General features: G+C 42.4%; 1 protein-coding gene across 2 annotated transcripts; it reads right to left on the bottom strand.

The window, feature by feature from the left end:
• Positions 1–19,580: 19,580 nt before the first annotated feature.
• On the bottom strand, positions 19,581–238,337 carry SYT9 (synaptotagmin 9). Of its 2 annotated transcripts, XM_027563174.1 has the most exons (7): positions 237,923–238,337; positions 163,894–164,245; positions 153,235–153,781; positions 76,921–77,041; positions 74,698–74,869; positions 72,501–72,630; positions 19,581–21,800 (listed from the first exon to the last, which is right to left on the bottom strand). In XM_027563174.1, the coding sequence occupies exons 1-7, from the start codon at positions 238,065–238,067 to the stop codon at positions 21,792–21,794; spliced, it is 1,476 nt and encodes a 491-aa protein (XP_027418975.1). In that variant the 5' UTR covers positions 238,068–238,337; the 3' UTR covers positions 19,581–21,791. The 2 variants fall into 2 exon arrangements, with proteins under 2 accessions (XP_027418975.1, XP_027418976.1); XM_027563175.1 differs by lacking the exon at positions 19,581–21,800 and having other exon boundaries at positions 72,532–72,625; positions 237,923–238,268.
• Positions 238,338–254,297: the final 15,960 nt, after the last annotated feature.

Below are 254,297 nucleotides of genomic sequence, written 5' to 3'. Positions count from 1 at the left end.
CCTACTCCCTGCACCCTCCACTTTACTGAGAGGTGCTGGCTGGCTCTGGGAAAGTCTGTACGGAGGAGAACGTATATTCTTGGGAAGGCAGAGGCCAACTCAACAGCACCCCATCTGGGATACTAGAATTCATCATTTGGCTCTGAACAGGAAATCTCTCTTCTCTTTTTCCCCCTGGTTTTCCCTTTTATCTTTTATTCACCACTCCTGTTCCCCCACCCCCAATAGCTCATTGCCTTAAAATCATCCTCCAACCTTCCAACCTTTTACAACTAACTGCATTGTTTCCTGCTTGACTGAGTGGAGTGGTCTCTAATTACCTATGTCTCTTCAGATAAAACATTGGCTGCTTTTATGCCAAAAGGAAAGTGCTTGAAAATGTGACCTCAAGCCAACCCCTTGTGGGGAGGAAGAAATTTTTCTCTATCCTTCTAGGTTCTTCTGGCTGGTTCTGAGAATTAAATTGACATGAGACAGATTAATAGGAGAAAATCAAACAAAAAATTTAAAAATATATGTACATATGTGTATATGGGAGAAAACCCCAGGAAAACAGAGTAACTCACCAAAACGACTGAAGCTCTTACCTTAAATACCATCTTCAGCTAAAGACAAAAGTGGTTGTGTAGTGATTTAGGACTTCAAAAGGGAGGAAGGCAATATACATAGAGATGAACAAGCAAGTGTTTGGTAAACAAACGTTTGCTGGGCTTTGTAGAGACACTGGGCCACACAGAGGGATTTTAACAAATTTTCCTAGATTGCTTCCTATTTACACACCTAGTTCATACTTCCTTATCTATGGCCATAGCTCCCTTCCTGGAAGAGGTCCTCTATCTACATGCTTTTAGGCAATTAGGGCAAGTCAAATGATCTTTCAGTATCACAGTAATCCAAGTCTATGTCCCGACCAGTAATGTGAAGAAGCTCAAGTTGAATGGTTCTATTAAGACTACAAGACCTTCTAGAACTAACACCTGAAAAAGACGTCCTTCTCATTATAGGGGACTGGAATGCAAAAGTAGGAAGTCAAGAAACACCTGGAGTAACAGGCAAATTTGGCCTTGGAGTACAGAATGAAGCAGGGCAAAGGCTAATAGTTTTGCCAAGAGAACACACTGGTCATAGCAAACACTCTCTTCCTACAACACAAGAGAAGACTCTACACACGGACATCACCAGATGGTCAATAGAAAAATCAGATTGATTATATTCTTTGCAGCCAAAGATGGAGAAGCTCTATACAGTCAGCAAAAACAAGACCTGGAGCTGACTGGCTCAGATGATGAACTTCTTACTGCAAAATTCAGACTTAAATGGAAGAAAATAGGAAAAACCACTAGAACATTCAGGTATGTGAGTGAGTGAAGTCACTCAGTCATCTTCAACTCTTTGTGACCCCATAGACTGTAGCCCACCAAGCTCCTCCATCCATGGAATTTTCTAGGCAAAAGTACTGGAGTGCATTGCCATTACCTTCTCCAAGGGATCTTCCCGACCAAGGAATCGAAACCTGGGTCTCCTGCATCGTGGGCAGACACTTTACTGTCTGAGCCACCAGGGAATCCCTCAAATCCCTTCTGATTATACAGTGGAAGTGACAAATAGATGCAAGGGATTAGATCTGATAGAGTGCCTGAAGAACTATGGATGGAGGTTCGTGACATGGTACACAAGGCAGGGATCAAGACCATCCCCAAGAAAATGAAATGCAAAAAGGCAAAATGGTTGTCTGAGGAGGCCTTACAAATAGCTGTGAAAAGAAGAGAAGGGAAAGGCAAAGGAGAAAAGGAAAGATATACCCATTTGAAGGCAGAGTTCCAAAGAAAAACAAGCAGAGACAAGAAAGCCTTCCTCAGGGATCAATGCAAAGAAATAGAGGAAAACAATAGAATGGGAAGGACTAGAGATCTCTTCAAGAAAATTAGAGATACCAAGGGAACATTTCATGCAAAGATGGACACAATAAAGGACATAAATGGTATGGACCTAACAGAAGCAGAAGATATTAAGACAAGGTGGCAAGAATACACAGAAGAACTATACAAAAAAGATCTTCAAGACCCAGATAATCACGATGGTGTGATCCCTCACCTAGGGCCAGACATCCTGAAATGTGAAGACAAGTGGGCGTTAGGAAGCATCACTCAAACAAAGCTAGTGGAGGTGATGGAATTCCAATTGAGCTATTTCAAATCCTAAAAGATTATGCTGTGAAAGTGCTGCACTCAATATACCAGCAAATTTGGAAAACTAAGCAGTGGCCACAGGATTGGAAAAGATTAGTTTTCATTCCAATCCCAAAGAAAGGCAATGCCATAGAATGCTCAAACTACCACACAATTGCACTCATCTCACACCCTAGTAAAGTAATGCTCAAAATTCTCTAAGCCAGGCTTCAACAGTACGTGAACTGTGAACTTCGAGATATTCAAGTTGATTTTAGAAAAGGCAGAGGAACCAGAGATCAAATTGCCAACATCCACTGGATCATTGAAAAAGCAAGAGAGTTCCAGAAAAACATCTATTTCTGCTTTATTGACTATGCCAAAGCCTTTGACTGTGTGGACCACAACAAACTGAAAAAGTCTTAAAGAGATGGGAATATCAGACCACCTGACCTGCCTCTTGAGAAGTCTGTTTGCAGGTCAAGAAGCAACAGTTAGAACTGGACATGAAACAACAGAGTGGTTCCAAACAGGAAAAGAAGTTCGTCAAGGCTGTATATTGTCACCCTGCTTATTTAACTTATATGCAGAGTACATCATGAGAAACCCTGGGCTGGATGAAGCACAAGCTGGAATCAAGACTGCTGGAAGAAATATTAATAACCTCAGATATGCAGATGACACCACCCTTCTGGCAGAAAACTGAGAACAACTAAGGAGCCTCTTGATGAAAGTGAAAGGAGCATGAGAAAGTTGTCTTAAAACTCAACATTCAGAAAACGAAGATCATGGCATCTGGTCCCATCACTTCATGGCAAATAGATGGGGAAACTGTGACAGACTTTATTTTTGGGGCTCCAAAGTCACTGTACACGGTGACTGAAGCCATGAAATTTAAAGATGTTTGCTCCTTGGAAGAAAAGTTATGAACAGCCTAGACAGTGTATTAAAAAGCAGAGATATTACTTTTTATTTATTTATTTTTTTTGCTAGTAAACAACTTAGTCTTTTATTTGCCCAAGGGCAGCTGTCGCAGGCACTGAGGCCCTAAGACTTCAGAAGGGATGGGGGTTGGGGGAGCCATCCTGCCTTCCAGGTGCTGCCTGCCCTATCCTGCTTCCTGCAGGAGATGGGAGAGTAGATAAAGTGCACCCTTGTGCTGTCCAGTATTTCCTCAATTTTGTGTGTCAGTCGCTCAGTCATGTCCGACTCTGAGACCCCATGGACTATAGCCCATCAGGCTCCTCTGTCCAAGGGATTCTCCAGGCAAGAGTACTGGAGTGGGTTGCCATTTCCTTCTCCATAAAAAAGCAGAGATATTAATTTACCAGCAAAGGTCCATCTAGTCAAAGCTATGGTTTTTCCAGTAGTCATGTATGGATGTGAGTTGGACTACAAAGAAAGCTGAGTGCTGAAGAATTGATGCTTTTGAACTGTGGTGTTGGAGAAGACTCTTGAGAGTTTCTTGGACTGCAAGGAGATCCAACCCATCCATCCTAAAGGAAATCAGTCCAGAATATTCATTGGAAGGACTGATGCTGAAGCTGAAACTCCAATACTTTGGCCACCTGATGCAAAGAACTGAATCATTGGAAAAGACTCTGATACTGGGAAAGGGTGGGAGGAGAAGGGAATGACAGAGGATGAGATGGTTGGATGGCATCACCGACTCAATGGATGTGAGTTTGAGTAAACTCTAGGAGTTGGTGATGGACAGGGAGTCCTGGCATGCTGCAGTCCATGGGGTCACAAAGAGTCAGACATGACTGAGTGACTGAACTGAGGCTGAAATGGTCTTTCTGAGTCTTTTGGGACCTTAAAAACAATCAGCTTAAGTGGAACTTCAGTGGTGGTCCAGTGGTCAGTACTCCACGCTTCTGCTGCGTGGGTTCCAGCCCTAGTCAAGGAGCTAAGTTTGGGTGGTGCAGCCTGAAAATCAAAACAATCAGCCTAAATTAATCCTCTTGTCAAAGTGACACAATTTGGGGCAGCAAATTCTGCTCCTCTATACCCTCTTACTTTAGCTCTTATCATCCCCCACATTAATCCTCTACAAGAGCCACATCTAATTTCCCCAACATTCTCTATGAAATTTAAGACTTCTAGTTTTCCTACCACCTCCTCACCTCCACCCCAGGCAGAAAAACCTCCTCATTTACCTGTTTCCAGGGGCATGTTGAAGTCTGAATCTCGGCAATTTGAGAGGAAGGTTCATTTGGTCATGGGTTCCCTGATGGGGAGACGTGGGCTGGCTGCCCCTGGGGTGGCAGGGAGGAAGGAGGAGGAAAAGAAACATAGGCGTGTCATGGGCTGAACTGTGTGCCCCTGTGACCTTCAGATGTTAAAGTCCTAGCTGATTAGTGCCTGAGAATATGACTGCACTTGGAGACAGAGCCTCTAAAAGGGTAATGAGGTCACTAGGGTGGACCCTAATCTAATCTCACAGTGTCCTAATAAAAAGAGGAAACTTGAACCTAAAAAGAGACACCAAGTAAGAAGGAGGCCACCTGCAAGCCAAGGAGAGAATCCTCGGAGGAGACCAAACCTCTTGACGCTTTGAACCTGAACTTCTGGTCCCAGAACTGTGAGAAGTAATTTCCTGTTTTTTAAGCTCCCCAGTTTGTGGTACTTTGTTACGGTAGCCCCAGCAAATTAATGAGCATGCACTGAGTTGCTGAGGAAGCAATATGAGGACAGAAATGAGACAAACTGCAGTGGAGGTCTGCAGGATGCTCTCAATAAGTAAATTGATAAGGGAAGCGGTCCTCTATGTTCGTTCTTTGAGGTAATTAGGGGCAAGGTCAAAGGTCCTTCTTGAGTCTTGGGCCTTGATTGCTTTTAACTTGAAATAATCCAAATGCCAAAGAGCTTTTAGGGTGGCAAATTTTGCTCCCCTACGAATGCAAGACATTTCTGGGGCTGTATTCTCCAGAACAATACCTGTGGGAGGATGAATGGAGCATGAGTGGGCAAAGAGAGAAGTTAAACTGCAATGCAGCTGCAACACAGGCCCCAACCGATCCCACAAGGAGTTCTGGCCCTAGACGGGTCCTTCAGATGTGTCCTGCAAAGAGGCCAGGGGCCAATGCCTTCGCAGCCCACACCGAGCACTCAGTGGTGAGGGCTGTTCCTGGGAAGGGAGCGTATACAGCCTCAAGTGCAGCAGCTTCCTCTGGCTGAGGACAAGGCCTGGAGAAGGACTCAGCTGTGAGCCGTCAGTGGCAACACTCACACAACTCAGAGAATGAGTGTCCTTATCCTGAAGGGTAGGTTTGGGCAACATGCCATAGCACCCACTTCAGGAGGATAAGCAGAGGCCAGACTTTGCCACGTTTGTAAGACATACACACCAGATATTTTAATGCTATGGGGAGAAGAATGAGAGAAAATTAGAGCTTCAAGGAAGTGGGTTATACAAATAGATCTGTATTTCAGAGAGACCTCTCTGGAGGCTCAGTTTGGTTCAGTTCAGTTGCTCAGTCGTGTCTGACTCTTTGCGACCCCATGAATCGCAGCACACCAGGCCTCCCTGTCCATCACCAACTCCCGGAGTTCACTCAAACTCACGTCCATCGAGTCAGTGATGCCATCCAGCCATCTCATCCTCTGTCGTCCCCTTCTCCTCCTGCCCCCAATCCCTCCCAGCATCAGAGTCTTTTCCAATGAGTCAACTCTTTGCATGAGGTGGCCAAAGTACTGGAGTTTCAGCTTTAGCATCAGTCCTTCCAAAGAACACCCAGGACCGATCTCCTTTAGAATGGACTGGTTGGATCTCCTTGCAGTCCAAGGGACTCTCAAGAGTCTTCTCCAACACCACAGTTCAAAAGCATCAATTCTTCAGCGCTCAGCTTTCTTCACAGTCCAACTCTCACATCCATACATGACCACAGGAAAATCCATAGCCTTGACCAGACGGACCGTTGTTGGCTAGGTTAAAGCAACAAGACTGAATTCAAGGTGGGAGATGAGGACGCTGTAGTGGCTCATGGAGAGATCATGAGGGCCAGAATCAAAGTAGTGTCATCGGAGTGAGAGACAAATGGATGTTGTGGTATTGTGATTGATGATAAGAAATACATACATTCAGTCTTCCATCACTGTTCCTGGTTCAGAGATCCTAAAATCCTTGGAGGGTTTTTTTTTTTTTTTTTTTTTAATGAGAGCCATGAAAGTGTCTTTTGTTATGTATGAGGTGGCTTTGGAAATCACCTAAGGATGGGGGCTGGTTGTTGGTGGAGCCGATCTTGTGATTAAAGTGTTGAAATTCTCGCTTCTATCCCCTTATCTGGGAGAGGGAAGAGGGGCTGGAAGTTGACGTTAGTCACCGATGGCACCACCAACTCAATGCACATAAGTCTGAGCAAGCTCTGGGAGATGATGAAGGACAGGGAAGCCCGGGGTGCTGCAGTCCATGGGGTCACGAAGAGTCACACACACTGAGCCACTGAAAAACAAAAGCCAATGGCCAATGATTTAATCAACCATGTCTCTGTAATGAGGCCTCTAGGAAATCCTAAAAGGAGAAAGAGTTCAGAGAGCTTCCTGGCTGGTGAACATGTGGAGATTGAGGAGAGGCTGACCCAGAGAGCAGGGAAGGGCCACGTCCTTTCCCCACGCCTTGCACTCTGCACCACTTCCATCTGACTGCTCCTGAGTTACATCCTTTTATAAAACACATGTCATCTAGTAAAATGTTTCTCTGAGTTCTGTGAGCTGCTCCAGAAAATTAAGCAAACTCAAGAAGGTGATTGTGGGAACCACTGATTGATAGCCAGATGGTCAGAAGCACAGGTGACGTGACAACCTGGACTTGTGACTGGCATCTGAAGTGGGACAGTCCTGTGGGACTGAGGCCTGAACCTATGGGACTTGACCCTACTCCCAGGTAGATGGTATCAGAATTGAATTGGAGGATACCTGGCTGATGCTGGAGAATTGGTGGTATGGGGGAGATAACATGCATTGTAAAGAACATCAAAGAACTGCAGAAGTCTTTGAGAAATATTAGAATATAGAATCAACAGAACTTGGTTCCTGACCAAATGAGGGGTAAGGAGAGGGGGGAGTCAGGCTGATGGCCAGATTCTGCATTGTTTCCAACAGCCTCCACGCAGACCCCTCTAGTCTACACTCAGACAGCAGACAGGGTGATGGAGACAGTCTGCAAACCTCATTATGTAATTCTGCTGTTTTGAAGCCCTGGCTGTCTGCCTATTCCTCCCTAATAAATTCCTCAGGCTCAGGGAAGGCTTTGCAAGTAAGTTACCCCTGAACGAAGATCTATAGCTGAAGTAGAAAGTAGGCCAAGGAGTGGGGGTGAGTGAGGTACCCTTCTGGTAGAGGTAGTGCAGATAGCCATTTAAGAATAGCTCTGGCCAGCAAGACACCTCTCAGGCTTGAGCATGCCTCTTTGGGATCTGATTTCTGCTACTCTGCTTGTGTTTGCCATAGGTTTCCCACTCAGGCCTTAGAACCTTGTGCAGACATACAACCCTGCTTAGACTAACTCCTAAAAGAAAGAAAGGCACCTTTCCTCTTGAGCTGGGCTCAGAACTGCCTCCAGAACTGGTCCCTTATCTAAACCATGCTCACTCCCATCTGGCAGCCAGGACATGCCACCTAGCAGGCTCTCTGAAAGACACGTGGAAATTCACACGGATGATGTACAAACATCAGCTCCATTACAGACACACATGCCCACTTCATGGATTTTAGCACTGACTTAAAATCTTATTTTATTTTGAAGGGCTCAGGGCCTTCCACCCCCCAGAAAGCTGGACAGATGTGAGCCCATTTCACTGTGGTTCAACACAGCCCACAAGCCTACAAAGACTGAGCCCTAGTCGTGTCAGTTTTAAAAGCCATGCATTGCTAAGGACACAAAGCTTCATTTCTCTATCCTTGCTGGGGAATGAGATATTCTTCATAAGCCAATTTTCAGAAAGCACAAATTTTTTCTTTCCTTGGAAAATGTAAAAATATTTTGAACCTTAAATATTTTCATGGAAATCTTCCCAACTATCTTTCAAATATTTATAGCCATTCGTTATTTTCTTTAAAAGCCAATTATTATTTTCTTAACAACATAAGATGACATTATGAAGATTAGCTATCATACTGTGTACAGGGGTCTCTCAGAGATTAAGGTATGTTGAGGCATTTGCTTTGGTACTTACTGGATAAGGACAACTGGGATTTTTAGTTCTAGGGTCTGCTTTTTATATTTTATCTTTTTCCCTTTCCTTCTCTGACTCACCCAATCCTTTTAGAAAAAAACTGGCTCATTATCATGCTGGTACCCTCAAATACTTTGACCACCTGATGTAAAGAGCCAATTCATTGGAAAGATTGCTGGGAAAGATTGAAGGCAAAAGGAGAAGAAGATGGGAGAGGATAACATGGTTGGATAGCATCACAAACTCAATGAACATGAATTTGAGCAAACTCCTGGAGATAGTAGAGGACAGAGGAGCCTAGCAGAACATGGGGTCTCAAAGAGTCAGACACAACTTAGCGACTAAACACAACCTTCAAGGCATGTGAAATAGTCTGGGATTATTTAAACTCAGGCTTCACAAAATATTTGAGGCTACTTCCTAATTGTACTACTTAGCTTCTCTGCATCTCCCCGTCTCCTGGGCTCATGATCTGTTTCTGTAACTCCTTCTGGCTCTGCCTTGTAATAGAATCTAGAACTGGATTGGGGCTCATTATTCAGAATCTAGAACTGGATTGGGGCTCATTATTCTGATTTCAGTCTTAGCACCTTTCTAGACTTTGGTGTCTAGTATCTTTACTCCAGGTTCATGCCTTAGTAGTGGGTAAGGGGGACCCAACTGAGTGACCCCAGTAGAGTCCTTTGGGACCTGCTCAGATAGGCTAACTTTGGAATCTCACTCTGTTCTCTCTCACTGTCTTCCAAGTGCTGCCCCAATACCATCTGCACTGCTCACCAATCTTTGCCCCAAGTTGCCCCAAGGAAACTCGGCCAGTTTTGACAGGCAGAGAAGGTCAGGAAGGACTTTTCAGGGTCTGAAGTTTGTTTTGTTTCCTCTTAGGCTAAATGGCAACCCATTCCAGTATTCTAGCCTGGAAAATTCCATGGGCAGAGGAGCCTGGCAGGCTATAGTCCATGGGGTCACAAAGAGTTGGACATGACTGAGTGACTATCACTCACTCACTGGGCTGTAAAGGATTCCCTGAATAGGGAGCATAAAACTCCAGAGGGTCTCCTACATTTCAAGAAGGAAACCATCTTCCTTTCTACCTCTGTTCCACTCTCAGAGAGACAGCAAAAGATAAATCTGAATCCTCGAGCCTCCATGATTGGAGGACGCTGGTCAAACCTTGAAAATGGAGGGGGGTACTGAATGAAGAGGGCAACTGAAATACCATATTGTCAAAAAATATCGGGGTTAGTACCTTTCAGTATACAAGAAAACCAGAGCTAGAATCCTTCAGAGGCTGGTTTTAGTGCCAAAAAAGGACAGTGCATGCGTGTGTGGGCGCTCAGTCGTGTCCTACTCTTTGTGACTCTATGGACTGTAGCCCGCCAGCCTCCTCTGTCCATGGAATTTTCCAAGTATTCCAAGAATACTGGAGTGGGTTGCCACTTCTCCCTCCAGGAAAAAGAATGTTAAGCATAGTTTATAATAAGCATGCTAAGGGATGGCTGCATGAAGCCAATCCCTTTTATTGAAGCCAATGTGCTATGAAAATAAGAGGACATGACCTTGCCCTCAAGGAGCTTATAATTTACTAGCACTCACACATACCCACACTCACTAACCCACCCACCCACTTAGCAATATAAAAGAATCCAGTTGTGAAGATGGGGGTTGGTGGCTCAGTCGCTCAGTTGTGTCTGACTCTTCTTGGCCCCATAGACTGTAGCCTGCCAGGCTCCTCTGCCCATGGAATTTTCCAAGCAAGAATACTGGAGGGGGTTGCCATTTCCTACTCCAGGGGACTTTCCTGACCCAGGGATCGAATCCCCATCTCCTGTGGCTCCTGCATTGCAGGCAGATTCTTTACCGCTGGGCCACCAGGTAAGCCTGATGATGTGGGTTTCAGTTCAGTCACTCAGTCGTGTCTGACTCTTTGCGACCCCATGGACTCTAGCATGCCAGGCTTCCCTGTCCATCACCAACTCCTGGAGTTTATTCAAACTCATCTCCATTGAGTCAGTGATGCCATCCAACCATCTCATGCTCTGTCATCCCCTTCTCTGTCTTCAATCTTTCCCAGCATCAGGGTCTTTTCCAATGAGTCAGTTCTTCGCATCAGATGGTCAAAGTATTGGAGTTTCAGCTTTAGCATCAGTCCTTCCAATGAATATTCAGGACTGATTTCCTTTAGGATGGACTGGTAGGATCTCCTTGCAGTCCAAGGGACTCTTAAGAGTCTTCTCCTTGTATGTAAATATGATGAGCTTGGGTGACTTGAAACAGCCTCCTCCTTTCTTAAGTTCTGTGATTTCCCCTCCACGTATTAATTTTCATGTTAATTTGCTTTTCTCATCTTTTCAAATCTTTGGATTATGTGAAAAGGAAGGAGGTGGAAATGAAGCCATAGGAAGTGGCCACAGAAACTAACTGCCATTTCAGGATGTAATAAAAAGGAACAGACATATTGCAGAAGGGACTTAAATTAGACAGTAAGAAGAGTGTTCTGAGAATTGAGGGGTAAGAGATTATTGAAGCAGGTTGGTATTTTTCTAGTGGATAATGAGATATTTGGGGAATCATTTCAAACTCTTTAGATATTTGTGTGAAGAAATGGGAAGTCCGGAAGAATCCCCAAGAAGGTAACAAACAAGACAGTCATATGTAAATGCTTGTGCTATGTCTAAACACCTATGGTACCCTCTCGCCCACACACACCCTCTCCTGTGCCACCAACCTCTTCATTTATCATTAACTTCAGTCTGACGGGAGTGAGAAATTCTCAAGATGCTCCCTTGATCTCACTCACCTCTTCCTACCCTCTGCCCTCCTCATTCCTGGCCTGAGTCCACTCAGAGCACAGACTTCTCAGTTCTGGGGCCTCTTTCCCTCACTCTGCTCTATGAAATAAATACCACATGCACCAGAGTCCCTGGATAGTGATCACTCTGGTTTGGCTTTGGAAACCCACCTGCCAGTTGCCTATGAACTGAGTCTCCCTGGGGGACAGTGTCCCAACTGGCACCAGTCAAATGCTGTACAAGGCAGCTGTGGCTGGTCAGGCTCAGGTGGCCTATTTGGAGTCTGTTCCTACAGGCCTGGTAACTTCATTTCAGCCAAAAGCCTCTGAAGTCTTGCCGATGTCTGCTTAGCTTGGGGATGTTTGGGAATGGAGGGTGGAGAGCTGGGGGGCGGGAACTAATTAATGGGCTCCAGGATGGAATGAGATGAGTGATTTCAGGTGGTGTGAGAGAAGTGGCTACAGCTGGAGAAGACGTGCTGGCTGGGAGATGACGTCACCAGCTGAGACTCCTTTCCCAGTGGCCCCTGGGGCCGGGTTGTTAGCATACAGGGTTGGGGTGAGGGAAACTGAGTCTCATCCAGGCTCCGGGTCTCCCCCAGAATAGGACCTACTTTTGGTCTCTCCCTCTCTGCTGGGCAGGTTCCAAGTAAGTGAGGCCTCTGGGGCCCTGTGAGCACTTAACCCCCTGGGAACAGAGCCCCAGGAATTAAAGCCAAGGGTTCGCCTGATGTCCCCAGAGAGCACCAGCTTGGGTGGTACCAGTTCAGGGTTCCAAGCCCAAACACTGAATGAAATATCCAACACAAGTATTTGTTTGAGCCTTTCTCCACTAGAGGGCAGAGGCTTTTCTGACTATGGCTAGGGTCCTAGTCCTTTTCCTATTTAGATTTCAATCAGAATTTACCAAAGGGGGAAAAAAAAATTGAATGAGCATCTACAAAAAGTGCCCACAAACCCTCTCACTTTTCTCCCTCCTCCCCTGCAAAATTGATATTCTCAACCAGACTGACTAAACAGATAGAATGGATGGAGTGGTTTTGTTTTCAAAATCGTTCCCACAGTCTGCAGAGCGTTAGACCCTAGAAATCCACACCTTAAGCTATGCTCATGGGGGCCTGGTGGATGGGCAGTGCTGGCTTGTGTGAGCTATGCAGTTTGGAGAAGGTACGTGCCCCAGACAGCTCTGACTTGATGTTATCAGGAGCACAGGGATGAGCTTCCCGGGAGTTATGGACAAATCCACAGAGCTTTCTGGGATCAAGATTTCTATTACAGCCGGAGGCGAGGAATTACAGGCTGTTGCTGAAGACGAAAGTCCAGGAAGGAGCCTCAGCATCTCCCCTCTTTCCTGCCCTGACTCTGAACCAAATGCAGACTGTCTTTCCCCTTTCTTCATCTCACATGGCTACATCTAGAAGTCCTTCTGCAGGGAGCTCTCTTTGCAGCTGCCCTCTTCCCTCCTTCCAGCTAAGAAGCAGAACAAGGATGAACTCTCGCGGGTGGATGGAGAGAATCTGTACTGGTATTTAATTCAGAATGGAATTTCCTCTGCTTTGAGGGTTTCAGTTCTGGTTTTACAATGCACAGGAGACATCAGTGATCATTAAAAGATTCTTCGGGAGATTCTCAAAATCAAATTCCTTTCATTTGTTAAAAATACAAACCCACAGAAAAAGGAGATCAAATAATGAAAGAGGTGGACAGAGAGCTGATGTTCATTGAGAATCAGAAAACCATCCTCCAGAGGGTATGCACTTGGGTGTCTGGGCAATAGGAATCTCAAACTGCTTGGGCTCCACCCTAGCCATACGGCTTTCCCTGTGACAGGCACAGCAGTTCCTCAGACTCAGGGACACACTGACCCAAGAGATGGAAGGAGCACAGAACAAACAGGCCAGCCATCATGTGAGAAGCAGCTGGGAGCAACTGGCGTGGCCCCAGCTTCAGAGACAGGAGCAGAGTCCTAGGGCCCAGCCCAGCCTGCGGCCCTCTCTGCTATGTTCTGCTATACCTTGTCTTTGTTCAGCCTTCCTCAGGCTAGCAATCCAGTTAAAAACCCTGCATGTGAGTGGCAGCCTTTCATCAGAAATGGCAGCCTGACAAACCCTCCACCTGATACTGTAGTTTTCGCTTGATCCTTTCTTGAACCTACATACCATGGCCCTGGAGAGGTAGAGTCAACCGTAGTGACTTCTTTCCTGGTTGCGGCTGTAGAATCTTGCATAAAATGAGGGCAGAGAGTTGCATGACTGAGGGTCATAGGAAGAACCAGAGGGCTCCTTGCTACAAGGAGATGCAGGAGCTTTGTTCTTGGCTCAGCACAGGGACCTGCTCTTCTAAGTCATTCCCCTCTGGCAAGAAGAGACTCGAAGCCCAGCACCAGCCTCTTCTGAGCTGGACCTGTGCAATGACTGCATTTCTGTCTGTGTGTGTCTGTGCACAGTGGCCTGGGGATACCAAGCATCACGAGGTAAAGATGAGTGAGGGGCTGGGGCAGGGGAGGAAGTTCAAGGCAGAGGTTTCCCATGGCCCTGTTTCTGTTGTGAGCTTGAGTCCTTTGGGGACTGCCTCTTCCAGGAAGACCTCTGAAGCCCAGAAGAGTGGGAGCCAAGTACAGCCACAGGCGCACTGCTGTTCTCCTTCGGCTGTGTCTGTGGTCTGCTTGCGCCAGAACCTACAAGGGTCCAGGCAGGGCCCCTTGAAGGCTGGGAGAGCAGCAGGAAGATGAGGGCTGGAGGTTACAGAGCTGGTCAGTGTTAGAGCAGATGCTCAGCTCCACCGTGGGCAGCGCTCTAATCAGCACTCAACTGGTCTGAGTTCCTTCTGCATCTTCTAGGACCAGCTGGTCTCTGCCAGTTTGTCTACCAGAATGAGGCACGTGTTTTATGATTAGGGCCCAAAGCAGTGAGATCATGCACTAGAATAGCTTCAAGTGGTGGGTAAAAGTTTAATCTTCCTTCCCAGTCCTTAACTCCTGCATAATTACAGCTTCAAACCTGAAATCTGCCTTCTCCAAACTAGTGATTTTACTTTGTTCCCTGGAGTCAGAAAAGGTCATAAGTTCTCCCCTCATTTACATAAATGCCTTTCCCCACAAGGACTTGCCCTCTGCACTTGGAAGCATAAGACTTGAAGCCAGCACTGGGGTCTCCTGAGTCTGCTCTCCTCTCCCAAGCCAGAAAGGGCCCCTCTGAAGGACTGTGGGTCCCCCTGAGGCTTCAGGCATAGAAACAGTCCTTTAAGAAGGAGTCTGCCAACAACTTTTAACCTGGACTGGGAACACTGATGTAAGGGAGCCATTCAACCAAATGTCAGTACTTGGTCTGCTGCTGCTGCTGCTGCTGCTAAGTCACTTCAGTCGTGTCCAACTCTGTGCGACCCCATAGACGGCAGCCCATCAAGCTTCCCCGTCCCTGGGATTCTCCAGGCAAAACACTGGAGTGGGTTGCCATTTCCTTCTCCAATGCATGACAGTGAAAAGTGAAAGTGAAGTCACTCAGTCATGTCCGACTCTTTGCGACCCCATGGACTGCAGGCTCTTCCATCCATAGGGTTTTCCAAGCAAGAGTACTAGAGTGCGGTGCCATCACCTTCTCTGAGTAGGTCTACCAGACAGAATAAGTATTTGAATAATCTACCGAACTTTTCTGGTTTTATGACTCTTTCAAGTCACAGATATAGCCCCCTTGGGTTTCCTTTGAGTCCACTGCTTATGTTCTTTGAAATTCCATCTTTATGTCCCCTAAAAATTCAAGATCAATAAACTTAAAACATACAAAAAAATAAAGAATATGGCATTTGGGCTGGCTCTAGAATTCCCCCCAAGCCCCTGCACGCACACTCAGTGGTTGACCTTGTTCTGCTTCTGTTTGGTGACACAGGTTCGTTCTCCTTTGCTTCGAATTGTTGGGGGAAGAAGAAAAGAGAGTCACCTTTCGGAGTGGGGAGACTCAAAACCAAGCGGCAGTTGCCGCTGGAATGGCATTATCTTGACCCGGAAGCCCCTGGGTTTGTGGAAGCTGCTAAGTGACTGCTGGTGGAGTGGAGGGGGGTCATCCGCTGGGGAGTTGTCACCGTGAAAGGGTCAGCAGGTGTTAACAGCACTCGTTAGGGCCAGCATCAAGCAGGCTGCTTCCTGAGGATTTCAAGTGTGGAAAACACCCGGAGGCAAAGTTTAAATGTCCTCTTGTTAATGTGACTCAAACAGATGCAATTACTTCAAAACCTATCAGTGCTGTTCAAGATAGTGTGACACTTCACTTTGCAGAGAACAAAATAAAATCAATACATATTTTTGAAAAATATTTACTTTGGTTGAAACGCTTTCAACCCCAGGAGTTCTAACTTGGAAAATAGCATTTAGTGTTCCTCTTTCATTTTGCACAGTAGCTGAGACACCTTCTTTTTTCCAGAGGGCTTACTTAGCCTAGGACCTCCTGGGTCTTATTCTCAATGAAACATTTCTGTATTCACTCTTTCTAGGCAGAAAACAAAATTTTAAATTACTGACCATAATGTTGGGACATAATGTGGCTTGTCTAAGAAAGTTTATGAGTCTTTTCGGATCCAAGAAGCCGAATGAGCCCTCCGCAGAGTTCCCATCTGAGTTTGCAGACACACAGGCAGGGAGAGCACATTTGTTTGCCTCTAAGAAAGGTATGGTTTATGGCAATGTTTTTCTTTATTTCTGACCTTGCTTGTAGTTACTAGCACACTTTGAAGGTAAAGATCACTTGAAAACTCTATTTTAGACAATATTTAATTAGTTCAGAAATTTCTTGAGGAAAACTTTGTATTTAAAAAATCATTACTTGTTTGAGATGAAGGTAAAACTTGTTTCTGGAAGATTCATTCACCAGTTTATATAGTCCATATGTTCATCTCTGAGGCCCTGAATACAAGTATCTTCAGGTATTTGAAGAAATTAATTTAATATTATCTGAAAGCTTTGAGTTTAGTGAATTAGAAAATTGTCTTTATTTGAAAATTCAAGATACTGTTGACATGCAAAAAGAATTCTATCTAAACTGTGAAAAAGTCAGTGTATTGGAGATGATGTTTCCTTAATAGGAAAACCCATCAATATTACTATGTCAAATGCTGGTTTGGAAATAGCTTTAATGCAATGGATAACTGTTAAAATAACTACAATAACTTTAGTATCGAGCCAAGATGATACTTGTGTGTGTGTGTGTACTACTTTTATCATTTGGAATCAAAATTTGAATTTTCAAAAATATTTTTAAAATGGATAAAAATGATACCATGCATTGTAAACTATAAGATGTGGTATTATCAATAATCTTCATATTGATAAATAGTTTTTAAAAAATTGTCTGGCAATGCTTATCCATTTCACAGAGAAGTCTATCTTATGATGGACTTTGGAGAGGCAGCATCAGTGAGTTAGGGCGACAGCCTCTGTGGCCCAGGTCTCTCTGGCCTCTTATCTACCAGGAGGAGGTACATGAGAATTCATCAGCTGGCCTGTGGATGAGATGGGGGACCCTGATGCCATTGAAACTTAGCCAAAGTATGGGACTTCAGGGCTGGCTCTTGATCCTCTGAGGCATTCTTCAATCTTGATCATTATTCCTTCCCGTGCCCAGAGCTCCTGGACACAGCAAGAAGACATTAGGGAGTGAGGGGAGAGAAGTGATCATACTGCGGGTTTAATTTACAGGCTGTAAGTCCAGGGAACCTAAGCAGCAGGTGACAAGTCAGCCTCTTGAGTGGTAGAAGTGGGCTCTGCCATTGTCCCTGAAGAGCCGTGATCTGTTCACGGGAAACTCTCTACTGACATCATCAACAGTGGAGGCAGGCGCGTGGCACTGACTGAGCTTCCTTCGCCTCACATCTGGGCTTAGCGGAGAGGACCAGGGCTCATCTTCCACAGCTCACAGTGTAACAGCAACCCTCTTTTTTCCCCCTATTTGCCTTGGAGTGCTCTGCAGGTCTCCCCTGGGATATTTCCTCAACTGCAGGGGTGATTTTTCTGATTACTGTCTTTCCTGGGCTTTACTATTTCACTTTCTCCATGCAGGTCAGCCTATTTGATATGCAGTTGAACAGAAGATAGAGTAGCTTGTGCTACAATGGTAGGGCTCCACTCTTCTGTGCCTCTTCTTTGGAAAGGGCATCTCAGAGACACTAGCATTCTCTGAACACTGCCCATGACTATTCTCTGGCTGAGAAGATAAGGTGCCAAGCAGTACCTTTGTGGTGGGCATCACTGGATCTGCAGTTAAGAAAGTGCCTAAGGTGGTTGTTAAAAGACAGTGAGGGGTTTATGGCCTCTCTTGGGCCCTAAGAATTGAAGGGGGAAGAGACTTGGAAGGCCCTGTCAGTGAGAAAACTAGAGACTCAGAGAAGGCTCACTGGCCACTCAGCCTCTCGTTGTGCTCAGGAATCTAGTGTATGAGAGATATTTTTCACAGGGATCTAGAATGGGACAGTAAAGCAAGTGTCCATCCTCTCTGGCTTGAGTGTGGGTGGCATTCTAGGACCCTCCCAGGCTGGACACTCTCATAACCCTCAGTGACCATCAGAGCAATGGTGGCCATGGGCAGCTAAATGGGCTGCAGAATTCTCAGGATCCACATACAAGTCGCAGACATTGTTTTTGGCCATACACGCATCCACAGTAACATCCTTTTCTCAGTTCATTAAGCCGTTTCTATAACTTTGCAAGTTCTGGCAAGGTGGCTGAGTTAGGAGGAGCCCAGGGTGGAGGGAAGAGCAGTGGACTGACTCTGATTACTCCATACAGCAGGACCGCTGCAGGAGAGGGAGGGGCGGAGTGGAGAAGGCACCGCGGCAACAGTAGCCACGTGAGGACCTCGTGCCAGCGGACAACTGGCAGAGGGATGCTTAGACTAGATTTGATAAGTTCCCTCTTTCCAACCTTCAGTGATTCTCTCTGAAGTCTTAAGAAAAGGGGCAAACAACCTCTGCTCATATACTTTGCATTTTCATTTCTAAGTATGTTCCCAAGCATGGGAATGTCTTGTTTGCACTTTTACTTTGGCAGTAAAGATGAGGGGGAAAAAGCATTCCACTCAAGCTCTTGAACAATCACTAGAATTACAATCTTCCTCCAGGCTTTCTTATGACATTATAAACTGTTTCAGTCACAACTATTCACTTTTCTTCGGCTTATGCTTTCTTGAAGTATTCATGGATAGCCCTTCCCCTTCTCCTCTGCCCCTTATTACACCCGCTTCACGCATGTTAACTAATGCATGTGTTTTTAAAGTGACAGCAATCCAGGAATCCCTCCCCCTCCAGTCCTATCCCCACTATCTCCAAAGTGGCACTGATGAGCCACGCTTTCTGGTATTTCCTTCTTTGGTAATTCCTTTCTATTGAATCTAGGCTGGCCCTATGACTTGCTCTTGACCCATAGTCTGTGGTGGGAATGACCCTGTGTTACTTCTGAGGTTATTTAGAAGAGCCTTGCAACATCTCCTGGGACATTGCCACATTGACTCTGGGAGAAGCCAGCCACTCCGTAACAAGTCTGATTGCCTAAAGACCTCCATGTTGTGAGGAAGCACAAGCTAACCACGTGGAGAGACTATGTGCAGAGAGGCGCCCAATCAGCCTTCAGCTGTTCTTGCTGTCCCAATGGAGGAGCCGCACATGGATGCAGAGTCCGCTAAGGATATCCTGCCCAGTCTGGCATTCAGATGATACCAGTCTCAGCTGCCATCTGATAGCAACCCCGAGACTCCAAGAGCGAGCAATCACCTAACCTCTGCTAACCCACAGAATCATGAAAGATAATGACTTGCTATTTAAACCACTAAGCTTTGAAGTGCTTTGCTGTGCAGCAATAGATACTTGGAACACCCACCATTGTAGGACAGGATGGCCATGAAGATAACCAGGCATTTTCCATATCTATCTTTTGTCAGTCTCATTGACGTAAGTATGAGAGTATGCCTTTCTTCTCTTCATATGAAATGTAGTTCCACCAATGGCCATGAGGGCTAAATCATTCCATTTAGAGTCATGACTATTGGGAGCATTTTGAAAATATCCACACTGTAGAAATAGTCCTTTCCCTCCCCTCCATTATTTCTCCCCTCGTCACGCACCAGTATACTTCCTGGATATCACATTGTCTGTGAAATGTGCCCAGTTCACTGGCTGCAACGATGCTTTTGCAGCAACAGGCATCCAAGGCAGGTTTCCTTGAAGACAAAGCCAGTGAGAGGAATGGGCTCAGAATCAGGGCCAGGTGGCAGAGGGAGACACTGGGTTTCTCCTCATATCTTGGAACCAGCTTTTCTGAAGGTCTGTTCCAAAGATCCAACCAGGGTGTATCCCTTTCCACTGACATTACCATATTTTTTTTTTTAAGATGATACTTTAATTTCCTTCTCTATTCTGGAAAAGACAATGGAGACTCCCCTTCCCCCCGAGTTCAATGAAACAAGGTTGGAATTTTTCAAAAGGAACATTTACTAGGAAACTAAAGGGAAACCAAACAGAATACAAGAGAACAGAGGCAGAGTTGCAGATGGGCTCAGGGAGTTCAAATTTATAACCAGCCTCTGGCCACAGCTGGACTGCTAGGCAAAGCTTTCCAGATACAAGCCACTTGCCTGCTGGCCCTTATTAAAGTCACCTTCTATTTCATACCAGCAAGCCAGTGGCATACTCAGCCCTCGAGGCAGGAAGATCTTGAGAGCAGGGGAACAATAGGCTCAGCTACCCCAGGATCTCCTACCAAGGCTCCCCATCCCAAGGACAAGTCAAAGCTTATTGGGATGGCTGCCTGATATCTACTGGGGCCAGTCTGGTTTCTCTGGGACCACCTTTCTGGGCTCATCTGCCAGGATCTAGAGATAATATTTCTGCTGACTATCTTGCTGGCACTAGTCCTTCATGCTTTGGTTCTAAACACTGGTATGATGGAAGATGTCTGAATGTGGAGGAATAGGCAGAGGGGAACCTTGGGCAAAGAAACTGAATTCTTCTCATGTCAGCAGACATAGGCAGAACCCTGGGTTCCCTGTCAATTTTCGAGGCTGAAAGCAAATCAGAGATGGAAATGGAATACACAGGCTGGGGAACATGTGAAGCTGGAACGTAGTAACGCTGCCTCATACAACCAAAGATCTCCATCCTTTTAAGATTTGACATCAAGGTAGTTTCTTGTACCAGGCAGCCTTGGCAACAAGAACTTTCTGAAGACCTGCCTAGTCCGTGCTTCTACCCAGTTAATCCTGTATGGAAGTGTTAATTCAAATGAAGATAACGAGTTTCCCAGGAAGGTAAACTACAGCCCAACTACGGATTCTTTTGCAGAGAGACTGTATGAAAGAGAAATGCTACCTTGGAGAAATGGTGCAAATGTATGGGCGGGATACCTCACACCAATGTTGGGGAAGAGAGGATCACTAGGTAACACCCCCAGCCTCAGGGCATGCTGAGACCTTTGGTTTCATTTGTATAGAAGCAGAAGCAAGGAGGATGTGGAACACAGCTGGCAGTGGGTTGGCTGATGTGGTCACAAAGGATGCTGAGTAATGGATGTGATACCCGGGGAGAGCCCTTGACCTTCACTCTAGTAGGTACTTCCATTCCCCAAGTGCCATGAATGTGATATATGTATCTGGAAAGGAAAGGAAACCTGTCTGTGGTTGCCCAAGGCTATGCCTCTGGGCTGTTGCATATGGAAATACCCAGAAGGCACTCAGGCCAAGAAGGCCCCCAAAGCTGTGCCTTCAATCAGGGACCAGCTGTGTCATTTCTTCACGAACTCAGCTCACTCAATGGTACATCTGTTTCTGAGGTTCTTCCCTTAGAAGACAAATGTACCTGGGAAAGGGTATTTCAGATGCCTATGCCATTGAGATGCATGCCTCTCTAACAGGGAAGACAATGAACTTTCATTCTACTTGCCAATACCAGTTGAAAGGAAGTGGCTGCTGGCTATTCTGAAAACAGTGCTGGGGATTCTGACTCTGGGTTTAGCAGAAGAGAGGGCCACAATTAACTGGTACTCACTGCCACAGACAAGGGAGTAGGCAGTGAATTTGCTGTGAACTAGACCGCTTTGCACTCGATTTTTTCCAGGGTAATGGCCTGCTTATCCTATTACTCTCCTGGGGCTATTCTTTGCAAAGCTGGAGTACTTCTTGGGTGAAATTATTTTCTGGAGATAGTTATTAGCTCAGTAGTAGTCCAGTGTGAATTAGATCTGCTGCCTACTTAGCACCTGGATAGATTTTAAGATACTCTGTCGTTCCAGGGCCTTCAAGCAAAACACCATGTCAGAGTGACACTGCCGGGGCAGCTGCTGTGAACCCCTCACCAAGGGCCCCGTGTTAATCATTGCGAGTCCTGGCACTAGGTGCTTTAGTACTCTCACTGTGTCAGGCGGTTCTTCCACAGTCCAGTCTTGATTCTTGGCCAGAAGAGATGTGCTTCCCCTACAGCACACCACCTTAGGCCACCTGAAGATGGCTGGACCATCCACGTTCAGCAAACCCAACCTGGAAAGAGGGCCAGTTATTGCTGTGTTTACAGCTGAGCATTTGGTCACTAGAGTCATCTGGATGTTGTTGGATGGGAAAAGTTACTGAAGATCTCTGTAAGATGGTGGTCCTATTGGGTTCTTGACATAAGTGGTCCTCTTACCCACAGTCATCGTTTCTGTAGGAAAAAGAAACAAAAAGAATGCTTTGGTTTTCATTCATATAAATATATTTTATTTCAGTTTTCTCTTTTTAATTGAAGTACAGTTGATTTAGAATGTTGTCTTCATTTTTGCTAAACAGCAAAGCTGTTCTGTTACACATTCTTTTTAAAGTGTTCTTTTCCATTATGGTTTATCATAGGACACTGAATATAGTTCTCTGTGCTATACAGTAGGAGTCTGTTGTTTATCCACCCTATATAGAAAAGTTTACATCTGCTAACCTCAACCTCCCACTCCACCCCTCTCCCAACCCCGCCAGCCTGTCCTCCCTGTCTTGGCAACCATCAGTCTGTTCTCTATGTCCATGATTCTATTTCACAGATTGATTCATTTGTGTCATATTTTAGATTCCACATATAAGTGGCATCACATATTTGTCTTTCTGACTTACCTTACTTAATATGATAATATGAGAACATGGAGTCGTTCTCCATGTTGCTGCCAATGGCATTACTGCATTCTTTTTTTAAAGCTGAGTAGTATTCCACTGCATATATGTGCCATGTCTTGTTCTTTTTTTACTTTATTTTTTGTTTAATTCTGTTTTTGGGTATAGCCAGTTAACAATGTTTTAGATTTCAGATGAATAGCAAAGGGACTTATCCATATATATGTATGTATCCAGTGCTTCCCCAAACTTTCCTCCCATCCAGGCTGCCACATAACAAGAGCTCTATGTGCTGTGCAGTAGTTCCTGGTTGGTTATCCATTTTAAATAGTGTGTACCTACCCATCCCCAACCCCCTAACTATCCCTCTTCTGCCCCCCAGCAACCATAAGTTTGTTTTCTAAGTCTGTGAGTCTCTTTATGTTTTGTAACCAAGTTCATTTGTATCAATTTTTTTTTTTTTTACCATACATAAGGGAAGTCATATGATATATGTTCTTCTTTGCCTGACTTACTTCACTCAGTATGACAATCTCTAGGTCCAGCATTATTTTATTCTTTTTTATGGTCAAGTAATATTCCATTGTATATATGTACCACATCTTCTTTACCCATTCATCTGTTGATGGACGTTTAGGCTGCTTCCATGTCTTTGCTATTGTGAATGGTGCTACTATGAACACAGGAGTGCACGTATATATTTGAATTAGAAATCTGTCTGGATAAATGCCCAGAAGTGGGATTGCTGGACCATATGTTAGTTCTTTTTTTAGTTTTCTTGAGGAGACTCCATATGGTTTTTTTACAATGGCTACATCAACTTACACTCCCACCAACAGTGAAAGACGATTACTTTCTCTCCACATCCTCTCCAGCATCTGTTATTTGTAGACTTTTTAATGATGGCCCTTCTGACTGTTAGGAGGTGGTTGCTGCTGCTGCTAAGTCACTTCAGTCATGTCCGACTCTGTGCGACCCCATAGACAGCAGCCCACCAGGTTCTGCCATCCTTGGGATTCTCCAGGCAAGAACACTGGACTGGGTTGCCATTTCCTTCTCCAATGCATGAAAGTGAAAAGTGAAAGTGAAGTCGCTCAGTCGTATCCGACTCTTGGCGACCCCATGGAGTGCAGCCTACCAGGCTCCTCCGTCCATGGGATTTTCCAGGCAACAGTACTGGAGTGGGTTGCCATTGTGCTACCTCATTGTAATTTTGATTTGCATTTTTTAATAATTAACAATGTTAAGCATCTTTTCATGTGCCTATTGGCCTTTGGAGAAATGTCTATTTAGTTCTTCTGTCCACTTTTTGATTGGATTGTTTGGTTTTTTGTTGTTGAGTTACATAAGCTGTATATTTGGAAATTAAGACTTTGTTGGTCACATTGTTTGCAGATATTCTCTCCATTCTATACACTGTCTTTCCTTTTTTTTTTTTTTTTTGTCTGTGGTTTCCTTTGCTGTGCAAAAGCTTATAATTTTGATTAGGTCACATCTGTTTATTTTTGTTTTTATTTCTACTGCCTTGGTTGACTGACCTAAGAAAACTTTTATGATTTTTGTCAGAGAATGTTTTGTGTATGATCTCTTCTAGGTATTTTATGGTGTCAGGTCTTATATTTATGTCTTTAAGCCATTTTGAATCCAGACAATACTGCAAAGCCACAGTAATCAAAACAGCAAGGTATTTACACAAAAACAGACATATGAGTAAATGGAACAGAATAGAGAGCCCAGAAATATTAATAAACCCACACACCTATGCTCAGTTAATCTTTGACAAAGGAAGCAAGAATATACAAGGTGAATATACAACTGTAGCCCACCATGCTCATCTGTCTATGGGATTTTCCAGGCAAGAGTACTGGAGTGGGTTGCCATTTCCTTCTCCAGAGGATCTTCCCGACCCAGGGATTGAACCCAGGTCTCCCGCATTGTAAGCAAGGCGCTTTACCATCTGAGCCACCAGGGCAGTCACACACCTATGCTCAGTTAATCTTTGACAAAGGAGGCAAGAATATACAAAGTGAAAAAAACACTTTTTAGCAAGTGATGTTTGGAAAATTGAAAGCACATAAATCAATGAAGTTAGAATACACCCTCTCACCATACACAAAAATATTTCCTTTGTTTTTTAAATTGAAGTATAGTTTATTTATAATGTTTCAAATATATAGCAAAATGATTCAGTTATGCATATTTATATATGTTCTTTTTCAGATTTTTTTCCATTATAGGTTATTATAATTGAATATAGTTCCCTGTGCTAATAGTAGTTCCTTGTTTATATATGCTAGCGTGTATCTGTTCATTCCAAATTCCCAGTTTATCCCTCTCCCCTTTCCCTTTGGTAACCATGTTTGTCTTCTATGTCTGTCATCCATATGTTTTTAATGTGTATCAGACAAGTGCCAGGCACTGTGACAGATTCTGTTGATAGAGATACCATGAGGAAGACACATATCCTGCTTTCAAAGAGCTCACAGTGGGAGATATTATTACAACATGAGAAGCTGAACAACAGAGATATGTGTAAAATGTGTAGGAGCAAAGAGGAGAGAAGAGCTAACTTTGAGGGGACTGAGGTCTATAGAGAGGACCATAAGGATGTCTTGAGCTGGGCCATTTTGGCTGAAGAGGAGGTCATCAGGAGTGAAAGAGGGAAGGCCACTGTGGGCAGAGGAAAGAGCCTGTGCAGAGGCAGGAAATGGCATTGAAGGAACTATCAGAATGTGGTGTGAGGAGTGGAGTAGGAGAAATTAAGAAGACTGGGGAGCAGAGGGTCTGCGTGGGGTGACATACCTTCCCTGTTCTCAAGCTGTGAGGATGGGCTCTTTGACTGGAGCCCCAGACTTAAGAGTAGGAGGAACTCTTGTGAGTCACACTCAGCCCAGCATTCAACTTAATTTAAACTCAGGGCATCTTCCAATACAGACTAAGAGTATTAATGCTGCAGTTACAGAGAGAAAGAAAACTGCAGTTACTTCCATGGACACAGCAATAACAAAAATCAAACATGTAAACCATAGGAGAGCTGCAAACATTCTCAAACTGGAATGTCTGGAGTGCATTTCAAAGATCAAATGTTCATGTGTGAGGCCATCACAGAAGGTAACACAAGCCAGAGGGTACCCGGAAGAAGGAAAACGAGTCTGTCTCTGGCCTTTGGCTCTGAAGTGTGTGCATGGGTGTGGGCATACCCATACCCCTGGGAAAGGATATTATTCTCTGGATAAGGAGGAAAATGTGAATGGATACTTCCCCTATATTGTGATTCAAATACAACAAAAGTTCCCAGATACTCTGGAGCACCCTCCAATTGGCTCTACTTCCCAACCCACCATCCACATTAGGTGCTGGTTCCCAAAAGCCCTTTTGTCAGCTGTGAGACTCATACCTGCAGGGCAGCTTGCCAGTTCCTGAATCTTTTCTTATCAGGAAGGCAAGCCATCAACAGGCTCAGGCCCACCAATGAATGCCATGTGGTCTGGAATTAGTGTGCTGATATTAGCCAGGGCGGCCACATGCCTTCAGTTTTTGATTAACTATAGTGATATGAACTTTACAAACCCTTAAAAGAACCGTCTGAAGCTCTTTACTGAAGGATACAGGGATGTAGAGAGATTAATTTTCCCAAAGTCATGTTATCGGAGCTGGAATTTGATCCCAAGACTTCTAACTAGTTTAAGCTTCACAGTATTTACAATACCCAAGACATAGAAGGAACATAAATGTCCATCAACAGATGAATGGATAAAGAAGATGTGATACACACACAGGAATACAACTTGACCAAAAAAAAAAGATTGAAATAATGCCATTTTCAGCAACATAGAGGACTCAGAGATTATCATACTAAGTGCATGTTCACAAAGATAAATACAAGATATCACTTATATGTAGAATCTAAAATATGACACAAATGAATTGATCTACAAAACAGAAACAGACTCACAGACATAGAAACAAAGGAAAGGGGGTTAGAGAGGGATAAATTAGGAGTTTGGGATTCGCAGATACAAACTACTGTACATAAAATAGAGAAGAATAAGGTCCTACTATATAGCACAGGGAACTACGTTCAATATCCAACAATAAACCATAAGGGAAAAGAATATGAAGAATATATGTAAACTGAATCACTTTACTATACACCAAAAAAACACAACATTGTAAATCAACTACACAAATTAAAAATCTTTTAAAATGAAATTAAATAAAAAGTGGAAGCTTTAGCAATTGCATAATTTCTAAGTGCACTGTACAAGTTCAGTCTATACATCTGAGCTTCCGTCTTGGTTTTCTAGATACTCTGAACCTAGCCAGATGGGGCAATTTTAAGAAACCCTAGTCCAAGATAGTAGCATGCAGCAGGTGCTGTATTCCACTTACAGCTTCCCACCTTCTTATTCCATTTCTCTGGATTGCCCTGGCCAGTGGCCTGCATATGTATCTCACTTGTCCCTTCAGTTCTCGATCCCATCCTTCCCCATTATGACCTTAGTTTCATTTCTTCATCTGCAGAGTCCCTTCAGACTGCTTTGGGTAGAGCTCTTCCTAAACATTCAGCCTCTTGGACTACTTTTGCATCTGGTTTGTTGCCTAAGGCATGTATAGAGGGCTGGGCTATGACCTCAGCCCATTTTTTTTTTACCAGTCCCCATACCCAGGAATACTACCAGCAGAGGCCATGCTGCCAATGGCCAAATCACAGCACAGCTCCAAGATGACCTCTTTAGCTGGGCTTTGGTCACTTGGTGAATTTTGTTATGTGACTCAAACTCAGCCCCTGGGAATACTGCGGAGGGCCCTACTGGTCTACCCCTTCTTCAGCTGGGTGAATTTTCTGGGTCCTGATCCTGCCTGATCTCAGCATCCTTGTTTCCCTACTCTGAACAGTGCCACTAAGTCCCCAGAGTGCCAGCCCACAAGATGAAGTCTGCCAGCCCACAAGACGAAGGGATAAAGAAGTTTCAACACATTTGGTGGAGGGGTATGGTCACTTCTACCAGGAATCTTAGCATTTTTTCTTCAAAAAGAGAACAAATGAAAAATAGACAAATACATGAAATAATCATTACAGCTGAATATTTTTAACACAATCTGCTCAGAAACTGACTGATTAAATATAAAATTTTGAGTATGCCATGGGTGGATTGTGCTGTGGCTCAGTTCCTTTTGTCTGTGCTGTGGAAGACTTGAAAAACTCAACCAATGTCAAACAAACAAACAAAAAAAACCCAAAAAGCAAATAATACTTTTCTAAACACTTATAACCTAATAAGTGGTTACCTAGCCAAGATTTCTAATAAATGAGGTATGAGGAAAGATTTTTCTACAGTTTAGAAGAGCACTGACCCAGCAGGGGTGGTGGTGGGATGGGGTGGTGGAGACTGTGGCATCCAGACCAGAGACAGCAGTGATGGTTCGAGCTCTGGTGGCCATGAGGCTGTGTGGCTGGTTTCAGTGCCGGTGTCAGGACCAGGGGCAGAAGAAAAGCAGCGTCCTTGTTATCAGGCAGTACCAGGTGTTTAGAAGGTATTAGGAACTTCAGTAGCATCAACAGGAAGTGGTGGTTACAGTCTTATCTGAACAGAGGGGATTTTAAGCAAATTCAATTGTCCTGAGACATATGGATTTGATTTGAATGAAATTGAATTGAAACCAAAGATGAGAACTGTCCCGATGAAAACTGTAATGTGAAGTGACATTTCGATCACAAAAATGACAGCTGATGTGAGTCAGGCCATTGAGACTGACCCCAAATTAAGAACATGAAAAGATTGAGTGGATCATTAGATAATATCTGCCTGTGAATTGGAAAATGGGTTTTGATTACAGGAAGTATCTAAGGGCTTTGAAATAGGAAGCCTGTTGAAAATTGAAGTGACTCATTACATGATTCAATCTTATTGTACTTAAAACTGTTAAACTTGTACTTTAAAATTTTATTTAAAAAGCATAAAAATCTTGGGATTTTGCTTATTTATTACTTAACACAGATCTGCAAATATATGAAGAAACACCATCCCCTGCCCGCTTAAAATCTGAGTCTTCCCTTTTCAATTTCCCCAAGGAGGGCTGTCTTCACTTTCCTTTGCCTCTTGAAGAATCAGCATGTTAAAGAAAGTGTGAAGGTAACTGCATTTCCAGCCAGGTGTGTGTGTATGCGTGTTAGTTGCTCAGTCGTGTCCAACACTTTGCAACTGGAGCCTGCCAGGCTCCTCTGTCCATGGAATCTCCAGGCAAGAATATTGGAGTGGGTTGCTATTTCCTTCTTCAGGGGATCTTCCCAACCCAGGGATCAAACCCAGCCAGGTGACTGGGGCCAAAGACAGAAAACGGAAGCATCCATTTGGGTATTAATTACTATTTAGTGAGCACTCAAGCACCCTGCTTTGCCCTAAGAGATTTGCAAACCTTATCTTGTTCAGTCCTTGCCTTGACCCTCTGTGATAGATGTTAAATTGCTTTTTTTTTTTCTTACAAAGGTAACTGAGTCTGAGAAAAGCCAAACAACAACAAAGGTTGTAAATGGCAGAGCCAGGATCTGCCATCATATGTGTATGGATCCAAATGTGTGCTCTTAGGTCCTGTGCCTGGGACAGCAAATTATGACACCTTGAATGCCAACTCCATTATGGTGCCCTTCTAAAAAGGAATCTCTGTTCAGAAAGGAATCCTGAACAGTCCAGAGTTCGTAGGAAAGTGTTAAGATCCACTGTCAAGTCAACCTTGAAGGGAAGGCGGTGAATGGTGACATGTGTGACATACAGGCTGTTACTAAGAGGGATTCATCAGAAAAAAGAAGCAAGGGCTATAAGTGTGGCGTTGTTCAAAAGATAAGAAGACCGTTGTCATGGCTTTTCAGATGAAGGGGCAAGTTAGGGAACTGCTGCAAGGAAAAACTTATTCCAGTTGATGAAGAGGACTTTTGGGGTTGGTTACTCCAAGTTTACATTCAGTACATTTATTCTTAATTTGTCCCACAAGCATTTACTGAGCACCAGGCACTAGAAACACAAAGATGACCAATACACACCCTTCTCTTGAAGAGCTCACAGTTGTCAGTAGATGACTTGAGAACTAAGGCTGATGAGAAAGAAAAGGGAAAGTAAATGAAGTCTCATCAAGAAGCTCATTTGTAACTGCTAAGTGCTACACGCCTGTGTATGTGTGTGTGCATGCGTGTGCAGTGGTAGCTCCATCTACTCAAATCAGAGAAGGAAGAAAAAAGTTATGATAAAAAAATTGGGTGAGGGTTAATGTTGAAAGGGTCTTAGGATATATGTGACACACTAGATTGAGCAATAAAATTCCACTTCAAAAGTCTGAGGATGAGGATTTCCCTGATGGTCCAGTGGTTAAGAATCTACTTTTCAAGGCAGGCTTCCCTGTGGCTCCAACAGTAAAGAGTCTGCCTGCAATGCCAGAGATCCAGGTTCGATTCCTGGGTTGGGAAGATCCCCTGGAGAAGGGACTGGAAACCCATTCTAGTATTGTTGCCTAGAGAATCCCATGCCCATGTGTTGCAACTACTGCTGTAACTACTGAAGCCTGAGAGCCTAGAGCCTGTGCTCTGCAACGAGACGCGACCACAATGAGAAGCCTGTGCACGCTAAGAAAGACCCAGCACAGCAATAAATAAAGAAAGCCTAAGAAGTCTCTTGCTGGCAATGCAGCTAGGAGAAACCAATCAGGAGAACATACTGCCCTTGTTAATGAACAGCTGTGGTGAAACCTCCCTGGGAGGCAACCATGCCCATCCCAGGTCCTGGCACAGGTATCCTGTCTTTGTAATTTGGAACTCAGATCTTGGGTAATCTCAGTCACTGTAGAGGACTTGAAGAGATAATTCTATTCCTGTCATTAGGAATAGTAACTTTGTAATGCCAGAAAGATGTAACAAACAAGAATTACAAATGATGAATTGATGCTTTTGTGTAAGTTATATTTATTTGAGTACAATAGCACAATTTTGCTTTGTTTATGCTTTTAAGGTCAATGGTTAATGAAATGGTATAGTAGAAATTTACCAGATTTATGATTTTAGTGCACATATTTAGGAGAACTTAACTTGCTAAATTTATAGTCAATAATATTCCAATGTTTAGGAAAATCCAATATACTAAATTTATGAATTTGATTTTTCAAAGATTTTATTTATTTAATATTGACTTTGCTGCTTCTCTGTTGCTGCACAGGCTCTTCTCTAGTTGCCCGAGGTGGGAGCTCCTTTCTAGATGGGGTAGACTCAGCAGTTGCAGCTTCCAGGCTCTAGGGCAGTGGCTCAATAGTTGAGGTGCATGGGCTTAGTTGCTAAGTGGCATTTGGGATGTTCCTGGATCACGGACTGAACTCATGTCTCCTGTATTGGCAGGTGGATGTTTTACCACTGAGCTGCCAGGGAAGTCCTGAGTTTGATTTTTAAGATGCTGAAATGCTCAAAGTAATTTAAGCTAAATGTATAAGATTTTATTTATTAACATTATAAGAGTTAATATTCCTTGAGAACAATTTGGTTTAACACCTACTGTGTTAGATATTTGAAATGTTTGACATAACAACTTGTGACCTTAGTTTGAAATGTTTAAGGGAAAATAGTCAATCATTGTTTAAACAGTACTTAAATATTAGAAGAGTAGTTTTTTTTTTTTTTTTGCTAGATTTATAAAGTTTTTTTCCCTTTAATTTGAAATATTTAAGAGAATTTGATTAAGTGTGAAATTGGCTTTAGAACTCTAGGGAAATTTAATCTGTCAAATTAATGAGCTAATTGAGAATTAAGCAAAGAACAAGTAAAACTGAGCATTTTAGTTTCACAACTAAATGATTAGATTTATAACCATTATAATAGTTAACACTATGCAGGATTTAGTATGTACTGTTCTAAGCATATTACATGTATTAATCCATTTATCTCCTCACCAGTTCTCTGAGGTGGGTCCTGTTATTATTCTCATTTTATAGATGAGGAAACTGAGGTACATAGATGTAGAATAAGTGCCTTACCAAGTGCTTCCAACTAAACTGCTTCAGTTCAGTTCAGCTGCTCTGTGTGTCTGACTCTTGTGGCCCCATGGACTGCAGCATGCCAGGCTTCCCTGTCATTCACCAACTCATGGACCTTGCTCAAACTCATGTCTATTGAGCCGCAGATGTAGTCAGAGCAGGTAATCAGGGTCAGATGAGGTCATGAGGGTGGGGCCCTCATGATGGGATTAGTGCCCTTATAAGATGAGTCACCAGAGAGCCTCTCTCCTGCTCTCTCCCTGCTTCTGTCCACCCACCATGTGAGGACACAGTGAGAAGGCTGTCATCTTCTATCTAGAAAAAGAGCTTTCACCAGAATGCAATCATGCTGATCTCTAACTTCTAGCCTCCAGATCCCTGAGAAAATAAGCTTCTGTTGTTTTAGCCTCCCAGTCTGTGGTATTTTGTTATGGCAGTCTGAGTTAAAAAGCCTCTTGATGAAAGTGAAAGAGGAGAGTGAAAAAGTTGGCTTAAAGCTCACCATTCAGAAAACGAAGATCATGGCATCTGGTCCCATCACTTGATGGGAAATAGATAGGGAAACAGTGGAAATGGTGTCAGACTTTATTTTTTTGGGCTCCAAAATCACTGCAGATGGTGACTGCAGCCATGAAATTAAAAGACGCTTACTCCTTGGAAGGAAAGTTATGTCCAACCTAGATAGAATATTCAAAAGCAGAGACATTACTTTGCCAACAAAGATCCGGCTAGTCAAGGCTATGGTTTTTCCAGTGGTCATGTATGGATGTGAGAGTTGGACTGTGAAGAAGGCTGAGTGCCAAAGAATTGATGCTTTTGAACTGTGGTGTTGGAGAAGACTCTTGAGAGTCCCTTGGACTGCAAGGAGATGCAACCAGTCCATTCTGAAGGAGATCAGCCCTGGGATTTCTTTGGAAGGAATGATGCTAATGCTGAAACTCCAGTACTTTGGCCACCTCATGCGAAGAGTTGACTCATTGGAAAAGGCTCTGATGCTGGGAGGGATTGGGGGCAGGAGGAGAAGGCGACGACAGAGGATGAGATGGCTGGATGGCATCACCGACTCGATGGACGTGAGTCTGAGTGAACTCCGGGAGTTGGTGATGGACAGGGAGGCCTGGCGTGCTGCGATTCATGGGGTCGCAAAGAGTCGGACATGACTGAGCGACTGAACTGAACTGAACTGATACTAGTTTCCTTGATTTCTCTTTTTTCCCCTACCTTTAAGTGTTGGAATGTCCCAATTTTTAGTCCTTGGGCTTCTTCTCTTCTCCATTTACATCTGGACCTACTTCTGGAATTCTAGATTTCTGTCTCTGCCACGTGATATCTCCCTGTAGATGCATCCAGTAGATGTAGTTAAGTCAAATGTAGTTAAGTCCAACTCCAGAGTGCCCTACATAGGCACACCCCCTGTGGCCTTCCTCAGCTCACTTGTGGGAACTCTACCCCTTCACTTCTGTTACCTCCATCCCTTCACTTCTGTCACACCCTACATCAGCAAGTCCTGTTAGGTCTCCTTCCAAAATCTATCCAGAATGTAACCACTTCTCAACTCTACCCTTGCTTCTACACCGGCCCAAGCCTCTACTGCTTCCATCTGGATCGTAGTGGCAGACTCCTAAAGGTTCTCCCCACTTTCACTCTTGCCCTGATATAGTCTATTCCAAACACACAGAACCAGAGGGAATGGTTGTAAGCCATCACGTCACATCTCTCTTCAAAATGCTGCAATGGCTTTTCTGTTCACCTCAGAGTGGGAATCAAAGTTCTTATGAAGATCACTAGGTTCTGTGCAACTGGGCCCCACCCACCCCGTGTACCTTTCTGATCTCATTTCTATTACGCTCCCTCTCAGCCCTATTACTCTCCCACACTGCTTACCTCACTCCTTGTACAGGCTTCCTACAGGCCTCAGTGTTGGCTGTTACTCAGCCTGTATTTCTACATGGCTTGCTCCCTAATCTCTTTCAAGTGTTTGCTCAAATGTTTCAATGCTCCTCAAGGCCTACCATTACCTATATTAAAATAAACCTTCTTTTAAAACACACAACCAACTAACCAACCAACAACAACTGGGACTTCTCTGGTGATCCGGTGGTTAAGACTCTGAGCTCTCAATGTAGGGGGCTCAGGTTCAATTCCTGGTCGGGGAACTAGATACTGTGTGCAGCAATTAAGACCCAGTGCAGCCAAATTAAAAAAAAAAAAATTTTTTTTTAACTTTTTAAAAATTAAAAAAAATTTTAATTAAAAAAAAAACTAAAAGAAAAATCACTACCACGTTTCTGATTCTCCTCGTTTTCTTATATTTTTCACAGTACTTATTACCTCCAACACAATGTTCACTTACAATGTTTCTTTTTTGTTCCTCTTACTAAAATATAAGCTTTCAGTTCAGTTCAGTTCAGTTGCTCAGTTGTGTTCGACTCTTTGTGATCCCATGAATTGCAGCATGCCAGGCCTCCCTGTCCATCACCAGCTCCGGGAGTTCACTCAGACTCACGTCCATCGGGTCAGTAATGCCATCTAGCCATCTCATCCTCTGTCGTCCCCTTCTCCTCCTGCCCCCGATCCCTCCCAGCATCATAAATATAAGCTTTATGAGGACAAAAGTTTTTGTCTATTTCTTTCTTGCAGATGGATACTCAGAGTAGTATGGCACTCAATTAATATTCACTGATGAATAAGTAAATGACTGAGTCCCCCACTTCCCTCTCAAAGTGATTGTTTTAAAGGCAGCTGGACTGATCATTACTTGGACAGAATGCCACAATGTAACAAATGATGCAGGAATGCAAGGAGAATCTTGAAAGGTTGTTGAGACAAGCAGCCAGTATGGTGAGCACAAGGGTGAAGGAATTCTGAGCTTCCTGGAGGAAACAGTCACGGATCTTCCATTGTACTTTTAAACTCAGGTGATTCTTTTGCAGAGATCTTTGTGAGAACTGTCCGTTCTTTTGTTTTGCCACAAATATCACCTGAGACGATGACTGAGAACTTGCCTGCACTGAATAGCTCTATGGCTGCCGTCTTTCACTTGGAGAACTGGGTGCTGGAAGGAAGGTAGAGCTCATTTAGTCCTCAAAAAAAGGGAGCTTCTTCAGCTTTCAGAGCTAGCACTGGGTTACTTGTATACATTAATAGAACCATATGCCTGTATGTTTGAAAATATGACATCCAGAGTCTTTCTAACAAATCAGCAATCATTTTCCAAGTTGTAAGACAGAAGAAACCGGAATTCTATCCAACAAGAAATTATTCGACACTGACTTTGTGCCAGGCGTTTTGCCAGGTACTGGTTACATAATGATGAATAACAGTCTCTATCCTCAGGGAGCAACTGGATGTGCTGCAGGTGACTCGTACACAGATAACATCAAGTGTCATCAAATGCTAAGTACGGGGTGAACACAGGGGACCAGGAGAACTCAGACCAGAGACATTTAACTCATAGCGGGCGGATCTTCAGAGTGCTTCCTGAAGAAAATGACAAGTGATAAGATGCTTAAAAGATAAGCTGGATCCAGCCAGGCAAAAAGGGGTGGACAGGACAGCACACACACAAAAAGAAGGGAAAGCAGGAGCAGGGGCCACGGAGTGAATAAAAAAGCATGATGTGGACCACTGATAATTGGGCCCAGCCTCAACATAACAGGAGGAGGTGGGGGAGGAGTCACAGAGGACCTTGAATGTCAAGATAAAGAACTTGATCTTGTTTAGGACAAAGCAGAGTAACTGAAGGATTTTAAGTATGAGAGCAACATGTCAGATTTGTGCTTGAGGCTTTGTGTGAATTAAGACACAGGAATCCCGCCAGGCACACCCACCACTTGTCAGTGGAGAGGAGAGAGGTGACCTTCACCTTCCTAGCTCTCCTCAGCCCCGCTCCCTGGTGAAGGTACTGCCTACAGGGCAGTCTGCACAGCCCTGGGGAAGAAGCTCCTGTGGGGACTTAGTTATTAAAGGTAGAGCCCAGATCCTATGTTGTTAGCCTGAGAAGCTGGGGTCAGGAGAGGCAGGATTATTCTGCACAATGACGTGAAGTGCGCTCCTTCCACGCAGCTTCCTATTGGCAGGGACAGTATTAGGTGGATGCTTCTTTCTCAGGTTATAGAACTTTCAGTTTCCCATGAGCTGTTTTGTCTCTGCAGTCACTCCCCAACCCTTAGGAAAGCTTCATTCAACACAAGAGCCTGGCTCCAGCTGTGTTTTGGGAGAACTGAGGCAGCGCTATGTCCACACTTGGGGAAAGCAGGGCAGAGAGAAGCTGGGGGCTGGAAACAGCATTTCCAAGACCTCCAAAGACGGGCAGCAGAGAAACCCAGGCGCAGCTGGAAGGAGAAAGGGTGAGCACAGTGAGACGCATGAGACACGCAGACAAGCATTGTTTAGGGGTTGGTTGAGCCAAGAGAGGACAGGAAGTCAACTTAGGGCAGCAGAAAGGGCAGAGGCTCAGATCAGACAGGATCTGAGGACCCTGGTCTTTCATCAAGGGGATGGAAATACAGTGATAAGGGAGAAAAGTGACTGAGAGTATAGCAAGGCCAGGGAAACAGTGGCTGGTGCTGCATGAAGTGGGGATTGGTGTTACCTGTGGGGATGCTGCACTCACCTGGCTTTGTTAGGAGCACCTGGCCTGTCAGACGAGGAGCAAGTAGAGGGGACTGGATGAGGAGGCTGAACTCAGCTCCTCTCCCTGGGGCTCCTGACGAGGGTGAGGGTGGGACACGAGACTGCAGGGGCAGCCCCTGACTCCCTAGGACTCTGCATCCCACCCACAGCTCTTCCCAAGTCTTTGCTCTGCTGTCCACTTCTCATTCTGGGTCTCTGTCCAGTGTCATCTCCCCACCTCGCCACATAAAGCCGGCTCCCACCCGCTCCTATCACGTTTGTTGTGTTTCCATCCTCCATCTCATCGAGACTCATTTTCTGTTTATTTTTACGGAATATCTGTCTCCTTCGCCAGAACGAAAGCTCCATGGTGCCAGGCATTTTGCCTGTTGCTTGAACACTGGTTCCCCGAGAGTGGAAGAGCAGGCAGCAGGTGCTCAGTGAACACGGACTGAATAAATGCTGAGAGCAGACATCATCAGCACAGCTGAAGACTACGGTGGGGACTGACGTACACCAAAGGCCAGCCCCCGGCAGTTAGAGGAACATAGCCTGGAGTGTGTTCCCAGCTCACCCGGCCACCACCCCCTCCATCACCTCTCCACCACAGCGCTGAGATGCTGAAAGTAAGACAGCTCTCTCTTCATCCCCTTCCACCCAACCCCACTGTCAGCTATCTGGACCAAGACTGGGCACCCAAGTCAAGATGGGCAATGAGAGAGCCTTCAACGGGAAAATGTAAAAGAGTACGGAAGAGAAAAGACAGAGGGATGTGAATGTGTGGGGCGGGGGTGGGGAGAGACGAATGTAGTAGATGATGAAAGGAGAGAGCGGAGTCAAAGCAAAAAATAAACAAACATCTGGTTTTCCTAAAGTTTCCAGTTTCGGCCCCAGTCCTTCCTGGAACATAGATACCTCCCCACCCTCGAATTCCAAGAAACTTCCCTCAACTCTTACAAAAAGTCCCAAGCTAGTTCCATTTGTTTTCTATTATCTAAACAGAACTTCAACTAGAGGAGGAGGTTCTAGGTATGCATGTCCTGCCATATCCCAACCTGCCCGAAGCCCACGAGGCTCTCCACAGCCTGAGCCAGAAGCTGCCGTGTCAGGGGGTGAAGCCATGCCCTGCACGAGGTGGGGCTGAGAGTTACTCCTGCAGTCTGCAGCTGGGCAGTGCTCGTCACCTGCAGGTCCCAGTGCCCCCTGTCCTAACTGTTCTCACTTCACGGTTCCAGTCCTGTGCTAGGACTTCCGTGTGCCTGACTCTGGAGGTCCCACCACCCTGCCTGCCCCTGCCAGCCTGGCAACCTGTCCCTGGCACAAGTCCCGCACCAGCATCCCGTCAGCTACCCATCGTGCACCGCTCTCTGAGCCTTTCTTCCCTGTTCCCACTCTCACTTCTCTCCTCCCCTCCTCGTGTGGCTTCGGTCCCCTCGACCCCCAACTCCCAAGCTGGGGCGTGCTGGGTGAGGAGATGCGAGGTGACGTGAGCAGTGCCGCTTCCCTGTCCCTCAGTCTGTCTCCCAGCCTCCTCAGGACTCACGAGCACTTTCCCCACCACTCAACTCTGCTTTCCTTTGATTGGTTCCACTCTGGGCTAGGTTCAGCTACTGTGATGGCAAGACTGCCGCCTACTGCTCCACACTGGCAACCTCACAGCTGGGTCCAGTGGAAAGACGTGACTCCTCCTGACAGCTCCAGCCAAACTCCCGGCCCTTAACTGGGTCACGGGGCTGCCCTGAACCAGCTCCTGATTTGTTGGGTGGACACAGACCAGGCACACATGGAGCATGGAGCGGAGGGTGAGGCCAGGTCTACCCAAACCACAAGGACAGAGGGAAGTGGGTAGGTCCTCAAGAAAAACGGGGTTCTGCCAGAAGAGAGAAGAAACACTGTAAGAAAGACCCTAAGTTTTCACTTCAGAGCTCTTCCTACTAACATAAATAGGGAACATCATGTTCCAATCTGAAGGAATCGAATCTTTGTAGCTACAAAGTTTAGCCTTATTAGAATATAACACTGAAAAACACATTTGTGGGAAAACCCCACAGAATATAACATGACTTCTAAAATGAAAAAGAGTATTCTATTAGCTTTTGGGTTTCTTTTAAAGGGGGCTTTCAGTTAATCGGTTTTACTACATACTGTTCACTGCACATGAGACCGGTTTTGAAAATTATGGTAACACTGAAGCAGATGATTTAGGCAGGGGACAGGGGTGTGGATCGGAAGAACCCCTGGAGGAGGACATGGCGACCCACTCCAGTATTTTTATCTGGAGAATCCCATGCACAGAGGAGCCTGGTGGGCTACAGTCCATGGGGTCACAAAGAGTCGGACACGACTGAGTGACTAAGCACAGCACAGCACAGGGGTGGAGACAAACAGCAGAAGCAAAACAACTGAAAGTAAATTAGCAAAGAACCTACATGATAAATCATCTGGGAATGTGAGGTTAAGGAACAGTGAATCAGTGCCAGTGGGATGAAAACAAAAGAAATTTCTGGAGAGTTTTTAGGCGTTGTTTTGTTTTTACCATCTTCATTGAGCTGAATAACAACTGCACAGAAGGGAAAAAATCTTTTAGAACCAGCAGAGCTGACCAAGCATGTGAGAACTTGGCTGTACTGGACTGGTAGAGCTGTATCTTCTTCCAAGCTACAGATCTGCTGGGATATGAAGGTTTGTGCAAAAAAAAGTTTTTATAGGAAGAAGGCAGGAGAATGAAAAGAAGAGAGCAAGTGAAATGGATATAGGTTACCCACTTCAACTTGATGCGAAGCGGTGAAGAGACAGCCTTCCCTAAGGTGTGCAGAGAGGTCCCCCCTCTGGATCCAGTCCAAATTGCCTTGGTTTCTATGCCCAAGAAGCAGTGACATGGATAAATACTCTGGTTTTAAAAGCTCTGTATGGAATCAGAAAGATCTATTTAAATCTGTATGCGTCAAGTTTTGCTGCAATAACAAGCAACCCCCAAATCTTAGCTGCTTTCAACAGTAAGTCTGTGGGTTGGCTACAGCTCTGCTGGGCTCAGCTGGACCTGGCTCCACACAGTTAGAGGTCTGTTTCTGGGTCTTATTGTTCTAGGACCCAGGGAATTCCCATGGCGCAGGCCAAAAGCTCAAGGAGTCAAACACAAATATGTGATACTTCTTAAAGCCCTCACCTGGAACTGTCACCCTGCCCATAGTCTACTGGACAATGAAGTCCCATGGCCAAGTCCAAGGCATTGGATATAAGGCCCTCGGGGAATGTGGAGATGGTGCATTGCCGGGAGCCGGCATATTGCATATTGAGTGCATATTGCATATTGAGTGCAGCACTTTTCAGGATCTGGAATAGCTCAACTGGAATTCTATCACTGCCGGTAGCCAGCGTGAGGAACTCCGCCCATGACAAAGGTCATGAGGAAGGAGGCTCGGCATACGCAAAGGCGGGATCGAGCTTCAGGAGTCCCCCTGGAAATTCTCGAGCATATACCCCCAAAACCAGAGTCTGCCTACTTTCTGCTTTGTGCTTTCACCTACACCTCTGACTTTACGGGGGGCTGTCCCCCACTACCTCTCTGAAAAAAGTTAGCTTACAGCTCCAGTTAATAATTCCTGGGTGTGACAGTGTTTAACCTACAAACTCCTTTGGAAATCCTCTAGCCTGCCTGAATAGGTTTTTCCGGCCTCATGTGATTGTTCAGAGCCTCCCAACTGTGAGAGGCAGGAGATGTTCTAAACTGTCTAAACACAGATTCTTTTGAGTAGTTAAAAGATTGATTAGAAATTGTATTGGTGAAGGGATTTTCACTTGTTGGGCCAATGTTTGCTGCTAAGTCTCCATATCCCTTACCTGCTGTGTCCCTGGCAGTGTATTGATTAATATAATTGGTGTAAGTAGTAGCTTTAATGTTTGTAACCTGGGACCCTTGAGTTAATTCTTTTTCTTGTTGTAGCCCACCACACCTTTGCTCTGTAGGAATGCAACTTTATCTAATGCTTTTGGAGGGTGGCTCCTGACCAATCACCTTTAGAGAAAAATAAGTTTTCTGAAGAAAAGGTCTTAAAATGTTAACAGGCCTCCGGGCCAGAAGATGATGCAAATCACCTAAGCTTTTGCATATGATAAGTTTGCAGGAAGAAAGCCTGGTTTGCTGCAAGACTCTACCCCTTCCCCCATTATCCTCTGTGCATAACTTAAGGTATAAAAACTACTTTGAAAAAGTAAAGTGCGGGCTTTGTTCACCGAAACTTGGTCTCACCATGTCGTTCTTTCTCTTACCTTCTGGCTGAATTATTCAGCCTCTTTTCTCCACTGAATTTCCTCACTGAGCTATCCTTATTTCAGCCTCTTTTCTCCACTAAATTTCCTCACTGAGCTATCCTCATTCTATTACTCTTTATATCCTTAATTAACGTTTAATTAAGCAGTTGTTTCCTGATCTTCGCCTACGCCGTCTCTCCTTCGAATACCCTGGATCAGCTGGGGCTGGTCCCCGGCAGTGCATGGCAACGGATGGATACGCCATCTGTTCCGGTAGGTCTGCTCTACCACTTACTTGCTTCTTGATGCTTGACAAGCTAGTTTGGTCTCAACTTTTTTCATCTGGGGAGACAATACCGTTTGCCTCACAGGGCATGGGTTAAATTAGATGACTTAAGTACAGCACTTAACACAGAGCCCTGATGGAGCAGATGTTCCATGTGGGACAGCTAACGTCATCTTATTATTATTACTTTTTATATTTATTTATTTATTTGACTGCACCAGGTCTTAGTTGTGGCATGTGGGATCTAGTTCCCCGACCAGGGATCAAATCTGGGCCCCCTGCATTAGGAGCACAGAGTCTTAGCCACCGGACCCCCAGGGAAGTCCCTCGTCTTATTATTAATCCACGGTATCGGATTATAAGCAAGGCATGCCCGCTTGTCAGGAGCCCAGTGATCAGCACTGGAGAGAAGGTAGGACACAGGACTGGCAGGTTACGTGGGCACAGACCAGGGCAGCAGAAGAGGAGGTGGTGGGCAGGCAGGTGCCTAAGAGTTGAAGGTGGTGGTGGGGAGGCCAAGGGCACAGGAGACCAAAGCGTGTGAACACAGGGTGATGAACACATGGACGTGCGCGTGAGAGGTGGCTCAGACAGCCTCGCAACAACTCTGGGAGAGCAGCTGGGCTGAGGGAGCTTGTGGTTTTATCTTCCCACCCCCAAGGCAGCCTGGTCACCCTAGAGAAGGCAGACTCTGCCCCTCAGACCAAGCCTGCCCGGCCTCACGGCCCCGCCCTCCACCCTCACTACCAGGCCCCGCCCTCCACCCTCACTGTGCAGCAGCCTCTCCTCTCTCTGCTGCCTGCACAGCCTGCCCCAGATGAACCCTACTCCCTTTGAACCATCTCTAACCCTCCTCTGGGGCTCCTAGCTGCTGTCCTTTCCATCCTTGATCTTTATCAAAGCTTCCATCCCGCTCTTCCCCCTAAGTCAGTCCTTGTTTCTCCCGAAGTCTGTGCCCTCTGTTTTGACCCCTCAAACTCCCCTTCATCTCCTTTGCTCCTAACACCTTCTTGTAATACCGCTCATCTACCAGGGGCCTCTTGTGCTCTCACAGGGAACACCCCTAGCCGCCCCCTGCATCTGCTCTGCTCTGGTTTTCCCTTCCACCCCTGTCCCACACTAGGAACCAGGCCAGGGAGCTGTCCCACCTGGGTGCCAACTCGTCCCACTGCGACAACAGAGCCGGGCATATGGCAGCAGTGGGGGTGAGGAGAGTGACTCAGATCTCTGGAAAAGCTGTGGAGATGCAGCCTCTGACTCAGTATGCCCACTGCAGAACTATCTAGGAGGTGAGCTATTTATATGAAAGGTGAGCTATTTGGAGACAGTTCTTTGTGCTCTGCAGCAGAGAGGATTGTGCAACTTTATCAAATGATTTTAGTGAAGTCCAGAAAACAAAATCCATGTGCTGCACATGGTTGGAGACAGTGGGTACAGTTGGTATTTTCAGCATAGATTGAAGTGGGATAATCGCAGCATGAAACTGCAATAAATAAAGCACAGCAGTCTCGAGGGAGCTGGCACAAGCACATGAAGGGGATGTTTTCTCCTATGGAACAGGAAGTGTGTGCTGCTACCCTGGTCTCTGCCATGTGGCCAGTGTGGCCGGGACTAGAGCTCTGAGTGGAGACGATAAGACCCCCCCGGGGCACGCAGTGGTGCACACACCGCTTCTTTCACAAGAAACTTCAAAGGCAGTAATGCTTCCTGCAAGCCTCGGGCTAGGTCCCCGCACCTGAGCACAGCTTCCTTGCATGGCAAAGGCTGTTTGCAGAAGAGGTTTGAGACAGAAGCTGGTGGTTCTGAAGCCCTTCCAGAGGCCACAGCCTCCTCTCCCTCCCATCCTCCCTCCCTGCTGACTCTCCTTCTCGCACTTCCTCAGGTTGACAAGCAAAGTTACAAAATCATCTTGAAATGTGGAATCTCCCAAAATTTACGGGACCCTGAAAACCCAGCTGTTTTTCCTTTTCTGAACTGCCGAGACTTTTCCTAGAAGCCTTTCCAGAGCCGGAGATCCCATGCTGTTGGTCAAAGCATTAGATGTTGTCAGTGCGGTTTTCCATCTACCTTTTCATCCAGTAGAAGTTAAAACATGAAAACTTCCAGAAGCACGCAATGAGTGTCAGTGAAGGACCCCCCACCTGGGAGTCAGGAAAGGGGCACCTGAGGCTGAGCATGTGGGAACCTGGGCCCCATTTCCCTGCCTCCTGTATTCCCTCCATCTCTCTTTCTCTCCTTCAGCCAATACTGAGCACCTCCTCAAGAGCTGGGGATCTACACAAGGCTTGAGGGATTCAGAGACACAGGAGATTCCATCTCTGCTCCCAGGGAACTCAACGTCTAATCAGGGAACTCGCGTCTAATCAGGAAAACAAACACAAAGACAGTGTAGCCTTCGGGAGCGATCATGTGGGTATTCACACAGAGAAGAGGGTGAGGACAATAACACCGCGGTGGTGAGTCACCAAGTCGTGTCTGACTCTTACAAGCCCATGGACTGCAGCCTGCCAGGCTCCTCTGTCTGTGAGATTTCTCAGGCATGAATACTGGAGTGGGTAGCCATTTCCTCCTCCAGGGGATCTTCCTGACCCAGGGATCGAATCCGAGTCTCCTGCATTGCAGGCAGATACTCTGCTGCTGAGCCAACCAGGGAAGCCTGCAATAACCACAGCTATTAGGTTGGTGCAAAAGTAATTTCTGTTTTGCATTGTTGACTTTACTATTTGATACTGAAATACATTTGTAAATAAAATTGGTTATATTATACATCATTTTAATGTCATTTCTTGCTTGTTTGCTAATGAATTATTACTTGCTGTTTATATGTATTTTAGACTATGGAAATGATGTTAGACTGAAAGCAAATTTGAGTGATTTTCTTATTCGAGTTCAAATGGGTCATAACGCAGCACAAACAGCCTGCAACATCAACACGGCATTTGGCCCAGGAACTGCTAGCAGGACATACAGTGCAGCGGTGGTTCAAGAAGTTTCGCAAAGGAGACTAGAGCCTTAATGATGAGGAGTGCAGTGGCTGGTCATCCAAAGCTGACAACCTACTGAGAGGATCATCAAAGCTGATCATCTTACAACTACACAAGAAGTTGCCCAAGAACTCAACGTCCACCATTCTGTCGTTGGTTGGCATTTGACGCAAATTGGAAAGCTGAAAAAGTTCAGCTAAGTGGGTGCCTCGAGACCTGACCAAAAACAAACAGAACCATTGTTCTGAAGTGTCATCCTATCTTATTCTATGCAACAACAACAAAACATTTCTTGATTGGATTGTGATATGCAATGAAAAGTGGATTTTATAAGACAACTGGTGATAACCAGCTCACTGGCTGGACCAAGAAGCAGCTCCAAAGCACTTGCCCAAACCAAACTTGCACCAGAAGAAGGGTCACAGTCACTGTTTGTTGGTCTGCTTCTGCTCTGAAATCCACTAGTTTTCTGAATTCTGGTGAAACCATCACATCTGAGAAGTGTGCTCGGCAAATCGATGAGATGTATGGAGAACTGCAACGCCTGCAGCCAGTGTTGGTCAACAGAAGGGCCCAATTCCTCTCCACGACAACACCCGGCCACATGTCACACAACCAACACTTGAAAAGCTGAACAACCGAGGAACAAAGTTTTGCCTCATCTGCCATGTTCACCTGACCTCTCACCTACTACCACTTCTTCAAGCATCATGACAACTTTCTGTAGGAAAAAATGCTTCCACAACCAGCAGGACACAGAAAATGCTTTCCAAGAATTCATCAAATCCTGAAGCATGGATGCTACAGGAATAAATAAGCATTTCTCATTGGCAAAATGTGTTGATTGTAATGGTTCCTATTTTGGTTAATAAAGACGTGTTTGAGTCTAGCTGTAATAATTTAAAATTCAGGATCTGAAACCATAGTTATTTTTGCACCAATCTAATGATATCTTTTAAGTTTACACTAGTACTACGCTCTCTTGTAAATGCTTTATATTTACTAACTTAATTCTTACAACTTTAGAAAGTAGTTGAAGATAAGCTCTTTACAATTTTTCCAACAATAACAATGAATCTGAAGATGGGATATCTGGCTTTGTCACAGCACTGTTGGGAGCCTTTCATTTCCTCTGCAGCCCTGGCTCGGGGCTGGGCATGGCTGTAAGATGAGATGGATGCCCTCCAGGTCAGTCTGGCACCTGGATGATGCTGTGCTGGGAGCTGGTTCCCAGCTTGGGGCTGCCATACAGTTACTGCTCTTGCTGGGGCAAAAGCCAGCCCTGAGGCCAATTTCATACCAGCCAGAGTGGGGCTTTTTTTAGCACCCTCAGGGGAAAGAGCCCACGGTAGGAGCAGGAGGGCAGGATGGGCGGAGTCTGACACTGGCCAGGGGGCTGCTGCAGCAGTCTGGAAGAGTCGGCACCCAAAGAGGGGACCTGCCCAGTGCCCTAGAGTATAGCCAGTGTCTCTGGGATCCCAGCTTTAGGCACAGGTGTGAAGAGCTGGTATGGCCCAAGAGAAGCTGTCTTTCAGGCATCAAGAGGCAGGGAAGCAATTTCAATCCTGTGGATCTTAGCCCTGCAAAGCTGCTCTGCATGTCAATGAAGAACAGAAAGTAGCTTAAGACAGAAACTTGAGGCATAATTGTGTGCAACTGTGAGCCCACAAAAACATCCGAGAGTGACAGAAAAGGCCGTCAGAGGTTTGGGAGGGATGCAGGCTTGTTCAGGGAATCAGCAGGGCAGTGAGGTCAGATTTCTGGAGAAGCACAGGGGCAGCAGCTGAGGGAGGGCAGGATCAGAAAGGACGGGTTCTGAGAGCAAGGGACTCCGGGGTGGGTCACCATGGAGGTCAGGGTTGGAGAAGCAGCAGCTGTGAAGTCCAAAGCTGGAGCCACACGCTCTCAGAGGCCACTGGACCCCGCGGCAGCACATTTTTGGACATTCTGGTTCTCCCTCTGCTTTTCTCCTTCCCCAGTACCCACTGTATGCTACGGAGCCTAATGATTCCAATTTCCCTAGCACCCATTAAATGTCAGACAATGTGTGTTGAACATGTTACATTATTTTCTCATGCTTAAGTCTCTCAACAGCTCCACTAGGCAGGGCCCATTATTGTATCATCAAAAAGCTGACTACTCTGAGGCATGGAGAGGTTCAAAGACTGGCTTAAAGACACACAGCTGGAAAGTGGGAGAACAGAAACGTGAGCCCAGGGGTCTGACTCCAGAGCCCCCGCTTCTAAATATCACAAGCTTCTGGTTCCCACAGTGAAAAGCCCTCATCCCTGCCACTGAGCTAGGGGGTGGTGGCCCAGGATCCTTGCAAAATCCCAGCAGGGGATGCTCCTGGAAGCCTCTTGGCAAACAAAACACCGAGCCTTCTGCCCCCAGGTTCCTCGAGGTCCCAGTGAAATCCTGCTCTGCACAATCACAGGGAGATGAAAGGCATGGCCCACAGCGCCTCCTGCCCTCCTGCGGCAGGACCGGGGGAGACAGGACAGCCGACATGGAACTTCCCTGGGTTCTGCCTCCATGGGAAAGCACACACGTGGACCTCTGCTGGCTCTGGAAATGGGGCAATTTTTCACTTAAAACCATCTGCAAACAAACTTCAGAGCCTTCAAAATTATACATTCACAGATCATTTCTAGACTCTGGAATAGGATTAGATGGTAATGATTTAATTGATGGTTAAGCGTGTAGATAAAATGAATGTGCTGAATCCTTTCTGTAATTATCTCTCCAAGGAGCCCCAGCAGCTATAATTACTGTCTGAGGCCAAAATTACAAACCAGCTGTTGTTTTAAGCAAAATGTGCTGCAGTCCCTGCTGGATCTTTGAGTAAAAGTTGGTCACTCCCAGCCCAGGGCCCACTAGGCCCACTCACTGAAGTCCAGCCCTGGCAGAGGCTCCTCTTCCAAACCTCAGGAGCATGTCCTCCCGGTGGTTGCTCTGCATCCCGGGCCTCACTGCACGCTGCTCTCTCTTCTTTGCTGCTGGTGATTCTTCCTCCTGCCCCTTCTTTATCAGGAAGATTCCTCAGATCAGCCAGCTCACACTGATGTACTCCTGAAAGCAGGCTGAACAATGGGGAGCCCTTAAATCTCAGCTCAGGGAGGATGGCGGAGCTCTCCTTGTGCTGGAGGTTAACCCATGGGGTCACTACAACTCAGGTCTACACCATGTTGGTGGCCATACACCAACTTAAGTTATAAATCCACTTCTGGCTACAGAGAACCAGGACAGCTGTCTCTATTGATAAAATGAGCCCAATCACGATTAAACTCCTTGCAGAAATTTAAGCTCTTGATGCAGAATTCATGTATTAATTCAACAACCACCACAGAATTACTGAGTACATCCTGTATATGCTAGGTGCTGTGTGGAAGATTGGGATATCCTGGTGAACAGAGCAGACGTAGCCCCCGCAATACTGGACTGTGGCTCTTGAACTGTTCTCGACTCGACGAGGAATCTGGTGAAGGTCCCGGTCTGCAGTTTCATACATGTGGATCTGTATCTGGACAGGAAGTAGGTAGGCAGAAGAGGCTGCGGTGGGTGTGCTGCAGGTGAGGGGTGAACACTGGAGCTGCTGATTTCAGCAGAGATCATGGGAAACAGGGAGAAGGAAATGGCAACCCACTCCAGTATTCTTGCCTGGAGAATCCCAGGGACAGGGGAGCCTGATGGGCTGCCGTCTATGGGGGTCACACAGAGTTGGACACGACTGAAGCGACTTAGCAGCAACAGCAGCATGGGAAACAATGGGCTTGGGTCTCTGCAGCCACTTTCATCATTCAGCACTTCCTGAGATGCCTACTGTGTGCACGGGCAGTGCGCCTCTGCGGTTCATCTCTTCTACTCTATGGACTCCATGCCCTGTTCTTGTAGGGCTCTTATTAGGTGTGAACAAGACAGAATATGGCACCAGGGAACACTGATCCAAAGCTTCTATCAATCTAATGATCTACCTATGTAGACATCCTGAGCTGGACTGCAAATTCCATGGGGGATGGGATCAGCATTTTCCCACTGTATCCTCAGTGCCTGGCAGAATGTTCACCACCTGCTCAGAAATATTTGGTTTATGAATGAAAACAAACCATCAAATGCTAGGGAGAAAGAAGACGGATGTGACCAACACGTTCCACTAGTTGGGGGGATGGTCAAAGGTCCCCAATTCCACTTCAAGGGGAAGGATTTTGTCAGGTGAAAGTGCAAGGCAGAGGAGTCTGTGGAATGATAAGCAAATCCAGGCTTCACAGGGGTACTCCAGAATTCATTCACTCCACTCCCATTCATTTATATTCGTTCATTTCCCCTCTGTCTGTTCACCTTCCCTCAGTAGACCATGTGCTTACGCAAGGCAAGCTTCACCTACTTGTATCACCGAATCCTTTGTCCACACATCACATCTATAGAGGGGCCCTACATAAGTGTTTGTTACTGTTGTTCAGTCACTAAGTTGTGTCTGACTCTTGTGCAACCTCATGGACTACAGCCTGCCAGGCTTCTCTGTCCATGGGATTTCTCAGGCAAGAATACTAGAGTGTATTGCCATTTCCTTCTCCAGGGGACTGTCCTGACCCAGGGATCAAACCCTGTCTCTTGCATTGGCAGGCAGATTCGTTACCACCAAGCCACCTGGGAAGACCAAGTGTTTCAGTTCAGTTCAGTCGCTCAGTTGTGTCCGACTCTTCGCAACCCCATGGACCACAGCACACCAGGCCTCCCTGTCCATCACCAACTCCCAGAGTTTACTCAAACTCATCTCCATTGAGTCGGTGATGCCATCTAACCATCTTATCCTCTGTCGTCTCCTTCTCCTCCTGCCTTCAATCTTTCCCAGTGTCAGGGTCTTTTCAAATGAGTCAGCTCTTCACATCAGGTGGCCAAAGTATTGGAGTTTCAGCTTCAATATTAGTCCTTCCAATGAACTCAGGACTGATCTCCTTTAGGATGGACTGGCTGGATCTCTTTGCAGTCCAAGGGACTCTCAACAGTCTTCTCCAACACTACAGTTCAAAAGCATCAATTCTTTGGCGCTCAGTAAGTGTTTAAAAATCAGCCTATCAATGAAGCTATCAGAGTACTGAAGTCACCTGCAGTGACATTAATGGCCAGGGGAGGGCAGCAGAGGGTAGCAGAGCTGATGGCAGAGGCCCAAGGAAAGGGCTATCTTCTCTTAAATCACTAAGATCCTATTGAGTTCAGTTCAGTTGCTCAGTCGTGTCCAGCTCTTTGCGACCCCATGGTCTGCTGCACACCAGGCTTCCCTGTCCATCACCAACTCCCAGAGTTTGCTCAAACTAATGTCCATCAAGTCAGTAATGCCATCCAACCATCTCATCCTCTGTCGTCCCCTTCTTCTGCCTTCAATCTTTCCCAGCATCAGGGTCTTTTCAAATCAGGTGGCCAAAGTATTGAAGTTTCAGCTTCAGCATCAGTCCTTCCAATGAATATTCAGGACTGATTTCCTTTAGGATTGACTGGTTTGACCTACTTGTAGTCCAAGGAACTCTCAAGAGTCGTCTCTAACACCACAGTTCAAAAGCATCAATTCTTTGGTGCTCAGAGTTCCAACTCTCACATCCATGGGGACTTCCCTGGTGGCTCAGACGGTAAAGCATCTGCCTACAATGCAGGAGACCCAGGTTCGATCCCTGGGTCAGGAAGATGCTCTGGAGAAGGAAATGGCAACCCACTCCAGTACCCTTGCCTAGAAAATTCCATGGACGGAGAAGCCTGGTAGGTTACAGTCCATGGGGTTGTAAAGAGTCACACATGACTGAGCAACTTAACTTCACTCACATTCAAACATGACTACTGGAAAAACCAGAGCTTTGACTAGATAGACCTTTGTCAGCAAAATAATGTCTCTGCTGTTTAATATGCTGTCTAGGTTTGCCATAGCTTTTCTTCCAAGGAGCAAGTGCCTTTTAATTTCATGGCTGTAGTCACCATCTGCAGTGATTTTGGAGCCCAAGAAAATTAAGTCTGTCACTGTTTACATCGTTTCCCCTATTACCCATAAGTCCTATTACTTTATTATTACCCATAGGTTCTATTGCCCATGTGAATATCAGGGGAGAGCATAACGACTGGAGAAAACTTCTGACAGAAGTCCAGTGAATCCCAGGATAGTAAAGAGATGGGTCAGTTTGAGCAGGGAGCTACAGAGGCTGGTGGCCAGTGCTGGGGTTTGTGTGGAGATGTGCTGAGGCCAGCATCACAGGTGAAGTATGTGGTCTAGAGCCGCAGTGCTGGCAGCACAAGCCCTGTGCTGAGCGTCCCTGGGAGCCTCAAACCTACCCCCAGTCTCGTCCTTAAGGTGACAAATGTCCTGAAAGTTGGGTCTGATACCATCTTCTACTCTAGTTTGGGCTCAAGAACAGTGGGAAGGAGGGCTAAGACCAGACCCAGCTCGTTTTGTCAAGGATGCTCTCAAGGCTCATCCCACCCCCAGGTGTGGGCCTTAGAAGACCTGGGGCCTTGGAAGAAGGGCCCTCTCAGTGGATTTCCCCTGGAACACAGATTGCCAGGTCTGCTGGTCTTAGACCAGCAGGTGAGCTTTGGTCCAAACTTGATCTTCTGTCCTGGCTATGTTGGCTTGAGCCTTCTGGAACTGGCTAGAAAATCAGGAGGGCAGATGACAGAGCCCAGATTTGCAGACATGGGGGGAATGGTGGGGGTCACAGCTAGAAGGCTAGATGGACATCGCTGAGGGACAAGAGGACGGTGTTTTTGTCTGTCTGACGACTAGATTCTGACCCGGGTGGAAAACAATGTTCTCGAAACCAGGCGAAGGTCTTTGGGGCTTGGTGGATGTGATGTGGTCAGCTAACCCAGACGGTAGGGCATATGTCCCTGTGGGGTGCTCTGAGTATCAGTGGTCTTGGGAGTCCTTAGCCCAGGAGAATATGAGAAGACACATCCTGTTTGGTATTTAAACCAAAGAAATCTGCTGCATGAAGCTCACAGTGTCCCAGCAATGAAAAACCTGTGGCCTTGTATCAAGTACCTGGTTCTTTGAAGACGCTCAGCTTCCCAGAAGACAGACGAACAGATTTCTAGGTTCAGTGCGTCGCTTAGGGAAGTGGATAAATAGGCAAACTTCATAATTCTAGACAGCAGAAGTGCTGCAGAGAGGCAGAAGCGGTGCTGAGAGGGACCCGGCAGAAAGAAAAAGACAAGAGTGCGTTTTCCTCCCTGTCTCTTTTCATCTTTTGTACATGTCCATGTAAAGTATCAGTAATTGAGTGTTTCTGTGAGTACCTCCCTTACTGGCATTTCTGATTGCACAGTCAGAATAGCATTCTGAAGAGCTTTTCAAATATTTCAAGTCTCTCCATCTAGGTTCCCAACAACAGAAGCCTTTATTTTTTCTTCTGAAGTTTTGAAAATCTTTATTCTAAAGCTGATGGGAGACTCTGACCATATCCAAACACCCCTTCACTGCCTTGGTCTCGTCTCTCTGATGACAGAGCAATTCTCCTAAGGTCTCATTACTTCTACTTTGCCAAACAGTTCTTGTTTTTCTACATATTTTCTTTTTCCTCCTTCATATTTTAATATGTACTTTTTCTTACTGTCTACATTTATCAGAAGATGCCTGGTGAAGTCACTGTTAATGACCCATCCAGCACCCATCCCCCCTATTTCCTTCTTCCTAAGTGAACCCTGAATTTTTCAAGGTTGCTACCTCTCCCCACGAACCAAGGCATATCATGGAAAAGGTATACACTCCAGGGCTGGGCATGCTTTGCCCATGTATTCCCATTCCTTCGGCCAGTGACTGATTCAAAACTTGGCATACTTTTGACCATGACATACAAAAGGAAAGTCTGTTGGGGACTTGAGAATTTATTCCTTGCTCCTTAGTTTCAGAAAGTGCATTTTCACCTGGTTGTTTTCACACCTGGACACAATGCCTGGAAGTGCATCCACCTTTCTGCTAACCTGAAGACAGCAGCCTGGAAAGATCCCATGTTCCTGCCCCATCATTAGCTCCTGAATCTTCCAACCCTGATCCCTACCCACCTCTAACTCCTTAGCCAGGTGATACATTTTCTCATGGTTTAGTCCAGTTTGTGTCAGGATTTCTTTTTTTTTTTTTTAATTGAAGTATAGCTGATTTACAATATGAGTTTCAGGTATACAGCAAATGATTCAGCATTTTTACAGATTATATTCCATTAAAGCTTATTATAAGACAATGGCTCTAATTCCCTGTGCTATACAATATATCCTTGTTGCTTATCTATTTTATACACAGCAGTTCGTATCTCTGAATCCCATATCCTTAATTTGCCCCCACTTTCCTCTGTTTGTTACATCAAAGGTATTCTGATTTATCCTGCCAGAAAAGCAACTCAAGAATGTGTCAGATCTTCCGTTTTCAACCAGTGAAGACTTCCAGGAAGACCTCCTCAGTGGGCTGCTCCTCACAGTAAGATTTTATCTTTGCGCTCATGCTTGGATTTGTTTCAGGAGAGCATCGCCTCCCTCTGTGATACTTCCATAGCGCGGCCATTTCTGCTAAGCCTCACACACTTGCTTTTCAATGAGTCTTCAGCCTTCCATGCACAGCTTTCCAGACAGGCACAGCACATTAGTCTGCCTGTTTCTAAGCGGTCTGTTGACCTCCTCGGGTGTCTGCAGACAATGCTCTGGGTTAGTGTCTGTTTGCTGTGAGCGGTACACTGGGATACCTAAGGCCACTTACAGCTGGGCTTCTGGCCCTCCCTCCGGGGCACTGCCTGTCCTGAAACTCTTTTTTCTACCTTCCACTTATTATCAGTTGTAGCAATTGGTTTCATGGGTTATCTGTTTTGTTCTTTACCTTCTAGTGAAGTGAAGTGAAGTGAAGTCGCTCAGTCATGTCTGACTCTTTGCGACTCCATGGACTGTAGCCTACCAGGCTCCTCTGTCCATTGGATTTTCCAGGCAATAGTAACGGAGTGGATTGCCATTTCCTTCTCCATTCTCCAACCTTCTGATATTCACTGTTAAATTGTCTTGATAAGAATAACTCATGAATCACCAGTCCTCCATGTCTTCGTAAGATTTGCACTCTTGGCTAAGAATGATTTATTCTGGTACATTAAGCCAGGATTCTGAGCCTCAGCTAAACATCACCCTGATCTTTTTGGCAACTGTTGATGACCTTTGAGTTGTTCCTCAGTCTTCCAGAGTTCCTAAGGGCAGGGAGAGAAGTGATGGAGTGCCTGTGCTCTCAAGTCCTTCATCTTCCACCTCGAAATCACTGTGTCTGAAGACACATCTGTGTTTGCTCCTAGTGGGTTGTCTCTAACCAAGAGAAGCAATGAATTTGCCCAGTTTCAGCTGACTCTCTGTTATACCTTAGTTGCATCAGGAAGGCATCTTGCTCTCAGAACTTTGGGTCCCATGCACAGTGACTCTCAATAGAGAGTCACCAACCAGGGTCTTTTTAAGCTTCCCTCTAAGCAGCCTTCTTCACTCCCACGTTCTTAGGGCTTCTTCTTCATCTATGTTTGTCTTCCAGAGATTCTGGACTCCTCTCAATGGGGTAGAACTCATTTCTACTTGTGTTGTTAGGCTCATTCTTTTTTTTTTATTCAGAGACATTCTCACCATTTTAAGGTTTCATCTTAAGCTAAACTGCAGCAAACGTTGTGAAAACAAACAGAGCAGCCCAAACCCACCATCCGTCAAATGCGCTCCTGGGCAGTCCATATGTGTCCTGCTCAGGCTGTGGGCTGCAAGGCAGAGACTCACTCAAGACAGCTCGATAAAAGGTTAGCTGGGTGGTGGTGGTGACTTATTGTAAAAGCACTCACGGGCAACAATGGAAATGGGTTCTCAGAGGTTCCCGAGCAGGAACCATGGTCAGAGGGCCCTGAGAAGAACCAGGCGTGAGGTTTGTTCTGGGCCCAAGGCAACCCCTGGAACATCAGCACCAGGCTTCTGGATCTTGTCTCTGGCCTGCTATTTTTTAAAATTTTATATTGGAGTATAGTTGATTTACAATGTTGCCTTAGTTTCTGCTGTACAGCAAAGTCAATCAGTTATACATACACATGTATACACTCTTTTTGGTTCTTTTAGCACATAGGTTATTACAGAGGATTGACAAGAGTTCTCTGTTTTATACAGTAGGTCCTTTCTGGTCTGCAGTTAATGAGACTTCTCTGTTCTCTCTTCACCACTGGCTTCTTAATCCTCTACTGAGCAAGTATTTCCACTCACTACACTTTCAGTGTACTTATAATGTGATTTTTTTTCATATCCTGTCAAGACCTCTAAAGCCTCCCTTTATTTCATGGTTCTGCTGATGCCTCATTTTCTTGATATCTACCAGGTTCAGAAGTAGTATTTAACTGACTCAGCCAATCTTTGGGGTCTCAGACTGTGTCATTTGTCACTGGGCAGCCCATAGACTGACTGCTGAGAGCATACGCCCCCAGGGATCCCATCACCTGGGGCCAGAGTTACCCTGTACAAACCCCAGTGGTCGGGACCATCTCTTCGACACATTAAGGGAGTGGAGCTGCGTGTGCATGTGAGGGGGCTGAGATGGGGCAGTGCTGTGAGTGGGGTCTAACACGTCCACAGCAGCCTTGGCAGGTAGAACCCAGCACTCCCGAGGCTCTCTTTCTATTAGCCCTCGGCTCCAATACAGACTCCCCTCACTTCCCTTTTCCTAGAACAGAGAGACCTTCTCACGTGGTTTAGATTCAGGTTACAGGTGAAGGTCTCCAGTGCTCATGAAACCACAATCACAGCGTGCCTTCTTCTGTATTGTGTGCATGTGCGGTTTTCCAATGGTCTGTATAATTTCTTCCATTCTCCCCCAGACCTTTGTCCTTTCTATTAAACTGTTTTTCAGCAGCTTCATCCTTCTGAACGTCTTGGGGTTTGTTTGATGGAAGCCACAAGGGCATAGCGAGTGTTTGCATTCTGAGTGGTGAGGGCTTGCCTTTCACATCAATGCTGGACCCTTTAGGATTTTAGGATAAATGCTCAAAGACTGCCCACAGCTGGACTGGCTGGAGGTGAATGGAGGTGGGGACTGTGAATTAGAGAGGGGAGGAGAGCACTTAACAGGAAGAAGCCATCACATCAAGAGCTGACGCTGAAATCAGCGGTGAGGTGGAAGCAGAGGTGTGGCACGCCCATTCAGGTGTCAGAGCTGAGATAAGGGAGGCGTGCCAGATGACAGGGAGTGGGTCTCTGATCTGAGGGGTGTGCTGGCAAACTGCAGAGCAGTGGGAAGAGGTGGGCTTGTTCCAGACAACCTGATCAAAGTTGGTAACAGAATAAGAGCAGCCTCTGCATGCTGCCAAAAGCCCAGCAGGATCCGGGTGGAGAGAGAGGCCCTTTCAAGGTTGAGCTGGGTTGGAAAAGTGCTGAGCTGCTTCCAGGACACCAGAGTGTGTGGTCAGTACATGGAGGAAACCTGGGGACCTGGACACGCAGGAAGAGGAGGCAGGAGGTCATCTGGGCCTCCATCTGGCGGCGGTGGGAAGGAGCACAGCATAGATGCTGGGTCCACACCTCCTATCCAGAGCAGCCCCAGGCTACTCCTAACCCTACCTGCGGAGTCAATCTGCTTCCCTAGACCACAGAGGTGAGACAGAGCCATATTGCGCCCAACACAGGGAAGGAACACCCTGGTGCTCAGTGAGAGGAGCTGGGCAGAGACCAGGGCCACGTGTTCCCCAGGTAAAGCCCACATGTTGGTCATGCCCTCTTTCCTGTCTCTTCCATTTTTCCTTCCCTATTGGCCTCTACCTCAGCTTATAAAAATGCTCACATTTCTTGCTTCTGAGAAACAAAATCCTGCCCTCAAAATTCTTCACCCTTTTCTAGCGACTGGCCTGACTTGCCTTCCCCTTTCAGCCAAGAGCTGTCCGCATTCATTAATTCCTCAGGCTGTGTCTGTCTTCTGCCTGGACGCCCCCAGACACCATGGCTCTGCTGATGCTGCCCTGCTCTGGGGATGGGAGACTGCGGACACATACCCTTGGGGGAGCCTGCCCAGCCCTCCTGGGCACAGTGGACCACCGGAATGTGCTCTCTTCCTCTAAACAATTAAGGAATCTGAAGGGGAACAGAGGAATGGGGCACAGTGTTGAGGAATGGTTTCAAAGTATCGCAGAATTTAATCTGTAGTTGGTATGAACAGATTTTGTCCTGGCCGCCTTGTGACCTCTCTTAGTGGGACCCTGTCTCCTGTGCCTCTCTTCAGTCCTTGCTCCCCGACTCCTCATTCATAGGACATCCATCTGTGTGAGTGCCCTTCATGACTGCTGTTCCAGAATTTTCTTTTTTCAATTCTCACTCTTGGCCTCAGCAGGGAGAGGGCTGTTAATAGGAAGTGCCTGCTTGTCAGAATCCGGGTCCCCTCTCCTCACAGTGGGGTCACAGCAGAGTCAGAGACAAGAGCCACGTGACAAAATCTGCACCCTCCCTTAATTGAGGGAAAGCTTTGTTCTGAAAGCTCGGTGCTTTCTGACATGCTCTTCCCTGAGGGATGTGGGGCTTAAAATTCAGGCTAATTAACCTTTTGTCAGCGGATTATAGGCACTGGTGTTTTCATTTAAAGACTAGGTGAACCAATCTGCCTACTTTGTGTAGCTGTGGCCCAGAACAGAATTGGACTGGCTGTCTGTCAGCTCAGAGAAGGGTAGGAGGCAGGTGCACACACACACGTGTGTATGCGTGTATGCACGGACGTGTGAGAGAGGTGGGTGGTTAGAATTGCAATATATCTTTCGGAAGAACATCTTGGGAGGTAATAATTTGTCAAATTCTATTGCTCTTAACACATACTGAACCTCTTTAATCTCCCCTCTTTCCTGTCAGCTCCCGCTTCCCTGACCCTTGCCCCAAACTTACCCTGTCCTTTCTCTGCAGTTCTGCAGATCAGTGGATGCTAGGACCATCCATCTGGCCAACTGAGAGGTCTGGTCATTGTCCTGAGCTCCTGCCTCTCCTGACCTCTCATAACCCTTTGCAAAGGCTTCCATTCCCACCCATCCCCTCTGGTTGTGCCCTCTCCAGGCCCGACACAACTCTTCTTAACCATTCCTGATCGTGCTTTTCCAGATAGGCGGTGTGATCCTTTTAAAACACACATTTGAGCATGCTCAGCTCTTCTTAAAATCACCCCAAAGCTCCTTTACTGCCTCAGTAGAAAGTTCAAATTCCTTATCACATCCTTCCCTTTCTGGCCTCATTTCTGTTCCCTGGGTGTCAGTCATCCTGAACTCCGTGGTGTCCCAGGCACCAGCCCTTCTCTTTCATATCTTCAGGCCTTTGAATGTGCCTCCTACCTTCCTCCTTGAGATTCCTTTTCTTTTCCTCTTTGCTCAAAGGGAAGATTCCTATATATCTTCTAGACCCTGCCCTAGTGGGTCACCATGTCTCTCTGGTCATGACCCTTCTCCAACAGGTGGCTGGGAACTCTCTTATCTGTGCTCCCATAAAAATTTGAGAACACTGATTACACAACTTGCTGTCAGACTCCATCAACTCCATGGAGGTGGGCCCTGCATTCTCAGACTTCTGACAGCAGCTGGCACCCGGGAGGAGTCAGGGAGTCAACTTGGAGCTAGCTACCTCAGGGAACTCTCTCATAGCAAGGAACACACATGTCGAATAAGAGTCGCCATTCCTTCCTTCTGTGGCTTTACTCAACCTTCTTCTTCAATTATAAACACACAGTTGGATGTCTCTGTGCTGTTTAATCATTGTAGGGGAAGCACAGCTCCAAACCAGAAGGTTATATTTGTGATAAAAATAATCTATTTGTGCACTTATGCAACTGTGGCAACACAAACTCAGGCATGCAGCAACTGATACAGAAAAGCTCAAACCAAGGGACAGTGTTGTTTCCTGACAAACAGATGTGATGAAAAGTCTACAATTCCAGTTGTTTGGAGAAAATGCATTCTGGATGGCCCTAAACATGCATGCAGCTGGGGTTATGATTCCACACTTCCCTCTTAATACTCCCACACGGCATCAAAGTTCCACTGGCCTCTCTAAAAGTATATATCCTTTATTTCAGTTTTCCAGAGTGTAGATCATGACCCATCATTGGGTTTGTGAAATCAATTTAATGGTTGTGACCAGTATTCTTTTATCTTAATGGAATAATTTTTTCCCTAAATGCATCACATGCATATATACTATTTCACGAAACTTTTTTTTTTTTAATCTGTGTGTTGTGATGCAAAATTTCCTTCTTACTGTAAATCATATCCAAAAGCACTAGGGGGCACACCGCTCTATTCCAAGGGAATCCTGGAGAATCAAGGAAGGAGATCAAACCAGTCAATCCTGAAGGAAATCAACCCTGAAAATTCATTGGAAGGACTAATGCTGAAGCTGAAGCTCCAAAATCTTGGCCACCTGATGCAAAGAGCCAACTCACTGGAAAAGACCCTGATGCTGGGAAGGATTGAAGGCAGGAGGAGAAGGGGATGACAGAGGATGAGATGGTTGGATGGCATCACTGACTCCATGGACATGAGTTTGAGCAAGCTCTGGGAGACGGTGAAGGACAGGGAAGTCTGGCATGCTTGCCGTTCATGGGGTCTCAGACTCAGACACAACTAAGGCACTGACCACCACCACCAACAGCAGCTCTAAGAGTCAGCTGTTGGCCCAGGGTCAGCTGTCAGCCCCCTCCCTTTAGACACTAATGCAGCCAACTGGACTGGTCCGCTAGGCCATTTAACTGGGTCACACCTCCCTCTTTGATTAAATGAATTTGTGCTCCTCAATTTCTGTCTGCTTTGAACATAGTAGCTCTTGCATTTATCTGTTTTATATATTCAATTTCCAAATTAGATTTGACTTCAGCAAAGAATTCAGGGGAAAAAGTGCCAAACTCCCAAAACTGCACAGCACTGTGGCGAGCTAGTAATTGAAACCTTTAGGCATATGCTTCAATTTGCTAAGAACTACCTTAAATTTATGTATCTATAGATGCATGTGAACAGCAGATTACAAATAATCTTGAACCCTCCTATGGACCCTCCAGTCTTAGAGTCAGATTCAGCAAGTTCTCGTATTACAATCCAAATGCAAATCCATGTCAATCCTACTGAAGATTCCCTGGAGCTGTGAAGGTGAACTTGTTTCCTGCCAGCAAAGCAGTCTAAATCTTATTTAAATGTCTTCTGTTTCCCTGCTGCCCTCCCTCCTCTTCTCCCCCAACATCCAACTCCTTCCCCTGTGCTTGGCTGCCCTCCACTACCTCTCCTCGCCCCAAACCTACTTTTCTCCAGCTTCTCCAACCACACGGAGGACCCCTTATAAAACCTCCCAACTCCACCCCACTCAGCAAGCACATCTCATTCAGCAAAACAGCCTTTCAGAAACACAGGCCACCTGATGGTCTCTGAACACGGAGGAGTGGTGATGGTGGGAGGGCCCATGCTTAAATTTAAAGCTCTTCTCTGGATGTGAATGGGCGAAGCTCTGAGTCTGGTCCAGATCTGTTTTCCTTCTCTTATAGCCCTGGTTCCCCATCATTTCCTGACTCATGGAGTCCCCTTCTAGACTCAACATCTGATCCACTAATCAAAGAGCTGCAGGTGTCCCTGTGTGCAATTGCTCAAGGACCCTCCTAAAGTTCAGAGCCACCCACCTCAATGACAATGCAGAGTTCAGTGACACTGCTATTATTAATTCTGTCCCTAGTTCCTGCTAAGGAGGAAGTCTAAACCCAGCAGAGGGGTCCTCTGGGCTCCAATGAACTCAAACACAACCTATAAAGACAGTGAAGGAAGCTACATCAGGGCTGGGGGGCTTCAGAAAATTTTTGTCTTGAAATGATAAGAGATACATCTTCTGGGCTGAGTAGTCCTTGAGGACTCCCATGTGATTCAAAAGTCTTTTTCTTTCCTATTATTCCCTTTCTTGCTTTCAAGCATCTCCTCTGGCAGCGGCAGCAGCTGGAGCTAAGAGCTATTCCTTCTAACAAAGTGCAGATTTCTCAAGGCCTCTCTGTTATTAACTCTTTGGTGCCTGCTGATGTGCGAGAGAAGCAGGACAAGAGGTAGAGAGGACGGGTGCGTGGTATGAGGACCAGACACATCAGTGTGGCTGAGGTGGTATCCCTGACTTCCTCTTACTATCCTGAGAGTGTAGAGTTCCCCTCTGAGTTACTAGTCCTTTTTCATCAAGGACCGCTGCATCCTCACTTCTGATATAGGACTTAATTCTAGGTGAGCCCACGCTTACTTGGTACTCTGGTTCCATATTTGAAGAGCAATGGAAGGGTCAGATTATTTTTAAGCAGTAGGATAAAAGCCATTAGTGCTCATAGTGAGAATGGACATTTCGCATCTTTAAGGAACATACACTTTTTAATGCAAGTGAGAGATCAGACTGTTTCACCCCAGCTACTCATCTATGAAGACAATGTTGACTTGACCCTGCAGGCTAGAGAGGCAGAACTGTTGCTCCCCTGCCAGGCTTCAGGTCCTGTGATTATAATCTTCTCCTGCCAAGGGACCTGGGTTGTCAACTCATTCCTGGACTTTCTGTGCTGAATTGAGGGCAACTCCCACACCCTCACTTTTACCACTAGACTGAACTCCTGTTTAGATCTTACCCCAGTCCTGAAAGCTTGCCAGGAAGAGCCCTGCCATCATGCTCTATAACTCAGAAGCCCACTCTGATCTCTGCTTGGCTCTTGGTTTTTTAGTTAGAGGCTGGATCTATGGCCATAGTCATTGCCACTGGGGGGGCCTCATTCATTATCCTTGGATGGAAGCTTCCAGAAATAGGATGGGCGCACCAGACGCTCAGCCTCATATCTTGATGATGAACGCTGTAGACCCCTCTGCAGTCAGGCCAACCCCTCCCTGCCCATGCCCCTTGCACGAGGAGGTGCCGCCTGTTCCAGTTCAGTGCTGCTCCCCAGACGCCCGACTCAGTCAGCAAGGAGGGAGACGCAGAGGAGCCCAGCAAAGAGCATTCTGTTTAGATCCGCACCTCCCGTCCCCTTCGAGACTTCATTAAGCACTCTGCACAGGAAGGAAGACCTGGGATGTTTACATTGTTTAATTTTCATCAATCTTAATCCCTTCGGATGGCATTTGCTGTCTTGATTGATTTTATGACCTTTCTCTAGGAAACTTTTTCAACCTGGACACTTACTGTCAGTATGCACACTATTTAAGTAGCTCCACTCAGATCCTCAGCTACAGAGGGGGAAAAAACACACCTATGTTTTCCTGCTCCTCATTCACGACTGCTTCTCTTTTTGACAATATGAGCACAACTCATGACAGTCAGTGGATTGTTCAATGATTTGCAAAGTTCCCTTGCTTTTTAAAAGAAAATCCCCTTCCCTTATTTTTCAGCATTTCAATGATCAATGGCATCACATTTCATTCTGATCTTTATTTAAAATGGGCGTAGGGGAAGATGTGAAGGAAATGGCAACCCACTCCAGTAATCTTGCCTGGGAAATCCCATGGACAGAGGAGCCTAGTGGGCTACAGTCAATAGGGCTGCAAAGGGCTGGACAGGATTCAGTGACAAAACTACCATGGATTACGAACTTTTATGCTTTAACTTGTAAATAAAAATAAAATAAATAGGCATAGAATTAAAGATAATGATAGAGCTGCTAGAATATTATCATTAAAAGACTATAGATTTTCATTTTCATTCTAAACAAATGAACTGCAGTACATGGTAGTGAGGCAGGAGATCTATGGGTCCCAGGTTGAGCGCCTGGAGATATTCCAAGATAAAGAGGAGGAGGAGCTGAGCCCTGCCTAGATAAGAGATCACATATTTCTCACTCTTGAGGTCAAGGAGATCTTGCCGACTATACTTGAGCAGAAAGGCTCTTTGCAGGCAAAAAAGGGAGTGATGTCAGCCTACCCACAGGCCTCTTCACTAGATTCCATCTTGGCTAAGAAATGTACACGCACACTTGGGAGGACCCTGTGACAAACCAAACACAGACTCAGAACCAGGCAAAGCAAAATGATTGGCCGAAGGAAACCCAGAAAAAAATGCCCCATATTAGTCATCTGAACCTCCATGAGGGCACGACTCCCTCTCTGAGCCTGCCTTTATGTCTATCCATACGTACTCTTTTTCCTCCTAAGAAAGACTTTACTTGTTCCACTACTTTCAGTTTCTTTGTGGAAGTTAATTTTCTGCAAAGTTGTGTGGGCCAGGGCCTTGTTGCCGACCACTGGTGAAGTGGCTAGGATTAGGTACTCTCACTGACATGGCCTAACTTCAACCTCTGACCAAGTAACCAAAATCCTGCTTCAAGTCACTGCAGGTCGAGGCCACCTGAAATCAGTAGGAGACAGTCGTGTGACTGATCTTCAGTCCTGAGGAACTGGGCCTTCTTCAACCCAAGGGAGACATCATGAGACAGAGAGCTGCCCACAGGTACTTCAAATCCACCCACGATTTGATTTTCCCTTTGGAAAAATAAGACCTAAGTACAACAGGAAAGCAGCTTTCCCCCTCACCTCATACAGCATTTGTATGTCACTAAGAGCAGAGAGTCTTTCTTTTGGCCACAACTGTTCCAACACACAACATCAATCAAACACTGACAATCTGTTTCATTAGGAAAACTCTGTTGAATGAGTCATCACGTGCCACTTATTCTGGTAGGCACTGGACATTTCACAGTGAGCAAGACGGATGAGCTGATACCATGACAGCTTTGGGAATAGTGCTCTTCACTGCAAGGGAACACCAGCCGGGTGGGTGTTCACTTGTATCTCAGATATTTTCCATCTCAAGTAACAGAAATCCTATCTTGCAGTGCTTACAAAACAAAGGAAACTTACATGCTTATATATTCAGAAAGGCCAGAGGTAGCATCATGTTCAGAGGAAACTTGATTCAGCAACTCAACCATATGGGGTCTGGGTTTTTTTCTCTCTCTAGTCTGCCACACATGGGCTGGCCTCACTCGAACCCTGGCTCCTCCAAAGGTCCAAAAGGGCTACAGCTGCTCCTAAGTTTGCCTAGGAATTTTGCTCCAAAGTTTGCTTCTTTGTGTACATCCAACAAGAAAGACAGCGTATCTTTGTTCAAGCGTTCACAACAAATGCTGTGTAATACTCACTGACTGAATAAGCTTCAGTTCAGTTGCTCAGTCGTGTCCAACTCTTTGCGACCCCATGAATCGCAGCACGCCAGGCCTCCCTGTCCATCACTAACTCCCGGAGTTCACCCAGACTCACATCCATCGAGTCAGTGATGCCATCCAGCCATCTCATCCTCTGTCGTCCCCTTCTCCTCCTGCCCTCAATCCCTCCCAGCATCAGAGTCTTTTCCAATTAGTCAACTCTTTGCATGAAGTGGCCAAAGTACTGGACTGTCAACTTTAGCATCATTCCTTCCAAAGAAATCCTAGGGCTGATCTCCTTCAGAATGGACTGGTTGCATCTCCTTGCAGTCCAAGGGACCCTCAAGAGTCTTCTCCAACACCACAGTTCAAAAGCATCAATTCTTTGGTGCTCAGCTTTCTTCACAGTCCAACTCTCACATCCATACATGACCACAGGAAAAACCATAGCCTTGACTAGACGGACCTTTGTTGGCAAAGTAATGTCTCTGCTTTTGAATATGCTGTCTAGGTTGGTCATAACTTTCCTTCACAGGAGTAAGCGTCTTTTAATTTCATGGCTGCAGTCACCATCTGCAGTGATTTTGGAGCCCAGAAAAGTAAAGTCTGACACTGTTTCCACTATTTCCCCATCTATTTCCCATGAAGTGGTGGGACCGGATGCCATGATCTTCATTTTCTGAATGTTGAGCTTTAAGCCAACTTTTTCACTCTCCTCTTTCACTTTCATCAAGAGGCTTTTTAGTTCCTCTTCACTTTCTGCCATAAGGGTGGTGTCATCTGCATATCTGAGGTTACTGATATTTCTCCTGGCAATCTTAATTCCAGCTTGTGCTTCTTCCAGTCTAGCGTTTCTCATGATGTACTCTGCATATAAGTTAAGCCTATACCCATGGTTGGTTTGGCTGGTTTAGCCTGGGACTAGGTCTTAGTTCCATTAATGGAGCCAAGGATGGAGTCAGGCTCCCTAGAATCCCCAAGCAGAAATCAAGGCCATCAGAAAGACATCCTGCTGTCTATGTGGGTACCTGCAGAACTAGGGAGGCCCCTCGTCATCTCTTCTTCAGCTTTTTGTTCTTGGGATATGAGAACTAAAGCCATCTAGCCAACATAGCTAGCTGTCTATAGAATGCACTCCACATTAGCTTGACTTTACTCTTTTACTGGCTTCATTAACACAATTTTACTATTCCAAGAGACTCTGGCCCAGAGAGATGAAAGTTGCACATAACATCATTGCTCATCAAAGGGACTTTACCCCCAAACCATCAACTCTTCCTTAGAAAGCATCAACAGACAGTTTATATCCCCAAGCTCTTTGAATCCTGGCCTCAAAATCTTCACCTTGCTGTATTCACTATTATATCACAATCTTGACCCAACTCTAACCAACCTTCTTCATCCCTTCAATTCCCTCCCCACTTGCCGCACTGAAAGACCCACCTTAAACTAAACTTCAAAATATCAATCAACTGGTCCCTGCCCTTCCCCTTCCATTACCAGGTAAGCTATAAACTCAGCTCTGCCTTTCAAAAGTTTGTTCTGCTGATATTTGGAACACAGCATTCAATTGGCGCATCTCCTGAAAGGCTCATTTCCAGGAGCACTGGAATTCCAGATATTCTGGCCTTTGCAGTTATCAATGAAAAAAATGTTGTCTGCCTTAAAAATAAACAAATAATGTTGTAGCCATCAAGCCATCATAGGACTTCGAATCACAAGCCATCATAGCCTCCCAAATAGAGGATGTCCACCATCAAATGATCAGACACTGCAGCCACCCCAACGATGCACCCAGAGGAGACTCAGGATGAGAAAGCAGAGGACACTGGCCCTAGATAGCTGAGGTACATACCAAAGGAATGATTTCAGTGAGCTCAGATGCTTGAACCTTCCAATATACAGAAAAGAGCTAAATTCCTTAACTTGAAATGTCTGGTTTTCTTTGATTCATAGTAATCTTTTGATGTTCTGACTTTGCTTATCCTTGTATATCTTGGATCCTCCCTTGACTCTTTAGAGCTGTTCCTTACAGCTATCAGAGAGGCTACATCCTGGGCTTAAGTCCTCAGTTTTGTCTGCGGGGTAAAACATAACTCTCAACTTTTAAGTTGTGTTTTTGTTTTTTTTTTTTCACTCAACACAGGATGCCCCACCTTTGCCTTGGACCCAACCGAGGAAGTACTCTTCTCTCCACAGATAATCAATCATGAGGGAGTGTGGTTCTTTCAGAGGCTGGCATAAATCATGCTAGTTCATTTCAACTGTGGGGGAAGAACTGGCTATCAGCCCACAGTATTAGCAGTCACCTCTAACGTCATTCCTGGAGCTGAGACTGCTGCAGGCCCAACCCCATTGTTAACCACTCACTTATTTAATTACTATTCACGTGTGCTTCAGGAACACTCCAGGGCAGTGACTGCTGAGGCAAGGTCATTTCTAAGAGAGCAGAGTCAAGATGCAGTTGACTGTCTACTTGGGCAGCAGTGGTATTTTCCAATGCAGTGTTAATATCTTTCATACCTCTGTTGCTGTTCAGTCACTCAGTCATGTCCAACTCTCTGCAACCCCATGGACTGCAGCATGCCAGGCATCCCTGTCCTTCACCATCTCCTGGAGCTTACTCAAACTCATGTCCATCAAGTTGGTGATGTGATCCAACCATCTCATCATCTTCTCCTCCTGCCTTCAATCTTTCCCAGCATCAGGGTCTTTTCTAATGAGTTGGCTCTTTGTGTCAGGTGGCCAAAGTACTGAAGCTTCAGATTCAGCATCAGTCCTTCCAATGAATATTCAGGGTTGATTTCCTTTAGGATTGACTGGTTTGATCTCCTTGCAGTCCAAGGGACTCTCAAGACTCTTCTCCAGCACCACAATTCAAAAGCATCAGTTGTTCACCACTCAATCTTCCTTATGGTTCAACTCTCACATCCACACATGACTACTGGAAAAACCATAGCTTTGACTAGACGGACCCTTCATTATGTCTCATTCATTCATTTTTTCATTCATTCCTCAGATACTAATTCAATGCCTATATAACAGGGGCAGTATTTCCACCTGGTGATGTCCATGTGTAGTTGTCTCTTATGTTGTTAGAAGAGGGTGTTTGCTATGACCGTGCGTTCTCATGGCAAAACTCTGTTAGCCTTTGCCCTGCTTCATTTTGTACTCCAAGGCCAAACTTGCCTGTTACTCTAGGTATCTCCTGACTTCTACTTTTGCATTTGGTATTTCCCAAGGTATTCATACCTCTAGTTCTTACCTTAATGCTTCCATGGTTTATATGATTCCTATCTCTACAGACCACTGGAAGAGTCATAGATTTTGTATACTAGTTAAAGATGAGAAAATGCTTAGCATCCATTTCCCCCCCCCTAAATCAGATAATTCTACATAGGAAAGAGGACTTGCTTGGAAACACTGAATGCTCTTTGCTTTGTTTGTTGACCATTCCCTCCACAGCTGGAAACACAAGGCCCCATTAACACTAACCATGCCTCCTGGTCCAAACTGCATTCTGGCCACTTACATCAACTGGCACAGATTCTAACAAGTTTGTTACATGTTTTTCAGATCCCAATATGAAGTACATTTCTATGTTCTTTGCAATCAGTGTTGCTTCAGGGGCTTTGCAGGTGTTTATGGATATTGGCATATTAAATCCCCCAATAAAAAATTTAGTTTTTGAAAAAAAAAAAAAAATCTCAATCATAAGGCCTTTATTTTGTCCAAAAAGTACCTTCCCACTACTTTCCTCTTTTTTTAAAATTTTCACAGGTAGGCCGAGCTAATCATTGCCTGATGTAAAATTGCTGCTAAAATGGTTCCCTGGTGAGAAAAGTCAACTTGCAGACTGATGTCCTTGTCACCCTTCCTGATCAATTCTTATGTGGGGTGCAGCACTCTGCCATTTGCCACAGGGACATCTGTGGTCTCTGCTCCTCTGTCTCTTATGAAAGAAGATACAAAGTTCTTCAGAACCTGACCACCCATATCAGCATGAGGGGGGACCTTCATAATTTACTAAGGTGCCTAAATTATTGTTATGAACATTTCCCAAGTGCACTCGAAATACAGTCACTACCATCAGAGGGCAGTTCATGGGAACCAAGTGACAGGGTTGGGGGTGCAGAAACGAGCTCTTCTCACATTCTTCTCCTAAATAAAGAAAAGGTAATCAGAGCTTGGAGCTTAATAAGGACCATCTCCATTTGAAGAGCTCACTGTAAATTCAGTCTTAATACCTTTTATATTTTACTCTGAACTGACTTCTACTTTGGACTGAGAAACTGTTGAACTTTAGAACTAAAGGAACACAACTGCTTTCATTATGTCTCATTCATTCATTCATTCCACAGATACTAATTCAATGCCTGTGTAACAGGGACAGTATTTCGGTTCTCTGTAAACTATGTTGTTACATTCAAAGGCATCAATGCTACATGTCCTGCAAACTGAGGACAAACAGCATGAGGTCAATGATCAGACAACCCCTCCAAAATGGAGTCTCTAAAGCTAGGCCTTGTCAAGAGAAAAGAGACACATTGGAATCCCAATGTTGAGAGGAAACCTTGGAGATCTGAACATGTTATAGGTTAAAGGAAACAACGCTCTGATATAAAGGAAGTTTCTACTAGTCAGAAAGAGGAAGCAGAGAGCCTTTGTTAGGAGAGATGGAGGGTACTTGATGTGAGGTACAGATTCACCCCTCAAGCTTGAAGCCTCAAGTTTCAGGTGGGTTGAGGGAGCTGAAGGCACCTATGGCCCCTGAGCCAACATGAAGCTAGAGGAAGAAGGTAGAAATGGCCACGTAACTCCTGAGTCTCCTGCAGTTCCTGCACGTCCCTGAATGCTCCCAGGATGTGAAAAGGAGATGACAAATTGGCCAACAAGATTTCTGTTGGGGGGCGGGCATCCAGCAAGTGCGGAAAGCGACCCTGTACCACCAGGGCTGCACGGAAGACCTCTTGAGCCTGGCATCAAATGAGGTGCTGACAGGCCTCAGAGACCTCAGGGCAGTCGGGAGGTGCAGTGGGGCCTCATCAGCTTTGAGGGGGTTCCATCAGCACAGGCAGTGACAACAGCATCTGCTGGCCAAAGACAAGCAGGACAACAAGCCCAGTCAGATGCAAGCACACTGCTCTCCCCCATCACCAGGGCCTTTATGCTTTCCTCACCAGGCGCCAGCTTGGGAGGAGGAAGGAGAGAGAGCGGCAACTTTCCCTGGGCCTTCCCATTCTGTGCCTAGCATTGTGGGTTTTTTTTGTTTTTTTGTTTTCCTGGTCTCTGTTTCCTTCTCTGCGGGTCTAATCCTTACCGGGACCCAAGCCCTATACACGCTCAGACTCCATGATGGAAACTTGATCTCCTGCTTGGTTTCTTCCACTCAACCCCTCCTCTTTCTGGGGAATCTCTCCTCTTTCCTAAATCTACTATGAGCAACAGCTGGCCCAGAGTGCTAAAGCCTCTGACTTCCTCACTTCAAAATCTTCTGGGAATCAGGTGAGGTCACTTGTGTCCATTTCCCTCAGAAGGGGCGGACCTTTCTCAGGAAGTCTACTTTTCAACACTCCTGCTGGAATGGGACCAGGTTGCATTTCCATGACCTTGACCTCTAGCAAAGTGGACCAAGAGCGGACACTTAATCCAGCTTGGTCAATCTTGGGAATATGTGGCCCTCGAAGACTTTGGGTAGGCCTGCTGGGCACTTTGATGGATAATATCTAGAGTTGATTTAAAGGGCCTGCAATGGTAACTCCCAGCCCAGTCTGGGTGATGACATTTGCTTTAGTCACACAGGTCGAAGTTTACACCCTTAAGGGGGCAGTGGCTGGCAGATGAGGACTCTGCTCACCCCAGGGCGTACGGTGCCACATTCACCACTTATGCTAGGAACTGCCCAACCTAGAGCTGCAGGGGCTTTCAGCTCTCTAGGTGGTCCTGCAGATAGTCAAGTCTAACCAGGTACACAGGGAACAGATTGAGCTTGGAGAGAGGAAGACTTACACTCGAGTACCCCCTGCGCAGGGCTTTGGGATTTAGAATGTTGCGTCTCTGTCAATCAGGGCGAATATTGCTGACCTTCATTGTGCATTCTGATCAGATTCTATCCCTTTGAGAAAAGTAAAAACTGCTTTAACCCAGTGGTGTCTGTGGTCTGGTCTTTCCATCAGTGAAATTCACTACTTTTTAATCCAGAGGTCAAACAACATTTCACAAGGAAGCGACGGAAACCTGGAGCTATTTCTATCACTCTCCCCGGAGCGCATGGTGGGATCAGCTCCACATGTGGGGGTGGGAAAGGTGCTCAGCACCATCTTGTCTTGGCTATACGGAGGAGGGGACTGTGGGGGGAGCCCTGAGAGCTCTGTCATCTCCTGAGGGCCTGTGGAGGGAATGCTCCTGTCCCCAGGGCCCAGGCAGCTGCTCGGAGGGAACTGACACAGCTTTCTGAGCCACTGAGATCGTGGGGAGTTAAGAGAGTGAAGCGGCACTGGCTGACCTTTGAGTGTGCAGTGAAGCCATCCAGAATTCCTGAGAGAGAAACGGATTTTTGAACTCACTGGCTTTGAAGACTCCATCTGCCACCTGCTCTGGCAAAGTCAGGGTGTGCCGGATGCAGCCCCAGGCAGGCTGCCAGATCTCTACAGGTCCCAGGGTTCAGTCCTAACCTGGCCCCTCAGCCCCCAGCAGCAAAGAGCTTCTGCCAGGCCAGCCTCCCTTCATACTAAATCCTAACTACCCTGTATCTTCTCTTTTTTCTCTCTCTTTCGTTTTTACACTTATGCTTATGTACACACACAGAGAACAGCAACTTGATTGCTATTTTTGTTTTAAAGTAGAAAATGTAACAGTTCTTAGTATAACAGTAACGTGTCTTTAAGGCCAAGGAAGAAAGGAGAGAGAACAGAACTGAAATAACCTGCACCTACATCCAGCCAAGTCACAGGCGACCCCTCCTCCAGCCTGAGGCGACCGCTCACCAGCATGTGGGGGTGGAGGAGGTCCAAGCTTTTTTCCCTCCGTGACAAACATTACGACATTTCTTTGTGCACCAGTCCCATGAGAACACACAGCAGCACAGGACCTACATACTAACGGTGGTAACTGGGAAGTTTACTGAACATGTACTGGGTGCCAGCCACGGCACTTCACATACGCTACATCATTTAATCCTCACAACCACCCTTGTGGCACAGGCACTATTACAGCCACTGGACAGAGGAGAAAATCGATTCAGAAAGGGACGGACACACGCAACCGAGTGGGAGCACAGGGATTTGAGTCTAGGTCCATCCAAGCCCAAACTGGGCACTTCCCACCACTCTGCCCATAGCCTCCTCCATCCTGACAGCTGTCAGCAAAGCGTGGTCACCCCTCTGACACTGCTTTCACCTCATCCAGTCCCTCTGCCGCACTTCTGCTCATTACACATTTGTTCTAAAAAGAGAAAATACTGCTTCCCTGCTTAGGATGGATTCAAAGTCTCGGGCATGTACTTCAAAGACACAGGAAGCAACAGGGCAGGGAAAGCCTCCCTCCATTTGCCTTTCATATAAGGGACATTTCATTTCCTTGGTTCAGCAATGGTTGAGAAAAGACCACTGTAATCACTGAAGTAGTTTTAGCTGCTGTTAACAAACAACTCCCGAGTTTCAGTGGTTTAACCTTAAAAACACTTATTTCTCATATAACTGTCAAACACAGATTTGCAATAAGCCAAGTGCTCAGGGTTTAAGGCTCGTCTCCTGAGCGGCCAGTCACACAGCACTTTCTCCTGGGCAGCAAGCAGAGCCTCCCAGGCCCGCTTTCTACATGTGCCTTCATGTAAGGTGCACACGCCATGCCTGGGGGCTCGTGTACAGCGTGCCACCCCCAGTCACTCCCTGGCAAGGCCACGGACAGGGGAGTGCTTGTGCACAGAATCAGGTTCCTGTCTCAGCTCCAGGCCACACCCTGATCCTCACTCCTTTCCCATTCCTTGTGTTCAGAAGCTCTGACATTTTTTAACGCTCCAGGTTACAAATAAGAATGAAAGTCGGCAGTGACTCTGTAAGGGTGCAAAAAGTCTATTACAAATGCTGCGCCGCTGCTAGTGACAGGCTCCGGCAACTTTATAAGCCCACAGATGGGACTCCTTTGAGAATTCCACCAGGACCTGAAGAAGTGAGGTGCGTCGTAGTCAGCACCAGTCCCCCAGCTACTTCTCAAGTGGTTCACAGTTTTGATGGTCTCCCGCAGGGATTAATTTTGAATCCAAGAAAGAGTCTTCACTTCTGTGGCCCAAGGACAGAAGTGTCCTCAGGGACCTGAAAACTAGGGGGCCCCAGGCCCTCCTGGACTATACCACCTGGAGGCCCTGAAGCTTAGAATCAGCCCTCCGACCATGTCCTGCTCTTCCCCTCTGGTACCATCTCCAACAAAGACTGTCCCTTCATCCCCTGGGGCCTTCCTGCCTCTCCCCAGCAGCCCTGCATGTTTACTGAGGCTCTCCTGACTGTCCAGGGCAGTGAAACCCACACTGAGGGAGCAAGGCTCTCATCTCGGCCTCTCAAGATGTTTTGCAGGGAACAGAGCTGCCTGCCCTGGGAGAATAAGAGGGAGTTCTCTGCCTGGAACCCACACTCCCTCATATTCTTGTTCCCAGGGGCTCAGTTCACTTCCCAAGAGCAGGAGGGACTAAGACTTCGCAGACAAGCTCACCCAAGCATGACAAACACCTCCTTCCTTTGTGCCTCTTAGTACCTGATGGGGACAATAATGTTTACAGTCGTGCACTTCAGCGGTTAGTTTACACGCCATCCTCTCTCTTAGAGTATACAAGCTCTTCGAGGAAAGGAAAGGTTTCTTACATCTATAAGGTTTCTTATATCTATATATTTTTTCTATCTAATATGGCATTTGACCCACAGAAATGTCACTCAGTGAATGCAAATTATTTCTGAGAGAACGAGTTAGTAAATAAAAAAAGAGTGTGTCACTGAGTTAAGGATGAATGGGGGAGAATGAGAAGGAAAGGACAGGGGCGTGAGTGAACGAAGGAGTGTCGGAGGCAGAACCACGGTCCACTGTCTCCAAGTACCCACTCTTCTTCTACCTTGCAACCGAATCAGAACCCTGCTTTTTCAGTTGTACACACTGCCACCAACAAAAATAATACACTTCCTACCCTCCACTGAAACCAGACATAACCTTATGACTAAGTTCTGTGACTAAATTAAATAGAAGTAGCAGTGTTGCATAAGACATCAAGGAAAATCCTTTAAAAAGGAATGTATGTGCTTTTGGCTTGTGTCTTCATCTTTCTATGACCAGAAGATATGTGATGGCTGGAGCTTAGCTGCCATGTTCAATGAGGTAACCTCAAACAAAATAAAAAATAACAACAAAAAAACCCCCAAAAAACCCCACATTGGGACCGGGAGGCAGAAAGATAGAAGTCTTGATTTCTGTTAATCACAGAGCCACTATAACAGCCTAGATAGCCTTCCTCTGAACCTTTTCTATGTCAGAGAGAAATAAATTTCCATTTCACTTGTTATTTTGGCTTTTTTTTTTCATCATATACAATTGATACTAATCCAGACTCACAGGTTTATGGTGGAGTTGGTCCTAAACCCACGCTTCATCTCTCCCAGTCTCCAGTTCTTTCTGACGCCAGCTGTAAGTCACTCTATGATGGCCTGACATGCCACACTCACCCAGATCTTGCAGATGCCCTCCAAATGTCAATCCAAAGCCATGACATAAAATAAGAGAATCTAGATCTTTTTTTGAAAGCATTCAAAGTGAAGGATGATCCCTGGTCAACGTTCAAAACCTAGCAGACTGGCAGGGAGCAGACTGAATGCAATTCCCAAGGAGCAGTCCCAGGAAGTACAACCAGGGAAACCCATCGAAGACCACAGACCTGGTACACTCACATTTCTGGTGGCTCCTGCATTTCAACTGTAAAGCATTTGTCCTTCTGCAAGGGGGTGCACATGGGAGGGGTCTTACCTCCGCCAGGGAATGCCAGTGTGCAATGGGCTTGCGTGGATATGACAACATTTCACTCCAGTGGTCTCTGCCCAGCCGCTCAGCTTCGTTGCCTACTTGACACACGCCGATGATCTCATTGTGACCTACACTGTGAAACGGTCCACAATAGTTATTTTTTCCCTAAAATTTTGGTATGTAAGAACAGCAACTACTCAATTCAACATATAGGAATTAGGAAAGGGTTGGTTTTTTCACTCTTGAATGTAAAAGCACAGGTTAACCTGAACAGCCACTACAACCTGGGGACCGATATGGCACTTGTGGGCACAGAGAGGAAGCCCAGAGTCTGGCCCTCACACACCTGGGCTGTCTTAACACTGGCAGAACTCAGCTTGTTCCCAAGAACCCTGAGTTGGAAAAACTCTGATGCAGACAAAGGATGCCACCTCTGGTTCTGGAACAAGGCTGACTTCAGGCCTTCAGATCTATGTAATGAAAATGGGGGCACTGAAAGGAGTTTCTTGCACTGATAGCTGTTTCACTTCAACAGGTGGGAATCAAGAATGGGTCATGGAAGAGCTCTGAGTCTGTCAGCTGTAGCCTTGAGCTGACAAGGGCAGAATGGAGGTGGCTCCTGCCTCTTGCAAGACCTCTCTTTAGAAAACATGTTTTCATGCTCTTCCCTCCTTCCTTCCAAGCCCAGCTTTGCTTCTCTGACCCAACTTCAGTTTCCTACTGTAGAAAAACACTGAGATCCTTTAATACCTAGCTAGTATTTCTGAAACATCCTTGGATAGGTCTCTGCCTTGGCTCTTTTTTTTTTTTTTCCTTCCTTCCAGTTTTTGATTATAAGTCCTTTGCACGCATCCAGAATTACATGGCTCATCCTTTAATTCTCTGGGATCCAAATTCACAGGCTCTTTCTTTTTCCTTCCTGCAAAGATGAGGGATTTTTCTCCTATGGACAGTGCAAGGGGGAGGCAAGGGTGGAGAAGTAGTGTGAAGGATATTGGATTCTATGCTCATTAAAATCAGTTGCATGCAGAAGCCCCATGAATTCTGCCATGGATTTTTCCAGACCAGATTCATGAGTTTATTGAGAATTAAATTGAAGCAGAGCTCACATAATCAGATTTGTCGATGTGGGAAACTTGGCAATAGCTTGAAAAATACTGGCCCAGCCTTCCACGGCTGGTGGGCCATGTTCCCTCCTGTGGCCTGACACTGTTGGTGTTGTGTGTCATCCAGAGGGACAGGATGAGGTCTACAGCCCAGCATGTGCTGTCACACCCATGTGCAGCCAAGCCAACGGACGTGCTCCCTAGGTTGCAAGACGATTATGTTTCACCCAGAAATCTGCTGGAAAGAGTGTTCAGGGCACTGAGGCTGCTGGGCTGACATTTCGGGGTCTGTGGGAAAATTTTTAGCTGCAAATGATACTGTAAGACATTAGAAGTCAGAATACTGTTTTTTTTATATAATTGTGCCCAGACCACGTGGGAGGTTTCCAATTAAAAAAAGACTTTGCATTTTTGTCTAATGACTGGTTTAACATGTATAATTCCCTGTTGGTACTTCCTTTGCATATTAAAATGACTGTTTTTCAAATCAGTCCTTTAAATACACAATTGGCTACAATGCAGGCTATAAATATCTCTTCTGTGCGGTATTAATTAGAAAGTCGAGCATCTTATACATTTTAATGTACCCCGTCATCCATACTGATTCTAGCAATTTCAAGAGAACATTTCTGTTTGCTTTCAGACTTAAGTGGATAGAAATGATCTTTATTAAACATATTGGGAGAAGAGAAAGAAAAAAAAAAAGAATGAAGCTGTGTATTTAGAAATGTTGATGGTCTGGCTCAAGTAATCATTTTGCTGTTTTGAGTGGAATTTTTCTGATAAAGGCCAGGTAGGACTGCCTGAGGGAAGATTAAGATCTGTGGGGCCCACAGTTCTCCAAGCTAAGATTCTAGGGCGTGTACAGGGATGGAGAGGGGAAGCGAGGAGCAGACAGAAGGACGGAGAAGGGGAGAGAAATGAGAAATAGGAGAGCTCAGAGGCTTGCAAAATGGTGATTCCTTGTCAATCAGCTCTCAGGGTGCTGCTTAGTGGCTGCACTGGGACAGCAGCTAAGAACCCGCGGCTGCCACCCCTTCCCCCAGACCTGGGCACAGTGGGTTTGCAGTGAGAAACAGCTCCAGGCATCTCACCGGTCGTAGTCCATGACTGCTATGGACAGGTGGATTTGGTCAATGTTCTCGGGAGGGACGTCAAAGACTATGGCTTCATTGTAAACAGGATTCAGAGTGTTCCTCTTGGTGGATGTTTTCCTCTTTTTTAGTCGTCTGCCATCACACATCAGTGAGACTTTCACGTAGGGATCTGCACAGACCATGAGAAGCAGAAGTACTGTGAGGAGACATGCAGATTTAGGCCGGCAGTTTCGTCATGGTGGGGTTTCAAGGACCACAGGGTGCAGAAGCCCTTTACCTGCCTGTGGATGGAGTCTGAAGATTTTTTTTTTTTTTTATTGAAGCAGGGAAAACCATTAGGCCATTCAGGTATAACCTAAATCAAATCACTTATGATTATACAGTGGCGGTGACAAATAGATTCAAGGGATCAGACAGGGTTCCTGAAGAAATATGAATGGAGATTTGTAACATTATACAGTGTAAAACATACCCAATATTTTTATAGATCATACCACATTTAAAGTTATTACAAAATAATAGCTATGTTTCCCAAAGTTGTGCAATATATCCTTGTAGCTTATTTTATACATAGTAATTCATACCTATTAAATCCTCTACCGCCTTGCCCCCTTCCCTCTCCCCATTGGTAACCACAGGTTTGTTCTCTGTTTTCTGTGAGTCTGTTTCTGTGCTGTTATATTCATTTGTTTGTTTTATTTTTAGATTCCACACATAAGCTATTACAGAATATTTGTCTTTCTCTCTGATTTGCTTCACTATTTATACAATGTCTGGGCAACGACTGGAGTTGGGGTAAGTAAGTCATTCATTCAGGAAAAAGCACAGGACACACTCGTCTCAAAATGTGTGGAATTTAAAAATAGTGTGAAAATATCTGCCATCAAATTAGAAATGTTCCAGCTAGGATCACAGACTTGCCAGGCTGCCACAGGAAGGGAAACGCAAGCCATTTTCAAGGCACGGGGGAAGAGGTGGCACGCTCTGACTCGGAGCCACCCCACGGAGTCTTTTCCTAAAACCCAGGCCTTTAGGAAAGGGAGAAGCTAAACACGTGGACATAGCAAGAAGCTATGTTGCGGGTGGACGTCCTTCAGTGCAGGGGCTTCAAGCTCTTGAGCTGCCTGCGGTCGAGCTGTGAAGGGGGAAGCAGTTCAGCAGGTCAGGGAGAGAAAGGACGCAGGCTTGCTTGTGGGGCCATGCTGCGACTGGGTGACAGGCGACAAGGCTGGTCTCTGCGCCTGCTGGGACATCCCTGGTTTCACCTCACTATTTTCCCGCTCAGTGGGGAGTTCTTGCTTCACCTGCATAACCATGGGTGGCCCTGACACTCATACACTGTCCAGGAGGACTTAGAGGGCCAGAAGGGGTCACATCTTTTTTTTTTTTTTTTCCGGTTGAATAAAACACTGGTATCCAGGAGGCAATATATTGCATCTTTTGATCTCAGTGACCAAAAGCCAATAGACTGGGCATTTTGTGACCACATTTTGGGAACCCCTGCGAGGTGGCTTGTGAACTTATACAAAGGAATTCCATTTCAGGATACTTTCTGTTAGGATTTCATTTTTTTTTTTTTTTTTGGCCATGCCAAGCAGTATGGGATCTTAGTTCCTCCACCAGGAATCTAACTAATGTCCCCTGCATTGGAAGTGTGGAATCTTAACCACTGGACTGCCAGGGAAGTCCCCCTGTGAGGGTTCAAAATTTAAAGGTGCATGCTTGATTCATTGGAAAAACCAAACTGCATAGTTCACTGATGGACCTTTGATAGAAGGATATAGGATATTAATTTTCTAAAAGCCTGAGGTGACAATTGCTTGTATCTGAGGAAAGACCCAATTAGATATATCAGCATGTGCAAACTGTGGGTCCAGTCCACAGTCACGTGCAGGAGAAGACCTAAGAGGGAATACTGGTAGTAATAATGAGAGCTAACACCGAGGAGCATTCAGTGTGCGCCAGGCACCATTCTTAGGCATCATAATCCTGTAACAACACAAACAGCCAGACACTACTATTATCCTCATTTTTACAGATGGGGAATCTGAAACCCAGACAGACTGACTTGCCAGAGTCACACAGCTATTAGGTCTAGGACTAGGTTTTAACCTAGGCAGTTTGGTTCCAAAGTCCATGTACCTTTATTACTCTACTGGAAGCTTCATGAGGTGCTATATAAGAACTGTAGGAGGAAATGTGAATTTGAGATAGTCCCACCTGATGCTCCTGTTATGTCCATTGCCTTTAAATTCCTTGCTTTTATAATGGTAATGGTCAGCCTGCCAGCCGTGGGAAGATAGCAGAGGGAAAACATCAGTTCTCCAAGATCCACGTTGTCCTGTTGAGAAAGCACAAACTGAAGCACTAGAAATATCTTCATTTGGCAGAAACCAACAAAATTCTGTAAAGCAATTATCCTTCAATTAAAAAACAAATCTTAAACATAAAATAATAATCATAATAAAGAAAGTGTCTTTAGCCTGGTGCACACAGAAGCAGGGGCAGGGCAGCATTGCAAGGGGCTGCACTGGTCCTTCTGCTCATCTCCCAAATCCCTCATGTCTTTTCCCTTCACATCGTCAAAGAAGAATAAATGTTCCTACCTCCGGAGCCCCCTCCCTAAGGAAACACACTCATCTTTAGATGGCAGAACTGCAGACCGTCTGGGTTCTGTCCCTTCTGTCTCATTACCTGCAGCCCTGCACAGAGAACAGAAGCCCCCACAGCCTAACTATCCCCATGGAGACCCCCATGAGATTTCACTCATATCCCCACCATAGTCCACACAGCCCCTGGGACAAAGCTACACAGAGTACCCAGCAGTGCTGTCTGCCTCACAGGCATCCCAGACATGCTCTTATATACCCTCCACAGCCTCGTGCATGCTCTCAAATGGGTCTCCATACAGCCCCTTGGAGACTCCTCATCCCTGGTTTCCTACATAGCTTTGCCCGCAGTTTTTCCCGCAAACCTCATACAGGCACACAGATAGTCACCATCCAGATGCATCCCTCCCCGACAATCCCTCACTCTTCCCTACATGGGCCCCACCAAGTTTGCTGCAATACTTCCATACGCTCCTGCTAACACTCTCCATCCCGACACGTGAGTGCATGCACACGTACATGCGAGTGCGTACACACACACACACACACACACCCCTCTACCCACCAGAACCCTGCACATAACCTGGTCACTCACAACCTGTGCAGACCCAGGATGTGACTTCACTGAGGCCTGCAAACACTAGTCCCTACAGTTCTCTAGACACGGACCCTGCAGAGCAGCAGCCCTGAGCCCACACATCCCTAGCCCTGGACACACTTGGACACCTGCCCAGCCCTATGCAATCTCCAGACAGGCAGACATAGGAGGGGATCCAGGTCCCACAGCCCCCAGTTGCTGACTGCTTGGCTCCCACTTTGCTTAAGCTTTTGCTTTCCCTTGGTGTGTCTCTAAGAAGCCCCACTTTCCTCTGCTGGGGAAAACATCTCGGGCAATGTGCAGCCAATCAAATAGGTCAGAAGACACCATTCTCTTTCTCCTTTTTAGCCCAGGGAAAATACAACCAGAAATGGGGGAAAAAGAAAAAAGCCAGTTCGTTTCAACTTTTGCGATACCTGAGGTTATCAAGCTGGGTGTCTGGGTCTAATTAATATAGCTTCATAATGATAATGCTCTGGGGTCTCCGGTTTTTGCCCTCAACATCCATAGCCTCTCCTCCCCTCCTTGATTCTCCAAGGATGCTTCTATTTTTAGAAGCACAGATTCAGCTCTGGAAAGTCACCTCACCCAACCTCCTTCCTTGACTGCTTCTGCAGGAGGATGAGGTGAAGGGAGCCTGTCTGGTCGCTAAGGCAGATGGATTGCTCTGTATCCCTGAGCTCTGCCTGCTTTGTGTAAATAAATGACCTCCCCTCGAAAGCATGCCAGGCTCTTCTGGCTCCTAAAGCCCTGATATCAAGAGACCTAGGTAGTTGGGCCTCACCTCTGGGGTGGAGGTGAGGGAAGAGATGACAGTTCTACAGGAGTGGGGAGTCACATGGGCTGGGGCTAGACAGTTTTGTGTTGCTGGGGTTTCGACTGCAGAAGGAAGGTCTGCTGTCACTGAAGGGTTTGATCCAGTTTCTGGCTAGTAGCAGAGGAAAAAGAGGAGCAACAACTGTCCCCATAAATGACCTTTTTCTCTTTACACTCCCTGGCCTATCCCTTGCCCTTGGACCTCTTCTGTCTGCCTTAAGCAGAAAGGCCCAGACATCTGTTCTTCTCAGAGGACTCTTCTCAGAGGGCTCAAGCCCGCTCTCCTCTCATCCTGCCCTAATAATCTTGGTCTGAACAAAGTAAAACAGGAGCAACCAAAGCCACGTGTATGAAGCTCTAGCATCATTTTTTTCAGCATACGATTTCTGAGGGCCCTCACTGCACAAGCTCTGTAGGGCTGGAGATGTGACGATGTATCTACTCCAGTCCCCACCCTCAAGGCCAAGGCACACAATTGAATGTACTGTGTTGTTACTTTTGTGCTAAGTACATTTTCCTCCAACATAAACCTCTTTCATTCACAAATATTTACATTATATTGCTGTTTGCTCATGAGTTAAAAGAAAAAAAATATGCTTCAGATTTGGTTGTATATTCAGAATGTGAACCAGGGCTAAAGTCCACTTCTGTACTTAAAAGAAAAACCTAGGCAAATTAAAGATTTATTAGGGAGAAAAGGCTTGATTTGACTTCCAAGTGCTTTAAAAATAAATCATTTAAAATTATCAAAACTATGAAAGTAAGAGTGATAAAATTCAAGTACAAATGTTTTTAAGTATAATAGTAAAATATCTCCTTTTCTTACGTACATACCACCTAAGTCACTCCCTTCCCCAGAGCAACACTGAATAATCACGCACATTTTTCTTTTCATCCTTCATCCATTCATCCATCCATCTGCTTACTCTCTTAACATCTGTTGTGGTTGTTGGGCATTGCTCTCTTCCAGGTGCCGGAAGCTGTTTTTGCCATGGTGACAACAGATGTGGTCCCTTGAGAAGTGACCAGTTTGTGGGCTATGGAACCTAATGCTAACTCTGCTTTTTCCCCATCAGCCCATACTAACTTGGGGTTAAGAATCTATGGCTCCTGATGTGTATAAACATTCCCTTTAAATCAGTGGTTCTCAACCAGAAGCAATTTTGCTCCCTCTGGACACATCTGGTGTTATCTGGATAAATTTGTAACTGTTACAACTGGGGAGGCAGGCGTTACTGACATCTAGTAGGTAGAGTCCAGGGATGCTGCTAAACATCCCACAATGCACAGGGGAGCCCCTCACTACAATGAACTCTTTGGTCCAAAACGTCAGTAGTGCCAAGGTTGAGGAACACTGCCTTACACACAAGTACTTATATTGTTAGTAAAAAATTTTCCAGAATGCTGATAAAAGTCAAATACAAAAGAGTATGGAGTGTTTGGCTTCTTTTCCAGCTTGACAGAAATCAGATATGCAGAGGTGTCACTGGTGGCTAAATGCCCTGGAGGGGTACAAGGGGAAGGAAAATGTCATGCAAAGAAATGCTTCATTTGCTTCTGCTTTGTGTGGCCAAGGTCAGTGTTGTTGCAAGATGTATAGGGAACTGATAGCAAATGTGTGTGAATTCTATACCTGCAAAACCTGTAAACTCTTTCTGTGGTGTTTACCTGTAGTGGTCTGTGACAGTTCTAGTTTTTGTCTAGCTAGCGCACTTTTGTATTCCTATCCTTGGGTTCTTCTGTGAAATCCTTCCCAGTTCCATAAAGTTCTACAAGGGCTGCTGCAGGAATTCAGTCCAAAGTATTCATGCCCCTGTCTACTGTCCTCTGTTCAGGGATGAGTATGTACCCACACAGGGAGATTCAGAGTCTTCTCTGGGACTAAAAAAATTAATATTGAGAAAGAGAAATTTTAATTTTCTTGGGGTTATTCACTGGAAAGATATGAAACTAGCATTGCTGTAAGGTTCTTGTACTGAAGATAAGTAGTGTACTATCACTTTAGGTTAGGCGCTGTATATTAAAAACATATACCATAAACCCAAAAGAAATGACTAAAATCACATAATTTATTACCTATAAATTAGTTAATAAGCTGGAGAAGGCAATGGCACTCCACTCTAGTACTCTTGCCTGGAAAATCCCATGATGGAAGAGCCTGGTGGGCTGCAGTCCATGGGGTCGCTAGGAGTTGGACACGACTGAGCGACTTCACTTTCACTTCTCACTTTCATGCATTGGAGAAGGAAATGGCAACCCACTCCACTGTTCTTGCCTGGAGAATCCCAGGGACGGGGGAGCCTGGTGGGCTGCCGTCTATGGGGTCGCACAGAGTTGGACATGACTGAAGCGACTTAGCAGCAGCAGCAGCAGCAGCAGTTAATAAGCCAACAAAAGGGATAAGATACATGCTTTAAAAATATTAAGTTAATCCAAAAGACAGCAGAAAAAAAGGAAAAGGGAATAAGACTGGAAGAGATATAAATGATAGAAATGGAAAACAAATAGTAAGATGGTAAATTTAAACAAAATACTTTCAATAATCACGTAAATGTAAAAGATCTAAGCATCCAAATAAAAGGCAAAGATTATCTAATTTAGTAAACAGCAAGACCCAATATTATGCTCTCTACAAGAAATATAATTTAAATATACCGGTATATGTACATTAAAAGTAAAAGAATAAAAACAATATGCCACACTTAAACTAATAAAAAGAAATCTGGAGTGGTTAAGTTAATATCAGACAAAGTATATGTAAGAGCAATGAATATTATCAGGAAAAAGAGGGTCATTTCATTATCTGAAGCAAAAACTTGTAGAACTGGGAGGATAAACAAATTACAGTCAGAGATTTGAATGCCTGAACAGCACTATCAACCCACTTGGCCTAATGAGTGGCATTAAAGAAACACCAAACAGCAACAGAATACACATCTTTTCAGGTGAACCCAGAACACTGAACAAGAAAGATCATATTATAGCCCATAAAACAAGTCTCAACTAAACTTGAGAAGATTCAAAGTATATTCTCCGGCTGCAATGGAAATGAATTAGAAATCAGTAACAAAAAGATACCTGGGAAATCTCTAAATATTTGGAAACTAAATAACACACTTCTAAATGCTCAATTCAAAAAAAGGCACAGAAAAAAGGAATGAAAGTACAGGTGGAACAAACAGAAAAGACAGACTTAAACACTACCATATTGATAATTACATTAAATGTATATACCTGATAACTTCAATTAAAAAGATATAAATTTTCTGATAGGACAGTAAAGCAAGACCCAGCTATATACACTACACTAAGACCCAACTATATACCCACTAAGTGGGTCTACAGGAAACCCACTTAAAATATCAAGACAAAGACAGGTTTAAAGGATGAAAAAAATTAGGCCATGTAAACAATAATCTAAAGAAAGCTGCTGCTGCTGCTAAGTCGCTTCAGTCGTGTCCGACTCTGTGCGACCCCAGAGACGGCAGCCTGCCAGGCTCCGCCGTCCCTGGGATTCTCCAGGCAAGAACACTGGAGTGGGTTGCCATTTCCTTCTCCAATGCATGAAAGTGAAAGGTGAAAGTGAAGTTGCTCAGTCGTGTCCGACTCTTAGCGACCCCATGGACTGCAGCCTACCAGGCTCCTCCATCCATGGGATTTTCCAAGCAAGAGTACTGGAGTGGGGTGCCATCGCCTTCTCCGAAAGAAAGCTAGAGTGGTTATATTAATATCAAGATTCCAGACCAAGGAATATTACCAGGGAGGAAGGTGATATTTCATTGACAAAGGCTAAAATCATCAAGAAGACGTAATCTTAAAAACATATGCTTCTAATAACAGAACTTCAAAATATATTAAACAAATGAGATAGAATTAAGAGGAGACATAGGCAAACACACAAGTAGAATTAGAGAGTCCAAGACTATTCTATCAGTAATTCATTGAACAAGCAAGCAAAAAAGAAGTTAAGGATATAAAAGACTTGAACAATATTATTGACTAACCTGACGTAATTGATACTTACTTTACCTATTAATACTCCATCAAATGATCAAAATGCCCATTCTTTTCAAATATAAACATTCAGCAAGATGAATCAGATTCTGGGTCATTAAAAAATTCTCATTAAATTCAAAATGAATGAAATCACACAAAGTATGTTCTTTAACAATAATAAAATTAAAGTAGAATTCAACCATAGATATCTAGAAAATCTCTAAATTTTTGAAAATTAAACAATACTTTTCTAAATTATCTACAGGTCAAATAAAAAAGTCATAAGAGATATTAAAAATTATTTTGAACGAATGGTAGTGGTTATGTGACTATATATATGTGACAAACTTGCACACTTTTTAAAAATTGATTAATTTTGCTGTACATAAATTAATGGAAATTTTAAAATTCTGAAAAGACAGATTTTACAGAGGACTATATTTTTGTCTTCTAGTTTTATTGTCTTGAGTTCAGAGAATGCCTTGATGGTTTCAACCACTTAAAAATTATCCTATCCTATCCCATGCATTTGTGCTCAAATGTATCTAGAAATAATGCCTATCCTCTATTCACAAGGGACTTATTTCTATATTTTTATTAAGTCAAGCTTGTTAATTTTGTATCCAAATCTTCTTCCCCTTGGAATTTATTATGACATTGTCTTTCAAAATATGGTTTATTCCCATTCCATTGTTTCACAGTCAGAGTATTAGCAAACATTTAAACTATGGTCAACATATTTCTTTCAATGCTCACTGCAGTTTCATAAAACCCATTATCATCTCCCATTTTAAGGTACATTTTGCTTGTGTGAGTCCTTGAGTACTTTTTTTCCAGTGAGGGTTCACAGGTAGTTAGAGTAATCTTTACTGTGCTCTAATTCTTAAAAGAAAGTTAGTTGGGCACAGAATTTAGGTTAAAATTATTTTATCTTAGAATCTTCCACTTTGTCACAATACCTTCTAGTACTTCATGTTCTAGCTAGGGTGTTTGATGCGATTCTTTTGTAGATTCCCCTGCCCTTCCCCAAGGAGGTTTTAAGATTGTTTCTTTGTACTTTTACTTTGTACTTGTATCTTCTGTAATTTCCCCAAAAGGTATTGAGATATCTTGTTTTCACTGATTTTGCCTGGTCCTCAGTGATTGATGTTAATTGGATTTTTTTTCTCTTGCTTTAATCTCTTTTTCTCCAGTGACCAGTTGATCTGTTTGTTTACCTTGGACCTTCTCTTTCATGATGTTGGTTTTCCTCAGATTCTAGGACATCCTTAATTGTCTGTATTTATAACTGAAGGGTCAAAGCAAAACTCTTTTACTGCTTGTCATTTTGTGAAGATCCTCATGAAGAAGTGGGGGCAACCTCATATTTTCATCTGATATATATATAACTGGATATTTTGAATAATTATTCTTTAATACTACTTGTATGATATTAACATTGCCAAAATTAATGAACTTTGGTTGTATAGTAGGTTATAAAGTTAGGCATGGAATCATTATCAACAGAGTTTTGATATCCCAGTCTCAATCATTTTTAAGCACCACTGTACTGGGTTTCCCAGGTGGCGCCAGTGGTGAAGAACCCACCTCATTCTTGCCTGGAGAACCCCTTGAACAGAGGAGACTGCCAGGCTACAGCTCAAGGGGTCACAAAGAGTCGGACATGACTGGAGTGATTTAGCAAGCAAGCCAGTGCAGAAGACAGTAAAGACACAGGTTTGATCCCTGGGTCAGGAAGTTCCTCTCCGGAGGAGGGCATGGCAACCCATTCCAGTATTCCTGACTGGAGAATCCCACGGACAGAAGACCCTGGTGGGCTACAGTCCATAGGGTCACAAAGAGCTGGACACCATTGTAGTGACTCTGCACACACACACACGTATAGGGGGTCCAAAAGACCACCCTCATGTCTGATGATTCATTAGAAAGACCCAGAAAGGCTATTATACTCATAGTGGTGGTAGTAGTTTAGTTGCTAAGTCATGTTCATATGGTTTCTTACAATAAAAGGACACAGATTTAAATCAGCAAAGAAAAAAAAATATTACATGGGGTGGAGTCCGAGAGAAATCAGGCATTAGTTTCCAGTTGCGCTTTTCCAATGGAGTCACACATACAGCACTTGGTACTCCCCACAGTGATGTGTGACAAAACATACTAAGTATCACCAATGAGGAAAGCTCGCCTAAACCATGATGCCCAATGTTCTTACTGCGGGAGGTAAGCAGTACCCACATGACTAATCTTAGCTGCTCAGTCTTTACTCCCTTCATCAGAGGGGGATCAGTGTAGCCTAGAGCCCTTAAAGGAACAAAAACAAATAACCATCATAAATTATGGGCTTCCCTGGTGGCTCGGATGGTTAAAAAATCTGTCTGCAATGTAGGAGACCTGGGTTCAATCCCTGGGGTGGGAATCCCTGGAAGAGGGCATGACAACCCACTCTTTCAGTCAAGGTCTAGTCCCTTCTGTAGAATGTGCAGGGTTTAGGTACCCCAAGCTTGTTGAGCCAGTCCTTTACTATACATACACAGTACCCTCCTTTCAGCTTGCCTTTTCACACATATCTTTCTGTACTGATAAGGAGAGAAGTGGTTGTGGTCCATCGCTTATGTACCTAACCATTACACATTCTCATCCAGAGATCAACAGTTGATGACACAGAAGACATTCTGGAAGGAAGTTAGGTTAACAGCAGGGACTGGCAGAGATATTAGATAGGATAAGGGCTGATCATAATGGAATTCGGTCCTCATCCCTGCTCGTGACACAGGCTTCCTAAAACCCTTGTAAATCCCCAAGTGATAAGAGCACTAAGAACACTAGGGGCATCTTCTGTTTGAGTGAGGCAACTGTGGGTAGGTTCCCTGATGGCTTCTGGATGGGAACTGGTCACCAAAAAGACTAAGCCATGATTAGAAACTCAAAATTTTCAGTACCACTCCCCACCCATTCTCCAGATACGGGAGAGGGCTGGAAATGAAGCTGATAATTGACCATGCCTACATTAGAAAGCCCCCATAAATTATTTAAAGTATTGGTTTCAAAGATCTTCCAGGTTGGTGAAGACATCCATATATCAGGAAGGTGACACATCCCCCAGATCCATGCAGTCAGAAGCTGCTGTGCTCAGGACCTTCCCAGACCTCACCCAATGTATCTCTCTTCAACTGTATTCTTTATCACATCTTTTAATAGACTAGTAAAGCAAGTAAATGTTTCCCTGAGTTCTGTGAGCTGTTCTAGCAAATAATGGAATCCAAGGAGGAGGTCATGGGACCGTCTGACTGTAGCCAAGTGGGACAGAAGTTGTGGATATTCTGGGCACTTGCTACTTGTGACTGGCATTTGAAGCCAGGTAAGTCTCATGGGACTGAGTCCTTAATCAGGTAGACAGTGTCAAATTGAGTTAGATTGTAAGACACCCAGCTGGTCTCAGAATTGCCTGTGAAATATATAAGAAAAACCCCAACATGTTTGGTGTCAGAGGTGTGAGTGTGGTAGTCGTATGAGAGTAAAAGAAACACACAGGAAGAGAACTGGAGGATTTTCCCCACACAAATGTTTAAGAATCAAATTAATGGAAAATTTTTAGATTTAAAAACTGTAGTATGGAACAAAATAATCAAAGTATCTATATAAAGAACTTGGAAAAAGAACAACAAATTAAACCCAAACTAAGTAGAAGAAAGGAAATAATAAATTTAAAAGCAGAAATTAATGACATAAAAACAGTATATTTAAAGAAAATCAACGAAGCCAAAAGTTAGCTTTGAAAAGGCTAAATAAAAACTGTTAACCTTTGTTAAAATAGGTAAAAAAGGGGGTAGGGGAGAAAGGCAAAAATAATCATGTCATGGCTGAAATGCAACACCACTATGGATCTTTACTAAACACACTAAACAGATAATAAAATTATTTTGTAAACGCCTTTACATCCACCTTTACACTTTTATAAATGATAAAAATTAGACACAATGTACAAATTTTTTGAAGTGAGATTTTTAAAAAATTAAACAAAATACGAGAAAACTGAATGAAGAAAACCATGAAAATGACAGCACTTCACTTCCTTGTGTTTTACCTCGTTTATAAGGTTAATTTACACACGGCGTTTTAAAAATACGATTGTTCATAGTAAAGTAATAAAGAGGAAAATCACATAATTATCTAAGTGAATGTAGAAAAATATGATAAAAGTCAAGCATCTATTATGGTAAAAGTTTTTAACAAACCAGATATAGAAGACGAATGTGTTTGTCTGATGGTGGGCCTCTAAAAGCAAGGCTACAGCACTGATGTACTTACTGGTGAAATGTGAAAGGCTACCCAATTAACATAAGAAATAAGACACTTTACTGCTTATATTCTATACTGTACTTCAGGCCTTAGCTAGGGAAATAAGGTATGGAAAAGAAATAAATGGTATAAAGTTTTGACACGAAGAATTCATTCTGTCATTTATTTCTCCTGTATAAAGAAATAAATCCTGGGGAAATGCCCTGGCGGTCCAGTGTGCTTTTGCTGCCAAGGGCCTGGATTTGATCCCTAGCCAAGGAACTGAGATCCCACAAGCCATGTGGCATGGCAAAAAAAAAAAAAAAAAAAATTTAAAGCTATACATAGATTATTACAATTAATAAGCATGCTTATTGATGACTGGTGGATTGATGGCTATAAGTAAATAAAAATGGATTTAATTTTATGTACCTGAAAAAAAGGTTAAAAAATAGAAGAAAAAAAAAAAACACCTTTACTTAAAACAGCATCAGAAAAATCAAAACCCTGAAATAAATTTACCTAAAACTGTATACTATTTCTTTATAGAAAAAAGGTAAAGCATGATTGAGTAAAGTTAAGGACGGTTTAAATAAATGAAGAGATATACTATGTCCAGAGATTGGAAGAACTCAATATTACATAGATATTCTCCAAACTGATCTACAGGCTAAATGTAATTCCAATCAAATTACAATTTGACAGACTGATTCTAAATTTAACCTGGACAAGCAAAGTGCTAAGCAGTCAAGATTCTCTTGAAGAAGAACAAATTGGGAGATCCTAGTCTACCTGATCGGAGAAGGCAATGGCAACCCACTCCAGTACTCTTGCTTGGAAAATCCCATGGACAGAGGAGCCTGTTAGGCTGCAATCCATGGGGTTGCTAAGAGTTGGACACGACTGAGCGACTTCACTTTCACTTTTCACTTTCACGTATTGGAGAAGGAAATGGCAACCCACTCCAGAGTTCTTGCCTGGAGAATCCCAGGGACGGGGGAGCCTGGTGGGCTGCCGTCTATGGGGTCGCACAGAGTCGGACATGACTGAAGAGACTTAGCAGCAGCAGCAGCAGCAGTCTACCTGATAGGAAAACTTACCTAGAATGCTATTGGGCTAGTGGAGCATTTGTGCGGGGCAAATAAACCCATGGAGCTGTATAGAGAGCTCAGAAACTGACTCATGCCTGTATGGACGTTTGTCTTATGTGCCAGTTCTCTTCATTTGCCTCTCCACTTACTCCTTGCTCTTTGCCCTCAAACGCTGTCCTCCTCAGAAAGAAATAAAACTTAATGTACTTATTAAGAAACTTAAACATCTGACAGAGTTTGGAACGAGTTAGTGACAGGCATGTGAACACACACAACCCACACAGCAAATAAAATCAAGATAATTCATTTGCTTGTTCTTCACTCAAAAAACATTTATGGGATACAATTATTTGTCAGGTACTCTTCAGGGTGGGCTTCTCTGATGGTTCAGGACTTCCCTGGTGGCTCAGGTGGTAAAGTGTCTGTCTACAATGTGGGAGACCCGCATTCGATCCCTGGTTTGGGAAGATCCCCTGGAGAAGGAAATGGCAATCCCAGTACTATTGCCTGGAAAATCCCATGGACAGAAGAGCCTGGTAGGATACAGTCCATGTGGTCGCAAAGAGTCGGACACGACTGAGCAACTTCACTTCTCTGATGGCTCAGTGGTAAAGAATTCACCTGCAATCCAGGAGATGCGGATTCAATTCCTGGGTTGGGAAGATCCCCCGGAGAAGGAAATAGCAACCCATTATAGTATTCTTGCCTGCGAAATCCCATAGACAGAGAAGCCTGGCAGGGCTACAGAGAGTCAGACACGACTTAGTGCCTAAACCACCACCACCACCACCACTCTTCAGGCTACTACGAACCCATCAGGGAACCAAATAGGCAAAAGCCATTTGCCATCATGAGTCTTTATTTCTTATGTGTAAAGCTTGACAATGAGCAAAACCAACTATATACAGACATACATATACATGTATATATACACACACACATATAAATATACATATAATACACACACGTGTAATACAATGCAGAGAAGAAAAAAGTCCAGAAGAGGGATTAAATAGTATTGAAGAGAGTTAAATAAAATGTTAAGTAGGGAAGGCTTCATAATAGAGTTCCTTTTTGAGTGAAAACCTTTAGAAATGAGGTTGGAAAGCTGTCATGCAGCTAACTGGGGGGAACCGCACACGGATCAAGGAGCAAGTACAGATGCTATGAGGTGGGAGTGTACCTGCTGTGTGTGCAGAAGAGAAAGGAGATAGTAAGAAGAGAAGGGAGGAAAAAATGGTGCGGTCACAGAGGTCGTGAGGGACTGAATCATGCAGCTTGTCATAAGAACTTTCCTCCAAGTGGGAATGGAAGTCATTAAGAGATTAAAGCCGAGGAACAGCATAATGTGATTTTATTTTAATGTGATCACTCAGGCTTCCGTGTTGAGATGAGTCTGAGGGGACAAGGGCAGCAGCAGGGCCAGGAGTTAGGAGATGACTGTAACAAACCTGGTGAGAGGTGATGTGCATTGGTCTACAGAAAACAGTGGAGAGAGATCATCAAATTTTGAAGATGAAACAACAGAGTTTTCTAATAGAATAAATGATAGAAAGAGAGTAGTCAAGGATGATTCCAGTACTTTTGATCTGAGTTAATGAGAAGGTGGAATTGATATAACTTGCATTTCTAAATGGAGAGGGAGAAGGCACTGGGCTATGGGAAAGTGAAAGTGTTAGTCACTTAGTTGTGCCTGACTCTTCGTGACCCCATTGATTGTATCCCACCAGGCTCCTCTGTCCATGGAATTCTCCAGGCACGAATACTGGAATGGATGTTCATTCCCTTCTCCAGGGGAACTTCTAAACTCAGGGATGGAACCCGGGTCTCCTGCATTGCAGGAAGATTCTTGACCCTCTGAACCACCAGGGAAGGCTATGGTAAAGACCAAGAACTCAGTTCTGTATACATTAAATGTGCGATCCAAATGGGAAGGTCAGGGAGCCAATTAAATACGAGTATGGAGATCAGGGGTAAGAGCCAGTCTAGAAATACAAATGACCAACTCCTGGGTGGAACAAAGAACATAATCACAGTATATGGTTCAGCTATAAATTAAGTTTACATGATAATGATACAGATAGCAATAACTATCTCAACAAATTTGTAATATTACTATTTTGAGAAGTTGGAGGAGCTGTGTTTGTGTAGTGAACTTATGAGCTAAATCTTCAACTTTCATAACAAAATTTGATAGAAATCTAAAACTAAAAAATAAAATAGAGCATTAAAAAATATGGAGGCATACTTTGAAACAAAACAGTTGAAAGTGTTTGGTTTGAAGACAGAATTGAAACTAGGGGTATAAACATATAGAGGATTTCTTATTTAGAAGTCCTGAAGTCTGGACGTGTGGAACAGCAGGGTGAAGTCTTAGTGATTCTTTATTATGCAACCTTAGATAAACTACATAATTTCTCAGTTTATCAGTTCTCTGCTCTTAGTTTCTTCATTTGGAAACTAGTGCTGTGCTGTGCTTAGTTGCTCAGTCATGTCTGACTTTGTGAGTCCATGGACTGTAGCCGGCCAGGCTTCTCTGTCCATGGGATTCTCCAGGCAAGAATACTGGAGTGGGTTGCCACACCCTTCTCCAGGCAATCTTCCCAACCCAGGGATGGAACCCAGGTCTCCCGCATTGCAGGAAGATTCTTTACCATCTAAGCCCTGTGTATGTGCTTTACCATCTAAGCCCTGTGTATGTGCTACTGACCCAGTAGACTGTAACCTGCCAGGCTCCTCTGTCTAGGGGATTGTCCAGGCAAGAATACTGGAGTTGGTTGCCATTTCCTTCTCCAATCTGAGGTCTAGTGTTTTTTTTTTTTTTTAGTTTTTTTTTACTTTACAATATTGTATTGGTTCTGCCACACATCAACATGAATCCACCACGGGTGTACACGTGTTCCCCATCCTGAACCCCCGTCCCACCTCCCTCCCCATACCATCCCTCCGAGTCATCCCAGTGCACCAGCCCCAGCATCCTGTATTGAACCTGGACTGGCGATTTGTTACCTATATGATATTATACATGTTTCAGTGCCATTCCCCCAAATTGTCCCACCCTATCCCTCTCCCACAGAGTCCAAAAGACTCTTCTATACATGTGTGTCTCTTTTGCTGTCTCGCATACAGGGTTATGGTTACCATCTTTCTAAATTCCATATATATGCGTTAGTATACTGTATTGGTGTTTTTCTTTCTGGCTTACTTCACTCTGTATAATAGGCTCCAGTTTCATCCACCTCATTAGAACTGATTCAAATGTATTCTTTTTAATGGCTGAGTAATACTCCATTGTGTATATGTACCACAGCTTTCTTATCCATTCATCTGTGATGGACATCTAGGTTGCTTCCATGTCCTGGCTATTATAAACAGTGCTGCGATGAACACTGGGGTACACGTGTCTCTTTCCCTTCTGGTTTCCTCAGTGTGTATGCCCAGCAGTGGGATTGCTGGGTCATAAGGCAGTTCTATTTTCAGTTTTTTAAGGAATCTTCACACTGTTCTCCATAGTGGCTGTACTAGTTTGCATTCCCACCAACAGTGTAAGAGGGTTCCCTTTTCTCCACACCCTCTCCAGCATTTACAGTCTGCATCTGCAGTAAATAAGAGATGACTAATATTACTACATTTGATGTATGCTTTTTATTCTCACTGGTCTCTGCACTCTTCTAGAGGGAGTCTGACTTCTCCATCTTTCCTAGTGGCAGACACTTATGAGTAGCTTAGTATTTCTTGAATCAATGCACACATGAAGAGGTGCAAGAGTTCTTGGATATCTGCTGCAGCCCCCGTAGCCTAGCTTCCTCAAGACCTTGGGTCAAATTTCCAGGAAGCCACTAAGCTATGGGACATCTGGTTACCACCCACCCTGTATCCCCCAGCACTACTGACTCACTGAGAAATCCTGTTCTTACAGAGTCTCTCACAAAAACAAAAACCACTTGTGAGATAAAGCAGGGTGAAATAATTATTTATCAGGTAGAGAGGAAATTCCAGTTGCAACATTTCTCTCAAGGGTCGTTAATTTTCACTGTAACAATCACACTGATGGCCCAAACCTGGCCCACCTGTAAATGAAAGCTTGCAATGATTTGGTCATTCAGTTTTCTCAGAAACTCCCTCCGTATTCCTGATACTTGACCCAGACGTGACAAAATTGGCAAAAACATCCTTTTTCAGTGACAGATCCTACCAATAATTAGCATGCACTGTTAAAGTAACTGTTGATTGCACTTTATTTATAGATATTAACATGATTAATTGCACTGGAAGTGTTCCTGGAGGATGACGCTCTCTGAGCTGGTGCTGGGGGACGAGAGAAGCCAGCAGCCCTCACAGGGCCCTGGGAGAGGACTGCCATCAGCCCACTCCTTTTCCTTTGTTGAATCATTCCCTCAAACGATTCTAGATCTAATTCCACAGGATTGGCCCTACATTAAAAAGTATTACTCTGACTAATGATATGCTCAGTTAGGAATACATAGGATAATAACATCACATATACATTAGATCACTTTACAGCTGATCAAAAACATTGAAAGCACTATCTTTTCTGATTTTGTCGGCTTCCCTGGTTTAAAATGCCACATGTGTACATGGATGACTCCAACATTTATGTCTCCATCCCCACCTCTTCCTGCATTATAAATTCATACATCCAAGTGCCTTCTTTAGATGTCTAGTTAATCATCTAATAGGCATCTCAATCTTGATATTTCAAAACTGGAACTGATCTCCCTCTCCTGCTCCCAGCCATCCCACCCATCTTTTCCATTTCAGTTTGGTAAACACATCCTCCAAGCAGCTCACCAAATCTGGTAGTCATTAGATTTTGTATTCCTCCTCTCCTCTCACCCTCCCACATCTGCAAGTCATGTTATTTCTCCCTCCAAAAATATCTAGTCTGTCCAATTTTATCCTTCTCTATGTTGCTATCCTATACCAAAATACCATCACCTTCTCATGTAACTCCCTTTGAATCATGAAGGCAAAAGAAGTTAGTCCTTGAGTCAGGATGGCTGCTATGATATGTTCATATCACATGATGCTATATGGCTCACAGTTGCTCAAGCTGGAAGGAAGCCTCCGTTGCTTGCTTACATATCCTCATGCTTACCCTGCAATGTGACTGAGTCTGGGATTCCCGTCTGGACTGGTGCACTGGTGAGGACTCAGAGGATTGGTTCCACTGGCGAAGGGATGGTGTGGTTCCTGACCACCCCACATGACTGGGGTTTCCCCTTAGAGGCTTCTAAGAGTATAATCTAGGGGCTGGCTGACAAGTTTGCATGTGTACATTCGTGCTGAGTTGCTTCGGTCGTGTCTGACTCTTTATGACCCTCTGGACTGTAACTTGCCAGGCTTTTCTTCCATGGGATTCTCCAGGCAAGAATACTGGAGTGATTGCCATGCCCTCCTCCAGAGGATTTTCCCACCCAGGGATCAAACCCACGTCTGCTGTGTCTCCTGCATTGCCAGTGGATTCTTTACTGCTGAGTCACTAGGGAAGTCCAGCAAATTCCCATCAAGGAGATTTAGTCACTAAGTCACGTCCAACTCTTGCAACCCCAAGGACTGTAGCCTGCCAAGCTTCTCTGTCCATGGGATTTTCCAGAATACTGGAGTGGATTGCCCTACCCTCTTCCAGAGGATCTTCCCAACCCTGGGACTGAACCCACGTCTCTTTAGTCTCCTGCATTGGCAGGTGGGTTCTTTACCACTACCACCACCTGGGAAGCCCAATTTTGCTTTAGGCTACTTCAGTAGAGGTACAGTCTAGGGAGGGAGGTTATACATCAGCCACAACACACCTGAAACCTGAATTCTGTTCTGGACACCTGCAGTTTAGAGATGTATGATCACCTGAAAGATGGTGAGAAGAGCAACTACCATGAGACGGACGGGATCAGTATTACATGAAGAACAATGAGGAGGTATTAAATTTTCAGGAAAAGGGTTGAGAAAGACAAGACTCTTGTCAGCACAGATTTGAAGTGGAGTCATACAAAAGAGCACCCCACTCCAGTACTCTTGCCTGGAAAATCCATTGGATGGAGGAGCCTGGTAGGCTGCAGTCCAATGGGGTCGCGAAGAGTCAGACACGACTGAGAGACTTCACTTTCATTTTTCACTTTCATGCATTGGAGAATGAAATGGCAACCCACTCCAGTGTTCTTGCCTGGAGAATCCCAGAGACGGGGGAGCCTGTTGGGCTGCCGTCTATGGGGTCGAACAGAGTCGGACACGACTGAAGCGACTTAGCAGCAGCAGCAGCAGCATACAAAAGAGGGACTAAACTCACTCTTAACGGTTCCAAGGTTTAGAACCAGAGCCAACAAGGGGAAGACATAGGAAGATTTAGAATATTCTCCTCTATCACAATCCAAAATCATGGTCTGTTTGTCTCTGAAGGGGGATAATTTACTATCTGTTTGGCAGATTTCTCTGCTTTAGAGAGGAATGGAGCGGTTAACAACGTAGTCTTTCCTAGCCCTGATGTCCTGTACCTCCCTGATTTCAGACATCAACTGGTAGGCAAGAGGAGATAATCAAGTTTTGGAGCAAGGCAACCATGTTATCAACATTGTGATTAAGGAGATAGGACTTGGTGGAGTGTGCAACTATCTCTGAGGGGAAGATCTAGAGGGACCTCATGCAAAGAGTTGATTCATTGGAAAAGACTCTGATGCTGGGAGGGATCGGGGGCAGGAGGAGAAGGGGACGACAGAGGATAAGATGGCTGGATGGCATCACTGACTCCATGGACATGAGTTTGAGTGAACTCCGGGAGTTGGTGATGGACAGGGAGGCCTGGCGTGCTGTGATTCACGGGGTTGCAAAGAGTCATATATGACTGAGCTACTGAACTGAACTGAACTGAGGAGGTCAGAAACGGTGAGGGCTCCTGACTAAAGCTGCCTAATTCAGCATCTTAGGAACACGAGAACTTTAAAAGGAGACACAGAAAAGAGGAGGTGAATTCCAGCCTTGGTGCACCAAGCACAAGACTTTCGGGTACTGAAGTCTTGATGAGATTTCTTATTCTTTCTCAGCTTGCTGCCCTAATAAATTCTTTAAGACTTACACATGAGTTTTTTTTAATAAGTCCTATTTTCCCAGGGAGCATGTCTAGTCAAGGACTGTCCTTGGTGAACACAAGGAGAATTTCAAAAGTTAAAGGGCTACAGAAAAGACTTTTGTATTTAAGTTGAAGGTAAAACAATCTATTCTTCTAAGACATTTTAGAGATCCATCAATTCTTAATAGAAAAAAAGGAACAAGATGAAAATTTGTTCTTCTTTAAAGAAAAAGTCTCACTCAGAGTGTCTTTAGAAGCTTGGGCATTGTGTGATGACTCTGACTGTTACAAGGCGTTTCGCTGGCTTTTGAAGGAAAAAAAAAAAACCAAAAAACATTAAGATGCATTGGAAATAATTAAGAATTCACCCAGCATTGTAAGCATCTTTGTCATCCCAAACATTCCATCAAAACTAAGAATTCACACAGTTTAGGGGAGATGGGAGGATGAGATTCTCTAGTAAAGATGCCCTCTAAAGGGAAACATGACCCTTAGTGAATTAAACCAACATGCTCAGTGGAATGAACAATCATAAAGAAAAAAAAACATTATTTTTACTCTACTCTGGATGGAGATCTGCTCCACAGATAATCCCGGGACACTGGGTGCTTTTAACCTTATTTGGAGATAAGCACTACGATCCTCATCTGGCCCCATGAACTTTTGCTCCATCCTTACTGCCACTCTTAGGGCTTAGTACATGGGTCACTAAGCCATTTCATTTGTTCTCCAAAATGTGTCTTGATTACAACTCTTCCTATCTATTCCCTCTGCCTCAGTCTCTGCAAGATTACTTGGGGATAATTCTACCTTTTCCAATCCGTCCTTCACATAAACAGACTTGACCATTTCGCTTGCTTGCTTAAATCCTTTGACAGATCCCAGATGCTCTTAGGTTCAAATGTGAACCTCTTAGCATATCCTTCGAGATGACTCCGAGGATAACTCCTATTATTTCTCCTGCCTAACACGTCCAGTCCTTCAGTCAGTCTGAACTATTCTTATTCCCTACACAAACCTTACCCTTTCATTTCTGAACAACTCTACTCATTTCTCTGCTGGTAAAAAATTTTTTTTTTTTTTTTTTGCGTTGAAGACGTGGCTTACAAGTTTCCCCTTCTGTGCAGGCATCCTGTCTCTCCAACCCTGTGCTCTCTGCTCTGGCAGCCCTCTGTCCACGTTTCTATTACCATGTGCAATTAGAGATACTTGTTTTAGGCTGTGAAAAGCTGAAGGCTGGAGCTATATTTTCTTTGTTTTGGTACTTTTATCTGGGGCTCTGGTTATTTTACGGGAGAGAACCTTGGGTCGGAGAAGTTAAGCAATCTTCCCTAGGTCACACAGCTGGTTAGTGCTAGAGCCACACCCCAAGCAAGCAGCTTGACTGCAGAGCCTATGGCGCTCCTAAGTGGGGGGTTCTTGCAGAGTACAAGAGAACTGGGGACTGGGGGACTGGGGAAGGGGAAGGTGGCTAAATTCTCCTGGAGACTTGAGAAGCTTGGAGGTGCTACAAGCCTCCAGATCCTTCTCTTACCACAGGTTTCCAGCCTCGGGGCTGACCTTCTCATACCTTTCATCAGCAGGAACTTGCTTTTGCCTTTGCAGCTAGAGAAGAAAAAAGAAAAAAAGAGAGAGAAGAAAGCTACCTTGACTGAATTCTATTTAAGAACTAGGGCAAATGGGGCTTTAGCAAAAGAGGATCTGCCTTTCTTTCACACACAAGCATTAGACAGTTTCCCTCCATTTCCACTAACATTTTCTAATACTCCTTAGGGAAATAAGAGATCCTGTTACAATAAAGGGTACTGTAGGTGTAATTAGGGGGCATCTCAGATGTACTTCCAATAAAAACACCAGTAATAGTCTCCTTCTCTAAAAAATAACAAACTAAAAATACATGTAAAGATAAAGAACAAACTTGTGGTTGCCAAGGGGTGGGGAGGGAGAGGGATGAACTAGGAGTCTGGGGTTGGTAGACGCAAACTGTCGCATTCAGAGTGGATCAACAACAAGGTCTTGCTGTACAGCACAGAAAATATATCCCATCTCCTGGTATAAACCATAACGTAAGAGGGTATGAAAAAGAATGTATATGTGTGTATAACTAAGTCACCTTGCTGTACAGCAGAAATTAGTACAACACTATAAATCAACTATTTGATGTTTAGTCGCTAATTCATGTCTGACTCTTTTGTGACCCCATGGACTGTAGCTCTCCAGGCTCCTCTGTCCATGAGATTTCCCAAACAAGAATACTGGAATGTGTTGCCATTTCCATCTCCAAGGAATGTTGGAAAGGAATCTTTCCAACTCAGGGAATGAATCTGCATCTCCTGCATTGGTAGACAGAGTCTTCACCACTGGGCATCCAGGGAAGCCCCAAATCAACTATACTTCAAAGAGCAAAGATAAATAAAATACATGGAAAGCATTTAGCACAGTATCTGAAATACATGTGTGAATTCATTATCTGTGTTGCTCCCATACTTCTTAGAGCAGTGCTTGGTACAGGGTAGGTCCATAAATATTAAATGCAATGCATCAATGAATGAATAAGCAGTAGTCTCTACAGGAAAGGAGAGAGAGACTCATCAGGGAGAACATAGAGCAAAGACTCCTCTCTATCAGGGTGACCTACATTTGAAGACACTCTTACATCCTGATGTACAAACTACATGAATACAGGAGACACATAGATGCTACAAGAATTTCCTACATATATACAATGGAATATTACTCAGCCATAAAAAGAAAGAAATAATGCCATTTGCAGCAACATGGATGGACCTAGAGAGATTATCACACTAAGTGAAGTAAGTCAGAGAGAAAGACAAATATCATACGATATCACTTATATGTGGAATCTAAAATATGAACACAAATTAATATATATACGAAACAGAAATAGACTCACAGACATAGAGAACAGACTTATGGTTTCCAAGGGGGAAGGGGAGTGAGGGAGGGATTAATTAGGAGTTGGGGATTAACAGATACATATTACTATATATAAAATAGATAAACAGCAAGGACCTACTGTACAGCACAGGAAGCTCTACTCAATACACTGTAAGAACCCATATGGGAAAAGAATCTGAAAAAGAATGGATATATGTATAACTGAATCACTTTGCTGTACACCTGAAACTAATACAATATTGTAAATCAACTATGGTCCAAGGTACAAAATTAAATTCAATAAAAAGAATGTCCTAGGCTATGGAAAGAATTACACAGGAAATAAGGCAATAAGATATTCTTTTGAAATGGTATGGCCCTCCTTGCTACAGGAGGTGCTCAGACACCAGCAGAGAGGTTAAACACCTTGTCTGCAGTCACGAAGTTCACCAGTGTCAAGAATGCGTCTTCCCCCTCTGTGCTTTCTCCGGCCCTAAGTCTTCATTCAAAGGTGGTGCATTTTAGAATGTATCAGGAACTCTCTCTTCTCTCAGAAGGCACAGTTCTCACCCACCTAAGATGAGAACAAAGGCAGCTATGTGGGAGGCAGGGGAGAACCTGGGCATGTTTTTAAAAAGTCTCTTTAAATATATTTATTAATCTATTCAATAAGTATCTGTTGAACACATGCCATGTAACAGGCACTATACTAGGTGCTGGGAATATAAAGGAGGAAAAAAGGATATGAATCCTTGCTGTAATGGAGTTGCCATTGTAGGTAACATTCTAGAACTTAGACAATAAACAAATTAAACAAATAAATGATATTGGATATTAAATGGAAAAAAAAAGCTGTCAAAAATTATAGGGAGATAGGAGACTGTGAAAAGAAGTGCATTTTTAAATAGGATGGTCAGGGAAGATCTCAGAGATGAGGAGGGTTAAAAAAAGATCTAAGGGAGACTTCCCCAGGGGTCTGATGGTTAAGTCTCTGCACTTCCACTGCTTGGGGAATGGATTTGATCCCTGGTTGGGGAACTAAGATCTCACATGCTGCATGGTGCAGCCCCCCCATCCCCCCAAAAAGAAGAAGACCTAAAGGAAGTGAGGAAGCAAGGCATACAGACAGCTAGGGGAAGTGATTCCAGCAGAGAAAACGGTGCTGAGGTGGAAATGTGGGTCTGAACATCAGAAAGGAGGCTCCAGTGCAGGTGAGCAGGGAAAATGCTTGCTACAGTAGTGGGAGAGGAGGTCGGAGATAATGGGGGAAGGGGCCCAAATCCTGGAGGACCTTGGCTTCTATTGTGATGAAATGGGGAGTTACTAGAGGACTAGGGGCAAGAATAGTAAGAATCAGTCTAGAAGTCAAAGAGATTAGCCTAGTTTTTGTGTAGAGAACTTAACTGAGGCGGTAGGCAAAGTAGGATCAGGATAACGAAGAAGGAAGCCATTGCAAAAACTTGCAACCTATGCTGTTCAAGGTTCCGTTGTTTTTAGTTAATTTCTTAAGACTGTCTTAGATTTTATAAGGTCTCCTTACTCATTAAGAAGAATTTCAATTGCTTATTGCATTAGCCATTGCTTCTAGTCAGATCCTGTAATGTGGGCGGGATGTTCCTTCTGTTTAGGAAGATTCATGACAGGGGCCTTACTGAATATTCTCCTGAGGAGTTCAGGGGAATCAAACCAAAAGGCTCTAAGACAATCTAGAAAAATCTAAATACAACGTTAAAAATGTTCCTTAGGTAGTTGTTCCCTAAGGCCAAGGGCCCCCATCACAACTGATGTAAGTATCTCCCTCCAGGGACTCCAAAAGACAAAAAGTGAAGGCTTCCCTAGCCTCCAGTTGCTTCCAGACATCTGGGAGAGAGTCCAGGTATATGCTGAACTATGTGAAACTGCCCCGCCTTGGTTAGTCAAAAGAGGACTCCCAGTGATTTCACATACTTCAGTCTATTTTAAGGCCCAGCACGTGGGCCGGGATTGCTGCTTCCCTAGGTGCTATCATTAAATGCCCTCCAATTTAGTACATGAGAACTCATTCCAAAAGAAAATGCAAATCTCAAAACTCAAGGGAGCCAAAGATGCCTTCACCTGCAGCAGTGAGACTGAGTGCAGTTAAGCAGAGGGCTTAGGGTTCTCTGGGGCTCAGCGCTGGCCAGAAACAAGGGGAAGGGAGGAGTGAGATGAAGGAAGTCACTCGAGGATAAAGTGGATAGGTGGATGGGAATGGAAAGGTGTCAAACACAATCGATTTATTTAAAAATATGTTCCAAATATTTAGTTTAGTATAACCCTAAAAACAGTATCTGGCAAAGATGCACAGAAGTAAACACCTCCACCAAAACAACAACAAACAAGCAAAATTACAGGCCAGTTCCTACAAGAGTACAGTTGGAAAATTCCTGTGTATCAACAAATAAAATCTATCAGCATTAATAATACACTTTGGACCAAGATGGGTTTATTCTAAGATGCATGGATGTTTCAAAAGTAATAAATCACATCAGTGGATTAAAGAAGAAAAATCACACCAACATCTCAACAGAAAAGATATTAGATAAAATTAAACATCCATTCCCAATAATAGAATAATATAACACTTTAAACGTTATCATTAAATTCAAGACCAGGACAAAAACTCCTGCTATCATTCCTATTATTCAACAGCTTAGGAAGTTCTAGCCAATGCTATAAAATAAAGAAATATATAAAGGTAAAGTTATTACAAAAAGGGCAAAAATATGATTCTTCACAGAACATATAACTGCTTAATTGGAAATCTAAGATAACCAAGTGAGTAACTATTAAAACTAATGAAACAGGTATCTAATGAGAATTTACAAATAAACTCTTACAAATCACAAAGCAGGAGATAACCCAATAAAAAATGAGCAAAAGGCTAAAACATAAATTTTATAGAAGAAGATAGATGAAAAGCAAGAAAAGGCCCTTGGCATCATGAGTCAAAAAAGGAAAACTATAGTGAAATCCCATCCCTAGAATAGCTAAAATTAAAAGATTACAAGACTAAACACTGGCAGGGATATGAAGCAACTGGAACTCGGAAGTGCTAGTGAGAACGTAAAATAATACAACTGATTTGAAAAATAATTTGCATTTCTCATAAACATATTCCTACCCTATGACCAAGGAATTTTACTCCTAGATATTTACCCAAGAGAAATAAAATCATATATCCACACATAGACTTGAAAAAGAAGGTTCGTCACAGCTGTGTTCATATTTGCCAAAAACCAAAAGCAAACGCAGGACCTCATGCCAAAAAGTATTAGAAACAACCCAAAAGTCCAAAAGCAGAAAAATAAAATCTAGTATACTCATACAGTTTAATAATACTCAGTAAAAAAAAAAAAAAAAAAAAGAACTACTGATACACTCTACAGCATCGTTAAATATTAAAAACATTATGCTGAGCAAAAGAATCTCCCCTCCTCCCAACCCATCACACACAAAAGTATGAAGTAGCCAGCAGGAAACCATGGTGACAGAAGTCAGCAACTGGCTACTGCTAGGAGAGTGGAGGGATTGACTGGAATAGGGCATGAGGAACCTTTCTGGAGTGGTGGAAATGTTCTATACCTTGTTTTGGGTGGTGATTACATGAGTGAACACAAACGTCAAAACTCATCAAAATGGAACACTTAAGATAGATGCTTTTTATCCAATGTAAATTATATCTCAATTTTAAAAGTCTTTTCTATATATACCAGTGAACAAAACAGATTTTAAAAATAAAGTCCCATTCTCAATGGCAGCCAAAATACAAAGCACGGAGGAAAAAAAATCTTAAAAAGAAATACAGTGAATACAGATAAATTTTATAAAATTTTATTAAATCACTCTTTAAAAAAAAACTGGAATAAATGGAGATATTCTGTGTTTCCAGATGGGAATATTTAATATCATAAAGGTGTTCATTCATACCAAAGTTGTATATAAATACGAGTAAATCCTAGACCAATATCACAATTCTTTTTTAAATATTATTCCTAAACGATATTAAGATTTGCTTGCAAGAGTAAATGGATGGGGAACTTCCTTGGTGGTCCAGTGGCAGAGAATTCGCTCCAATACAGAGGATGCAGTCTGACCCCTGGTCTTACCCAGGGCAATTAAGGCCCCAAGCTGCAACTGCTGAGCCCTCACGCCACAACAAAGACCCAGCACAGCCCACGTCCCCCAAAAAACTTTAAAGAAAAGATTAAATGGACAAACCACAAATTTTTTATCACTTGTAAGAATGAGATGGGAGATTTACCTTACTAGGTAGCAAAAACGTATTATTAAGAGGCTGTAATTATAATATCAGAATATTGCTACTAGAAAAGTGAAGAAGATAAATGAATTAAAAAAAGCATAAAAATACACAGCTCCCAACTTTGGTACATAATTATCTCACAGAAATAAATAGAATACAAATGCACAAAACTGAAAAACATACTTAGATATTATACAGGGTTTCTAATTTCAAAGAACTAAAAATTCTATTAAAACTCTAATCACACATTACTTTAGTAGCACAATTTTAAACAATATGTTCCCAACATTTTCTTTCATTCATGGTAGATCCAGTATCAACAGGCTAAGTTTAAGGGAGCATCTGTTTGAGAAAAACAGTTAACTGCTTTCAAGTTCTAATTATTTCCATGTTTATCTCAACTTTATTATATTTTTGAGGTTTATACTTTGATTAATATAAGAACTTTTGGATTTCCCATCATGTGTGTGTATGTGTGTGAGAGAGAGAGTGCAGGGTATAGGTTTTTGCTTTTTTAAAAAATTGTTTAATTGAGATATAATTCACATCCCATAAAATTCACCTATTATAAGTGTAAAATTCAATGGATTTTAATACATTTGTAGGATTTTACAGGAGTCCCTGGTGGTGCTAGTGGTAAAGATCCTGCCTGCCAATGCAGGATACACTAAGAGACACTCCATCCCTGGATTCGGAAAATACCCTGGAGGAAGGAATGGCAACCCACTCCAATATTCCTGCCTGGAGAATCCCACGGACAGAGGAGCCTGACAGGCTACGGTCCATAGGGTTGCAGAGTCAGACACAACAGAAGGGACTTAGCATGCACACAGGATTTTACCACCTTCGGCCACAATTTAATTTAGCACTGCTATCACCCTAAAGAGATACCTCAAGCCTTTTTACAATCACTGGCCACTAACACCTCCAGTCTTAAAGAAGCACTCATCTGCTTTACCTTTTCTGGACATTCTGCATTTATGAAATCATACAATATGTGCTTTATTGTGTCTGGCTTCAAAATAAGGGTGAGATGAAATATGATTTTTGGATTTCCCTGGTGGCTCAGACGGTAAAGCGTCTGCCTATAATGCAGGAGACCCAGGTTCAATCCTTAGGTCAGGAAGATCTCCTGGAGAAGGAAATGGCAACCCACTCCAGTATTCTTGCCTGGAAAATCCCACGGACGGAGGAGCCTGGTAGGTCCATGAGGTCACAAACAGTCAGACATGACTGTGCGACTTCAGGAAAATACTGCTGAAACTGAGTTGTTTCAGCAATGACCATAAAATAGTTTCCAAGGGCTTTATCAACTAATGCATCAATATCAGACTTGGGTTGTAAAAGCTGGTTTAACGATGTCAGTGTATAAGGTTCAAATGTGCAGACTGCACAAAAGTTAAAAATATGAGTATTTATTATATGATAATATTGGTAATTTAGGAAGTACTGGTTTATTCAGATGGGGTTGAGGTAAGTGAGTATTTGGGAAAAATGAGTCAAGATCACTGTCATACATATACATACCAATTCATTCCAAATGGATTCAAGTTTTAAAGTAGAGATTACAGTTTAGACTGTGGCCTCTAGGGTTAGATTATCTAGGTTGGATTCCAGTCTCTGCTACTCACCACGTGACTTTGAGCAAGTCACTTCATTTACTTGAGTCTTAGATTCTTCACTTGTAAATGAATTATAAGATCAAGTGCCTCACAGGGTTTTTGTGATGAATGAAGCCAGAGCATACAAAGTTCTTGGAACAGGGTCTGGCAAATGGTTAAGTACCAGTAAATGTTAGTCCTTGAAGTTGCTATTGTTAATATAGGTGATTTTTGTAATCTCAGGAATGAGGGCAGAGGTGGGAGGGACTTTTCAAGCTAACTCCAAAGGCAGAACTTCTGATGGAAGAATGTTACATATGTGAAGACACAGACATTTAATGAGTCAAAAAGCAAACAAAGGCTGATCTATTTAATCTCAAAGAGATATTAAATATTACTAAGAAAAAACAAAAGTAAACTCCAATATAAAACTCAGTAAAAGAAAGAAACAGACAAATCACAAAAGAAGCAAAACAAATGGTCAATACATGTGCAAAAAGATGTTTATCTTCACTAGTATCATAAGTCCAATCATGCCATACATTGCCTATTAGAGAATGATAAAATCAAAATAACAGAAAACTGTGATATCTACACTTACTAAAACAGTAACTATAATAACTAGAAAAAGCAAAAATTAAAACAGGTAAGAGGTTCCCTGACAATGTCAGTAAAGAGAAAGCAATGAGAATCAGAAGGCAATGAATACTGGTGAGAATATTCTGCAAGGAAAGTTTAATGAGCTCATTCATTCCTTTTTTTAAAAAAGTTGTTACCCACAAGACCGCAGGCATGGCACAACGTGCTAGAATCTGGGGATAAGCAGAGGTGAGTGAGAGCCCCTGACTGTGGAGTTCCAGGCCACAGAAGTGCAAATAAAATACAACCTACAGTTAAACATCATGCAAACATTACCAGAACACAGCATACTAGAAAGTCTTAAACATATTTTTAGGCTTGCAAAGATAGAAAAAGAAATGTAAAAAAAATTTTTTTTCATTCTTGGCTGAGAAAAACATATGAAACGTGATTTTCTGAATAAATTGGGAGGAGAATGAAAGAGGTACTTTTCAGGCTGGAGTGCCTATTTTCCTGATGAGTCGTCTGTTCTCATTCTCCCATCTCATCTTGAGGGTTTCTAATTTCTTTAGGTTTTTTTCCTCTTCACAATTATGAAGACAAAAACACACACCATTTTCACAGCTTTCCATTTCCTTAGAAACTGGCTATTGGAGATAAGGGTGCAAGAGTGCTGGGAGAAGGAACCCTGGAAACCTGAAAAGCATCACTCAGATACCTCAGGACACAAAACAAGAGACCCCAGCAATCTGGAAAACCTGCTCTGGGAGGGAAGTCTTCTCTGCACAGAAGGTTCAGTTTAGGACAGATTCTTTTTTCTTTCCTTTCCCCCTCTAGCACTTGCTCCCTCATCCATCTGTCACAGCGGCAGAGTTCCCCAGCCATGAAGGAATCTGACCCCAAATTCTATTTTCGTCTTACTGATGCCTTATATTTAACATAAATAAATGTAAGCACTGAAGACGACTTACTGCTCGCGCAGGTTAGACTTTTCAAACTGGGTCACAAAGGATCTTAACTATCTGATGAGCTGTAGGCAAGCCAGTGAAAAGTGGGAGGAGATAATTTTTGTCTGTGCCAGACTCGTCTACTGTTTCAAATTAAAGTGTCAGTTTAAACCCAAACACATCTGTTTGGGTTTCGACCTCATTCAATCCCAACTTGGCCATCCATTAGTTGGATAAGTCTGGATAAAATTCTTTAACAGTTGTTTCTACTCTGTAGACTGAGGACAACAGGATTTACTAGGTTTTTGTGATTATTAGAAATAATATATGTCCCTGACACTAGAAAGTCAACAAAACGTAGCTATTATACACCAACCACTCAGGCTTTCTAGGCTTTCCTCAAACCTCTGACCTTCATCTTCATCTTATTGAATATCAGTAAATAACTTTGCTTCATGGAGAAGATAAGAACTCCCACAATGACAGGCTGGTCATCCTTACAAAGACGCCTGTATATCCGTCCTCCTCCCTGCACTGAAAGATGTGCTCCTCATCAGCAAGTGGCATGGATACCCCACCCCGTTAGGGCCTCTCAGAAACTCAGGTTATCCTCTCCAATGGGTCCCACTTATCACTGTTTAAATATTTTCTATTGATTTTTAAATAAATCTCTCTCTTGTAAACATGATCTTCTCCCAGCGATACTTTCTTGTCTGGCCAAACTTCCCTGAAGGGTTGTTTAGGCAACATGGCTCCAATTCCTTATCTCCCACTAACTCTTCAAGCTGCTTCTACCTGGCTTATGCACCAGAGCTCCACCCAAACTGCTCTCAGGAGGTACCCTCCACATAACTGAAGACAGTGGACATTTCTCCATCTTGACCTCTCAGAGGTGTTTGTCATAAACGACCACTCCCTCCCTGTGAAATCACTCACTTCCCCTGGATTCCACAACGTTAGATTCTCTTGCTTTTCTTTTTGATTCAACCTTTTCAGTCTCCTTTCAGCTTCTAGTCCACCGGATCTTTACTAGGCATTGCTTCCTTTTCACTCTAGGTCATCTAAGGTGATCCTTTCCCATGCCTTCAACATGCTCAGGCTAGCCCCGCTGTTAAGTGGTGGTGTTTTTTTTTTAATCTCTAGAATTTCTTTTGGTTCTTTCTTAGGATTTCCATGTTTCTGCTTACACTGCCCATCTGTTGTTGCATACTATTTTATCCATTAGAGGCTTTAGCATATTAATCACAGTTGTTTTAAATTTCTAATCTGATAATTCCAATATCCCTGTCATATCTGGGTCTGATGCTTGCTGTGTCTCCTCAAATTGTGCTTTTTTGCTTTTTGGTGTGCCATTTTTCTTGATAGCTGGACATGAAAGTGAAAGTGTTAGTCGCTCAGTCATGTCTGACTCTTTGTGACGCCATGCTCCTCTGTCCATGGGATTTTCCAGGCAAGGATATGGGAGTAGGTTGCCATTTCCTCCTCCAGGGGATTCTTCAGACCCAAGCATCAAACCCGGGTCTCCCACATTGCGGACAGATTCTTTACTGTCTGAGCCGCCAGAGAAGCTGGACATGATGTACTGGGTAAAAAGAACTGCTGTGAACAGAATCTTTGATAATGTGGTGCTGAGTTGTGGGGGAAGCAGAAGTGTACTAGAGTCCTGTGATTAGGTCTCATAGACTTTTAGGGAGCCTGTGCCTCTGGACTGTGAACTTCACAAGTGTTTAAAGTTTTTTTCCTCCCCTCTTTAGGTGGCAGAAGACAGCTAAAGCTAACTGAAGTTGCTTCAGTTAGGCTCTGATACTGCTCCAGCAGGTTACGCTTTGGTTAAACAGCGAGCAAAGAAGAACTAAAGAGCCTCTTGATGAAAGTGAAAGAGGAGAGTGAAAAAGTTGGCTTAAAACTCAACATTCAGAAAACTAAGATCATGGCATCTGGTCCTATCACTTCATGGCAAATAAATGGGGAAACAATGAACAGTGAGAGACTTTATTTTTTGGGGCTCCAAAATCACTGCAGATGGTGACTGCAGTCATAAAAGACCCTTGCTCCTCAGAAGAAAAGCTATGAGTAACCTAGACAGCATATTAAAAAGCAGAGATGTTACTTTGCCAACAAAGGTCCATCTAGTCAAAGCTATGGCTTTTCTAGGAGTCATGTATGGATGTGAGAGTTGGACCATAAAGAAAGCTGAGAGCCGAAGAACTGATGGTTTTGAACTGTGGTGTTGGAGAAGACTCTTGAGAGTCCCTTGGACTGTAAGGAGATCCAACCAATCCATCCAAAAGGAAATCAATCCTGAATAATCATTGGAACGACTGATGCTGAAGCTGAAACTCCAATACTTTGGCCACCTGCTATCAAGAACTGACTATTGGAAAAGACCCTGACGCTGGGAAAGATCAAAGGTGGGAGAAGGGAATGACAGAGAATGAGATGGTTGGATGGCATCACCAACACAATGGACATGAGTTTGAGCAGGCTCAGGGAGTTGGTGATGGACAGGGAAGCCTGGCATGCTGCAGTCCATGGGGTTGCAAAGAGTCAGACACAACTGAGAGACTGAACTGAACTGAAACAGCTCCTTCCATCGGCAGTCCTTGTTAAGAAGAACAAAGTACTCTGGTGCATTTCAAAATGGATCTTTTTCTTCTCTGCCTGCCAAAAGGAGGAAAGGATTTCTCTCTGACAGCTACTGTGGAAATCTGACTGAGCTCCTGAGGTAAACCTCATAAAATTTTGCGGCTCCACTATGATTGGGTTTCTCTGGAGCTTTTAATTCTCAGAGTTGTCCACACTGAGCCTCCAGCAATTCATCAGGTTTTCCTATCTTGACACTGGTTTTAGGGATGGTTTCAACTTAGAGTCTCTACTCCAGGGAACAGTTACTCTCTGTATTCACCTGTAGGTCTCTCCACTCTTGATGCCCTGTGTCTTTCAGGCTGTCCTCACATGTCTTTCAGATTCTAAAACAATCACTGATTTTTCAGTCTGCTCAGCTTTTTACTTGTTGTTAGGATGGAGTGGCAGGCTCCAAGCTCCTCACATGAAGAACCAGAAACCAGAAGTCGAAAACATATTCTTATTAAAGAACCATGGGGCAGTTATAAAATCTGGTCACATTTAAAGCTGCAAAGGAAGTCTCAGTAAATCCAAAACAATGATATTCTTCAAATCATGTTCTCTGAGCAAAATGCAATAAGATTATAAATCAATGATAAAAAGCCAAACAAGCTCATAAATTTGGAAATTAAAAAGCATACTTCTAAATAATTCACCAGCCAAAACAGGGATTATAATGGGGACTAGAAGCTACTTACAGTTGAATGACTCACAGGATGCAACAAAAAACATCAGAAAGTTAGAAAAAGCATAACAGGCTAATCACACCAAAAACGAACGCAAAACAAAACACAAAAAGAAGAAAATGGAAAGTATCAGCAATAAAGACAAAAGGATTAACAATACAAAAACTGAGTCTTTGACTGATTCTGACAAATTAATTCTTGACAAAGTTGATCAAGAAAAAGGAGGTAAAGAACAATGTCATCAATGACAAAGAAGCCATATAACCACACCTATGTTTAAAACTTTTAGAAATGTTAGAGAATACCAGTTACCAATACCAAGAAATTTAAAAACTTAGTAAAACAGAAAATTATCTAGGATAATAAAATTAAGAATGTTCACATCAAGAATAGATAACCATTAGGTCAATTAAATCAATTACTTAAAATCCACCTTAAAAAGCCCCCTAAAACAGATAATCTGTTGGGTAAATTCTAGCAAATCTTCAAGGAACTAATATTTTCTATTTTATACAAATTTTTTTAGAGAGTAGGTTGGTTTTTAAAAGCAACTTTCTCCAATTTGCTTTATGAAGCTAGTATAACCTTGATATGATAACTAGACATGGAGAGTACAAGTCAGGAAAATTATAAGCCAACTGCTTTAGGAACACAGTTGCAAAAATGCTAAAGAAATTATAAGAAAGCAAAATAAAGCAACATACCATAAAAAATACACTGTAACAAAGTAGGGATGATTATCATCAGCATTTAAGGATAACTTAATTTTCAGTTCAGTTCAGTTGCTCAGTCATGTCCGACTCTTTGTGACCCCAAGAACTGCAGCACGCCAGGCCTCCCTGTTGATCACCAACTCCCGGAGTTCACTCAAACTCATGTCCATTGCGTCAGTGATGCCATCCAGCCATCTCATCCTCTGTCATCCCCTTCTCTTCCTGCCCTCAATCCCACCCAGCATCAGGGTCTTTTCCAATGAGTCAATTCTTCTCATGAGGTGGCCAAAGTATTGGAGTTTCAGCTTCAGCATCAGTCCTTCCAATGAACACCCAGGACTGATCTCCTTTAGGATGGACTGGTTGGATCTCCTTGCAGTCCAAGGGACTCTCAAGAGTCTTCTCCAACACCGCAATTCAAAAGCATCAATCTTTGGCGCCCAGCTGTCTTCACAGTCCAACTCTCACATCCATACATGACCACTGGAAAAACCATAGCCCTGACAAGACAGATCTTTGTTGGCAAAGTAATATCTCGGCTTTTCAATATGCTATCTAGGTTGGTCATAACTTTCCTTCCAAGGAGTAAGTGTCTTTTAATTTCATGGCTGCAATCACCATCTGCAGTGATTTTGGAGCCCAAAAAAATAAAGTCTGACACTGTTTCCCCATCTACTTCCCATGAAGTGATGGGACCAGATGCTATGATCTTAGTTTTCTGAATGTTGAGCTTTAAGCCAACTTTTTCACTCTCCTCTTTCACCTTCATCAAGAGGCTTTTTAGTTCCTCTTCACTTTCTGCCATAAGGGTGGTGTCATCTGCATATCTGAGGTTATTGAGATTTCTCCCAGCAATCTTGATTCCAGCTTGTGCTTCTTCCAGCCCAGCATTTCTCATGATGTACTCTGCATATAAGTTAAATAAGCAGGGTGACAATATACAGCCTTGACGTACTCCTTTTCCTATTTGGAACCAGTCTGTTGTTCCATGTCCAGTTCTAACTATTGCCTCCTGACCTGCATATAGGTTTCTCAAGAGGCAGGTCAGGTGGTCTGGTATTCCCATCTCTTTCAGAATTTTCCACAGTTTATTGTGATCCACACAGTCAAAGGCTTTGGCATAGTCAATAAAGCAGAAATAGATGTTTTTCTGGAACTCTCTTGCTTTTTTGATGATCCAGCAGATGTTGGCAATTGGATCTCTGGTTCCTCTGCCTTTTCTAAAACCAGCTTGAACATCTGGAAGTTCATGGTTCACGTATTGCTAAAGCCTGGCTTGGAGAATTTTGAGCATTACTTTACTAGTGTGTGAGATGAGTGCAATTGTGCGGTAGTTTGAGCATTCTTTGGTATTGCCTTTCTTTGGGATTGGAATGAAAACTGACCTTTTCCTGTCTAGACAATATAAACTGTAATCCACCACAAAGCATGGTGGAAGACTCAGAAAAAAAAAGTTACTAAAATTTAACACTCATTCACGAAAATTCATCTTGCTTAGCAAACTATGAACGTTTAATCTGATAAAAAGGTGTCTCCACTCACTCACTGAGAATGTCACGCTTAATGGTAATATGTTAGAAACCTTCCCTTTAAGAAGACAACCTCTCTGCTCTCATTGTTTCTATACAGTGTTGTACTGGAATGGCCTGACATTGTTCTCATTAAGAAAAACAGCAACAGGTAGGAGAAATAAAGAGAATCGAAATTGTATACTGTTAAAAACAATTATAGAGAGATTTTGCAAACCATTTTAACAATAAGCAAATATAAGTTTGCTGGGTATAAGATCACTATTTAAAAATCAACAGCATTTTTATTCACCAGCCAAAAAGTCTGTAATTTTAAAAGATGGCAACTTTTCAGAATGGCCTCAAAAACTATATTGCATTAACATAAATGTAAAAACATTATAAAAATTTTTAAGGAGAATATTATTATTGAATGACAGAAAACAGAGCATCATTTATAAAACTTTAATGCTAACCTAATTATCATTTTTTAACTCTTTGCACATCATCTTCTTTTACATAGTACTTGATTGATTGATTGCCTTTGCTTAGTCGTCTGACTCTTTGCGACCCCATGGACTGTAGCCTACCAGGCTCCTGTGTCCATGGGATTTTCCAGGCAATAGTACTGGAGTGGATTGCCATTTCCTTCTTCAGTACTTAGCACCTCCTAGTATTTGCATTTTTAGCCCTCAAAGCTGTCACTTTTTCTACTTTTATTCTCTGCTGTATAACAGCTTCTAGAACAGTGCTTAGCACAGAGTATGGCTCAACAAATACTTTTTCAATGAATTAATAAACATCTAAATCAAGAAAGCTGAGCGCCGAAGAATTGATGCTTTTAAAGTGTGGTGTTGGAGAAGACTCTTGAGAGTCCCTTGGACTGCAAGGAGATCCAACCAGTCCATCCTAAAGGAGATCAGTCCTGAATATTCATTGGAAGGAGTGATGTTGAAGCTGAAACTCCAATACTCTGGCCACCTGATGCGAAGAGCTGACTCATTGTAAAAGACCCTGATGCTGGGAAAGATTGAAGGCAGAAGGACAAGGGGATGACAGAGGATGAGATGGTTAGATGGCATCACTGACCAATGGACATGGGTTTGGGTTGACTCTGAGAGTTGGTGATGGACAGGGAGGCCTGGCGTGCTGTGGTTCATGGGGTCACAAAGAGTCGGACACGACTGAACGACTGAACTGCACTGAAAATCAATGGAGAAATAAATGGTCTATAGTTAAAAAGGGATCAATATTATAAGTATGTTAATTTTAGTCAAATTGATATACAAAATCAAGGCAATTTAAATAAAAATGTCTACATTGTTTTTCATGAAACTGGGTAAACTGGCCCTTAAATTCTTAGGGAATAATGAAGGCCTAAAAGTAGCCAATTCATGTAAGAAAGAGGACAGTTGAGAACAGAGTTGAGTGGGAGGAGACTTACACTGCTGGATTCAATAATTACTGAAATAACATAGAAAATAACAAAATATAAATGATGGAACATAAAAGAGTATCAAGAGAAAAATCAAAGTACATATGAGAATTTGTCATGTCAAAGAAAGAACTGATTATTCATAAATGGTGCTGGGACAATTCTGGTAAATTGATTTCAAAAAACAGCTCCAATTCCCTACCCTTCTTCATATATGCCTCGGGCTCCCAGGTGGCTCAGTGGGTAAAGAATCCACCTGCAGTTCAGGAGACTCAGGAGATGCAGGTTCTACCCCTGGGTCAGGAAGATCCCCTAGAGGATGAAATGGCAACCTACTCCAGTATTCTTGCCTGGAGAATCCCAGGGAGAGAGGAGCCTGATGGGCTACAGTCCATAGGGTCGCAGAGTTTGGACACGACTGAATCCACTGAGCACACACGTGAGGTTGTAACACCTCCCATAAAAAAGTGATTTCTTTCCCCATACCTTAAATCTGGGCACCTAGCAAACTGATTTGGCCAACAAAATGATGCCGGAGTGACTGTGTGTCAGTTCCAAATCCAGGCTTCAAAATGTCCCAGGTTTCTGTTTTCTTTCCTACTCCTGAGCCTCTGCCACAAAAACAAGTCTGGAGAAGTGTGTGGAGTATACCTAAGTACAGCTGTCTCAACAGAAGTCTGCTTTTATTCTCCACTATATGTGAAGTGCATAGCCAAGGTCAGCAGACAAGAGACCCATGAGCGAGGCCCATTAAGCCCAACTCAGATCAGCAGAACAGCTAAGCTTGTGTGCAAAATAAATATGACACTGAGGTTTTGTGGTTATGCAACATTACTGTGGCAATAGATAATGGGTATAGACATCCCTATGGAAAAAGGCAGACTTAGGTCTCTAACTCACACACTGCACACATAAAAACAAAATTTAGATAGAACAATTAATTGTAAAATGCAAGAAGTTTTAGAAGATAATTTAGGACGCTCTTTTTACGATGATGGGGTAAGAAAAGACTTCTTAAAGCAGAGCCTAAAACTGCAGACCATAAGGAATGATGAGAAAAATCTGAATGTATTAAAATTAAAAGCTTCTGAATGACAAAAAATATAAGAAAGTTAAAAGTTAAGCTTTGACAGAAGTAACCTGTATAATTGAAAAATGACATAATCAGAAAGTAAAAACATATCAACAATTAATGAAAAAAAAGTTACCCCAAGAGAAAAATGACCAAAGTATATGATCAGGAAAACCATAAGAAGTCCTAATAGTATATATATAAATTAATAAGATACAATTTAGTACCAGTCAGATTGTCAAAATTAACCAATTAAGTTTAGGGAAACAGGTACAGACACTTAGGCCCATATATTTCTGGTGGGAGTATAAACTGGCATAAATATTTGCAATTTAAAAACACCTAATAAAATTGAATTATGTGTATACTCTAAGTCTGGGCAATTTTATTCCCACTAATGCCCTAAAGGGACATGCATATAAGATGCTCATCTCAGATTTTTTTTTGTATTTTTTAGCATAAAGTACAAAACTATACATCAGTCATAAGGAATGGTTAAGCAAGCTAATTTTTTCACAGAATGGAATCTAACTAACAAATAAAGTAAACGATCTATATGTACAAGTATCAGTGTGGATAAACCTTGAGAAAATAATATTAAAAGAAAAAAAAGCAAGTTACAAAAGGACATTAAATTGTGATGCTACTTGTCAAAAATTCCAATACACACCAGAAGCAATATTACATTTTGTTTATGGATACAATCACATGTATGAAAATAAAAATTTTTGTGGAAAGGAGACCAACTTCAGTGGTTATCTCAGGGGACTGGGAGGACTTTGTCTGTACTATTTTATATCTATAAAAACATTTAGTATGAAATACGACAAAATGTTATATGAGCATCTGTTACATTTTCTGCATTTTTCTGTATGTTAAAATGTTGAGAATAAAAGATGGATAAAAAAGAAAGTGGAAGGAATTAATGGTCCTGGTCAACTATCTCTCCTTCCTCTTCTCAATATCCACTTCCAGGGCAGGATAGCTTTAATAAAATTATGCATTTTTTTCTTAGATGGATATGGCTGGTGAGAGATTAAACCATGGCTCCTCCTGGATTATGCCCAACTGGGTGAGGTTCCTACCAAAGTGACTATTAGGAAAAGTAAGAGGAGTAGGTTTGGGGTCTCTGGTTATCCACTTATTTCAAAATTATTATATCAAGGGTTTACTTCTCATTTGCCTTGCTATCTCCAGGAGCCTCTCAGAGAAGCTGGGGTCTAATTATGACTGCTTCACATGCATTACCTTGTTTAGGGAGACAAAGTTTAGTAATGCCAATAATTTTAAACTTTTTAAAAATGTACAGCATTTTTATTATCAAGTCTTGAAGACCAGTGTACACTTAGTGTTATTTTTGTCATATGTTGTATTTGTATCCTGTATTCTGTATTGTATCCTGTGTGCTGTATTTGTCTTCAGTTCAGTTCAGTCGCTCAGTCGTGTCCAACTCTTTGCGACCCTATGAATCGCAGCACACCAGGCCTCCCTGTCCATAACCAACTCCCGGAGTTTACCCAGACTCACGTCCATCCAGTCAGTGATGCCATCCAGCCATCTCATCCTCTGTCGTCCCCTTCTCCTCCTGCCCCCAATTCCTTCCAGCATCAGAGTCTTTTCCAATGAGTCAACTCTTCGCATGAGGTGGCCAAAGTACTGGAGTTTCAGCTTTAGCATCATTCCTTCCAAAGAATTCCCAGGGCTAATCTCCTTCAGAATGGACTGGTTGGATCTCGTTGCAGTTCAAGGGACTCTCAAGAGTCTTCTCCAACACCGCAATTCAAAAGCATCAATTCTTCGGCGCTCAGCTGTCTTCACAGTCCAACTCTCACATCCATACATGACCACTGGAAAAACCATAACCCTGACAAGACGGACCTTTGTTGGCAAAGTAATATCTCGGCTTTTCAATATGCTATCTAGGTTGGTCATAACTTTCCTTCCAAGGAGTAAGCATCTTTTAATTTCATGGCTGCAGTCACCATCTGCAGTGATTCTGGAGCCCCCCAAAAATAAAATCTGACACTGTTTCCCTATCTATTGTCTTATGTATGCTGTATTTCCAAACAACCAGATACTGGCTCCCTTTTCCTAATCTCCAAATCTAAGACAATATCAATATAGTCCTTGACAATTTCCCCTAGACACCATACAATCTCCTCCACATAATAGCCTGAGGATTACTTTTAAAAGAAGATAGATTCAAGTCACTCTCTTCCTAAGATTCCTTCAGTAGGTTGCCACTGTTGTTCAGGGAAGAAAATCCCAAATGCTTCACATGGCTTGTTTTCCCATAGTGAAGTGCTCTTCCAGAACTTCTATGACCTTTTTGCCACATTTCAGCTTCAGCATAAACACTGCTTCTTTGGGGAAACTTTCCCTGACCCCTCAGACCAAGTTCTGCTCCATTGTTACAGGTTATTGGGGTACCTCGTATTTTTTCCTGTGCCAATTCTCACAGTTTTAATTAAATAGTAATTGGTGTAATTATTTGTTGAATATGCACCTCCTCGCCTAGTTGAAACACCACGAAGGCAGAAACCCTAGGACATAGCAGCACAGGACCTGCATGTAGTAATTACTCAACATGGACCAGTAGAACGCACAAATGCGCATGTTTTTAACATTAAAACTAGAGAAAAAGTGAAGTAAAAATAACTGTTCTCAAAGTAACAGAATCTGCATGTGGACCGTCAATTATTAGTGATCACAATTACTGTTTAATTGGATCTGCCGTTAAAGAGGTGACAATTGTCTGTAAAGGACTCATATGATAAGGTTCCATAAGTGGTTTTTCTTGTTATCTCAAAAGCTCTCAAGACAGAGGTTTAAGTGATTGAATCACAGGGGGAAAGGATCATTAGTGGAGTACAGAGGGATAAAGGGCAGCCTCTGCTACTTCTGCCCTCCCTGGGGGCTGCATTACACAGAGTCAAGTCAGGCTGGGACTGAGAGGAAAGAGCAGAGAGGCAAAGCCCCCACACCAGGCTCAGGTGTCCTAGGCACAGCCTGGATGCTAACTGCTCAGATTTACAACACTGAAATACAAAAGGAGCCATTTCTTGCAAGGGAAGATCTGGATACTGAGTGTCAGAATTTCAAAGAAAGCATTAAGATTAAATTTCAAGAACTGGAGAGACGACTCAAGTTTGAAGATGCAGATGGTAGACACATTAAACACTCAGTTTTTCTCTCTGTGCTAAAATTGCAAGTAGCTCCCAGACAATTAGCCTCAGAATTGCTTCTTCCATCCATTGACGGGCTCATTACCATTTGTTGACTTGAAACTCAGTGACAAATCTCAGTTCCTAGACAGGCTCAAGCACATCATCAGTTATCTCAGCCTAGACCTTAGACAGTTAATGAGCTTAAGAGAAACTATCAGCCATTGGAATCATTGAGGTTTGATCCCCAAATGAAATCCAAGGAAGAGGCTTGCTTGTGAGCAAATAAATTCAAATAAGGACTGATTCATGGGCTCCTAATTGTACAGGGCCCTGGGCCAAGCTCACCACGGCAAATACAAGTCAATAAGGAAAGCAATGGCTTCCCAAGGAATCCTGAAATAACTGGTGAGAGAAAACACAGTATGAGAAACACAGCTGTGGACTAGTTATGAGAATCTGGAACTCCAATTCAAGCTCCAAGTGATACTGGAGAAGTTCCACTTAAGCTTGATAGGGCCCCTCTCCTCTATGTATCATTTGACCTAATGATCTCTAAGGTCAATCCCACCAACTGGTTTCTTCCTGTTCTTTAACTCATTAACACCAATATAAGAGGTATCCCAAGCAGTGGCTAAATATCTGGTCAATTGTCTAATAGATGGATCAGAAAAATCTGCACAAGTCTGTGGAAGAAACTGGGGTAATCTTTGTTGACTGGATGTTTCTATTCCTCTGGCTAACGGAAGGCAGGGGAAAATTTCAGGGAAAGGTGGGATCTGAGTTGAGGCCAGAAAGACTGACAGAAGGGATAGGAGAGGAAGCGTAAAAGGCAATGCTAACATAGCGCTTCCCCAACATTTTATATCGTGGCAAATGTACAAAGTCCTATCTGCAGTGCACACTGGGGTGAACCAGTTAGGTGAGGAGGTAAGACTGGAGGCCCTTGAAAGGGGCCCACCTGGCATCCCAGAAAGCTGAGGGAAAAATCAGCACCCCTTAGATCAAGAGTACCTAAAGAGAGCTCCTGTATCCCAGAGATGTGCAATATGGTACCCTATCTTCAAGTAGGGTAAGGAAATAAAACAGCTTCTCTTCATTCATTATTTTAAAAATAAAATCTGTTCATTCTTAATATAAAGATGGACACAGGCCACCTCACTCAGTCTTGATCAAAAACGTATGAAATTTAGATATTTACTATTATTAGTGATTAACCATACTTAGTCAAATATTGTTATTTGAAATATTTGCTAATGCAGTATAATGTCATTATAACAAGACAGTTAAAATATTTCAGGGACTTTCCTAGCAGTCTGTTGGTTAAGACTTCGCCTCCCAATGCAGGGGGTGTGTGGGTTCGATCTCTCATCAGGGAGCTAAGATCCTACATGCCTCATGGTCAAAAGACCAAAACAAAACAGAAGCAATATTGTAAAAAATTCAATAAAGACTTAAAAAATGGTCCACATCATCAAATATATATAATGTTTCATCTTTGTCTAATTAAATTTTTCATGTATGCTTCAATATATTAAAATTAATAAAACAGTACAGAAATATACTTGCAAAATAATAAAATGTAAATATGCTGGAAATGCATACACAATTTTTTTCTTTTTACTAACAGAAGTACATTGTATCTATTTAGGTCCAAACAAAAAATAGAAACCAGTAATTGAGAGTTTAATATGAAGAATCACTAACTGTAACAGAGGCTTGAGTAATGAGGTACTGGCTAGCAAGAAATGACCAGATATCTAAGGAATGGAGGAATAGCAGATACAAAGAGCAACCATTTCCCCTTGGGCTGAGATAGAGCACCCAAGGACAGGATCCTCCCTGCTTCTGAGGCTAGGTCCCAGACCCTGTTGGAGAGGACACAGCTGTCACTCACTGAATGAGAGAAGTCGTCATGGTACTGCACTAGCAGAACTTACTGGAAATCCACCCTCTGGAGCTTGCCAGAAATCTGCCATCTAGATGCCAGAAAGAGCTCTTCAGGGGAACATGTCTCAGCAGAGGCACTCTGCTACGAAACCACCTGAGGGAAGCCGCTAGTGAGGGCTGCAGATTGCTGTGCGCTGCAGAGGCCAGGTCCTGAAGAGGCCACCTGTGGTGTGGAGCAGCTGCCCCCACTGCAAGGGCAGGGCTCGAGGTAAGCTGCAGGTGTTGCAGGAACTGGGTGCTGGAGAAGCTGGTTCTCTGTAGGAGCCTGAGGACAGGATTCCAGATCAAAGAAGAAAAGGCCCTTCTTCCCGCGTTGTCCCTCTAGCGCCCTCTACTGACATCTTAACATGGTGCCGCATGGAAAGGAAACCTGTTTAAGAGGTCCCAATGCTTATTTTCCGAGAAGGCAATGGCAATCCACTCCGGTACTCTTGCCTGGAAAATCCCATGGATGGAGGAGCCTGGTAAGCTGCAGTCTATGGGGTCACAAAGAGTCGGACACGACTGAGCGACTTCACTTTTACTTTTCACTTTCATGCACTGGAGAAGAAAAGGGCAACCCACTCCAGTGTTCTTGCCTGGAAAATCCCAGGGACGGGGGAGCCTGGTGGGCTACCGTCTATGGGGTCGCATAGACGACCCCATAGAGTCGGACATGACTGAAGCGACTTAGCAGCAGCAATGCTTATTTTTCCAGAGCAGGTAATGAATATGACATTTGGACCTCAGATGAAATATAATTGGCACATTTGGTATAAAACAGATTGGGGCATACAGCCCCAACATATATATATTTACTCACTTAAAACTTACATACAACTAGAATATTCTAATTATATACAATAAACATAGGTCAAAGAGAATGACAGAGATGAGATAATATTATCAGAAGTTCTAATGTTTTATTCTTACACCTCAAGGTTTATTTCCTGGACAACACATTCACAAGCGAATCACCACCTGCTCACCCATCAGCAGGCTCTGACATAGAGTGGTTGGTCATTCTTTATTTTTTCATTCTTTTCTCCTCACTCTCAGGCCTGACACTTACATTCTTGGTGATGTCTGTTTCACAGGCAGAATCTTCCCAGCCCCGAGTATTCAAATACCAGCATAGCTTTCAAGTAAGCCCGCTGTTTGTCTGAGGATACTTTGCTTAATAGAGCGGCCAAATGTTGACAAAACATAGCTTAGCCTCATCTCAAGTTTCTACTTCCATCTTTAGAATCGATGAGGATTCTGGAAAGTGCATCATTAATCCCATTACATCATCTTATTGAAGGCACTGGTGTGGTGTTTACAAAAGGAAATGCTTTCTTTCCCCATAAAATCAATGATGACAGGCTAAGACTCCAGGCAGGGAACAAGCAGTCTGGAACTCCAGTCCACACGCAGCTCCCACACGGGGGGCTGATACCGCAGGAGCTGCTCCCAAAACTAGGCCAGCATCACTGCATCGTGCATCTGGGGACTGCCATCACCCAGCCTGCCCAAAGCCTCAGGGCCCTCTTGCAATGACTGCGGGATCTTGACCCGGGCTAGCCACATTGCTGGCCAATTAGCACAGATGGCAGACTTTAGAAAATGTAACCAGTGCCCCAGATGACACATGGTTAACACTTATTGGTACTGAAGATCTTAGGAACTACTGAGCTATTAGTTCCTTTCCCCACCAAAGCTCACCAGCGTCAACTGATAAGAAACAGGCAATATATACCATGGTGTTGCAAGGTGCAAAAAACATAATTCAAAATCATTTTTTAAATTGTAGCTCTATGGAAACAGAACTTCTTTAAGGTGGCCCCTTTGATCTGGGTGTAAGACAGGAGCATATAGCATCATACACATTACTGCTTTCATTACCAAGTTGATGCTTACCCCATCCCTCTGACCCTAACTCGATAGTGACTGCCACTCACAAAGAGGATGAAGGTTAGCAATGGGGTCAGAGTCAGGAATCTGCTAAAACAATGATTTTATACATTGTTTTAAAAAGTCTATTAAAGCTGGAGTTTGTCTGTTTTTGGGTTAGTGTCAAAATGCATGTAGCACTGCTTTTCTCCCTCTTGCCCCACCCTCTTATTTTCTGGAAAAATCATGCTCTTAGGTTGAAAGCTGGTAATGGCAGCAACAGCAGAGCCAGTCATGAAAGGAGTGTTTGGGGAGTGGCCTTGAGAATAAGGAAGATGAAGGGGAGTCAGTTGGACAAGCCATGGAACTGCATCTGGGGGGGTGTGTCTATGAGGGAGACGAGGCCTGCAGGCCAGACCAACGTATGTGGGCAGCTTAGGCAGGAGTCAACGCTGGCTGTCCTTCCAACTGGTATTGCTTAAATACCTGCTCAGTGTTAACTGGAAGAGACACTGACTGTTCTGATGGGGAGAGAAAGAAGGTTGTTGGAGGTAGTGCGGGTCTTCCTCTATCATCTGAACAGTCAAGTCTGAAGTCTGCAGGTAACAGGACCGACATCTTCAGGAGACAGCTTAGGGAGCGTTCCCTGCAACCTGGGTTATTTGGGAATGTCACTGCTCTCCCTCAGAGACTTATTAAAGTATTATTTCCAACTATATGCAATATTCTCTTGGAGAGAAATACTGATTAACAGTTTTCTCCCACCTCAGTGCTTTGGCATCGTTTATTGATTAGTTCTCTGGACAACTGTCTGGCCAGCCTGTCCCTTATGCAGGCTGTGATGTATCAGCTAGTCATTAAAAATTACACTGGAGGGACAGAGCATGGTGGCTGGGTTCCAGAGGCATGAGACTCACGCGGGGGAGGGAGCCTAAGATGAAAACACCAAAAACACTAGCGGCTCTCATTAAGTGTGCTGGACACATATTATGATACAAACAAATTTTTACTCTGGAGTTGATGAAGGCATTGTTCAAAGCATATTTTTATACTAGGACAGATATTCTGAAGTGTGGTAAAATGAAATAATCGTAAGTTTCACAATGCGGGCTCTAAATAGGCTTACATATAAACCTTGTTCCACCTTGTATTACTTGTGTGACCTTAGGCAATTAATGAACCCCTCTATACTTCAGTTTCCTCTTCTGTAAATGAACCCCTCTATACTTCAGTTTCCTCTTCTGTAAAATGGGCATAATACCTACACCACTTTTGCAAAAATTAATTGGGAAACATGTAAAAGCACCGAACCCAGGGTCTGACATCTAGGAGATGTGCATTACTCTTGAGTCCCTTCTTCCTCCTGCGGAAACTTGCTAGGACGCCAGTCCCACGTGGGCACCCAGAGTCTAAAGGGTTCAACCACCTTGCAGCTGTTCCTTGACTTCACTGAGGATTTGCAAAAAGGAAAATTCTTTTTAAATTAAGATTCTTGTCTGGTTTTGCATTTCCAGTGGATGTACTCAGTGTCCAGGAGAGAACCTTGCATAGAGATAGTGACAGAAGTGAGAAATAGGGGAAGAGAGTGAAATAAAAGGGGTGAATTATGTTAGTACAGGTGTTGGTGGGGTCTCCAGACCTCACTGCCTGGGCCTCCTCTGAAACAAAGAGGAGCCATCCTTTGAGATGCTGTTCCTGTGCACAGCAGGAGACAGCTCTCGGTGCTCAGGTCTGGGCTCTCCTCTGCTGCCTCTAAGTCTTTTACATATCCCAGCAGAGAGTTTATTTTTCTGAATATTTTTCAAGCTGTGGTAAAATATGTTACATAAAACTTGCTACTTTACCTATCTGAGTGTACAATTCAGTAGCACTAAGTACATTCATAGTGATGTGTGGCCGTCACCACTATGCATTCCCAGAACTTCTGCATTATCCTAGCCACTATTCATTTACCAATGATCCCCCGTGTCCCCCTTTCCCAGCCCCTAGCAACCCTGAGAAGTTTTTAACCCCATTGTGAAGAGAGTAACGGGTGGTAACAGCAGGCAGGGACCCACTTGAAATATCCTATTCCAAATTCACTTCTGAATTTTGTGACTTGACACTTCAAAGATGTGGGGAGCTCAGACCACGCCAGAGTGTGGTCCCTTTGCCTGGCCATGGCCATGTCGTCATCTCAGCTGGTGGAGTTCCGCTTCTATCTTTTCCTCCAGGACCAGCCGAACTGACCTCTGCTACTTTTCTGTAACTGCTGCCATTGAGAAAAACACAGACTAGGGCCAGGACCAGACCTGGTGCCCACACCTGGGTGTGGAATCTAAGAGACAGCAAGAGAAAAGGCCATTGTTCAAAAAGACCAGCTCAATTCCTAAAAACCACCCATCCACAATCTGAAAATATAGAAGGATACTCTTCTTCACAAAAAAGGGGGAAAAAAAGAAGAGCAGGTTTGATGGTTCTTCTATCTGGAAAGGATTAAATGCTAAAAATAGCTCAAGGTATTGAGGATGCTGAGGGAGTGTGCAGCTCATGAAGCAGAGGGCAGTAAAATCTGGTATTACATGCTAACAAGAGAGGAGTTCTTACAAGAGACTTGGATCTGTGAGTCACTGGACCCTCCCCCACTAAATGTAAAAGCAAGATTCTTTAATAACAGTTGGATTATGGACCTTACTGTCCAGCCCAGTGTGTTAAGAAAGTAATAAATGCCCATAAAGGGTCCAAAACTGACTTGAAATGGAAGAAATGAAGTATGGATTAAATTCTCTAAAGCCTCCCTATTTTGGGTGAAGCCATGCTGACGGCCAGGTAACATTTGCAGGGCCATCTGGTGACATTTCTTTTTGGGAACAGATTAATAGGGACTGGGGAGGGTGATGAGGTTGATGAAGAGGCCAACACAAGACTCTCAGGTGGACTCCTGGAGCCCGTGCCTATCTCTGAAGGGAAAATCGCCTATTTTTTCTGTAAGAGTGTGTTCAAACTATAGTTCTTATGCAGTGCATGACCTGACTGGGGGACTCCTTCTATGCTGAAAGTGTGCCGTTTCATTCTGAAAGAATCTAGAATACGAAACCCAGGTATTAAGGAAAGTCCCTTATCAGTGAATTTTCTCTCTTTCCTCGCACCTCACTCTTCTAGCGTGAGAAGGGAATAAACAGGGCTAGAGATGAGTTGCTTCTTCTTAGAACTGGCTGCCTACTCTGATGCCACAGACACAAGCCTCTGCCAGGGTGTGGTTTCTTCCTTCCATTGCTATGAGCATCCCAGTGCCTAGCATTGAGCCTGACCTGCAATGTCTGCTGAAAGATCAGTGCTCCACTGGGACTTGACCATCCCTGCATGCCCTCTTTCACTGAGCTGCTGATCTCTGTCTCAATATGGCAAAACTCCAACATTTCTTCTGTTCAGCTTCCCATCCCTTCAACAAGCTGCTGTCCATATCCTGTTGTGAATAACTAGTGAGACACTTCCCTCCAGGCTTAAGTGGAAGCATCGCATATCTGCAAATGTCCTTATTCCCCAGGGCAGCAGCAACCTTTGCTGAAGAGACACTGGCCCTAAGATCCCCAAAGCTGCATATGAGACTTGCCCCAGCACTGGTCCTCCAAGTGTTACCCTGCTTTGAGCTGAATGTTTTCATAAGACTATCTGAAAATAGGATTGGCTAACTGATCAGTGCCAGCTTCTCCTTCGGATGCAATGACTGGGACCTCTCGGCTTCCAAAACAGAAGCAGCCAGACAAGCTTCCTCTGGAGGTTGCACGTGGAATGAGTGTTTGCCCAGGGCTGCCTGGCTGCCAGAGAAACCCTGACCAGCTATCGAGGGGCAGGGGCCCCACCACCCGCAGGGAGGGTCCTCTGAGAGACACAGCTGTACATTCTGCTTCTTCTCTTACACAATGAAAAGCAAAGAAGTGGGCCAAATCATGTCAGAAACATATAAAAGTTGCACTGAAGAGCCATGGACCGAGGCAATAACAGAAGAGCCATGTCCAAACATTTACAGTGCCTGTCTATGGGCAGAGGAATCACAAGTGACTTTGTACTCAGGATTATCCAACCTTCTGTTTTTACTCAAGTTTTCTTTATGATAAAGGAAACAGTCAACAAATGATTTCTGAAAAGTAAAATACTTTTTTAAAAAAATATTTTTTATTGATAAAATTATCAATAACCTCAGATATGCAGATGGCACCACCCTTATGGCAGAAAGTGAAGAGGAACTAAAGAGCCTCTTGATGAAAGTGAAAGAGGAGAGTGAAAAAGTTGGCTTAAAACTCAACATTCAGAAAACTAAGATCATGGCATCTGGTCCCATCACTTCATGGCAAATAGACGGGGAAACAATGGAAACAGTGACTGACTATTTTCTTGGGCTCCAAAATCACTGCAGATGGTGACTGCAGCCATGAAATTAAAAGATACTTGCTCCTTGGAAGAAAAGCTATGACCAACTTAGACAGCATATTAAAAAGCAGACATTACTTTACCAACAAAGGTCTGTCTAGTCAAAGCTATAGCTTTTCCAGTAGTCATGTATGGATGTGAGAGTTGTACTATAAACAAAGCTGAGCACTGAAGCATTGATGCTTTTGAACTGTGGTGCTGGAGAAGGCTCTTGAGAGTCCCTTGGACTGCAAGGAGATCCAACCAGTCCATCCTAAAGGAGATCAGTCCTGGATGTTCATTGGAAGGACTGATCCTGAAGCTGAAACTCCAATACTTTGGCCACCTGATGAGAAGAACTGATTCATTTGAAAAGACCCTGACTCTGGGAAAGATTGAAGGCAGGAGAAGGGGATGACAGAGGATGAGATGGTTGGATGGCATCACCAACTCGATGGACATGAGTTTGAGCAAGCTCTGGGAGTTAGTGATAGACAGGGAAGCCTGGTGTGCTGCAGTCCATGGGGTCATAAAGAGTTGAACACAACTGAGCGACTGAACTGAACTAAGGCTGAGTCAACAAGTTTATATTCTGTAGTTGCTGTAAAAGCAATCAGACCAGTACATCCCAAAGGATCACCAGCTTCCTAGAGGAAGGGGCCCTTTCATACTCACAAGATGTGTCAGCAGATGGGGTTACATGACGCTTCCTGCTTGTGTGGGGCCTCTCCTTCCCACTTGTGACGGGGGAGGAAGTGTCCTATTGGAAGCTGACCCACCAATTCTGTTCTGGATCGCTTTCATTCTTACCTTCCCACGGGCTCCTGGGCACAGGGTGCCCTCTACTGCTCATGAGCTTTCTCCTGCATCTTTAAGTTCCCCTACTTGACTAGCTATTCAGTCTACTCCACTCTGGCTTCTGTCCTTGCTGCTGGTTCCAGTAAGTAGAGTCACCAAAGACTTTCATGTTGCACAATCCAATGGATTTGTTCAGGCCTTTGTTAATTGGCATCAGTGCAGCTGCTGACCCACCTGACCACTCACAGCTCCTTGAAACATGCTTCCAGGGGCTCCCACAATACAGTATCAGTTTTCCTTTTACCTCTTTGGCTGTCCCACTTCAAGTTACTTTAAGGTCTCAGGAAATTGTCCCACGTTCTTTGCATTCTTCACTATAGATTCTCTATTAAGTAACTTCATCAACCTCTATGATTCAAATACCATTAACAATATATGTAGACAATTTATAAATTCGTATTTCCAACTCGTCCTCCACTTCTGAGCTCCAGCCTTGTATATCTGTATATACAACTGCTTTTTAAATCTTTTTTCTTGAATATTTCACCAGAAGTGCAAACTCAGTATGTTAAAAATGGTCTTATCAACATAAAAAAAAAAATACCCAATCTATTCTCCATCTATTGCTTCCTATTTCAGTAAATACCTTCCTTGAGGCTGCTCATGCTGGGAACCAAAAAATCATTTTGACTATTTCCATTTTTTAAGTCTATGACAAATTTAGATAGTATGTTAAAAAGCAAAGACATCACTTTGCTGAGAAAGGTCCTTATAGTCAAAGCTATGGTCTTTCCAGCTGTCATGTATGGATGTGAGAGCTAAACAGTAAAAAAAGGCAGAGTGCCAAAGAATTGATGCTTTCAAACTGTGGTGTTGGAGAAGACTCTTGAGGGTCCCTTGGACAGCAAGGAAATCAAATCAGTCAATCCTAAAGGAAATCAACCCTGAATATTCTTTGGAAGGAATGATGCTGAAGCTGAAGCTCCAATACTTTGGCCACCTGATTCGAACAGCTGACTCACTGGAAAAGACCCTCGTGCTGGGAAAGACTGAAGTCAGAAGGAGAAGAGGGCAACAAAGAATGAGATGGTTGGATGGCATCACCGATTCAATCGACACGAACTTGGGCAAACTCCGGGAGATGGTGAGGGACAGGGAAGTCTGGTGTGCTGCAGCCTTCGGGGTCGTGAAGGGTGAGACATGACTTGGTGACTGGACAACAACATAATTTCTTTAAATCTCACAGACAATTAATCGCTTCTGACAATGATGAGAAAACAGTAAATGAATTTACCCTCACATTTTAAACAAGCAAAAATCTGGACAGAGTACATGAAACAATGGGTTAGAAGACACTGGACACCAGACAATGAAGGTAAGTGATACTTAAAAAACAAGAAACAAACAAGGGGTCTTTGATTGCCCCAGCTCACCCCCTGGAAAGATATAACACAGAGGTGGAGACCCAGGAAGAGCCCAGTGGTAGCCTTAGTTGAGAAAATGGACTTGGGGGTCTGGAAAGTCCACTGCAGCTACAGTTTATAGGGCACAGTACCAGGAAGGAGAAAGAGGAACACTGAGAGAGCTGCAGATATCTGTACTACACAGTGTTGCCGAAATAAATTTAAGCAGACATATTAAATGGAGAGATGTATACCGTGACTGGGAAGACTCAAAATATATTTTTAAGATGTGTATTCTTTCCAAATCAATCTTGTGCAACCCTAATCAAGCTTCCAACTGTGTGTTGTGCCTATGTGTGCAAACAGATAAGCTGATCATAAATTCATATGGAAATGTGAAGGACCTAGAAAAACCAAAATTACTTTGAAAAAAGTAGGACAAAGTTGGAACACCCACGTTACCTGATTTTAGGACTTAAAATAAATCTACAATAATCAAGACACTGTGGTATGGGAGTAAAGATAGACAAATAGAGCACTGGAAAAGAAGAGAGTCGAGAAATAGACCTGTATATATGATCAATCGATTTTCTTCAAAAATGCAAAAGACAGTTACACAGAAAAAGTATAATTTTTACAACAGTGGTGCTGGAATAATTGGATATTGTATGCAAAAAAACTAACCCTCCAATCCATATCTCACACTACATATTAAAATAAATAAAAATGGCTCATAGTCTATAAGAGTTAAAAGTATAAAACTTCTAAAAGAAAACCATATAAATCATACAGTATGAATTTGAATGAGATAAAGATTTCTTCGATATGTCACTAAAGGCACACTCTGTAAAAGGTTAAACTGACAAAATGGACTTGAGCAAAATTAAGAAATTCTTCCTTTCAAGAGACAATGTTAAGAGAACAGAAATACAAATCACAGTTTGGGAGAAAATATTTACACATCATGTATTAGGATAAGTAATTGGCATCTGAAATATAGAAAGAACACTTACAACTCAATAAAAAGAAAGCAAACAACCAAGTTTAAAATTTGACAAAAGATCTGAATAGACACTTCAACAAAGAACATAAACAGATGGTAGATAAGCACATGAAAAGATGCTCAGCATCATAAGTCATCAGGGAAATGCAAATTAAACCACAATGAGATTCCATTTTATACTCCTTAGAATGTCTAAAGTTAAAGACTGACCTTGCCAAGTGTTGGTGAGAATGTAGGGCAACAAGAACTTTGATCATCATTGGTGTGGGTGTAAAATGGTACAACCAATTTGGTAAAATAAACAGTTTGGCAGTTTCTTTAAAAGGTAAAGATACACCTACCACAGGGCCTAGCCATTCTACTCCTAGAAAATAATGCAGGAAAAATGAAAGTATATGCCCATACAAAGCGCATAAATGCTGATAGGAGTTTTACCTGTAATAGTCCCAAACTGAAAATAATCCAAATACTTCAATAATAAGAATCCAAATGAGCAATGGATAAACAAGTAGTGGTGTGTGTTATTACACACACACATGCACTGAAGTAGTAATTTGCAACAAAGGACTGAACTATTAATACAACAACATGGATGAATCTCAAAGTAATTATTCTGATTGGAAAAAAAAATCTAAACAAAACAAAGAACACACTGTATGGTTCTTATGTATACAAAATTCTAGAAAAATCCCAACTAATCTATACTGACAGACTCCAGATCAATAGTTCCCTGGAGACTGGAGAATGGCTGGTGGGGAGGGGAGGTAAGGAGGAGACACAAAACGGCCTAAGATGAGTTTTAGGGGTGATAAAAATATTCAATATTTTGATTATGATGATGTTTTCATAAATGTATATGTATGTCAATACATATGTCAAACTGTACAAACTGTGTACCCTAAACATAAAATTTATTGTCTACCAATTATTCAATAAAAAAAAATTTGTAATTTGCTACTTTTCTCCTATTACCACCATCCTGGTGAGAAAAATCCTCTGGCTTTCTACAATAGCCTGACCCTTTCCTCACTGTTCCTTCTTGTCCATTCTCTGCACTGCAGCCTGAGTGATCTTTTAAGATCATAAATCTATATGTCTCACTGCTCAAAATCCTTCAAAAATTACTCAGAAAATCAGGACCCAAAGATTTATTTTGCCATAAGACTCTATTTAATCTTGCTCTTTTCTGAGTTCTGGTCCATTTTCCATCTTGTTTCCTCCTTTTAACCAGTCTGTGCTTTGTGCTCCTGGAACTTCCCAAAACTGTTTCTGTCTCAGGACCTCTACACATGCCAATTCCTTTTTTCTGGAACTCTGCCCTCCTCCCAGGGATGGGGGAGCCTGGTGGACTGCCGTCTATGGGGTCGCACAGAGTCGGACATGACTGAAGTGACTCAGCAGCAGCAGCCCTCCTCCAGGTCAACACCTAACTTTCCTTTGGCCTCAGCTTCAATATTGTCTCCTCCAAGCATCCTTCTTTGATGCACCAGGCTAGGTCAGGTCTTGAAAGTAATACTCACCTATGTCTTCTTCATAGTACCAATCACATATGTAAATAATTATCTGTGAAAATTTTTGTTTCCTATCTGAACCCTATCTCTCAGGACTTTAAGCTCTAAGAGAGCAGGGACCACATGCACTCAATGCCTAGCATGTAACCTGGCACACAATAGGTATCCAAAAACACTTGTTGAATAAATGATAGAGACAGAACTGGAACTCTTCTTAACTGAACCCACTCCATAACTTCCAGATTAGATTTTCCCAAACTCACTCATGCAATATTCATCCTTTTTTATCTGACAGTCAAGTAGCCTTTTCCTACAGCTACTTCAGTATTGAATTGGTAAGGATTAAGAAAGGAAACAGAAAAAAAAGGACAAGAGAAAAAGGACAAGAGAAAAAGAAAGAGAAAGGTAACAGAGTGGAACCTTAAAATCAAAGTATTAGACTTATAAAAGAATGGTTAGCAATGTTTAAGACAACTGACCTGATAGATCAATTGGGGTTTTAAAAAGTCAGTCCTGATCATGTTGATGAAACAATTATCCTGGAAATTACACCTCAAGATAGTTAACATGACTGTTAAAAGCCAAAACCAGATGGAGATGAGGCTAGAGGGGCAGGACCTTGAAGGAAGTGAAGTCAGGGCTCCTTGGTGAAAGCTGACCATTGATCCAGTGCTACCATGCTTTTAGCAGAGCAGTGGCCTAGATTCTCAGTGTAGATGTGCGTGTGGGGCTGGGAGGATAAAGATTGCAAACATGGCCATTTTCCAAAACAGCTTCCTAAGAAACAGCCTACCTTACCCTCTCTTCCCCTCCCCACTATGTTTATAGACTCCCCTTAATTACAGCATTTCAGCATGGAAGCATAATCCAATCTGAAAGAAAATTTCCCTTGAGAGCCATCTGTCAGAATTAGACTACACTTAGCTGCTGGACAGTAAGGCTGTATTGTAAATACCACAGATGACTTCGATTCTCCAAAGGCTCAAAACTCATTTTCCAAGCAAGCAAATGCCAATCCATGGGACAAAGCTTTCTGTCAGGGAACTGGCTTGCTATTTTGGACAATAATGCTTCCATAGGTAGAGTAACAGTGGTCCAGGGACATTCTACCTGACTGGTCTCACCTTTTTTCGAAAATGAAATTGCTGTCCTTGACAACTCTATTAAGTTCTCCTTCAGGTGTGCAGATCTTTTTCATTGAACTGTGTTGTCCTCATGTATTCAGTCAGGGAGATATCTGACTGTGTAAGGGGACCAAGTAGAGCACACTCCAGCTCCCCGCAAAGCCAGCCTCCCTCTCAGGAGCATCCAGTCGGCTACACAGACACCTGCCTTTGGTACCCACACCAAGGCAGCAAGCAGAATCTTGTCTGGGAAAGGAGTACAGAAGGTAGGGGTAGTGAGGGAGGGAGAGCGTCCTTTCTCTCTGTCATCATTTCCCTCCACCTCAGAGGTCACATGAGTCAATGTTTCTCCTGTGTCTCTGTAACCCCTTTTCCTGTTATTCTATCACACTGCAGTAGATGCCACTGAATCTTGCCTAGACCCCCATTACCAGGCCGGTGCACCCAATCCTTAGCTACTGGGAGTATCTGCTGTCCACAGCTCACTGCTGCATCTTTCTTAAAGGAATCCTCCTCAGCTGATGGGAGCCACCTTACAAATGACTGGCAAGTTACTCCCTTGCCCTGCAGCCAATGACAAAGGAGTATAGGGTTAAAACGCAGCTCCCTTGTCTCAGGGTGGGATACCTCTGTGGTGGTGCCTTTCATATTCCATAGCTCCCTGTGGGATCAGGCTCGGGACAGGCTTTAGTGGAACCCCTCTCTTTTCCTATTCTGTTCCCCTTACCTCCTTACAGAATAGCAGTCCCTCAATAAATCACTGAACAAGAATCCTCTCAGCCTCTGTTTCTAGAGAATCACACTAAAGACACACATACTATATTGGATCTATCTTCATTCATTCCCTCAAAATGCATTTAACATCCAACTCTTAGGTTAAGTACTGAGGGTACAGTCACAGCCTGGCCTGAGGAGTATCTTGTTTAGCGGAATGGCCAAGGATAAACAGACACTCAATCAAATGTGATAACTGCTGTGAATAGGAACAAAAAGGAAACTTTAAAAGCACATGAAGGATACCTAATCTGCTCTGGGTAGACCTAAGGAGGGATTTTTTAGTGAGGTGAGTAACTGTAGGAGAACTTCTCAAATGAATAACACCTAGTTGGAAAGGGACACAAGGATTTTTCAATATCCATAAATCAAGCAGTGGTATACACCACACTAACAAACTGAAGGATAAAAACTCTATGACCCATCTCAATAGATGCAGAAAAGCCTTTTGACAAAGTTTCAGTTCAGTTCAGTTGCTCAGTCGTGTCCGACTCCTTGTGACCCCATTTGCAAGGGAGCACACCTTGCAATCGCAGCACGCCAGGCCTCCCTGTCCATCACCAACTCCCGGAGTTCACTCAGACTCACGTCCATCCAGTCAGTGATGCCATCCAACCATCTCATCCTCTGTCGTCCCCTTCTCCTCCTGCCCCCAATCCCTCCCAGCGTCAGAGTCTTTTCCAATGAGTCAACTCCTTGCATGAGGTGGCCAAAGTACTGGAGTTTCAGCATTAGCATCATTCCTTCCAAAGAACACCCAGGGCTGATCACCTTTAGAATGGACTGGTTGGATCTCCTCGCAGTCCAAGGGACTCTCAAGAATCTTCTCCAACACCACAGTTCAAAAGCATCAGTTCTTTGGTGCTCACCTTTCTTTACGGTCCAACTCTCACACCCATACATGGCTACTGGAAAAACCATAGCCTTGACTAGATGGACCTTTGTTGGCAAAGTAATGTCTCTGCTTATCAATATGCTATCTAGGTTGGTCATAATTTTCCTTCCAAGGAGTAAGTGTCTTTTAATTTCATGGCTGCAGTCAAACTTTAACACCTGCTTATTTAACTTCTATGCAGAGTACATCATGAGAAACGCTTGGCTAGAAGCAGCACAAGCTGGAATCAAGATTTCTGGGAGAAATATCAATAATCTCAGATATGCAGATGACACCACTCTTACGGCAGAAAGCAAAGAAGAACTAAAGAGCCTCTTGATGAAAGTGAAAGAGGACAGTGAAAAAGTTGGCTTAAAGCTCAACATTCATAAAACTAAGATCATGGCATCCAGTCCCATCACTTCATGGCAAATAGATGGGGAAACAGTGGAAACAGTGGCTGACTTTATTTTTCTGGGCTCCAAATTCACTGCATATGGTGACTGCAGCCATGAAATTAAAAGATGCTTACTCCTTAGAAGGAAAGTTATGACCAAACTAGACAGCATGTTAAAAACCAGAGACATTACTTTGCCAACAAAGATCCGTCTAGTCAAGGCTATGGTTTTTCCAGTGGTCATGTATGGACATGAGAGTTGGACTATAAAGAAAGCTGAGTGCTGAAGAATTGATGCTTTTGAACCGTGGTGTTGGAGAAGATTCTTGAGAGTCCCTTGGATTGCAAGGAGATCCAACCAGTCCATCCCAAAGGAGATCAGTTCTGGGCGTTCATTGGAAGGACTTATGTTGAAGCTGAAACTCCAACACTTTGGCCACCTGATGCGAAGAGCTGACTCATTGGAAAAGACCCTGATGTTGGGAAAGATTGAGGGCAGGAGGAGAAGGGGACAACAGAGGATGAGATGGTTGGATGGCATCACTGACTCAATGGACATGAGTTTGGGTGGACTCCAAACTCATGGACAGGGAAGCCTGGTGTGCTGCAGTTCATAGGGTCTCAAAGAGTCAAACACGACTGAGCAACTGAACTTAACACCCATTTATGATAAAAACTCTCCAGAAAGTGGGCACAGAGGGAACATACCTCAACATAATAAGGGCCATATATGACAAACTCTCAGCAAACATCATTCTCAACAGTGAAAAACTAAAAGCATTTCCTCTACAATCAGGAACAAGACAAGGATGTCACCTCTCACCACTTTTATTCAACATGATTTTGAATGTCCTAGCCATAGCAATCAAAGAAAAAGAAATGAAAAGACTCCAAATTAGAAAAAAAGAAGTTAAAATGTCAGTTTTTTGAAGAGGACATGATACTATAGACAGAAATCCTAAAGATGCTACCAGAAGACTACTAGAGTTCATTAATGAACTTGGTAAAGTTTCAGGGTATGAAATGAACACACTGAAATTTCTTGCATTCCTATACACTAACAATGAAAGATCAGAAAGAGAAATGGAGAAAACAATCCCATTTACCATCACATCAGAAATAATAAAATACCTAGGTATAACTTTACCTATGGAGGCAAAAGACCTGTTCTCAGAAAACCATAAGATACTGATGAAAGTACTCAAGGATGATATAAACAGCTAGAGAGATATACTATGTCCTTGGATTGGAAGAATCAATATTATACAAATGACTATACTAGCCAAAGCAATCTACAGATACAATGCAATCCCTATCAAATTATCAATGGCATTTTTCACAGAATGAGACCCCAAAATTTTCAGTTTGTATGGAAACACAAAGACCCCTGAGTAGCCAAAGCAATCTTCAGAAAGAAAAATGGAGCTAGAAAAAACAGGCTCCCTGACTTCATACTATACTATTAAGCCAGAGTAATCAAAACAGTATGGCATCAGCACAAAAATAGAAATATAGATCAATGCAACAAGATAGAAAGTCCAGAGAAAAACCCACACACCTGTGGTCAACTAATCTATGACAAAGGAGGCGAGAACATACAATGGAGAAAAAAGCCTCTTCATTAAGTGGTGCTGGGAAAATGGGACAGCTGTGTGTAAAAGAATGAAATCAGAACACTTCCTAAAACTATTCACAAAAATAAACTCAAATTGCATTAAAGACTTAAATGTAAGGCTGGAAACCTAAAGCTGTTAAGAGTAAAACATAGGCAATACACTCTTTGACATAAATTTCAGCAAGATTCTCTCTGACTCACCTCTAAAAGGAAATAAAAACAAAAATAAACAAATGGGACCTAATAAAACTTTAAAGCTTTTGCACAGCAAAGGAAACTGTAAACAAGATGAAAAGACAACCCTCAGGATGGGAGAAAATAATTGCAAATGAAATAACTTACAAAGGGTTAATCTCTAAAACACACAAGCAGCTCATACAGCTCAATATCAGAAAAACAAACAACCCAATTAAAAAATGGGCAGAATACCTAAACAGACATTTCCCCAAAGAAGGCATACAGGTGGTCTAGTGGTTTTCCCTACTTTGTTTTATTTAAGTCTGAATTTGGCAATAAGGAGTTCATGATCTGAGCCACAGTCAGCTCCCAGTTTTGCTTTTGCTGACTGGATAGAGTTTCTCCATCTTTGGCTGCAAAGAATATAATCAATCTGATTTTGGTATTGACCATCTGGTGATGTCCATGTGTAGAGTCGTCTCTTATGTTGTTCGAAGAAGGTGTTTGCTATGACCAGTGCATTCTCTTTGCAAAATTTTTAACTTTTGCCCTGCTTCATTTTGTACTCCAAGGCCAAATTTGCCTGTTACTCAAGGTGTCTCTTGACTTCCTACTTTTGCATCCCAGTCCCCTATGATTAAAAGGACATCTTTTTTGACTGTTAGTTCAACTGCACAATTGCACTCATCTCACAGACTAGCAAAGTAATGCTCAAAATTCTCCAAGCCAGGCTTCAACAGTATGTGAACTGTGAACTTCCAGATGTTCAAGCTGGATTTAGAAAAGGCAGAGGAACCAGAAATCAAATTGCCAACATCCACTGGATCATTGAGAAAGCAAGAAAATTCCAGGAAAACATCTACTTCTGCTTTATTGACTACGCCAAAGCCTTTGACTGTGTGGATCACAACAAACTGTGGGAAATTGTTTGAGACAGGAATACCAGACCACCTGACCTGCCTCCTGAGAAATCTGTATGCAGGTCAAGAAGCCACAGATAGAACTGGACATGGAACAACAGACTGGCTCCAAATTGGGAATGGAGTACGTCAAGGCTGTATATTGTCACCTTGCTTATTTAACTTATATGCAGAGTACATCATGAGAAATGCCAGGCTGGATGAAGCATAAGCTGGAATCAAGATTGATGGGAGAAATATCAATAACTTCAGATAGGCAGATGACACCACCCTTATGGCAGAAAGAGAAGACAAATCAAAGAGCCTCTTGATGAAAGTGAAAGAGGACAGTGAAAAAGTTGGTTTAAAACTCAACATTCAGAAAACTAAGATCATGGCGTCTGGTCCCACCACTACATGGCAAAGAGATGGGGATACAATGGAAACAGTGACAGACTTTATTTTTTTGGGCTCCAAAGTCACTGCAGATGGTGACTGCAGCCATGAAATTAAAAGATGTTTGTCCCTTGGAAGAAAAGTCATCACCAACCTAGACAGCATATTAAAAAGCAGACATTACTTTGCCAACAAAGGTCCATCTAGCCAAGGCTATGATTTTTCCAGTAGCCATGTATAGGTGTGAGAGTTGGACTATAAAGAAAACTGAGTGCTGAAGAATTGATGCTTTTGAACTGGTATTGGAGAAGACTCTTGAGAGTCCCCTGGACTGCAAGGAGAGCTAACCAGTCTATCATAAAGGAAATCAGTTCTGAATATTCATTGGAAGGACTGATGCTGAAGCTGAAACTCCAATCCTTTGGCCACCTGAAGCAAAAAACTGACTAATTTGAAAAGACCCTGATGCTGGGCAAAACTGAAGGCAGGAGGAGAAGGGGACAACAGAGGATGAGACGGGTGGATGGCACTGTCGACTCATTGGACATGAGTTTGAACAGGTTCCGGGAGCTGCTGATAGACAGGGAAGCCTGCTGCTGTCCATAGGGTCACAAAGAGTCAGACACAACTGAGCGACTGAACTGAACTGAACAGATGAGGCAGAAAGTAAAATGATAAGATTATGAAGAATTTCAAGTCAATATATTTAAACCATAAATGAAACAAGCAATCTTCTAAAAATATCTATATCAGCAAAATCATTTCATAAAGAAATAGAAAACTTGTACAGTATACTGCTATATCCAAAGGAATGGAATCATTATACCCCAAAGTAAACACCTGACCCAGAACGTTGTGTGGGTCAGTTCTACTAAACACTGAAGCAAGAGATTATTTCAATTGTACACAAGATCTTTGAAAAACCAAAAAGAGAGAGAATGCTCCATCATTTATTGTGATGATGAAACCAAATAGAGAACAATAAAACAAAATCAGAGGGCTGTCTTACTCATTAATTTAGTTGCAAAAATCTTTAACAAAATATTAATAAACTAAGCAGGTGAACATACACATTCACATATATCCATGTAGATGAAAAAAATACATCATGTACAAGCCCGATTTATCCCAGGAATACAAGTTCTCACCAAAATCAGAAAATAAAGCAATGTAATTCATCACATTAAAAGATAAGAGAAGCAAAACATATGATTACCTCCACAAACTCAGAAAAATCATCTGATAAAATTCAGTATCCATTCAGGTGTTCAAAGTCTATAGCTAATGTCCTACTTAGTGGTGGAAATTCAGAGCATTCCTTTTGAGATTAGGAGCAAGCCAAGGATTATTAGACTGGTCTTTGTATTGGCAGTCCAGATAAATGTAATAAAACAAGTAAAGGGGGAGCTGTAGAGAAAAGTCAAAAGAACCAAAAAGGAAAGTAGCAAAAAGCACCTATTTATTGATGCACGGTATAACTGTCAATGTACAAAACTCAAAAAACTCTGTGGTCACAGTCTTAAAGTGAAAGTCAGTCGGTCATGTCTGACTCTTTGTGACTCCATGGTCTACAGGATCCATGGAATTCTCCAGGCCAGAATACTGGAGTGGGTAGCTGTTCCCTTCTCTAGGGGATCTTCCCAACCCAGGGACTGAACCCAGGTCTGCCACATTGCAGGCAGATTCTTTAAGCCCAGACTTAAAGTATGCAGCAATACCAAGGGGTGGAGAGAACACAGACTAAGATGGGCTTAGGCACTGCTGCTGGGACACACTGCGCAACATGGGGACACGGCCAATGTTTCACAATAACTGTAAATGGAGTGTAATCTTTAAAAATTATATTAACGAAAGAGGTAGTGTTTTAATTTAGCGACACTATTCCTAGGTATACATCTTAGAGAAATTCTTGCATATATTCACCAGGAGACATCTATAAAACATTACACATATAGCAGCATTTTCTAAAACAGAAAAAAAAAATTAATTCAGATAGCCATTGACTAGAGAACAGATAAGTAAAATATGGTACATCACACAATGAAATGCTAAAACACCCTTCGGGGGCGGGCGGAGGGGAAAGAACTGGCAGTCTGGCAGTGCGCAGGTGAATGTAAGAGACTCAATACACATAATGCTGAATGTAACAGTTTGCAGAATAAATAAAATATGATTTTTTCACATAAATTTCAAAAATAGGCAAAACAGAACAACCTATTCTTATGTGGTAAAATGATTTAAAAACAAGGGAATTACAGATAAGAAGTTCAATATGCTGATTACCCGGGAGGCAAAGCTTGGGGACAGAGGAGGAACATATAGGGAGCTTCAGAGAGACTGATAATGTTCTCTTTTGTCAGCTAAACTCTAGACTGACAGATATACATTTTAAAAATTATTTTTAAATCATACATATGAAACCAAGCAGGACCCTGTGGGGTCTCCCCAGGGACAGATCCCTCCCTCTCCCCAATGTCCTCCATTTCTTGTCTGTAGAAAAGCTTAGGCCTCCTGGCCTTTTCCCTGAGTTCCAAAGAGCAAATTTAATCAGAGAAGTGAAAAAGATGCAGGAACAAAGGAAAACAGTCAAGTAAGTGAAAACAGTACTAGTTAAGCCATAAAACAAAGTCAAGGACTTTTTATTTCTTCTTTAAAGGTTTTAATAATATTTTGAGCCATATCCTTGAGTTGTTTTGCAGACACTAAGACCCTCACCAGGAATAAGTTATCTGCATGATGACCACAAGCTCAATGACTCCAGACAGTTTGGAACCAGAAGATTGATGATGCTAACTTTCGAAATACCACCCTGTTACCCCACCACCAAGTGATCAGAAAGATGTCCATGAGCTGATGAGGAGCTCTGCAGGCCCCACCCCAATGTTTCTTTTAAATGCACTTCCCTAAAACCCACTGGGGAGTTCTGGCCTTTTGAGCATGAGCTGCCAGTTATTCTTGCTTGACCTTACACTGGGTGCCTTGTAATAAACGCTGTATTTTCCCTCACCACAAACTGGTGTCAGCAGACTGGCTTTACTGCACACAGGGCAACTGGACCCAATTGGTTCAGTAACACATATACATTATACATACTATTGTATATGTAACGTATTTCATTTAAAAAAGCAAATGCATTGTCCTGGCACTTAAACTATGATAAAAGCTATCAAAGTCAATTTGTCAGAGACCTATAGTTTTATTGATCCCTTCCTTCAGATGTTCTTTTCTGCAGTTCTGCCCCTTTTCACTGTCTCTTAATAATCTAAATATCCAGGGGATAGTATGTGTGAAGGATTATGAATGGGAAAAACGGTAGGGTGGACTTCAGTGGGCTCTTAAGAAGATACAGCTCATTAGACCCTAGTGATGGTTGAAATCCACCCATATTCACATTATAGAAGGAATCTGGCTTCTCTGTTGCCAGCTGGAAACCAGGGTTTTCTGTGGAGCTTTTCACACAGTTGGTTTCTTAGAATCAGTTAGCCTTAGTGTTTTCAGCACTACATGCCATGGTACTGAGCAGGCTTCTATCAGCTGGCACCAGCTTGCCAGAACCAATACGAACATCTTTTGCCAACTCCACCTTCAGTGATGTCACACTGGTAGCTTGAAATCAGCCCTTCTGGGAGAATTTACACCACGGAAATGAGCAAATGCTGCACATCAGGTCCCCTTCTAATTGCCCAACTCCAGCCAGTTGTTAATACATCTACAACACCACTGAATGTGACAAAGTTGTAGAATCATATGATAACAACTTAGGACTCACAGTATAATGGAATGCAACAGAATTAAATTAACAAACTTCTTCAGTCAGGAGATTGCCTGCCCCATATGCATTCAACTGTGAGAAGCAAGCATCCTGGGCTTCCCTGTTTACTTTCATCTTCCCTGAGTGTTTCCAAGTATCCACATTTATCAGGTATAGAAATGGCCCCAGGGCCTTGGCAGATGGAACAGGGAGACTCCTAAATCAACTACTGTAAATATTATACTTTGCAACCACTCACAAAGTCCAATTTTTGTGGAAATGCAAGGTTTTAAAATTTATAACATTAAAAAAGAAGGTCTGTATGCTCAGTCACTCAGTCGTGTCCAACTCTTTGAAACCCCATGGTTTCGAAGCCTGCTTCCTACCAGGCTTCTCTGTCAATGGGACTTTCCAGGCAAGAATACTGGAATGGGTTGCCATTTCCTCCTCCAGGGGATCTTCCTGATCCAGGGGTCAAATCCACTTCTTCTGTGTCACCTGCATTGCAGGCAGATTCTTTACCACTGAGCCACCAGGGGAGCCACCAAAAGAAGGTCTATGCTGCTGTAAAGTGCACCCTATCCTCTTATGAACTGGGATCGATACTGGCAAAGAGGGAATCTTGTGACTTCTACTGGTGCCATGTGAGAGCTCTAGCACCTCCTCCAAATTACAGTCTAGCTGAGATAACCGTAGGTCCTAGAGAAAGTCTCTCAACCAGTTTCTATGTGAGTCACGGAGAGAAGTTCCTAAAGTGCTCACTGCCTATTTCCCAGGGAGCCAGAGATGAGTGGGGTGTACTAAAACTGCAAAGAGCATACAGACACAGCAGTCAACACTCACCAGACCACTGAACTCATGCCCTCATAACTTTGGCTTCCCCAGATACCATATCCTCTCGCTGACTGATACACATGCTACAAAACTGCATTATATACTATTATTGATTGATCTGGTTTCAGCAGTTGAGAGTTTAATTAAACTACCATTTTTACACTAAATAATTGCCTTTTGTTCCTTCACAGGAAGGTGTGAGGATTAATTTTTGACTGCTACCATTTATAAAACTCATAATCTCCTTAGAGAAATAAAGAAAAAAATTTAAAAATTAGTTAATAGATTCAGCTTTGCATAACATTCCCCCAAACTAGTCCCTAGAGCCTCACCAGATTAGCCCCTCATGAGAAACTTCATTTTAGTCAGTTAGTGCTTATTAATTATTATCATTTCCAGATATAATTCCAGAGGCTAAGTACAGAGTAGTGAACAAGTTGGTAAGGTCTTTGCACTTACAGGTGTAACAGGGAAGAAAGAAAATTGAACAAATACATAAAGTATAATGACATAAGAACAAAATCTGTAACTATGTATGGTGACATGTTAACTAGACTTACTATGCTTATCATTTTGCAATATATACGAACACACATGATTATGTTGTACACCTGAAACTAATGTTATTTGTCATTTACACAATTAAATCTTTTAAAAAAACACATACATTACTCATATAACAATAATAATACGAGTAAATAAACATGCATTTTAAAGTCTTTATATATGGACAAAAAAGACATGATGATGTAATAATAAAAATATAGAATATCATGGGGGCATTCACCAAAAAAACCTATCCCAGTCCAGGGCTCATATAAGAGTTGTTCAAGGAAGTGGCATTTAAGTTGGAATCTAAAAGCTTAGTATGAAATTAACCAGGAAAAGAGGGGAAAGAAAAGTAAAACAGCATACATGGCAATTTTGAGACACCTTTTCTTGAACAGACTAAAATGGCTATTGAAAAACAATCTGAAGCCCTATTTGGTCATGACTGAGCTACATGACCCTGGCTGACTCAATGGCCTTCCACTTCAGTTTAATGTGCTAAATGAAGATTTTGGATTATAGGATCTCTTAAGGATCTTTCTGTATTGGACTGTGAGGCACTTAACTGTGAGGCAGTTATGTTAATAAATAATAGATACACATATACACAGATTATTATTTAGTTAGTACAAGTAAAAACTGCTCTTTTGAAGAGGCCTTGAACAACCAATATCAGATTGATTATATTCTTTGCAGCCAAAGATGGAGAAGCTCTATACAGTCAGCAAAAACAAGACCGGGAGCTGACTGTGGCTCAGATCATGAATTTCTTACTGCTAAATTCAGACTTAAATTGAAGAAAGTAGGGTAAACCACTTGACCATTCAGGTATGACTTAAATCAAATTCCTTATGATTACACAGTGGAAGTGAGAAATAGATTTAAGGGACTAGATCTGACAGAGTGCTTGATGAACTATGGACGGAGGTTCATGACACTGTACAGGAGACAGGCATCAAGACCATCCCCATGGAACAGAAATGCAAACAAGCAAAATGGCTGTCTGGGGAGCCCTTACAAATAGCTGTGAAAAGAAGAGAAGTGAAAAGCAAAGAAGAAAAGGAAAGATATAAGCACCTGAATGCAGAGTTCCAAAGAATAGCAAGAAGAGATAAGAAAGCCTTCCTCAGCGATCAATGCAAAGAAACAGAGGAAAACAACAGAATGGGGAAGACTAGAGATCTCTTCAAGAAACTCAGAGATACCAAGGGAACATTTCATGCAAAGATGGGCTCAATAAAGAACAGAATGGTATGGACCTAACAGAAGCAGAAGATATTAAGAAGAGGTGGCAAAGAATACATGGAAGAACTGTACAAAAAAAATCTTCACAACCCAGATAATCACGATGGTGCAATCACTCACCTAGACCCAGACATCCTGGAATGTGAAGTCAAGTGGGCCTTAGAAAACATTACTACCAACAAAGCTAGTGGAGGTGATGGAATTCCAGTTGAGCTATTTCAAACCCTGAAAGATGATGCTGCGAATGTGCTGCAGTCAATATGCCAGCAAAACTGGAAAACTCAGCAGTGGCCACAGGACTGGAAAAGGTCAGTTTTCATTCCAATCTCAAAGAAAGGCAATGGCAAAGAATGCTCAAACTACCGCATGATTGCACTTATCTCACACACTGCTGCTGCTACTGCTAAGTCGCTTCAGTCGTGTCCGACTCTGTGCGACCCCATAGACGGCAGCCCACCAGGCTCCCCTGTCCCTGGGATTCTCCAGGCAAGAACACTGGAGTGGGTTTCCATTTCCTTCTCCAATGCATGAAAGTGAAAAGTTAAAGTGAAGTTGCTCAGTCGTGTCCGACTCTTAGTGACCCCACAGACTGCAGCCTACTAGGGTCCTCTATCCATGGGATTTTCCAGGCAAGAGTACTGGAGTGGGGTACCATTGATCTCACATGCTAGTAATGCTCAAAATTTTCCAAGCCAGGCTTCAACAGTATGTGAACCGTGAACTTACAGATGTTCAAGCTGGTTTTAGAAAAGGCAGAGGAACCAGAGATCAAATTGCCAACATCTGCTGGATCATCGAAAAAGCAAGAGAGTTCCAGAAAAACATCTAATTCTGCTTTATTGACTACGCCAAAGCCTTTGACTGTGTGGATCACAAAAAGCTGTGGAAAATTCTGAAAGAGATGGGAATACCAGACCACCTGACCTGCCTCTTGAGAAACCTATATGCAGGTCAGGAAGGAACAGTTAGAACTAGACGTGGAAAAACAGACTGGTTCCAAATAGGAAAAGGAGTACGTCAAGGCTGTATATTGTCATCCTGCTTATTTAACCTATATGCGGATAAGTTCTCTTATATCATGAATAATGCTGGGCCAGATGAAGCACAGCAGGAATCAAGATTGCCGGGAGAAATATCAATAACCTCAGATATGTACATGACACCACCCTCATGGTAGAAAGCAAAAAACTAAAGAGCCTCTTGATGAAAGTGAAATGAGAGTGAAAACGTTGGCCTAAAGCTCAACATTAAGAAAACTAAGATCATGACATCCGGTCCCATCATTTCATGGCAATAGATGGGGAAACAATGGAAACAGTGACAGACTTTATTTTGGGGGGCTCCAAAATCACTGCTGATAGTGACTGCAGCCATGAAATTAAAAGATGCTTGCTCCTTGGGAGAAAAGTTATGACCAACCTGCTGCTAAGTCGCTTCACTCGTGTCCGACTCTGTGCGACCCCAGAGATGGCAGCCTACCAGGCTCCCCTGTCCCTGGGATTCTCCAGGCAAGAACACTGGAGTGGGTTGCCATTTCCTTCTCCAATGCATGAAAGTGAAAAGTGAAAGTGAAGTTGCTCAGTCGTGTCTGACTCTTAGCGACTCCATGGACTGCAGCCCACTAGGCTCCTCCATCCATGGGATTTTCCAGGGAAGAGTACTGGAGTGGGGTGCCATTTCCTTCTCCAATATGACCAACCTAGGCAGCATATTAAAAAGCAGAGACATTATTTTCCCAACAAAGGTCTGTCTAGTCAAAGCTATGGTTTTTCCAGTAGCCATGTATGGGTGTGAGAGTTGGACCATAAAGAAAGCTGAGCGCCAAAGAATTGATGCTTTTGAACTGTGGTGCTGGAGAAGACTCTTGAAAGTCCCTTGAACTGCAGGGAGATCCAACCAGTCCATCCTAAAGGAAATCAGTCCTGAATACTTACTGGAAGGACTGATGCTGAAGCTGAAAGTCCAATACTTTGGCCACCTGATGAGAAGAAGTGACTCATTTGAAAAGACCTTGATGTTGGGCAAGATTGAAGGCAGGAGGAGAAGGGGACGACAGAGGATGAGATGGTTGGATGGCATCACTGACTCGATGGACATGAGTTTGAGTGAGCTCTGGGAGTGGTAATGGACAAGGAAGCCTGGCATGCTGTAGCCCATGGGGTTGCAAAGAGTCGGACACGACTGAGCGACTGAACTGAACTGAAGCAAAAAAACACACAAAACTTTCAGTTTCTAACTATTAATGCAACCCTGCACTTACACTGTTGGAGTCTATATCCAGCCTACCTTGTTGTAAAAAAAAAAAAAAAAAAAAAAAAAAGGACCCAAGCTCAATAATTTAAAATTATTCCATGTTGGTAGTTCTCCTAGGCACTTGGTAGAAACAATCACAAATAATATCTTAAGGAATGAACTTTATATTAAAAGCTTGCAAGTGTCTACTGATAAAGTTCTAAGCTAGATGAGCTCACAATCACAAATAACTAAATCCAAGAGTCAACAAGGCACGATGGTAAGAGCTGATGGAAATGCCAAACAAAAGCAGAGCTGCAAAGATTACAGCTACTGGAATTATGAGCAGCAGAGTATAAGATACTTATATATCAAATTATAAAAAAAAATTGAAAGCATGGTAAAAAAGAGAGAGGCTCTCAAATGTGTATTAGGCAAATGTGAAAATGCAGCAAATAATACTTCTACAAATGGAAAAAAGTAAATGGCCAAGACTTTTCCAGAACTGGTAATAGGAAACAATCTCAGATTCAGGAAACCCAGCAAATCCCAATCAGGATAAAGAAAATAAAGGTTCACTTAGCAGTGTTACAGTTAAACTACAGAACACTAAACAAGAAAGCAAGATCTTGAAACCAGTAAGAAAGAAAAGAAAAATTACATACGAAGGAATAAATCTTAGACTAAATGTTGACTTCTGAAGGAACTGATGCTTGGAAAACTACGGAATGATAGCTATACAATGCCAAAATCAGAGTAAATTGAGACTTTTATTCCCCAACCCCCAATTTTTACATCCAGAGAAATGATCTAAGAATGACAGCAAAATAAAGATATATTCAGGATATTCGGAATTATGGCTTTCAGTTTAAGGTTACTGCCAGCCTATGGATACTCCAAGGAAGGCATCCAGGGGAGTAAATATCCTGAACTCACTCTCCTCTCTTCCTTATTTTCTGAACTTAATGGGGTCACAAAGAGTTGGACATGACTTAGCGACTGAACAATAACAACAAATCAGAAGCCAGAGACTAAGGCAGCCTTTTCAGTTTGAAGAAAAATAAACAAAAATCCCAAAGTGTCTAGGGGCACTGAATAGGAACAAATGGGAGCATTCAATATCATTCTCTCAAATAGATTAGTTTTTTTTTTTTTTGGCCAAGCTGCACAGCATGTAGGATCTTAGTTCCCCCCACTAAACCCTCGCCCCCTACAGTGAAAGTGCAGAGTAATAATCACTGGACAGCCAGAGAAGTCCCCCAGATAGTTTTATAAATCAAGAATTACTTTGATTTCAGGCTATTCAAGAAAGTAAATTACACATATTGCTCATGAGCACAGATGCAAAAAATGCTAAACAAAATAGCAAACTGAACTCAGCAATGTGTAAAATGCAATATATCAAGGCAAGTCTGGATCATATTAAGAATACAAGATTGACTTAAAATTAGAAACTGATCAATATAACTGACCAAAATAGTAGATCAGAATGAAAAAAAAAAAGAAACCCATAAGATCACAGCATTTGATAAAATGAATGTTTGTGATAAAAAGGCTTGGGCAAAGGGAGGCCTTGCACACTACTGGTGGGAATGTAAACTGGTGCTGCCACCACCGAAAACAGTAGAAGTTTCCTTAAAAACTAAAAATAGAGCTGCTATATGACCCAGCAATGCCACTCCTGGACATACATCCAGAAAAGATGAAAACCTTCAGTAGAAAAGACACGTGTACCATGAGGATTACCGCAGCACTATTTACAACACCCAGGAGACGGAAACAACACAAGCGCTCATCAACAAACAACTGGATGCAGCTGTGGTATATATCCAATGGAACATTACTCAGCCATAAAAATAACAAGATACTGCCATTTGAAGTAACATAGATGAACCTAGGAAAATTATACGTAGTGAAGTCATACAGAGAAAGACAAATAGGATAATGGTATCATTTACATATGGAATCTAAAAAATAATACAGATGAATCTATATACAAAATAGAAACAGACTCACAGGCAAGAGAAAACAAACTTATGGTTACCAAAGGAGGGAGGGAAAATTAGGAATATGGAGCTAACGAACACAAATACTATACATAAAAAAGTAACAAGGATTTACTGAATAAAATAGTATCTTATAATAACCTATAATGGAATATAATCACAAGAATAACTGAATCATTATGCTGTAAACCTGAAACTAACACAATATAATCAACTATACTTCAGTTTAATTAGAGGTTCCGTCAACTAGGAAGAGACGTGTACATTTTTAAAAAACATTTATTTAGCCGTGCCACGTCTTAACTGTGGTACCTGGGATCTTTGACCTTCATTGTGGAACGTGGGTCTTTAGTTGTGGCATGGAAACTCTTAGTTGCAGCACGTGGGTTCTTGTTTGCTGACTAGTGATTGAAACCTGGTCCCCTGCATTGGGAGACCACAGTCTTAGCCACTGGACCACCAGGGAAGTGCTTGAGGAATACATTCTTAACATGACAGACATCCGTGATGTAGATGATACAGATATGATACATCTGTATCAAAACCATACTCAATGGGAATGTTAAAGACATTCCATTTAAAAGAAGGAACAAGTCAAGAATGACTAGTACCACAATTATTATTTAGCATTGTATGGGAAATTCCAGCCTGTGCACTACATTAAAAATAAGTACACAGATTGGAAAAAAAAACTATCATAATCCACATGACTGATTATCTACAAAGAAAATTCAGAAGAGTCTATAAATTATAAGAGTAAGAAGAGCTTTACAAAATGGCTAAATAGAAGATAAACATACAAAATTTAAACTGCATTACTATACAGCAACAAGAGTTAGAAAATGCAATTTTAGAAAAGATACTACTTAAAATAACAAAAGGTAAGATACCTGGTAATCAAACTAACAAAATATTCAATATATGAAAGACATCATCATGTAGAAAAGTATAAGCTTTGAATGAAAGACTTTAAAGGAGAACTAAATAAATGGAGCGGAGAAGGCAATGGCATCCTACTCCAGTACTCTTGCCTGGAAAATCCCATGGACGGAGGAGCCTGACAGGCTGAAGTTCATGGGGTCGCTAAGAGTCAGACACGACTGAACAACTTCACTTTCACTTTTCACTTTCATGTATTGGAGAAGGAAATGGCAATCCACTCCGGCGTTCTTGCCTGGAGAATCCCAGGGACGGGGGAGCCTGGTGGGCTGCCATCTCTGGGGTCGCACAGAGTCGGACACGACTGAAGCGACTTAGCAGCAGCAGCAAATAAATGGAGAGATGTACCATGATCATGAATAGGAAGACTCAGTATCACAAAAGATGTAAATATTCCATGAATTTACCTATAGACGTCGTAAAAAGTTCAAACAAACACCAGAAAGAAATTTTAATTTGACAATATGATTCTAACATTTATGAGAAAAGCCAAGTGTCAGCCAAGATTGAACTGAAGAAAAAGTAGGCTGGATGATTTTCTCTTCTAGACATTAAAGCTTATCATAGAATGGTAGTAATTTACAAACAGCGCTATTGGGAGAGACACTCAAACAGAAATACGGATAAAAGACAGAATTCTGAAACAGACTCTTCATATATAGAGACATAGTGAGGATAGAGCTTATACAGCAGATTATTGGCATATATCGGGAAAATATGCCAGAAAATTGCTTATTCATATAGAAAAAGAAGTATGGATGTCTTATGGACTGAATGTTTGTGTCCCCCAAATTCATATACTGAAGTCCTAACCCCCAGTGACTGCAGCCATGAAATTAAAAGACACTTGCTCCTTGGAAGAAAAGCTATGACCAACCTAGACAGCATATTAAAAAGCAGACATTACTTTGCCAACAAAGGTCAGTCTAGTCAAAGCTATGGCTTTTCCAGTAGTCATGTATGGATGTGAAAGCTGGACCACAAAGAAAGCTGAGTGCCGAAGAATCGATGCTTTTGAACTGTGGTGTTGGAGAAGACTCTTGAGAGTCCCTTGGACTGCAAGGAGATCCAACAAGTCCACCCAAAAGGAAATCAGTATTGAATACTCATTGAAAGGACAGATGCTGAAGCTGAAACTCCAATACTTTGGCCACCTGATGCAAAGAACTGACACATTGGAAAAGACCCTGATGCTGGGCAAGATTGAAGGCAGAAGGGGACGACAGAGGATGAGATGATTGGATGGCATCACTGACTCAATGGAAATGAGATTGAGCAAGCTCTGGGAGTTGGTGATGGATAGGGAAGCCTGGCGTGCTGCAATTCATGGGGTCACAGAGTCAGACACAACTGAGAGACTGAACTGAACTGACTGAACCCCCAATATGGTGGTATTTGGGTTCTCTGGGAGGTTATTATGCTTAAATGACATCAGGAAGGTGAAGCCCTCATGGTGAGATTATTGTCCTTCTAAGAAGAGGCAAGGTGGACTAAAATCATAATTAAGAAAAGTGAAACATTACAATTTCTAATAAAAACATTGGAAAAATATGAATAGGGTAAGAAAGGATTTCTTTAAATAAGACAGAAAAGTGCTAACTTACAATGGAGAATATTGATATATTTTACGGCATTAAATTTAAGAACCTCTATTGATCAAAATACACCATCGAGTGAGTATAAAGGCAGCCATAAATGGAGAGATGATGTTTGTAATACATACAACCAACAAAGGATTACATCTCTCTCTCTATATATATATTAAAAATAAACAATAAAAAGTACTGAACAAACATTTAGCAAGGAAGGAAATGTGAATGACCAATGAACTTATCAAAGGACCATTAACCTTAGCAACCAAGAATATACAAATCATATTTACATGCATGTACACACAAATCATATTTACATGCATGTTTGCATATTAAACAGTGTGACAATTCCAAGAGTCAGTGAGAATGTGGACCATTAGGAACTGTCATACCTCAGAAAATTTAGACCCATGTGTACATTTCCTCTATCAGGGCTACTTCCTAGAGAAATTAATGCATGTGTGAACCAGGAGACGTGCACAAAACATGTTCTCTGTAGGATTATTCAGAATCATAAAAAATCGAATCACAACCTAAATATCATCAATACAAGAGAGCTAATTAATGTATATACCACATTGAAAATTTACACAGTAATGAAAATAAATGAACCACGGCTCCATTCATCTCTGTTGCTAAATGTCACGATCAATGTGGACTGAAGAAAAAGGGCAAAGAAGAGCTATGCAAAGCAGAAACAGACAAAACTGAAGAATATATTATCTTACAAATAAAATTCAGGATAGTGGTTTCCTCTTGGCAGGAATGGGCTAAAAGAATGTGATGGGGGAGCACAGCCCAGGGGTCATCATCAGTACTTGGTGGTGATCAAGTACTACATCCTCAGTACTTCAGCTGAGGGCTGGGTCGTGCCTGTTCTTCTTGTTGTTCCCTCATTACTCTGTACATGTACAGTGTGTGCACTGTGTGGCATACATGTGTATTATAAAAACGAAACCTTGGTAAATCTCAGACTTTCCTCCTCAGTCTTTGTACAAAGTCACATTTAAAACAAGCACAGTTAAAACAGCCCCAAATTGTAATGTTTCAAACAAAAATTTTTTAAATGGTAGATTATGAAGCAACCCGTAATTCCTTTCTTAAGACATCTTCTCTCCTGCTGGCCATCCAAACGCCATCAACGCTCAGAATATTTATTGTTGGCTGAGGAAACAACTCAGAGTTTCAAGGCCTTTAGCCTTAATGGTTTGCCTCCTTGATAAATAATTTCACATTCTCCTCAACTCTGTGGAAGCCCAGGATTCTCCATCAGTGGAGTCTCCCACCACAGTCATGGCAAAGTGTGACAATGGCAGTGATCTCAGGGCCCAAAGGCCTCTGCAGGCCTCCTTCTATATTTTCACCCCATGGGAGACTGCTTGAGGAGTCCTGTCCACCAGGGATCAGTCTATGCAGATTTTCATCAGCCACTGTGCACTCAGTGTTACGCTCCCCACAAAATCTCTAGAAGGCAACTCACAGCAAGACCCCTGATGGGATTTCTAATAACCATTCCAGTTATTTTACGGAATCCTAGAATCCATTAGTCAAAAAATAAAAAAAAGATGTCACACTAGATGACGTGACCGATGTCTCTGTACCAAGGCTCATCATTTTTGGCCAGAAGTCTCTTAGCTTACACACAGATGATTTGATAAGAACTCCAGTGAGACGGTTCATTCTTGAGCCATTCGTTGCTTAATATCAGCAGCCTGCCCCCACTGCCTTCTTTTTTTTTTTTTTTTTAAGTTTCTAGCACTGCCTTCTGATTTTGCCAATTGGGATTTAGGATACAACCCTTGCCACTGACAGCAACCATTTTTGGGTTTACAAATATCACAACCTTTCAAGTTTTAAGAGGTGTGTTCCTTCCCCAATCTCCCTAGTCACCTTAATTTCATCATCTGATGTTCTCTGCTTCTTCTCCAGTTTCTTCTTTTCTTTCCTCATCATTACAATAAGGGCCAGTAAAACTCCATGCTTCACTTTGCTTATCTGAGTAGCAGGACAAAGTTGGCCTGCTATCACACAGCACGTGAAGCGAAGGTGTCCCTTGGAACATGAGTCCCCAGTTGACAACAGTGGCTGAGATAACAGAGTATCAGAGTGGGTATTGGGTCACTAGGCAGAGATTTTGTGTGTTCTCTTCTTGAGTGGAGTGAGAGTTTTTCACTAAATGGGCTCCAAACTCTAGCTAGATCCTTATCCAACAGCATAAGGGCTATGGTGCTTGGTGTCTTGGATGCCAAGGCAGAGAAAGAGAATGATCTTCCCTTCAGAAGATGAGCTAACAAAGTTACCTGAGCGAATATGCATAGGGAAAAGACATGAGTGGTCTTAAAATATCAGAGTCCCCTAAGAAGGCACAATTTTCCTTTCTATTTCAGGAGTGTCAGTCCCCCTCTGCAGGACAGTGAAACAGATACAAACGGAGTGAAAATGCCACCATTGCGATCTCATGTCTAGATGTAAACATGGATATAAGGCAACAATACACAGTACTTCTGCCCTCTCTCCTGGGCTCTAAAAAGGATTTGACCTTGTATAGATTAGTTTTGCCAATATCTGTAGATCTTTTCAGACAGACCTCCTTGCAACTTTGATTTTGTATTTAAAAATGTGGTGCCAACTCTTCTCCATCATTCTCACTTCTGGGATTAAAGCTGAAGATGTGATGATCATGAGAAATGCTCTTGAGCCGACCTGAGACCATGGCAAGGGCTTAATGCTCTCAGAGAGTCAGGCAACGTGCCCTCAACTACAGATAGCAGCTAATAGGATGCCAAGATCCATTTAACACAAACAAACCGAAGAAAGTTCTAAAGAAAATGAGGTAAGGAGGGCAGATACTATCTAATGTCTATTAGGGAATTGCTTAGAACTAGGAAGTAGAAAAGAGAGAATGTTACTTTTCAATATTGCTTTCATGGGTAATTCTTAGAAACCACAAAATGAGTATTGTGAAAGGCTTGTTTCTGGAAAGGTACAAAGAGGTTTCCATAAAAACATCTCCTTCTGCTTCATTGACTAGGCTAAAACCTTGTGTGTGTAGATCACAACAAACTGTGGAAAATTCTTAAAGAGATGGGAATACCACACCACCTTACCTGTCTCCTGAGAAACCTGCATGCAGGTCAGGAAGCAGCAGTTAGAACTGGACATGAACAACAGACTGGTTCAAAATTGGAAAAGGAGTATGTCAAGGCTGTGTATTGTCACCCTGCTTATTTAACTTATATGCAGAGGACATCATGAGAAACGCAGGGCTGGATAAAGCACAAGCTGGAATCAAGATTGCTGGGAGAAATATCAATAACCTCAGATATGCAAATGACACCACCCTTATGGCAGAAAGCAAAGAAGAACTAAAGAGCCTCTTGATGAAAGTGAAAGAGGAGAGTGAAAAAGTTGGCTTAAAGCTCAATATTCAAAAAACTAAGATCATGGCATCTGGTCCCATCCCTTCATGGCAAATAGATGGGGAAACAATGGAAAGAGTGACAGACTTTATTTTCTTGGGCTCCAAAATCACTGCAGATGGTGACTGCAGGTGTGAAATTAAAAGACACTCCTTGGAAGAAAAGTTATGACCAACCTAGACAGCGTATTTATAAAGCAGAGACATTACTTCGTCAACAAAGGTCCATCTAGTCAAAGCTATGGTGTTTCCAGTAGTTGTGTATGGATGTGAGAGTTGGATCATAAAGAAAGCTGAGCACAAAAGAATTGATGCTTTTGAACTGTGGTGTTGGAGAAGACTCCTAAGAGTCCCTTGGACTGCAAGGAGATCAATCCAGTCAATCATAAAGGAAATCAGTCCTGAATACTCATCGGAAGGACTGATGCTGAAGCTGAAACTCCAATACTTTGGCCACCTGATGAGAACTGACTCATTAGAAAAGGCTCTGATGCTGGGAAAGATTGAAGGCAGGAGGAAGAAGGGGACAACAGAGGATGGGATGGTTAGATGGCATCACCGACTCAATGGACATGATTTTGAGCTCCAGGAGCTGGTGAAGGACAGGGAAGTCTGGCACGCTGCAGTCAACGGGGTCGCAAAGAACTGGACACGACTGAGTGACTAAACTTAACTGAAGGAGATTTGAAGCAATAGCTTTAAGTACAGTGAGATAAATTTTGTACTCTACCCTTCAAATAAAATAAGGTATAAGTAATCTGTTTGCATGCTGACCAAGAAGCTCCCCCCTCCCCACCCTCATCCCAAATGAAGAAATGTTAGACTCACGTTGGTGACATATTCGATATCCTTCCACAGGATGCACTCCCTGGGAAAATCAGCCAAGTCTAAGAAGTGATCCACCACCACTTGGCCAATTAAGTCATGGCGAGAGAACCTGTCAAAGTCATAGACAGAGAAGTGAAGCTTCCTGGCTGCAAGGTCATTGTAGGGAACTGGAAATAAAAACACCTCATCAAACACCGGGTTCAGGGTCTTTCTGTGAACTTTAGTCTGGTGTTTTGTCTTCCGATCAGGAAGCAAATAGATCTTGACGTAAGGATCTGAAGTCCCAGAAAAGTCCTTGGCGGGCAAGTTGACAGCTTTGTGGATCTTCACTATGAGCTGCTCTAAGTCACAGTCATATTTTAAAATGAAGTTCAGTTTCCCACAGGATTTACTGTTACTCCTTCTCCCGTCATCGTTATCCAATGACCTCTGCTTATATAACTCTGGTTTAATTCGACCAATGCCAGTCAACTGTTCCTGTTTTTGAAGTTGTTGGATATTGAAGTCTGGGTTTGACAGGTTGAGTTGTCTTCGGATTGAATTGTGCCTTGAATGAAGAGCAAGAGAGAACAAAGTTAAAACCTCATTAGTTCTGGGTCTTTCACAAACCTGTGCCTGGGATGTGGGTAGACTGCTGCTAAGTCACTTCAGTCGTCTCTGACTCTGTGCAACCCCATAGACGGCAGCTGAACAGGTTCCCCCTCCCTGGGATTCTCCAGGCGGGAATATTGGACTGGGTTGCCGTTTCCTTCTCCAATGCATCAAAGTGAAAAGTGAAAGTGAAGTTGCTCAGTCGTGCCCGACTCTTAGCGACCCCATGGACTGCAGCCTACCAGGCTCCTCCATCCATGGGATTTTCCAGGCAAGAGTACTGGAGTGGGGTGCCATTGTAGACTGCTACATACTATTAAAAGTCTAGACTTGTAGGCATTTTTTTAATCTAAATTCAAAATGCCTATCAATGTGAGTTAAGCTGTTCCCCAAGGCTTGAAGCTCAAAACTGAGGCTTGGGCATCTGGAAGTGCTCTTACTAACATGTGACCTTGGAGCTTGGAGGGTTTAATGCACTTTCTAAACTGTCTAATATGACATTAGAGAAGCTTATTCAGCTGGTGGGAGGTAAAGATTTATACAAACTGGTTTAGAAAATAAAATTATTCTCCTTAATATATAGTATGGTCTTGAAACTGAAATAGTTAGCTATGTGGTATCTTAAAAAGAATGGATATTTTTCTAAATTATATAGAATTTCCTGGCACTGGTTTTTAGCCTACTAAGGATTCACATTCTCATGGGATAAATCAGATCATTTCATCACAAGAATATAGTCTTTGCTCTTCTGGAAATGTATGTGACAGGATGCATCTGTTTGTAGGGGATTCTGTTGACTCTGAAAGATACAAGTGCCAGCTCCGTGACTGTGCTTCCACTGTACCACGTGGGCGACAAGGGATAAGGAGGGAGGGTTTTATTTCTATAATAAACACTGAGACATAAAAATTAAAGGTAAGCTATTATAAATCTATATATGGATTCAGTTAGAGAAGGTTGGACACTGGTATTACAAATTAAATATTTGCTATCAGAATCGATATTTCACCCTATAAGCTTGCAGGTTTGGGTTAAACGTTTTCCTGAAAATCTCTGCCATATGTATGGGTCCTCACAAACTGAGAGAAGTAGTCATTACACAGAAAGTTGTCTTTAAGATTATTTTGTTCGTTTTAGTTCATAGCTATTATATTGTATTTTGTCTCTCCATCACCTTAATTAAAATAGCTCCTCTCCACCAGAAGGTAAAAGGGAACAGTCAAACTGTCTCTGAGGCGTTAGTAAATAGTTGAAGAGACACAGTAAACATTGGAGTTTGCCTTCTTTTCCTTTCTTAAGACTACTTTATGAAATGAAGGTGCAAATACGGGATTAATATGCCCTGAAACATATTTGAAATTATTCTCCCTTGTCATACAGATGCTATGATGCTAAACATTTCTCTTCATCCTAAAATACCCTCCTGATTACTAATCACTCACACGGTACAAAAGCACAATCACAGAGCCGTCACTTGCACCTGTCACAGCCAACACATCTACACTAAGCCACACACATCCCCACATGTGCAAAAACTGTGTGGCCTGAACACTTCTCTTGTGGAACTTTAATTTCTTACAAAGAAATCCACTCACCATCTTAAGTTTTCTCTATCTTTTGATTTTTCCAGGAAGGAAGGGAAGAGTCGGGGGGACAATGATAAAGCTCTCTGTGCTAGCACCCAGGTCAGTCCCTGTCTAGATGCTGAACCTTTGCAGTGCTAGACTACAGAGTTTTAATCCTCCTCTACTGGGATTTCTGGGCAGAAAGGCCCCCAGGGGGCAGCAAGCCTCAATCTCCATGCAGGGGTCATAAGTGGCTGGAATCAGCTTTGGTTTCCTCTGCTGGTGATTTCTCTCTCCAAGCTGGGTTCAAACAAGGGCCCTGCTTGAGTCTGGAGTCAGTTCCCACCTATGATGGGCGATTCTGGGCGCCATCCAGTTAGTCAGGGGTGCAGTTTAAACACTAAAAGTGCATCTTCAAGACCTACTAGATGTGCCATCTTGGCACCAACGCCATGATGGACACGGGTCCTGCGTCTCCTCCGGCGCAGCTCCTGCCACTCTGCCGCCACTTTTCTCCTGAGGTGGTTGCCTGAGCAGACTCTCTGTGCCTAACGGCTTAACTGCGAGGTTTTTGAGTCAGGGCTTTGGACTCCTCACAGCAGCATTTTGTCTTATCTCTCATCTGCAAGACTAAATCTGCCATGTACATTTTAATTTAAAATATATGAACTTGGCTGCTTGGCAATGGAACATATTCTGTTTTACTCTCACATTTTCTTAGACATGAAATCTGGAGAGAAATAAATCCTACGTGTTCTGCTCTTCTCACCAGAATGGATTGCCAGGGGGTGGAGGGGATGGGCTAGGGAGGGCATTATGCAGACATTTGTACTTCAAAGACCACAGTAAGAGCCCATTACCTCAGAATCCAACTGCACAGGAGGACTCCATTCCAAATTCCAAGAGAGCTGAAGATTCTTTTTAAAAATCAAGCACAGGTACGAATACTACTGTCTACCCAAATGTTTTACGCAACTAGTTTCAGTTCTCAACCTTTTTCCTCCTATTCAAGATCACACATATTATTGGGAAACCAGTTGAATTCAACTGTAAGGAAGTGGCTTAAAGCAGATGGCAAAGACTGTAACAGGCCATGACAGTGCTCACTCCCTGGGGCTTTCTTTTGGTCGCTTCCAATTTCCCTCAGGAAAGAGTGAGTGGTGACTGGAGTTGGGGGCATGGACCAGCAAAGCTCAGAGCAGCAGAGAACCAGGGTAACCCATCATCCTGCTGCCTAAAGTCAGCCGCTAGAAAGGAGAGCAGGGAGGCTTCCCCCAGGGACACAAAGGAGAAGATGAGGCGGAGGAACTGGAAAATCAATATTCCACAGTTTCCATGAGCTACTTAAAAGGAGGCAGGAGGAAAAAGCAAATCAAAAGCAGAAAAGAGGAAAGATAAAGAGCAGAATGTCATTACCTGAGCTCCCCTCAAGATGAAGGGTCCGAAACAGTCAGTGGAGGTGGGCCTGCAGTGTAAAGTAGAGCCCCCTCCCCAGGGTAAGGATCTGGAATTCCGCCTACGGATGCAGAATGAGTGTAGCAAGGAGGGATGTGTGTCTGAAGCAGACAGTCCTCTAAGTAGGTCTGGGGAGTCCTGTATTTTGATGTTTTCAGCACTTAATATGCACAATGAATGGAAGGAATGATGGGCCCCAATGAAGGTGGCCAAGAAGGAAAGCTGAGAAATGGTGTTCTCAGTAAGGAAGTCACCCTAGTGCTGACTGAGAGGAGCTGGCCCCAGGGCTGGAGCTCTCAGCTTCCTCCACCTCTTGCCCCACTCAGGGTGGGCAGAAGCTATTTTCCTGTTGTGAAACAGGCAAGGTAGAGGACGTCACCATTGGACTTGGCTGTCCCAGACCTGAGCCGGAGGACTCGTGTCTGACCCTGGAGAATGCCCAGTTTCCAAGATGATCAACCAAATCTGCAAAGCTGATTTCCCACAACAAGTTCAAAAACACACTTTCAGGCCTGAAGGAATGTGAGCCCGTGCTGAGTTGAGCCAAGGGTAAGGAGAGGTAGGTAGATGCCTACACACAAAAGGATTCCCCCTCTCCTTCCATCAAATTTGAATTAACCAGTTCCAGCATCCCACTCTGAGTCTCCAGATAAAGTCTCAGTCACCCAAAAAACCAGCCACCTCCACTGGATCTTAAGAAAGAGGACATTACTACAATTCAACAAATTTGAATGTGCGAAGTAAGAGGTCAGGTAGGGAGGAAGGGAGAGAGAGGCAAAGCCTTGTTACTGCCTTTCAGGAAATGCCTGGCCAGGGGCTGGAGAGAGAGTTGTACACTAACATAACAGGGCAGAGGGGATAAGAACTGACTGGATGTTAGGGAGAGGGATAAAGAAAGGCCTCTGACTTGGGAAGCTGTCACGGTACTTGGAGACTGTACTTGAGCTGAGCCTGCCTACTTGACCTGGCCTCCCACTTCTCAGCCTCCCAGCTGATGCTCTAGACCTCAATGGGGAAATTAAGTTTTCCTCTTGGGGCCCAGCTCTTCAGCATGATGGGACCTTCAGCTCTTCTGCCCCAGCAGCTTTCCCCTCACACATGCCCACATCTTCCATTCCAGGTTCTGTGTTAAGAACCAGAGTTCAGAATTTCCCTTCCATCGCTGGGTTTCCCATGCAACCACAGACAAGAGTATACTCTCTCACCCTCCCTTATCTCAGGGACCACATCTCAGAGAGGAAACTTGGCTTATCCCTTCCCTGGTTTGGGACACTAGTGTTTTAAGGCTTTGGGGTCCAAAGACAGGAAAGAAAGAAGCAAATAGTGACTTCAGAACCATCATGGGTTTCTTTACAAAGTTCAAATCAAGATACTTTGGAAACAGGAAACTGGCCTTCCTGGAATCTTCCCTTGTGAAGGCGAGGGCAGGGTTGGGTTGTTCTGAATCACAAATGGACACAGAAGAAGGGGGAGTAGTAGACAGACAGACACAGTTAACTGACTACAAAGGCAGGAGCAAACGGGATTCAGAGGCTTATCGAGTGAGCGCGATGATGGAGATGCAGGTATCGGGCCTCGGTGGCTGGAGGAGTGGGCTCAAATGCTGCTGCAGACATGAAGCCTGTCTTGCTCCCCCCACCCTCAGCCAAGATAAAAAGGCACGAAACCTTGGTGTCACCTTCAAATATTTTATTCTGTTTCTAAAATGAGCCTATGTCCACCAACAGATTCTCTGAAGTGTTCACGTGTCTAAATATATAAATGCCATGGACATAACAGTTCCTGATAATTATTCCAGTAGAGAAAACACACATTTATATCTCGTTTCAGGGTCTCATGGAAGTTGAGAGAGGTCTATGCAACTTTTATTTTTGAAGATGGCAGTTTATTAAAATCTGAAGACATAACTAAAAGACTAATTCAAAACATTACGTTTGAAATGTTTACATCTAATCAATGTTCTCAACATATAAAAAAAAAATATATAGCTTAATAAACCTGTGCTGCTCCTGGAGTAATTAGAACATTTAATCCTAATGTACCGCTTACTGGAGTTGTGGCCAGTAATGACATTTAGAGGACTCAAATTGTCGCCTTCTTTCAATTCTGCCAGAGTATTTCTGTGACTCTACAGATTACTTAGATCAGAGAGGCAAGTTCAAAAGTCTCTGAACTTACTTTTTGAATTTACTTAATTCGAAAGTAAGGCTCTGAATGAACGTGAGACCTGGGACAAGTCACCTTCCATTGGTTTCGTATCATTACAGGCTCCACTCAGTTTATACTTTCAGTGCTTTGTCACTTTTGTCATCAGAACACAAGAAAAATGGCCTGATATTGATGAATGCATTTTGTCAGTCATTCATGAAAAATTCCACTATGTGTGAGAGGCTGCACTAGGTGTTAGATACATCACTTAAGTCGCTCAGTTGTGTCCAACTCTTTGTGACATGGACTGCAGCACGCCAGGCCTCCCTGTCCATCACCAACTCCCCGAGTTTACTCAAACTCATGTCCATTGAGTCGGTGATGCCATCCTACCAACGATCTCATCCTCTGTCATCCCCTTCTCCTCCCGACTTCAGTATTTCCCAGCATCAGGGTCTCTTCAAATGAGTCACTTCTTCGCATCAGGTGGCCAAAGTATTGGAGTTTCAGCTTCAACATCAGTCCTTCCAATGAACACCCAGGACTGATCTCCTTGAGGATGGACTGGTTGGATCTCCCTGCTGTCCAAGGGACTAAGAGTCTTCTCCAACACCACAGTTCAAAAGCATGATTTCTTCAGCGCTCAGCCTTCTTTATAGTCCAACTCACATCCATACGTGACTACTAGAAAAACCACAGCTTTGACTAGACAGACTTTAGTTGATGAAGTAATGTCTGCTTTTTAATATGCTATCTAGGTTGGTCATAACTTTCCTTCCAAGGAGCAAACATCTTTTAATTTCATGGCTGCAATCACCATATGCAGTGATTTTGGAGCCCAGAAAAAAAAAGTCTGTCATTGTTTCCATTGTTTCCCATCTATTTGCCATGAAGTGATGGGACCAGATGCCATGATCTTAGTTTTCTGAATGTTGAGTTTTAAACCAACTTTTTCACTCTCCTCTTTCATCAAGAGGCTCTTTAGTTCTTCTTCATTTTCTGCCATAAGGGTGGTGTCATCTGCATATCCAAGGTTATTGATATTTCTCCTGGCAATCTTGATTCCAGCTTGTGCTTCATCCAGCCCAGCGTTACTCATGATGTACTCTGAATATAAGTTAAATAAGCAGGGTGACAATGTACAGCCTTGATGTACTTCTTTCCTGATTTGGAACCAGTCTGTTGTTCCATGTCCAGTTCTAATTGTTGCTTCCTGACCTACATAAGGAGATGCAAAGCAGATCTGGTCTTTGAACGCACAGAATTCATAGTCTAGAGTGGGATATAGATAATAAACAAACAATTGTATAGTTAGAAATAGATTTTAATCCTGTGAGGAAGTGAAAGTAAGGCAACTTGTAGAAGAATAAAGAGTGGGAAGGAGTGGAGGAAAGACTACATACTTCAGACAGGTGGTCAGGGAACTCCCTGTAGCTCAGATGGTAAAGAATCTGCCTGCAATGCAGATGACTTGGGTTTGATCTCTGGGTCAGGAAGATCCCCTGGAGAAGGGAATGACAACCCACTCCAGTATTCTTGCCTGGCGAATTTCATGGACGGACCATGGAGTTGTAAAGAGTTGGACATAACTGAGCAACTTTCATTCATTCAAGTAAACTTTTCTGAGGAGATGACATCTAAGATGGAACATTAAGGCTGCAAAGGAGCATGACATGGAGAGAAGCACTCCAGGCTGATGGAATAGCATTTATGAAGGTCCCAGGGCAGGAAATGGCAGGTATACTGAAGAAAGCAAGAGCGAAGCTGGTGTAGATGGAGATGGAATGTGATGAGCTTTTTCGGGTAGGGTCTCTGAGTCCAGGCTAGTGGCCTCCTCTGGAGTTGTGCCACATGGTGGCCCTGGCTGGAGGTGAGGCCTATAGCTGGTAGCAAGAGACTATGACAGTATGACACAGGGCCTTAACAGACCTGATAAGAAGTTTGTGGTGTGGAAATTGAAATTTTTATAAAACCAAGTGTTATAAAATAAATTTGAGAAGACTTAAAACAGATTGGCCTTTCATGTTGGGTCATGAATCAGGAAATGGGTTAGATGGTTTTTCAAGGATCCTTCTATTTTGAGGACTCAGGGACTTTCATATATTTGGAGTAGAGATCTTTAAAATGTTCTGGTACTGAAAAGTTCTAAAAAAAAAAAAAAAATCCACATTCCCAGGATATTAGGTCATTATACAAAAGGGATTTCATCTAAATTGAAAGGAATTAGCAGGAGTTTTGGAGGGTCTAACAGTAACTGAGCTAATCAGAAACAGAAGGCAAACATGCCTGATCTTGGAAGAACAAAAGAAAGTCATCCTTACCAGAAATATTCTTAGAAGATGCAGCAAAACTCATTGTTAGGACGTTCCCAAAGGCAGTGGTGGGAGCCATACATATCTAAGCTGAAGGGGCCAGGTGACAGCAGGATTTCCAAAGCAAATGCCATGGCAGAAGCTGTGCCAGTCTCTGTGACAAGTGGGGAGGCCTTAACTGGGAGTCCAGGCTGAGTGTGTGCCCAGGGAACGTTGGGAAAACGGTAACAGCAGCAGGAGGGAAGCAGTAAGAAAGAGACAGCAGTGAGAAAGTAAAGATCATAATGAGAAAGAAGGGAGTAGAAATAATAACTAGCAACGTAGATTGTTTAGAGCCATCTCAGCAATAGTAACTTTCCCACCTGCCGCAAATATGGTATGAAAAATGCTACTTAAAAAAGGATGTTAAAAATGTTCTGGAGTATCAAGGAAATTTCATTCATTTCCCCCACTTTGTCAGTAAAAAGGCTTTGTGTGTGTGTGTGTTTATAGCACAACTCTGAAGAATTATAAGACCATATCCTTCTCATTATGGTAAGACCATGAGTCAAAGATACGTATTTCCAGACATAACCCACAGAATCAGGTCAGCAGTAATTTAGGTAAGAATGTCTGAAATGCGAAATGATGCAAATTATCAGTATTAGGTCAAATACAGCTGGAAAGAGTTTAGTTGTCATATGGGACTCAAATGTTACTAAACAACTTTAGACATCAGAAGACAGAATTAATTGCATGACTTCAAAACTAAAATACATCAAAAGGTAAATGCACGGATAATTCTTTCCCTTTCTCTTTATTTTTGTTTTCCTTCTACCCAGTTTCTATAGGTCAGTGGTAAAGATATCTACAGTTTTTAGTTTTAAATAAAATCTATTTTTTGAGATGCAGGTTACATACATATTTTCTAGAATAAACACTAACAATTATAGTGATATGATTGCTATCAATTCTCTAGAATTATGGCAGAGTCCTTGGACCTTTCATCTAATATAAACACAGTACTGTTACACCATATTGATGGAACCCAGATCAGAAAAATTAACATGCAGAGTAAAACCAAACAGGAGACAATTTCAGTGGAGACTCCATCTGAAGGGCCTACTTACTGAAGCACTGAGAGGATTTTATTATGACTCTGCACCAATGCACAAACTCCACAGCAGCATCAGACAGAGCTCTAGTTATGTTTAAGTCTTAAATCTGAAGAGAAGCCCTAATGATAAAATCTGAAGATTTCTTCTAAACCAAATGGCAAACAACCATCCATTTCCTCACAGAGGAATATTTTAGATAAAGTTCTTTGATTCAGAATTGGAAATGATGCTAAAATAGGTTTTGGAAAAAATTAAATTACAGACTGTCATATTCCATCCCACTTAATGTGAATGAGCAGAGCCTCTAGGATAAACTTGATTAACATAAAAAGGGTAAAATCTTATTTCTGCTTCTAGAGGACAAATAAAAAAGATTAAAAAAAAAATAACTGCAAACTGGGCTTGTACTTTTCAAATAACAGCACATACTATTCCTCCAGCTATCACTCAAGCAAATATTTTCATTTTAAAGAAAGTTGCTTTCTTAGTCTCTTTTCCTGAAGCCTTATTGAGAGTGAATTTTTATATACAGTGATTCAGAATTGGCTGCTTAGCCTCAAAGCTACCTTTATGCATCAGAGTCCTGGTAGAGGCAGGTCTCGGTGATGATGATGATAATGACAGCATCACCAAAAACAAAACCGCAGCTCACGGTGTGGAGCAGCCACTAGGTGCAGGCCTGTGATGCGCACGTCATCGTCTCATTCTCAAAACCACCTATCACCGTTCCTCTCACACAAGAGGAAACAGAAACAGATGAAGGTTAATCTGTCCAATAGCACACGTGCAGGTAAAGCTGGTTCACTGGACCGAAGAGCCCTTGCTTTTTGTCACTGCACTGTATTACTTCTCTACAGTGCAAAAGCACAAAGATTTGGCCCATGGAAAGACAGTGACACTAGGCCTAGGCACTCTGTAGTCCTTGAAAAACCTGGAGATGGGCAAAGATCTCCAGCCACCATGTAGGACTCTATGGAGACCCTATGTGTGACAGCTGGGCTAGGCTAGAGGCACAGGGAATCAATTTCATAGCACCACAAGAGTAGCATGGAAGAGAGGGTAAAAACTTGGGCTCTGGTGGTGTTTGAACAAGGGTTCAAACCCTGACCTGGGTGCTTACCAATTTATGACTTTGTTTCTTAATTTCCTTAAGTTTCTTCTTCTGTGAGATGAAAATGATAATAGGATCTGTTTCACACAAAGTTGTGAGCAATGATAAAATAATACACATAAAGTTCTTGGACAGTCTTTGATATGGAAAGTCTTAGCAATGTTAAATACTGTTATTATGAACTAAGGAGAGATTAAGCAGTGCTCAGGAACCTGACTGGAGTATACGAAGCAACAAGTTTTTCCACATTCGTGTCTCTGATACCAAAGGGACATGTGAAAGGTTACAGGCTCCTTGGCTAAATCAATGCCATTGCTGCCATGAGAAGGAAGCAGGACAGTGCTTGCCTTGCATCCAGAAAGGAAGGGGGCAGTACTGACCGAGCTGATGAGGTTGGCTCTGTGACTTGGCGTTGCACGCGGATGCCATGGGCACAGTTGTCTTGGTCCCCCGTCTGGGTTGAGAGGGGAATGTCTGGGGAGGTGTGACTGATCTTCATGGAGGAGTCTGGACAAGGGGTGGGAGGGTCTAGGAAGCCCTCACTGTTCTCCTGCTCGTTGGTCTCTGTGTCCGTGTAGTTAAGAGGCTCCTGGTTGTTGTCTTTGCTACTAGAGAACAGGCCTCGTTCTCGCCATGGAACCCAGCAGAGTTTCCAAGACACGAAGAGAGACACACCAAAGAGAGCGAGGCCACAGGCAGTGACTACAAGGGTCAGCAGGCTCACTGAGATATCTGCAAAGAAGCAAAGATCAAAGGTCAGTGGGATTGCTCCTCCCGTGCCCACCTACTGCATGGTGTGGGCAGAATGACCCTCTCATTCACGCACCCCTCAGGAGTGACGGCGGAAGGCCAGGCCTGGGATGCTGCTGAATCACCTGGGATGCACGCTGAACGTCCCTGCTGATTCGGAGGCAGGGACAACGAGGACTCAGACACAAGCACAGAGGGTGTAACATGCAGGCATGTTTAGAAACAACAGCCTGAGATAGCAAGAGGCAGGGTGTATTCAGGGGACCAGGAATGCCCCAAGGCAACTGAGACCCTGTCCCCTCAGCAATAAAAATCACTGATATTCTGGGAATAGAGTGGTTTCAACTATCATTAAAAATTCCTCTGTCATCTCAGAGAGCAGTGTAATTTGGGAGTCGTTTAAGTAACATCTTTTTTAAAACAAGAGAAAATTAGAGTGGTTTTCCCTCTTTTTGATATGAGCTTTTAAGGGTCTAAGCATTTTGCAGCTCAAGGCCTCTCGAGCCTCAAGAATACCCACCACCTGGTGGTCAGGTGCCCAGGACCAGTGGGCAACAGTCACAGTTTGGGTTTCCCCAGCAGCAGAGCTGAGACAAGTGGTCAAGGGCAAGAGGTTTATTTAGAAGGTGAAGAAAACATAGGTAGGGGAACAGGGAAGTGACCCAGTTAGAAGAGGGAAGTAATTCAGGGGGGTAAGAAAGCAGCCAGTAGGGGGAGGGGACTTTGTCAAGCCAGCTACCACAGTGGAGGAACAGAGATTAAACTGCTGCAAAGGGTCCACACCCCAGGGCCTGGGTTGCTTATAGCATCAATCCCCTTCAGTAATTGATTTGAGGGCAGCTCTCAAGGGGCATCTGCTATGTGGGTAGGAAAGTAAGTTTCTGTGGCCAGAAAATTTCCACATTTCAAATAATGCAGGGCTGGCCTAGGAGGTCAGTAGGCAGATGCTCAAGTGCCAAGGGAGAGAGGTTGTGTGGGGCAACAACAACATCTGCTGCACGGAGCATGGCCCCACGGCCTCAGCCAGGGTCCGTGGCAGTGCATGTCTAGCGTGTGTGCACCCAACTCTCGGAACAAAGCCCATCCAGGCGTCCACCCCACCCTACAGTGGAGCCAGGGAGAGGCTGAGGCATCAGCCTGAACTCATTCCTGGCACCGTGGTACTATAAACTCCTTCCTTAAAGGACACCCCTACGTGCCCTTACTGGGCTCCATTACAGTCTGAGGCCCCAAGGATTCGTCCCAGGTTCTGCCTTTACTGTCCATCATTAATATTTGCATTGCTTCAGCCAAAGCTTTCTGGATGTCCATTGCATGCCAGGGATTGTGGCAGGCTTTGGAGACACAATGGAGAACATGCCAGACACACTCCAACCTTCACAGACTCCTATTCTAGTGAAGGGGAAAATTGAGAATCAGTTACCTAACAGTCACAATGTCAACGATCCACAGCACGCCAACAATCCATGACATGAGACAGCTGAGGCATGCATGTGAACCCATCCTGCAAGTCACTTCCCTAAGGAATCACGCTGACCACCTGCTGTCTGTGCGCTTTTCAACATGATTCTTAAGGTACTCGATCATTCTTATGAAACGATAAGACAATTTCTTCATGAAAAATTGCCCTTGACAGAAAGCCAGCTGCCAGGGCTAGTGATGGATCTGATGTATCTCCTTTATGCCTCCCAATCAATCTTTGCCCTTGTGGCGAAACAACATCATATCTCTGTTTGGAAACACAGGGGCTCCAGTTTCAACATTGGTAATTGAGCTCAAAATCTTTGCTTATCCCATTTCTCTTCAAATATCACTGAAACAGGATAAGCAAACTATATAACTATGGAAAACAAGGACAGTCTAACACTGAGGCATTTCTGGGGTTGTTTTAAATGAAAAACCAATCAGGGCTGAACATTTAACACAAGCCAGTGAAGGACAGGGAAGCTTGGCATGCTGAAGTCACAGGGTTGCAAAGAGTCAGATACAACTGAGCGACTGAACAACAAAAAAAACAATGAAGAAATGCTGAGGGAAAAATAGAAATTAAAAATCTCAGGTGCAGAGCAAAAAAGGCAGGGATGGGGGACAGGGAAGAGAGTCGAGGGGGGCAAAGTAAAGGGCACTAGAAATCACAAATCATGGCGCCCCGACATGAGGAGGGAGAGAACGTGGTTTGGCTATAAGGTCTACTTGGTTCTAACAGCTCACACAGCAGGATGGAAAATTTGGTGGTGAAAACTTCTATGATAGGTGGTAGTGCTGGGAGTGCCGGGAAGGAGGAAACCCTTCCCAGTGAATCAGGCTGCCACAGCAAAGATCAACCTCTACCCCCTCCAATGAAATTTAAAAATAAAACAATCTGTACAACACAGTGAAACCCCTTAATACATTCTGTAATCCAAACAGAGGCAAAACCCCTTCTCTGCATCATGTTAATCAATTCAGCACCAGCCTGACACATACACCACTAGGAGGACGGCAGAGGCTGGATACACTGGAAGGCAGAAAGGTTACAAGTGTGATATGATGATTATATATTATCATTTACCAAATATCCACCTTTCCACACCACAGTGCCCCCTCCAACGATGGATCATAAATCTCAAACCCTTGACGTTGGTCTTGACCACATGCCTTACTCTGGTCAATAAAGTATGTGTAGATATGGCCCACGCCACCTTGGAGCAGAGGACTATTGGGCTCCCATCTTCTGCCATGAGAAGGCGGCTGCTATTTCAGCCTAGGTGCCACAATGGAAGACTTGTGGTGCAGGCCCAGCGTCCAGAATGAAGAGCAAATTTAAACCTGATGCACAGACTGGGCAGGACAGCAAAACGATCCATAGATCCATGAGCAAAACTTAAACAGTTCATGTTTTATTTAAGTCACCAAGATTTTCAATGTGTCTGTCCCTACAGCAAAAAGTTGACTAATAAATGTGATCATATACTGTCCAAAACTAAGATATTTTTAAGAGGGAAAAGAGGTGAAATCAATAATCACATTGATAAGACACTTTACCCAGGATTGTCTAGGCCTATGGTCACCCTCCACTCAGAATCCTACTTGAGCTCTGAACTCATCCGCTTGGTACAATATGGCCTCTCAGGGTTTACTTGGCATTGACAACATGCTAAATAGAGTAAATCCTAGATCTATTTCTGCTAGTCACCATAGGGCCTGACCCAGCTCAAGAACTGTTTCAACTTGTTAGCTGACTCTCAGCTCATGTACCCCCAAACCACCTTTCTCCCAAGTCCAGTAATGGGAGATCCATGAAAGCAGGGGTTTTGTCTGTCCCTCTTAGGACTGAATCCCAGGCATTTAAAGGGCACACATTCACTGTACATTTGAGGCAGCCCACCAGAGAGCCCTGTGGTCACCTCCAGGTCTCCTGTGAGTTAAGGCTGTGTGGCCCATAAGCTCCAGGAGCCACTAGTCACATTCACAGTTGTTGACAGACGTCTGTGCATCCCAGGTACTACAGAAAATAACTGGCAAACAGCAAGAGGGGCTTTTCCTCACTTGCACAAAGGTGCCCTATAGGTGAGCAAGGGGTCAGAGAGCACCAGGAGAAACCAACAGTGACTTACACAGCCACACCAACCACTAAGTGCAGTCATCAGGACTTCTTGATAGCAAACAGCTCAGGGTACTCTTTACACACTCTACTTGTACTTTTCTCTCTTTTTTCAGAAAGAAGTACTAGAAAGCTGCTTCAGCCTCACTAAGGCCACACATACCATCCACCTCTGAGCCCCAGCCTGAGGAAAGAAAGAGGGAGAATTCATTTAGAACCACAAAATAGCTTTTTCAAAGGAGTTATTGGTTAAGTAAGGTGGTAGGTACATGGCCATTTGTTTTATTATTGATTTTTAAACTACATGTATTATACACACATACACACACACATATATATTCTTTGGCACTGACGTATATTCTATAATAAAAATTGAAAAAAGTAAATAGTACCATCAAAAAGTTATTAAAGATAATTTTTCTGAAAAATAGAAAAGTGTAATTGGCCCTTCTGTCCAAGAGTCAAGAGAATAACCAGCTGGTGATCCAGGATGAAATGAGGCACATGGCAGGTAACGCAGCTGGGATCCAGATCCTCAGAGGTGCTGCTGGCTGGGGTGACTGTGCATCAGTCTGTACCCAGAGCTGCTGAAAAACACCCCTTCAGGGAAGAGGCAGAGCGGGTGTCCTGCCATCAGGCCTGACCATCAGAACCCTCTTCTGCAGGCCACTAGCCCTCGCTATAGGACACAAAGTACTGCAGCAACATCCCTGGACCCTGGACACAAGGAACCAGGACACCCCTAGACCCAGCAGACATCCCAGCTGGACACCTATGATTCAAAGGGATCCCTGCTAGCCTGAAGACTTGTTCTAGAATGACAAATATTATTGCCCAAAGAACACATGGCTTGAGCACCTACACATCATGTGGAAAGGAACAGTAGTTGCCCTGCTGAACTGTGAAAGGATGGGAAGAACATGTAAACTGATGACAGCAACAGAGTCATAGGACAAAATCAGCAACTTGAAAGAGGCTAACCCAGCTGAGCCATCAGAATAAATGACACCTGACATAAAAGAAATCAATGTGAGAGACAAATGAACTCGTATATTCAGTGAGATGTTTAAAACTATGGCCAAGAGAGAGAAGTATGGCTGCAGCAGTAACCAGAATCAGACTCCCCTAAGATCTCACCTGGTCTAACTATGAGATTGTAGCCCTAGAACTCCATAGCCAGCCACATTATCACAAGAGGAAAGGCATTTTCAGCCATGAGTGACTCAGAAAATATGTGATTCATGCATCCCTTCCTGCATAAAATCTATGGAATTCTCCAAACAAACAAAATTTTACGTTAGAATAGATAACCCAAGAAGAGAAGAGCTTTCTAGATAAGACATATACTTAGATACTAGATATCACAAGAATTAGTGATAATCAAAGAAAACAGTAAAAAGTGTATTAAAACTAATTGCTGGTTTTGAGGCAAAAAAAGTTTAACAGAACTGTAAAGGAAAAAAATCCACTTAAAAGAGCAAAGGAATGGTAACTACATTCACTTAAAATTCCGTGACGTATTTCCTCTATAAAGCAAGGGCAGACTACTAAAATGAAATGGAGAAGAAAATAAGACAATCTTCTTAGAAAAAAATAACACCATTGCCAAAACAAATAAATTCAAAAGAGGGTAACCAAAGGTTCATAAAACTTAGGCAAAATTATGCTAAAATTATTTCTACATTAAAAACCACATGGAGATAGAGCAAACCATTTCTGTTGGGATGAAATTAGAGGAGACTTTCACTCCCATGTTAACTTTTTATAAAGAGTAAATATTACTGAGAAAAAAGTGAAAAACATTTTTTAAGCTGTTGTAGTACATGAAGTACATGTGGCAGCACATTCAGGTGAACTTGGGTTTGTAATCTCCAAACATTTCTGAAAGACAGTCTTTATGTAACCCTGCTCCTTAGTTTATGAAGAACAAAGCAGTGAATATCATGGAAATCATTACAAAAATGATCATCTCAGCTCCCCAGCACATTTTCCCCTCCAAGTCAAACCCGTAAAAGCCATTTTTACCCTTGTCTGCTCATCTTTGTTCAGGCTTTTAGATTCATGAACGAAATATCAGAAGACTGACACAGGCTATCAACTTTTCACCTTGCTAACACCTATTTTAAACTTACAACTCTTTACTCTCATGCTCATTTCATACAAGAAGGGATGTTTTAACCCCAGAAACAAATGACATTCCCTTAAAATACTATATTGAGCTTTATGAATAAAGTTATCACACTGTCCTTATTTTGTTAATTGCTTCAGAGTTGTGAGAGCTTTGAACTTTGTATTTTGTATTGGGGTATAGCTGATGAACAATGTTGTAAGTTTCAGGTCAACAGCACAGGGACTCAGCCACAGGTGTACATGCATCCATTCTGCTTCAAACTCCCCTCCCACCCAGGCTGTTACATAACACTGAGCAGAGTTCTATGCGCTACACAGGAGGTCCTTGCTGGTTTCCATTTTAAACAAAGCAGTGTGTACAAGTCCACATCAAACTCTCTAACTATCCCTTCCCCTCATCCGTCCCTCTGGTAACCAAAAGTTCGTTCTCTAAGTTGGAGAGTCTCTGTTCGTTTTGTAAGTACATTCATTTATATAATTTTAGGTCACACATACAAGGGATGTCATACAATATTTCTCCTTCTCTGATGTACTTTACTCAGTATGATAATCTCTATGTCCACCCATGTTGCTGCAAATGGCATTATTTCATTCTTTTTAATGACTGAGTAGTATTCCATTGTATATATGTCCTCAATCTTCTTTATCCACTCCTCTGTCAATGGACATTTAGGGTGCTTCCATGTCTTGGCTATTGTAAACAGGGCTGCAATGAGCACTGGGGTGCATGTATTCTTTCGGATCATGTTTTTCTCTGGATATATGCCCAGGAGTGGGGTTGCAGGGTCATATGGTAGCTCTATTTTCAGTCCTTTAAGGAACCTTGGTACTGTTCTCCACAGCAGTGGTACCAATTTACATTCCCACAAACAGTGTAGGGGCAGGGTTCCCTTCTCTCCATACCGTCTCCAGCATTTGTTGTTTGTGGATTTTTTGATGATAGCCATCTGGCTGATGTGAGGTGATACCTCACTGTAGTTTTATTTGCAAACACCTTCTCATCTGTCTCTTGGCCATCTATGTCTTCTTTGGAAAAAATGTCTGTTTAGGTCTTCTGCCTATTTGTTGATTGGGTTGTTTTGATGTTTGCATCATGAGCTGTTTGTAAATTCTCGAGACTAATCCCTTGTTGGTCACATTATTTGCAAATATTTTCTCCCAATCTGTGTGTTGTCTTTACGTTTTTATTATTTCCTTTGCTGTGCTAAAGAATTTGAGTTTAGGTAGGTCCAATTTGTTTACTTTTGTTTTTATTTCCATTATTATGGAAGACAGATCAAAAAAGATATTACTGTCATTTATGTCAGAGGGTGTTCTGTTTTTCTCTGAGTTTTATAGTGACTGGTCCCACATTTAGATCTTTAATCCTTTTTGAGCTTATTTTTGTGTATGATGCTAAAGAATGATCTAGTTTCATTTTTTTATATGTAGCCGTTCAACTGTCCCAGCATCATTTGTTGAAGAGACTGTCTTTCCAACACTGTGTAGTTTTGCCTCCTTAATCATAGATTAATTGACCATAAGTGCATGAGCTTATTTCTGGGCTTTCTATCCTATTCCATTGATCTATATTTCTATTGTTGTACCAGTATCATACTGTTTTGATGTCTGTAGCTTTGTAGTATGGAGAAGGCAATGGCACCCCACTCCAGTACTCTTGCCTGGAAAATCCCACGGACAGAGGTGCCTGGTAGGCTGCAGTCCATGGGGTCTCTAGGAGTCGGCAGCTTCACTTTCACTTTTCACTTTCATGCATTGGAGAAGGAAATGGCAACCCACTCCAGTATTCTTGCCTGGAGAATCCCAGGGACAGAGGAGCCTAGTGGGCTGCCGTCTGTGGGGTCGCACAGAGTCGGACACAACTGAAGCCACTTAGCAGTAGCAGTAGCAGCAGCAGCAGCTTTGTACAATAATTCAAAGTCAGGGAGCCTGATTCCTCAAGCTCCCTTTTTATATCTCAGGATTGCTTTGGCTATTCAGAGTCTTTTGTGTCTCCATACAAATTCTAAGATCTTTTTGTTCTAATTCTGTGAAAAATGCCATTGGTAACTTGATAAGGATTGCAATGAATCTGTAGATTGCCTTGGGTAGTATAGTTATTTTGACAATACTGATTCTTCCAATCCACGAACATGGTATATTGTTCCATCTGTTTGTGTCTTCTCAGAGCTTTGAGAACTCTGTCCTGCATAAATAAGGCACTGGAGATTATGGGAACTACTGCCCTAGTCCCTTGAATGTCAGTCCGGCTCCGTATCTACTTCTTACGACAACAGTGTAGCTCAGGGCAAAACAGGAAAATAGATGACATTTTTGATATCCACCCAGTCTTCTTGTCCTGAGCTCCCAACTTTAACTGCTCTCTCAACCTTGTGTTGTCCCAGAAGACTGGAATTTTCAAAGGGATTATATTGGAAACTGAAGACTTGATGTCTGTGTCTAGTCACTTAGGGTGACAGCACAGAAGAGCCAGTGAAGATGCTCCGAGTGAGTCAAGGTGTTTCCAGGGCAGGCAGAGGAAACCTCGAGCCACAATTGAGGAGGGAAATAAAAAAGATCAGAGCTGGAAAAAAAGGTGCTGAGCATGGAGACTGAGGTGGATGGGACATAAAAAGGGAGAGGAAACTCATGGTCAGAACCTGGGATGACAGGAACTGGTTTAAAAGAATAGTGCAAAATGAAGTAAAGCAGGTAGCTCAAGATCACTGATACAGTCACTAACATATGATTTACCTTTCTGCAAAAGGATTTGAGACAGCTTAAAAAATATAATGCAGCATGGTAGGAGAAACTTTCCAAGGAAATCAGGGCCAAAGAAAAATAAAAGTAAAATGAAGATGAAGTCAGGGGGAAGTAAATAGCCAGAATGCATACATGAGGTTTTGTAAAGTTGCCAGAGGTGGCTACAGAATTGGCTCCCAACATCCCATGTATCACAGAAAAGAAGAAATATAACCAATGATATGATTCAGCATCTAGAAAACTATACAATTAAGAAATACTTGAGACAATGAAATCTGCACTAGAAATGTAATGACATTAGAGGTTATTATTAATTACTTTTAGATATGATAATTGTATTGTGGTTATGTTGTATAGACAGATATGTAAACATTCAAATGATATCATGTCTGGAATTTACTTCAAATTACAGATAAATCAAGATTGGCCACACGTTAATAATTCTTGAAACTAAGTAATGAGTACATGTGGCTTATTATATTATTCTCTCTACTTTTGAATATGTTTGACAAACTCCTGCTGCTAAGTCGCTTCAGTCATGTCCAACTCTGTGCAACCCCAGAGACAGCAGCCCACCAGGCTCCCCTGTTCCTGGGATTCTCCAGGCAAGAACACTGGAGTGGGTTGCCATTTCCTTCTCCAATGCATGAAAGTGAAAAGTGAAAGTGAAGTCACTCAGTCGTGTCCAACTCTTCGTGACCCCACGGACTGCAGCCTAGCAGGCTCCTCCGTCCATGGGATTTTCCAGGCAAGAGTACTGGAGTGGGGTGCCATTGCCTTCTCCATTGACAAATTCCTAACACAAAACAAAAAACAAAACACCTTTTGGTTGGAGAAAATGTTGATTTCTGACTTCAGTCTTAGACATTCTTATTTAGCAGGTCTTGGGTGAGATTCCTTTAATCTCCATTTTTAACAAGCATCTCAAATCTCAGATTAACCTGATGCCAACGGTCTCGAGATAACACTGAGTAAACAAGACCAAGTAAACCCTGTATATATGGTTCAGAACACAAGACGCTTGCCTAAAACAGCTGTGTCTTGGGGGCCTAATAAAGACAAAACTGGGAAATTCAGTTAGACAATTGGGCCATGGAGAACTTGAAGCTATCACATGGTAGCTTGTAGGGAAAGTGATAATGTAATCAGATGGAGGAAACAGCCAAGACCAGACAGCTCTGATGATGAGATGTTAGGTGTTTCAGGAAACCAAATCAATGTGGAAACACTGTACTAGAATAAACCTTAGAAGTCATCCAGAACAGTATCAGAATTCCCTCATCAACAATCCCTTCCATGTGACCATAAGGACTTTATTTGAATACATTATTTTCTGTATTTTTTTAAACTTAATGCAATGAACATGTATTACTGTGCAATTTTAAAGGTAATAATAATAATAATAAAAATAAAATTATTACATTCAAAAATCACAGAAGTCTGATGTTACTCAGTGAAGGGGAACTTAGTCCCCCCAATACGTCAACAGCCCAGAGGATTCTGAGTGGTGATCTTTATCTTGGATAAAAAGTACATAATAGATGTTAAGCTACAATTAAATGCTTTAGTGTTTAAATACTTGAACCTAAGTTGTCTTGGAAATATATAATCTCGCAGAACCTTGCTCTTTAATACACTATAGGGCACCAAAGCACACTAGTAGAAACACAAGTTCTAGAAACACACAGCCAAGGTCTGCAGCCCAACATCAGTTGTGCAACATAAATCTCTTGGTATTCTGTTTTCTCACAGCAGCGTTAGGACAATAATACTATTTATCCCTTAGAGTTGTTTAGAAAGGTACTGGCAGTCAATAAATGTAAGTTACTGTTTTTTTCATGAGGCGTTTCAGGATTCACCCACTCCACATCTAGACTTATTCTTACTGCCAAGAAGTGGTCACCATGGTTAATGAATAGCAAGGCTTCCCACAGCTTTATGAAATGGGCCAGCAATAAGCAAATATTAAGCCCCAGATGGTGCTTACTGAGCTGAATTATGGAGAACAAGAGAAAGAGCTTCTATTGAGCACCTGATATTTGCTAAGGACCATACCATGGACACAAAGTAAATAAGACTAGACCTTGCCCTCAAGGAATCACTAGTCCTTGCAGTAATGCTGTTTACAACTCAGAGTGCTACTGAAAACCAGAAGTGAGGGATATATAACCCAATCTAGAGTTCAGAGAAGGCTTTCCATAAAACGGGAGTGAGCCAAGTCCTACTTATAACCTCTTCTCTTACACAAAGGCAGAACCCAGGTCACTTGGCATGTGGTCAAGACTTCACCAGGAGGAAGGGAAAGCCAGGGCTTCTGCATATGGCCTCCAAGCTGCATAGGGCATAACTTGCCCAATTGTACATGGAGGCCCTGGGAAAGACTGGCATGTTCCAAGGCCTCTCAGGCCAGCTTTGCCACCATTTATATTTTGTGACCCTAGGTAAGTCATTGCTCCTGTATGGTCTTCCTCATCTGTCATAAAGGGTCTGCTGGGCAAAGTCCTTATATCCTGTGGTTCTTGTGGACTTGCCAAATGACCTTGAGCTCACAGCAATGTTTCTCTAGAGCTAAAGCCATTGTAATAATTCCTATTAGTGACCAGAAGTCAATTGTTGCTCTCTACCTGGAAGCTATGTTTTAGGGCCATTCCTGGTTTTCATTCTTGGAGCTGACATGAGGTTGTCTTAGCTCATGGAAAAACATTGCCTCCTAATGCAAACTGCCCTGGGTCGGGAATATCCCCAGGAGTAGGGCATGGCAACTCACTCTAATACTCTTGCCAGGAGAATCCCACGGACAGAGGAGCCTGGAGGGCTACAGTCCATAGGGTCATAAAAAGTCAGACACAACTGAAGTGACTTATCATGTATTCAGTGCAAACTGCAAGGATTATTAAGGGGTATTAACTTGGGTCTGCAGGGACCATACCATTATTAAGGTACTGAGCCAGGTAAACAGATCACTCCAAGGCCTTAACTCTAAGAAGTCCATCGAATTAGGGCATGGTAACTGCCAAGTGGCATAACTGGATTCTACTGTAACTGACATAAAGAGAGGAGCATATTTAAAAGGACTGGGTCTCTGGCCCTGTTGAGCTGCACCCCACAGGCCTACAAGGCCTTCACCCTGCAGGCCTAAAAGGCCTCTCTACCCAATAGGCCTACAAGACCATTACTTGCCCAGCTTTAGGACCGAAGGGAAAATCTAGAGTCAGCAACAGAAACATTGATGGTTTAACAGGTAGGGAGAGCTTACATGTCTGAAGCAAGATCCTGGAGCAATTCATTACCATGTGCAGCAGACATAGCAGGACGGTGGCAGACTTTGCTCTGGGGACTAGGTTACCAGTTACAGGAGGAAATTACATCAGGTCAGCTTATCAGTTACCGGGGAAACCAGCTGAGGGGCATGCCCCTTCACGCCCCTTTGATTAGCTATTGGAACAATCATCAGCTGGGACTGCGGCAAGTATGTAGGAAGGTCAGTTCTGTGACTAGGGTGCAGATGAAGCCGGCACTGGTCCAGCAGGTAATATATGAGAGGACTACCACCTAGAGTGGTCTGAATATACAAACCCTCCACCCTTTCCTCAGAAGGCTGTCCAGGTGATTCTGCCAGTGTTAAGGAAGCAGTCAGCCTAAAATTAGCATTGAGAGAACACGTTCTGTTGCACCTTCTATTTACAAAGTGCAGCCTCATCAGTGTGACCGGCACCTCCTCACACTGCCATCACCCCTCTGCCTTGGCCAGATGGGGCAGAGGCTGCTCAGGCTACATGGTGATTGGAGCTGCAAACACTAAGAGCTGCGTTTTGGCTCTTGCGTCCAAAATCCCTGAGCTCCCACCCCTGTTGAGCCTGGGCCTCTGTTGTCTGTGTAACAGGAAGGCTTGGGAACTATCCTCAGGTTTGCTGCTGGGTTTCCATTCTCTCTTCATTTTCTATAGGTATTATTTAATTGAAAAAAAAAGTCCATGTAAGAAAATATTTTACCACCCACTGTAGCTTCAATTGAAGTGCTTCCAAAATCTACAGTTTTCTGTATCATGGGATTCTGGTCTGTGCAGAGTAAATAAAACATTCAGATGTGCTAAGATTCTTAAGAAATAACAAAAAATCTGATGTGTAGGGTTTTATATAATGGGGACTTTTTGCCTGAAAAGAACATCACGAAACAAATCTTAAGAACATGTGGCGATCAAGTAGAGGCCCAAGAGGTTAGTAACCTTCCCCGGTGTGCCTGCGGGAAACTGGAGTCTAGGTCCAGTTAGCACTGGATAGGATGAGAGTGGGCACCTCGGAGGTCTGGTGTCTAGCTCTATAACTTTCTATGAGACTCTGGGCTGCCTGCAACTTCTCTTTAGAAGCCATTTCTCACTTCTAAAATGGGGGTGGGGGGTGGGGGGAAGCTGGGGTGGAAATTCCTCCCTGCCTGGCTCTTTTGAAAATTAGGTACATACACTTCTATATGTATTAAGAGCTTGTCACAGTGCTTTCAAGTAGTGTTACTTAAAATTCTTTTCTAGCCTAGCACTGCTGCACTGGCCTAAGAATTACACCCCCCACAGGACCTCTTTCCAAACTCTGTTATTCAGAGTCATTTCCCAAGCTAGATCTGGTCTTGCTTTGATCCAATTAGTTTTTAAATCTATTGTCTACCCTATGGAACAAGATCAAAAGGTTGCTGACAACCACCTTTGTGAACCAGCATTTTTAGAAAAAAATCTCATAAAGCAGTATGTGGTATAAATGCTTCTTCCCTTTCCTGGCTCCCCTGAGGAGTGACTTTTCCCCAAATGCTCCTGGTCACTTCTCCTGCCTCTTCCTGCTCCACTCAGAGGGGAAGTGGGTTACTTAACTAGCGTGAGGCAGCCCTACGTCTCTCTTCTATGTGGTACCTGTCTGCCTGCATGGGGCATGGTGCATTTACAGTACCTTTACTGGGAAGTCTGTTACTGCGGCTGGACCCCAGAATAAGACAGACTCTCTCTCCTGGTTCTTCCTCAGGCACAGCTAGACACCTGTAGGACAGGGCCTTGATCTTTACACATATGTCCTGGCTGATAGCAGCCCTGGGCGCATGCTATGTCTATACAGGTAAGGAAACAGAACTGCCAGGCTTCCATTAGCATGAAGGGAGTTACATGGGTGTTATTCTTTTTATAGCACAATAGTTCAGCAAGAGACAGGATATATGAGGAAATCACCTGGAGTCTGGGTGTAGACTTGTTTTTAAACACATGTGAGACATTCCCCAAGAGTCTCCCAGTAATCCCTAGAAGAAGGACAAGAGGTCCCAGTGAGTCCTGGTGAACTGTTAGAGGAAACGGGTCAATGCATTTTCTGTATCTTTAGGCAGTTGAGTTCTAGGCATTTCTGTTATTAGAATTCTATGACTCTAAAACAATCTTTTCCCTTTCAAATAAAAAAGTTTAAAAATCCTGTACTCAAATAATGTAGTGCTTATATGTGATGCCCTTTAAAAGAGAGTCAAAGACTTTTTTCCAACGTCTGGTTAACTTATGTCCTAACATGTGGACACCTGACACATACTATCTTCTAACAGGAACTCTGTGTCGTGCACCTTCCATTCACCACTCCAAACCCACTCTCCTTCCCTTTCCACCCTGCTCTGGGCCATGGAGGCTGACCTAGAGGGAGTTCGTCAAGGGGGGGCTGCTGAATTCAGCCAATAGGAGGCCCTCGTGGGAAATTAGAGAGTGGAGGGAGAGTAGTCACAGTATTTCCCTCCCCAGCTTTCTTCCTGCTGGGTTACCATGTTGACGTGTCCCTCTACTGAAATCCACAGCTCCTTTTCTGGGTTCTCTGAGGCCTATGGGTAGCAATGGCTCCCTACTATTATTAGCCTGAAGTAATGTACTATCCCTCACTGTTTCCCTGAATCCTGACTACACCTCTGGAAAAAGTCTCTGTATTAAGCTTTTCTCAAATTTCTTAACTTGACCATGCTGCATGTTTCCACTGGGACTCAGACTGATTCTCTGTATTAATGACTTGTTTTCTGTTCCAAGTGCTACCTCTTGTCTTAACCTGTGTAACCTTCCTGCATAATCTCTGGGAACCTGACCTTGTATCTGGGCCTAAGTTTCCTAATACATAAAATGAGAGGTGATGAAATGTAAAAACTCTTCCAGATCTCATATTCTTGAAGTTATTAGAGAGCTTTTATATCCAAAGTATCTTCTACAACCTAGCATGATATCTAACATACAGAAGGCATTCAGTGTTTGATAAAATTCTAAGCTATGTATCACTTCCCTTTTTATATCCACTAAAAATGTACTTCAGGAAAAGAAAATGCCAAATAAACCATGTGTTTAAGTATACAGAATGAGCATTAAGATTACCTTTTCATCATGACTGATAATAATATATTTTATGCTTCTCTGAACATTGAAGACTCCACAGAGGTAGTGCTGTGTACTTGGAAGAGCATGGGCTCTGGAGACAGCCATCATTTATTAAGTTAACTTTACAACACATAATACTGAGCTGCCTTTATGAAGATTTTATGTAATTGGGAGTAGAGTGATCTATTCAGAGTGTGCCAAAGAAACTAAATTTTCAGGAGACTCTTTCAGCCAGATGATGTCTCCATATAGTCTTGCTTTTCTATGGCCAACATTAACCCTAGAAATATCTCTCCTAAGAAACAGTTCCAAGTCACATGGCTACTTGAAGTCAGAGCAGAAAGTGGATTCTTGAAGCATACTGTTCCCTATTTTTATTTCTTTCTCTTCTGTCTGGCTTAAACCTTAGCCCATGGTTAAAGACACACTCTTTTCCAACATATAACCTCTTACTAGCTTGGACTTTTATACTCAAAATCCTAATGTACCCCCATGGTCATTGATCTGCCTGTGCTAAAACCATGATCAAGCTTAGACTATTGACAATTGATAAAAAGCCTGGGCTCTCGTGTCTCTGCATTTAACTGTCAATTTTCTAAAAATTATTTTTTTAAGTCAATTTCCTTTTAGTGAATATTTCATGCGGCTGAAATGAAGATGGTTTCTTTTAAATCACTGATTTTCATCAGTAGTCATGCATAGAAACTGCCATTTATTCATCATCAGAATGATGAATAATACTGGCATATGACCAAGAAATGTAGTAATTGTTCTAAACAGTATTGACAAATAAAGAAAGAACCCTTAGACTTCAATACAAATTATTCTTAACTCTAACAGGAAGATACAAGGAATACCAATTCTTCTCAGAAGCATTCTCTTTATGACAGCCCTCTCTATGACTCACAGAAATTCTGCCTAGTGGCCATGGACAGAGACACAGCTATAAGCAGACACTGATGGTTTTTCCCATTTCTGCAATCCTCACTTCTCTAGAAGCCAGGTAGGCTTATTTTTTTCACTTTTTTTTTACTGTGGTAAAATCTACATAATATTGATCATTGCCACCATTTTTTTCAAATGTATATACCCTCTATTTACTTTTTTTAATTTATTTGTTATGAAGGATAATTGCTTTACAGAATTTTGCTGTTTTCTGTCAAACCTCAACATGAATCAGCCATAGGATTACATATATCCCCTCCCCTTTGAACCTCCCTCCCTTCTCCCTCCCCATCCCACCCCTCTAGGTTGATACCGAGCCCCTGTTTGAGTTTCCTGAGCCATACAGGAAAGTCCCGTTGGCTATCTATTTTACATATGGTAATGTGAGTTTCCATGTTACTCTTTCCATACATCTCACCCTCTCCTCCCCTCTCCCCATGTCCATAAGTCTATTCTCTATGTCTGTTTCTCCACTGTTGCCCTGTAAATAAATTCTTCAGTACCATTTCTTCTAGATTCTGTATACATTTTCACCATTTTTAAGTGTACAGTTCAATGCCAAAAGTACAATCACATTGTTATGCAGTCACTATTACTACCCATCTATAGAACTCTGTCATCATCCCATACTGAAGTTCTCCACCTATTAAACCAAAACCTACCATTCCTTTCTTTCCCCACCCCCAGCTCCTGGTATCCAGTCATCTGCTTTCTCTCTCCATAACAGACTGAGTAGTTTGCCTCATCTTAATGAAAGTTGGGTCACAAGACAGACCCTTCACCTCCCAAAAGTACACAGAGAAGAACAGGAGATGATGACAACCAGAGAGCACAGGCAGGCTCCTCCATGAACACAGAGGAGAGGAGAGTCTGGGACACATCCCACATGATGCTTTGGAGACTGAAGCAGGGAAAGGGGCTACAAACAGATGTTCCACTAACAATCCGTCAGTCCTCTGATCTTGGACGAAAATGCACTCTTCTGAGGATGCATGGAACTAGTCCCACTTTTTTATAAATTCATCAGCATAGTTTTATCACCAAGGGCCCAAGCAACACTGCCATGAGACATACTCTACACAAGCAGGGCTGGAGAGAGGAAAAGTGTTTCCCTGAAGACCAAAAATGTGAGCACTGGATTCAGGAGTAAAGAAGACTCCAAACAGCAGAAGTCGAGAGGGCAAGGTACTCACACTTAAAGGGGTGGAATAAATTGAGGGTGAATCACTACTGGTAGATCAGACAGGAGCCTACAGAGATTAGGCTCTACAGAGCATAGATTAGCAGGAAGCCAAGGCAAGGGTAACAGGGACTGTGATGGAGGAGAGAAATGGCAAGAACAGCAAGTATGGCTGAGAAGGATGACAAAAGCAGGAGGCACGGCCGAAAGACAGCAAAGCCAAAGGAAGAGCCTCATTTTATGTGGGATAGTACTCTCCTCCACATCCTCCATGGGAGACCCACAGGGAAACACAAGAAGTAAACTGACAGGGACCCTCCCTACTGCTTGACAGTTAAAGGCTGCTGATACAGCAAGCCTACATTTAAAAATGCTAAAGTTGATGCAGGAGTTGGTGATATTCAGGGAGATATTTGGGTTAATAATAAACGAAATAGAAATAAGTTCTGAAAATATTAGAGAGGATGAGACATCATCATCATAAAAAATACAAGAGAATTACTAAGCCAGGATAAGACTGACAAAGAGTTAGGTTTTTAACAAATGCATATAACTCTGTAAGCTTCACTAAACATCAAAACTAGGCAGGGTGCATGGTCCCTTTCAATCCAAGTACTTCTGCCAAGTACTTCAAATGGAGTACCACCCCCACAGGGCCTGGGGCTCCTTCCAGGGTTTCTCAAGGCCCTAAGAGTCACATCCTGATTCCCTCGGCTGTGACTCTGGGAGTCTGTGTCAAAAGATGCTTGGCCAACCCTGCGGAATTAAGTCTAGTCACGCTATCTATTATGATGCTTCCTTCTACTGTAAACATAGGGACTGCTATATGTCACCTGGAAGGCATGGTACATCAGAGCTTAAACAACTTGACTTCCAAAAACAACTTATAAAAACTGTGCAAGGAAATGGGGTGAAGGCGTAAGGTGTCTGTTTGTCTTTATAACTTGCATACCACCTTAGGAATTTCTCATAATTTGTTAGAAACTAGAAGAGAGCCCCTTTCTCACTGCCCCAAAATGAGAAAGAAAAAGTTACAACTAGGTGTCATCAACTATTAATCAAGTTAGTTATAAAATCAGGGTATAAGATTACCTCAAGGTGAAAAAAGTTATGAGTGAGGAGTCTGACACTATTCTAAAACAGGGAGTCACTCAATTTTTTCTCAGATCTTTGAACAATTAAGGACTGAGACCACAACTTCAGTGAACTGAGAAGTTGATGTGGATAATTACATCCAAGTATTACTTGGTGTTATCTTGAGGACTAAGTGGACTCTGCTGAAACCTCTTCTGAGCAGTGTTGGTCACAGAGTTCTGAAGCTTCCACTTATGAATTTATAAAAAGAAACATTAAATTAATATGGGCATTGAAAGAGAAACCCACCTGGTCTTTTACCTCAAAATTCCCCTCAAATAGGGTCTAAGGATAGCTGGTGCTATAGACTGACTGTGTCCCCACCAAAATTCATAGGTTAAATCCAAAGACCACCCAATGTGATAGTATTAGGAGGTGAAGCCCTAATGAAAGGGACTAGTTTCCTTATTAGAGACCGAGGAGTGTTCCCTCCTCCCTTCACTCACATGAGAACACAGTGAGAAGACACCTTCTATGAGGAAGTGGGCCATCCCTACACACTGAATCTGCCTGCTCCTGGATCTTGAACTCCAAGTCTCCAGAACCATGAGAAATAAATTTCTGTTGTTTGCAAGCTACCTGGTCTATGATAAGTGGTTTATAGCAGCCCAGTTGGACTAACACGACTAGGTCCCTTGAGGAAGAGTAACAAAATGGTCTGAGAGGGTGGCCTGGGCAGAACCATACTGTGTTGTCTTCTTGTTGCTTGAGGTTCAAACGCCACGGTGACATGAGGGGGAGGGTGTGGAAAATGCTGGTAAAGAGGAAAAAGCATGAGAAATGGGAAGAGGGAACAAAAGATTCATCCATACTACAATATTCCGTGGTAAACATCTCTCTTCTAAGACAAAACTGGATGCAGAGGAGAGACAAAAAGCAGTAGAGAAGTTAGGAAAAACGGAGGATTAATCTAGAAGGTTCCCCCAAAATATAAAATGGAGGAAACAGAGGGGAGGAAATCCTCATAAAGATAAAATAACATTTCCCAGAGTAAAACGACATAAGGTTTTTGATTAAATATCTCAGGAAATGCTGGGCATGATGAATGAAAAAGGGCATATACCCAGGCACACTGCTGTGAAATTTCAAAATCTGAAGGCTAGAGAGACACCATATAGAGACCTAGATGCAGGCTGCCTTCGGACTCCTTTTAAGCAATTCTATGATGCAAAACCATGAAACAGTATCTTTAAAATTCCAACAGAAAATGATTTTCATTACAGAATGTATGCTCAGCCAAATCATCCATAAAAATGAGGGCAAAATAAAAGCACTTTTAGCAATGCAAGGACTGGTTATTTACATCCTATGTCCATCTTCTGAAAAGTTTACTTGACTATGTACTACTCTGGCTAAATGGGAAAAAAAAAAAAAAAGGGAATCAAAGAAAGAGAAAGTAAGGAAAGGAATAAAAGTGTACCCATACTTTCAGTGCCAGTAATATGGGGTCCCAGGACATCAGCTCTGTGTAGCTTAGAGAATATTTCTAGATGGAAGCAGAATTCCTAGGAAGAATACCAACAAGAAGAAAGTAGGTTCCCAATATCAAATGTATGATTGAGAGACTGGGTATATTCAATAATATAGAAACATATATCCTTGCCTGGGAAACCCCATGGACAGAGGAGCCTGGTGGGCTCCAGTCCACGAGGTCACAAAAAGTCAGACACGACTTAGTGACCAAACAACAACAACAAAAAATGCTGTTCTTTGTTTACAAAATATCCCAAGTAATTTTATGATAGAAAATATTAGAGTCTAAGAAAAACAAAATGCCATTAAAGAGAGTAACAGTCAAATATCAAACCTATTAAAATGTGATCAGATTTTGAATAACTGAGAGCATACAACTGAAGACTCTGGATATAGGAACTGAATACTTCAAGTGGCAAAATATTAACAATATAAAACTATGCTTCCTTTCCCGAGGGTCCAATCACACTTCATGGCTCAGCTGTTACTAATTTTAACAAAATCACAATATTGTGATAGCAATAACAATAGCTTCACCTTTGAGTGTCTAGCACGTGCAAATGCTGTGATAAGCATGACTTATGTGCTAATTCGTAAAACCCTATGATTATCACAATTAAACAGATGAGGAAATCTACGTACAGAAAGGTAAAGCAAGTTGTTGAAGGTTACTTTTAATCACCATACTCTTAACAGTAGAAGCTAATAACACTCTTAGCTAATGTGGTTGGCACCAGTTAATTGAAAGTCACTGAAAAGTGAAAACTCACCCCCTTATACCTTAAATATCTTAACATAAAAATTTTATCTTAACCTAAAATATTAACTTACCAATCCTTTGGTACAGGGCAAAATTATTTTCTCTGAATGAGTCCTTTGATTATAGTTTTGTGTTTTCTTTTTTACGTTGAAAACACTCATAATGCAGTTTGCCTTCAACTCGAGTCTGTTTAAAGTAGAATAAAAAGTTAAAGATATTTGGAAAGCAATCTGAGAGGAGAATCCTTTTAGATTTTTATCAGTTTTTAATCTTCCACAAATGCTCCTCTACTCCTAACTCAGCACCATTAACAAAAATAAGTTGCCTTTACTGAGTCTTTGAAGCATTCAATTTCGTTTTCAAAGAAACAAGTTTCTCTTAGTATTCATACTTCATCAGCACGCTTCTGTTGTTTAGTCACTAAGTTGTGTCTGGCTCTTTGGAGACTCCCACCAGTCTCCTCTGACCATGGGATTTCCCAGGAAAGAATACTGGAGCGGGTTGCCATTTTCTTCTCCAGGGGATCTTCCCGACCCAGGGATTGAATCTGTGTCTCCTGCACTGGCAAGCAGATTCTTTACCATTGAGCACCAGGAAAGCCCATAATATTTAATTAAATTATATAATCTCAATAGTAAGTACAATCAGAATAAACAAGTTTGGGGACAAAAATAACTACTTCTTAGTCAATACTCAGCTTAATTTATGGGAGCAGGAATAAACAGGAATAGAAGTGAATAGCCTACTATCCATTAGCATTCAGCATTTATTGATGTTTTCTAGAAGAAATTTTAAGTTCTGATAATAACGGCCAGTTAGGTAACTGGAAATTGGCTAAGAAAGCTTCAACTGTACCATAAAACATAGTTTGTTGATATGTATTGTTCAAAATTAACATATAGGCAAAACAAGAATGATTTATAATGTAGTATGTAAAAATTTTAGTATCAGTATAATAAAAGCTTAAGAGGTAACCAATATCCTTATTTTATAAAGTAGAAGATCCAGAGATAATGTCTAATGTTGATACAATAGGAAATGGATATTTAAAAAATATTTTTAGAGTATAAAATGTAACCAATAGAAGAACTCAAAATAACATAATGCACAGACTGGAGATAGGAAAACTCATTTACAAATATTCTGAAGTTGGCAAATAAAAAAACCCCTAAAGTACAAGTGTATTAGAGTATGAAGGTAATTATCTACCTTCAGAAACCTAAAACTAAAAAAGACTGAATATAAATGGTTGCCTCTGAGAGTAGATCCACAAGTAAGCAAACTTTTCTTTCTCTTTTCAACACTCACTTTTTTAAACACTGTGTGTGTGTGTGTGTATTACTTGGACAATTATAATTATAAATAAAATGTGGATGAATGAAATATAAAGAAAATATACTTTAAATTAGTAAGCTGAAACATCCCCAACTCTGACTAAAAAGTTAAGGGCCGAAGGGGCTCTATATCAACTGAAACAGACGCCAAAAAACACCAAAAGCACTGGGAGGGTTTCTGTTTCCCACAGTGTTGCCTAGGAGCTACCCCGGGGTGGAGGACCCAGATGGCAGCACGGAGTGCCTGAGTCTGCGCCTGCGCAGAGTACCCTGGGAGGCGCGCCCTGGAGCAAGTGTAATTAGGCACTGCTTGCCATCGGCACGTGAAGCCCAGGGTGCCTAGCTGCCATCTGCCTATCTGCTTCCCTCTGTGAACTCACTCTAATACCTACCTGGCCAAAGGGTATTTTATAGAAGAACCTCCATCATGGTTTTTCCATTCTTTGTCCTTAACCTGAACTACGGAATCAGCTGCACATACACTAAGAGAGCTTCCATACACATAGACTTGTCTTGAAAGAAAAATAGAGAGATGGCATCAGTACTGTGAAATGGGTATAGGTTCTGCCTGCAAGCCAAGAGATTGGTTTCACTTTACTCTTTTTATATTATGCAAAAAGTTGCTTTTTCATTTTATAAATGTATAGGTTTATTACAGTACTAGGAAGGAAGCTTTCTTATTCCAACTAAGAGTCAATGGGCACCATAAAATTTTTAACTTGAAATATTTGAGAGCCTGTAGACGATCTCTGATGGCTGAAATAACAATTGAGTTGTGAGATTACATAACCAATATCCACAGCAGGAAAGAACAATCAGCAACTTGAAGTAATCTTGCTTTTATATTCGTTAGGTAAGCAAACTTCTGTTTAAGTAGGTCCCTGTGCCATAATTACAAGGGTCAGTACAGAAAATATTGATAGAGCCCAGGTCCCTACAGTGGGAAATCCAAATACACCTCAGGAAATGCTCTTGGAGCACAGAATGAAATGCACAATTTGCTTGTAAGCATAACAGCAAGAAAATAGGAAGAAAGAATATGATTGTGCATTAAAGGCATATTATTTACAGCCTGAAAATCCAAAAATTTTGTCAAAAATACAACGCTCCACAGCATGGTTGGCTTTAACAAGAATTTACGGAAAAGTGTGACTCAAATCCTAGTATAGTCAAACGTGGCAGATAGTCTCAAACTTCCAGCTCCAAGAACTTACAAACTGCAAATAAATTCTGTACCTGGCTTTGAGCAAATGAATAAAAAAAAAAAAACTATTCTAGCGGCCACAGCCAGCCTGCTATCCAATTTTAATTACAAGCTGATGTAGACAAAAAGGAGAAAGTAAGAAATAATAGCATAATTGTATTTGAAAGGGCTTCTTGAATGGAGAGTGTCAAAGTAACAAAAAACAGTTTTGCTGAAATCAGCAGGATGCAACACAAGAGAGGTACCTTTACATGTACCTTTACATGTACTGATGCAAATCACGGAGTTGGCAAGAACATGAGTCATAAATAGTTTCCCAGACATGCCAGGGGAAACCTCTTCTATTGGATCTCAGCGCATCTGTTAAGGAAATGCTCTTCACTATTATGCCCAGGAGTGTGACACGTTTGTCAAGCATGTTTCTGCTATGCTCTAATTTAGAAGAGCTGCATTTTATGCAAATATGAAAATGTGTCTGAATATTCTATCTGTGCTCCCATGTAAAAGCAGGGATGCATCCAATCACATCTGCTGGCTCAGAAAACCTGGCCCCATTCAGTAGAGGGCAAGAGCCAGCTAATAGCAGCTTGAAAGAGCCAACTGTTAAATAGTCAGAAATTTTTAATCTTGGTATTATGAGACCTAGGTATTAAACAGCCATTACTTAAAAACTAAATTATATACATTTATAATTTATAAATTATATTGGAAACAAAGGTAAGAAACACTCAAAAGCCACCATTTCCTACTCATTTGACTACACTTTACAATTATCTGTGCTCTCAATGTGAATGTATCTCACATCTGTATTGGTGAAATAACTAATATTTCCAGATGTGGTTCTGCATGTCTCTTCCCAACTCTGCATTCAGTGATGCCATCTTGCTAGACTGAAAAGGGCTATGGTGGGAGCATTTACATCACAGATATTTCAAATACCACAAATCAGGGCTTGATTATTATTTTGTTGAATTCATTTTAAGAAAGTGATGGAGACATTGTCAATAACAGATTAAAAGTGTGTCATGTCTGTAGCCATTATATCGTGAATAGCACAAAAGACTGAAGATAAATCCTACTATTCTAAAAGCTATTATCTAACTCAACAAGGAAGCTGCTCACATTACTGACGAATGGGTAAAGTTATGACATGTGCCACTGTTGCTTCACTTTTGCCTTACTTGCTCACACAAATGAAACTATCAACCACCATGCATGTTGTACCTATGCTCATTTGTCAATTGCAACCAAAGTTTGATAGATACAGAAATTTGACAAAGATCAAGACAAACACTTTATAAGAATCAATTGTAATATTAATATAATCACTAAGCTGTAGTATATACTTTGTTATGAATTATATAATACACATCCTTTGTAACAGTAAAATTTATAATAAGCTCGTGCATTTATATTTATTCACACATTTTTAACTCTGGAGAACTGTTATCACACAGGTAGCAGTAAGCTGCTGTCCTCAATCCAGGCACCATGGAGACTAACTTTCTTAAGAAACTGTACAGAATTAAGCTTCTTGCAATATGCCTCACTGTTCTTTACATAAGGTATTGACCTGATGCAAAATTATCATTTTAAGCTCAAAAGATCTGCCTTTTAAGTTCCGCTTTTACAGCATAAGTGGCTGTCAGCAGATGGCAACAGAGTTGGGCTTGACCCTGGGCAGATACAGGAAGATCAGAAATTTCTGGGCCACAATCATATAAAAAACATTGAACTGTTTATAAAACTAGAGAACTTCTATACTTCTCTAACTAGGTAACACTCTTTACAGCAGATAATCTTATCTTTAAAGCAACAGTTCTGAAATATACATGTGCTGATAATTGTTAGGGAAGCTTGTTAAAGGTATAGATTTCTAGGGTGCCTCCCGAGATACTGATTCTGGGTGGGGCTCAGGTATCTACATTCTAAACAAACACTCACAAATGAATGAAAGTTGCTCAGTCATGTCCATCTCTTTGGGACCCCATGGACTAAACAGTCTATGGAATTCTCCAGGCCAAAATACTCAAGTGGGTAGTATTACTTTCCCTTCTCCAGGGGATCTTCCCAACCCAGGGATCAAATCCAGGTCTCCTGCATTGCAGGCGGATTCTTTACCAGCTGAGCCACAAGGGACGCCCAAGAATATTGGAGTTGATACCTACCCTTGTCCAGTGGATCTTCCCAACCCAGGAATCCAACCTCGGTCTCCTGTATTGCAGGTGGATTCTTTACCAACTGAGCTATCAGGGAAGCCCTGAGAGTTAGCCCTGATAGATAGGAACACCCACAAGTTAGCAACTAAATAACACCACCACCACCAACAAACAACCACCTACCTCTAAAGGCAGATTGATCACGGTTTAGTTTGAAAAATGCAGTATTACCAGATGCTTCAAAAGTGAACATCTAAGCTCCCCACTCCTTTCTTTTAAGCTGACTCTAACCTACTCCATCAAGCTTGGAGGTATCTTCCTGCCTCCTTGACTTCTCTCTTCAGTTGACATGAACCTCACCCCCACTGACCCTTTCACCAACTAGATTTCTTTGTTTCCAGTGGGAAAAAAAGGACTTTGCTGGTTATCATAAGCAATCTCATGAAAAGTCTTGCTAAATCAAGAGTGATCCTACCAATAATAGAAGCACAGGAAGTTTCCCATGACTTGGTTTTAATAAGCCAATTATGGGGCACCTTTTCTAGCTGCTCACCAACCATCTGCTAAATTAGCTTAGGACTTCATCAGGAATGAACACCAAGATCAAAAGCCTTGAATTTCTAGATTCCACTTATCCTCCACTGTGAGGACTGGGCTACCTGCCCAACTCTATCTTCTGGCATAGCTCCTGCCTCTACTGGATGTCTCCTGGCATCTGTTATCACTCCCTCTCCCCAGGCAGGGAGATGTTTTCCTTCTTGGTTTGAACATAAATTGAAGTAATACATTTCTATTGATCATTCTTTAGATGTTTCCAAAGAACTAATTTTTGCCATCAGCATTCCTGAAAATATTTTCATTGCATATGCCCCACGGAAGTTCCCAGATGTGTATCTGCCTGGTCCACTCACGTGTGTGCCCATAACCCTTTAAATTTGTGCTCATTAGCACTAGTTTCTAAGCTGATGCGGGGGGGGGGGGGGCAGTGTGGTCTTCCTTCTCTTTTCCACTTTTAAGAGTTTGAATGTGAGAATCTAAAAGATTCTTTATGTTTTTTCATTCCTCTTGAACTATCTGGAATTTGACTGCATGAATTATATTTAAAATTCTCCCTGCATTATAGGATACAAGTCCAGCCACATTCAGCCAATTCAAGTCAAATACAATCTTATGGTAAAGAACCACCCTCTATAAACCAGATACCAGTGTTGTTGCTCCGGTTCCACTGGGGGAGTAAGGTGCAGCTTCAGTTTCAGGCCCGTGGGTAGCCAGGAGGATGCAGAGTCTCAGAACTAAGCAAAATAGGGTTAAACCATTGTGCAGATACAAAAACTTACTTCCGTTTGGGACTGGCTTTTCTCTGCCATTTAATTAATGTGCAGCATTCCCAGCTTTTAACAAGTTTACAGCATCACTGGCACAGTGTCTGTCCTAGAGAATATTTATATGTTACTGAGTCAGAACTGTTCAACTCAAAATATTCTGGGCGTGAATTCCAACAAGTTGATAATAATGTTCTACGACAGAAATATTTGTTTTCACATTGAAAACCCAAATCTAGCATGTATTGAGGGAAGGAGTAATAACTTTCAACTAAGCATACTCTAAATCCTTCAGAAATCACCTGCTAAACCATACTGTCCATGTGACTGACAAAACACATATTATAATAACTATACAATTACTTTACTATTGCAAAAAAATGTCCCTCCATTCTTCAAGAAAACCTTTCAGATTCTTAAGACCCAGAAACAAATGGATGTACCTCTTCCAATGGTCATTTTTTATTTTCTTCTCTCTTTTCCGTTGTTATTAAGTTGATTTTTGGTTTTAAAAGGACAAGAGAGGAGACTAGATAGGGCCACTTTCTGACAAATGTAAGAAGGATGTTCTGTAGCACAGAGAACACAAGGAACTCCCATCTTGCAGATTACACTAATATCTCTAGGTTTTGGAAATGCAATTCTGTGCTGTAACTTGATGACAATGACCAGAAATCAGCCAGAAACATCCATCTAGACAGTTATTCAATCATTCTTCCCTCTACTCAAACATTTATCAAGTGCTTTTTATGCTTCAATCACTGGTTAGAAGAGGGAAATAGAAGGGTGGATAAAACACAGCCCTTCCTGCAGAGCATTCACCACCAAATGAAGAAGGCAGAGGCAAGGACAGGTAACATTTTAGTTACAGGGACAGTGATAGAAGAGTACAGAGAATCCAGGTGAAAGAGACCCCCAAGGCAAGTGTTATAAGAATGATGAGCTAAATCCACTGGAAGAGAGGGATCAGGAGAAGAGCCATGCTAGGCTGGAGGACAGTTTAAGCTGGAGGCAAGCAACTGTACGGCACACCAACTGTTGAGTGTAAAGCAAGGGATGGCACACCGTGTGACGCATTCATCTCTCGTAGGTCACTAAGGAGCTTGGATAGGACCCTTTGGCTGCTTGGGATGCTAAGAGTTTCACAAAGGAAAGCAGCAGGATCAAATGTGCTTTCTAGATTTGAAAGACCTCTAGAAAGACCATTTTGGCTTCTGTGGAGACTCAGTTTGGGTGGTTAACAACAAAGGCAGGAAGCACATTAGAAGCTCTAGTAACACTAGAAAGAGGGTTTTTTAAATTCAAATATAGTTAATATACAATATTATATTAGTTTCAGGTAAACAATATAATTATTCTACATTTTTATAGATTATATGCCATTTAAAGTTATTGCAAAATATAATATTTTGTAAATGTATTTGGTATGTTACAAAATATGGCTATAATTTCTGGTGCTATGCTTTGTACCTTTGTTGCTTCTCTATTTTATACATAGTAGTTTGAACCTCTCAATCACCTACCTCTGTTTTCCCTCTCCCCCTCCATTGATAACCACTAACTAGTTTTCTGTATCTGTGAGTCTACTTCTGTTTTGCTACATATATTCACTTGTTTGGGGTTTGTTTTAGTATATGTGCTGCCAAAGTGAGCACATTTGTTTGCTCTTTAGATTTCACACATAAGTGACAGCACAGAGCATTTGTCTGTATCTGACTAATTTCACTAAGCATAAAAACCTCCAGGTCCATCCATGTTGTTGCAAATGGCAAAATTTCATTCTTTTATATGGCTGAGTAGTATTCCATTATACACTCTATCTTCTTTATCCATTCATCTGTTAAGAGTTGGGTTGCTTCCATATCTTGGCTTTTGTAAATAATGCTTCTATGAATATAGGGGCGCATGTCTCTTTTCGAATTAGTGTTTTTCTTTTCTTCAGATATATGCCCAGTAGTGGAATAGCTGAATCATATGGTAATTCTATTTTTAGTTTTTTGAGGAACCTCCGTTCTGTTCTCCATGATGGCTGTACTACTTTACATTCCCATCAACAAAGTACAATGAATTCTTTTTCCCAGAGACAGGTTTGAGGGCCTGAAACAAGGTGGTAATCACAGATATGGAGTTGGGAGGCAGATACGAGAAACAGTTATGAGAAAAAACTGGCTGGAATTGGTGGCTGTTGGACAAAGGGAGGCAGAGATGTGATGATAGTGACAGATGTTTCTGGAATTACACACAAGTTTCTGAGGTAAGGGACTGAGGATAGGGGTGGTGGCACTCATCAAGATAAAAGGTATAGAAATCAGTCTGGGGTTGAAGGAAGATTTATTCATTCACTCAATATTTGGGCACCTACCATGTTCCAGAAGTGGTCCAGGTACTATAAACATAATAGGGAACTAGACAGATAAATAGAGCTTACATTCTAATGGAGGAAAGTGAACACTAATCTATCATGTAAATTCAGATATATGTCCTTCAAAGAAAAATAAAAGTCAAAGTGTTAGTTGCTCAGTCATGTCTGACTCTTTGCAAACCTATGAACTGTAGCCCACTAGGCTCCTCTGTCCATGGAATTCTCCAGGCAAGATATTGGAGTAGCTTGCCATTTCCTTCTCCAAGGAATCATCCCAACCCAGGGATCGAACCCATGTCTCTTATGTCTCCTGCATTGATAGGAAGATTCTTTACCACTAGCAGCACCTGGGAAGCCCCCAAAGAAAAATAAAGCCAGGGAAAACTGGTACATATGGGGACTTCCTGAGAAAATGCTGATTGAGCAGAGAAACTCATTGCTGAAGAGATAGTGAGCCTTCTGAGACACTGTATAGAATATTTCAGGCAAATGAACATCAAGAGAAAAGGCCAGAGGAATGATTCCAGTTTTAGACATGTTGAATGTGAAGTGACTTTTGTCTATTCAGATGGAGATATTCAGGAGGCAGTTACATATGCAGATCTGAAGCTCAGCAGAATCTGGGCTGGAATATAGGTCTGGAACCATCAGCATACTGGAGGCTGGCAAATCTTGAGAGTAGAGAGAGTAACTGGGGAGAAGGGCAAAAAGTAAGAAAAACAGCAGTCAAGCGAGTTAAGGTACATCAACATTTAAGGGGCAAGTAGAAAAGAGTCAACTCACTGGAAAAGACACTGATGCTGGAAAAGATTGAACCCAGGAGCAGAAGGGGGCGACAGAGGATGAGATGGTTGGATGGCATCACCGACTTAATGGACATGAGTTTGAGCACTCCAGGAGACACTGAAGGACAGGGAGGTCTGGGGTGCTGCAGCCCATGGGGTCACAAAGAGTTGGACCTGACTTAGTAACTGAACAAGAAGAATAGAAACCTATGAAGAAGAAAAAGAACAATGAGATTCAATGTTGCAAAACTCAAGAGAGGAGAAAGCAATGATCACCATTTCAAAAGCAGCAGCATTCCAGTAGCTGAAATGTGGCCCTCTGGGATGTACAATTAGCAGGTCATTGATGACTGCAGTTAAAGCAACCTCAGAGGAGTGGCAGATATGGGAATTAGATAACAGTGGTTTGAAGATGGGGGGGAAACCCAGCAAGGATAAGACTTCCTATGAGAAGTGTGGCTGTGAAGACAGATTGTGATGGGTAGCAGAGAGAATATCTACACCAGAAAAGTCCAGAACCCAGCAAGTCAGAAGAAGTCAGCAGGAGCAGAGCTGGCCAGGCAAGGGACGCACCCTGAACTGGAGCATAGGCCTAGCACCTCTGCCAGCTGGCTTTGTGAGGCCTTGCCTGGAACTAATTCCAGCCTGTGACCTGGACTTCCCAGGGCCAAGATGGAGCTATTAGATCACCCAGCATTCCTCACTCCAATGGACTGCAAGAACCTACAGAAGTTCTCTCAGATCTTTATGAAGGACCAGGTGTAACAGGAGACAAGTGATAAGCAAACAAATGATGTCTGTCAGTTGAGGGGGCTGGCCATGAAGAAGGGGTCAGGAAGCTTCTGCTAGGCTTCCTGAGAAGGTGGCCTTATGTGTGACTACTTATGTGGCCTGACGTGTGGCTGCTGCACCATCTAAGGGAAAACTCCCCATTCTCCTATTTGCATCATAGAACGTCAGTCAGAAATTCAAAGTCAGGTCCAGTTCTGTGTATCAGGGGAGATGTGAGAGGTAAAGAAAGTGAAAATCGAGGAGAGGAGCCAAGATGGCGGAGGAGTAGGACGGGGAGAACACTTTCTCCCCCACAAATTCATCAAAAGAGCATTTAAACGTCGAGTAAATTCCACAAAACAACTTCTGAATGCCGGCAGAGGACATCAGGCACCCAGAAAAGCAACCCAACTCTTCGAAAGGAGGTAGGAAAAAATATTAAAAACAAAAAAAAAGAGACAAAAGAGGGAGGGACGGAGTTCCGTCCCGGGAAGGGAATCTTAAAAAGAGAGAAGTTTCCAAACATCAGGAAACCTTCTCACTGCCGAATCTGCGCCGAGCTTTGGAAGCACAGAGGGCAATATAACAGGGAGAAAAAATAAATAAACAATTTAAAACTCGCAGATTGCGAGCCCTACGGTAACTCCCCCAGCAGAGAAGCAGCGCAGATGCCTGCATCCGCCATTAGCAAGCCGGGGCTGGGCAGGGAGGCGCGGCGCGGGCTGCATCGCTGAGAGTAAGAATCTGGCCTGAATACCCTGAGCGCTATCTGAGCGAAATAATTTGGGCTAGCAAACCAGACTGTGGGATACCTACCACGCGAAAAGCCAGCCCTAACCTAAGACCGCCAGGCCCAGGCACGGAACAAAGGACTGAACAGAGATAGCCGGCTGCAGACCTTGCCCCTCCGGTGACAGGCAGCCAGAGCCGGAAGGGGGCAATCGCAGCCCCAGAGAGACATTATCTATAAAACTGTAAGCAGGCTTCTTTGCTAACTAAAACTTCTTGGGGGTCTGGACGGTCAACATCTGCCTGAGAAGGTGCGCCGGTTTTACATCCAGATACCCGAGTGGCGGGGAGGCGATAAGTCGCAGCATTGGCGCTCGCCTGGGAAGAGCAAATTGGCGCTCGGACCTGGGAAGAGCACAAAACGCAGGCCCAACTGAGTCTGCGCCTCTGGGGACTACCCGAGTGCCTGAACCTGAGCGGCTTGGACCTGGGAGGTGCATGCAGCCCAGGGCCAGCCTCGGATTGTTCCCGGCGGAACAACCTAGAGTCCGAGCAGTGTGGACAGGGAGGCTACACGCGCCGTGAGCGGGGGCAGACCCAGGGTGGCTGAGGCACTGCGAGCCCACGCCAGTGTTATTTGTTTGCAGCATCCCTCCCTCCCTCCCCACAGCGCGACTGAACAAGTAAGCCTAAAAAAAAAAAAAAAAAGTGTCCTCCACCGTGCCCTTTGAGTCAGGGCGGAAACCAGATACTGAAGAGACTAGCAAACAGAAGAAGATATAACAGAGGGAAACGCCTTGGAAGCTACAGGCAATAGATCAAAACCCTGTGGTTACTACGGACTACATAGGAAGGGGCCTATAGATCTTGAGAAATATAAATCTGACCAAGGAACTAGCCAAAAATGAACTGAACCCACAACACCCACAAAAAAAAAAACCCAAAAAAGCCCTAGATATATTTTTTATTATTTTTACGATCATTCTTTCTTTTTTTTTTTTAATAAAAAAAAAAAAAATTTTAAGTCCTCTATTGTTCCTTTAATTTTCACTTTTATAACCTATTACTTTGCAAAAAAAAAAAAAAAAAGACCCTATTTTTTTTCTTCTTCAGCAAACTTCATATATATATATTTTATAATTTTTTGACCTTGTTTTTTGTTTGTTTGTTTGTTTTTTTTCTTCTTTTCTTTAACACTGTATTTTTGAAATTCCAAACTCTACTCTAGATTTTTAATTTTCGCTTTTTGGTATATGTTATCAATTTTGTACCTATAGTTTTTTTTTATATAATTTCTGTGACTTTTTTTTTTCTTCTTCTCTGTTTCTTTCTCTTCTTCTTTTATATAACATTGTATATCTGAAATTCCAAACTTTACTCTAGATTTTTAATTTATGCTTTTTGGTATTTGATATCAATTTTGTACCTGTATTTTCTTTATAATTTTTGTGACATTGTTTGTATTTGTTTGTTTGTTTTCTCTCTTTATTTTTCTTCTTCTTCTTTTTTTTTTTTTTTAACATTGTATTTTTGACATTCCAAACTCTACTCTAGATTTTTAATTTTTGCTTTCTGGTATTAGTTATCAATTTTGTACCTGTACTTTCTTTATAATTTTTGCGACCTTGTTTGTTTTTGTTTGTTCGTTTTTTCTTTCTTTTCCTTCTTCTTTTCTTTAACATCGTATTTTTGAAATTCCAAACTCTACTCTAGATTTTTAATTTTCGCTTTCTGGTATTAGTTATCAATTTTGTACCTGTACTTTCTTTATAATTTTCACGACCTTGTTTGTTTTTGTTTGTTCGTTCTTTCTCTCTTTCTTTTCCTCCTTCTTTTCTTTAACATCGTATTTTTGAAATTCCAAACTCTACTCTAGATTTTTAATTTTTGCTTTTATGTATTTGTTACCAATTTTGTACCTTTAAGGACCCAATCTTCAGGACCCATTTTTCACTAGGGAGTGAGATTACTGGCTTGACTGCTCTCTCTCCCTTTGGACCCTCCTTTTTCTCCACCAGGTTGCCTGTGTCTCCTCCCTAACCCCTCTCTACTCTACCCAACTCTGTGAATTTCTGTGTGTTCCAGACGGTGGAGAACACTTAGGGAACTGATTACTGGCTGGATCTGTCTCCCTCCTTTTCATTCCCCCCTTTTATCCTTCTGGCCACCTCTGTTACCTTCCTCCTTCTTCTCTTCTCTGTATAACCCCGTGAACATCTCTGAGTGGTCCAGTTGTGGAGTGCACATAAGGAAGTGACTACTGGCTAGCCCACTCTCTCCACTATTGATTCACCTCATCTCATTTGGGTCACCTCTAACTCCCTCCTCCCTCTTCTCTTCTCCATGTAACCCTGTGAACCTCTCTGAGTGACCCTCACTGTAGAGAAACTTATCATCTTTAATGTAGATGTTTTATCAGTGGTGCTGTATAGAAGGAGAAGTTTTGAAACTACTGTAAAAATAAGACCGATAATCGGAAGCAGGAGACTTAAGTCCAAACCCTGACTCCAGGGAACTCCTGACTCCAAGGAACATTCATTGACAGGAGCTCATCAATTGCCTCCATACCGACACTGAAACCAAGCACCACACAAGGGCCAATAAGTTCCAGGGCAAGACATACCAAGCAAATTCTCCAGCAACAAAGGAACACAGCCCTGAGCTTCAAGATACAGGCTGCCCAAAGTCACCCCAAAACTATAGACATCTCATAACTCATTACTGGACATTTCATTGCACTCCAGAGAGAAGAAATACAGCTCCACCCACCAGAACACCGACACAAGCTTCCTAACCAGGAAACCTTGACAAGCCACCTGTACAAACCCACACACAGTGAGGAAACGCCATAATAAAGAGAACTCCACAAACTGCCAGAATACAGAAAGGACACCCCAAACTCAGCAATTTAAACAAGATGAAGAGACAGAGGAATACTCAGCAGATAAAGGAACAGGATAAATGCCCACCAAACCAAACAAAAGAGGAAGAAATAGGGAATCTACCTGATAAAGAATTCCGAATAATGATAGTGAAATTGATCCAAAATCTTGAAACTAAAATGGAATCACAGATAAATAGCCTGGAGACAAGGCTTGAGAAGATGCAAGAAAGGTTTAACAAGGACCTAGAAGAAATAAAAAAGAGTCAATATATAATGAATAATGCAATAAGTGAAATTAAAAACACTCTGGAGGCAACAAATAGTAGAATAACAGAGGCAGAAGACAGGATTAGTGAATTAGAAGATAGAATGGTAGAAATAAATGAATCAGAGAGGATAAAAGAAAAACGAATTAAAAGAAATGAGGACAATCTCAGAGACCTCCAGGACAATATTAAACGCTACAACATTCGAATCATAGGGGTTCCAGAAGAAGAAGACAAAAAGAAAGACCATGAGAAAATACTTGAGGAGATAATAGTGGAAAACTTCCCTAAAATGGGGAAGGAAATAATCACCCAAGTCCAAGAAACCCAGAGAATACCAAACAGGATAAACCCAAGGAGAAACACCCCAAGACACATATTAATCAAATTAACAAAGATCAAACACAAAGAACAAATATTAAAAGCAGCAAGGGAAAAACAACAAATAACACACAAGGGAATTCCCATAAGGATAACAGCTGATCTTTCAATAGAAACTCTTCAAGCCAGGAGGGAATGGCAAGACATACTTAAAATGATGAAAGAAAATAACCTACAGCCCAGATTATTGTACCCAGCAAGGATCTCATTCAAGTATGAAGGAGAAATCAAAAGCTTTTCAGACAAGCAAAGGCTGAGAGAATTCTGCACCACCAAACCAGCTCTCCAACAAATACTAAAGGACATTCTCTAGACAGGAAACACAAAAACGGTGTATAAACTCGAACCCAAAACAATAAAGTAAATGGCAACGGGAACATACTTATCAGTAATTACCTTAAATGTAAATGGGTTGAATGCCCCAACCAAAAGACAAAGACTGGCTGAATGGATACAAAAACAAGACCCCTACATATGTTGTCTACAAGAGACCCACCTCAAAACAGGGGACACATACAGACTAAAAGTGAAGGGCTGGAAAAAGATTTTCCATGCAAATAGGGACCAAAAGAAAGCAGGAGTAGCAATACTCATATCAGATAAAATAGACTTTAAAACAAAGGCTGTGAAAAGAGACAAAGAAGGTCACTACATAATGATCAAAGGATCAATCCAAGAAGAAGATATAACAATTATAAATATATATGCACCCAACACGGGAGCACCACAGTATGTAAGACAAATGCTAACAAGTATGAAAGGAGAAATTAACAATAACACAATAATAGTGGGAGACTTTAATACCCCACTTACACCTATGGATAGATCAACTAAACAGAAAATTAACAAGGAAACACAAACTTTAAACGATACAATAGACCAGTTAGACCTAATTGATATCTATAGGTCATTTCATCCCAAAACAATGAATTTCACCTTTTTCTCAAGCGCACATGGAACCTTCTCCAGGATAGATCGCATCCTGGGCCATAAAGCTAGCCTTGGTAAATTCAAAAAAATAGAAATCATTCCAAGCATTTTTTCTGACCACAATGCAGTAAGATTAGATCTCAATTACAGGAGAAAAACTATTAAAAATGCCAACATATGGAGGCTGAACAACACGCTGCTGAATAACCAACAAATCACAGAAGAAATCAAAAAAGAAATCAAAATTTGCATAGAAACGAATGAAAATGAAAACACAACAACCCAAAACCTGTGGGACACGGTAAAAGCAGTCCTAAGGGGAAAGTTCATAGCAATACAGGCACACCTCAAGAAACAAGAAAAAAGTCAAATAAATAACCTAACTCTACACCTAAAGCAACTAGAAAAGGAAGAAATGAAGAACCCCAGGGTTAGTAGAAGGAAAGAAATCTTAAAAATTAGAGCAGAAATAAATGCAAAAGAAACAAAAGAGACCATAGCAAAAATCAACAAAACCAAAAGCTGGTTCTTTGAAAAGATAAATAAAATTGACAAACCATTAGCCAGACTCATCAAGAAACAAAGGGAGAAAAATCAAATCAACAAAATTAGAAACGAAAATGGAGAGATCACAACAGACAACACAGAAATACAAAGGATCATAAGAGACTACTATCAACAATTATATGCCAATAAAATGGACAACGTGGAAGAAATGGACAAATTCTTAGAAAAGTACAACTTTCCAAAACTGGACCAGGAAGAAATAGAAAATCTTAACAGACCCATCACAAGCATGGAAATTGAAACTGTAATCAAAAATCTTCCAGCAAACAAAAGCCCCGGTCCAGACGGCTTCACAGCTGAATTCTACCAAAAATTTAGAGAAGAGCTAACACCTATCCTGCTCAAACTCTTCCAGAAAATTGCAGAGGAAGGTAAACTTCCAAACTCATTCTATGAGGCCACCATCACCCTAATACCAAAACCTGACAAAGATCCCACAAAAAAAGAAAACTACAGGCCAATATCACTGATGAACATAGATGCAAAAATCCTTAACAAAATTCTAGCAATCAGAATCCAACAACACATTAAAAAGATCATACACCATGATCAAGTGGGCTTTATCCCAGGGATGCAAGGATTCTTCAATATCCGCAAATCAATCAATGTAATACACCACATTAACAAATTGAAAAATAAAAACCATATGATTATCTCAATAGATGCAGAGAAAGCCTTTGACAAAATTCAACATCCATTTATGATAAAAACTCTCCAGAAAGCAGGAATAGAAGGAACATACCTCAACATAATCAAAGCTATATATGACAAACCCACAGCAAACATTATCCTCAATGGTGAAAAGTTGAAAGCATTTCCTCTAAAGTCAGGAACAAGACAAGGGTGCCCACTTTCACCATTACTATTCAACATAGTTTTGGAAGTTTTGGCCACAGCAATCAGAGCAGAAAAAGAAATAAAAGGAATCCAAATTGGAAAAGAAGAAGTAAAACTCTCACTATTTGCAGATAACATGATCCTCTACATAGAAAACCCTAAAGAGTCCACCAGAAAATTACTAGAAATAATCAATGACTACAGTAAAGTTGCAGGATATAAAATCAACACACAGAAATCCCTTGCATTCCTATACACTAATAATGAGAAAACAGAAAGAGAAATTAAGGAAACAATTCCATTCACCATTGCAACGGAAAGAATAAAATACTTAGGAATATATCTACCTAAAGAAACTAAAGACCTATATATAGAAAACTATAAAACACTGGTGAAAGAAATCAAAGAGGACACTAATAGGTGGAGAAATATACCATGTTCATGGATTGGAAGAATCAATATAGTGAAAATGAGTATACTACCCAAAGCAATTTATAGATTCAACGCAATCCCTATCAAGCTACCAACAGTATTCTTCACAGAGCTAGAACAAATAATTTCACAATTTGTATGGAAATACAAAAAACCTCGAATAGCCAAAGCGATCTTGAGAAAGAAGAATGGAACTGGAGGAATCAACCTACCTGACTTCAGGCTCTACTACAAAGCCACAGTTATCAAGACAGTATGGTACTGGCACAAAGACAGAAATATTGATCAATGGAATAAAATAGAAAGCCCAGAGATAAATCCACGCACATATGGACACCTTATCTTCGACAAAGGAGGCAAGAATATACAATGGATTAAAGACAACCTCTTTAACAAATGGTGCTGGGAAATCTGGTCAACCACTTGTAAAAGAATGAAACTGGACCACTTTCTAACACCATACACAAAAATAAACTCAAAATGGATTAAAGATCTAAACGTAAGACCAGAAACTATAAAACTCCTAGAGGAGAACATAGGCAAAACACTCTCCGACATACATCACAGCAGGATCCTCTATGACCCACCTCCCAGAATATTGGAAATAAAAGCAAAAATAAACAAATGGGACCTAATTAACCTTAAAAGCTTCTGCACATCAAAGGAAACTATTAGCAAGGTGAAAAGACAGCCTTCAGAATGGGAGAAAATAATAGCAAATGAAGCAACCGACAAACAACTAATCTCAAAAATATACAAGCAACTCCTACAGCTCAACTCCAGAAAAATAAACGACCCAATCAAAAAATGGGCCAAAGAACTAAATAGACATTTCTCCAAAAAAGACATACAGATGGGTAACAAACACATGAAAAGATGCTCAACATCACTCATTATCAGAGAAATGCAAATCAAAACCACTATGAGGTACCATTTCACACCAGTCAGAATGGCTGCGATCCAAAAGTCTACAAATAATAAATGCTGGAGAGGGTGTGGAGAAAAGGGAACCCTCTTACACTGTTGGTGGGAATGCAAACTAGTACAGCCACTATGGAGAACAGTGTGGAGATTCCTTAAAAAACTGGAAATAGAACTGCCTTATGATCCAGCAATCCCACTGCTGGGCATACACACTGAGGAAACCAGAAGGGAAAGAGACACGTGTACCCCAATGTTCATCGCAGCACTGTTTATAATAGCCAAGACATGGAAGCAACCTAGATGTCCATCAGCGGATGAATGGATAGGAAAGCTGTGGTACATATACACAATGGAGTATTACTCAGCCATTAAAAAGAATACATTTGAATCAGTTCTAATGAGGTGGATGAAACTGGAGCCTATTGTACAGAGTGAAGTAAGCCAGAAGGAAAAACATAAATACAGTATACTAACACATATATATGGAATTTAGAAAGATGGTAACAATAACCTGGTGTACGAGACAGCTAAAGAGACACTGATGTATAGAACAGTCTTATGGACTCTGTGGGAGAGGGAGAGGGTGGGAAGATTTGGGAGAATGGCAATGAAATATATAAAATATCATGTAGGAAACGAGTTGCCAGTCCAGGTTCGATGCATGATGCTGGATGCTTGGGGCTGGTGCACTGGGACGGCCCAGAGGGATGGTATGGGGAGGGAGGAGGGAGGAAGGTTCGGGATGGGGAAAGAAAAAAAAGAAAAAAAAAAAAAAGAAAGTGAAAATCAAAGTAAGTGATGAAGACAAGAGCCCAGCTCTGTGGGGAGAAACCAACCAACCAAACAAAATCATGAAAATATGAAGTTAAGAGAGATATGATAAAAGATTATACAATCATGACAGGTGTAAACTACAGAAACATAGACTTGGTCAACAAATCCTGCAATATCAGAATGAGACAGTGCTGCTGGAAACGAGAGAAGTCAGGCTTTGCTAATCAAATGCAGCTCTACATAGCCCAGCAGGTAGTAAACTTCTCATAGAACTTTATTTCAGAGGACATACAAGTCAGAAATAAAAACAGACTCCAAACATTTTTGATAAATTTGGAAATAACAAACCCACAACTGTCTCTTAAATGAAAATAGCTGATTTAGAGACATCTCTCATCTTGGAGACTGAGTTTAGGCAGGATAAGATTTTATTTATCATTCACCCCCAAGCCCTCCTTCATACACTTCTCTTGGGACCACCATCAATCAGCACAGGTTTCTAGCCATGGAACTCTCTCAGAATGGCACTTCTGCTTCTTGGAAATCAGCCAACCTCCAAGTTCCTGTAAACAATTTCTATGATACTAGAGACTGAACACTCTCTGTTTTATTCTAATTGCCTTCACAGGAAATGCATACTGGGTTCTCTCATCTACCTCAACTATGTTCTTCTTACACTTTGATCCTTCTTGCTGCTGCTGCTAAGTCGCTTCAGTCGTGTCCGACTCTGTGTGACCCCATAGACGGCAGTCCACCAGGCTCCCCCGTCCCTGGGATTCTCCAGGCAAGAATACTGGAGTGGGTTGCCATTTCCTTCTCCAATGCATGAAAGTGAAAAGTGAACGTGAAGTCGCTCAGTCGTGTCCGACTCCTAGCGACCCCACGGACTGCAGCCTACCAGGCTCCTCCGTCCATGGGATTTTCCAGGCAAGAGTATTGGAGTGGGGTGCCATTGCCAATTGAGTCATAATTACCCAACAATATGCACCAAAATGTAAGGACAGGCAGAAGGACAAGAATCATGTAAAAAAACACAAGAAAACAGTTGGGAGTAACAAAGGCAATCCATTACAATTTCAAAATAAGATCTGAAATTGCTTTTTCATTTCAGACCCATATTTACAACTACAACATATCACAGACCTGCATCTCTAAAACCCAACTCAGTCCCATTCCTTCAACCTGCTCCTTCTGCATTCTGTATGACCAAGCTGCCTAAATCAGAAGCCTCAGACTTCCTTTATACCTCTCTCCTATTGTAATCCACATCCTATGGATTCTATCATAAAATAGATGACTATTACCAGTAGAATAAAATTCAAATTCATAATAAGACCCCTATTTACCTTTCTGATTTTATCTCTCATCATATAAACATCCCCCAATCTAATTCCCAAATTCAACTCCACCAACCCTGAACTCATTTAGGCTCCCTAAGGTCACATACCACTTCAAGTATTTGAGCCTTTGCATATGCTTCCTCTATTAAAAACTCTTCCTTTGAATGTTTTGCTTAAACTCTCACTTCCATCACGTGTCAGAGCTTGTTTTTCTCCAGGGAAGCTGTTTTTGACACCACTCCTACCAAGTTTGAGTTAGGTGTCCCTCCTATGTGCTTCCATAATCCACCACGATTTCCCTGAACTGTAATTCCCTGTTTACAGTAGTCCCTGGGTATCCATAAGGGATTGGCTCTCTAGGACCATCTATGAATATCAAAATCCATGGATGCCCAAGTCCCTTATATAAAATAATGCAGTATTTGCATTTAACCTCTGCACATTCTCCCATATACTTTAAATCACCTCTAGTTTATTTGTAATTAATAATACAATGTAAATGCTATGTAAATAGTTACTGGCACATAACAAATTCAAGCTTTGCTTTTTGGAAAGTTCTGGAATTTTTTAAAAAACATTTTCAATCCTCAGTTGGTTGAATATGCAGATGCAGAACCCAAAGATACCAAGGGCCCACTGGACTTGTCTACATCTTCCACTAGAAGGTAATCTCCTTGGTTACAAGGACCATATATACTCCTTCAGTATAACTTCAGCACCAAACATAGCATTTGGTACATTACTGTTTCACAACGTAACAGCTAGATTACATTACATTCTCACTATAAGCAGCAGCAGCAGCAAACAGCCAATAACAAGTTTGGAGGATAAAATGAATCAAAAGGATGAAGAAAGAGGACAGAAAATAATAATGAAGTAGGGTGCCAGAAGATGGGTGGAATACAAGAAGAGAGATTAGTGGAAGAAGTAAAAGTAAGCAAAAATAAAGGATGAGCAGGTTTTTTGTGAAACTCAGTAAAGTCTCTTCTGAGAGGAATAATAAGGGAACCAGCACTGACTGAGCTCCAAGTGCCAGGCCCTATCCCAAATCCATGATCTCATATATACCATAAAGTTTCCCTATAAACATCATTACCTCATTTTGCAAATAAGAAAACTGAGACACCAAGAAGTCATATGTCTATCCCTACACGATACAGCTAGTAGGTGGTGAAGCAGTCTTTGAACTCAGCTTACATGGACTGCCCAGAGTCCATGTTTTTTCCTGGAAACATTCATTCAGGAGCCACTTAACTGTAGAACAGGTAGATCTGATTATTTCTAAAAGGCTCTAAGCACCTAATCATATAAAGGAAGCTGTGATTTACCTTGTTATAGCTCAACTTCTGCTTTTTTTCCTTTAAATTTCTATCCTTAGCTCCTCTGAGAGCAAACAGAATACATGAAGTCAGTAGCAGACAAAATCCTATGTGGAACTGAAATCAGGACTCTCCAGTACCCTGGGCAAAAGCACAGCCTGCAGGGAGTCAGGATATATTCTGCACAATGGTCTGGCCCACCCTTTAATACAGGCTACAAATGGGGGGATGGAAATGCTATTATTCCACCAAGCAGCAGTCCCGGCCCATGTTACACAGTTCAGCACTGGCTTTTCCACCTTCTTGTAACACCCCTAAAATGTTAACGTCCGGCAACGAGAGGTTTGTAGCAGTTACAAGCGTCAGTTGAAGATACCTATCATGACCAAAGGGAGATGTTTCCTAAACTGACACTAAAAATAGGCTTGGAGCTAAAATATGTATTGTTATTTTATATTAGGAAAAAAAGTGTTTCCTACCTTTTCCCAAACTTCTATAACAATAAAATAGCATTGTCATGACAGCATTCCCAAATGGAAGGGAAAGAAGGCTATTAATAATAGCTCTACTGAACAAAAGCTCACACAATGGCTATTTTGCCTCAGGTTCCTTCATTTATGGAAGTACTCCCTCTCCAGGTAGTCCTTAAGGGCAGAGTCCTGGCAGCCTTCCTTATCTTCTCCACCTTTTGACTTTACTAGGCTTTGTAGATTTTTATCTACAAAAATTCTCCATATTTGATGACCCTAATATAAATATATTTCTTGTGCATCTAAATATCAAAGTCAATACTTTCTCATGGAAGCAGATTTTTACAAGAAATTAATTTTAACTGATTCAAGTTATCATCTAATGGTAGTTACCAAGGATACCAAACAGCCAAATCACTTGGCTCCAACTTGCTTGTTAATCAAGAGATATTAACAGAAAGCTGTGAAGAATTATGGTTGTCTAAGTAATCTGGCCAGAAACAACGTCCCCTCCCAATGTTTCCAAGTCCTGAACTCAGTTAAAAACATTCCAGTCTATAATAACCACTAAAAACATACAAAGTTTTCCCCAGAATTTGAAATTCTGTGATTAGTATTTTAAAAAATGACCGCTAATGATTTCACTTTAATTCATTTCCTGATGAAGCACTGAACTGAGAATGGCCACTGATTTTATCTTCTTATCAATCTGAAAGCAGATGATTTTCACCAAGGCCGATAACTGAGCATTCAGGTAATCTAGCTGAATCTGTCCTAAATCAAGTATCTCATCACTGTACATGTATTAATGCAGGGCAGCATCTAACAAATGAGCCTAGAATGTGCCTTTAAGGAGCAAAGAATTAAAATGAAGACACACAAAACAGAAAATGCTCCCTCTTGCTAAAAGGTCAATGTGGATTTTTCAATTTTTAAATATACATAAGATGAAACATAGGGCTTCCCGGGTGTCTCACCAGTTAAGAATCTGCCTGCCAGTGCAGGAGACACAGGAGACTTGGGTTCAAGAATCTCCTGGAGTAGGAACTGGCAACCCTCTCCACTATTCTTGCCTGAAAAATCCCATGGCCAGAGAAGCCTGGTGGGCTACAGTCTGTGAAGTTGCAAAGAGTCGGACACAACTTAGAGACTGAGCACGCATGTAAGATTAAACACTATCTATAACGGATATGAGTTTGAGCAAGCTCTGGGAGATGGGGAAGGACAGGGAAGCCTGGCATGATGCAGTCCATGGGGCCACAAAGAATTGAACACGACTGAGTGACTGAACAACAACATAATGCATTACTGTACATTTAAGAAAGAATCACAGAACTGATTATTTTCTCTCCAAAAGGCACAGGCAATCAAGTTTCTTACCAATAGTGTATTTGTTTACACATTAAGAATATGAATTATATGTCATTTATTGCAATTATTTTTCCTACTTTGTAGTTTGTTTTCATTTTGTTAATAACACCTTTTGCACAAGGGGAAAAAACAACAGCTGCTGTTGTGTTTGTCAAAATCCATCGACCTTGTCCTTTTGCAGTTGTTGACCTTGGGGTCATGCTAAGGAAGGCTTAGTCTACCTAAAATATGACAGAAACTGGTAGCTGCCATCCAATATCTATTTTTTTCCTTCTTCTAAAAAAAAAAAACAAACAACTTCAATTGTATTGATATTATGATATATCAAGTCAAAGACTACATTTCTCAACGTTCCTTGTATCTTGGTCATATTGACTAAATTCTGATCAATGAGAGCACAAGTGCTGAGTGGCGTTTCCAAAAAGATCGCAGACTCAGGTGGGAGGTAAGGTCTTTTGTCATTTCCAAGAACTCAAATGTGAGTGCTTGAATTTCAGTAGCCATCTGAGACTATGAAGTGACTTTTGAGTTAGAAGGTACACTAAAGGAGGTAAAACAGAAAGATGGAAAGAACCTTACGACTACGTGGAGCCGCCCAGACCTGTGTGGCCTGTCTACAGATCTCCTCCCAAGAAAGATGGAAAGAACCTTACGACTACGTGGAACCGCCCAGACCTGTGTGGCCTGTCTACAGATCTCCTCCCCAAAGAGAATTTACCATCCATGTTTAATTAAGCCACTGTTACTGCTTTTCTGTCCTACATAGAATATCCTGATTTTAAAGCTTATTGCAAAATTTCCTCTAGAATTTTAATGGTTTTATTTTTTGTAAAAATTAAACCACAGGAAAATGTCTGGAAATGGAATAAGAATATAGTGTTTTTCCCTAAGAAGTAACCAATTATTCCAACACCATTTACTGAATAATCCGTTTTCTCCTCTACTGATGTGAAATGCCACCTAGATATTATGGGCCTCCCTAGTGGCATCTGGTCCCATCACTTCATGGCAAATAGATGGGGAAACAATGGAAAGAGTGACAGGCTTTATTTTGGGGGGCTCCAAAATCACTGCAGATGGTGACTGCAGCCATGAAGTTAAAAGATACCTGCTCCTTGGAAGATAAGGAACATATTAAAAACTCAGCATATTAAAAAGCAGAGACATTAATTTGTCAACAAAGGTCCGTCTAGTCAAAGTTTTGGTTTTTCCAGTAGTCATGTATGGATGTGAAAGTTGGACTATAAAGAAAGCTGAATGCTGAAGAATTGATGCTTTTGAACTGTGGTGCTGGAAAAGACTCTTGACAGTCTCTTGGACAGCAAGGAGATCCAACCAGTCCATCCTAGAGGAAATCAGTCCGAATATGCATTGGAAGGACTGATGCTGAAGCTGAAACTCCAGTACTTTGGCCACCTGATGCGAAGAACTGACTCATTTCTTGAAGACCCTAATGCTGAGAACGACTGAAGGCTGGAGGAGAAGGGGACAACAGAGGATGAGCTGGTTGGATGGCATCATTGACTCAATGCACATGAGCTTGAGTAAGCTCCAGGAGATGATGATGGAAAGGGAAGCCTGGCATGCTGCAGTCCATGGGGTCACAAAGAGTCAGATACAATTGAGTGACTGAACTGAACTGAGTGGCTCAGACAGTAAAGAATCTGCCTGCAATGCAGGAGACCTGGGTTCCATTCCTGGGTTGGGAAGATCTCCTGAAGAAGGGAATGGCAACCCACTCCAGTATTCTTGCTTGGAAAATTCCATGGACAGAGGAACATAAGGGATTACAGTCCACGGGATCACAAAGAGCCAGACACGACTGAGAAAATAACATACACTAGATACTATGCAGTTTCTGTTTAATTTTTTTTTTTTTTTGGTATAGTCTTTATTTCCTCTGAGAAGTGAGAAGGACAGTTTTCTGTAGAAAACTGGGAGTAGAAATAGAGCTTTAGATGAATGGGAGAAGGACAAGGAAGAGGTCAAATGCCAGGGAAAAACCATCAAGCAGCAATGAGGGCCCAGCTGATAAAACTCTCCAGATGATAGCATAAGGATTAACAGTGTGGACTCTGAAATCAGAACGCCTGATTCAAATTCCAGCACCTTGACATATTAGATGTGTGGAGTCATTCAGTCACTTCATATGTCTGCTTTGGATTCCTCCTTTGTAAAATGGAGATAATATTAGAACCTACCTTAAGGGTGCTGTGTTAAAGTGAGTTATTGAGTTATAAAATGATTAGAACAGCATCTCACATTAAGTTCTATTATGTTTTATCATTATTATTTATTAATAATACTAGCTGTAATGTAATTTTCTATCATTATAATCATCATATGATCATATCATCATTCCTTAACATATGAAGATAGTGGCTTTTTTGGTTTTCTAAGGTATTATCAAGAATCAGATGCTTTTTTGGCATTACTTGAGATGACTGTTTCTCCAAAACATATTGTGAATGAGACACAATTTCACAGGAGAAGGCAATGGCACCCCACTCCAGTACTCTTGCTTGGAAAATCCCATGGACGGAAGAGCCTGGTAGGCTGCAGTCCATGGGGTCGCTAAGAGTCGGACACGACTGAGCGACTTCACTTTCACTTTTCACTTTCATGCTTTGGAGGAGGAAATGGCAACCTATTCCAGTGTTCTTGCCTGGAGAATCCCAGGGACAGAGGAGCCTAGTGGGCTGCTGTCTATGGGGTCGCACAGAGTCGGACACGACTGAAGCGACAGCAGCTGCAGAAAGACTGTAATAAAAAGGACAGATAATGACAAATGTTGGTGAGCGCATAGGGAATCTTCATACACTACTGGTGGGAATGTAAAATAGTACAACCATGTTGGAAAACAGTTTGGCAGTTTCTCAAAATGTTCAACATAGAGTTACCATCAGTTCAGTTCAGTCACTCAGTCATGTCTGACTCTTTGCGACCCCATGAATTGCAGCACGCCAGGCCTCCCTGTCCATCACCAACTCCTGGAGTTCACTCAGACTCATGTCCATCGAGTCAGTGATGCCATCCAGCCATCTCATCCTCTGTCGTCCCCTTCTCCTCCTGCCCCCAATCCCTCCCAGCATCAGAGTCTTTTCCAATGAGTCAACTCTTCACATGAGGTGGCCAAAGTACTGGAGTTTCAGCTTTAGCATCATTCCTTCCAAAGAAATCCCAGGGCTGATCTCCTTCAGAATGGACTGGTTGGATCTCCTTGCAGTCCAAGGGACTCTCAAGAGTCTTCTCCAACACCACAGTTCAAAAGCATCAATTCTTCGGCGCTCAGCCTTCTTCACAGTCCAACTCTCACATCCATACATGACCACTGGAAAAACCACAGCCTTGACTAGACGGACCTTTGTTGGCAAAGTAATGTCTCTGTTTTTCAATGTGCTGTCTAGGTTGGTCATAACTTTCCATCCAAGGAGTAAGCGTCTTTTAACTTCATGGCTGCAGTCACCATCTACGGCCCAGTAATTCCACTTGTAGGTATAAAGTGAAAGTGAAAGTCGCTTTGTAGTGTCCAACTCTTTGCAAACCCATGGACTATATAGTCCATGGAATTCTGCAGGCCAGAATACTGGAATAGGTAGCCTTTCCCTTCTCCAGGGGATCTTCTCAACCCAGGGATGGAACCCTTGTCTCCCGCATTGCAGGCAGATTCTTTATCAGCTGAGACACCAGAGAAGCCCAAGAATACTGGAGTGGGTAGCCTATCCCTTCTCCAGCAGATCTTTCTGACCCAGGAATTGAACCTGGGTCTCCTGCATTACAGGAGGAATCTTTACCAACTGAGCCATCAGGGTAGGTATAAAGAGAAATAAAAACATGTATTATGCAAAAACTTGCACCCAAATGTTCTTAAAAACATTATTCATAATAACCCCAAATTTAAAACAATTTGGCTGGACTGCAAAAACAGTATGCTAATTGAAAGGATCCAGTTACAAAGGAGATTGCATATTATATGATTCCATTTATATGAAATGTCCAGGAAAGGCAAATCTATAGAGACAGAAAGTAGATTAGTGGCCTCTTGGAACTGGGGTTAACAGTGAATGGACATGAGGGATCTCACTGGGGTGATGGGATTGCTCTTAAACTGATTTATAGTGATGCTTACATAGTTTCAAAGATTTACTAAATAATAACCACTTAAAGTGGGTGAATTATAGGGTATTTAAAATATACCTCAATAATTTTTTTAAATGAGAGAATTATTGGAGACAAATTGAAAAGTTATGAAGCTTATGTTACTTATTTTGTGTAAACATGGTCAAAAACTTTAAAAAAATTATAAAAAACAAAGAAAAAACAAATCTCCTAGTGCAATAATAGTTTTACTATTTAACATATAATTTGTGCATTTATGTGCTTAAATGAGACTGGTATGAAAAGTTTTTTCCTGTTGTCTTTGCCAGATTTTATAACAGTATGATACTAACTTCACAAAGTGAACTGGAATGCTTTCTGTATTCTTCTCTGGTACAGAATAGTTTTGTAAGTATATGAACTGTTAAAACCTCTCCAGAGGACAATTTGATGATTTTGTTGGAAAATATTTAATGTGCCAAGGCTGAATCAAGCAATTCTACTTCTAGTTAAAAAAGAAAATAGTAACAATGATTATTTCCAGGTAGCATATGTATTGGTGACCTTTACTGAATTCTTGTGCTCATTTAAAAAAAAAAATTTACAATGAGAATTTGACACAAATTTGCAATGAATATTACAGTTCCAACAAATGAGATGATGATGCATTATTAGATATTTTGATAGACCTAACGCATAAGGCAGCAGCAGCAACGCATACAAATAGCTGGGCCTAAAACGTTTTGTGCGGAATAGTTCTTGGATTACCTTTCAGTTTCTTCTATATATTTTTATACCTGCTCTGAGATGTTTATACCTTCCACTCAATTTGTATTTCCACATCATCAGCATAAGAAAAACACATTTTCTTATGTTTTTTAATCCCTTCTATATCTCTTATTAAACCCCCTACTCATTCCTCTTGCTTTATAGTCACATTTTCTCATAATTTTCTCCTGATCAAAAGAGCAAAGTATTTACTTATTTATAATTCAAAGAAACTTATCTTCATTTTATTTACTAACACCATTTTCTCTGTTTTTTAAATTGAAGTGTAATTGTGATACAAAATTAGACAAGCTGGTTTTGTTTTTTTTCCACTTTCTAAGCACTAATTTTTTTCTTTTGATTTTACTAATGCTTTGCTCCTACATTTTTTGGTATACTTCATTTTCCAACTTCTAGGTTCTTAAATATAATCCTAGTTTATTTTATATCACTCTATATACTATAACAAGTTAAAGTTATGAATTTTCATCCATGTACAGCTTTGGCTGGACTTTGCAGGTTTTTTTTTTTCTTTTTTAGACTCTACAGTTCTTATATACATGCTTTCATTTCCATTGTCTCCTTGTGCCTATAATTTCAGTTTCCATTTCTGACTTGTTTTTATTCAAGAGACTTCTGAAAGAGTTCAGTTTTCAGGTATTTGAGGTTTTGGAGTAATTGTTGCTACCTGTTACTCATTCCTTGATGGTTTTATTGCATTATGGTCAGTAAATATAGCCCATAATATTCTGATCTTTAGGAATTAATGCTCCTTTTGTACAGTCTGATCATATATTGAGCACTTTTTTGAAATGGTCCATGAACGTTATTTTTCTCTTGGTGAGTAGAAAATTCCATAAGTATTTCATATAAATCGAACCTTTAACTACATTACTTCTATCCTCTATTTTTTGTCTATTTGATGTGTCGTATTATTAGTGAAGTATGATGGTCTCCCACTATAATTCTGATTTTTCTAACCTCTGAAGTTTTAACAAACTTGTTTCTATATATTTAAATCCTTCTTCATTTATTAAAAGTAAAAGTTTATGCCTACTAAGCCATCATTGTTTATTGTACTATTTATTAGCCTAAAATAAGTCACATTTAATGACTTCTACATCATTTCCAGTATATTTACTGTAGGAATGCTAGTTTAATTAGCTTAAGGCCTTGGAAAAAGAGGCGACAAAGACAATATAAAACCCACAGATACTTTGCACTTGTTATTTTAATATGTTAAATGAAAAAATTTCTCAAACATTTAATAATGAAGCTAAAACACTCCCTCACACCATACACAAAAGTAAACTCAAAATGACTTAAAGACTTACAAGGCATGATACCATAAAATTCCTAGACGAGAACATAAGAAAAACATTCTCTGACATTAATTGTAGCAATGTTTTCTTAGGTGAGTCTCCCAAGACAACAGAAATAAAAAGCAAAAATAAACAAATAGGATCTAATCAAATTTACAAGTTTTCACACAGCAAAGGAAACCATCAACAAAACAAGGACAATGTATTAACTGGGAGAAAATATTTGTAAATGATGTAATCAACAAGGACTTAATTCCCCAAATATACTAAGAGTTCATACAACTCAATATCAAAAACTCAAAGAACATAAATCAAAAAACATACAGAAAACCTAAACAGACATTTTTCCAAAGAAGACAGGTAGATCACCAACAGGCACTTGAAAACATGCTCAAAATCGCTGTTAGAGAAATGCAAATCAGAACTATGATGAGAAACTACCTTACATTGGTCAGAACGATTATCATTAAACAGTTTACAAATAATAAATACTGGAGAGGGTGTGGAGAAAAGAGAACCCTCCCACACTGTTGGTGAGAATGTAAGTTAGTAGTCACTTTGGAAAACAGTATGGAGGTTCCTCAAAAAACTAAAAATAGAGTTAACCACATGATCCAGCAATCCCATTCCTGGGCATATATCCAGAGAAAACTAATTCAAAAAGATACATGCACCCCAATGTTCATAGCAGCACTATTTACAATAGTCAAGACGTGGAAGCAGCCTAAATGCCTGTCAACAGATGAATGGATAAAGAAGATGTGTTACATTTACAATGGAATACTAGGGACTCAGCCATAGAAGAAGAAAGAATATCATTTGCAGCAACACAGACGGACCTAGAAATTAGCACACTAAGTAAGTCAAAGTGAAAGTCGCTCAGTTGTATCCAGCTCTTTTCGACCCCATGGACAAGCCAGAATACTGGAGTGAGTAGCCGTTCCCTTCTCCAGGGGATCTTCCATCCCCAGGATGGAACCCAGGTCTCCAGCATTGCAGGCAGATTCTTTACCAGCTGAGTCAGCAGGGAAGCCCAAGAATACTGAAAGGGGTAGCCTATTTCTTCTCCAGTGGATCTTACCAACCCAAGAATCGAACCAGGGTCTTCTGCATTACAGGTGGATTCTTTACCAGCTAGCTACCAGGGTCTCCCAAGTTAGAAAGACAAATATCATATGATGCAACTTACATGTGGAATCTAAAATATGATACAAATGAACTTATTTACAAAACAGAAACAGACTCACAGACATGAAAAGCAAAGAAAAGGGGGATGAATTGGGATTAGCAGATACAAACTGCTACAGCTGAACCCTGAAGTTGCAAACTCTCAAAGATGGGAACATGCATTTGGCGTCAGCAAGGAACCAGAACCTGTGCCGTCACCCTCAGGTGTGAGTGAAACTGCGGCTTGCTCTCCACCTCCTATTGCTGATGATCCTTCAGCTCTACCAGCTCTCACATCCTCTCCTTCCTCCAGTCTACAGTTCTTCCTGCTTGTCCACTCTATGCCAGCCCCTGTATAGCCAGCACTGTACTGTACCACTATACTTTTCAAGGCACTATAACATTAAAAATATTTTTGTGTTTTTTAATGTATTATTTGTGTGAAAAGTATTATAAACCTGTTACAGTACAGTACTATCTCTGATCGTGTTAGTTGGATACCTAGGCTAACTTTGTTGGACTTACTGGCTAACAATTTGTTGGAACAAATTGGACTTATGAATGCTCTTGGAACAGAACTCATATGTATGTAGGGGACTTACTGTGTATATAAAATAAACAAACAAGTTCCTACAGTATAGCACAGGGAACTATATTCAATATCCTGTAATAAATCTTAATAGAAAAGAATATGAAAAAGGATATGTGTATATATGCATGCATGCTCAGTTGCTTCAGTTCTGTCAGACTCTTTGCAACCCCATGGACTGCAGCTGGCCAGACTCCTCTGTCCGTGGCATTCTCCAGGCAAGAGGGGATCTTCCTCACCCAGGGATTAAACCGGGGTCTCCTGTGTCTCCTGCATCACAGGTGGATTCTTTACCACTGAGCCACCAGGGAAGCCCATGTGGGTGTGTATATATACGTGTACATACATACACATACACACACATATATAACTGAATCACTTTGCTGCACACCAGAAACTAAGACAATATTGTTAATCAACTATACATCAATAATTTTTTTAAATTTTCTTTAAAAGAATCAAACAGTATAACAGCCAATTCTGACCCTTCTCTGACATTCCACTGTGCTCTAAGTCGCATTATTATAAGGGCACTATTTAATACCTACTCCTCTCCATGTGCTTCCCTGGATTAAATCTGATGACTGCCCATACCTTAAAACATCACCTTTTACTGTACTAGCATATGCTATAAAACCTTTGTTTTGTGAATCTGTCCAATTTAACTTCCCAGTTCCCACATACTGAGACACTGGGAAAGACAGCTGTGATTGAGCCACTGAAGTGTAAAATAATACAAAAATTAAAAGATCAAAAAACCAATGTAATGGAAAAGAGCTGCAATTTTAATCTTTATCAGCTGCAGAGTGGATCCTCTCAAACCGAACCTATGGGGATTAGATTCCTCCCAGAGAAGCCTCCAGTAATCCACACACAAATGGCCTCTAAAGCAGCAGCATGGAGTTAGGATCAATGGATGCTTCTACCAATGGCATTTGGAAGTAAAAAAGAAACGCTTGGGGGATTTTCTAGTTCTCTTTGTAGACTCTCTCTGAAATAGGTTCCATAACATGATGAATTTTAGCTGCATCAAAATTAAAGTAATCCACACAAAGCATTTCCAAAGCCCCAGAAGAAGGATGACCTATAAATTCAGGATATTATGGTGACATTAAATCTAAGTATCAGTCACAATGGAACAGATTAGAGAAGAACAAACAAGAGTTTTCTCACTCCCTATGAAATAATCTGGGAAGTCCTTAGAGCTAGCTCAGCTATGCCATCAACTGACATCCATACTATTCGAAAACATCAGAACTGAAAATATGCTTAACTTGAGACTTTCTGAGTAAAGTGTCACAAGTGGTTCTAATGTATACTGTCATTCATGCCTATTTCTTTGTTACCCAGGTTTTTCTGATGGGAAGTAAACATACCGGAAAGAAGGACTGATAGCCTATAGGAATCAAGCAAACACATTCTCTAAGCTCAGAGCCTCATTAGAATTTTTACAGACCTTATTTACAGTATGCTGCTGCTGCTGCTGCTGCTAAGTCGCTTCAGTCGTGTCCGACTCTGTGCGACCCCAGAGATGGCAGCCCACCAGGCTCCCCCATCCCTGGGATTCTCCAGGCAAGAACACTGGAGTGGGTTGCCATTTCCTCCTCCAATGCATGAAAGTGAAGAGTTAAAGTGAAGTCACTTAGTTGTGTCCGACTCTTAGCGACCCCGTGGACTGCAGCCTAGCAGGCTTCTCCATCCATGGGATTTTCCAGGCAAGAGTACTGGAGTGGGGTGCCATTGCCTTCTCCGTATTTACAGTATACTTATCCTAAATTAAAAATAAGTGATAATCATATTACATGCCTAGCAATAAAGACGGAGAAGGCAATGAGTACTGGAGTGGGGTGCCATTGCCTTCTCCGTATTTACAGTATACTTATCCTAAATTAAAAATAAGTGATAATCATATTACATGCCTAGCAATAAAGACGGAGAAGGCAATGAGTACTGGAGTGGGGTGCCATTGCCTTCTCCGTATTTACAGTATACTTATCCTAAATTAAAAATAAGTGATAATCATATTACATGCCTAGCAATAAAGACAGAGAAGGCAATGGCACCCCACTCCAGTACTCTTGCCTGGAAAATCCCATGGATGGAGGAGTCTGGTAGGCTGCAGTCCATGGGGCTGCTAAGTTGGACACGACTGAGTGACTTCACTTTCGCTTTTCACTTTCATGCACTGGAGAAGGAAATGGCAATCCGCTCCAGTGTTCTTGCCTGGAGAATCCCAGGGACGGGGCAGCCTGGTGGGCTGCCGTCTATGGAGTCACAGAGAGTAGGACACGACTGAGGTGACTTAGCAGTAGCAGCAGCAATAAAGAAGAGCATGATTTTAGTTAGCACCAGAATGCTACAGCCACATCCTACAACTAAATTTTCTATAGAATTTATTATCAGTTGCATCAACAGCAGCTGTACTTACTAATAATTGGGAGATAACTTATTGTGGTAAGGGGAAAAAAGATAAATGATATTAGTAAAGGCATTTCATGCTTAGATTTCCTTCCCTAACATTTTATAATGGTTTTATACAGATGGTTGGAGCAATTATTTTGACAATGGGGCTGTAAAAAGTAATCTCAATCCATAAAAGCTATAAATGCATGTCATTTGCAACCCTGGCTGCACACCAGACTCACATGTAGAGATACTTTAGGTGTTACTACAGAAGATTCTGGTTTAGTCAGTTTGGGGACTGGGCAGTTGTGTTTTCAAAAGTTTCCCAATTGATTCTGATGCACAGCTGGGATTAAGAATCACTTTCCAAAACTCTTAAATAAGTTTCTAGTGGGCCTTAGCATTCAACCTTTCCTCACCTTCTTTGATTTCCACTAACTTTTTCCCAATGACCTACCAGTTGACTGGTAGATCTGCCTGGACATCTGCATCAGATCTCAATACATTCTTATACTTCAAGGATTTAAAAATAATTGTATTATTTCCCACAAAAATTGCTGGACCTCCAACAGTAAACCTAATAAATCACATGACCATCTTCCAGGTACTTATGCCAGAAATTTGGAAATTAGGATTCCTCTAATTCTTATCAGTGTACCAACCATTTTACCTCTTAATATTTGTAATATAAATGTTATAATAGCAGCCTGGATTGGAGGGGAGTTTAGGGGAGACATGGGTACATACATATGTATGGCTGAGTCCCTTCGCTGTTCACCTAAAACTATCACAACACTGTTAATTGGCCACATTTCAATACAAAATAAAGTTTAATAAAGCAAATATTTTTTGGACTTTCTTGGTGGTACAGTGGATAGGAATCTGCCTGCCAATGCAGGGGACACGGGTTTAATTGCTGGTCTGAGAAGATTTCACATGCCTCAGGCAACTAAACCCCGTGGGTCACGACTCCCGAGACCCTGTGTGGTAAATTCTGAAGGCCACACACCCTAGAGCCTGTAGGCTGCAGCTACTGAAGCCTGCAGAGTCTATGCCCCACTATAAGAGAAGCCACCACACGAGAAGCCTATGAACCACAACGAAGAGTAGCTCCCACTCACCGTAACTGGAGAAAGCCGGCACAAAGCAGCAAAGACCTAATACAGTTAAAAATGAACTTAAAAAAACCAATTAAAAACATTTTTACATCTATCATCAGTTTTCCAACTCCACTGTCTTAAAATATCCCTTCAACACTTCTGCCTGGATAAATACTAAGAGTCTACTATTTCTGGTGTTTTCCTTAAAATCCCCCAGCTTTGATTCTGCAGGTACCCAACTGCACCACTGTATCATCCTACACATCCTCATCGCAGACATTCCTCGTGCAGGTTACTTCCTGGCCTGTCACTCTCTCCAACACTACTTCTGTCTTAATTTTTGGTTAGTTCAATACTTCCCAAACTCTGGTTCTTTCCCTTCCTCCAATCGCTTGTCCCCCACCCTGCCTTACAGCCTCATTCCCATGATCACACCCTAGACCCAGTCATCGAGCAGCTGTAACCTTCTATAATCTCTGTCTGGCTCCATCCTCACTGCATTCCCAGTAATCACCTCCCCCAGAGCACCTGCAGTCCACTAACCCTACCACCTCTTCACTATTCCCAACTCACCATGTGTCCACTGTACTTTCCTTACTTAGATGAAACCTCAAATTCAATCATTCTAACGACTCCACTTTATATACCCTCAAGTCTTTTCGTGTTTTTTAAATATAGTTAGTGTACAACATTATAAAAATGGTTGTTCAGTCTCTCAGTCGTGTCTGACTCTTTGAGACCCCAAGGACCACAGCACGCCAGGCTTCCCTGTCCTTCACCATCTCCGGGAGTCTGCTCAAACTCATGTCCATTGAGTCAGTGATGCCATCCAACTATCTCATCCCCTGTCACCCCCTTCTCTTCCTGCCCTCAATCTTTTTCAATGAGTCAGCTCTTCCCATCAGATGGCCAAAGTATTGGAGCTTCAGCTTCAGCCATCAGTCTTTCCAATGAATATTCAGGGTTGATTTCCTTTAGGATTGACTGGTTTGATTTCCCTGCTGTCCAAGGGACTCTCAAGGGTATTCTCCAGTACCACAGTTCGAAAGCATCAGTTTTTTGGCACTTAGCCTTCTTTGTGGCCCAACTCTCACATCCCTACATGACTACTGGAAAAACCATAGCTTTGACTATATGGACCTTTGTATAGTCTCTGCTTTTTAATATGCTGTTTAGGTTGGTCATAGCTTTTCTTCCAAGGAGCAAGTGTCTTTTAATTTCATGCTGCAGTCACAATCCACAGTGACTTTGGAGCCCAAGAAAATAAAATCTGTCTCTGTTTCCATCCCCCCCCGCCCCCCCCGCCCCCGTCTATTTGCCATGAAGTGATGGGACCAGATGCCATAATCTTTATTTTTTTGAAGTTGAGTTTTAAGCCAGCTTTTTAACTCTCCTCTTTCAACTTTAGCAAGAGGCTCTTTAGCTCTTCTTTGCTTTCTGCCATTAGCGTGGTATCATCTTGTGATTCCAGCTTGTACTTCATCTAGCCCGGCATTTCACATGATGTACTCTGCACATAAGCTAAATAAACAGGGTGACAATACACACCCCTGATGTACTCCTTTCCCAATTTTGAACCAGTTCATTGCTCCATGTTCAGTTCTAACTGATGCTTCTTGACTTGCACACAGGCTTCTCAGGAGGCAGGTACGGTGGTCTGGTATTCCCATCTCTTTAAGAATTTCCCACAGTCTGTTGTGATCCACACAAAGGCTTTAGCATTGTCAATGAAGCAAAAGTAAATATTTTTTGGAATTCCCTTGCTTTTTCTATGATCCAGTGGATGCTGGCAATATGATCTCTGGTTCCTCTGCCTTTTCTAAATCCACCTTGCACACCTGGACATTAAATAAATTACAGGTATACAATATAGTAATTCACAGTTCTTAAAGACTATACTCCATTTATAGCCTTATAAAATATTGACTTTGTCCCCTGTATTGTACAATATATCCCGTGGCTTGGTTTGTAACTAATAGTTTGTATCTCTAAATCCCCTACCACTATATTGCCCTTCTCTCCTACCCTCTCCCCACTGGTAACTACTAGTTTGTTCTCTATATCTATGCATCTGTTTCTTTTTTGTTATATTTATTAGTTTGCTGTATTTTTTAGATACTACACATAAGTGATAACTTAAAGAGTATTCGTCTTTATCTGATTAACTAATTTCACTGAGCATAACACCCTCTAGGTCCATCCATGTTGTAGCAAATGGTAACATTTCATTCCTTTTTATGACTGAGTAGTATTCCTGTGTATATATATGCACATTCTTTATTCATGTGTCTGCTGATGGACACTTAGGTTGCTTCCATACCTGAAAGAAGCTACTGTAAATAATGCTGGTATAAACACAGGGGTACAGCAATCTTTTCCCACTAGTGTTTTCTTTTCTGGATATATACCCAAAAGTGGAACTGTTGAGTCATATGGTAGTTCTTCTATTTAGCTTTTTGAGAAACCTCCATTCTGTTTTCCACAGTGGCTGCACCACTGTACATTCCCACCAACACCAACAGTTTGTGAGGGTTTCCTTTTTCCCACATCCTCATCAACATTTGTCATGTATGCCCATTTTGATGCTATCCATTCTGACAGGCATGAGGTGATGCCTCACTGTGGTTCTGATATGCACTTCTCTGATGACTAGTGATGTTGAGCACCTTTTCATGTGCCTGGTGGCCCTGTGCATGCATGTTCTCTTTGCAAAAATGTCTGAGGTCTTCTGTCCATTTTTTAATCAGGTTTTTTTGACGTTGAGTTATATAAGCTGTTTATATATTGAGCTGGCTTAAAAAGTTCATTTGGGGTTTTCTGTTACATCTTCTGGAAGAACCCAAATGAACTTTTTGGCCAATCCAATATATTGGCTATTAACCCCTTATTGGTCATATCATTTGCAAATATCTTTTCCCACTCAGTAGGTTATCTATATACTGTCAATTCTTTTGCCACACTTTCATTGTCATACATAAGCACAAGGCTGCTCCCGTCACCTCATGCCTGTACAGACACAGCTGCACGCGGTGAGAGAAAACCTTATATCCATGCTGATGGATATCATTTTAAATTCACAAGCACCACCTTCAAGTGGGTCCTTAATGTTGTCTGGCAGGCACCCTCTACTTCCCTAATCCATTCAATCTCCTACCTCCTGGACTATTATTTCTACCTTTCACTCTTTTCAAACTTTCAGCATCTTCTACCCCATTCTCACTCTCAGATGGTAACCCTGAAGCCTCTTTCTTCACTGATAACAGAAGAGCAAACAGAAGACAATTCTATAAGATTCCATACCAACCTACTCACCTGGGACCACATACTCTGCCCTGTTTCCTTGACAACAAATGAACTGGTTGAAAAACACACCAACTCAAACACATCACTCAGGCAGTTCAACCCTCTGCATCATTTTTAACATCTCTCCAGCATACCAACAATTATTTTCTTCTTTCTTTACAAACCATCTTTTGAATCATTTTCTCCTCCCTTTTCCTTCACAGTGAAACAAAAAAGCAGGGTATGTTCTCTTTCTTCAACTTCTCTCCTCTCATAATCTCTTAAAGAGACTATAATCAGACTTTCACCCACTCTATTCACCTATCCCCACTTCAAAACCACTCAGTTCAAGGTCACCAGTGAACTACCACATTGCTAAATGCAATGAGCAGTCCTTGGTCTTCAACATACCTGACCCACCAGCTGCATTTCACATAAGGTCTCATGCCATCCTCCTAGGAATACTTTCTGCACTTCTAGGCCACCACACTCCTGATTTTCCTCCCACCCTACTTGCTATTCAATCTCGTTTGTTGGTTCCTTCTCCCTCCCTTACCTCTAACTAGTTGTTTGACTTCTTTTATCTTCAGTTACTCCTTGGTAGACTCATCTAATCTCTCAGCTTTAACTGTCATCTTTATGCTGATAGTGTGTGTGTGTCTAGACTTGCTCCTTGACCTCCAGGAGCATATCCCAATGCCCACTCAAGGATATCCCTCCAGTATGTCTCCCCTCATTATCCTATACCATGAATTTTTGTTCTCTACCAGATCATTCCCTTCACCTAAGTGCTGTTATCTCTTTTAACTTTAAATAAAAACAAAAGCCCTTTGGCTATCTATTTTACATATGGTACGAGGATTTGCTATATGACTCAGGGAACCCAAACAGGGCCTCTATGACAGGCTGAAGCATAGGAGGGGGAGAGAGATGGCAGGGAGGTTACATGGGTGTAGCTATGGCCGATTCTTGTTGATGTATGACAGAAAACCACAAAATTCTGTAAAGCAACTACCCTTCAATTAAAAAATTAAAAAGAAAAAACAAACAAACAAAAAAAACCCTTAATCTCACTTTCCTCACCAGTGATTACAAACTCATTTCTTTCTACTCTTGTCTACAGAAACACTTTAAAGAGTAGTTTGTTTTGTTTTTATTGCCCCCAATTCCTCTCCCATCAATTCCTCTTAAGGCCACTCCAGTCTGGCTTGTTCTCACCTCTCAATGATAATGGCTAATCAACTTCATGACCAATGACTCCTACGTCACTTAACTGCTGTGGTAGTGATCAGCGCTCATTCTACTTGACCTAATGGTAGCATATGACACAGATGTTTACTTTTTCCTCTTTCACACAATTTCTTCTTCATCTTGGCTTTCAGGTCAATATTCTTGCTTGGATCTTCTGGTCTCTTAGACTTCTTTTGCTGGTTCCTCATTTTCTCTCCATCCTTTTAATATTGGAGAGTTCCAGAACTCAGTCCTCTTCTCACCTCTAGGCACCACCACCTTCCCAGATGATTCCTTTTAAATATCACCGCCAAATCTACAACTCTCACATCTGTGTCTCCAGGACAGTCATCTTTCTCACACACTTTTAAGTCTGGCTTCCTAGTCTGTTCCCTACTTGACACTCTAATAAGCATTTCCAACCTAACATATCCAAAACTGAGCTCCCAATTTTCCCTTCAAACTTATTTCTCTACCTTCCAGCTACCTCGAATCTGGCCACTTCTTACCATCTCAAATGCTAACACTCTGATCTAAGCTATCATCATCTCTCACACCATCCACATCACTGCTCTCCCTGATTCCACCCTTCTAACAGCCTATTTTCTATATGCTGATCAGAGTGATCCTTTCCATTCCTAACTCAGTTATTATTACTCCTCTGCTTCAAACTTTCTGATGGCTTCCCATCTTTCTCTGAGTAAAAATGGCAGTAGCTTCTAGGGCCTCAATCAGCATGACATCACTTCTCTGATCTCAACTACTATTAGGCTGATGCAAAAGTAATTGAAGTTTTTGTACTGTTGAAATGTGCCATTTGATATTGGAATACATTCTTAAATAAATGTGGTTATATTACACATTTTTAAATGTGCATTTCTCACTTTACTTTTTTTTTTTACTAATAATTTATTACTTTCTGTGTATTTTATGTTTATTTTAGACTAGGGAAATGATGGGAGACAAGAACCAAATCTGCACAATTTTCTTATTTGAGTTCAAAATGGATCGTAAAGCAGCAGAAATAACTTGAAACATCAACAACAAATTTGGCCTAGGAACTGCTAATGAACATATAATGCAGTGGTGGTTCAAGAAGTTTTGCAAAGGAGGTGAGACCCTTGAAGATGAGGAACACTGGCTGGCCATCAGAAGTTGACAATGACCAACTGAGAGGTCCATCAAAGTTGATTCTCTTACAACTACATGAGAAGTTGCTCAAGAACTCAACGTCAACCACTGTAAAATTCATTCAGCATTTGAAGCAAATTGGAAAGGTGAAAAAGTTTGATAAGTGGATGCCTCATGAGCTGTACAAAGATAAAAAAAACCCATCCGTTTTGAGTATCGTCTTCTCTTATTCTACACAACAACAACAAACCATTTCTCAATCAAATTGTGACGTGCAATGAAAAGTGGATTTTATATGACAACCAGCACTGACCAGCTCAGTGGCTGGACTGAGAAGATGCTCCAAGGCACTTTCCAAAGCCAAGCTTGCACCAAAAAAAGTTCATGGTCACTGTTTGGTGGCCTGTTGCCCATCTGGTCCACTTTTTTTGCTTTCTGAATCAAAGCAAAATCATTACATCTGAGATGTATGCTCAGCAAATCAATGAGATGCACCTACAATGCCTGAAGCCAGCACTGGTCAACAGGAAGGGCCCAATTCTTCTCCATGACAACGCCCAACTGCATGTCACACAACCAATGCTTCAGGGGTTGAATGAATTAGTCTACTAAGTTTTGCCTCATCCGCTATGTTCACCTGACCCCTTGCCAACTGACTACCACTTCTTTAAGCAACTCAACAACTTTTTGCAGGAAAACACTCCTACAACCAGCAGGAAGCAGAAAATGCTTTCCAAGAGTTTGTTGAATCTCAAAGCATGGATTTTTACTCTACAGGAATGGTCAAACTTACATATTATTGGCAAAAATATGCTGATTGTAATGGTTCCTACTTTGATTAGTAAAGATGTGTTTGAGCCTAGGTAAAATGATTTAAAATTCATGGTCCAAAACTGCAATTACATTTGCACATAATATTTTCCTAACCTAAAACTTTCCTCTTCCTTGCCAACTCTACCACAGTCCCACTGCCCCCAGCTAATACCTAAACATACCAAGCATGCACCTGCCTCAGGACCTTTCCACCTGCTATTCTGCTGCCTGGAATGCTCTTCCTCCTGATATGTGCACATCTTGCTCCCACATCTCTGGATTTTACTCATACATCAGTTTCTCAGTGATGCTATTTTAGTTCCCACACCTATGCTCTTTCCATGCTTTATTTTTCTCCTTAGCACTATCAGTAGCTAACATACTCTGTAATTAGCTTATTTACATAGTATTTTCCTCTAGTCAACCTGTAAATTTCATAAGCCAAGCTTTTTATATTCTGTTTGATTCCCTAGTGTATGTACAATACTGTATCAAGGTACCTAGGTGTGTACAATACCTCAAATAGAGCTTTGTACTTGGGAGAGGTTTAATAAACGTTTGATGAGTAAATGAATGGCATTTCTAATCATAATCTCTGCAATCAACCTTCATCCTGCCTCCAGAGTCATCTCATCAGGGGACAAATCTGCTCACCTCAGTTTTCAGCTTAAAACTCTTCAGTTGGTGTGCAGTGCTGCAGCTAATGCAAACTCAATTTGTGTGTGTGGCACAGGGGAGGTGGGGCGATACGAAAAGTGGAAAAGTGTAGGACCTGCCTAAGGGCATTCATTTCATTTAAAGAACTGTACTGGCCTCTTGGCAGCCCCTGTGTATAGAATAAACCACCATCTCCATAGCATGGCTTGGTAGGCACTAGGCTTGCCATGCTTGTTCCCTTCACGGCCCTATAACATCAGAGAAAACAGACTGTGCATATCCTCAAACTGAATGACTGCAATGCAACTGAACACACTGCTTTTTCATTATTAAATAAACAGGCAAGGAAGCAAGATGTTACTGTTGGCACAGTCTGAAATTTTATCTGAAATCCAGATGTTTGAACCAGATGACTACACTTGCTAAAGGCAGTTTTTACAACTAGATGAGGTAATTACACTTGAGTTTCAGGGTGACACATTTGGGGATCTGAATAGGTAATCATCCATGCAGTGATTCTAATCTGTTAGGACCCTAACTCAGTAAGGAGGAACATCACCACCAGCTTTTTTCCCATGAGAACTAGGAAGACTTGAGATGTGCACCCACAGAACTTGCCCCATCCTCAAATCTCCAAACTACTTTGCTGAGAAGGGATCCTTTGGGCTCATCACTCTAAACTGTACTTCCTTCAAGATACCTGCAGCAGAGTACTCCAGCCCAAGTCCTCTGTGGGACTTTGACAATGGCAAACAAGGACTTCCATGATCTGACAACTAGTGTTTACTAGAGCAGGCTCAACTCTCAACATTCCCAACACACGCTTCACTTACTATTTCCAAAGACCCATTCTCTCTCATCCTATAATGTTCGTAAATTTCTAAAATGTCTTTCTCCCCTACACATTCCAAGCAAAGTGCTCCACCCAAGAATCAACTTCTCCAGGAGTTCTCTATAGATCCACTGAATAATTACTTCTCTCTTTTCCCACACTGTATCCAGTACATGTCTCCCTTGTGATCTTTATCAATTGTAATTATTGCTTTCTCAGTTCCATGCTGCTAAGTCACTTCAGTCCTGTCTGACTCTGTGCAACCCCACAGACGGCAGCCCGCCAGGCTCCCCTGTCCCTGGGATTCTCCAGGCAAGAGTACTGGAGTGGGTTGCCATTGCCTTCTCAGTTCCATCAGATCAGATCAGATCAGTTGCTCAGTCGTGTCCAACTCTTTGCGACCCCATGAATCACAGCACGCCAGGCCTCCCTGTCCATCACCAACTCCCGGAGTCCACCCAGACTCATGTCCATCGAGTCAGTGATGCCATCCAGCCATCTCATCCTCTGTTGTCCCCTTCTCCTCTCGCCCCCAATCCCTCAATCCCTCCCAGCATCAGAGTCTTTTCCAATGAGTCAACTCTTCGCATGAGGTGGCCAAAGTACTGGAGTTTCAGCTTCAACATCAGTCCTTCCAATGATCGCCCAGGACTGATCTCCTTTGGGATGGACTGGTTGGATCTCTTTGTAGTCCAAGGGACTCTCAAGAGTCTTCTCCAACACCACAGTTCAAAAGCATCAATTTTTATGCACTTAGCTTTCTTTATAGTCCAACTCTCACATCCATACATGACCACTGGAAAAACCATAGCCTTGACTAGACGAACCTTTGTTGGCAAAGTAATGTCTCTGCTTTTGAATATGCTATCTAGGTTGGTCATAACTTTCCTTCCAATGAGTAAGCGTCTTTTAATTTCATGGTTGCAGTCACCATCTGTAGTGATTTTGGAGCCCAGAAAAATAAAGTCTGACACTGTTTCCACTGTTTCCCCATCTATTTCCCATGAAGTGGTGGGACCGGATGCCATGATCTTCGTTTTCTGAATGTTGAGCTTTAAGCCAACTATTTCACTCTCCTCTTTCACTTTCATCAAGAGGCTTTTCAGTTCCTCTTCACTTTCAGGGGCAGTAATTATGTCTAATGTATTTTCGAACCAGTGACACCCAACCTAGTACCTGGCACTTCGTGTTAGTTGCTCAGTCATGTCCAACACTTTGCAACCCTATGGACTACAGCCCCGTCAGGCTCCTCTGTCCATGGGATTCTCCAGGCAAGAATACTGGAAGGAGTTGCCATTTCTTTCTCCAGGGGATCTACCAGACCTAGGGACAGAACCCAGCTCTTCTGCATTGCAGGAAGACTCCTTGCCATCTGAGCCACCAGGAAAGTCCACCTGGCACTTAAGAGGCACTCAATGGATGTTTTTTTTTTAATTTAACTTAATTAGAACAATGATCAGATCATGTGGCTACAGTCCTGGGGGAGATTGAACAGGGGGAAGGAAAAAGAGATTCAAGTTACATAACAATTTTTTTCATACCTCACATAAATAAAGGCACTTTGCATGGGAAGAATGTTACAAAGAATTTCCATTTCTTGATGGACTTATAACATTTTAAAAGGCAGTCTAGTGGAATGGATTGAGTATAGACAGACAACCTGAGTACACTGACTATACACTGCTTCTATAAGCTAATTTGACAGAATATTTATCATCCAACTAATGCAAATTGGTAAGAAATACATTAGGAGTCTCAAAACATATATTTATACATGGTAGAGAATAAGCACACAAAATCCACATAACAGAAAACATAAACTGGTTTAAAAAGACATTCACTACCAACAAAAAAAATTCAAGTTGAAACAACAACCAGGTAGGCACTCAAAACGTGTTGAATTAGCCACCTTTTGTTGCATTGTACCTCCCAATGGTAGTATACTGACTGTTGACAGGTAGCAGTGCTAACTGGCCTAGATATGCTGGAAAGCAATTGGAATCCATCGGTGATGATTAATTATTAAGAAATTTTCTTAAAAGAGAGTGGGATACTATAGATATAAAATATTATTTATAGAAAGGAAAAATCAGATGCTAGAAATAACCCCAAAGAAAGGTTAAGTAAAAAAAGACTTACCTACCTTTTGGAATATATGTATATATTCATGACAATAATTATATGATAATGATTGTTCATCACTGAAAAATGATAAAAATAGTAGTAACAATGTCTAATATTTACTGAGCACTTACTATGTGCCTGGTACTATGATAAGTATTTCACATGTGTTAAGAGATAGATACTAAGGTGGGGTTGCTATATTTAGCAAATAAAAATGTAAGATGCCCAATTTGATTTGAATCTCAGATAAACAATGGATACTTGCTATTTATATTAAATTCAAATTTGACTTTGAGTAATTTTGAACAATTTGAATACCTTGGCATCCTGTATTTTGCTTGGGTAATAGCACTCCACTTTATTCATGAGAAGACTAAGACACAGGGACTGAATAACTGTACAGGGTCATAGAGCTAATAAGTGGTGATAAAATGCTAAGTTTACAAAAAAGTAAAATAGTAAATTTTGTCTATGAATGATTACAGGCTTATCTCATTTTGTTGTGCTTCTCTTTATTGCACTTCACAGATACTGCATTTTTTAAAAAATAAATTGAAGGTTTGTGTCAACCTCACATCAAGCAAGCCTATCAGGCCATTTTTCCAACAACACTAGCTCACTTCATGTCTCTCTGTCATGTTTTGATAATTCTCCCAATATTTCATACTTTTTCATTATTATATTTGTTTTGGTGATCTTTGAGGTTACTACTGCAAAAAATATGACTCACTGGAGGCTGAGAAGATGGTTAGCATCTTTTAGCAATGAAATATTTTTAAATTATGTACTTTTTAAAGACATAGTGCTATTGTACACTGAAGAAATCACAGAATGGTGTAAACATAACTTTTATAGGTACTGAGAAACCAAAAAATTCATGTGACTCATTTTACTGTACTGATCTGGAATCAAACCCACATCATCACTCAGTTCAGTTGCTCAGTCATGTCCGACTCTTTGTGACCCCATGGACTGCAGCACACCAGGCTTCCCTGTCCATCACCAACTCCCGGAGCCTACTCAAACTCATGTCCATCGAGTCAGTGATGCCATCCAACCATCTCATTCTCTGTTGTCTCCTTTTCCTCCCGCCTTCAATCTTTCCCAGCATCAGGGTCTTTTCCAATGAGTCAGTTCTTCCCATCAGATGGCTAAAGTTTTGGAGCTTCAGCATCAGTCCTTCCAATGAATATTTAGGACTGATTTCCTTTAGGAGGGACTGGTTGGATCTCCTTGCAGTCCAAGGGACTGTCAAGAGTCTTCTCCAACACCACCGTCCAAAAGCATCAATTCTTTTGCACTCAGCTTTCTTTAGAGTCCAACTCTCACATCCATACATGACTACTGGAAAAACCATAGCTTGGACTAGAGGGACCTTTGTTGGCAAAGTAATGTCTCTGCTTTTTAATATGCTGTCTAGGTTGGTCAGAGCTTTTCTTCCAAGGAGCAAGTGTCTTTTAATTTCATGGCTGCAGTCACTATTTGCAGTGATTTTGGAACCCCAAAAAATAAAGTCTCTTCCTGTTTCCATTGTTTCCACATCTATTTGCCATGAAGGGATGGGAACAGATGCCATGATCTTTGTTTTCTGAATGTTGAGCTTTAAGCCAACTTTTTCACTATCCTCTTTCACTTTCATCAAGAGGCTCTTTAGTTCTTCTTTGCTTTCTGCCATAAGAGTGGTGTCATCTGCATATCTGAGGTTATTGATATTTCTCCCAGCAATCCTGATTCCAGCTTATGCTTCTTCCGGCCCGGCATTTCGCATGATGTACTCTGTATAGATGGTAAATAAGCAGGGTGACTATATACAGCCTTGATGTACTCCTTTCCTGATTTAGAACCAGTCTGTTGTTCCATGTCCAGTTCTAGCTGTTGCTTCTTGATTTGCATACAGGAGGCAGGTCAGGTGGTCTGGTATTCCCATCTCTTTAAGAATTTCCCACAGTTTGTTGTGATCCACACAGTCAAAGGCTTTGGCGTAGTCAATAAAGCAAAAGTAGACTTTTTCTGGAACTCTCTTGCTTTTTCGATGATCCAGCAGCTGAGGGAATCATGGACAGATGATACTACCACCACCAAATCCGTTTACTGAGCATTCACTTGAGCATTTACTCGGGGTGCTGTGCTGTAACAGCCCTCCACTCCCATTTTATACATGGATCGAATCTGGGTCTCCTGCATTGCAGGCAGATACCTTACCAACTGAACCACCAGGGAAGCCCCGAACAATGTGAAGAATTAAATATTTTGCTCAAGGTCATAAAACTAGTAAGGGCAGGACCAGATTCTGATTCCAAAGTTCTTGCTTATTCCACTTCGTCATCTTGATTTCCTGGGGGAGATTTTTTTTCTTTCGAATGCAGTTCTACCAGTGTTGGTATAAAAGTTGTTGTGTGATAAAATACATGCACGAGGAATATTTCAAGACCTGCAGAATCTAGCTGTTGGAGTTTGCCTTGGTTTAAAGCCGTACTTTGAGCCAGCCCAACGAAACACTTTAAGTGGTAAACATTTATGGCTCAAATGTGATTTCATTTAGAAAGCAGAAATACAGACTCCAGAGTTGTCTTTTGGAAAATGAGACTGCCCTCCCACTGGTGCCTCTCATTAAGCTCTTCTCTTTCCCTGGAACTTGTTAGTTTCCTCAAGTAAGTCACTTAGGAAGGGATTCTGATATATATATTTTTTTAAGCCAACCGTATGAGAAAGTCCACATACACACACTAACACGAAAGAGCCAGTATGCTTTTACAGTGAAAGCAATGCCCATATTCTATACATAACAGGGAATGTTAGGGTGATTTCCCTTAGGTGTCAGATTAACTTTTCCTTGAAAGTTTAGCCTACATAAAAAGTGTGTGCTTTTCATTGTTTACTCTGAAAGAGGTGGCTGGCCACAAAGCTGCCTATGATGCTTTTACCAGAATTTGCTTTTGTTTTTCCCTCTTGAAAATTACCTCATGACTAAAGCACTCACTGATCCATGTAGAGGAGTCCCACGGAGATGAAAACACACTTGTTTAAATAAAATATTTATGAAGAAGCCCTAAAATGTCACTGAAGTAAATGCAAATTAAATCTTCACAGATTGTGCATCCAATATGTCACTCATTCCTTATAAGACTCTCCAGTTCCTGATTGCAATTAACATTAATTTTTAAAAATTAATCCCATTGTGCATAATCACACCAATGTCTATTCATAAAAATTCAGTGTTTTAAGGCTGATTTTTCCGTTGACTTTCTTTGAAACTCTGAATTAAGGTCAATGTTTAATCTCAGTGATTATTTTGGAAATTTTTCATTATGAACTATATTTAATTATTATTTTACACGTACATCTTTTAATAAGTTACTTCACTCTAAATAAATGTAAGGTAACATTAATTAATGACAGTTCCACTTTCTGGCCTTTTAATAATTTGGACATGATTTTCTCAATTTGTTCTTTTTTTCCCCTACATTGAGTGAATATAATGGATTCTCATGATATTTTTAAAGAGTCCTCAAAATAAAAATTGGGGGTAATATTGTCAAAAGAAATTTAAGAATCAGTTAGTTGATTTGGGTGGTAACTGTACAAGGTAACAGTCAAAGTGCCTGCCTTGATACCATCTTTCCTAATTTTGCAAAAAAGAAATATGAATTGAGCTGGAATATCAATGGAAAACTAGTATCATGAATAAAAGAATTCATGACCAAGATACTGAGTGATGTCCGTCAACAGATGAAAGGATAAAGAAGATGTGGTGTGTATACACACACACACACACACACATACACACACAGAGTATGAAATACTACTCAGCCAGGAAAAAGAATGAAATAATGCCATTTGCCACAACATGGATGGACCTAGAGAATATTACACTAAGTAAAGTAAGTCAGAAAGAGAAAGACAAATATCATATGATATGATATCACATATAAGACAAATATCACTTATATGTGCAATCTTTTAGAAATTGTAAAAAGATACAAATGAACTTATTTACAAAACAGAAATTGACTCACAGACTCACACAGAAAATGAACTTATGGTAACTAAAGAGGGAGGAATAAATTAGGAGTTTGGGATTAACAGATACACACTATTATATGTAAAAATAAATAAACACAAGGACCTACTATATAGCCCAAGGAACTATAATCAATATAACAACTAAAATAGAAAAAAATTGGAAAAGAAGATATGTGTGTGTGTATAAAACTGAATCACTTTGCTACACACCTAAAACTAACTTAACATTCTAAATCAACTACATTTTAATTTTAAAAAGTAAAAGTAAAAATACTGAGGAAAATCTTTATAACTGCATAGAATTTAACCTACAATTAGAGATTAAATCCATTATAGAAAAACAGAATAGAGATAGGACATTTAAATGAAAAAAATAACCTAGGAAATTTTCATTGACAGTAACTCCTAGATACTTAGAATATGTGATGTGTTCACCTAGAAGCTACTCTGACTTAGACTTGACTCTCTTTTTCTTACAAAGAAACCCATGGCCCTGGGCTAGTTTAGCTCTCTGCACTTCAATTTATTCATATATACAATCTCTTTTAAAAATGATTCTCAAACTTTAATGTGCCTATGAATTACCTGAGGATCCTGTTGAGACACAGATTCACATCAGTAGGTCTGGAGGGGGGCCTGAAAGTCTGCATTTCTGACAAGCTCCCAGATGCTGCTGATGCTGCTGGTGCACAGCTGAACACGTTGAGCAGCAAGGTCTTAGAAGACGTTATGAGGATTAAATGAAATGACCTACATAAAGTGCTTGGCACAGATGTGGTTGGCACCCTTCAGAAGAACAGACTTACAAAGAAAATTATAAAATATAGTTAAAACCTAGAAATGAGTTGATTCAATCCTCTTTTTCTTTTCCAGATGTGGCAACAACAGGATGAGAAAAGTTACAATCACTACCCCATAACAGCCAAACGGAGAGGAGATGAATTCTTTTTTGACTGAAATAAGTATAATCAAGATCAATGAGTGGAAGTGAAACAGAGCTTTTCATTACATGCAAGAAAAGACCTTTTAGTAATAACTACTCTCCTAAAATCAACAGGCCCTCTTGAGGAGATAGAGTGTAGTCCCCAGTTACAAAGTATGAGCACTGACCAGCTGATAACATCAAAGAAGATGTTCATGCCTCAGGTCACTGTGGAACTAACTAAAAGATATTGCATATATAATAAGTACAAAAAATCTTTAGTGAACAAAAAATTTTAATAAAATAAAAACTTATTTTCCTTCCAACTCTGCTCCTCCTAAAGTCTTATAAGTAAATGGAGCTGCTTAGGTCAAAAAAGCCGTGGTGTCATCCTTAACTCCTCTTCTTTCACTTCTCACATCCATTCCATCAACAAATCTGACCACTGTATCTTCAAACTGTGCATACTATCCCCTTTGTCTGGATTACTAGAATAGCCTGCTAACAAGTTTCCCTATCTTTTTCCCTTGATCTTCAACAGTATTTTCTCAACACAGCAGTCAAAGGGTTGCCACTTCTCTGTTCAATCCCTTTTTATTCAGAGTAAAAACCAAAGCCATTATAATGGTTTAGAAGACCCTACATGATCTTCCCCCTCCATTAACCATTAATCATATTTCTTGACATTCTCTATCTTATTTGCTCTGTGCCAGCCACCCATGAACTCAACTATTCCTTGAATAACATCAAGGACACTTCTATCTCAGGACCTTTGCACTTCTTCTTCTCTCTGCTGTGAAGGCTATTTGCTGAAATTCACAAGTTAATGCCTGGCATTGCCAATATATGGAAACAACATAATGACACCTAATGGGATTCTAATTGCTCTCTATGGAAAAATGCTCACCCTCCGCTTAAAGACCCACACTTTACTTTCCATAGTTGGTACAGATGAAAGACTGGATGAGACACTCAAGTTTCAATTTATGACTTAGCCTTATTTTTTTTTTAATCACATTTTCACTAAATTCTCTCTTAATACCAAGTTAGGGAAGACTAGAGTTGTACTCCCACATCAGAGCACTGCAGTCACCTGGGCAAAGAATAACCTTTCTAATGGCCCACTGGTCTGTGACCCAGGCTTATCCCACCTCTGGAAAAATGAACAAACATACTACACGCAATGTCATTCAGCTATCCACAGGGAATTATATCTCTTTTTCCTTTCAAAGCCAAAGTTCCTCAGTTGAGCTTGAGAAAACCTAATTACCACTGGGTAGTCTGGGACAGACAATGGGCAGAAAAAACTGAAACATGGCATTCAAGTGGGCTCCTTTACAGAAAAGGAAGTCCCCCACTACAGAGATGACCTGCTCTAGGGACCCACGTACCAGCACTGCTGCTGTACGGAGTTGCTCTGGTTCCCCTACGCAGCAGCATGGGTACCATTCACAGCTTTGGGCAGTGCAGCTACTCCGACCACTCAGCGTTTAAGGCTCAGAAATGAAAGGAACTCTTGACTTGGACAACCAAACAGCTTTAAAGGGATGGAGATAAATGCATTTGATGTAAGAATTAATGTGGGTAAAGAGAGAAAGGTGGGGAGTGAAGAGAGATTCTGGCCTGAGCTGAAGGGCCCTGGAAGAGGGTGTACCTTGGATAGGGGCTTCAGTCTCAGTTCCTCTGATCTTGCACTCACAGTCCCCCTCCCCCGCCTACCTCATCAACAGGCTACTTCCTGACCATAAACCAAAGATCCAGAGGGTCACTGGGCTACCTCAAAACTGCTATACCCTAGTTTGAGATAACAGAGCAGTGCTTTCAGGAACTCAAAGAATAGTATGGCATACTCTATATCACTGGCTATTTCTCAGCCAAGGAATCAGACATGACTTTTGTAAGGGCTTCTGAGTGCAGGGGCTGAGGAAAAAACCTAAGAACATGGGATCTAGCTTGTAGATTAAAAGGAGCAGAGGCACAAAAATCAGACAAAAAGATATGGCATGTTAAACATTCAACTCAGCGAGAGGCCTCATCTGTCTTCTCTGGTGAACCCACAGAGGACTGCTTATGCGTGCTAACGATGGGGACTCCTGGCACAGGCACAGGCAAAGACGTGACACGTTTCAACACTTAACACTAGCTTTGGATGAAGCAAGCAAGATAATTTCCTTGTTTCTCCTGCTAAGGAAAGAAGTTTTCCTCCAATGAGGACATCATCCCAGGCCCCCTGTTCCTGAATCAAGTGCTGTCATTTCCTGTCTGCAGTCTGGGTAGCACATCAGTCCAGCAAGGAGCCACACAAAAGCTGGGCATTAAACCCCTGGGGAAATGATATGCAATCAACAGCATTTCTTGACTTAATTCTCCACTTTGAAGTAACACATTAGTGACCATCCCATACACTTAATTAATATAACCACAGGCAAGGGGAAACAATAATCTATTTTTTTTTAAAGCCTTTGAGTAGAGAAAATCTGATATAAACTTTTAATAGATAACTTCTCTTCATCCCACAGACCTATCTTGGATATATTATCAAGGAAATGCTATTTAAGTCAGGCTCAGAGTAGACCTCTTTATGAAGCAAATAATTCTCTAACTTACCCTTGGGTAAATGGATTTTTATGTAATGGATTGGCTTAAAATGAGGAAAATTCATACTAGATAATTTGCACACCAATAGCTCAAGTATTTTATACACAGGAATATTAGGGGAAACACCATTTTCTTACTCCATCTTTAACAACCCAACTACATTATACTTTCTTTTTTTTTTTTTTAGTACTGAGGTCGAGAGACTATTTGAGAAAATTACTCCTCAAGGTGAGAAGAATCTCAAGTAAATATTTGTAAGGAATGTGTTTTCCAATAACCGGCAGTGGATGAGAAGATGCGAGAGACCCAGGACCGTTGCGGAAAAGCAAACGGCTCCACTAAAACTTCCTCTTCCAACCTTAATTGGTCAAAGGCCAAAATAAATGAACTTTCCAAAGTTAGGAGCTTCTAAACTTTCATTAAGAATAACTGTAGGTGCACAAGGCATGACCCGTGAGCCCCTCGACTTCCGTGTGCCCGGCAGCGGGAGCTGGGCGAGCCGGGCGCCCAGGCCCAGGCCGCCTCCACGAGGAGAGACCTGGAGGAACGGGTTCAGGCCCGGCTGCCCGGGACCTGGAACTCCCAGCCCCCGGCCCAGCGTCGGCTCCCGCCCCGCCCTTCTTACCCCAGACAGAAAAGGAAATAGACGCTCCGGGGGGAGGGTGAGAGGCGCCCGGTGGGATTCAGCCACAGCCCAGGGCCGTCCCCAACTCCCAACTTCCCAGAGTTTCCTCTGGCCTCGTCCCCCTTCCCTAGACTCGCGAGGCCGCCGCGGCCTCTCCTCGCCCGGAGCGCAGAGCCGGGGAAGTGGCGCGCAGGGTTCCGAGCTCGGGAGCCGCCCCCAGGAGCCCCGGTGACCCGAGCGCAGGTGACGGGCGTGGTCCCTCCAACCTCGCAACAACCCACCCGGACTCGGCCTCCACGCAGCAGCTTCCGCCGGGGTTCCCGCCCGGGTCCAGCATCAGGCCACGGTGCGCTGGTTCCTGGTCCCCTCCCCTAGCTGGGTGGTCACCCGCCCTCCTCCTTCCAGTCCGCCTCGCTCCCCTGCTTCAGGCCCTGGCGCGGCCCCAACTCCCAGTCCAGGGCCCTGGGGTCGCGCCGGGCAGCGGCGGCGGCACTCACCTGGGTCGCGGAGCCGGGGTCTGGTGCGGTCCCGCAGGTGGTAGATGAAATCCTGGCAGCTGTCGTGCTCCAGGGCCCCGCGGGCACAGAGCTCGGCCAGCAGCTGCAGCGCCTGGTGACAGAGCGCGTCCCTGGCCCCGGGCATCGCCCCCCCGCATCCTCGGACCGAGCAGGGCAGGCGGGCGCGGGAGACAACCCTCCGCCTGCCAGCTCAGAGCCGCCGCCTCCGGGCCGTCCGCGCTCGCCGCCAGGGATCCGCGGAGAAACCGCCCGAGCCCCAGCCCCAGTCGGCCCGGCCTCCCACCGGTTGCATGCAGCTCTCGGCCAGCCGGTCGGTCGGGCTTTCTCTCTCTCCCGCCTGGCCCCTCCGTCCCTCCCCCGGCACCGAGGAGAGGCGGCGCCGCACAGCCCAGCGCGCCTCTCTCCTAGCGCTCCGCCCGCCACTCGCGGCCGCCGGGGGGCGGGGCGGGTCAGGGGTGCGTGCCGCGGGGTAGGATCCGGGCGGCCCCGGCCTGGGCGCCTGAGAGGGGCGGGGGCGCTCGCGGGCTCCTAGAGGAGCGCGGGACTCGGTTCGGGACCTCGCGCTCAGAGCGACCGCGCCCAGGTTTGGAGCTTGTAAGCGAGTGCGCGCTCCGTCCCGAGGCAAACCCACACCTTCTCCCATCGCCCCTCGCCGCGGGAATCCAAAGCACGTTCCTGGATGCTTTGCGCGAAAAGGTGAAGTGTGAACCACACCTGCCCCATCTGGAGAATGGAGTCCCGGCTTTGAACTTGAAAAGCACCGTCTGGGCATAAACCATGGGCCTACGGATGCTAGAAGCCCAAATGCGGGGTTTGGGGCCGAGATTCACCAACAAAGGAGACATTTCTTAAGCGCAGGACCTTTTCGGACCACCTTGGTGATTCGAAAAAGGTGAAGGCTCTCAAAGCAGAAATAAGGGGAAATAAATGGCTCCTGAGAAAGACGCTGGGACTTAGCTACAGCTTCAAAGGTCCTGGTCGGTTTTCTAAGCAACTGAATTGATATCTGAGGATTGCCAATGATTCTCCAGCACCCACCGAGGAAGACTATCAGAGAATCTGGGATGTTTGGGAGGGAACACAGGGCACCTCTCATACACCAACCTCTTCAACCTTTCAGGCAATAAACCTAGAAATAACCAGGGGATACTGAGCTCTGTGTGTGTGTGTCTGTGAGATAGAGAGGTCTTTTAGCTATATAATCTAACTCCCTTGAATACTGAGCTCCTGTGTGTGTGACAAGTCTTTGGCTACATAATCTCATTTAACTCCCTTGATAGCCCAACAAAGTCTGCATAACTATTACGCTTATTTTTACCAATGACAAACCTGAGACTCAGGAAGTTAGCACCTGCCCAAGTTCATACATGGGGAGGCAGGGTAATCTTGACCTTCTTTTTCTTTGCCTTTACTTAACACTAGTGTCCTACTCTAAAGAAGAGTAGAATCTGTACAACTGATACTCTCAGCCATAAGGCTGTGCTGTTGCTAGAGTATCTCATAGCAAATCAAACTGTGCAGAAAGGTAGTTCAGGATGCCACAGTGTTCACCCAGTAGACAAGCTTTTGAATACTACTGCACATGGTGCTTGGGGCCTCAAGGACCTTACATTAGAATGAAGAAAATGCAGGGTTGTAAAGGTAAAGCTAACTTCAGAGAGTTGTGAAAAGACAAGTAGACTCTGCCTTAGGAAAATTAATAGGGAAAATAAATTCACTGAGAGAGTCAGCCCTCGGAGGAGGTAGAGCAGAAACTGGTCTTTAAAAAGAGGGAACTCCTAGAGACAGACGTAGGAGGGAGGATGTGGATGCTAAAGTTGGTGTAGTAATGGTGAGGAAGAGCATGCATTAAAACGTGGAAAAATAACACTGATGTGACTGTGTCAGAGAGGATCTGAAAGTAGTAAATTCAGTTAAGAAATTACTTTGATAAGCCATGCAAGATATCCAAGGGCCTAGATCAGGCCAAAGGCATTGGCTGATTGCCAGGCACATCCAAATTCGAAAAATATTTTAGGTATGAATCAACAAGATTGCAACCAATGGAATGAGAAAGAATGAAAGCTATAGACATTCCAAAAACTGACCTAGGTCATACACTGTGAGCACCTGGTGACATTTAGAATTATAAGCCCAGAGTTTTAGGAGAGGGAGACTTTGACCATATAAAAGGATGGCCATCAACCATAAAAAGGTAGAAACTGAGTTGCCACTTTGGATGGATTCTTCCAGGAAAGAAGAACTGAAAAATGGGAGAGAGCTTTACCATTCAAAATGTGGCTTGACAAGGATGAGATTGAAAGTAGCAATCAGAGAAGAGGAAAATCTGACAGAGGGGAGTCATGGGCCAAAACAAAGGGCACGATCAACAGCATCAACTATCAACAGAATTGGAAGCAAAAAAACTAAGATGTGTCTTTCAGATACAGCAAGCAGTAAGAGAGTCATGATTTTTTTAAATTAATTATTGCAGTATAGTTGCTTTACAATGTTGTGTTAGTTTCTGCTGTACAGCAAAGCAAATCATTTATAAGTATACATATGTTCCTTCTTTTTTGGATTTTTCTTCCCATTTTGGTCACCACAGAACACTGAGTAGGTTTCCCTGTGCTATACAGTAGGTTTTCATTAGTCATCTATTTTGTATATAGTAGTGCATATATGTTAATCCCAATCTCCCAATTCCTCTCTCCCCTCCACCGCCCTGCTCCTCCCTTGGTATCCATACATTTGTCCTTTATGTCTGTAAGACAGTCATGATTTAGAGAGACTAGTTACTGTGCAACCAACTCAACGCAAGTTACTTAACATTTTTGTACCTAGATTTTTCATCAGATGAAACTAATATGAGCATCACTGAATAAAGATTACATAAAATGCTTGGAATAGTTGCCAACACACAGTACAGACTCAATTAGTATATGATTTTGTTGTTGGAAGTGTTGTGCTAAACACACTTTCTGAATTTATTACAACACTGCTAAGTGATGGATGTTTTTATTTCCTATTTTACAGGTAAAGAAAGTAAAATCAAGTGGTTGAGTAATTTTCCCAAGGACAAGCTGGCAGACTGTTTCCAGAGGACAGCCAAGACCCTCGCTCCCATTCCATACGTCCCCTTGCAATGTGACTTTACCACTCCTTCCACCAAGAAGTGGAGACTGTTTCCCTTCCCCTTGAATCTAGGCTGACCTGTGACTTTTAATCAACAAAATGTGTGGAAGTGACATTCCAGTATCAGAACAGAGGTTGAAATGGATGTGGATAAAAAGAACCCAGGTGCCCTGTTGGTGGGAATGTAAATTGATACAGCAACTATGGATGTTCCTCAAAAAATCAGAGATAGAACTACCATGTAATCCAGCTATCTCACTTCTGGCTATTTATCTGAAGGAAATGAGATCACTATCGTGAAGGAATATCTGCATTCACATCTCCATAGCAGCATATTCACAATATCCAAGTCAAGGAAACAATCTAGATACCCATGAATGGATAGAGAAAGTGTGACACATACACACACACACATAATGTGTGTGTGTGTATATATATACACACACTGATACACAATGGAAAATTAAACTTTAGAAAGAAGAAAATCCTACTATTTGCAACAACATGGATAAACCTGGAGGACATTATACTTAATGAAATATTCAGACAGAGAAGTACAAATACTGGGTAGTGTATATGTGGTACCTCAAAAAATGATCCTCATAGAATCAGAGTACAATGATGGTGGCCAGGGGTTAGGGGAAGGTACAATGGGGAGATGTAGGTCAAAGGGTACAAATTCTCAGTTACAAAGATCCAATGTACATAGGTGACTGTAGTTAATAATACAGTATTGTATACTTGAAATTTACCAAGAGTAGCTCTTAAACATTCTCAGCACAAAAGTTTAATAAAAAGTTACAAGGTGATGGGATGTGTTAATTAACTTCATCTTGGTAATCATTTCCAGATGTATATGTATGTCAAATCGTCATGTACACTTTAAACCCACACAGCCCAGGAAGGAAAAATCAAGATAAAGCAGAACAACCTGCTTCTTGATGCAGTGATAGCAGACACATGGGCAAGGTGAAGTTACCCAACTCAAATTTAATCTTTCAAGAAAAACTTACCACAGATGGGGAAGGACCCAGCTCATAAGATATTGAAACACAGTATCTTGGGTTTCAAATATGTACTTTTTTATTTTTATTCCCCCAAAAAGCTGGAAAAAATAATTTTGAAAAGAAGTCCCATAAGATGTTCATGCTGCTCTTAGACCATATACTCACTTCTACTCCTAAGATCTAGATTTTGTACTTGGGAAGTGGTTTGGGACTCCTAATGGCAGCATTTCCTATTGATTGGCATTCTGTTTGATTCAGTTTCTTGCCTTTAGCAAAAGAAAATAATATTCAGCTGGCATGTTGTTCTTAGTGAGCCCATGTTCTCTCTCCCAGCGATTAGCACTCCCATGAAATACTCACAAACCTCCTGCTTAATTATGCCAAACAGGGATTCATCCTCACACCTGCTCTAGAGCCTGAAATATAATTCACTTGGACCAAGAAATTAGAACTGAGTTCGGATTCCATAACAACCACTCTCTCATCTTGGGTTTCAATATCTTGTGAGCTGGGTCCTTCCCCATCTGTGGTAAGTTTTTCTCAAGAGATTAAAGCAAATTTGAGTTGGGTAACTTCACCTTGTCTGTGTGTCTGCTATCACTGCATCACGAAGCAGGTTGTTCTGCTTTATCTTGATTTTTCCTTCCTGGGCTGTGTGGGTTCCTTCCCAGTTTTATGGTTGCTAATAACAAAGTTATCATTCAAATTTCTTTGACTTTAAATAAAGTAGAGCTTTATTAGCTTTACTATTTAAAAAATAGCTTCCCAGCTGACGCAGTGGTAAAAAATCTGCCTGCCAATGGAGGAGACGCAGGAGACTCAATCCCTGGGCTGGGAAGATTCCCTGGAGAAGGAAATGGCAACCCCCTCCAGTATTGATTGAAAAATCCCATGGATGAAGGAGCCTGGCAGGCTATAGTCTATGGGGTCACAAAGAGTTGGAAGTGACTGAGTAACTGAACATGCATACATGCCAATGCAGTAGACTTGGGTTCGATCCATGGGTCGGGAAGGTCCCTGGAGAAGGAAATGGCAAACTACTCCAGTACGTTTGCCTGGGAAATCGCATGGACAGACGAGCCTGGCGGGCTATAGTCCATGTGGTCGAAGAGAGTCAGACACGATTGAGCAACTGAGCACAAGAGCACATATTTAACAGATACACCATAAAAGGATATACTGAAAGGAGCAGAAGGCGATGTTCTGGGTCAGAGGACTTGGCACTCCCCCACTCTTAGATGCTCACGGTTCTCCATTTGTTCAGCTTTTCAGAATGAGGTCAGAGAGAGCAGAGGTCAGATTTGTGCTCACAGAGAGAAACTTGGACCTTAGGACCCTCCGTCACCAAATAACTTTAAAAAAAAATACATTTTGCATCCCTGGAGCTGCCTTTCAAAGTGGCTGATGTTGTTCACCCTGGACAGGTCTGGGAAACTGTTAAGAATGACTCTGGACGCAGGAAAAAGAGAAGATGATGGAGTCCAAAATCGGCTAGATTGTGTCACAGTGGTCATGGAATGTCCAGTTACCTGAAGAAGGGCCAGAAGAAAAGATTCCATATAACCCACCCCTTTCATTATCTTCCACAGTAAGCTTCCTTCCCTCCTCAGTGCCGAAAATGGGTGTAGAGTAGGCTGACCTGGACTCCGGTGCCTGCTTATTAAGGTCAGTGTGGATATTTATACCTTAATTAAGGTATTAAGCACTTAAAGAAGAATTTCAGCATCCCTTTCATGATCTTTGCTTAGCAACAAATAGTTTTGACAAAAATCTCTGAGTATACACATACATACATACATGCATGCACACGCACACACGCACGCACACACACACACACACACACACAGAAGCATCCATTTTATTGCCTTTAGCCTAATTCATGTGTAGAGATTTGTACAAAATGTGGTAAGAGCATCACGGAGACCACATGTTTTTCTCAGCCCTCACTGTGTCCCAGGGGCTTCCCAGGTGCTGCAGTGGTAAAGAATCTACCTGCCAATGCAGGAGACTCAATAGACACAGGTTCGATCCTTGGGTTGGAAAGATACCCTGGAGAAGGAAATAGCAGCCTGCTCTAGTATTCTTGCCTGGAAAATTCCATGGACAGAGGAGCCTGGCAGGCCATAGTCCATGGGGTTGCAGAGTTCCACGGACAGAGGAGACTGTGGCTATGGGGTCACAGAGTCGGACATGACTGAGCACAGAACAACAACAGTTTGTCCAAAGAACCAGCTTTCAGATTATCAGCTAAAGAGATTAGTACTTAGTCACATTTAATTAACCAATCAATTAATCAAATACCTATTTTTTTCAAATGTCTATTGGGGATCACTTAATGCAAGAGTTTTTTGATAAAATTTCAGGGTTGAATATTAAATTTCCATATTAAGCTTTCTTTTTTTTTTTTAAGCTTTCTTATTCTTACATTCATTAGTCAAAACTTCATCCTTTTAGCAGTGCTTATACTTTCTTGACTTCTCTTTCCCATCTTGAATCTATCTGCTCCTAATTTTCTTCTTCTCATTTTCTTTTCATAAATCTATTCTGCAAAGCTTTTTTTCAGGCAGCAAAGTAGATTTTGTCATTCTAGGGGTCCATTTGAAAATTATTATTAACAATTATCATATTCCTATCATCTTTACTATAGATTTTTAGCTCATGCTATGTGCCAGAAACTCTAGAAATACTCTAAATGCTACGTGCTAAGCCGTTTCAGTTGTTTTTATTTGTGACTCTAAGGACCGTGGCCAGCCAGGCTCCTCTGTCCATGGGATTCTCCAGGCAAGAGTACTAGAGTGGGTTGCCATGCCCTCCTCCAGGGGAATCTTCCCAACCCAGGGATCGAACCCACATCTCTTACATCTCCTTAACTGACAAGCGGGTTCTTTTCCACTAGTGCCACCTGGAAAGCCCTTCTTTAAAGAGATTAGCTCACATGATCTGCATAACAAGCCTATAAGAAGGGCATTATTATTAACTATCTTTACTTTTCAGCTGAGGTACCATAAACACTAAAATTAAGTAGCCTTCCTGAGGTCACACAGCTGATCAGTAGTAGTGATGGGCTAATGTGACTCCTGAGCCCAGTCCTCCTCTGCAGGTGGGTACAGTGGGTTCAAGTGAGAGCACAGGATCCACGTGCTAAGGCTGAAGGGCCCAAATGGCCAAAAGAGCAGCACAGGCACTGTGCTTTCACCAGCTCTGATGGATGCAGTCAGACCTACCCCTGGATTTCGTTTCCTGCGTATGAGGATGCATAGGGTCTGATCAATCTGCATTACGTCCCATGTGGTCTTTCCAGACTGGCCATTCAACACTTATTGAGTAGTTGCTCTGCAGTACATAGTGTCTGGTATGCTTTATTGTCTAACTGAATTAACCACTTGAAATAGATACTGTTATTATCATCGTGACTTTTAGATGGGAACACAAACTCTGAGGCACAAGTCACCTGCTCAAGGTCACACAGCTAGCAAGTAATGGAATTAAGATTCAAATCTGTGCTAGGGAGATTCCAAAGACTGAAATTTGACTATCACACAGTATGCTCCCAATGAATTTCATTTCAGAGTTGCCTGGCAGGATTTTTAAATTTTATATACATTCTTATTGGCTTCCCACATGGCTCAATGGTAATGGATCCTCCGCCTGCCAATACAGAAGACACGGATTCAATCCCTGGGTCAGGAAGATCTACTGGGGAAGAAAATGGCAACCCACTCCAGTATTCTTACCTGGAGAATCCCACGGACAGAGGAGCCTAGCAGGTTACAGTCCATGGAGTCGAAAAGAGCCAGACTCGACTTAACACTACATAAAATACATTCTTAGAGCCTCTTATGATCCCTCTGGGTAACTACAGGAAAACCAAATCCACACTCTAAAATTATATAAGCTTACTAAAGAACTGATTAAAGCCCAGGTGATTACATGATAAACTACAAGCAAAACACCCTATGCTCTTATTATTCTGCTAACCCAGTCCCACCCGAGTAATAAACTAGAGCTCCCACTGTGGTCTGGATCTCTCCACTGATGTCCTGGTCTGCATTCTTTTGCTACTTCTCTTCTCCACTTTGACCTTTTGTGTAGGAATTAGAATTGCCTTCCTCCAATGCAGAGACCTCAACTCACCAGAGTTGAGATTTTGCAGAAAGTTTCCTCTAACTGGACATAAGTTTTCCTCCTCTTCAATAACTGCAAAATAATCACTGCTTTAAAGATATTGCCTCAATAAAATAGTAAGAGTTAGTCTTCATTTGTTTAAATTTTAAAATATTTGCAGGTAGTAAAAGATATATTCAATGCTTGTTTTGTGGGTTATGAGAAAAATGTTTTGAATATATTATTCAAGAAAGAAAAAGGAGACATGTTTTCCAAAGTGTTTTTTTTTCTCCTCAATTATGTTCCTATTTTCCTTCAATCTCCAGTGATTTTTTTAGGCTCAACTGGGAGTGAAACTCACTTAAATCTATTACATAAAACTTCAAATGCAGATGCACGTTAAAATGCAGAAGATGGTTGTTATCTTCAAACACAGACATCTGGGGATGGAGTAGGGTAGAAGGGAATAATCAGGACAGGAGAGGCTACAGGACAATGACTGGAACCATCCCCTGAACTCTGAGGTCTATCTCCGTTTTCTTTCCCCCAGGCTACTCAATTTTATTCTTCTCTACTGACATCTCCTCTTTTTCCTGGCCTCCAGCTGTTCTCCCTGGCCTGAGCTGGGTTCTTGGACTTCTACTGTCTTATTATACTTTTCCTCAAGGCATTTCATTTGGTGGTAGGGTTTTAAAGTTATATAGGGTTCTCTCTATATGATTCTCAAGTTCCTATCTCCATCGACGATTTCCCTTTCATCTCTAAACTCATATGTGAAACTGTCTAACTTGGAAACCATTTAAAGGTGCAACTTCATCCTTACCTGTTTCTTCCCAACCTGCCTCCTATAATTAAATTATATATTTAAATGCTCAGGTATAAAGTAATGAATGCATCATTCCCTTTATCTCTTCTCCATGTTTCTCTTCCTGATTCAACCCACCAGCAAAGTTTATTGCTTCTAAGTATGTAATATATCCCAATCTGTTTTCTTCTCTCTGTTCCCTCCTCCATTATTCTAATGTAAACCACTGCAATCTCCTGCCTGGACACTGTAATAACCTCCAATAATAGACTGTCACTTGTTTACTCAGAATCTAGAATCTCTAGGAAAGCTCTAATGTTTTTCATGTAGCCACCTTCTTTCTTCTGGCCAGGTGCTTTAAGGGAGTCTGGCTCCATCCCCAGATCCTGGAGGTAGAACCTAATTAATCCAAGGCAACAGTGGTATTCCATTCTCCTAAAGCAGTGACTGCTTAAGGATGGAGCACCTGATCACATTATGGCCAATAAGACATGAAGGAAAGTTTATGGAAGGCTCCTGAATAAGGTTCTTCACTCTTACAAAAGGGATACAGGAAAATATAGCCTCCTTCAACCTCTGGACATTGTTGTGTCTAATCTGATGACCAGAAATGCCACAGCCAAACTGTGACCAGCCAGGGAGGATGGAATGCACTTTGAGAGAAGGGCGCAGCCTCTAAAGTTCTAGATAAGTGGACCCAGAGTCTTGATGGCATACCTCTGCAGCCTTTTTGTGATAGGAGGCAATTCATTTCCACATTATCTAAGCCACTCTGAGGCAGTGTCTTCTTGATTTCAAAGACTTCTGTGTCCATCTGAGTTCCTAGTTGCCAACAACACAGCCCACTAAATAGTTTTTAAGTGTGAAAGAATGTCCTAGAGTTGGAGTGCATCAGATTTGGAATCCAAGGACACTATCCATGAGACATCAGCGGACAGCTTCAATGGACACCTTACCACTTCTGCCACCCCTGGGGCAGACAAAGCAGACCACAGAGACTAAGGCTGGGCTTGAGAGTTAGCACTAGCTCCTCTCGAAGCTGAATCTCCCTCCACCACATATCCCAGAATCAGTTCTCCTTCATGTCATCATTTCCTGAACTGGGTCAGAGGGGTTAGACTGGCAAAGTTCAGGCCACTTGCCTTCACCCCAGCTGTAAGAGAAGCAAGTAAAAAGAGTTTCTGGCTTCCACCTTGGAGTGGCAGGGCTCAGAGTGGGGATGCCTTGGTTATCTATTGCTATGTAACAAATCAGCCCAAAACGTAGCAACTTAAAACAATTGACATTTGGTATTTCATAGTTTCTGAGCTCAGGAACCTGAGGGCAACTTAGCTGAGTGGTTGTGTTTCAAGGTCTTTCATGAGGTTGCAGTCAAGCCAGGGCTATATCACCTGAAGGCTTGACTGGGGCTGCTTTCAAGAAGGTTTGCTGGTTGGCTATTGGCTGGCTGAAATCTTAGTTCCCTGCCATGTGGGCTCTCCACAGGGATACCTGGATATTCTCAAGACATGGCAGCTGGCTACCCCAGAGTGAGTGACCCAAGAGAGATAGAGGGCAAGATATAAGCCGCACTCTTTTACTACCTAATCTTAGAAGTGACTTCTGTCATGTTCTGTTACTTACAGAAACTAAACCTTGGTACGGTGTGGGAGGGGACTACACGGCAGTGTAAATACCAGGATTTGGGGATCATTGAAAGACATCTCAGAGACTGGGTGCCACAGTGAGAAATTCTCCAGACACAGAGTGTATAAAAGAAACTGCATAGACAGAAAACATGAAAAATATTCTTTAGAGCAGTACTTTCCAGTGTTGTTCACATCGTGTCACACAGAAAATGATGCTATCTATTCAGGTTAATGGATGGATCTATTTGTAGATAGACCAACCTTGTGGCTTTGGCCAGCCCTGTCCTTTCCTGGTTACACTAAGGACTGAAGGGATCAATATCTTTTATACCGATGACCTGTTTATGTGCAAAAACATTCTAACTGATGCACTTCCTAAACTGTCTTCCTTCCTCAAATCTTGCCTCTGACAGTATTTTCTCCTCAGAGTAGTTACAGCAATCTTTCAATTCATGAGTTAAATCAGATTGATTCATCGCTTAAACCTCAAATGGCTTCCAGTTGCCTTGGAAAGTAAGCCCAAACTTCTCTGTCTGATCTCCAGTGTATAACCAAGCTTCCCTCTTCCTTTTTGACACCATCGTGAATTATCTTCCCCTTACTCAGTTTGGAGGTCCAGAGTGGCTCAGATGGTAAAGAGTCTTCTTGCAATGCAGGGGACCTGGATTCGATCCCTGGGTTGGGAAGATCCCCTGGAGAAAGGAATGGCAACCCATTCCAGTATTCTTGTCTGGAGAATTCCATGGACAGAGGAGCTGGGCAGGCTACAATCCACGGTGCTGCAAAGAGTTGGACATGACTGAACAACTCACACTTTCACTTTTGCTCAGTTTACCTCTGTCAAATTGTTCTATTTCTACCCCCCACCCCCTGTTTGTTCTCAATTCAGTGATATTCTCTCAGAACTCACTTGTTCTTTCCTCTACCTTAGACATACCTTCTCCCCAGCTAGCCCCTTCCTTTTCTTCACACTTCACTTTAATCAACATATTCTTAGAGAAACTTTCTATATTGACCTTATTTAAATGTTCTATTTCACATTAAATCTATTTCCTTCATATCACTGTCACTACCAGAAACTTTCCCAGTCATTCTGTCAAACCACAAATACTCACTGAACAACAATTATGTGTCAGATACTATTTAGGGCACCCACTATCTGTTTGCTTTTGGGCTTATTTCCATCCCTTATTCCTCATGGGGGTACAGACCTTGTCTGTTATTGCCGAGAATCCAGCATTCAAGACAGTGGCTGACACTTGGAAGTGTCCAGTGAATATTTTTTGAATGAAATAAGGGCAATACTCAGGTCCAGATGGGCCAGGGTACTCATGAGAGCATAGGTCAGTAGCTTGGCAAACACATGACAACCAGTGTCATATGTAAAAGAATCATCTGATAAAGAAGCAGTGGTACATATATACATGGAATACTACTCAACCATAAAAAAGAACACATTTGAGTCAGTTCTAATGAGGTGGACGAACCTAGAGCCTACTATACAGAGTGAAGTCAGAAAGAGAAATATAAATATCATATACTGATGCATATATATGGAATCTAGAAAGATGATACTGATACTTATTTTCAGGGCAGCAATAAAGAAACAGACATAGAGAACAGACTTATGGATGGGGGCGGAGAGGAGGAGGGAGAGGGTAAGCTGTATGGAGAGCGTAACATGGAAACTTACATTACCATATGCAAAATATACAGCCAATGGATTTGCTGTATGTCTCAGGGAACTCAAACAGGGGCTCTGTGACAATCTAGAAGGGTGGGATGGGGAGGGAGATGGGAGAGAGGGGACATGGGTATACCTATGGCTTATTCTTGTTGATGTGTGACAGAAAACCACAAAAATCTGTAAAACAATATCCTTCCATTACAAATACAAATAAAGTGGCAGGAAAAAAAAAAGAATCATGTGAATCAGGAGTTCAGAATCCTAGTGAGCAGTATGGGTCTGGATACACAGGACAGAGCGTAAGACTGTGAAGAATCAGAAGTCAGACGGGAGGAACTCATTCATGGAAACAAAGGTAAGCTTCCCTCCACTGTCAGCTCATTTACTATCGGTCCACAATGCAGACTCCAGCAAGCAAAGTGCAATGACAGCTGTTGAATGGTGTCCCCCCAAGATTCATACCCACCTGGAGCCTAAAAATGTGACCTTATTTGGAAACAAGGTCTTTGCAGATGCAATTAGTTAAGATCTAGAAAGGAAGCCATCCTGGATTTAGGGTGGGCTCCTTCTAAGCAGAGGAGAGAATGCACAGACAGATACAGAAATGACAGAGGCAGAGTCTGGAGTACTGCATTGATAAGTCAAGGAATGCTAAGGAATTGTCAGGAGCTACCAGAAACTAGGAGAAGGAAGGAAGGATTCTTCCCTAGCACTTCCAGAAAGAGTGTGGCTGTGCTGACAACTTGTTTTTGGACTTCCAGCATCTATAAATGTGAAAGAATAATTTTCTATTGTTTTGAGCCACGAAGGTTGTGGCAATTTGTCACAGTAGCACAAGGAAAATAACTGTTGTTTTTTATTTTTTTCTGAGCCTAAAGTGTTCAATAATTCAGCTAAGCAAATTTCTAGCCAACTATTTGCCTAGTATTTGGCAAAGAGCAGGCTATTTTTTTAAATTCTTGTTGAAATCAATATTTGATGATTGGGTGACTTGGCATAAATTTTAAAAACCCTTAGGAGAAATATACCAAAACCTTTCAATGGTTCTGTCTTTGAATATGAAGAGTCAAACGCACTTGAGGAACCTGACCTTTTTCCTGCTGGCTGAAATGAGAATGCATTACCTTTGTCTGTAAAATTATACAAGAACTGAGGTCAAAATGGATAAGAAAACAGAAGGGCCTGGACATATACCTGTAATTTTTATGACAAGGTTGAAGCATTTTACCTTGAGTTTGTATCCAGGATTTAGTTCTTTACTGTCTGTGCTGCTTCTTTGTGTAATGAATGGAGCCCTGGGCCAAGGGCAATATCACCCAGACTATTTCAGATCACTTTAGGCTGACGAATTGCACACCTTATGGATAATGATGACTCTGTCAGTCACGGTGAGCTTTGAAAGTGTCTAAGATCAGGTTCCCATCTTGTGGCAACTCACAATCCTGGATTAGGGAAGGACAGACAGGTGGTACCTGGCTAAAACACAGGGTTATGTAAAGTTTTTTTGTAGAATTACAGAACAATGCAGAAGGATGGAGAAAGTAATTTCATCAAGAAACATTCATTTATTACCTGGTTGTATGGCCATAAGAAAGTGACCTTGTGGACATCAGCGACCCACTGCTAAAATTAATGTGTTTGATGAGATAAGGTCCTTTTGGACACTGACAGTGTAACATTGATCTTGGAGTAGTCTGCTTTCTGTGTGTTAGTCTCATCTTCCATATTACTATGACGGGTAGGAATTGTGTTTCAATCATCTTTCTCTCCTAGTGTTCAGGGTACTGCCTGGGCCACAGCAGGCATCAGTTAACTGCATGTTGACTGGCTGATGACTGAAATTCATCTTTCGCTCCTATTCTTATATCTCAGAATCAGGTAGATATTGCTTGCCTCAAATTGATAAGACTTCAAACAACTGACTTTAAAGATAAACATTAAATCCCTGCAGGGAGCTATTCCTGGCCTAGCACTGTACCTCATGAATCTTGCCAAAGGAGTTGAGAAGGACTGTGTCTCAGTTTTACTCTGATCATAATTTATTACGAAGCTTCCTTTTCTGAACTGATGTAAGCCCCTCACCCCTCCGTGATTCTGACACTAACACCTTGGACATGACCACCATGTGCATGTATGTGTGAATGTGTCTCAGAGATACATTCATAGGAGAGCAGAGTGTGTGTGCACACACAAATACACAAACTGTAAGGGAGTAACTGTGAAATGCAGAATAGTACGTGCACACAAGCATAGGCTTATGTGTGTTGATTAGTCCAGTGAGAAGGGAGTTCTTTAGAAGAAGGGAATGCTCTGCAGAATTCTCAGCCCAACCTCAAACCAGAGGTCTTCCTTCAAGTTAGCAGAGTTTATCCCAGAGAACACGCCTGAGGTGGGGCAAGGGGGCTGGGGGGGTGGGGAGTGTCTCATGCCTCTTGCTACTCAGTACTTGGGCCTCCATCCCTACTCCTGGAGGGAGGATTCCATTCACTATGAAGCTTGAGATAAGGATAATCACAAGAAAACTACCAGTCTCATGAGCTGTCTTTGGTTTGTTTTTAGAGTATTGAGAAAATAGCAAGCAAGCTTGATTTTCTCTACTGAAGAGATGATGTTTTTTTAGAAGAACTGTTGTCTGAAAAAAAACTGTTGTCCTTTTTTCCATAGACAGTTGTTTTCAGTGTAGGACCTGCTCTGCTCCCTGAGGGGCAAGAGAATAAATTATTTGTTTTCCAAAAGAAAAGACAGAACCATAAAATAAAAAACAAAGGACCAATAAGCTGACTTTTCCCCCTGCTTAAGCCATACTTGTCTGAGTGAATATGTATGAAATAAGGCCCAACAGGACTAAGGTGGAAGCAGGTCCAAGTCTGGGCCTCCAGAAACCACCTCATGAGTATTAATATTAATCTGGGATTTTCAGGGAATGTGAAACAGCTGTATGTCACACCACTAACACTGTTTCTGGGTCAGGCTGACTCCTGAGGCAAAGGAACTTCTCTGTACTGAGGAAGTTGAAGGTTTCTTTTCTTGTCCACCAACACCCCTACTCTCCCCCAGCATTTGCTGTTCTATGATGAAACTAATGGCTAACAGAGCAAACCCATTTGTGGAGATGTTGCTGTCTAAGCAATTTATAAAGAATAACTCACTGAATCCTCAGAATAATGCTCTCAGGTAAGTGCTATTATTATCTCTATCTTAAAAGTAAGGAGGCTGAAGCCTGGAGAGATTAAGTCACTTGCCCAAAGTGACACAGCCAGTAAGCAGGAGAAATGGCACTCAAACCCAGGCAGTCTAGAACCTAGAGTTTGCTTTGCAAACTGCAAAACCACATCATCTGACTGACCAGGCCCTGTTGCAGGCAGATTCTAGAAATAGACTTGTAATGTGAATATTATATAAAATCACAGATTAAAAATAGACTAGAACACTGCAATTATGTATTTGAAGACTGATTAATTTTTAGGATTATAACATGACAAATGTAAGGATGGAAAACATTGAGAGTACCTTGTAACAGCCTATGGCTATAATAAAAAAAAGTACTGATCAGAGCAAGGAGGCTTCAGTGCTTTCTGTCTCTATTCTTTTATGCTATCAACTTGATATCTCTGGATACATTGCTCCACCATCTGTCTACATATGCCATCAGCTATGTTGAATCCTGGAAACTGAATTCCCTAAAAGTATGCAGAAAGAGACTTATTAATGAGGAGACCACTGTATGGGGTTGGGAGGGGGAGGAGTGCAAGGACAGTGGCTCTTCTGCAGCTGTTGGCAGGTGAAAGCCCTGGACTGCTAGGCATTCTCATTTAAGGCCCCCTCTGTACTCTGATTAGTGGCTTTCCTTGGGATCTACTGGATTTTTGACCAATATTCCTATGTAACTTTGTGTTTTCATGGGATGTCATTGGGAGGGGAGGAAAGACAAGTCAGGGTTGTCTCACTAGGCTCCACCAAAGCCTTTGTCTCTTCTAAAACATATTTATATACATATCTTAAGAAGCCA

This window comes from Bos indicus x Bos taurus, chromosome 15 (assembly GCF_003369695.1).
Source record: "Bos indicus x Bos taurus breed Angus x Brahman F1 hybrid chromosome 15, Bos_hybrid_MaternalHap_v2.0, whole genome shotgun sequence".
Taxonomy (NCBI): domain Eukaryota; kingdom Metazoa; phylum Chordata; class Mammalia; order Artiodactyla; family Bovidae; genus Bos; species Bos indicus x Bos taurus.
The sequence above is the reverse complement of the archived record's forward strand: the minus strand, read 5'-3'. Positions and strand labels throughout refer to the sequence as shown.

Excerpts from the sequence above, each read along its gene's own strand:
- SYT9 (XM_027563174.1), bottom strand. The coding sequence starts at position 238,067 with ATGCCCGGGGCCAGGGACGCGCTCTGTCACCAGGCGCTGCAGCTGCTG. Across the intron at positions 77,042-153,234 it reads ATATCGAATATGTCACCAAC|GACAACGTGGATCTTGGAGA; the intron begins GTGAGTCTAACA and ends CTTTCTCAACAG. Across the intron at positions 72,631-74,697 it reads GCAGTCATGGACTACGACCG|TGTAGGTCACAATGAGATCA; the intron begins GTGAGATGCCTG and ends ACCGTTTCACAG.